Raw genomic sequence first — 254,599 nt, 5'->3', positions numbered from 1 at the left:
CATCCTGTTTTTGAAGAGACACGCCAAGTTTGGGAGGCAGAGCTCCTTACATGCCTCTCTGTGCCAAGTCCCTACCATTCCCTAGATCAATCCCCCCCTTTCCTCCTTAGAAAACAAGTGGCAGCTAATGCCCACAAGCAGTGCTACGGTACCAGATCTCCATGGACACAAGAGAGGAAAATTCATTACAAAATGGAAACAAATGTCCCTCTGACTAAGCACCGGCCAGCACTGCTGCAAATGATGTCCGCCAAAGAGGCCAGGGACCACACAGATGTAGAGAACGATAACCCAAGACGGATCCTGCAAGGCAGTGTTGAAGAGCATTGGCATGATGGTGTTGTTAATTATACTCCTATTGCTGCTGCTGTGGTTTTATCATTACAGCAGAGTTTAGACAGCTCAGCTGAGACCAAAACACCCCCAAATACCCCCATCTGGGTTAAGTGGGCAGCAAAGAATTAAGTATTTCTGCTTCTGCATGCAAACATGAGGTCCTGATCCCGGGCGGGCTAGCACACATGCTTAGATTTTAGCATCTGACTCCCTCTACTGAATGGATTAAAGTTAACCTGTGTGCAGAAGCGCTGCCAGAGAGATGCAGCAGGCAAGGGGAAGGGGAAAGGAAGCGTGATTACTCCCAGAAGGATTCATGCTTCGCTGCCCTGGTCCCCCAGGCTGCACCTGTTATGAGAAGAAGAGTCTTCAAATCTCTAGGGAAGAAATCTCGAAAAGTTCCCAGCAATAGGCTTGAAATAAGGAAGGGAAATAGATTTCAGCTTCAGATTGCTCCACACAGTTTACTTTGATAAAACTCTTTTCACCAGGACGTGGATTTGTAAAAGGCAGCAAGTTCTTCGGCACTGCCTTTTTCAGTGCCTACCTGATTAAAAACGGCCTAAAAGAGCTCATCCAGCGCCATGGGCATGGAAGGACAGACGGAAGGACACCCCCGCGCTCTGCCTGCAAAGGCAGCGCTGTTCTGTGCTATTCTCTCACCGCTTTGGTTGGATTGAGGGACCTTTCTTTTTTCCATCTAGATGTTTCTAACAAATTTTATAAACACATCATATGTAACAGTCCATTAGAGACAACTGCTCTCAGACGTGTTCACTCAAGCACAGCCCGTACTTGTGGGGTCCTGAGGAAACATCGTTTACTGGGATAATAGGAGTAATGCCTACAAGTGGTGGGGTAGCACTGGGATACCATAACAAAGGTAACTACCTCCTGGTTTCTCCGTTATGATCTCCTGAGGGACCTCTAATAGGCAATATATTTATAAGACCTCAGTGTCAACTTCAGCTCCGGGAGCGAGTCACCAAATAACCATAAAACTGAACTGGAGCTCGTGAGCATTTTAAAAATAATCAACACGTGGGGGATCCATTCCTTTTCATTTCTGAGCCCACGGTGGAGACTTAAATCATATTCCCAAGGTTTATTCTGTTACTAAGAGGCCTAGGAACATTTTTAGCCTAGTTTCCTAGAGAAACAAAGTTTATATCATTACACCGTCTGTGTATCTTCCTGTCTTCCTGTTTTCCTTCAGCAGCGTTTGAAACTGTTGGCCAAGCTGTCAGAGGAGGAGAAAGCAGGGACAGTAATGTCCCTACTTTTTTTTTTTTCTTTCTTTTTTAAATCACTAATGGGGCAGAGGAAATAAACTTCTTTGACACCCCCCCAAGCAAGAGGCAGGGAGAGCTCAGCTGCTCCGGCAGCCAGCAGGCACGCGTGTGTGAGACAGTTCGTACCCAAACTTCATAATATCCCCTGCTCACAGAACATCTTTCAATGGAAAAAAAAAAAAATTAAGACTTCTATGGTCTCAGACCTCTGGGTCTAATGGGAAAAAAATTACGCTAACATTAAAATTATGATTACGTTAAAATCGCTACTGAATCAGGGCCTGTCAAACCTCACGCCTTGCACAAAAGCTTCCCTGAAGGCTGTCGCCTAAAACTGGGAGGCAAAAGTACAGCCCACAGAGATTAAAAAGGCATCTATCGGTGGAAACAGGTTCAAGCCCCACTGATCACAGGTAATTGTCACTCCTTATGTTGATACCTTGTGATAAAATTACGACAAACATTTTGGCTCATTGAAATCTGACAGGCTTGTACACATTCCCTTGTTCTCTTCCATAAAACACTATTCTATTGCATGCTTTAAAATATTCAGCAGAGTGAGTATTTTTACAGATTTCTAACCTGAAAATGGGCACATAAAAAGGCCACATATTTGCGGTAACTCAGTTTAATGAATTGCCTCAAACCCCAGTCTCTCTCTCAAAAAAACCCAAAAAACCAAAAAACTCTAGTTAAGAGGAAAGCCTTCGCCCCTGTACTAACATTAAAGGCTTCAAGCAGGACAAGATGGCAGAAGAGCAACAAATTCCGTATTCACCTGTATACTATTCATCCCACTTTTTGTCCTTGGGTTGGGTACAGAAAATTTACCAATAATTTTCTCCTGTGATACTTTGCAAATACTCACCTATTAACTGCAACCTTAAAAACAAAGGTGCATTGGCATCTTTAGGTAAAAAACATAGCCTTCAGCGCAGCCAGCTGCTTTTACAACCAGAGGGCAAATGTCCCAGGAGGTGATTCAGAGCAGGAATGTGCCACAAATACTCTGAGTCACCTTCTGCCTGAGCTAATCTCCCTCCACAGACAAGATAGGGGAAAAAGCTTCCTGCACTGAAGTTTAGTGCCCAAAGACAGGCAGCACTAATACCCCCCCTTAGGCTCCCAATCCAGGAGAGCACTTGGGTGTCATACATGCATCCCTTTTCCTCCCTTCAAGCGATGGCTTAGCCTACACCAGTCTCAAGAAGCCACCTCAGAGGAGCCACAAACCCTGTGTCCCACCAAACGGGGTCCCACCTATGGCGCTGCCTCACCACCGGCCTCTGGGCAGCCAGTGCGGATGTACCTTAGATGGGCCAACCTGGCACCCCAGCCACTGGCCCATCTTGGCGCAGCATGGCCGAGGTGGGAAGGGGCCCCCTGGTTGGGGGTCAGCAACAGCAGGGCGCTCAGGGCGGTCTCCCGCTGGGTTTTAATTGTTTACTGCCAGTGCAGAATTGCTGGATAAACGCACCAGCGCAGAGGTTACTCTCTGTACAGTCCTGGATATTGTCTCTGCTGCTGCAGTTGTCAAGAAATGAAAGAGGGGAAAAAAAAAAGTGTTCATGAGCTCTGGCAATTATCTGCAGAGCTGCACGCTCATGTCCCCTTACCCCATCACAAGGCGACGTTTAGAAAAATACACCGATATGAATCAAATCTTGATCCTTTGTTCTTTACTGTCCATTGGGACAGAGTCCTACCATTATCCTCTGAATCATTAATAGTGCACAGTATATGACAGGAACAAATAAATATCTATGTGAAAAATGTGGTGACATCAATTGTGATGTCGCAATTGATGTGACTTTCAACTACCAAAACTTGAGTATTTAAAAAAAAACCCAAGTCTTCTGTTATCCAAAGCAAGTTGAATTTGTTGCTGGGTATTAACTATATTGAAAGTCCATTAGTAAGACAGCCCCGCCATTCATCCATGTCAATTCACTCTCCTCCTCTGAAGTAGCTGAGGTTTAACAGAATTACAGTCCTCGTATACAAACACAACACAAATAAGTGACATGGAGATATTTCATCATAATTTACTAAGTGCAGCAACTACTTCATTCGCTGCTCAGGACTTGCATACTAAAGCATCATGGTGTTTGGCACCAGCTCACTACAGAATACAGATAGTCCTATTGCTGACAAAAAGCTCCATTAAACAGAAAGTTGAGGTTGCAAATGCAAGCATTCAAAATTAGAAAACGCCCAAATTAAGGTTGATTGTGCAAGTCCTTCCTGACATAATCGTACGCTTCAATTACATGAATGCATGCTGCTTTTCACAGCACCCCGGGCTCCCCTTCAGCTGCATGGGATCTTGGCAGCGTAACCCTGTCATCCTGCTCCCCACTGCCAACCCCCCCGTCACCTCCCCCTGTGCCACCACCGCAGCTCCATGTCACAGGCTCCCTGTGCTCTCAACCCTGGTCTTCAGCCCAGCTGTGCCTCTTTCCACTCTTACACACAATCTCCACAGTTCTCTTTGCCAGGCTATTGGCCACATTTCATCCCAGCAGTTTCCATCCCCGTTTTTCCACCCCTGCTTCCAGACCAGGTTTCTTACAGCGGGGCCCAAGTATCTTCTACACCCCAAGTCCCCAGCCCCAGTGTTTCTCTCTAGGCTGCTTCAGGCCACCTATTTATGCAACTTCCACAAACAAAGGCCGGTTCCCTTCCCCCTCACCATTTGGGGTCCAGGAGGTGAATGACACAGAGCACAAGCCTCCGTGGCTGTGCCAGGAGGCACCAAGAAGAGCATTGCCAGAAACTTCCTGCTCAGACCCCCTGCAGCCATAGACCAGAGCACAGTCTCTGCAGACGGAAACATCAGAGTTCAGATGCCAAACTTACAAGCCTATACCAGATGTGTGCAAACTGCAGTTTTCAAAGGGCTTATAATTTGGCTGAATCTGGGTATTTTTCACAGGAGCCACAAAAGACACGTGCGTGAAACTAGATTTTCCACATAACGTTATCATGGTTTCCCTTTCCAAAGTGCAATGGCACTACATCTTCCACAAGAAGCTGTTCTGGGAAAAAAATTCCTAGAAAGAGCTGAACAGCCAGAAACATCCCTCCAGATTCAGACTGAGTAGTCATTTGGCACAGAAAGCGTTAGCCCAAAAGGTTAAGGTTTCAACAAGTTACGGAATATGCAAAAAAAAGCGGTGCAACTCAACTCTGACATTAAAATGAACTAAGAGAAAGGTTATTTTCTCTAGCCTAGCACAAGTACCACATATATTACCCTTAGGGTAGTATGAGTCCACAGTTCATGTTACAGGCCTTGAGAAGATGAAATCACCCTGTGTAAACACTCTAAACATAGTTCATTAGGACCAAACAACCCAGCCAGTTCAGGGTGTTTTACACTCCTTGATTGGTGTTATAAACCCTATGGCTACCACAGAATGCCCAGTCAATAAAGAAAGTCCAGCGATCACCACAACAGGTCCCACCATGTAATTTAACAGAGAAAACAAAGCAAGGCGTGGAAGTCTCTATGTTTATGCAGACTTGTTTGCTTGACTTATTTATATAACACATTTGCAAATCATTGATCTTGCCAGCCCTTACCTGCAGGAGAAGCTACACTGAAGCATCCTCAGCTGAGTAACTTCACTCACATAGTTAAGTTTTAACAAGACCAGGACCAAGGGCTGGAATTTCAGTGTCAAATCTGAAGCACACATGGAAAAAAAAAGCATGCCAGGATGTTTATATGCTCAGCGCTAGCATGGCAGTGAAGGTGCTTCAACCTGACACTTCCTGAAAATGACATCAATTATAATTAACACTACAGCTGCAGATTCACCACCATTTAAAATTAATTAAGTAACAAGGCTCTTTAGGAAATCCCCTGGATTTCCTGGGATAGACAGTATGGCTAGTTAAGTATATGAATATGAAGTAAATATGGGTTTTTTTTATTGGGGTTCCTGAAAAAGAGAACACCCTGTCTGTGCCTCAGCAGAGGGGGTGGCATTGCTGCTGGCTGGGAAGTACATTAAAAGCAATTCCGTCCCTGCGAGACATGCCTGATGGGACTGCCCTGGCTGAGGCAGTCCTTGCACAGCTGTCTGTCATTCAGGGCCTCATCCTGCAGCCCTCACGCCTCTGGAAGAAACTTGGGGGATTTCAGCAGTGTCTAATTCGAAGACTATTCATGAAAGCAAAATGTCTTCAGACCTGCCAAGGCAAGGGCATTCAAATCTATGTCAGCGTATACAGAGCTCGGTGGACTGCAGTTGCAGTAAGTCCTTTCGGCTTCCCACCCCCTGCCCTGCTGAAAACAAGATGATGCTGAGAGCATTTCGGACCTCGCTGGCTAGAAAGCCATTGTGGCTGCAGCGGTGCAGACACCCTTGTTGGTAGAGGTCCTACTGCTGGGGTCCCCACTCTGCCACAGTGGTGGGAGAGCTCTCTAAAACGCTGTCTTTTCCCAGCCTCGCTCAATTAGTATGTGTTTTTTGAGACAACCTGCTTATGGTCCAAAAGGGAATAAGCTTCTTATTAAGCTGATAGATCCATCTCATTAATACTCACTCTCTTACAGCTCCAGTCAAGTGTGTTCATATTTTCTAGCACAACGCCACTTAATATCACATTTAAGATTGCTGCTGGAAAATACGCATGGAGGTTCCCAGTTCAGACCTCTGGGCGGTGAGACTTGCCTGATCCGCGTCAGGATCAGTCCTGTGACATGTCAGTTCTTATACGTGCCTCTGACTTGAAAAGAGTTGTTTAAAACCCCTTATTCACATCTCCCTTAAAGGAGCGCAAACCTCCTTAGAGGTCTGGCTGAAGAGCTGGAAGATGTGGCTGAAGGGCAAAAAAAATTGCCCAAGCCTCATTCCTGAAGTCAGATGGGACTTACACCCTTAAATCACTAGGAAGCTTTTGAAACTTTTACTGTCTCACTGTCTGGACTAATAAAAATTACCCAGTGAGAAAGGCTTTTCTTTTAAACACCTTTATAGGCTTGGAGAAGGCATCCCCTTACTCAGGGGAAGAAAGAAAAGGATTAAAGGCCTTATCTTGCCTTTCTCAACTTCCCAACTTTCCCACTGATTAAATTGCTCAGCAAATCAAATTCCCTGAAGAGGCCAAAGGGTGTGGGTGGGTGCGAGCCTCAGGGGTGTGAGCCTTGCAGGGACACACCAAGTTCCATTAAATCGAGTGGCGAAGTTTCAGTTGACTGCAATAGGATTTGGAGGGTCCCATAAAGGAGTTGCTAAATACCTGTTAGAGCTGATGTCCCAGCCCACCTGTCTGCAAGGAGCTCTCTGGGTGCATGTAAGGAGAGACGTGGAGGAAGGAGTAGGTTATGTATCTCCTCTTTTCAAGGAAAGTTAGCCTGATTCTCACTTATTTCATCCCGATATCTGTATTTCAGCATTAATAATGGACCAACCTGCAAAAGGAGCTCATGGGAACCTACTTGCGGGTTGTAACAAAGCTACCAGGTTTCCACCAGGGAGGCTGGGGGGAAGCTGCTCAAGGCAGAAGGGGGCTTGTGGAGACCGCTTTGTTTGAAGTTGAAGCGCTCGAGACTGTTTTGAGCATTAATCATCCTCAAAGAGAAGTGCTTGGCTGCCCTCCATGGAGGGAGGGGAGTGCACGGCAATTGGACCCTCAGCAGCTGCCAGGGAAAAATAATCCAGAAGGAACATGAATAAATAAAATACATTTTGCTATTCCTAATATTTCACGGCATTCTTCATGCTCTCCCTCTAACATTTTAATTCCCTTCCATCTATTTTCTGTTTCTTTGCCAGGCTCTGCTTAATGTTTTCTGTGTTTTCTTTTATTATTTTTTCTTCTATATAGCTTTCCTTATTTATTCTTTGGAGATCAGCATCCTCTGCCCTCTTATTCTCTCTTTCCCATGGTGTCTTGACATATTCTCCCCATATTCTGTATCACCTTGTCCATTTTTTAGTTTTTCTCATGGGTTGTTCTCTCCCTGTCTCTCTCCCTTCAAATCCTACACTGCTTTTTTCACCTTATCTGCATGTCTTTCCCCTCCATTGCCTAATTTTCTACTCATTTCTCTCTTTCAGTCTTCTTTTAAAACCATTCTGACATAGCTCCACAATACTTTGCAGACCTCAGAGGCTCTTTTATCTTGTTCTTTTCTCCGCAAGTGAGTGTTTTCTTTCATCGCCATCTTCCCAACTTTTAACAAAAAAAAGTCTTTGACTCCAAACCACTGCGTATGCTCAAACTGCAGAGACGCAACTACCCTCTTCTGGAAGTCCCTCCCCCAGGGCAAGAACCCAGCTAAGGAGACACGAATCCACACAGGGAAAGGTCCTCTATGGGAGAAGTGACAACAACATACCTCCATGCTTAGATCACACAGGCCCAAACCTTATAGTGAATGAGGATATTACTGGGTAAGTTACAACTATAGCAGTCAACACACGCTAGGAAATTCCTTGCTAAAGGACCATGAGTTTGGCTGAAAGCTGTGGGCTCTGGCTCTTTCAAGTTATGTGATACTGGTGCCTAAAGAAAAATGCGGCACATGAAAATGAAGAAAATTTTTATAGGCAGGGTTTTCCAAAGCAGGATTCACGTATGTGTGGCAGAGCTCAATTGCATCTTAAAGTCATAAGGGTTTTTCTTTCTCTGAATATATTTTTATACTGATTTTTGTGTTGCTAGCCACAGGTGACAGAAGACAGATTTTCTACTCCACATGATAAACTGTAGCAGGAGAAGAAAAATCCAGTGGTCTGCAGGCTCTGAACTCAGGATCAGCATCTTTTAGGCAAATGCCCAAACATAATCATAAGAGAGAGACCAACTTCACCGAACTCATTCCTGCTTGGGATTTCACCTTTCCTACCCGTCATAGCTGTCAAACAAATTGGGCTGCTTTCCACAGGAGACTCATTGGCCCAGGTAGTTTTGATCTTGTTCACTATGGCTTTATCGAAGTCAGACCAAGGAGCATCATTCTCAATGTTAGGATTTTTTTTTTTCCTCTTCACCTCACACCCCGTAAGTCCTTCCCTGCAGCTATGAAGTATATTATTTGGCCTGAACTCTCGTAACCACCTTCCTCATCTTTGACGTGTTATAAATACAGGCTCCTGCTCCAGCCAGATCCAGCTCCAGCTGGCTTGCTCTACCCTTTATTTTACAAGGAAAACTTCTCTGATGCGCAATGGTGGCTCCAGGAGACTGCCAGGTGGCTTCGGGGGAAACGCTCGAATGAACAAGGAGGACCAAGCTGTAAATCTGAGCCGAGAATGGAGCCTGCCTGTGGTCCCTTGCTCCTGCTGCTCTCAGTGCAGCCAGTCCTTGCCGCTCATTGGATTATTTTCGAGCTGTGAAAACAGCTGCAGTTGCAAGTTGGTGCTTGCCAGAGCCTGATATTTCTCCTACCTGTCCAGACATCCCATATAACAAGAAAATGCTGATGGCAGCATGACAAACCTCTCTCTGGAGCTGATGCTATGTAGTCATGTCTGCAGCTGAAGCACCGTCACAGCCTCACCAGCGGGTTGGTTCTTGTTGACGCTATGTTTCAAGGCATGGGGGGGTGCAACGGAGCTGCCACAGCACGAAAAATGAAAGTAAAAATAATGAATACTTAAAGAGCGAGGTTCTTCTGGCTGGCTGTGAGGTGTGCTCCTTTTCTGCTGAGTATATGTAGTGCACCGTCTTGTTTTATTCGGCCACCTGTACCGTATTAAGTAAGAAAAGCATGCTATGGCATAGGGGTCTCCATATGGACCCACCACCAGTGTTTTCTACAGGTCTCTCACACACTGCTAACCACTTCGGGGATGTAGGGGTTATTTTTTGTTGAGTGGTATCAGAGGGAGAGGCTCAGTTTATGGCCCTGGTGGTAAGAGCCATGGCTGCTATTTATCCGTAGAGGTTTCCGTATACTTATCAAGACAGATAAACAGTGGCAGCCACCCCCCAGTGATGCACCCACACCCCAGAGATTGCTCAGGATGTGGGAACTGACAAATCTCTGGTTTTCTGCTGATGGCTTAACTACCCTTATCCCGAGTGTGCCTCTTTCGGGAAACATCCAGCAGGATAGTCGTACCCACCAGAGATTTAACTGCTTCTAAACCTTCATGTTTCATGTTGCAATACTGTAGCAGCCACAGATTATTTTATTTAAAAAAAAAAATAAATTACTTTGCTCTCATCACCATTGTCTTCTCCAGGTAACGTCCCAGCAGTCTGTCCAGGTTTCCCTGTGTTTCACTCACTAACCAGTCCTCAGCATTTCTCCTAGCCTCTCCCCTCGGGGCAGCCATGCAATAGCCTAGGATGTGACTGGGATGTTCCCTCTAGAAGCTGATAGCCATCACATCACGGCCTTTGTCTCCCCATCCTCTCCCTCCACTCTGAGTCATTAGAATTCACTCCCAGTCCTTTGTCTCCTTACTTGGGTGTCATTTGACTGTAATCCTGTTCCTTGTCTTTCCGCTCTCAACTCTCAATGGCCCAGGTCTTTGCTCGGTCCCTTGTTCTAGCTTGTCCTTTGTTTGCCCAGACTGTCCCTGAAGAGCTGCATGCAGGTGCACTGGGATGGTGACGACCTGCTAAACTGAGGATCTTCTCTTAGAAATGGGGAGCAGTGCAGCAAACACAAACGCTCCCCATTGCCATACTCCGCTTTGCCCCATTTCTCACCTTCCCTCCATTCCACTTGGGAGCTTCCCGACTGTGGTCTGTGGGCCAGAATAGGTGATTTTCTCCAAAACTGAAGCCGAGCCCACCTACCTGGGAAGGCGACCATCATAACAGAAATGTCAGTAGTTAACGCTTCCATTTCCACCAAAATGGAAGAATTCTGTACATAAACAAAGGGCACACTAAGCAATTGCCTCCCTATAAAGCAGGTTTAAATGCCTACGTTTTTTTTGGGAACGGTTTGGTACCAGCATTGGCTTGCACTAGTAGAACTGCAGGCCAATGCATATTCATCACTCTAATTTTAAACAGCTGCATTATTTTCACAGTTTATGGTGGCACCATCTCATTTATGGAGTACACACAGCAGTTACACATATGGCTGTATTATTTTCAGCACTTAAGTGCAATTAGTAATTTCACCAAGCTAACACTGTCAAAACTACAGCGGCAGTACACACACCATACTGCAGCTGCCCAAAATTTAGAGCCCTATATATGTTTATGCAATAAGTACATAGTTTGTGTGCTTGAATTTGGGTCATTGGCTCTAAAATGTTACATCAGGTGAAATTCCTGTCGCCAGCTCCTTTTCAGTGACTCTGGTTCCAGCTCTTCACTTATACCTGGGATGATTATTAGCATGATCATGGGTCAAAGAAACACTGCTGCTTCCCTGCCCAGAGCCATCATGAGACAAAATACCAATCTGAGCAGCCAGGTCTCCTATTCACAGACCAGGGGATGAAACTGGCCTTTTGAGGCATCTCTGTCCATAACACTTCTTTTGAGTCATTTGCTGGTACTGTAAATGACTCTCCCAATTAAGGATCAGTTTCCTAGGGAAAGAGGAATGCTGCTAAGTGGGCAGGCTGGGCAGAAGAAGAAAAATGATACAAATTTCATGGGCGATTGTGCTTGCCAAAAAATGTGCCAGTTTGCATGTCACTGATTTATTCCTAGTGCAGTAGTCATTAGGGAGGGTAAAACCACAGCGATAATGAGAGGCATTATCTAGTGCTGAGAGAACAGATTCAAAACTCTGCTGTAGTCAACTTCAGTGCTGACTTTCACCAGCATTTTCATGCTAGCAAATTTAGCAAAGAAGTGGCTGCTATTCAAAGTTATGAGAAAGAGCAGTTGCCCTTGGTTCCTCCTGAGCTCCTGAAGCGCTTCTGAAACCCCGACCCTTCATGCAGGTGTTGAGCAGTAGGAAACTGTGAAAATCAACTTTCCAGTGCTCCAGTTTCACAATATGCAAACCAGAGAGAATAAAAGCTACCTCCTCGTACCTTCGAAAACTTGTTTATAGTCTTCTAAGCTTTCTTCAGCCCCTGCGTGGAAGGTACTGCTGGGGGATGAAGGACAGTGAGGTTTCCCTCAGCTCCCACAGCTAGTTTTGGGATCATGAGAAGGTGAAGTGGCCTCCAGGCCCCAGATCCAAAATAACAGATGTTTCTAGCAGTCCCATCTTCCTCCTTGCTCCACGAAAGAATAGGTCGATGCTTATCACCCTCCCCCTATGCTTGGCCAAATATAAATGTGGTAAAACACTAAGAGCAGGAAATGAAGGCCTGTTGGGGGGACTCGGCTGCCTTTGGGAACGTTTCGCTTCACATCCTGACAGAGCCTGGCACGGAGTCAGCCTCTGACACATAGGGGAAAGTATACCTTTTTTGCTCTACTTTTTTGGCAGTTGTTAGTTTGGCTCACTCTCCCCTGCAATAATGTTGACAAACACATTGCTGACAGTACTCAGGCACGTCAACCAGCCCATTTCGGCAATTTATGTTTCAATATTTGCAGGTAGCACCCCACCGCTTGGGCAATGGGCTGAGCAGGAATTCGTATTTAAAACCTTCCAGGACACACCATCCCCTTTTTTATAACTTCAGGTGGAAGCACAGAAGGGCTAAACCCCTTCTCCCTTCCCTGTGCTCCTCCAGCCTGGTGGTCTCTGGTGGGGTTGACATTTCACTTTCTCAGTCCTAATTTCATCTTCCCTTCGCCTGTTTTCTCTGGCCTTTCAGGGCAGTTTTCACCAGGCTTTTTTTCTGCGGTGTTTTAACATTTGTCTTACCTCATCAAGAGCAATTGCCTCGTGCCAATTTGATTTTTTTTTATAATTAATATGGTCTGACTTGAGACAGAGTAGGAACATTGCCCCCCACAGACATTGCACCTGAAAGTTCATGTCCCCAGGTTCACAGTAAAAAGAAAGGTATTAAACCCCTGCATTACACTATGGTATGTGGTTTTCTAGGCTTAAATTGGTGTATTTCCTTCCTGTTCTGCTTATTGACTCATTTCCTTAAATCTAATTTGAGCTTGTTATTGAGTTTTAGCCTCAGATAATACATCAGTAGTGTCTGTAATACCCATCGATCCAGCAGGAAAAGAGGTGGCAGGAAAAGAGGAAAGATTTTCATTACTTTCACAAGAGAGTACAAATTATTATTTTCTGATGGGAGACAAAGAGGAACAACAATGGATAGGACAGCCATGGAGCGGACCACATATTTATTCCAGGGGGAACATTACCTGTCACTCCAGTGTCCAAGCATGTCTAACAAACCCCAGAGAAACAACAAGCTGGATTCATGGAGTTTTCATCAATCTTTTCTTGTAGTTGAGCGTGTTTAAAGATCCCTTATAAAAGAAGAACAGAAGCTCAGAGTGCTTTTTGCAGGAGTTGAAGAAATTAGAGAACAGCTACTTTTCTCCTCTACCTTAACAAACATTTGGGGAGGTTTCTGGTATTCATCCTGTCTGGATCCCACTGGACATGTTACTTAAATGGAGTTCCTCTACTTTTTTTTTTTTTTTTTTTAAGAGTGAATTAAACATTTCTGTTTCTAATCCACCGCAGCACAGATTTCAAAGGCAAATGTGATCTTGCTTTTCCATGCTCAGGCAGATATTTGCTCTGAGAGAAGCCTTTGAGTGTAAATACCAAGGATATTGCAAATGTTCTTGATTCAAAACCACTTTAAAGCCAGCAGCTGTCTGGCTCCCTTATATCTGGTCCACGATTAAAGACATTTTTTGGTTGAATGCTTGCCCCTGGCTCCCTTTTAGCAAGTTAAGAGACTTATGTCCAATGAAAAACATTGTTACAGGAGTGGCTGGCTAGTCAGTGTTAGCTGGGCTTTGCCCAAGCCTCCAATGTCGAGCACAATTTTCTGTCTGCAAGTGCACCCATTTCGATATCTAACTACGTGATCTGCAAGAAGGAGCTGCGTCTCTAGTTTTATGCTCACACTTGAGCATAGATTTAATATTAAACTGCAGATACCCTACTTGATACACATTTAATTGCACCTGAACTGTCAAAATGCAGCCTTTGATCATGGGCGAGTTTTCAAGCCCTTGCTTGCAATTAAGGAAGATGTTACAGGAAGCATCAGGCTGCACTTGGAGTGGGAGTAAAGGAAGTCAAAGAACACAGGTGCTCTAGCAGCAAAAAACATCTGGGCTCCACCCTTCCAACTTCAATAAACTGTGGACAGGCACTGCCATGAAATAATGCTGGTTCAGTATAGCCTACACTCAGATGCGGCGGGTTATAGGATACCACCTCATTGGGACTCGTCCAAATGCCAGTCAGATGAAGCCCCTCCCTGAGACGCGATTTATTAGAAGCGTTTCACAATTCAAATATCAATTTAACATACAGCAAGCTCTTCCTCTCTCTAGCTCTTGCAGCCTTTCACTACCATCAAAGTAAGAAGCGGAGGTGGGGCCTGGCTACGTGCTGTGGATGGGTGCCTGCAGAACAATCTGGCTGGCTGGGGCCGGGGGCTCCTTCCCCTCGCCCTGCCTGACCCACTGCCACCCTCCCCAAAACCAGAGAGGGGACAGCCTCACAAGTCAAGCCTTCTCACCCTGCTGACAGAGAGTCTCCCATTTTTTTTATCTCCCTCGTGGGGATGACCCTGGCCATCACACCCATGCCTACTTGCACTTCAATTCATACAGTGGACCACGATTACTACAGCAGCCAGCCCAGGTTGCCCCAGCCACAGAGGGCATCTCCGGGGCTTGTTTCCACACGCTGGTGCTGGTTCATCTTTCGTCTGAGGAGTTTGGGTGAAACGCAGGTGGCTCCCAGCCACTTTTGCACTGCCTGCCCCAAGGCGATGCCTGCTGCACTGCAGAACCTGGGGAGTTGCCTCACCCAGCCAGCCCAAGCCAAAGCCCGCTGGCTTCAGCGAGAGCAGTACTGGTTCCTTAGTAGCCAATTAAAAAAAGAAGCAGTGACAAAATAAAATCATCATGGGGCTTCTGTACCAGCAGAGGCCAGAGAGCTTGTTGGAGGACCTGCCTCAAGGAGCTCTGCACAGACAGATCAGTCATGGTACTTTACACCTACAGCCAAATCTTCCTTTGGGTTTCCCTGGCCCAGCCTCAATTCACTTTAATAGCGGCTGGGCTGGTATAAATGAGAAGACAATTTAGCCTTTGCTGTCAATTGCATTTTTCATCTACAAGGTATTTTACGGACACTAAGGAATGAGCTCACACTAAGGCGTGTGAGGGAAGTGAGGTGTTATCATGCTATCTCTTTAGAGAAGCCAAAAAGGCTAAATGACTTGCCCAAGGCCAAAGACTGTCAAGGAGGCCTGAGTATTTACGAGTCCTGGGCTCCTAAAGCTTTGTCCCAATGACAGGGTCGGTCTCAGCTCATTCTCATAGTGTCTTTACCCACAAATTCTGCATGAAGAAACAGCATTTCCACTATTATTTGGCCCTGTTTTCTGTGCACAGTTCCTTCTGGAATGCTCTGAACCCAGGGCTCCAGGTCCAAATAATTGGCTGGAGAAAGCTTTAAAAAAAGCCAAAAACCTATTATTGTCTTTAAAAGTCAGAGCTTGCTGAAGAGATTGATAAAATGCCCAGGAACAATAGAACTATTTATTATTATCCTTGCCAGAAGAGACAGCATTATCTCAGGGCCTTGGTAAGACGGTCTGGAAAATATACATAGCAGTTTTGTCTAGCCTAGACTTACTACAAAAAGACACAACTTACTGTCCCTTCTGCCTGTTTAGCAAGAAAGGAATGTGTGGTCCCTGCCTCATGCTGGCAACAAACATGTTCCCAGACCTGATGGACACCATGGTGTTTATCAGCTCCCCCAAAACTGGAGTGATGGCCGTGCTGACCACCCTTTCCCCCAGGAGCCCCAAATCACAAAATGCATGCATAAGCAAAGACATGGTACGTATCATACTAAAACACATGCAGATGTGGGCGTCCTCCCAAGTCATGTGGATGCACATGACTTTTGGGGTCCAGGGTCCCCGTCCTTGGCACATGCTGGGCCACACAGCCGCCGTTACACAAGTCACGCAGCAGACAAGGAGCAAAGCACCAGCAGCAGCCAACAACAATATCATCAGCTTATAAACCTTGATAAACAGAGATGAACAGCTTTTTATGGCAGGTAAAGAATGTAACAGTAGCCGTCTCATGTTTTGTGGCGATAAATGATATCTCCAATACCAGTATTATGGCTTTCTAGGGGTAACCTGCATCAATTGAGAATAAATGTGCTTTTCTGCTGTGGCAGGATTAGTCCTCCGGGAAGGGAGCCTGCTCGGCTGTGCCAGCAGGGCTGCCCCCAGTGCCCCCTTCCCTCCCGCCAGCTCTTCGCACGCTGGCAATCAGGATGATAGCAGTGATTCACCTCTAGCCCGAGATCCAAGAGCATAAAAAGTCATAAGTAACATCGTCATCACCTAACTGCCTCCCTAAGAGCAGCAGTGCCTCAGAGGAGGGGAGGGGAGCAGCAGTGGGGTTACATCGAGAATAGCAGGGAGGGATGTCCGGGGAGAGGAGCGGTCGCCGGGTGGTGTCCATGCAAGGCAGCGCTCAGCCACGCTCAGCACACTGAGCCAGCAGGCTACCAGCGCTGCTCTGGGGAGAACCAGCATCCCAACTCCATTGCTCTACAGGAAGCCGGCACATGGGAAAAAAATCCCTTGGGTGGGGCAGTGGGACTGTACTTGGCACTGGTGAGGCCCGCACTTCAAATACTGTGTCCAGTTTTGGGCCCCTCACTGCAAGACAGACATTGAGGTGCTGGAGCATGTCCAGAGAAGGGCAACAAAGCTGGTGAGAGGTCTAGAGAACAAGTCTTGTGAGGAGAGGCTGAGGGAGCTGGGGTTGTTTAGCCTGGAGAAAAGGAGGCTGAGGGGAGACCTTATCGCTCTCTACAACTACCTGAAAGGAGGTTGTAGTGAGGTGGGGGTTGGTCTCCCAAGTAACAAGCAATAGGACAAGAGGAAACGGCCTCAAGTTGTGGCAGGGGAGGCTTAGATTGGATATTAGAAAAAGCTTCTTCACCAAAAGGGTTGTCAAGCATTAGAACAAGCTGCCCAGGGAAGTTGTTGAGTCACCACCCCTGGAGGTATTGAAGAGACATGTAGACGTGGTGCTTAGTGATATGGTTTAGTGATGGGTTTTGTCAGTGTTATGTTGATGGTTGGACTCAATGATGTGAAAGGTCCCTTCCAACCTAGATAATCCTATGATTCTATGACAAGGTTTCCATTTTTTAGTGATCCTGAGAAACTCTTCCCTTTCAGAGAGGCTGGGGCAAGGTGCTCTCTTGAACCACTGTGTGCTGGCAAAACGCCTGGGTGATGCAGGATTTCTCATAGTGGATTTGGTTAAAGGCCATTGCACTCTTCTGTTGCCCTAAAGGAGAAACATTACCTAAAAGTCTGGTGCATTATACATCAAAGGATGTCAGGGGATTTTTTTTTTCTTAGATTGCTCTGAGGAAAATTAAGCTAGACATTTTCATAAAAGAATATCAATTTAAAATCCACTTCAGAGTTGTTAAGTGAAGAAGCTAGGATCCAAAGAGAGGTTTAAATAAAAGCACCACTGAAAAAAAAAAAGGAAAAGAAAAAAGAAAGAAGAAAGAAGATATATACAGATTATTTGTTCCTCAGGGCATTTGTTTTCCCTTTTGAGATCCTTCATGAGTTACTCTGATGTTCAGCTTCCGACTCATGTGGTCGTTCTTAGGAAATTAAACACCATACCCCCAAATTTTCTTTACATGAGCATAAGGCATGCTTGTAAATCTAAGCTGTCTTCACATTTCTTAGTGAGCATATTGCATCTCCTTCAATTATCTAAATAAAACGCGCATTCCCGTAAGCTAAATTGGCTCTTACACCATTAACTCCGGTTTTATCTGCCTGTTGTTAGGGACAACCACATGTCACGGATGGAAAGCCAGGAGTTTTGAGATGTACAGCATGAGGGATTCATTAGTTCCTGAGCATTTGATCTAACCCATCTTTAAATAAAAGGCCAGCTTTTCAAAGGGCGGGTCCTCAGCACTTCCTAAAATTGCTCAAGCCTCCTTTGTAGTGGTCTTAAATGGAGCGCATCGATGCGGAACTACCCATGGCCATGTGAAATTGTAGTATACGTGTCCAGCTAAAGGGCTTATTTTTTCAAATATCAGACCATACACATTTGTTCGACCACAAGAAGTATCCAGAAAAAAAAGCAGGTTTGCCTGAATAGGATGAAAGGTACAACAGAGGGACAAACTTGGTTGAAAATACAAATATTATACAAACAACAAATGCATACACAAACATACATAAAAGCGAAAATATCCCTAATGCTCGTGGTTATTTTCTGAAGCCCAAGAAACACTATAAAGGAAAATATTTCAAAATCTGCCTTTTTCTCCTAGGGCCTGAAAGTAAAACTAGTGGGTAGAAAAGGAAGCCACATTTCATTGAATAACCCCCAAATGAACTAAAAGCAAACATGCAAAAAGATCAGCAGATACATACGTGTCAAATTCAACTCTTACATTTTCTTCATTCGCAATAAGTCATGTTGTCACTATAAACACTGGAAAAAGATTTATAAAAAAATCCTTTCAGCCAGTGGTGCCTGCTCAAAAATAACATGTATTCTGTTGTTTACATTATGGCTGCACAAGGCTGTTTCCTGAGAGAACGGCTTTGAGTTGCCTCCGGGCCCCAGCAGGACAGGATATAGCATATTACTGCCAGGATGCACCATCCTACCAGGATGCAACTGGTTGAGACTATTCCCAAATCTCTGGGTCAGCTCAGGCAGAAAACAAAAGCTAGTTTAAAGTGGCTTTAAAATAGCTGCTCCCAGGTCCCACTCCAGTCATCATCAGTCTGCTGGGTCCTCCTCAACCCCATAAGCAAGCAGGTTGCCCACCTCTGATTAGTAACCACAGAGGGTCACCTTCTTCCAATAACCTGGGAGGAAAATCTGGAGAGCAGAGTTTTGAAAGGTATATGGGTTTGCATACAACAAACGTGCCCATCAGGCTTTATGAAAGGACATTATGTAGACATACGTCACATGCTAAATTTGTATCTATACAAGGGAACTAATGTGGACTGAAGAGATGGTCTGTGGAGGCACGTGATAAAGCGCATCTGTATCCATGCAGTTTTTCACACTCCTCTCTGCACAGCCTTTACGTTCATCTCTCCTTGGAAAAAGCCTCCTTCTAACACACCCAAAACTCCAGCAGTTTTGAAGAAGCAGGTTTAGCCCAGTGGAGAAATGTGAGGGTGAGAATTGAGATCTGAACCTGAAATTCCCTGAGCTCAGGCTGTAGCAGGGTTTTGATCTAGAAACACCTCTGGTAAATATCTGAGTAGCAATTCTTTCAATTCCTACATTGTTTGGGGGCTAAGGGGGTACACTGTTTTCTGTCAGGAATCCAATCCATGGAAGTCTCTTTTGGGACAGGATTTCTTCTATTCTGCATGGCGATAAATAGCCAATCCCTCTCTTGTACAGCTGCCCTACCCTCTTTCTCTGCCTAGGTTTTCTGAAATAGAAATTCTTAGTTTAGGATGACATTGGGGCTGATTCTATAAAAATGTCAAACCAAGGGACCAACTCCTTCCCCAAGCAGGTGAAGCAAGTTTTCTGGTACTTGGATGTTACTTAATTCAGCTCACACTTAGTGATGGGCATATTCTTGAACACAATTCACTTCTTCAAAGCATGGTTGAATAATGCAGCGTGTGCTCCCTGGGGGTCCTAGATACTTCTGGGAGTCCTCTGTAGCCTGGAATCAGCTTAAGAGAGACAATAAACTTAATTTGGGAAGCCAAATTTAGTCCAACATCCTAAATGCAACTTCTTCGTCCTAAGATGTGGCTTTAATTGACTTGAAACACAACATTATGGAAGGCAGCAGTGACAAACTAAACATCCATTTCCCACCCCCAAGCAGAAAACAACCTTAAACTGAACCTTGCCAATCATGGCACACTATTAACACAGGCAATTATAGATAATCACAGCAATTACTAATAAAACATTATCAAGGGTAATGGAAGGGGTAATTGCTACTTTTCATTTAAGAAGGTCCAAGATCATGGCAAGATACAATCAAGAAGAACAGCACTTCAGTGATTCCTAGCTCCCCTCCTTATGTGATGGTGCCCCTTAGGAGATCCCACAACTACAGTTCAGGAAGAGAAATAACAGAGGTGTGTCAACCCTTTTCCCTGCAAGCGGCTTTCAGTGCGAGACTGGGAACACAGACGCAGTAAAAAGTACCAGCAAATTCGCTGCTTCTTAAGTACTGCAAACCTGAGTGGGACTGAGGTGCCCAAGAACACCCTAAGAAAATTCCAGCTTCGTGCTTCGCAAGAGAAGCCAATGCACCAGCAGAGCGCTGCACCCCTGTGCCCTAGCAGACCCCAAAGCTTTCTGCGGATCCGACCCCAGGGCCTGCAGGGCAGAGCCGCGGCTGGGGATCATGCCCGCGAGCTCTCAGCAAGCTCAGGATAGGGACATGGCAGGTCTGCAGCCGGCCTTGACCCTTAGCGCTGATCTTTGCTCTCTGTTAAGCAGGAGGTCACACAGCCTCCCTTAGTCCCCCAAAACCGCCAGGCTGTTCGGCCACAGGGGCTGAATACAGAATGCTGTGAGAATGGAGTGGATCCTCACCTCCAACGTAATGCACGTTTGCAAAGGCAAACAGTTAGTGCGGTGAAGTTGTTAGGCCATCTGCCTTGACAGCTACAGGTCACCTCCTTACACGGCCATTGGGGAACGTAGGAGAAGGGTGTTTCTCCACCTGACTCGATGCCTTACAGGTTTGCATTTCAGACTGATTTCCCACAGTCCACATTAAATATATATATGCGAGCAAGCAGTGGCTTGTGTGCAGGGTGACGTAGACCAGCAGCAGCAGTAGTTTCCATGCTGAGGAACAGCTCATCCGCACACTTGCTTCTTCTGTCAGAGGAGCTATATTGAGATGGATGCTTCTCTCCTGCGTGAAGAAAACAAGCTTCTGCAACCTGGTGTCCAGGCACTTAGTCAGCTGACATGCATCTAAAGTACGGGCTCCCATTGCCTTGGGGATTATTTGGTGAGGAGCCCCTCTGAAGCCATTTACACTAGCGCAAAAAAAAGGCAAAGAGCAGGCAGCGTGGCCCCATTTTGTGAGGACAGTGTTTGCATAGGGTGCAGCAGTGGAGGCTAGCATGAACAACAGAGAAACTCAGCTTGTTTGGCTTGTTTTAATAAACACAAGTAAAGGAAGGGAGTCTCAGCAATGCATGGGAAAGAAAGAAGTTCAGTCATGGTCCAAAAGTGAAGCGGAGAGTAAAATTATCGCTCTTCCAACGATACTTACTGATCCTCAAATCTAGACCCTGGCTCAATTCCCAGCTTTTTTTCCTGCCACACAGTCCCACCAAAATTTTTGCAGTCACAGGTTAAAGTACCTTTTATTGGTTTTACAGTCCCCTATATATTGTTGTAGAAGAAACAGGATTCGAGATGGTAGCAACTGTGTGTTGCTGAGCACAGAGCAAATTCCCATGGCTTTTTATTGGATTTCTCTACCTGGTACTAGGCAAATCAGCCAGGGGGATGAAAACTGCTGCAAAGTCCAAGAGGAGCAAAAGTTTCACAATAAATAGCTGGCCTGGGTCCAGCAGGCAGGCTGGAGGGCTGCCAGGCTGCCGTTCCTCAAGTAAAGACGGCTGGAATCTGCAAGTCAGGTCCCAGCAGTATGAGCAAGTTCGGGGTGAGTAGCCGGCAGGTCGCTGCAGTGTGCACTGGAGTGGGAAGGAAGAGTCACACAGGTCTGCTGAGTAGGTGGCAGAAGAGCAGGGACGAAGAGGACACCCAAAAGGGGTGAAAAGAGAACGTCCATCCTATCAACGCACAGAAAAACCACCTTACTGATAAAGAGAGTGACACGAAGGGCATATGCAAGTACTCAACTACATGGTCCTGTCTGCCATGCACATGTGTAAATGGTCAGAACAGCATCGGGCTTAAAACAAGGGCTGGAAAACCACTAACACAACAACAAAAAGCCCCAAACTTTAAAATTTATCCTATGCTGGCAACTGGCTCTATAGGTAGAGAGGAAGCACAGAAGGACTTTGCTGAAAATTCTTGGCGGAAATTTTCTGCAACTTTTTTTGTGACTTACACGTTGCCCAATTGTGTTTTGAAGGCTGCTTTGTGGGTAAAGCGGGGGCAACCATCCTACAACGCCTGAGCAAGGATGAGAAAGACTGTGAAACCCAAACAGCATGCGTACTCTGAGACACATAGTCATACAGAGATTTGAGAGCAGCCATAACTTCATTACCCTGCACAACTGAGGCATCCTGCCCATGCTGCAAAATATCACTGTTAAGAACTCTGCCACTATGAAGGCAACCCCATGCTGCCAGCAAGGACAGCCTACAGTGGCTATGATGGAGGCTGCTTCTCCAATGTGCTCCCTTTTCATAATGCAGCTTTGGGGTTGACCCAGAAATCCTCACCTTCACCTATAGGACACACTAGGAACTACTACGAAATACAAGTTTATCAATTCTAGAAATATGGATGTCAATCATGAGCATCTGGAATACAGGAATTTGAGAGTGGACCCCGTAAACTCTACTATGAGATATAAACCACTTTGATGGACAATACTTTTTAGACAAGGCATTTCCTGAACAGGATGAAGAATCACAATTAAATTCCTAGAGAACAATGAGCAGTTCTGAGGAATGTGAAAGAAACATCCTGGGCCTGGGCAAGGAGAGAAGCACTGTTTTTCTTCTGAGCTTTTTCTACAAACGTTACCGAGCATTAGCTGCATGATAGGCATAACTGAAAATATGCTGGATGAGTAGACCAAACATATGGAAGAGCTACGTACATTAGGCTATTGGCAAGTTTTATGCTTTCAATCTGTATAACATTGCTGTGGATTTAAGTCTCAGCAAACAGCTCTCTCCCTCTGGACAGCCCCCTGAGGTTATATTACCACCTATGAGGAAAGCACCCCCTCACTTCACCCCTTCACCACAGCATCTCTTGTCTGTGAAAATGAAGCTAATAAGACTTAAAAAATATTCTGTGATCTCTAGAGGAAGCTTACAGTGTAAATCTGCACCGGAGAATTGCCAGCAAATAAACATGGCTTTTCTATCTCACTCACTCAAAGCCTCAGGCCTGTATATCAAGTTTGCATGTGCAATACAAAGGGTAGCAAAATCAGGCACACCAAGCTCAATTGCTTTTTTATCCTTCAGCCCAAGGAGCCCCAGGGTGCACGTGACCCAGGGTTTTATAGCTCAGGGGGTGGTGGCTGGGAAGAAGAGTACAGAGTCTGCTCTCACGCTCTACTTAGATCTGCTGGAAATCACCACTGCCTAACCCAGGCAGAGCTTTAGCCTCATCTGTGGCTCACATTGCCCTCCCCGGGAGCCATCCAGAGAGATCTCCAGACAACCAGCATCACCCTGGAGACCAGCTGCCAGAAGGGACAACCGGGGTTGCAGCACAGCAGCCTCCACTGGGGCTCCCACGCTCCATCGTCACACCTTCTCTGCCTCATTGCAGCCAGGAAAACAGGCAGCAGCAAAGGAGAGGAGACACGACCTTCCACAAATACCGTGTGGAAGAAACTCCCTACCAGCTCTTTAGAGAGGAACAGTTTTAGCCGCTGTGCGTGGAAGATGCCCAGCACGAGGAGGTGGGAGCTTCTACCTACTGCCACTGCAATGCAAATTGCAAATAATGAGCAGTAAACATAAACTGTGGAGTTTCCTACCACCTACAGGAAACTTCTAGTAGTAAGGAAGTGTGTGTGCATTTCTGTGTAAGTACAGACATGCATACACACACATGCATATATAATGGTGTTATTTAGGTATTCCTAGGGACACGTACAGTGACACATCCATTGGCCCTGCATGATTTCTAAACAAAGGAACAAATTAATCCCTACTTAGACCTCACACAAGACAGCAGGACTGAATAACAAGGCAGCTCTGCCTAGCCGAGCTCCTGGAGTGAGTTCAGAAAACCCCAGCAAGTCAAAGCCTTGCTAATCAAACCAGAAGGTGGGAATTCCTTTGAAAGGTCTGAGCTCGGTGCCTGCAGTGCCGAGCCACCCACAGAGATGGGGAATTGCTTTCCACTGATGAATTTGCAGAACCCATTCCTCGATAACAAGGGATACCAGCAGAGCACAAAAGGAACAGCGCTTTTGCTATTTGTTAGCATCTTTGGAGAGGTTTGGGAAAGAGGATGTGAATGATCTCATATAAGCATGGTTCCATCCAAAGAGACTGAGACTCACGGCCTGCTGGCGTGAGGAAAATGAGGTCTAAACCTAACCTAGATGTTCATTAATTCAAGTCACATTCCCTCCAGTGGTGCTGAAGTTCAAGTGCACCTCTTCCAAGTGCACTTGGATCAAGTTGGCACGACACTTTATTATGCTGTCATGTTTCCATAACATCTGCTAAGAAGCAGATGCAATAGGGCGACGGTAAGCTTTGGTCGTGTGGGAGCAAAGCAAATTCTAACTCAGAGCCTTTAAAAGGCAAGAAGAGATAAAAGAGAAACAAGACTTCCTTGAGGAAGGGATGATGTATGGATATTGCAGTGTCAGGCTATGTAAACACAGCTGCAAATCTCCATGTAGAGTCAAGCTGCTTTATGGGGTGTTTATTATACATCTAGATGGATATCTCTTTATACACTTATAGAAAACAAATATCCACATAAAACACCCTTCTGCAAGTGCTACACAGGCCTCTTCATCGCAAAGAACTTGTTACAAGTGGGATACGGGAAATGCCTAATGTAATATTACGAAGCATTCAGATCTGAGTGATGACTACAGGCTAGCCATCTCAATGAAATCAATGGCACATGTCTGCGTCCGTTATAGTCGAACGTTAACGCAGCACTCCATGTTAACAACATCAAAGCATCTGCTACAGTCCTGCAAACATTGCTACTGTTGGGTCTTCTACACAGCAGCCCGAGGCCATCGATCATCTGCCAACATGCCAGTCAATGCACAGGGAAAGACAATGACCTAAGCAGATAGTAGCGCTATGGTTTCATTAGATATACAATAGAAATTGGCTGTAAAAGAAATGTGGAGATAAAACTAAATAAAATCAGATGGCTTGGCAAGGGATCAGTCTGGTTTATCAAAACATTTATGGACTCAATACCTTGGCTTGCTTCCTTGCATGCAGTCACCAGGGAAAGAAATGTGGCTGAGGGGCATAAGTAACAACTGCTTTTCATGCCAAGATTTCAGACCAGGTTTTGCACCTTTTTAGCAAGCTCTGTACAGATGTCTTACAACTTGCAGCCAGCAACTTAGCAGACTGCTGGTTCTCACGTTTATTTTCAGCCAGATCAGCACCCTAATCTCCAGCTACATCATCTCTTGTGCCAAAACAAAAAAGAGGGCAAGAACAAGCAGACAAGGAAGAGAGGCATATCTCCTTTACAGCGGCTCTTCACAGAACTGTGGTGGGAGCTTTTCAACCAAGCTCGCTCTTCACTTTTGCCTACACCTTGCATCAATTCCAGTATTGCCTGTACGTACCTTCTTTTCTCTCTCCAGCTTCCATTTGGTTTCTTTGAGAAGGGCTATCTACCAGCCAGCAGAGGCTAAGACAGAAGAACAAAAAAAGCTGTCATGAGCTGCAGGTGGGGACTAGCCTGCTAATGAAACTCCAGCTGAGAAAACACTGACCATGTCCAAGAGAGCCACCAAGGACTTCTCTACTCTAGGACTGGCATGTGCTAAGTAAATGGGGTGCCTTTAACACATCTCTTGCTACTCCCTTGGCCTCATGGAATAGGAACAGTAGGACACGGAGGACTGAAGATGCGATGGTGTCTGGCCAGCTGGTGGAAACGCTCATGTAGCTGGCCAACTATTGGTGCTAACCCAGCAACACAGAAGTGCTTCAATCTTGCCCAGTTTCTTATTGCTCTTATTGTACTATATACCGTAGACACCAATCTATCAGACCACGTTTCTCCAGTATAGGCATAGCTGAAGAATTTGGAAAATAAAAGGAAAATGAGGGTACACGGCTGAAATAGAAAGCTGAGAAGAATATCTGTAGCCATCTATTGGAGGAAACCTAACCATCAAAGTAGTTATGTAGGTATCTAGCACCTTCTGCATAACTATCAGAGATGATGGCATCTGTGGGTAACCCTTACTCTTTCTGAATTTGCTTTATGTATTAAAAAACCCAAACTTGCTAATCATGCAGCTCTTCCTCCCAGTTGACTTCTAACTGCAGTGACTAACTGGATGCGCCAACAACCTCGACAGAGATTGTCTTGAACTAATTCAGGCCCACGCTTAATGTTTTCAGCACAGCTGCAGCGAGCAGCTCCATTTAATGATTTAAAAACAGAAGTTGTGAGATGCAGTAACATGATTTTGCAGTCATCGTGTATTTTGTTTAGGGGACTTGAGTAAACTGCCTCTATGTCAGGAGCACTTTACCAGCAGAGAGCTTCTTATGGAGATGCCTTGCTCTAGCAAAAGTATTCCACTCCTCCCTACTCCAACATTATCAGGTGGGATGGGAGTTATCTTGCTTATTTACTTTTCCTCTGGGCAGGTTTAGTGTCCAACAACCCAGAAACTCCTTCAAGGACAATACAATGCAGTTTGCATCGTGGGCATCTCAGACACTCTCACCCATCCCATATCCCTACACACTGAGGTAAAAGTGGGGAAGGGCAACCAAATCCTCCCCCAGGAAAAATGAGTGGCAACCAGGAGATGCAGCTGCTTCCTCCTGCTTTACTTTCCCTCCCTGAGTGGGTGGCTCGGGGAAATTCGGTAGAAGGTGAAAATTGTCATGGGAGGAGGAGAAGCAGCATTTCTCACAACTGAATTTTTGCTAGCATGAGATGAGGTTCATGAACTCACTCAGCCTCTGGCCCAAGGCTAAGTTCAACTGCGTTTGAGATCTGATTAAATGCTTTGTATTGCTCTAATATCAATTTTTATTTCAGCTGAGTGTTTTTTTCCATGGCAGGAGATAATTCCTCCGCTTGACTGAAGAACAGGCTTTGAGCCATGTTTGCTAATGTATTAGAAGGGATTTGCTTTGTTAATTTCCACAAATACCAAGTCCGTTCTGCGGGCATAATAAATGTACAGAAAAAAAGCGTGATCCATCTAAGGAGCACAGAGGTTCTACTCTTTTCATTGTGTCCAGTTGAAGTGATCAAGATCCTGAACTTCAGGATTTTGTAATTCATAGCTAAAACTTCCACATTAAAAAGGTATTTCTGATAGTAGATGGCTCTTTATTCTAGCAGACGAGAGTGTAGTGAGATCTAGGGGCTGGAAACAGTGTAAAAGCTTATTCATTCACAAACCATTGACAGCAATTAGCTGCTAGACCAAACTATCACTCAATAACAATAATAATAATAAAAAAATCTTTATTTCTGGATTCATTTAATTAAAACTACATGTTCCTCTATAAGGTACACTGTAGCTCAAACAGAAGTTACAGGATTGAAGCAGAAATTACTCATCAAAATGCTATGACCTGCATTATACAGGTCAGGCTGGATTATCTAATAGTCCCTTCTGACCTTAAATCCTATGAATTATGAATCTAGGGTGCTCTCCTCGGAGAGTTTCGAAACACTTGGCTAACACCAGAGTGTAATCCACTCTTGTACTGTGAGACAGCCACAGCATCACCTCAGCATACCAAAAGCCACGTTATTTGGGTTTTATGGCCATCTCTAAAGGGATGAGTTTTACCTGTTAGGGAATTCGATATTTCAGAGGAACACCTACCACACTTTATATGTGGAAAATTTTCAAGGGCCCAAAATCCTGCAGGACCTCTGTCTTCCCTGCAGAAGCACCACGCTACCTCTAGCCAGATGTCTTGACATGACCCTAGCAGAGGCAAGGTGACCTCAGCTAACATGGCGGTGAAATCATCTCTGATTTTTTTTCCTCACTGATAAAACGAATAACCTGATCGCCTTCCTGCTTAGGTACTGCTAAACAAGCAATGCAGCGCATGCACATGGGGACACACCAACACTAGTATTAAAACATGTATTGTCATAGCAGGGAGTAAGTCATTGAGAGGCAACTTTCAGTTTTGCAGGGATGTCTTATTTTAGTTGCAAACTAGCATGGCTGCGGGTTGAATTTGGCTCTATGAAAACTCAGCTCAAGCTTTGGGAGACTTATCTGCCCTGACACAGTAACGTGCCAAAAACTGTCTCCAAAACAGCTCGGCTCTAGGAGGAGATGCCCCACTTTTGTGCAGCAGGCAGCCCAAGCTAGCCAGCCAGCCTGGCAAAGACAGATGAGTTGTTCCCTCAGCACCGTCCCACTGCTGGCACAGCGGGATCCCCCAGGTACCCAGGGCCACCCAGTGCCCAGCAGCTTGACAGGTCTGGCTGGACCCAGGGTCACTTCAGCAGAGATTCTGGGGTGCCTGCACACCACAGTCCCTGGCACAGCGCATCTCCAGGGATGCAGTGTGGGGTGTTGAGCCACAATCCCAGGCCCTGCCTAAAGCATCCAGCTCCCACCTGAACCGTGTGATGCTACTGCACAGCTCTGGGGGGACGAATTCACCTCTGATGATCAACCAGGCCTGGGAAGCCCAAAGAACTCCAGTGAGATAGTGTTAACATGCCCGAACCCAAATGGTGTCCATCATGGAGGCAAAAATAGCTTCAGAGGCCTTTTCTGTCTGGCATACCTTTCAGATTAAGGAGAGCCGACTGCTCATGTGTAAACTTTAATAGTGAAACAAGTGTGTCAACAGCAAGGCTCGGAACAATTGCAACCATGCAAATTTCTAAGAGAATCTAATCACTGCAATATCAGAACTGCTGAAGTTTGAGAGCAGGGAGTAGGGAATGACCCCTGAGAGCATCATCCCAAGCCCCTGCTCTAACAGAGCATGACCAGGCTGCTGCTCATGCCCAAGTGACTTGTGTAAAGCCCCTCAAGGCATCCCTCTGTTGCAATCATCAAACCACAGATCTCATGTATAAAGCAACCACAGGATGAGCCCAAACACTTCTCTGTAAAAGCATGATCCAAACCTGCTGAAGAAGATATCACCATTAACCTCAATACTTTTGCAATCCAGTGCTTGCAAACAAGTGCTTGTTAATGTGCTACTGCATTGTTCTTCATGCCCTTTCTCTCCCTTAGCAGTTACATGGCTTTACTATTCAGTTTTATTTTCACCTAAGGTAGCATTTTCAGCGGGCACACATCATGTGAGCAAACCAACAATTAAACAGGCTGGTGATGCGCTGCTGTTTTTGATAAGTAGAACAGAGAGAGCACTCTTGTTTTCCTAAAGCCCGCTACAAAAACCACAGCCAAGGAGAAAAAGTTAGGAAGCTTTTGCTCTGATCAAAGAATTTAGCCTTGGGTCTGTTATGAACCCTTCTGTAATCAGGTGAAAAAGGGGGGATGAAGATTTTGCTTCCTTGCTGAGACTTGTTATCTGCTTTTGCTGGATATCCTTGCTTCTGGAAAGGACCGTGGCATTTCTTATCCGCGGCAGACTGCACTAAGGCTGTGTTACAGGATGTATGCGGGTATGAGGCAGGCGGGAGCTATAAGCACTAGAGCATCAGCTGCGTCATCTGGGATAGGGCTTAATGTCTCCAAATAATTGTGCTGAGGATCTTCAAGACTTGGGCAAACAGATTAAACATGATAATAAAACATATACTGAAACAAATATGCTTCTTTAAATGAGGAAGAAAACCCCTCCGAGCTCAACAAATGCATGTGCTTTGTCTCAGTTCCCTTTGTGCAAAGAGGGGGGTCGTCACCAGTATTAGTTCAGAGCAATGTGCTGAACTACGGATTATGAAAGGCACAGCTACCACAACAGTGGAGCTCTATAAATATCTTAAAATAAAAACACATGGACAGACACATGTAGCTGAAGGACTTCATACTTCAGTGGGCATAACCACAAAACACCAAAATAATTAAATTTGTCCCTCAGAAGTCTTGAAAACAATTGGGTTAAGTTTCCCTATTTCATCCCGTCCCATTTTATAAGATGATTATCACCAATCAATACACCCAGTTCTTGGAAGCAGACCTCTGCAGCTCCTTCGTTTTCCTTTCTGCAATCAAAAAAGCAGGTGAGAGAAACAATATCTAAGTCTGAGTGCAGTTAGGTCTGCAATATGCCACTGGCTTTCCTCCTTTAAGTCAAACCAGCTGATTAGCTCCGAGACGCCCGTTTCCGTAGATTCTCTTTTCCTGGAGCCAACAAAAAAGGGGAATTGCTTTTGTGGTTGCCTGAATCAGAACAGTGCTTCTGGGATTTTTTCATGCACTCTGCCTGTGTAGAAGAGTCAACATCATAGTGCAACATGACAAGATGTTGAGCCACAGTGCCAAGACAACTTGCACACTTTGCATTTTTCCTATTAGAGATGCATCAGTGATTCTGGAAGGGAAGAGAGGGAAAGGAAGAGAGAAAAAAAAAAAACTACAAACAGTGCAGAACAGTGAAGTCCAGCCCCAAAAGCCTTTGTGTTTTCATGTTTGTATCAAGATGGAGCATTACAAGACAGCGATGATTTGTAGCGTTCAAGTGTTGTAATAAATTTGGCCCTTTATTAAAACTGTTTCCCCAGAAAAAACAACCCCAAAAACAACAGACCAGAAGATTACAAACTGCATAGCTTCCTCAACTGCAGACCTCATGCTAAGATCGTAACGGGTGAACAACTAAAATGAAGACCTTTCAGATCCCTCCTCCCTTCAGAAATATTTCTGGGAAATATTTCCCCCAGATCACAGTACCAAAAACGGTGAGTTCCATTTCTCTTCTCAATACCAGCAATCAAAAAATGTTGAATTATGAAAGTTTTGAAAGCATTTTCCAATTTTCAATTTTATTCTGAACTTAGAGCTGATTGTAGGCTGGTTTGATCAGGCTGTTTTGGTTTTAAAAATATTTTAAAACTCAAATAGATTAATATATCCATGGAGCTGATGTTTCTGAAAACACATGTAAGAACTACTGTACTAAAACATGCTTCCCTACCAGGTAGCCATTTGAGATAGATTTTAAAAGGCTGAGCCATGAGGATGAAAGGAGCAACAATTTACTACTAACACTGTCATCCAGCAAGCGGATCAAGGAAGGAAACTCTTTGATCAAGATAGAGGACAAGAAAATTCCCTCTCAGAACATTTTGCAGGATGAACATTTTCATCTCCTACACCAGGCTTTCAGGAGGGAAAGGGGTTTTGTACTTTATCTCTGCACCTTTCCCCAGTGCTAATGCAGCGATTGGCAGCAGCCAGAAACAGGCCTCATTTGCTGTGGTACCCCCACCCACCACAGTGTAATGGTTTGGTGCCCACCATGGTGTCCCCACTCGGGACTCCCATCCCTGCTCTGGCTCCCCATCTCCAACCCCAAGGTGCTGCATAGCAGGGGGCCTTCGAGCCAACCCGAGCATAGGGGGTGCCTATTCCAGACCTGAGCAACCAGGTGTCAAAACCGTACTTGGGGTATCACCCACCTGCCCATGCTCACTGCCTTGCAGCTGAGCACCAGGGCCACCACCACCCTCCATCCCATTTGCACCCCACAGGGGAGCAGGGACTCTAGAGAGGCATTGCAGCCCATCCTATATTCATACCCCAATCTCACAGGGAGCCCCATGCCTTCTCACAGACTCTTGAACCCTTTTAATCTGCAGTGACTGAGAAAGGGGTTGCCCATCGCTGAGGAACCCCCCCTGCCCAGTTTGGGCCTGTCTCCGTGCTCCAGCATGTACAGATCTGTTCAGTCGTAAGGAAAAGGCAGTTCGTTTTCAGCCTTTATCATTGTGAATGCATTGTGAGATCATGGCGAAGAAGGATGGTATGATTTCTAATGGAAATTAGCTTAATTATGAGTTAGAAACATCAAAATAGGATTACCCTGACAAAGGAAAGTATTAGCATTTAACTGCTACAAAAAGTACTGCTCTGCTCTATTAACACAGTCTACTTAAAACCTCAAGGCCGATAAAAGAGTTCACTCTCAGTGCTCTTGTTTTCGAGTAGATAATAACGACAAGATATTTGGATTGACTTCGCTCCCCACCCCACCCCACCATGCTTCTAAAATGTCACTAAGTTGCATCATACTAACCCATGAGCTCTCTGTAGATGTTTGCTGTAAAAGGTCCACAAAACCCAACTGTTTGTTAGGTGACAACCTATGCCTGGGGCCCTGGCAGAGATTATTAGCTTTACCATTCAGTTGGCTTTCTGACAGAGATTTTTAATCCTCTGAATTATTTTTAGAAGGGTTACATCAAGCAAACTTACACATTTCAAAGCTGCTTTATCATCCTGGAATTAAAGCTTGGCTGCAAATTACAAACATCATCCCTACTTGCGAAGAGCAAACCTATCTACGTATAGGGATATGACAAATGAATCCCTCAGACTCATCTTGACAATTACTCTCATTGATTTACATCCGTTATAAAGATACAGTAGAAAAATGACAGAAGGTCACAAGTTGCTTTCTAATGTAAAGCCCTATTTCAGCCGCAGCACAGCTTTGATGTACAGAATTGTTAGCCTGAAATTTGCCAGACGCGCTCAGCAAGTGACAGAGAGTATTTTGGAGTAAAAGAAAATTAATTGGAGTCTTATTTTTTGGAATATGGCTCAGTGAGGAGTTGCCTTCTGTCGAGGCTTCGACTCCTGCACTGAACCAATCAACATTTCTGCACGGCAACTTTCCTGCAAAAATAGTTTTTTCTCTGATAAAAATTTAAATATAGAAACTAGGCAATGAAGAACTACTTTTTCAGACAGAAATAACTTTTCTGCAAAACATTTTCTCTTTAGCCTTGCCTTTCAGTTAAAAGGGCTTATCCAAACTATCTTTTTAAAGATCATAAAGTGAACTCTGAAAAGCTTGGACTTTTGGGGAAGGGAAAGTCAATGAGAATTCCTCAGCGAAGAATTCTTTACGCTTTTTACCAGCTTCACTTAAATCTCTTTCTAATTCAAAGTAGATTAAAAAAATAGTTTCCACACCCTTCAAATTCCTTAAAAATATTTTTGAAAAAGGAGATTCTTTTAATTAGCCCAAACTGCTACTTTTATTCAGCTCTTTGGGGCCCAGATCTGATCTCAGTAGTTTCAGTGGGATTTCTGAGATTTGTGGTTCTGCTGATGTTAAGTAGTATTTTTGTCACTTGGTTTCACTGGAAGCAGGACTGGGATTAAGTTCCATCCAACCCAAGGGGTTAATCGAAGCAACAAAGTTAACCCTCTGCAGCCTCAGTGAAGGGCAACCAGCCATCCATAGTGCCACATCCATAGAACTTTTAGGAGCACATAGGCAAGTTCTGCAGACACCTCTGGGGGTTTGAGAGACACGCAGGTAGAGACCATCTGTGCACATTCACACCCACCTGTATGTAAAGCTCAAATACAGCAAGCTCTTTCCTCAGGACAGCCCATTAGCCCATGCCCTCTTTTTTATGGCAGCAAAATGCCATTGTCTTGGCAGGAAACCACTGACCACGGCAGCACTGGAGAAGCCTCTCCTCAAGGCCACCAGCTGGGCACTGAGCATAGAATCATAGAATGTGTTGAGTTGGAAGGGACCTTTAAAGGTCATCTAGTCCACCACTCCCCCCCGCCCCAAGCAGGGACATCGTTAACTAGATCAGATTGCTCAGAGCCCCATCCAGCCTGGCCTTAAAAACTTCCAGGGATGGGGCTTCCACCACCTCTCTGGGCAACCTGTCCCAGTGTCTCACCACCCTCGTTGTAAAGAATTTCTTCCTAATGTCTAATCTAAACCTGCCCTGCTCTTGTTTAAAACCATTACCCCTCGTCCTATGGTGATGATCCCTCATTTCTGCAAATTTGCATCTGCCAAAGGTACTGATGTAGAATAATTGCTGCAAAAGCAGCAACACGCTGCCAAGAGGGGCTTGGCAGTAGGTATGGGATTTGCCCTTCATCAGCTGTGGGAATCCCAGCATCTCTTCTGTAGTTTGTTGGGGTGGAGTTCCAAAAATCTAGTAAAATGGGAGCCAAGCATCACACCATGTTGGGAACCACATGGGATCCTCAGATCACCCTTTGGTCGCGTTCATGCATTTAGGCTGTCTGCAAAATTTGTGGTGAGCTATCAATTATAAATCATAAAAGGAGTTTGTACTGTTAACATTTCTCATAATATATCATTTATGGAGCCACACCACAGTGTTTTCATAAGCAAAAGGATACAGCCTGAAGCCAGGAATGAGGTAATTACATTGTACAACAGAAATGTAAATTCAGTAACCCGAAAGGCGGTGGGGGAGGAAGACAGAAGCAATGCAAGTCCTTACAGAGTCAGGTCCCAGGGATAAGTCACAGGCACCAAGAAGCAATCAGACAGGAAGAAAATAAAGTTTTTCTGTGAAGGAACATGGCAGAGTAGTTTCTCTAACAGCCAGCTTTAAGAGTAGAGAAAGAAGTAGCAAGCAGAAAACATGGCAAAATATGCAAGCCCCAGGGACGGCAGCTAATGAACTGCCCCAAAAAGCTAGCTGGGTTGCAGAAATAGCAAAAAAAATACTTAAAGCTAAGTACAATATTAATAATTATTTTCTTTTATTAACTTTATTCTAGTATCACACACCCACAGTCCTAAGTAAACATCCTTTATCCTTCAATCTCATCTAGTGAAAATGCCGACTCTCCAGTAACACAAAACAACCAGGGGTCCCATTCCTACCAGGGTAGAATCAGAGGATTACCAAAAAAAAAAAAAAAAAAAAAAAAAAGAGTATTCCCGGGGTATCACAAAAGCAGCAGCACAGATCTCCACAAAGCTGAGCATGGGAACCCCTCTGATGTGCAGCAAGACAGTAGGAACCGACCCAGAGCCCAAAGGGTATCTAGCACAGATACCCTAGCAGCTTTGAAAACCTTTCTGCCTCGTGATAAAAGCCACATACCAAAACCCCCATACAGCAAGAGTACAGGACATGTACCTGAGGGAATCCAGAGCAGGAGAATGAGAAACACTGGAGCCATCAGGAAGAGAATAACCAGAGAAGCCCCAGCAATCCCACCTCTTGGGCTCAGCAGGAAGAGACCCTCATCCCCCAGCTGCTTCCCATCATCCTCCAACACCTGTGTCTAAACAGGCCACCTGAAACCCATAGCTCAGGGGCACCCCATTTGAGTGGCTCACAACCCAGGAGGGCTACAACAGCTGTATTTTGGCCAGACCTGATTGAAAACTATGGTGGTACATGCAGGTGGAGCGCTGGCAGCAGGCACCAAGTGTTGTGTGCACATTGGAGGGCTGCACTGGCAAAGAATTGGGAGCAGGGCTGCACTCCCCATGCCCACATGCAAGTTGCCCCAAAGCACGGATTTCCCCTCCCAACTAAAGCTCATCAGTTGGTGTAAATCAGCTCAGCGTGCCCACCACAGCTGCAGCTGTAGGGTATTACATCACGTGGGGTTCTGGTCTGCAGAATGAATCCTGGTTTCCTTTACAGCTCTGAAGACAAATCTTGCTATTTGCTGAGGTTTGGGATGGGGGTGGGGACATGACATCAACATCCTGAAATGTTTAAATAAATGGAGGCAGCAGAATTTTGAAGCACTGCTTGTTCCTCTAGAGGTTTTGCCAAAAAAAAAAAAAAAAGTAAAAAAAAAAGCGTGACCTTGTGACTTTTTTATAAAACCCTGCTATGTCAGAAAGTTTGAAATATAAAAGGCTGCGTTCACTGACTACATTGGTGCAGCCAGGCCCGGCTGCCTAATCCTTGGATAGCAGTGTTTATAAATACTATTCATACAGGCAGGTTAGATCAGATTTTCTCATGAGCTCATTCAGGACAGTTAGCTTTAATGGGCAGGCACATTGTTATCTCTTTTATCTGCCAGTTTCTGAAAGCCAGCCACGGTTTTCAAAGAGTCAGTCCTGGGGGGGAGGAGGAGGAGGTGGCGGCAAAGGAGAGTATATTTCATCACAAACCTGACACGGGTGAAGCACTGACGCCACCAGGGAATACATCACTCGCTGTCAGGCGGAGCCGGGCCATTTCCAACAGGCAGCGACGAACCTGCTGCGGAGCTCTGGGCTCTCCCTGGTGGGCACAGGCCCCTTGGGACCGAGCTGCCACCAGGCACCCCGTTTTCACCCTGGGGAGGGAGTGTAGCAGCAAAGGATATGGAGCTGACCTCCTTCCTCTGCACACCCGAGAGCATTCCAGCTCCCTGGCAGCAGAGGGACGGGGTCTTCCCATTGCAACGCCTTAGATTCGAAACGCCAGTGAGGGAGGACAGGGAGACAGGACCTGCACGTTTGAATGCGAGTCGCTCACCTCACCATACAAGCCGGGGTTGTTAACACCGAAGGGCAGCAATTCTTCCAGCCAGGCCTCCTGCCGCTGTGGTTCCTGGCCCGTGGGGGTATTTATCCCAGTGGCATCGTCACCTCCATGGAAGGCTACACACCCTCAGCTAGAGGAAAGCATCTTGCAAAGGAAGGAGTTATCTGCCACAGAAACAATAAAATGAAGATGCAACATCAGTAGAGCTTAAATATAGGGGGATGACTAATTAGAGCATAGATTTGGATGGCCAGTGCCTGGCAAGAAAGCGTTAACCCAAATCTTCTCTGTCAGGACACAGAAAATTTCTTTCACTCTTGCTGCTATTCAGTTGATGGTTACAGAGGTGTTTCCCTTGCAAAGAGATAAGGCAAACACAGGGCTGCAGCCCCAGGGAGAAATTAGTATATCAGAAGCGAGGTGGGAGAAGTCCTGCAAGAAGAGCAGATTAAAGAGTGTTTTGAAGAACATGGCGCAAGGCCTGATGCCCTATGCTACCTCGGCGCCTGCCCTGTGCCCTGTCCTCACGCCAATCGTCATAACAGCCGTCGTAGCCGTGGCCCATGAGCTGCCATTCCTGTCAAAAGACATTTTGTGGCTATCTTGCTGTGGGCATTTGACTGATGTGTTGGAAAAACCCAGAGGAGCAGGAGGGAGGTGACATTATTGCTGCCGTGGAAGAGAAGTGCAGATAATAAAAATTGTGAATGTGTCAACAGTGCTGCTGAGGAAAGGCTTTTTCCTGCCTATGCTTCTATTCCTTTAAAAAGAAAAGCAAACCCCAAAGCACCAGCAAAAAGTGGTTTTTATGGGAGACCATGGAGACACACATCCAGCCTGAAGCCATTTGAGCTCGCTGGCTCCGCCAGCGTTAAACCCAAGGCTTCCCTCAGCGAAGGCCTGCTGCCACTCAGCAGCCCAGGACGTAGCACAAAAGGGCCTTTTCCCTCAGTTTCCTTGTGTATCCTTCCTTGGGGTGATCCCACTTCATGGGTGGTGCCAGCCCAGCTGAAAAAAAGAAGTAGAAAAAAAAAGGCAATTATAGCGGCACGTGCATTCAGGAAGGGCCAGTGCATGGCAGCTCCCCAGCGAGGGGGCTGAGCTGCAGGCCTGGCCCTGAGGGGGACCCTCAAACATACGTCAAGTCCACAGGGGACAGAAGCTCCCTTTCTTTCCCAAACTCCCTCAATCCTGAAAAAAAACCCCAAAGCTCAGGTCTTTGGGGCACCCTGGGACTTTGAGGGAGTCAGTAGTGAACAGTGGGATGTGGCTTAGTTTTGTCCCATTTGGGTCATGAGGTACAGAGGCCTGCCCCCCCCAGAGGCAGTATTTGCCCCCAAAAGGGTGATCTATCTAGATAATTTCTACCAGGGGGCACAAGTTGTCTTTAATTTCCAACTGCCAAGGGATGCAATAAGGGAGCAGGGGGGAAGGATGGGCAGAGAGAGGCCAGAGTTATTAGCCCGTGTCCCCAGGAGAGAAGGCTTCCTCCATCCCGCTCTGCCTCTCTCTGGAAGCCAATTTCATCTGAATTCAAAGGAGTCTCAGAGGTATAAGTCTCAAAAATAATTGAATTTCTACAAGTCTGATGAGACATAGCAGTTTGGGACAATAAGAGATCCCAGGGAAAAGCATGTGGCCAAGACAGGGGTACAGCTGGCCGGTGGGTCAGGAAACGCCACTCGTCCAGCTGTCCCCTGCTTGGACAACGGGGGGACAGGGGCACAGCCACAGCCTTGCGCAGGCTCTGATGGGTCTTCTGCTCACAGGGACATAATCTCAAACAATACAGGATATTTCTAGGGAGGGGAAGCAATTTTTAGAGTTATTTTCCATGACTGGCTTCCTTGATGAGGGGTTTCCGTGCTATAGATACAGACTCAGCATCAAACTCCATGGCTGCAGTTTGAAGGTACATAATCTAGAGCTTGAAAAAAGCTCCCTGTTTTCCAAGGTGATGGGGATTTGCCGGCAGGTGCTGGTACGCTACATGAACACAAAGTTTTCTGCTCCGGGTTGCGCACCTTCCTTCAGTGACTCCCAGGTAGAGCTGTAGGCTTGACGCAGTAATACCTGGTAGATGACCACTCTGGTCCTTTGAGCCTTAAAATTAATTAATCAAAAAATGTTAGCTAATAACTTTCACCTATAATTAAATAGGTTTCATGTGATATCGGACAGAATGAATAGGCATTACTTCTCTTAGTCTATCGATGAGATTATAAGCAAAAACTGGGGAAAAGAGCAAAAATTCCTTTACCTTTCTTCTGTGTATCACAAAGCAAGAAAGATGATGAAACAAAGCAAACAAACAGATGCAAGCCCTTCTTTCACAGCCCATTTTACAGATATCTTCAAAAAAACCCACAACCCCATAAAGTGAGTAAGGATCTCCATTAAAAGACAGGTTTGGTTCTTGTTGGTTTTGACATGACTTACAGAAGTAATGCAAGTTTGTTTTGCTTATGGTTCCCTGTGTGTAGCTGGTGGTAATTGTTCTTACTGAGCAGTGGGGCATTTTTCTTTGTGGAAAAAAAATAAATCAATAAATATTTAATTCCTGAATGTAAGAGTGGGGATGAGCAAAAATATACAACTAATAAAGACAAATGGCTGTCGTACTCATGAAGACTTCTTATTAAAGAGTCAGTGGAAAAAATGTCCCTGCTGGGCAAAGAGAACAAAATAAATTGTGGACTTTATACTGCAAACACAGCATTTAAAAAAAAAAAAAGAAAAAAAAAGAAAAAGAAAACAACATTAATGCATCATTAAGGTTGAGTGTTTAAATCTACAGAAGCCAGCACGAACATGAAGGAAGAATCCTGCGGCAACATTAATTGGGACTTATTGCGGACTGTGTTATTGATGATTGCATACATTCAGTTCCATAAACAAATTGCCAAAGCTGTATACAACTGGAATGCAAATGAGGGATGTGCAGCCATGTGGCTTCTCCTACACTGTGAGATCCTCCAGGTAACAAGTGCAGCAGGTATGGCTTACGGGTCACCTAGTGATACGCACGCACACATATATATTACATGTATAAGCGTAAGGCAAAAAACTCCCATGCCTACCAAATCTTCAAGATATGTCTTCTAGTTATTTGTGTTTATTTATTTGCAGGCGAGTTAACAAAGACTGTGGCTAACAATGCATTCCTTTAGTGCATGCATAATTTAATTTGCTTCATCTGTTGTATCTGCAAATGCTGAAACACGACAAGAATGTAATACTCCTGAAATCGTAAAGTACTTCTATTTAGTCATTTCTATGGCCAGATGAAAACTTTGTGTTATTTCATGTCCCATATTACCAATAAAACCACAGCTGAGCTAACACGCCCCAATCTCTACGCCTGTTTTCCAAAGCACAATGTCCTGGGGATATATTCTCTAAATTGCCTATGAAGGCTTGGGAACAACACAAAACCAGCCGCAAAAAGACCCCATCCATCCTGGCAAACACATACTAGTGCTATGCCGGAAAGGCTAGTGTCTGTCTTGGCTCCAGCAAGTACCATTGGACCATATCGGCACCAGGCAATCAAAACCTGGGAAATGGCATTTAGCCGATGCTGGGGCGGGGGTTATTATTTGCATTGCTGCAGTTCCCAGAGACCCCAAAGGAGATCAGATTCCTGCTGAACACAGTACAAAGGTAACAACAGGAAATCGCCCCTCATGTGCGGGTAAGCTATTAACCTTTCAGAGAAGGGGGAAAGTGTGGGTCATCCTCTCAAAATGATGCCCATTCACAGGGGAAGTACTAACGTGGGCTGTGGATTGCAGCGGGAATTTTGGTGTCGTGACGTTTTTTTCAAAATTAAATCAAGTGCAAAAAAAGTGATCCCAGACACTTTATCAAGTTCCCTGAGGCTGGACACTGTGACAGAACGTAGAGATGCCAATTTCCCCACTAGCGTTTCCCATGACTAGTCAGCCCCTTCCCACCTTTTATCAGAAAAAAATAACGGAATTGGTCATGCAGTGTTGCACCTTCATTGCTACTTTTGCTTCCAAGTTCCCCAGCATCTGAGCATAGGGTGAAATAGATAGGGGGGACATTCTGCTTAGACAATTTAACTAATCTCATGCAAATGCACTCAGCAGTCTTGGTACCCATCGTGCTTTCACCTACGTAATGGCCAAGCCAGCTGAATATTGCTTTTGCCAAAGATAATAGCATTTTCATGCATTATTCCTTAAAGCTTTTTGTGCTCACAAACTGGAAAAAAAAACCCCAGCTGCGGAATAACAGAAGTCAATACACTTAGTATCTGTCCAGGTAATTATGTGCTCTCCTCCCATGTTAGCTGAAGAGAATATGATGATGATAGGACATCATTAACATGTCTATTTTTTTCCTCCCTTTTCTTACTTTCAGCATACGAAATGGAAAACCGCAGTTAAACATTTATCATTACATCTTTTCTGGCTTATATTAGAAATGCTGCCTGCCTGCATTATCTTGCATTTGAGAACCAGGAAGGATTTTGCAGGCAAGACAAAACAACAGAAGAACTGGTTTAAAACAGAAAACAATAAACTTGCCTCTGCTGATATGAATTTACGTGATTTACTAACTTCTGAATCATCTGAGTCCAGGGGAAGAAACAACAACAAAAAACTATTTTTATAGTTTCCTTTAGAAACAGAAGCAAACCCAAACCATTCAGTAACTCTATGGAAGAGTTGTGAGCTCCTCCTCCACATCCCTCACCTACTCTCAAGTTAATTTGCTAGTGATAAAACCCACCCCAATGTACCTTCCCCCCAGGGAATCAGGATTGACTATGAAAATGAACGGAAGCAATTTTTCCCTCTTCACACCCCATCAGGCATTGCTCCTGCCCATGCTCATATGAGTAGCACCAATATACAAAAAGTTTTGAGCAAAGGCTGTGATTTCGAATCTGAGACCGAGGAGCTGGAGGATTTGGCTGGAGGGAGCGGGGTGGGTTGCACGTGAGCAGACAGTCAGCTCAATCACCTCAACCAGAACCATTACTTGGAAAAGCTGCAGCAGTGTGGCACACACTGTAATAGCATACCAGAAAGCCATGACCTCCATATAGGTCCAGTATATCAAACCCGGCTTTAAAAAAGGAGTGATAATAGACTTACAAAAAAATGTAAGCGCTTGAATTTGGTTACAACCAGCCTTTAAGTCACGCTCTTGAGAGAGCATTTTGACTGTTGATCTATCTACAATTGACCTTTTGATCCACTGGCTTCCCAGGGCTTCCGGAAATTCCTGCTGATTGTGGAGGTTGTTGGCTTATATCCAAGGTCCATGCACTGGAGAAGCATAAAATCTATTTTGATGCTTTATGTGGCTATGGAGAAAGCCCCAGGCCCCCCTCCCCTCTGACTACAAAAATATGACTACTTTCGTAGTAGTTGTATGTCATCCTGTTTGATCATTGTCCGGTGTCTTTCAAGTTATTTCCATTAGGAGGAGAAATTGCTGAGGGATTCAGGTATTTTTATGCAATCTTGTTGATTTTGCAAAAAAAAAGAAAAAGAGAAATACAAAAGCCTTGAAGATAGTCTGAATCAAATCAGAGATAATTTCTTTATCATTTTCTAGCCCGCATGCAAACCTGTAAGGAGACTTTTCAGCCATTTTCTCTGGATCGTATTTCTAACTTTTTTCTGTCTCCAGGACAGCTCCCTTTTTCTGCCTGTTTTCTGGCTACTCTGAAAAATACACTCCAGTAACAGTATCTTATTGCTAGATCTGAATTTGGGCCCTAGAAATATTTTTTCACCATCCTTTTCTGTTTCTTGTTAGTTATCCTGAGCCTATGTTTTTTATTCCAAAAAAGGAGATTATCATCTTCCTGCACGTCTCCTGAATGAAAGACACCATCACACTGACACACTTTAATTAAGCTTCACCCAACCACCGTGAACCTCAGACATATTTTAAGAGAGATGGTATCAGCAGAGGTAAAATAAAGAAAAAAAAATTAAAATTATGGAGTCAAAAAGCTTCCCAAAAAGCAAAGAACATGCAAAAGTAGCATATACTGCTCTGTACTGATGTAAAAGCCCACAGGGATCATTGTGAAGATTGTGTGCTTGAGTGAGTGTCTGATGAGCGTAGAGTAGCCATTGCTTTCAGGTATCTGCTGGAAATGGAAGTGGTAACCCAAGGAGTGTATGTTTCTGACAGTAATATAAACTCAAATATTCTGCTTTAGAAGGGTTCAAGGAGAAACTGGTGGACTTATCAGCAGTCCTGGCTAACCTGGGAGGATGGCCAGGCTCAAAGAGTTGTGATGAATGGAGTTAAATCCAATTGGCAGCTGGTCACAAGTGGTGTTCCCCAGGGCTTGGTATCGGGGCCAGCTCCGTTTAATATCTTTATCAATGATCTGGATGAGGGGATTGAGTGCACTCTGAGTAAGTCTGCAGACAACACCAAGTTGGGCGGGAGTGTTGATCTGCATGAGGGTAGGAAGGCACTACAGAAGGACCTGGACAGGCTGGATCAATGGGCAGAGGCCAGTTGTATGAGGTTCAAGAAGGCCAAGTGCCGGGTCCCGTACTTGGGTCGCAACAACCCCATGCAATGCTACAGGCTTGGGGAAGAGTGGCTGGAGAGCTGCCTGGCAGAAAAGGACCTGGGGGTGTTGGTCAACAGCCAGCTCAATATAAGCCAGCAGTGTGCCCAGGTGGCCAAGAAGGCCAAGAGCATCCTGGCCTGCATCAGGAATAGTGTGGCCAGCGGGACTAGGGAACTGATTGTCTCCCTGGACTCGGCACTGGTGAGGCCGCACCTCGAATACCATGTTCAATTTGGGGCCCCTCGCTACAAAAAAGACATTGAGGTTCTGGAGCATGTCCAAAGAAGGGCAAAGAAGCTGGTGAAGGGTCTAGAGAACAAGTCTGAGGAGCAGCCGAGGGAACTGGGGTTGTTTAGCCTGGAGAAAAGGAGGCTGAGGGGAGACCTTATCGCTCTCTACAACTACCTGAAAGTAGGCTGTAGGGAGGTGGGGGTGAGTCTCTTCTCCCAAGGAACAAGCAATAGGACAAGAGGAAATGGCTTCAAGTTGCACCAGGGGAGGTTTAGATTGGATATTAGGAAAAGTTTCTTCACTGAAATGGTTGTCACCATCCCTGGAGGTATTTAAAAGATGTGTAGATGTGGTGCTTAGGGACATGGTTTAGTGGAGGACTTGGCAGTGCTGGGTTAATGATTGGACCCGATGATCTTAAAGGTCTTTTCCAACCTAAACGACTCTATGATTCTGCGACTTCACTTGAAGTTCTAGTTTGCTAAATTTCACTCAGACACATGAAAACATTCTCACAGCCTTTGAAGAAAGTTTGTTACACGGAATCCAAAACCAAGATCATCAGAATGACCCTGATTTGGAGCTTCAACTTTCGCTTACCACTTATGGTTCGGAGCAGCATTTTCCACCTCCAGCTTCATGAACTTCCAAATACACTGCAAGGAAGTGGTTTGTGATGAAGCTGAGTTACTAACAGGCTTCCTGGTGGGTAGCATAAGGCCAGTGCAGGATGAATTCTGGAGAAGAGTTTCAAGTTACTGGAAAACAAAAACACTATTTGTTGGGTGGTTGAGGGTGTTGGCTTTTTTTGGCCTAATTCCATTTCCAATTAAGCCATTTAGTGAAAGCAACAACAATAAAATATTTAATATGTTTGTGTTCCCCAAAATTAAAACCACAACAAAACAGAACAAAATGCACAGAACAAAACACTGTTCTGAAATGAACAGAGTAGATTAGTCTTTTGCTGGAATATCTCTATTTTTGCCTGAAGTTTGAGAAATCCTAGGCAACTGACAAGTCCCCCTTCATCAATAGGAGCTGGGGATGCTCCATTCATGACGAGCTCTCATCTGTTTACAGTCCTACTTACTGCTGCCACCCTGATTTCAGTGTTATATGAGAAAGTTTTTCCCTTTTACAAGCTCTCTTGGCCAGACTCTGGTCCTCCAGGTCACTTAAGCACATGTTTAATTGAAGTGCATGAGCAGTTCCTTGAACTTAAGAGAGGACCTGACTCTGCCTCACTGCATTCAGCAGAGCCAGGTTGTTTGAAGTTAAGCACATGCTTAAGTGCTCTGCTGGATTTTTGCCCCAGCTGTCAATCTTTTATAGTTAATCATTTATCACCCTGCTTATGTGCTGGTAGCTATGCTTCAGTGTGCAAATATGTAAATCGCTTTCATAAAGCTCCAAGCACAAATAACGCTTTCTCAGCCCTTTACAGGAGTTCTCCAGTCCTGTGACATCTCAGATAGATCAAACAGCACTTAGAACTGGCAAGAAAGTTACTTCTCCGTTAATTAAACAGAATCATTACTTTGTTCCTCTTCTTAATAGCGAGGCGCATTCACAGACTTACAAAATAAACAAATAAATAATGCCATTTAGCTCTAACCTGACAAGTATCACACATTTTGCCTTTAGGCGCGTGTACATCGATCCATCTTAGACACACCGCCACTCCCAGAGTGAGAAAGGGAGCAAGCCGTCAAATGCATGATAAGGATATTTGCATAACCGTGGCACAGATTATGTTAAATAACTGCCTACACCGAGGGCATTTGCAATGTATCACAAGGTAATTCTCCCAAACACAAGTGACCGTTTTAATTTTTCTTTCCCTGGCTAAGGTTAATTGCTGTGAACTACAGGGGAATGTCACTCCACTTACCTGTGCCCTGTTGCTTTGCATTCAGAAAGCGCTCGGCTCCCGTGATTTTTCACAAAGAATTAAAATTGCCACGAGGAGAGAAAATACAGTTACTGCCATTCAGTTCCAATATATTGTATTGGGATGATAGGCGGCAACGGTGCCTCACTGAAATAGCGCCTTAAAATACAATTAGTTGCAGTTCTGTAGATTGCAGAGCCAGTTATTCCGCGCTCCTGCCCATGGGGCCTTCCATGCATCCGCTAATGAAAAGGCTGCTGTTTCCCAAATGTCAGGTACTTTTGCAAGAAATGAGCAGCGGGAAGGGAAAATGACAAAGGCTGTTCCCTTGCTCTGCAAAGCAATTTTTGCAAAAATTTATTCTCTGTCAAGCAAACTGCCTGAGGGGGAAAAAAAAAAAAAAAGCAGTCAGCCACTTTTTCTAAGAGGAAGCTTGAACACTTCTCAGATTGAGTCATGTTAAAATGAATTAATGCCAACAGCTGGTCTCCCAATCATTAATTGAAAAACAAAAAATACCCCAAGCTTTAAGTGTCGTTAAAAAAATAATCCTAAACAAACAAACAAAAGCAGCAAACCAAGCAAACAAGCATGACAGACCAGTTGCCATCATGATGTACCGAACAGGACAAAACTTGTCCCCTGAGCCGTCCTGAGCGGCAAACGCTCCCAAGCTTCTGCCGCAGAGCCAGGCTGGCAGGTCGCGTCCTGGGCCACCCAGGACACAGGCAGAGCAGCAAGGGTAGGAGGAACCCTCAGGGGGAACTGCCGAAAGCCATGCTTGGGGGAAAAAAAAAATAAAAATCTTAGGCAGGGTTCACTGCGTGACTGTTTTGGGATTGTCAAGGAAATAAAGCCCCAGGAAACAGAGGAGCTCGGGAGAATGTTTCGGAAGGCTTGTGTTCAATTCAGGTCCCAGATGAAGATTTGGCCGTCATCCCAAATACTAGGAGGTTTTCCTTTACTATGTAATTCTCTAAAAATGACATGCACGTTTCATTTCTACTTTTGTCCATAAATACCAGTCAATTAGCAAGTTACAGTAAAGCAAGTAAGTCTGTAGCATTTTAAAGGAAATCTAATGTGTTAACGTAAGTTAGAAGAGACACAGAAACATACTGCTTGTATGAAAAAATGCACAGTGGTGAAATGGCTATTTTTCTTTCACAGTAGGTCAGATATAACAAGCTTCCTACTCAAAACCCATGATGGAAAATATCCACTCATTTCTGGAGATTTAGTGAGATGGAGACACAGACATCTGAGCAGCTAAATATAGCTCTGGATAATAGTGCTTTGTACAGTAAGTTCTAGTGTCTCTTAACTTAATATGGGAATTGATACAAAAATAAAATGTTTCCAAAGTCCATCTCTGCTTGTGTGCTCACCGGGACTCAGGCCACCAAATTTCAGCCCCTGCTGAAATTACTCCGCAGTTTTTGTCTTGCACTGTCTCATATGCCAAGAAGACAGAATAACGATGCCCAGCACAAAAGGCCATGTCTATTGAGATATATAAAGGTGACTCCACAGAAAGTCAATACGAGAACTGCACTCAGAGTGCCTTGTCCTTTAGCATTTCTGCAAGAGTGATAAGCTAAGTTTAATTACAGGAGTTTAGGTCTTGGTCAGAAATTTCCCCAACCCAAAATGCCAGTGGTTCAATTTTGCAATGTTTGTTACTGGACACATGCCCTTTGGATCTGCTTGAGGTTCCTGAAGCGTGGGGTCAGGCTTGGGCAGGTACTGCTGCAGCAACGCTGCAAACCCCATGAGGAGGAAGAGGAGCTGGTAAGAACAGCGAAGAGCCGTGCTAGTGACACATGGCTTTGTCATATTTCTCATCCCCTGCTGCTGCGAGGCAAACATGTTGGACCCAGGTGCGATTGCACTTGCAGTGATTTAAATTCAAATTTCCCAGGCACTATCTGCACTATCCTGTCCCTTGCTCAGCCACAGGGCATGCGGGACTCATCAGCCTGCACAATTCGGGTCAGGAAGGACTTCCACGCAGCAGAGGTGACACCCCGAGAAGCAGGGCTACAGGTGGCAAGAAATTCAGAGCAGAAATGGGCTCCATCACTGGTCATTTCCCATTGCAAGCACTTTTGGCTGGGGATCCTGGTGCAGAGCTTTCTCTCTCCCCCTCTCAGAGAATGCACTGGATGATATCCAGCCATTAACAGATTTATCAACTGTATTGGCCCGAGTGAAAGGTAAACCTGTATGTCAGCTTCATCTTAGGTAACATTAAAGGAAATAATTTTTTCTTTTTTTTAAAAAGAAGGCATTTGCTCTTACAGTTCACATGGAAAATAAAATGCAAACAAAATAGGTGTGTTTTCCTCTATTTCCACTTGGTATTATCCACTTTCAAAGTTAGAAAGTTCTGAAGCTTGCTGGGAAGCATAATTCAATAAGCACACAAATAAAGAAAATATCGACAAGCTTGATTTCAAAGGTCACAAGAAGGGGGCGAGAGCCATGCTTTCAGCCTTCTCCTCCCTCTTTTCAGACCTCCTTAGGTGTTAAAAAGCTGTGCCCTGCCCCGGGGGCGAGGAGGGAGCTCTTGCAGGTAGCAGCTGAATTCAGAGCCTCTGTAAGCCAATGAACTGGAATTCAACCTTGCACATCCTTTTAAAGGTAACCAGTCCAGGAGAGGCTAGTTGAGGAGAGAGCTGTAAATAATTTGGTGACTGCCAGCCGCTGTGACAGTCAGCTCCAGCTCACTATAAGCCCTGTCTCACAAACGAACAGGGCTGATCTGGGGCTGTCCCACACACGTGGCAACAGCGCAAGATGGGTTCCCAAACCTTCCCCAGCCATGGAAGCTCACAAAGCATCTGCCCAAAGACAACACACAGGAGAAGAAAGTCAAAGTTTCTTGCCTTTAGGCTGGATGAAGCCACGTGATGATGGAGAAGGGGGCACCTTGAGCTGCCCCACCGCTGTGAGGCAGAGCACACCCCAAAGCAGTTGCAAGACAGGGACGTTCTCCCTTCCCCACCACAACTACGGCTCCCCAAAATATTTTCTCCAGCTGGCTCCTGCTCACAGCATCCCACACCTATCAGCATGCAGCAGGAAGCCTGGCACCCTCCATGCTCTCATCCTCCTTGCCAAAGGCATCTGAGAGAAGCCCCCTCACCACCCCAAAGACACGGGAAAAGGGACAGCAGGATCATGCGGACAATTCTGAAAAGCAATGAGCGTCGTACCCTTACAGATTAGCTAGGGTGGTAGGAACTGAAATGACATTTGTATCGTGGCTTGGCCAAACCAAACACCTCAGTTCAAGGGTGATGCTAGAGAGCAAGGTTTGGGTAAGACCACGAATGTTCATTCATGCCTTTGTTCTCATTCAAGAATGTGAAGGCTGCAGCAGCCTTACAACTAACAGCCACGGCATGCATTGAATTGCCAAAGCTTGTAAAATCTGATTTACTCAGTGAGGGGGAAGGGGAAGTCATTTAGTTTGAGTCATAAGAGGTCTTGATACAATCTAAGCTTCATCACCTCTGAAGAAACAGCTCACTCCCTGGAAGGATATCAAAAGGCTGCTGTGTATAGCCTTGATAACACAATAGCAGAGAACAATTCCTAGCACTGAAGATTACAAGATCTTTGTATGAGCTGCTCTTCCGTACAGCTTCTCTTGCATTACACCACCTGATGGGCACTCCAGGTTTATGGTTAACTCTTCAGGGGTCCATGACTCCGAAAGCAAGAAGATATAAGCTCTGCAGAAGTTTTTATACTATGAGTATAGTAAAAAAAGTAATAATGCAGCCCAGACATAAACAGCAATGCCTTTGCCTGCCTGCGGTTTTCACTGTCTGGAGCCTCACCTGCTCTAGGAGTCAGAGAGTCTGCAACTCTGCTGCAGGTGAAAAAAGGTAGGCAGGAGGGCTTGGGGTAATTCCGCCTTTGTGCCCTTCACAGAAAACACAGGGGGTGGGTAATACCTGGGCTGGTCTGTAAGGCTCTGCTGGCTCAGAGCCCCCGTTCTGTGGCCCAAGTACTGTCTGGGACCCATGAAGAGGGATGATGCTGGAAGACCCACAAGTAGGGGAAAAGAAAGCTTAAACTCAGCTGAGAACAAATTTCATTCCCTACCTTAGCTCCTAAGATTGGGGAGGACTTTTTATTGCTGATGACATTCATTTCTGGAAAGGAGAGGAACACACATCCGTGGGAGGGGAGAATAAACTTTGTCACACACCCCATGAGGCTGTGTAAAGTAGCTGAGTGGGAGAATTTCTGACACCTCCCTGTGCTGGAGTAAACCCAAAAGTGTGGGCCAAGACTCCTACAAGAGCCTCCCCTGGGGAGATACGGGAATAGCACAGCTAATCCTGCCTCTCCGTGAGAGCTGTGAGAGCTGCTCGCCAGCACTCCCACAGCCTCGGCTAGAAGCTGAATTCACAAATGGCACAGAGATGCAAGGGACCAGCAGGGGAAAGGGAAAGGTTAGCTAAGGTTGCTACCACTATGGCCCAATGAGAGCAAATGGCAAACAAGAACAGACCCCCGTAGGTTTTTCCCCGCACTGGGGAAAAACCAAGGCACATGTTGCAAATGTTCCCCTGTGCTCATTGTCCCCTTTCTGCTCTTACAAGAATGAATGTAAATACAAAACTTACTTTGTGGAAAGAGACACTACGGAAGCCATAAGCAGAAAGAATAATCGATGCAGGTTGCACTTTGGACAGCCATTTCCACTTGCCTGCATACCAGAGTATATGGATTATTCCCGCTCCCACAGATGAGCAGCACCAGACGCAGTGGGGTGAGATGCTGCTTTATTATCAGCCCCCTGTGGTAAGAAAAGACACCAGGCTTGAGCTCCCGTGCATTCTCCTGGGGAGCCTGCAGCACCAGCAGTATGTACCTTCAGTGTTTTCACTTAGTAGGTAGGACATCCACTTGGTCTTATCATAGATAACAAGCGGTTTTGACATGCCTGCAGAAGATGTGCCTTTGGGGTGGCAGCCCCATGGGTCCCACGTTCCTAGTTTTTCAGTCAATTCCTTCACATCACACCGATGCCAACTGTTCAACCACTCCCATCAGTGAATTTGCTTTACAAACAGTAGTTTTGCAAAGAAATCACTCCAGCAGTGGAGGCCGGGTTGCTCAACGGTACGGCTGCCTACAGCTGCGTGTACTGAAATGCCAGCGCTGTAGACAGAGGTCTCAAGACATCGGTTAGGTCACACAAAGCCGATGACACAGTACCCCACAATGATACTGTACACTGTAGATACTTGTAGACCGGGGCTGAGGTGGGGATAGCTCTCCATAGCAGACTCACTAGATCTAAGGAGAACAAAGTGTGGCAGATTCCCATGCCTACACACAATTTTTGCTGTAGCAGCAATTTTCCATGTGCTCACGGTTGCTCCTTGCCTCGGCTGTATGGTACTACTACCAGCAGTGGGCACATGCCCACCTTCTGGCATGTAAGTCTGCGGGTATAGTCTGTAACAAATGTGAAATATCTGCTGTGACTGAGGCCAGCTGTGCTAGCAACATGCCCAATAGGACCACTGGACCACTACCTAGTAGAAAAACGACTCCCTGTCCAGTGCTCAGACACTCTCAAGGGGCACTCTGAAGCTGCACGGATGACTGCAGGCCCACGATACAGTATTTTTCTAGCACTCAACAAGCAGATGGAGGTTTGGGACTGGTTTCTCCCAGCCAAACTTCCTGCAGAGGGATGACTAGTTTCCAGAGCGTTAAACAGACGTGTGACCACGGCCAAATGCCAGATGGCTGGAAAGAGTATTGGAGCAGCCCTCATGACGAATGTCTAGCTTTGGCTGCCAGCATCACATACCATATGTACCAGCTCCCAGATAGGAAGGCCCGGCTGGTAGTTGAGAGTGTGACGCAGGGATATTACATCGCACAATTTTTAGTGATGCCATCATACAATAGCACAGAAAGAAGAAAGTTTTTTCTTTCACTCACTTCCTTCGCTGCACAAAGGAATCTGTTTCAAAAGCCCTTCTATTGACGGTGTGGACGGAAAAAGCTGTTTCAAAGGCAGGACACCTAGCTTTGTGCAGTATCTCCTGCTCAGCAGGAGGCCAATTTTTGCTTCAGGACACACAATTTTTGTTTAATTCTCGGAACAGATGACTTCAGGGAGCGATGAAGCATTGAGGTGTAGGTGGGTACTGTAGTTTGTGCTACTTAATCAGCTGTGGATTAGGGGTAGGAAAGCTGATGCTTGCTTGCTGTTGAAAGGCCTATAAAGTTACAAACCTACCTTAAAGCCTCATGCAATGTATTTAAGGTTACTGGGTCCCCAGGGGCAGCCACAACAGCAGAGCCTCTTAAGCACCCTGGCTCTTTGCTCTCACTTGTAATCAGCATTTAACCAGGGGACTTTTGTCTGCATTTGATTCATGGTACAGCCATTACCCACGCTGACGCTTGTAATCAGGAGCAGAACGCAAGTGGAAAGGAAAATAAGGAAAGAAAGGAAAAAAGTCTCCATGTGGCATCACTCTACGCAAACCACCAACTCCAGCTGCAGCTTCGTGACCTCTTTATGCTGATAAACACTGGCCTGCCGATAAAACAGTCAACCCTCACCTTCCTGCCTGCCCCATTATGAGCTGGACCAGGAAATCTGTCTGAATGCTATTTTACAATTATTTAATCAAGTTCCTTTTCATTTGGATCAATTACTTGAGCTGGCGTACTACTCAGCTCACCCAAGCACAGGAGGCAGCAGGAGAGCATGGCCAGCAGCAGCAGTTCATACCCAGGTTAGCTAAAATCTGTCGTCTTACAGGCAACAGCCTCACAGCGTGCCAGTCTTAACCTGCCTCAACATATTCTCACATGCACGTCGACACAGCTTGCAAAAAGCGTAGCCAGTTTCAGAGACATTCAAATGGTATGCCACATCGACAACATCTAAATCAGTGATCTGCCCGGACTGATTTCATTTATGCTTTAGTCGGTGAGATGCTTATGCGAGACACGAAAAGAAGCTAGGGCTTTGCAGACTCCTAACGAGAGTGAGCACACGAGTCAAACAGCTGGCAGACAAGTTATAACAACCAAAAAGAAATCCCAAAAGATAGATTCCCTTTTTTTTTTTAAAAAAGACTTTGTTGCTGTTTTTATTTTCAAGAAATATGTACACTTGGGAGACAAAGCTGAGGCTTTTTTTGCCCTTGATGTCTAAACGGCAATACCCAAATGCAAATTTCAGTCACAGGACAGCATTTAACCTGTATCAGCAGAGCGCTCTGATCCCTGGATGGGATTTTGGCACTCTAGTCCCTTAACTTGTATTTCCAGAGGTGGAACTCCACATTCCAGAGGTGGAGATTGGTTCAGAGGATGTCTAAGGATGGAAACAAGGCAGGAAGATTTATCTCTTTATCACGTGGAATGGTGCTTGGTCCTTCTGGGAAGTTCAAGTCTCTTTGTAGTTAGCAGCTGGGCCAGTCCATTCATCAGCATCATAAATATGGTCAACGACATCACGAGCACATAGTGGCTAATGCTGCAAGGAGAAGACAGATAAAAGAAGTGAGAAAAAAATGCAAATTTGCAGAGTAAAAAAAAAAAAAAAAAATCACATGAACAACCCTGTGAATATTTTTGTTTCCTTTTAACTAGGCCTAATTATTGGCCTAGTATGTTATTTTATATATTCTGCTCCCAGAAGACAACTATTAACAGCAGCACTATCATGTAAAAACAAAAGTCTGTGACAAAATAAAATGGTGGGGACAACAGAAAACACAACCAAGCGTATACCAAGTGGATAAGAGGTACTGGCTGTATTTTTCATTCAAGTGGGTAATTCAAAGGATGTGACTGAAGCCATTGCAAAACTTCCATTTGCTGTGAACTGATAATGCAGAATCGAGGGAAAACTTGCCATCAGGTAGACATTCCTTGATAGTGAGACAACTCAGATATTTATGTATCTGAAGTGCAATTTTCTAGATAAAACACTATTCCAGTGAGGAGCAGCTTTAAGAAAAAAAAAAAAAAACACCACTACTTTTTCACTCAAGTTTTCTAAAAATTGCAGAGTTCTCTGCTGTGGTAACACATGGTTTCAAAGAGATTAAACAAATGAGTTCAAGAGTGGCTAATAAACACAATTTGAAGATGCAGCTTCTGGGTTAGGAAGTCCTCAAGTCACTAATGATTAAAAAGATAAAAAGCAGAAAGCTCGTTCTCCACTTGCTCAAATTCTGGTACCTGATGTTCACTATTGTTACAGATCTAGGGTTAGACTGAGATTGGACCTCGGATATTCAGCATCCTGTGTTCAATGTCTGAATCAAGCCGCTATTAATGTAAACCACTAGCCATTAACAAATTAGAATTTTTCCGAATCCAGTGACATTTCAGGCTGGGGTTGCAGAAGAAACACTGCTGTACCCATGTCCATCACACATCCAGTGAAATTGTTTGCTTTTTTCCTGGGATTACTGAAGATACTGTCATTCTGACATGAGAAGCACCCATACCCACTATTTCAAAGCAGATGGCTCTTTAGGATGAGTGGGGTAACTTCAGACTCGATGAAATCTGAGTTTAGTCACAAAGGAGGATTGCAAGGAGCACTTACTGGTTTAATGACCTGGAATTTCTGCCAGAGGACTCATTCAGTTTGAGAGTTTAGCCACGGAAGAGCAGCAGAGCTCATAATGCCGACGCTATCAATCCTCACGACCCTGAGACTGTGACAACTCTGGCGCTAGCCCTGTGCAATTTAGCTCTTGTGAAGGGGAGAAGCACCAGCTCTTAACAAAGCTAACCAGCGTGAGAGAATAAAAGTAATCCAAAAAGTTCACACTAATGAGCGGGAGCTCTTCTACAGCCAGGATACCAGCAACCAAAGGAGGTGGAGTCTGACCAAATTGGATGGAGAACACTGAAAGGGACTTGACTCATACTACAAGATTTTTCTGTTTCAGTTGAGTCTGACTAAGCCTTCGCACAAATACCTTGCTCAAATTACAAACTTTTAAGAAATCAATTACAAAATTCCACTGGCATAAATAGGCTTAGACCTCAACAAGCATAATCCACCCCGACAGCCTGCAACTTGCATCTCTGTAAACTCCCGCCTGTACGCAGCACAACTGAAAATACTCACTAAGGTGAACAACTCAAGATTTAAATCATCAGACAGGAGCCACCTTTCCTACATGCCTTTCCTATAAGCATCTCCAGCGTCAGCTAAGCAAAGCAGCACGCCTACGTGAGCTGTACTGTGGGGAAGGTCTAAGACACAAAGAGAGCATGAAGTCAGGCACAAAGCCTACTTCCACCTGGTCAGGGTACTTCGGACTTTGTAGTTCACAGCACACAGCACATTTACAATAACAAAGATAACACAAGTCCCTCAAGAGCTGCCCTCAGAAGTCCACCTGGGTGTGTTACAGGTTCAGTTTCAGTTCTCCGTGGGAAAGGACATGTTGACAACCAAAAGTCAAGCCCTTGTTGCAGTTATCTTCATGGTGTAATGTGCCCTTAGGGACTGTACATGCACCACAGATACAGAAGTTTGCGTGGCTCTTAAGGGAACAGCCACTTTGGTAAATAGCTGGATGGCTTACCGCCTCATTGAGGTAATTCACCTGTTACTGGTAACACCAGTGTTACTGGTAATACCTCAAATTTCCTTCTCACCTGGCACCAGAATTGTAGTTTTTCATTTAAGTAGCAACACCACTTTCCTCCTAGATTTCAAAGAAAGCTTGAATGAGAAATCTGAAAATCAGAAGCCAAATGAAGACCCTGCCTTTTTGCCTACAGACACCCTGAGACAGTCACCTGAGGATCAGCGTCTTGCTGCTGTCAACGTAGTCCTTACACAGGCATCTGAGTTCCTGTCTGCACCAAAAGGAGCTTTTCCAGATGTGGGTGATAATCAATGGTTTTGGGGGACATAGAGAGGGATTTTCTCAAAGGAAAAAAACTCTCCACAAACTCTGCTTAGCTGCCTGTCAGTTGAGGGACTGGGTCTTCTGTATTTTTGTAAAGAAAAATGCTGCACACACTTCTCCCTTGCTATACCGCAAAAGGCTGAATAGTTATGCTCCTTTATTAAAATATCAGATGTTCAGTGCAAAGAAATACATATATATTATGCCATAGAGCACAATTAAAAACAATTTCAGTCTACTTGTCACATAATTACAAACAGCCAGCATCTCTGGGGCTATCAGCAACTGGCACTGCATTGCCTGCAGACAGCTCTGCTTGGTAAATTACTTCTCAGGCTGGGGTAATGCTGTAATTAAACAAACAAACAAAGCAAGACTCTTACAGGTATATGCCACAACAGCACTGGCAAAATCTTGATCCCTATACAACCCAGAACTGCACCCTTGGCTGGATCGGTAGGTACAGTGAGGCGGCTCATTCTCAAAACAAGCTTCCTCCATCAGAAGTCAAACCTGAGCTAATAAGAAAAAGGAGCCAGATTACAGGCTCCAGGCAAGTTAGATCCACATGGAGGAAGAAGAGACGTTAAACAGGTACAACAGAATGGCAAAATGGGGCAATGTTTATAAAGGATGAGATGGGCAGGGACAGCTAATGGTAGAGAAGAGGAAGCTGGTGTAGGGGATCACGGATGATCTAGGGTAAGGCAACACTGTTCAATGGAAAGGCAAGTGCCCTATGTATGGATCAAGGTCAACAGGCAAAGCTGGTGCTAGGAAAAATTTTTATCAGGGAGGAAGACACCTGTTTCGGTGGCATGGCACCAAGTGGAGAACATATGAGGTACTACCACCTCCTGGCTTTGTTAGTGTCAGTATACATCAGTGAGAAGTACTAATCAAAGACATGAACAATCAAAGATCAGTAAAAAAATGAGGGAGGGTGGCGTGGGGAATCAACATTGCTCTAAAACGTGGCTTTCTCCCAAGACAGGCTAATTCCTAAGATGGCAGACCTGATTATAAGCTGGGAAGACAGGAAGATGGAGTAAGTTACCATAGCAATTAAAAAAATAGAAATAAAACAAGTAAAACAAAAACAACTTGTGCAAGGACTTGGAAGAGCACTCTCCATAAGAGTCTGAGGACCTTATTTCTACACGACATGCTACTTTGAACTGTGGGATTATTCCCAAGCACACACTGAGACCCCAGATTTACATTCTTAATTTAGTCTCCTGCATTTCCAGCCAGGATCCCACACCCTCTCTCCTTTGTTTCACACAAAACAAATCATGAAGCACATCACTCCTAGCTGCTTTTTTAGAAATTGTTGGTAAACACTGTTTTTCTCCTAGTTACAAGACCTTTGTTTTAATCGTCAGACCTAGAAGCACCAGCATCCCAAACCTGAAATCTATTCTGTTATCCTAAAACCTAAAAAAGTCTCCTGTGCTTTATCTATGTCCCCTGAACTTTGAAACTGCAGAGGAACAGCTAAGATTGTATCTTTGTCTTTATGTTTCAGCAACTGCTATAAAACGAGGAAGGGAGTAGTACAGCATGTGTCTGTATAAAACTATATAATACTGCCATATAAACAAGCTTTAGGATTTATCTTGACTATCTGAATACACAGCTATTTACAAATTGCATATACTGTATAGATATAGTAGGCTTTAAAGGTTTTATCTATCTATAAAGATCTAATCGATATAGACAAACATACCTTTTAAGCTGCAGAGAAATTATTTTAGTGACGAAGAGGCCAAAAAGCAAACTATTCCATTTGTTTCAGAAATAAAAGAATCTGTCAGAACGAACTTCTCATGATCACATACTACACATTGATACATCAAAAAATACATCAAAAATACTAGGAAAACTGCATTATCATTTTTATGAAATGTAATGGGGTGTTCTTTTAGGGCATATGATGCAATTTAGGGTGATCTCAAGGTATATAAGTACAGGGTAAGGTAGCAGACCTCAGCAGCTTGCGTAAGCCACTGCCACAAGTTCTGCATTCATTGCAAGATTATTGTCCCATTATATCAAAACAATGAAAAGCACTCTCTGAAAAACAGGCTCACGTTGATCTTGGCGCGACCATTAAGCAAAGGGGCTTTAAAACTTTCTAAGCAGCCATAAATATTTATGGTAATTGATAATTTACTGAGGGGAGTGAATCAATGGTGCGTTGATAATTTGCTGAATGTGGTAATACAGGACTGTATGTTGGATCTGTTGTTGCTCAGCATTTCATTAATGATTTGGAAGAGTGGGAAAAGTAAAAATCTCTCTTGTTCAAAGACAATACGTAAGTGGCATGGTGAATTCGACCAGGAGAATAAAGACATCATGTTGTTAAGGCAGATATGAGGCACAGTAAAATGACACGTGATGTGGTTAAGGCATGGTAGAATGAGATGTAGAAATGAGGAGTTAGGGGTGAAATTAAAAAAAAAAAAAGAAAAAGAAAAAAAGGAAATATGTCAGTTCAGTAAAGAAACCCTACTTCCAACCAACAAGAGCTATCCACTACGAAACAAAACATCACTATAAGAAAAAAAAACAGTGAAGGTCCTAGTTCTATAGCAAGGGATTTAAAACCAGCTCTTACACGTGAAACTTCTGAGCACTGGTATTGGAAAACCCAAGTATTGCCTAATGAGGGTTTCTGACTGAACTTGCAGATTCTTGTAGAGAGAGGACATACAAAAGTTTTGAAGCGTGGTAATGAGAAAATCCAGAGAAAGCTATCACCACAAAAAAGAATGAGTACAGAAATATACATCAGATTCTTTGCAAGCGCGGCACATATACCACGGCAGTTTAGAGGAATGAATCTTCACTCGGAAATTAAAAATGCTGCTTTTCCACCTATGATTTCAATGATGTGGTAACTAGTCATATAAAATGAACCCTGATAATTGCACCTGCACACGCACAAATATCCTATCAGTGCCACAAAAAAAAAAAAAAGGAAAAAAAGAAACATGAGAGCAGCTATCCCTAAGGGCACTCCTATTCCTTGTTCCGTGAAATCCTACACAGGTTTTGTTGAGATACAAACAGTTGGGAAAAAAAGAACCATCATTTCCTTAACTGACTCAGCCTTCTCAGGAAAATTTTGGCAACACCTAAAATGTCAACTGAGATGAGATATTTTCAGACCTTGCGGTCAAAGCAACAGCAGACAACACTGCAGTGGGAATGCCACAGAGCTGTCACTGCAGTTGCAACAGGAGGACAGGAAAGAGCCATGTTAGTACCTCTCTCACGCTGGTTTTGGGAATTGCCCAAAACCCCATGAAGCTCATCTTCCCTTTCAGGAATAAGCAAAAAAAAAAAAAAAAAAAAAAAAATCTTCTGCTGTTGTATGCTAATTTTGCCAAGCCTGAGGATCACACATTAGAAATCTGCTCAGAGGAGAAGGATAAGGTGCCAAAACATTGCTCATGCTAGGCAGAAGGAGGACCACTTCAGCTCTGCACCTATGGATTCACCTCTTTTCTTACACAACCTAGTCATTTTTATCTTATGTCCATATGTACACATACATATAAACTATATATAAAGAAACCACAATAACATAACGTAGCTGGCAAAGTCAAGCATTCAAAAGTGAAGTAATGACAAATTTAAGGCTGCCTGAGCATTATGCGTTACCACGTCAAAAATTACTCACAAATTACTCTTTTGAAAGGACATTCTCAGTGCTTTCTTCAGTGCTGAAAACACACATGGGGATGCAGAACTGCGGTTGTGCATTATGAGCTCCCCTAAACTCTTTGCGATACGGCAAACTTCCAGCTGAAATGGATCCAACAATCTATCACCGTTGCAAATCTCTACGCAATGAATACCGTATATCAGAGAGGAAGTTTTTGGGTCCTTGTAACAATTTATATTTTTGCTTGCTAACCCTCAATTAGCAAAGCTTCTTGCCCAGCAAAACAGAGCTTTTCCCAGGTCTTTAATATCCTTATTGATCTGCATAGGAATTCAAACCAAAGGATGAGGCCATCTGATTTACCATAAACTGACCAAAGGAAGTGGGATGCTAAAGCATCGTTTCCACTATTTGATCTAACTGTATCTCCTCCCATTAAGAACCTTCAAAAGGTAGCTACAAGCAGGAATTTTTACTTCCAGAGAAAACAGGCGGAATATGTGTGCACACGTGCGTACACACATGCATGTGCTGGAGGAAACGTTGGGGCTCAGCAAAGCACAGGGTAGATGTAGACTGAACAGAATATTAACAATGGGTCACTATTCAACTTCTGTTTAAATAACAGTGTCAAGTGACCAGATTGGCTGGATTATTAACAACACATTCCCTACTAAGCTAATTACAGCATATTATCTATTTCCACAATTCAGGGAACATAAATCTGAAATGTGTATTCCTGGTATTTGTTTTTTCTGGACTATTCACAAATAAGACTGCACAGTTGAAAACCTACCGCGTGATGTATGCTGTGGAGGCTAGTACGACTCATAATGCAAAACAAATTATCTCATTTTAGCTGTGATTTCTATGTTTAAATGCTGCAGATTTACTCTTCCCCAACTAGGAGGAGGATAAATGCACGGGTCTTGGTAGCCACCAAGATATTTGCACAAGGTTCATTAATTCATAGGGGATTGTATACGGAGGCTTAAGTAGATTCAAGACAACTAACAATTTTGATAAATTGTTATTTTAACAGTGATTACAACTAATTAAAATGCAAAACAGTAATTAAATTTTTTTTGTGTAATTTTGTGTAATTCTTCAGAAATCAGGCAAATCCTATTAACTGTAGCTCTTGCCATGTTAGATTCATTACTTACTCCATGTTGCTCTGGCACAGATTTTAAGACACAAGCTTTAGCTTGGGATACATGTACGTGTATACCTGCGTGCACATGTATGCAAATGCATTTTAAGTACAAGGAACATCACTGAAGCATTTGATTAAGCAGAGTAATTCGAAAAAATTACAAGACTTCTGAGTAGATAAACAACAATATTAACCTATGAGCCTTTTAAAAATGCAATGGAGGCAAAAAAATACTGTACCTTGTTCCAATATCCAGCCAGCTTCCATAATCTTTAACCAAAAAGAAAAAATGCTAGGAAATAAAGTGACTTTGATTAGTACATCAACATTGCACAATTTGAAGCACAAAATTAAAACCCATGTTTTCAGGCTGTTTACTCCAAGTTTCTAATTCTTCAAGTAGAACAAGGGCAAGACCTTTCCAGGAATGCTCAGCTGAACCAAAGTAAAGAAAAGTCTAGGAGCCAGAAATAGATTTAACATGGTATCAAGCAAACAGCTAAAAATGGACTAAGTTCTGTCAAGCTGGGCTTGCAAGAAACAGAAGATCACCAGCAGAGAACTTTTTCAATAAGAAAAGCCAAGCCACCTTATTGTTTGAAATAACAGGATCCCAAATAACACCTAGTGCCAAAGAGAATGCTGCATATTGTTTTCATGGAATTCAGTCACAAATTTCTTTGGGCAGCTCTGTCAGTTCCCCACCTGTGAAATGGGAATAATGTTGGGAGAAAAGAGCACTTGTCTATTAGTGAATCTCCCAAATCCTAGCTGGTGGCCACATTGATTCAAGACCACAAACCAGTTCTCACTTACCCCCCCCAGCCCCGTCCCCACCATTATATACACAAAACTCCTGCATCTCAAACTCTTTGGTAATATTTTGTTTTGTACACCAAGTACATATTTGCTGATTGTTTTAAAATAGTTAAACCAAAATAGGAGAATATGTGAGACATAAGACCTGAATATTCTGGGGCTTGCTACACGCCAGTAACTCTTCTTTTGGTCTAGTTAGACTGATTTTATTAGTGAAATGCTATGAGTGTGGTTTACTGGTATTTTAATCCTTTTCCTGTGGAAGTTATATATTAAAAAAAAAATAATCAGATTAGTCACACAGATTTATTTGAAACTACATGAAACTATACCTCATCCATTTCTCACTCTACAGACAAATTAGTCGTCGTTTGGTTTTTCACTCACTGTTTTTCATAGCAGGTGAGATCCACAGACCACACTGTACAAGGAAATCATATCAGGAATGCTTCCTCCAAAGGGATGAAACTCAAACAGCATGTACCAAGTGAGAACACCAGTTCTACCCACTGCTTTGGAAGAGTTTCTGTTTACCTTATGATACCCAGGGGCACTGCTTGCTGGGTTGAAGATGGTTTGAAGGGGAAACAAAAATGTGCCTTTAATCTATAAAAATTATGCTGGGGTATTGTTCAGCTTTGGGTTGGTTTTAGCTAGCTTGGTTTGTGGAGGCAGGCTTTCTGAAGACAGCATTTTCTAACCGCTTATTACAAAGGACAGAAAGTGGTTTTTTGGGTATTGCTGATCTCCTAGATTCTGACAACTCTAATGGAGCTGGTGGGTAATGCATTTCTTCTTTTCCTCTCTTTTTGAAAGGGAAGGTAGGGTAAGTGAAAGGTTCAAAATTCTGGAAAAATTAACTAAACCCTGCACACAACTAAACACAATATTCTTATTTAAATTCTTCCTAGGAATTTGACTGGAAAGCACATGAAAAACTCAGAACAATAACTTATTACTTCATTTTTGTCTCTTATTATTATTATTAGAATATTGCTTCTTCAGAAGCATTAATTACATGAAATTCAAAGAGCGGTGATTGGAGGAGTTTTATCTCTAAATTATGCTAGGATTTCAATGCAATTCACTGCCCTAGTTACAAAAACTTTGAAGTCTGAAACAAATTCAGATCTCTCTAGGCAGAGTTAGGACAGCACTCTGCTTCTTAATCTTATTTGAACTGAATGTGCAACAACAACTTACCAAAGCCATAATGTCTGAAATCACAAGAACAATGAGGAAAAGGCTGCAAAGGAAAAAAAAAAAACAAAGAACCAGACCATCAACCTTTATTCATGGCCACAGATGTTACGAGGCTTATTAAAACGCTCATAAAGAAATTAAAACAAGATATGATTTCTTGCGCTTGCCTTTCAATCATTCAGATAACATTTCAATTTATTAGAGAACAGTTAAAATACATGGCTAGAACATCTGGCATCTGTAATCTCACCCTGCTTGAAAAAGACATTTCACGTTAACAGAGAAACCTAACACGAGTCATTTACTGGAGAACAGGAGCGTCTTACAAACAGCGCCCGCCCATTCCTGATGCAGGGAGCTCATGTGCTGGTTAGGCCAAATAAGGCTGATTTAGATGCTTCAAGCTGGGCTCAAGAGTGAGCAAAGCTGTTTGGCACAGACAGATACCTGAGCCGATCGGTCCTATCCTGACAACCACTCTGCTGGGTAGAGGGCTGCTACAGGAGATGCTTGTCCCCCTTCCAGATCTCTGGGTGCCCATAAGCTGCTCTGGGAAGGCCCAGCATTTTGGTGACGTACTCCCAAACCCATGGCTCTTTCTGTCAGGCACCAGGTTACTTATGGAAAGTAGGCTGCAGCCAGTAAAAGGAACCAGAAGGGAGCACGCAGAGCTATTTTTTCCCCCCATTAACCTAATCGTGTTTTCATTAAACTATGTAAATCCTAAATTACATGAAAGCAATTGCTACAACTGGTTAAAACTAGTTTCTAAGTTAATGACACTAAGGCAATGTTGCAAACAGCTGACCCATTACCAGAAGTCTTTAACTAGAATACAGTTAATTTATCAGTACTACCATCATAAATCCATGAAGTTTTTGTGCGAAGTGCTGCAGCACTGCTTGAGCATCTACTGAGGGGACACCCATACTAATGCGGAAGTTTCTGATATAGCCTACATCAGCTCTGCTTCATTAGTAAGTAAGGATGCAACAAACCGACTGTATCTCGGAAGCACTGAAAGGCTTCTCTCCACTTACCTATGGCTCACATAGGACGTTGCAATCTTGTAGTGCCTGGGAGGCACTCAACTAGAGGGCTGTTTTCACAGGCAAGTCCCAAGAACATATTCTGACAGAACACTCCCCAAGAACAGCAAAAAAATAAATATCTGTGATCTGTCAACAGGGAATTCAGGAGCAATTTGTCCAAATCACTAAAATCTACTTTTTGCCCTTCTGAACTGCAGGAAGCCTTTCACAACAGAAGGACAACACTAATTTCGGGGAACGTTTATATACTACAGAGACAAGATTGTCCCCTGCGATGGCTTAATTTATCTAGCAGGGGCAGCAAGAGCAATGAAGAGTGCAGCACAGACTTCAGGATGAGCTGACAATCAGAGCAGCACCTCTCCAGGGATCCTGTGCACATCTTGTGGTTTCTGCCTCATTCCCAGGCTGACGTTGTGGCACTGTCACTGCTATTGTTACCTGAGCACAGCTAACGGAAGCTGGCACAAATACCAGCCGGAGTTACAACCACAGCCTCATAAAGCAGCACAGGCGTACTCATGTCACCTGGTTTAAGAAGTTGATAGCGTTTCCCCTCTCACACACTCAGATGCACATTCCGTAAAAGCTTGTAATATCACTGCTGCTGCCAAGGCAAGCATTCACAAGTTAGGAAATGCTGACCTTTGTGATGCCTGAGCCATAGAAATGTAAATCACTAGCTAGTCTTCTGAGCAACCCTGATTCTTCAATGCAGCCCTGCTTGTGTATAAGCCTTAGTGAGGAGGACAAATATCCTTCCTTGGGGGTGCAGGGACAGCCCCAGTACACTGCATGCACAGCTAAGGCAGAGAAGGTAAAAGGGATGGTGAGCTTTGTGCTTCCTCTCCAACAAGAAGTCAGAATTCAGGCTGCCGTGTCCCTCATTACTATCATAGAATCACCGAATGGTTTGGATTGGAAGGGAACTTGAAGATCATCTAGTTCCAACTCCCCTGCCCTGGGCAGGGACACCTCCCACTAGACCAGGTTACTCAAAGCCCCATCCAACCTGGCCTTGAACACTTCCAGGGAGGGGGCATCCACAATTTCCCTGGGCAACCTGTTCCAACGTCTCACCACCCTCATAGTGAAAAATTTCTTCCTAATATCTAAATCTAAATCTACCCATTTTTATTTAAAACTATTGCCCCTCACCCTGTCACTACATTTCCTGAAAAAGAGTCCCTTCCCCATCTTTCTTGTAGGTCTCCTTTAAGTATTGGAAGGCTGCTGTAAGGTCTCCCTGGAGCCTTCTCTTCTCCAGGCTCCAACTCTCTCAGCCTGTCCCCATAGGAGAGGTGCTCCAGCCCTCGGATCATCCTCATGGCCCTGCTCTGGACCCATTCCAACACTTCCATGTCCTTCTTGTGTTGGGGATCCCACAGCTGGACGCAATACTCCAGGAGGGGTCTCACCAGAGCAGAGGGGCAGAATCACCTCCCTTGACCTGCTGGCCACGCTTCTTTTGATGTAGCGTGTGATACAGTTGGCTTTCTGAGCTGCAAGCGCACATTGCCAGGTCATTTTGAGCTTCACATCAACCAACACCCCTAAGTCCTTCTCCTCAGGGTTACTCTCCATCCCTTCTCCGCCCAGCCTGTATTTCTGCTCGGGATTGCCTCAACCCACATGCAGGACCTTGCACTTGACCTTGTTGAACCTCATGAAATTCGCACAGGCCCACTATTCAAGCATGTCCAGGTCCCCTCTGGATGGCATCCCTTCCCTCCAGTGTGTTGACCATGCCACACAGCTTGGTGTGATTGGCAAACTTGCTGAGGGTACACTCGATCCCACTGTCCATGTTGCCGATGAAGGTGTTAAACAGCACCGGTCCCAATACCGACCTCTGAGGAATGTCACTTGTCACTGGTCTCCACTTGGACGTTGAGCCCTTGACCACAACTCTTTGAGTGTGACCATCCAGCCAATTCCTTATCCACTGAGTCATCCATCCATCAAATCCGTGCCTCTCCTATTCAGAGACAAGGTGCTGTGTGGGACAGTGTCAAACGCTTTGCACAAGTCCAGGTGCTGACATCATTTGCTCTTCCCGTATCCACCAATGCTGTAATGCCATCGTAGAAGGCCACCAAATTTGTCAGACATGATTTGCCTGTAGTGAAGCCATGTTGACTGTCACGAATCACCTCCTTAATTTCCATGTGCCTTAGTATAGTTTCCAGGAGGATCTGCTCCATGATCTTGCTGGGCACAGAGGTGATTGGCCTGTAGTTCCCTGGGTCTTCCTTTTGTACCAGGTGTCATTGTACAAGGAGACAACTGGCAGGGCACAGGCAGGATGAAAACAAACAGAAAGGCAGAAGGCATCGCACGGAGCAAGGGCAGCTTCATTCTGCACAGCTGAGCAATATCCAGGACAGAGTCACTGCGTCCTTCCTCTCACTGGCCAGTGAGACTTTCAGTCAAACCCACACAACATCCCACAGTGACAAACTCAAAATCACGTGGCTGACAGGGACCTCCTCCCTCTCAGCACCATTCGTAATCCCGCATGATGAGCACAGGATTCAGTCACGTGCACTGGGTGCACTGGAAGGGGTAGGGAGGGCTAACAGTTAAAAAAAATAAGAATCTTGAGACAGTGAAAAGAGTGAGGGTAGTTCAAGTCTGGATACAGCACTCTGCAAGGCTGGGCACCCGTCCCACGTTCTCTCTGTAAAGTCTTTAGAAATGGAGACAGGAGTGGCAGCCATCTAGTCATACCGCAAAAAATACATAACACTGAACACACCTGGGAAGCACTGAACTGCAATGGAAGGGCATACAGCCTTTTTTTTTTTTTTTTAAAGATCCTATTTGTGGTGAGGTCAGTGCAACAAAGCTGTAAATTGGTTACATTATATATGGGTTCTTTTTAAAATATTGTACTATAGGCAGAGGTGCAATAGAAAACAAAAATCAGACTTTAAATTCTGCTCATTTTTCTATATTATGGGGGAAAAGTGCTCCTGTGTATTGTCAACAAAGAATATTAAATATCTGATTATTTCAGACAGGGCCAACACTTCCATTTATACTCATTTATCACTAAGAAAAGAATTCCTGAGCTTGCAAAATCACTGAACAAAATCCCAAACCATAACAAACAGAAGTAACAATATGATCTACTGTTTTTTTTTTTTTTCTAAATTTAGATTGAGATTTGACAATTTGAATTCTTGCAAAACAGATCTGAAACCCTTACTAATGCAGAAATATAGCATTTACTGTACCTCTTAGAAGACAGTTGTGTTGTGACTTGAATGGCTTCGAAAGCACATGATACCAGAACAAATGGGATTACAACCTGTTTAAAACACAAGCTACATTTTGGTTTACAGCCATATTTACAAAACAACCTGGCAGGTTGTGGAAACATTTTCCTGCTTTTGAAATTATCATAGAATGTGTATGTTACAAAAATAAAACATTGGCAAGAAAGAGTAGAAACTAATTTTGCAGGAAGCGCTTTTAGTAAACGAATAAAACCCCCCTTCCATGGTCATAGCTGAACTGCAGTGAAATAAGCCATGAGGCAATATGGAAAACTATAATTAAAACACATTAATGATCCTCACTTCATTTATCCATTTTAGAACCAGTGATAAATACTTCAACAAGGCTAGAAGACGGAGCTATTCAGATCCAATATCTCATGTGACAGGCTGCAGAGCTCCAAGCATAATAGGACAATCTCATCTCAACCACAAAAAAATCTGAACGTAGAATATATTTAGCAAGGCAAGGATCACGCTGCCCCTCCAAAGCCAAGTCATGTAATGTTAACAGTTCAGTAAATTAAGAACAAACCAAACCTGAATGCTGCCTTTTGCTCTTTTCAAAGTTGATGTGTAATCCTTAAATTAGTAGTGTAAATGGATTGCTATAACCTGTTCTCCTGCATCCAGAAGGTTTGTATTATTGACTTGTGTCCTGCAGTATAACATGCAGTATGCCTGTAACTTAAGTCTGCTTTCTCTGGGACAGAAGCAGCAGAAAGGCAGAGGCAGGAAATACTGCGTGTTTTAGCAATAGCCCATAAATTCCACATCTCGCTTCCTGTCTGCCTCTTTAGCCCTCTGGCAGATCCTTTACTCAAATATTAAAAAAAGAGGTCCCACACCTTGCCTGCAAACAAGTGCAATCCAATCTTTGATAGATTATTAAAAATATATTAAAAAAATTTCATTGTAAAATGACAACCTAATCAGTAGAGCATTCAAAGCCTGCTCTTAATGTAATGTAGATAGAGCTAATATATATATCCTCAATGTTTCTGGAGATATTATACTGTAGGGAAAGCTTATCTATTTCAAAATAATTATGGTCTTTTCAACACTTAAAATTTCCATTTTAATACAATAAAGCGATCTAATGCAGTTAAATTATACTTCCATGCACTTTAGCTTCTCTCTTTTAGGAAACAGAAGGATCCATCTCTTGAAACACTACAAAGGCTGAAAACTTCACACATGGTTAAGAAGGCTAATGGGGCTCAAATACATATGTATGTTTTTATAAGTTGCAAATAGCAACTATGTATGTTATATATATTGCTTACTAAACAGTTCTTTGAGAAAATTTTACAAAGGGAAGATTACTAACCTTTAGCACAAGCAAGCCTCCCATCATGAAGGGACTGAATACAGTCAAGAAACAATAGACAGAAGCAGGATCAAAACTAGAAAAACATGGAAAAGGCATTACAACACATCCTTGAAATGGCATTTTCCATTAAATAAACAGAGCATTTAGTCGCTCCTGTAACACTCTGTGCCTATATATATTTTTAACCAAGGCTTCCAACTTTCTCTTCCCTTGCTCAAATATTAAATTAGCAAGGACAGCCTACCTCACTTTTCTTTCTCTACAATTTTTCTCTGCTTGTGTCTTTTGAGATGCCGTGTTGTTGGCGAGCAGTCGAGCTCTCTCTGCTCACGCTGCCAATAACTTTTAATGGAAATTGAGACAACCTCATAACCAACAACCTCAGACTCTTAGGAACATGTTACAGAGAGCAGAAATGAAATAAATTGTTATCATTATTCCACTGACTATGGCTTTAATTCTGCCATCCTGATTTTCCAAACCAAATTTATATTTAGTACGCCAACTGCAGGAAGAATTTTTTGTACCGTGTCTCAAATCAACGAAAAAAATCTACCTGTTAACAGAAGCTATGTTTCCGGTGCCAAAAAAGGCTGTCACTATGAAGAAAACCTACATGTATTTAAGGAAAATACACCACAGAAATGGCTGCAGTAAAACAAACCAGCATTTTCCCCCCTTCATTCCAATTTACTTTCAAAATCCTATCACGAAACTACAAGAAGCTGACCCACTATTACAGCTTTACACTGCATTAAGAAATACAAAGTATTGCCTAGCTCTACCCAAAATTTCATGCGCGAGTATGTCAATTTTAAAAGACAAAGACTGCCTGGGTAAGATTTTAGAGCCCGTCTTGAGGCCCCTGCCAGAAAGCTGCAGCTTGTTTTTTCTGGGCCCCTAGCAAGACAGGAACATCACTGGACCACAGTCCCAGCTGTGCCTTCAAACACACATGCTTTTGCAGAAAGTAGTGACATGTGTATGCGTACTGCACACCGAAAGAGACTGCTTTATTGAGGAACTGACCATGGAAGAGGTAGTTGGCTATGAAACCAGACTAAAAGTTCCTATGCTATCCCCCCCCGTAGTTTTGTTGTCCAAAGGTTATGCCAAGTCTATCCATTGCAACACCGGACTCGGAATTTTTTCCTTACTTGACGGAGAATGACTCTGGCAGTATCTGTATAGCTGGAAGTTATTTTATAAACCCTACCATTTTCATCTAGATACAAACACTTGCTGCTATATGAGCCCATGGAAGACATTTTTCTACCTCCGGAGCTCACTGGGGCCCATTATAGCTCACATCTCTTCAGCTGAAGAATGGTTTTCAACTGCTTTTTTGCATCAGGCAGAGGGTTAGCCAGTGACAATGGCTGCTGTTGCCAGAGCTCCCTCTGGTCCTTCCACGCCGGTTATAGCTCCTGCACTCGATCATTTAAGTCTCTGCGTAAACAATTTGCTCCCAACTGTTCAGCAGAATCGTTAGGATTCTGCATGCAATATTTTGGAAGGATTAGGTCAGCATAACTAAAGAAATTATGCTTCCCAAGAGTATCACATCATTTCAAGTTTAGTAACACAACCGTCTAACAGCATAGCACAGTTCTGCCAGTTAAGATTTATTAGAACGATAGTTCTGCAATAAAACAACAACCAAAAAATACCAGTAGCACATAGGTCTAATCAAAATGCTAAGCATAATCAATCTGAATCTTCTTCTGGAAGAGCAGGCTATAAGGTCCCTCAGCACATGCGGACTTTTGGGCACTATATAGGAATCTTGAGACAAAATACACAGCTCAGAGGGTGTGACTGCTCCAGTAGAAATGGTTTCTCTTCTAATATCACTATTTCTAAACATTAAACAGCATCTAAATTAAAGAAGCCACAACATCTTTTGAGCAGGTGTGTATCATACCTGGTCTCTGCAAAGGAGACCTGCAAATTGTGTATTTTTTCAGGAGGTGAACAAAATACATTCAAGTGTTTCAGATTAAGATGAGATTACTTTAGAGCTACATTCAAGTGTTAAAGTAGTACTATGCTGGAGTTTTAAAAAAATACAATTGGATTATTTGATTTTTGTTTTGGCTGATTTTTAGCATCTGACAGACAGCAGCAGCTTTACTAAAAGTTAGCTCATTTTTTGTTAAAATAGCAAATTAAATTGATTAATTTACTGCAAGGTGTCTCAGCTGCTTTTCAGGTATACTCTACAGCAAACACAAATGTTCTTCAACACCTAGCAAATCTGTTTGCCTCCTTCCTTAGTGCTGAACTGTCCTTTCTTAATGAGGTATCTGTCCCACTTCCTCTGCTGCATGTTCCCCAATGTCCAACAGCATTGTCCCAAATTCCAACAGCACAGACTCTCCGATTGTGATCCACCCATTGAGATTTGATTATTCTACAAACTATAAAGCCTGTTTTTGCACGAGCCAGTACTGAGACAACTCCCTCCCCATCTCTAGTGAGGAGAACCCACCTGCACTAGATATCCATACGTTCTAGACTGGCTCATAATTTCTCTCCCACTTGCACACCCATCGCCTTTCCTGCCAAATACCTCTCACTTAAATGTAGTCCCACGATGGAAGAGAAAAATGACAACCTTATCAAGTCTGTACAGTATTAGAAAAAAAATAATAAATCAGCTGTAGTTTCAGCTACAGAAGTGCAAAGTAACTGCTGTGTTAGTGAACAAACAACTCTTCCCTCACAAGTCCGTATAATTTCTAACAGCAGAAACCACGTGTGATATAAATAATGCTAGGCCAGATTCTGGGAACACGTTTCACTAAGAGTCTGCAGGAGCTTTTCTTCTCATCTGCCTGGCCATGGCAATGCCTGCCCCTTAACATTTTCTGCCTAACACACTGCCGTAGTCTAAAAATGAGAAAATAAAAGTAACTTCAATATCACCTTTTCCAACTGATTTGTGAAGGTTAATAAGTTCCCTCCTGCCAAAATGTAATAAACCAAAACCAAACTGAAAACAGGACTCCTTAGAAGAAAGTTTACCTCAACCGTAATGGTCACAAGAGACCAAACTTTTCAAAGCAGACAAGGAGCCAGATTCCAAAACAGTGCAGTTTGTACTGAGTTGTTTACTACTTTATCAAAAAATACAAAGTACAAGACCACTGTCTTTTGAGCAACATGAGTCAAATCATCTTCACCAGCTTCTGTTTCCAGTGGCTACCAGGCGAAAAATTTTGATTGTGCTGTCTTTTGAAACAAACCCATCTTTTCCCTGGAATGCAGCAACTGGCAAAAGGATATGAAGAAGAAAGACCTGCGGACGTCATCTAGGTGGAGCTGTCGAAACTGGGTTATATCAGTAGCATAGGCGAAGTTGAAAACAGCAAGCTGGAAAGACAGCAGAAGAAATCAATACCAAGTATCAACTGATGTACTTTGATAGAACCATCATATTTTTACTGAAATGAATGAGAAATAAACCGATTTCCCTATCAGCTGTTATTAGAGTAGTAGTATGATGAGGACTGCAAACCTTTCCCATAGTTTCATTATACTTTAATGAATCTGCCAGAAAGATTGTACAAGTGAGATGATCAAATGAACAGTGGAGCTTCCGCTGTTAGCTACACTAAAAATGAGCTTCTATGCCTTAGACTTATCATCATCTTTTTTCATCATAAATATTCCTCCTACACACATGCACTTCCACTGCTCACGTGAGCATGTGGATGAAGACCCACAGAACTAAAAGACTGCAATTATCCTCGGCTGACTTATGTCGTGAGTGAGAACGCTAAAATATTCTTCATCTCTTACACTCAGTTCTCAGCATAATACCACTTGACCTGAAGAGAAATTGTCTTCATGAAGTTTAAGAGGTCAATGAACTCCCTTTCACTGGGGAAAAGAAAGAATTCAAGTACTGACATTCAACTGACATTTTAATTAAAAATAATCTCACATAATCAGAGAACTGAGCTGGTTTCTCTAGTACAAGATTTACTTTGTGGCACATATTAACAGGCATTCTAGAGATGATTTTTCTAACCTAAAAACGGGAAGCAGGAGTAAGCATTATTGTTCCTTTCACTTGAAACCAGAAGCCAAGTGACATACAGGGAGTAACAACAGAAAACTTAATTACAGCTTAAAAACAGAAAAAACCCTATTTTTTTTTTCATTTGCATTTGATTAATAAAGTATTCATCACTGTTTAATACAGCTTTAATAGAATTTTATTTTAAAACAAACAGAACATCAGACCATCATTAGACAGGCAAGCATCACAGATGCCTTGTTACAAGATGCAAAAGGCAGCGTGCGTTCTAGAGTGGAAGAGAAAGTACGTCCTACAGACAGCTCTGCTGTGCTAGAAACCTCCATCTGAAATCATGGCTTCATGCTAAGTACATATTTTTACATTCAGATTCCTTCCCTATCACTTAAGATACTACAGGACATGCTCATACAAAATATCATAACTATCATAGCATAAATAAAAAGTGATTCCCATTTCCATTTCTGATATTCAGCCTTGAATTGGTAAAAGTCTGTTCTCTCTCAAGTTTTAAAACTGTGTCCCTTGCAGGAGAACCACAAAACCACAGTATGTGTCAGGTCTGCTTTGGTGACTGCCTGGGCTCAGATTTTACCTCCTGGCAATTCTTCCTTGTAATTATGAGCTGTGAAAGGAAGGAAAGATGCGAACCACCACTTCTCTTACAGGTGACTCTGGCCACCCCAATGCATCTGTACCCAGGTTCTCTGTGACCTGCACCAAAGATGGCACATTTGGGAGAAGCGAGGGAGAGCTGTGCTGCACCCCTGCCTGACTCCGAGCACCCAGACAGCCCTAACCAAATCAATCTAACCAAATCAATGGCACAGCCACAGTTTGTTAAACCCTTGACCTACTCTAAAAGCTAAGTAGCAGTGCGAGCAGCATGGGCTTTGAAAATTGCTGACACAATATACTAAATTTTAGGGTGAAAGAACTTGCACTGATACCTATTATAAAACTCCCTCTCTGAGCAAATCGGAGAATGTACTAGTTCCAATTTAGTCTCTGGCTCCTTGTCTGTCTAACCATAAATAAAACACCATCCTTGAAGAAAGAGAGGTCTTTTCAGCCTCTCATGGACATTCGTGACTCTGCCATCAGAATAAATAAAAAAAAAAGTACAGTGACATTGTACTCTAAAGAGAGTTACTGTACCTTATGCTGAATTAGCACGGCACTTGATGAACAGAGCTTTGCAGCCTACAGAACATACCACTACGTCAAACTGATTTCCCGCATTCCTAGAAATGGCTCTAATGTGGAATATCTTGAATAACATCAATTATAAATCTCTCTCACAAGGTCACATTACCATTTCATAAAACAGCTGATACTAGCTTCCCAAACTTAAAGAAATACAAAGTGTTCCTCTACAAAAACCACTCAGAACATTTATTATATCCTAGAGGAAAAAATAAAAAGATAAAGCTGATAATTAACCTGACACAGCTAACTGGAGCTGTTACCTTTTGTTTGAGCGAAAGACCATAGTGCTGCAGTGCTTCTTGCTCCATATTTATCCACACAAACATCAAACCGGACAGCACCAGTGGAAACAGAGCTTCATACCTGAAGAGCAACATAATAATCATAGCAAGGGCAGTCACTAACAACAGCTTAACATAAAACACTGACATATTTCTTTTCTTTTTTCTTTACGGAAATGATACACGGAAGACCTAGTGGCGTTCTTCCCCCTCTCTCCCCATTTCTGAGAGCACCAACAGTTGGTTGAAGTTTAAAGCCATACAGTAATTAAATGGTAACAGTAGGAGAAGCAGAGGCGGCTTCAGCTTTGTCATGTTTTGCACCTATTTACTTATTTGATGGCTGCCACAACATTGGATGAGTGCCCTTTGTGTCATGATTAATTTTAACAAAACTGGAATAAAATTAAAAAGAAACAGGAAAAAAAAATCACATTTGGCATCTGTAAAATAAAAAAAGCATTACATTTCACTGAAGTCAAATGTTCTTTTCTTTACCACATACCAATCCATCGCAATAGCAGCATCAAGTCACATTCTAACCAAGGCAGCTAAGCTATTTGAGCTACACCCCTGATCTCAGAGGAGCACTGCTGGCTTCTACAGCGCTCAAACACCGCAAACTATGAGGATACTTACATGAGAGATTAAAACCTCTGGATGACTTAGGGGTGTAGGCTGTCTTTGGATAATACTAGTTTCTCCCTGCCCCTCTAGATCTCAATTGCACTTCATAGTGCCTCGCAGGTTTTTTTTCTTCTTTCAGGATAGAATTATAATACTGACACTGACTGTGACACTAATAATGACAAGATTGTATTTTTCCCTTTTTACTTTTTTCCATCTTGGACATAGACTTGTCTAAAAATGAGAAAATTATTGCAGTTAATCTTGATACTGTTTCTGTGTTGTCTCTCCTCACTAACACAGCCAACAAAGCAGTTTGAAACCGGAATAAAAAAATTTGGATAGACATTTCTGCTTTCATTATCAGAATTACAAGCAGCTAATGAATATGAAGATAACAACGCTTGGGTTGTCAGTAAAAAAATCACCTGCAAGCCTCAGAGTGGTCTACGCTTGCCTACAAACTGAATCACAGAATCACAGAACGGGAGGGGTTGGAAGGGACCCCTGGAGATCATCTAGTCCAACCCCCTGCCAGAGCAGGGTCACCCAGAGCAGGTTGCCCAGGAACGCGTCCAGGCGGGTTTTGAATGTCTCCGGAGATGGAGACTCCACCACCTCTCTGGGCAGCCTCTGCCAGTGCTCTGCCAACGAATGCCTTCAACTGAGTCAGTGACAACTGGTTGCATGCAACCATACTCTTTCAGCTGGCTTCAATACATCCACTTAACTGTACCTAGGGAGGTGCTGTAGTTACCTAAGCAAGGCACTGGGTTTTCATTACACAGTACAACAGAGCACTGAAGAGAGAAACATTGGATACCTTTGGCACTGAGCATCGTGCTTTGTTTGTTTTTAAAGAATTATTCCAAAGTTTGTTGGTCTATTTGAACATTGTAGGAAGAGTAGAGAGCTGTCAACATGTAAGTGGTCTGGTGCAGGGCCAAGATACAAAGAGGAAGGTTACCAGACTGAGAAAACGTAACATTAATGCTTTATCCAGTAGCCAGGACAGGCTAAGAAGGTCAAGTGTAAGAGTGTGTGTGGGGACAGGAATAAGATTAGGATCAAAATCTTAATGGGATAGTGGAAGGAAGGAGATTAAAAAAAAACCAAAAACAAAAACAAAACCGAGATAGGCTTCATCTGAAATGAGAGGATCCACAAGAGGCAGCTATTGCAAAATGTCTGCTGCAAGATATTTTATTCCACTTAATTTTCACTGTAATTAAATCCAGAGGGTAAGTGGGAGGGGAGGCGGAAAGAATGGTTCCTATACTCCCCATTAATTATGCTTTTAAGAGCTACTGAGTCTGGGAAGAAAAAAGGGTTGGCTGACACGGTGTTTTCTTCATTTACAAGCTCTGAGAACTTTGTCTTTTATATGAAAAGAAGCAAGGCCTACTCTTTATGGGGACTAGCATCCCCTTGCAAAAAGTCACTTCCATGAAAATCTCTCTGAATAAAATTTCCCCTCATTTTAGGGCTACCTGTTTCCTGTCGCGTATCATTTAAGCCATAACTGGACACCAATGACGAGCAGCTGGGAGAGAAGTTATTTCCCTTTGTTTGTGAGCAGAAAAGCAGATGCCAAAACAACAAAAGACGTAAACTAAAACAGATTTTCTTATTTTGGTGCAACATTGTTTGAATACCTACCCTTCCAGTCACTGCTTGTTCTAGCTGAAAGGAATGTCAACAAAACAGATTGTTTATAATACAAGGAGAAATATAGAAGTTCCCCTGGAATTTTATTTAGGGAACTAAACAAGGAGATAAATAGTGAAACTACAGCAGGAAGCACACGTTACACCTTTGACAGAAATGTTCATGAGATTCAGCAGACAGTTCCATATTTAGCCCTTGATTGTCATATATAAGATCAGTCCAAACAGAGTAAGCAAGAAGTACCCTGTGCTGAGGAGCAGGTAGGTAGACATCAGGGAAAGCAGTATGCTGAGCAGTCGCCGAAAGAGAAACGTAGGGCTCAGTAACGGCAACACCGAGGAAGAAACTGCAATAAAAAGAGATCCATCAGTCACTATGTGCGAAAGATTTCATCCTAACAAAAGAATGTTCTTCAAATTTTGACTTGGCTTTATGCACAGAAATTCAATACCAGTCATATATGCCCCACTTTTCAGACATTACTTTTGCTAAAGAAAATCCCATGTTTGGAGCATTTAATATTTATTAAAAGTAATTTTTTTTCCTCTATCATGCTAATTCCCTGGCTTTCTAGTTCACAACCTTAATAATTTCTCACGAATGCAGAAGCATTATCCCAAAAAAATGTCAAACTTGAGTGTGTAATACAACTCTAAGACCCACTTATCATGGCCCTCAGGACCTCCAGAAGCTGAAAGACTGCAGTTACAGAGCCATTGCTCCACTGGATTAGATTAGAAAACCTGCCACATTTTGAGCTGCAACTGAAGATACTGGTACAACAGATACAGAAACTATCAACTTATTAGCTTCTCTGCTTGAGAGGTTTAGAACAGGAATATTTAAGAAACTACAGGGGACCTATCAGTTGCGATTCATGCCTCTTGCCTTTAACTTGTAATGCATTTCTCTAATGCAGGTGGGGGATCTTAAGAGTTCCGTGTCAATCCTTAGTGCAGTCCATTGCTCAACTGCCCAGGCCAGCCCTGGTTAGCAGAGTCCGTGCTGCCCCTAAAGAGACTCCACTAGCTGGAAACTTCGGCAGGCGAGGACAGGGCCCAGTGGTTTGCAGGAGGTGAGGAAAATTGGGAAGAGACGAAATGGGCTACTGGAAGAGTGAGTAAAGAGGAAGAAAAGCAGACGAAAAGTGGCCAGTGCTTGAAGCAAGAAAAGGGAGAAAGAAAAGCACTGCTGTGATTTCATTTTTAAACCTGATTTTTTTAATATGAAAATTTTATGTCTTTATAAAGAAGTGCATTGAGAAATAACATTGGTGTGGTTCTTCATTGTGCTATAGTGCCCTCACATTACTGAGTCACTCAAGACTGCATCAACAGTATGTCATAATTAGTAATCACTCTATTAAGGAACTAAAATAAAACTGTAATATATGGGAAGTGCTCACTTATTTTTATTGTCATAGTATACTTCAGTATCTACAATAAACGTATCGGCAATAGAGAGATGAGGCTGTTTCTAAATCCTGTGGGTCAGCATGTTTTATTTTCTGGCTTTCGGCCTTGGCCACTGCTACAATTACAGAATAAGTGACTTCATTTTGAGGGTGCTCCAACCTTTCAGCATCACTTGTCACTTTCTATACTTAAAGAAGGGCCAGCTCAAGGAGGAAGTCCAGGGACCTTACCACAAGTCAGAACAGCTGAAAAGTAATTCAGTGTGGCAATCAGCCTCTGTGAATGACACTCAACAGATCAGATGTGTATTGCTCTCTGGGCACAATCACAGATGAGAAGAGATGAGTAGCTGGTGTAGATGATAATTAGCCATTCCTTTCCATCTCTAATGTGACGCATCAGATATTAACCATCAAAAGACCTGCAAGTTTCTGGCTGACCTATACAAATGTCTGTATGTGTCCTCTGCACGCAGTCCTGACCCCAAATTCCTCAAAATATGGCAAGTTGCTATGACAGATTTTCACTCATGAAAACTTTAAAACATAATATACATTTAGAAATATCTGCTAAGATAAAGATGGTTCTGAAGAACACGGAAAGCAGCTGGATTAACGTTATGACTCCCAGTTTTACCTCTACGTTTGTGGTAAGGTACACAGCTAAAGCCAGCTGGACACAGGCCTGCAGAAACCCACCATCACCAATTTATTTGCCTGGTTCTCCAAAAAACAGCCTTTCCTTAAACAAATAATTTTAGGCCTAAATTAAAACTTTAAACACGGTAGGCTTCATATTTATCAGAATGAATACCTGGGGAGGGGGAAACAATTTGCTGGAAAACTTCAGAAGTCTCATTTCCAGCTTATCATTATTATGAACACATACTGATAATTGTGTATTTCTGATTAAATAAATACATACAAGGTGCACAATGAGAGTTCAACAAGTAACAGTGTCATTCTTCCACAAATAAGCATAAAGATGAAGAGGAGTTTCACCACCTGTAATGCCACCAACCTTGGAAAAGCTACAGTAGAGACCTTTGTATCTTAATTCTTACAATGCCACGTTTGTGGCAGATGCTAGTCGTGGTTATGCTGGTGACGAGGCCTTTCTCTCCGACAGGAGCATTGAGGACACATTGTTGGATGTCTTAGCTTTTTACCTGTTTAGTTCTGTGTTTAATTATGTAAAGCAACTTCAAAAAATGCATAAAGCTCCTACTTTGTATATCATATCCACTTAAAAGGACTACTTCCAGTCTGAAAGTTTTTGCTAAAATATTGAATACCGCCGTGGCAGCGAACTGTCTTTTGGGTACATACAATTTACTTCACTTTTAGCTTTATTTTTACCATAGAAGCATCACCCAGAGCAAAGAGAATTTCTAATGTACTTTTTCCTCATAACTCTAGACCTCTCTGACTGGCCAAATCATCTCTTAGATGAAAAATGTTTTTGTCTCACGCTTATACAGGAGAGAAAGATAACCTTTACCCTGAATTCCTGCTCCAGTAAGCCAGGCAGGACATCACTGATTTCATTGACTTTACAACTGCAAGGAATTCATCCACACAGAGATCTCCACTTAGCTTTGAAGGCTATGAAGAGTTAGGAAAGCAGGATGTAAAGGAAAAAGCTTGAAAGAAAACTACATTACAAAGAGAGCGTTGCTCACACACACACTGATCACAACCAGTTGTATTAATCTTGACTCTGTTTACTCAAACAGAAGCAGGATTGCTAAAACTGACACGATCTGCTTAAGTTAAAACAATGTCAGCAGCACAGAAATGTACACAATATATAAGACCTCCAGCAACTGGATAACAAGAGTCATAATTCTTCCTTTAAGCAATGTTTAAATTCCTGGTCTTGACTTTTAGCAAAGAACTGCTATCAAACTTTGCATGGGATACGTTTTGGTGTAAAACAAAACCCACGTTCCAGATCACTCAGGGATAAACAATGCCTAACATTTTCTAATGGAGCCCTCTACAGAGATTATTTTAGAGCTGAAATACTAAAGGTATTGCTTTACTGTATTCCATAACACCAGGGATAATTACATTTGCTTGGTTTAATCATCCTAAGATTTTAGAGTGGTGAAAATTCCATAGAGTTGTAAATTGTTTTTTTCTCTTTAATAATTAGGTTCTAACAGATATCAAACATGCATTAGCACCGTTAGTTCACAGGTATTTTGCAAGGTAGCTCTGAAAAGCACTTCCATATCCCAATGGTCTCCGCCATCACCTGCAATTTCAAATTTCTATTGAAATACAGCAACAATCTTTCCTCACTCCCCTATCCTTAACTGGATTGCTTGCAGAACATCTCAGATCACCCTTTATGTGGCTCCAAGTGAAATAAAAAGGGAATTCATAACACTATATGCCTAAAAGGGGTCTTCAAGATATTCAGAATATTCTAAATAAAAGATAAAGCTGCTTGTAAATCAAAGTTGTTTGTCTTTTATTAAAAATCTACATAGAAGTAATATTTTAAAAGACTTTCTAACACATTCCTCAAAAAAACACACTTAGGGAAGAATAGTGAACACACATAAGAACTATTAGGAGTCAAATAAAGGAATATGTGCAAAAGTAAGCTGTAAATAAAAAAGCATCACCACCCCCTTACCCAACCACAAACCCCACGAACTATCAGCATACATGTTTGGGAAGGAACACGTTCTTACCTAGAGTCATCCAGCTAATAATTTGATTCAATACAGGCAATCCCTGCTTGTTCTTAAGACTGTCATGGGTACTGCTCACAACATATGTCGAAAGTGCAATGCTCAACACCTAGAAAGAAGAAACGGACAATGAAACACATAATTAGTGTATGGAACTCTGTCATCCCATATTAAATAAGTAAATATGCTTTAGAGTGGCATAAACACCTCACCTGAATCGACATAAGAACACAAAGTCTGACATGTAGTGTAGAATATTTCTAGCTTTTTACAATTTATGCTTTTTAAAACTTCCTTCTAGGTTTTTTTTCCTTAATCTTATTATTTATTTGTGCTATTTTTAAATAGTTTAAAAAAGTGCTCTGGGTCACTGATTTGACATGATATACTCTTTGTCAAGAGTAAATCCTTAAACGCTTATGTAAACCACAGAAAACGCACGCCTCCAATTTTTTGAGGAGCACTTGTCCTCAAACAGCAACCACAAAGAACAGCAGAACCTCTGGCTTCACTGCAGGATCAGGTACAGGGTGAAGGGGAAGGCTAGTTAAGGCAAGAGCTTCGCACGGGCAGCACAGTTCCTGTAAGAGGACACAGCAGCAGTAGAGCAGATTGGAGGTGGATTTTAAGAGATGGAAAGAAGCTGCAATCTTAGCAGACTGTTCAAATGAAGTTGTCTGAACCACCTCAGACAGAGCCCTTCATCTTACAGAAGCAGTGAAGCTGGAGAGGGTCTTTTTTTTTTTCTTGACTAATTCAAGAGACACTGTTCAGTCATCACGTAGGTGCAAAAAAACCTTAGGAAAATTACCCCATGAGTCAGTTATTTTTGAAAGATTACAATTATCCAAGAAAATGCTTGAGCCAAATTTTCAATTACTGCTATTTATTCACAGCTCTGCAGTTCCACTAAAAGGCAAATCAAGTATGCACAGTACTTTGCAAACACGTCCTTTAAAACTACATTACAAGATATAATTGCTGTTGTGGCTTTTTTTGTCCAAAGCAACTACACAGTGTTCACATCTGTCACTTTTTACCATATGAATAGCTGCCATTGCCCTGGCAGATATAACCCACAGTGATACCTAGTGGTACCTGCCCAGAGGACACGTTTAGCAATCAGCATTGTTCTTTGGCCCAGTTTCACAGGTGCTCGGTATCTGCTGCTTCTATTTAATTTCAGGCCACAAGAACAAGTAACTTGTATCTCTGTGTGACATCAGTAAGCAAGGTTGAAGCATAAAACCTCCAAAAGCCCAGCGAATTGGCCTCTTTAGACCTCTGATGTTTATTTGGGATGCTTTTGCCGTATTCAGGCCAGATGTCTCCCCTTTGGTGTATCTTTTCAAGTTCTTTAGTGTCATGAGCTCTCGTAATCCCTCTGCTATCCCCTAGCCACTGATGAAGTCACTTTGCGCTCACTTTCTGTCATCTCCCATAATACACCTTGTGCCTTGGAAGACTTGTGATGACCTGGGCACATTAATGAACCCAATTTGCTGCTGCTAGATCTATGCCAGTGTTCAGTGAAGGACCCGGCATCTGCTTTTGCAGCTCTTATGTTTGCAGTTTAAGTAATGTACAAACTGCTCTCAGCTTTCACCAGCAACTCCAGGACTGTGGAAGAGTGCAGACACAACTTGGAGATGCAAACCGACGTCTCCAGCTAAGAACCTGTCTTCTTTCCCCCTTCACAACCTTCTTTGAAGTTCAGAGATTATTCTTAAACAGCTTAAGAGCTGGCCTCTGAGAAACACTCATCTACAGCTTGAAAGAGGAAACACCAAAGGTGACATCTGCAGTTCCAGCACCTCTTCGCCAGCAGCTCTGGCTGGGAGCTCTCCTAAGCATCTAACATGATAACAAGCAATGGGGAGAATGGTAGGAGAACCAGCATCATCGGCTGGACTGTACACAAGGCTGCATGAAAACACTCCTCCAGTCCTCTAGTTCCACCGATATGACATGGATTCCTACTGTTTACTTCTCCTCCTAATTTAGAGGAGAAAGCTAATAAACTGACCACCTGGGACCCAGATGAAGCTCTGGCCTCCTAGGAATAACAACTTGGCCCAACATTATCAACCAACGGAAACAGCAGTGGTTCTGGTAGTGCAGCAAAAACTGGTCTTCACCTATGAAACTGCTGGCAAAGAGAAACTGGTGTTTACTCCAGAAAAAAACAAACATTAAGTTGTATAGCAAGTGCTGCAGCAGTCTAGCTGATGGATTAGAGATAACTCCCGTTTTCAGCATTCCTGAAGCCTTAATGACTTCTCAAAGATAGAAGTAGCATTAACCAAAAGACAATTCTCTCCTTGCCATAGCAAACAAAATTCAGCAAAAAATGTTATTGCTGCTTCAGTATCAAGAGAAAACTTGAGAAACTCTTGGCAATTTTCAGAAACTGTGAGGGTGTAATTAGTATCTTCTTCCTCAAGCAAACAGTGACACGCATCAAAACTTCAAAATCAGATCTCAACATAACTGAAGTGGTTGTAACAGAAGTGTAAACGTAACCATATGAAGTTACTCAAGCTTGCACTTTTAAAAATGTCTGTCTTTATACGCTTTTGCTGAAAAATAATTTTGATCATGTTGGTTGGTTGTCTGGGGCTTTTTTGTTTCTTTAAGGTTTATACGCATGTTGGAGACCTATAGTATGTAGGTACAAAAATCAGTGAATAAATGCGTAGCCTGTGAAAGGCCTCTCAGATCCATAGAGATATGTAGTTCATTCTCATTTGCTAAGGTGTATATCAAAGGGAATTAACTTTTCTCTGGAGGACAACATGCAAACTAGTGGGGTTTTTTTGCCTACTCTGAGGTTCCCTGCCAACTCTGGGGTTTTTTTGACCAAAAGGAGAGCAATTAATGTAATGGAACAAACTTTGTTTCTTATCAGGCATGATATTTTCACTATAGGCTAATTCCCAGATGGAAAAGGAAGCTCATTTGGACAAGAAAGAAAAAAGTTGATTTCAGAAGAGAAAAAAATTATTTATAAGCACAACAAAAAGCCTAGACTATGCTGAATCCCTCTCTTTCTCTGACTGAAATTGGAAGAGAACTGAAAAGGGAAGCGCAATTCAGATGCAATTCCAAAATAACAAAGTTGCAAAGAAAAACTCAGGCCAATAAGAACTACCTGAGTCTTTCGGAAGTATTATCTTGTTTCTTGTATGAAGATGTATCTCATCCCAAATAAGCAGATGGGTGAAATGAAAGACTTAAAAGAGGGTTCTTGCACACAGACACTACCAAACCGCAGAGGAGTGGGGGGAAAAATTAAAAAAAGAAAAAAGTCAGGGGATCCTGATCAGGGAAGTTTAGCCCAACAGTAGGCCTTTTGCTAAAAGAAAAAAAAAAGAAACCTAGAAATGTCAGCCATTCCTTCTCCATTGTGCAATTCAAAGGCTTTTAGTCAGAGCTGAACCTATAAGAGGTTAGCAGAGTGCTTAAGGAAATCCTCAAGACAAACCATAAAGAGTATGAGGAAGGGTCGTCATATTTTCCCTCCCACTTCGGTCAATACTTGCCAGGAAAGTGGCACACAAAGACCTGCAGCAAATTAATCTATCTTCTCATCTCATTCCCCAAAATGAAGAAACATCAAACAACCAATCTTAGTTTCCTGTCTAGCAAGGAACAATGTTATCAGAGGACAGCATAACCTTCAGTGACTGCCTCCAAACACCACATATGGGGGAGCGGCAAAACCTGCTTTTAAGAAACCCTTTGTCAGATGCAAAGCAGGAACCTGATTACGTGTGCTTATGTATATGAATGTCAGTGCCCTGATCACTGTCTGTCATTGCAAAATAGGTATGTTTCATCTGACTAGATGATTCATCTCACCCTTAAAACTGCCTGGGAGTTGCAAATCAAAACTCTTGTGTTCAAAATGCTCCAAACCAGCATTTTTGAAGATTACCCCCTTCCTTGTCCCCGCTGAAAACTGCCACTCAAAAAGTAAAAGAGAACAAGAGAATTCCGTTGCCTAGAAATATTAGCCCTCCGAAACATTTTCTTTTCATATTCCTGTACATTTTGAAGCAATTAAATGTAACCTAACCTCAAAGCAAGTTATTTATTTGGACATATGTAATGCTTCTGTAATGCCTCCTTTTCGCACTCTAAATCTGAATAATCTCCCCTCCCAATCTTTTCCTTACCCTAAGCATGAATGGTGGATCCCATGTTTTCCATTCCCAAGTAAGCTTTTGAAATAAAAATCTAATAGAGACTAGTAATTAGATGTCACACTTTTACATTTGACATAAAATACCCTCTGATCAAGGAGCAATTTGAGGAGCTTTATGATCTTCTTGAAGGTTGGGAGAAAAACGAAGACATTACTCCCTGAACAAGCAGGCAGAACATTTTCACCTAATTAAGTATCTCAGGGCTCTGAGTGAATTTCCTAATCCTCTAAAGTTGGTTTAAGAATAATCTGGAATTACTTTTTGACTACAAATCTATCTCATCATCATCACTTGTGAGCTTCTCCACAAAGTTACGCCGCATGAGATGCTGCAGCAGTTGTGCAGTGAATTGACGTTGGCCGGATACCAGATGCCCACCCAGCTGCTCTCTCACTCCCCCATCCAGTACGATTTGCTTTCAGGCTTTCCAGTGAGAAATCCACTGGCGAGTATATACTGGAAATATCTGTCCTAAATGCTTAGGAACGGAACTGATACCTCTTTTCCACTGTTAAGTGGAAAAGTTAAGAGAAACCATCAGCCCATTATACACGTGTGTGCGCTCAGGTAAAGGCATTTTAAGCACTCATTATTCTTTCCCCTCCTCCTTTTAACCCATTTGAGCTCCATACCTAAATCACTGACATAATTAACGCATTGCTTAGCTCAATAAGAAACTCCAGCACGTAAGTCATAACCAATGAAGCTGAAATAAAACCATTATCTCGTAATAAGTTAAAAAAAAAAAAGAGAATAGCAGACGTGCAAGGTATTATTAGAATCTTAAAGGCTCTCTAGAACTTAATTAGCACCTACTATGAAAAGATTTACCTATTTCATGAAGCTATAAAGAAAAAAAGTCTCATCTTTCATCTGAAAGAAGATTTAACTAACAGCAAACCATCTCCATATCAGTCTCCCATTGTTATTCAACAGCCAGAAACTGGAAAGAACCCCCTGAACCAGGATGCCTGTCCTTAGCACCCACATGCAATTCCTGCAAACGTCACTGCAAGCTGCATACACAGAGCAGGAAAAACTCTCAAATTCTCGGAGAAGTGCATCAAAATGCATATGCACATCTGTGTATCAATACTCATAAATATGCAGAGAATGAGCTTTTGGGAACACAGCATTATGATATTTAAAAACATGTATTACCATGAGCACATGCTCCTCTTGAAACAGTCAAGGGGAAAACTTTGTGAAAACTGGGACTTTGGCAGGAACACGTTTTAGAAAGTATGTAAAAATTTGCATGTAAAAACCCTCTAAATACTCAGAATTACTGAGAAGTAGCAACTGACCTGATAAAAATGTATTTTCAGATCTTCGTTATTTCTGTACTTATTTTCATTTTTACAAAGTGATGCCAGTGAGAAGCAAGAAATCAAGAGAGTCAGCAAACCAGCTGCTATTCTGTAAAAACAAACAAAAGAACAATAAAATCCTAGGAAGTATCATCAAAAGATTCAGGAAATTTTCATACAAGTGTTCTTCACTAAAATGAAATAATTCATTACAGTATCAACCAGTATCAAGACATTAAGGAAACTTCAACATCCAACTTGAGAAAAGAAAAATCCAATCCAGAGTCAAAGTCAAGTGTGGTTTGTTGTTTTGGTTTTTGTTTGGTTGTGTGGGTGTGTGTTTGTGGGTTTGGGTTGTAGTCTTTTTTTGGGGTGCTGCGTTTTTTTTGTGGTGTTTTTTTTTTTTTTTTTTTAATACAAGCTTGCCATGCACAAATATAGTTACACTCTTCTCATGGCAGTGACAAAAAAAAATAATAAAAAAATCTCCATTTTGGTCATATCTGATCTGTCACCCATTATTTTTAGGTACTTTCAATTACCTCTAAATAATATTTTGAACAAAATAGTAACAGCAATCAGTGACCTAAAATTAGCGGTTTCAAGTTTGCCAGGTTTGTCATCCAACGGGGTAATTACACCACCGTTACTACCAAATACATAGCTTTGTTTAAACGCAACAGCAAGACTAACTGGAAGATTGTCACTCATCACACGTAAACACAGGGGAAAAAACAGCGCTTGGCATTATTAAGTAAACCTGGTAATTATGACATTGTTCCAAAAATAATAGACGATTCACTAAAGGACCACTACTAATATCAGCTTTGACCGTCTCCCTTCATTCATCAAGCAAGCAGAGGAACTGTAAAGACAGCAGAAGTTTTTTGCATGTATTTCTCTGTCATGCTACAACCTTGATATGGAAGTAGTCAAACCACACAGCCCTCGCTTCCACTTGTCCTTTGACATCTCCACTGAGAGACTACTGACAAAAATGTCCATTTGTGACTGCTCCGCTCATTGCGTTTTCTCAGGCATAACGCAAAAATGTACAAAGACCTCATATTCAGTAAAATCAGGCTATGTAGGTGTATCTCAATAGCAATTTTCAAGTAATGATCTAACCAATACAAGAACACAGTTGCAGGCTACTCACTCACAGAACGGAGATTGAAAGGTATCTCTGGAGATCAGTTTAGTCCAACTCCCTACTCAAAGCAGTGTCAACTACAGCAGGCTGCTCATGGCCATGTCTAGCTGGTGTTGAATACTTAACACCTCTCTGGGGAACCCGTTGAGTGCTTGACCTCCCTCAGCGTAAAAAGAACTTTTCTCTTATGTTTAAATGGAATTTCCTGTAACTGAGTTTTTGCCTATTTCTTCTCTCTTCACTGGACACTGAGAAGAATCTCTCTGTTTTCTTTACTCTTCTCTCCCAGACAGGTATTTATATCATTGATAAGATCCTCCTGAGTCTTCTGTTCTCCAAAATCACCAGTTCCAGCTCTCTCAATCTCTCCTCCAGGATCAGCAGTCCCAGCTCTTGCTCGTTTTCCTGTGACAGATACTCTAATCCCTTAGTCATCTTAATAGCCATTCTCTAGACCTGGTCCAGTATGTCCATAATCTCTCTTTCTGGAGACCAGAGCTGGACACAGCACTTTCAGATGTGTCTCGTCAAGCTTGAGTAGAGAGGAATAATCACCTTCCTCATTATTATTCTGGTAATGCCAAGGATACCACAGGCCTTTCCTGTAACAGGCACATTGGTAGCTCATGGTCAAACCAGTTGGTCCCAGCCTGTCCTGGTACATGGAAATTACTTCTGCTCAAGTGCAGAACTTTGCACTTCCCTTTTTTGAACTTCATGAGCTTCCTGTCTGCCCATTTCTCCAGCCTGCTGAGGTCCCTTTGAAGGGCAGCATGTCCATCGGCCGCATCAAACGCTTCTCCCAGTTTTGTATCACTTGCAAACTTGTTGAGGGTGCATTCTGTCCCATCATCTAGGACACTAACGAAGATGTTAAAACAGTACTGGCCCTGATACCAACCCCTGCTGCACACCACTAGTGACCGGCCTCCAGCTGGCCTTTGTGCCGCTGATTACAATCCTCTGAACTGGACAGTTCAGCCTGTTTTCAGTCCACCTCACTATCCAATGATCTTGTACATCATCAGTTTGTGTACGAGGATGTTACAGGAGACAGTACCAAAATCCCTGCTGAAGTCAGAATAATCGACATTCACTGCTCTCCTCTGTCTCACTGAGCCAGTCTTCTCATCTTAGAAGGCTACCAGGTTGGTCAGGCATAATTTCCCCTTCATAAATTCATGCTGACAACTCCCAATAACATTCTCGTCCTTCCTATGTTTAGAAATGGTTTGCTTCCAGGATTAGTTGCTTGAGTACCTTTCCAGGGATTGAGGTGAGGCTGACCAGCCTGTAGTCCTCTGGATCCTCTGTCTTGCCCTTCCTGAAGATAGCAGTGAGGACTCGAAGAAAGCAGATGTTCTCAGGAACCTCTTCCACCAACTGTCACCACAACTCTTTGAAGACTAGCACAGTGACATTAGCTCCCTCAGCTCTCTTGGGTGTATCCCATCAAGGCCCATAGACTCATGCACGTGCAATTTGTTTAAGTGTTCCCTAACCTGATCCTCTTCCACTAAGGCTATGTCTTGCTCCAGACCTTCCCACAGGTCTCAGCAGTCTGAAGGCTGGGGTTCCTGATAGCCAGTCTTACCAGTAAAGATGAAGGCAAAAGAAGGCCTCAGCCTTTTCCATGTTCTTTATTACCAGGTGCCCGTTCCAGTCAGCAGTAGGGCCACATTTTCCCAGGCTTCCTTTTGCAGCCGTACACTGTCTTGTTGCACTTTACATCCCACACCAGATTCAACAACAGGAGAACTTTTGGCTTTCCTAATCTATCCTGCATATTCAGACAGCGTCTCTATGTTCTTCTTGGGCCATCTCACCCTGCTTTCACCTCCTGTATGCTCCCTTTTTATGACTGAGTTGAGTTACGAGCTCCCTGTTTATACAATACAAGTTTTATTAATGTACTGAAGAAGCCCTGACCTGACATATAGTGCCACTGCTCAAGAAATGCATCTATTTCTCACTGGCATTCCAACTTCTCCCTCCTCTATCTTCTCTCCCAGCATCTCCTTCTATTCAATAACCTGAAGTGTCACATATACATATATTTTTTAATTGTCGCTCCAAGCCTTTTTAGCTTCAGAAGTCCCTTGACAAGATTCCAATGGGCGCAAACTGTTTCAGAGGTACAATGTTTCATTAGAAGAATAAATAGGAAGATGTACAGCTTGGGTAAGGTGAATGGAAATAAGTGTCATGGAGAAAGATCTGAAGGTAATTTAGTTTCATTTTTACTTCTAAGATGTGCTCAAATGTTCTAAATAATAAAAAAACCCCTCAGTTTGGACCAGTAGAAATACATACATGCGCATATACAGTTAAGAGGTTGTTGATACAGCCAAAGCAAATCTGTCCTGAGTATTTCTAACATGCTCAAGCATCAAGACTAAGAGGGTTTTCAATAGATAAATTTAAATCACAGTTAAAAACATTGAGGCAGAATGTCAATAATTTTGGAAATATCTGGGCTCACAATTCTATCTGTAATCATACATTACTGCTCAAATCCCATATTTTACCAAGGATCTGGCACCCTGGCTCCGATGGGGCACAGTATCTTCCGCCAGACAGCAGAAGGAGCCATTGCCATCCAGGTCAATTCAAGTGTGTCTCTGCAGTAACTACAAGGGTACCACAAACCTAACGCCTTCAGGCCGACCACCTGGATAGCATCCAGATATGAGAGAATGCTTGTATAAGGAAAGAGTAGCTCTGAAGAGGAGAGGGACAGATGACTAAGAAGCACTAGAAAAAAAATGCAAATCAACAACTGCAGAAAATATCAGACAGGCAGCACCGAGAAGCAGAAATGGAAAAAGAAGAGACAAAGGAGACACCTAGGAAGACGACAGCTCTGCCTGTCCTATTTGTTCTGTTTCCCTGAATATTTCATTAGGTACAGAGTGCTATTCAAAGACAGATTATGCAAAATTAGATGAAGGAATTCAGAAAGATGCTGTCAAAGTAAATTGCTTTTGAATAAATGTTCGTATTCACATATGTCAGTGGTATTTACCGTGTCTGCACCCCAGTGAAGCTCCTCCTTTAATGATAACCTTTATTTTCACGTAAAATTTGCAATTTTTTGTATTTTGAGAAATGTTTCCCTCTATAAGAAATTACAGAATAATGCAAAGAGCAAATCGACATGGCAAAAGAATTAAAAGTTTATTCTCATTCATATTAGTGAATAACCAAGGTCTCTATAATCACGTTATTTAAATTCTGAATTTCAATACCTGTCTCAGACAGCTTTCAATAATACAATTCTTCATATATAAGAAAAGTCAGCCTAAATTTTGAATATCAAAGGGGGAAATAAGTTTAAAGAACAAGATGAGAGTCTTACACCAGAGAAATGTTTGGTTCTCTTCCTACAACAGGCATTAAAGGAAATATTGCCAAGAGCACACACAGAAGAGTCCAGATCAATGCTGTTGTCTGAAAGAACAAAAAAAAAAAAAAGATTTTTTTTTAAAGGTCAGGTGGACAGACATTATCTAATCAGAAAAAAACCCAAAACTTCAGCATACTACTAACAGCTACTAGCATCTCCCACAGGCAAAAACCCCTGCATCTATCAAGAGTAAAATTAACTTAAAAAAGGCCACAGGGTCATTGGTATTACAGCACTTCAATTTAATAAAAAAAAAAAATCTCATTTACACAGCTGTCAAAATCTTATCAAAGACTATAAGAATTAAAGCTAAGCTTATACTTAAAATCACTTTCTCAAAGTGTAGCCTTCACAGACATTGCAGTCGCCAGAAAGCTGATGAGTAACCTTGTGGAAGAAAGGAATAAAACTAACCTCATCAGAAGTTTGCAGCAACTAACTAATCACCTATTCTCTAGCAATACGGTAACATTTTCCAGTCTTTGAATCTGAATGCCATTTCATTTAACCACAATAATCATCTAAGTAGTTCTCAATTCTTTGCTAGGAGGGGAAAAAAACCCCAACCTATCCCAGGGATTTTCCTCTAAATAAAAACATTAAGAACTGCATCACTTAAAGTTTTCAAGCTCAAGTCAGATTCAAGTTCCTGAAAGCAAATTTTCAGTGCTACAAAACATCTTCTGTGTATACCCAGCTTTAAGACAAGTTACTTGATTACAATAAAAAAAAATGTAAATAAATAAATACAAGCCTCCACCTTGACAGTTCTTGCAAAGCAAGACTTAGCAATTTGACTCTAATTTTTTTGTTTGTTTTAATTAAAACGTTAATGTTGCCCCAGAACCCTAAGTTTCAAGTACCCTGTGAAATAAGAGATGTTTGAATAAACTAATAGAAGAAATGTCTCTAATATTAAAGGTTGTGCCACTTCACACCCGTATCTACAAAAGTTGAGGTTTTTCCTGGGAAAAACAGTACCGAATCTGCCTCTGAGGAACAACGTCTGCCAGCTGACTGCAGACAACTATGAGTTGACAAGTGTTTTTCAGTTATCTTCGATTTTTTTTCCCCAATAAATTACCATACTACTTAAATGGTGGCACTTTCACCAATTGTGAATGTCAACACTTTCGCCACTGTGACAATTTGATAAATGCTGTGCATTTCATATGATTTTAAGTCAAGCACTTTTTAGTGATCATTAACAACAGAAAACTGGTAGCTAACTCACAGCTATCCCAAAATTCTTAAGCAGTTCTATTACTTTTCTCGTATAACAGATCTGTCCAGATCATATTAAACTCCCTTGCCTTGCCACATGCTGCTCATGACAGAGATCAGAATAAGAGCATAACTGAACAAGAATCTAAAGCAGTGTTCCAAAGGCACCAGTCCCAACATCCTAAGATGCAATTAGCTGTTAGCTATTTAAAATGCTCTTTTTAAGCGAAGCAATACAGTACCTTTGCTTGAACCCACAGTTGTGTGATCACTGGCCAGACAGCAAAGACAAGAAGACCAATAGTAAGTGCAGAGCGGTAGAAAAAGCTGAAGACCTAATAAAAACCAAAACAAAACAAAAACAACAAAAGACTGAAAAACAAGCACATGAATAAAACTTACAATTCCTCAAAGAGGTAGAATGCTAGCAACGAGATACCCTGTTGATACTTATGGATAAAATACTTACTAGTATTTCAATTCCCAGCATACAAACCACGATGAATCCTATAGACTGCCCAATACGAAGTGACAAAAAATTTGTGGCAAGGTCTTGAATAACAGGAATTCTGTTCAAAATGATGGAAGAAGATATTAATTGTTTTTAAAAAACAGAAATAATATATGATTTTACCTCTGAAGGGCGGGGAGGGGGTCAGAGCACAAGAAGTGTTTCAGGTATTGCTGATCCTTCCTGCTGTTTAGAAACGGGAGTAGGTGATGGCTTGAGGCTCCATCTGCCCAGTTTTACTTGATATAAAATCTACAATAAAACCCTCCGGCTTTCCCCCTCCTATTTCTGGCACATCTTTGCCAGTATTTGGACAAGCTTCAGATCACTCTTTATCCAAATTGACTCTGCGTTTATGAATACTTTTGGTTATGCTATGCTTAATGTCCATCATAACTGATGAAACATTCAGAAGCTTTAGAGAGAGAAAAAAAATCCCCCGTTAGCTTTTCCAGTGTTTTATGAGGCAGCTCATTATCTAACTGCAGTTGTTCTCATTTTCTCTGAATAATACCGAGTTGGAATCTACAGAATTGCCAGTAGATTAAGTAATAGAAATCAGAAGGTAACCAGTGTCTTTTGATTTGGAGTAAAAGGAGACCCAAACAAGACAAGTTTGTTTCAATATCAGAGCACAATCCTCAACATGCAACTGGAGTTCAACATACTTGACATTTTGCAGGGTCAGACTATTTTGAAATTACTGAAGAAAAGGAACAACCTGCCCCATTTTACAAAAGAAGTCAGCTGCTACAGGTATTTGCCCAAGATTTTAGCATCCTATTGCTTACAGTTACGAGAGTACTAAAAACATTTTTTCTTGCAAAGACATCAATTTATTTTTGCTAATAGAAAAGATATCTTCTAGAATTGGCAGCTGTATCAGTCAGTTTGGAAACCATTCTATATGTCAAGTGAAATATAAACCAGAGTCCTCTAAAATGTCTCAGGAAGCACTTCAGGAAGTTTAATAAAATCATATCTTTTTCTCCCAAACTTATGGGAAAAATTTAGTTGTCAACAAAAAGGAAGCACAGACCTGGTTTTGGAAAACATTCTTCGTAAAATGTATTCTTACTTACTCTCTCACGACTGCATACCATACTGGTACCGGCAAGAGACAGTATACGTAGTATGTCCAAGGACATGTTTGAATCAACAGGAAAAAAGCTATTATAATTCCAACAAAGGCAAAACTGTAGAAGAGAACAGTAGATTCCTGAAAAAAAAAAACAAATAGTTGGACAAACATTCCTGAAACAGCAATAAAAAGTTTTAAACTACATGCTATTTTTCATTTGTTAGTTACACAGTACAGCAAATGTTATTTTAACACAGTCATTCAAGCTGCCTTGTGTCTATGTACATAACTCTGGACACTGTTTCCAGCCAGATGAAAACAACAACAGTGGGATTTGAAGATCTAATTCGAAATGTGTCTCTGCATAAGGTCCTGCAGTACAGGACCTTGCACAAGCAAGGCACACCGTACAATCTGGAAGCCCAATGTACACAGTGTTATTTAAGTTCAACGGATACTTGAAATGCAGTGGAAGCCAGAGATGCTAAGGGTCTTGGAAAAAAAGAACTCTCTTAAATTTAGATTCTAAAACCAGGCTTGGAGCATAACCTTTTGAGTTCAAGTTCATAGCATTACGGTCAAAATGTTTAATGAAAATTCCATTAGCACATGTTTCCTCCTCCTGCTTTAGACATTTATAAGAGAACTAATGAAATTAAAATATAAATCATTAACTCCTACTGGAAAAACCCCAACTCTTTAGGATTTAGGGACAGCTATTGAAGGAGACTTGTGACCAACCATCCATAGGAGAGATGGCCTTACTCAAAGAACCTACAGTTTCAACATACAGAGGACTAGAATCACATGGCACTAAAAGGTTCCTAGCATCGGTAGAACTGTTATTGTATTTAATCCTAACCTACAACGCCAACTTTAGGCTTTTCTAAAAGAAAAAAAAATTAACAAAAATCAAGATACGAGATTAGAACATTCTCCCTACCCTCTACTCAAAGAAACACATTCTCAGACTGAGAGAGCTGTAAGGAGGAACATCACAGACAGAAATAAAATTTCTGAAATGGGTAATCTCAGACAGGTCGCCTAGTCCTTAATCATCAGGTAGCAGCCATCTCTTGTTTGTGCAAAGAGAAGCACTAAACAATCACTTTGCATCTGCCTTTTACCTGGTCATTGAAGTACTCTTCCTTATTTAGGGACATTCAGATATCGGAAGAATTACTGGTAGGGGAAGATTATGTACAGGTTTTAAATAAACAATTTTATCTTTACGTATTGCAACTTGACATAGCAAAGGCAGCTTTAGTGACTGAGTTGTCTTCAGTGTATTTTGTAGGTAATGACTGAAGACACTGTTTTCTTCTACATGAATGCCAGTTTCTTTGAATGAGTTATGTAGACAGTTACTTGACTGTGTTAAATATTCTGAGAAGAAAAGACATTCAATTAGCAGTTCACATAGACGGGTTAGCATTTTTTTGCCCCCCCCCCATAACTGACATACAACTGCCTTGATCTAAACTGACAGCAAATGCAAGCTCTAAATGATTTTTAGATAGAATTTCTGCTAAGATATGCCATTAAAGCAAGAAAAAATGTCATATAGAAAGCTGACCTAACGCAATTTTATTAGTTTAAATTTTACATTTGCTGACACAGAGACAGAACGAGTATGTATAGATATGATATGCACACAATATAATTTATCATTGAATGAGTAAACACATACAATCAACATTTTATTCCATATAGAGACATAAATATTATAGAATCCAATATAGTTGGTCATGCATTGAAAATGGAAGTCAGATTTGCATTTTCTGTGGATGTTTAAAAACAGATTAAAAGGTTAGGCTTCTTGCTAAGCAAAACAGCACACTATTCTAAAAGAAAAAGAGTTTTTTCATATGCAGCATAGAAGCCAAAAACTTTTAAAGGTGATATATACAGAATATGCAGTTTCATTATTCAGAGGCTCCTTTCAGATTTTGTAAGGCTGTGCTTTGCAGAAGACTACTCGTCAACGGTAGATTAGGTACTCAGCAAAATTCTTTAAGTAGCTCCAATATTAGCTATAAACCAAATAACCTCCATATATGAAGCATTAGCCTCACACTGTGATTCCCTAAGTATTTAAGAACACTAAAAAAGGTTTCTACAGAAAAGGGCCTCTTACTAGAACTGGGGAAAGAAAAATTCTATAGACAAAGAACTAAGAAATCTAATTTTCTTCTACGATGCTAGTGTCACTAGCATAAAATTTGTCTTCAACAAGTAAAATCAATATACCAAATGAAAATCCGTCAACTCAAAATGTGAAGTTTTTGCTTAATGTAGTTATTAATATGCCCAATACTCAGCTGATTTACTGTAATTATTTTTTTCATATCTAACATAACATGCATCTTGGATTATTTCTTCTCAGTTATTTGATGAAAGAAAACCTAAATCATGCAGTACAGCACTTATGAATATTTTCCATTTCAATTTTGTTTGATCATTTTCATTAAAGGCCAAGACTACCTCATTTCAGCTAGTAGTAAAAACCTCAAGACAGCATGATAGGAATTTTCTCAGAGTAATATATTGAAGGCAGTAAAGATGCTAAGTGAGTGTTCATTCTCATTTACATTACCAAATGAAACAATTCCTTTTATTCTGAAAAAAATTCTTCAAGTTTGGGAGATTTCACCCCCCTCCAAGGCTTTAATTCTTCTCTAATGAAATGCTATCTTTTTGCTTGTTCACCTTTTTGAGGTATATCTTTTTCCTGATGAATGACTGAAAGTAAATTAATTCCCTAAGATTTTGTACTTCATGAAAAATCAAACCATAACAGTCTTGTGAAAAAGTTTCCTTCATCTTTGATGTCTTCTGCTGCGCCCTTGCAAATCACAAAGAACAAGAGAGCAAGCCAATCTGTGAAACCACAGTTCACCTTTCTATTAAAACGGGTTATACATTTTAAAAATGCCATGATTGGACTGCACAGCTTCTGAAAACTGATTTCACCTTGCCAAAGAGGACAGGAATAAAATAATTTACAAAAAACACAATTTTTTTTTTTTGCCTTACAGTAAAGAATAAAAATCAAAATGGAAGCCTGAAGTCTGTATTCTCCCAAACAAGTATTGTTACAACAGAGTGCTGACTTTAATTAATGCTGAAAACTGACTTCTGGTTAAAGACAGACCCTCTAATAGTTTTAAATCACTATGTTTGCTTTTACTTGCATTAGCATCTAGTAAAATGCACAACCATAGGAAGGAAGAAACTGAGAAAGCACAGTACTGCATGTTCAGACTCAAACAGCTTAGGAATACTGACCCTAATAAACGGACCAAACAGTAACACTATGCAGGATTACAGTAGCTACAAAACTCCACAGCTTCCTAGTTTCCGCAGGCAGTCAAAAGAAGTGGAAGGTGTACTATTTGGTCTCCCACACAGAGAGACTAAGCATACATACAACGCTGAAAACTGATAGGAAAAAAAAAAAATCATTGCATGTTTGCAACCTACCTGATTATTAGTTTGGACAGTCTTGGTCAAATTGGTATGCGTCTTGATAATCACCAAAATCACGTATGTTGTCCAGCCCACAAAACCCATTGCAATGCTTAGACCCAGGAATAACCTATCGTAGGTATGGTAATAAGACAAGCCTTCCAAAGCAAGGTTAATCAGGGTTTTGCACAGGGATACCTAGAGGCAGATGAAACATATAAGCAACAGTTTAGAACAGTGTAAGTTCCATTCCACAAATCAACCTTACTGAGAGCAACCAGAGCTCAAGCTGCACCACCACTCTTGGCACTATACTCTCTGCGCTCAGGTATAGTGTTTTGGCCAACACCAACTGCTGGAGTACACACTGCTTTGGACTCCTGTTCTACATAACATCAACCATCAGTTGGCTCCTCCACCATCATCCCTGGCCACAACAGTGGTCAGATGGTGAAAGCTACGCAGATCGCACACCTTACGCACCACCTACTACCAAGCATGCCACTTGTTTTTCCCATGAACCTTTGATATATATATATTTAACTATAAGTGACCCCCCAAAAAAACCAGTCACGTGCTTCTGAAGGCACAACATTTACATAGGAGGAGGATTATGGATGCAGCTGAAACATGGTCACTCTCCACAGTCTGAAATACCCGCTTCCTCAGGCCTGATGTAGTACCTGATACCCCCAGTGCCTTGCTTAAGCACCAAAGGTGATTTCAGAGACAGAACTGGAGTCCCAGTTTCATTCACAAAGCAGCTGCTTGGGGCTCTCAGGATGCAAATCATTTGGATACAAGAAGGGTTGTATGCAGTCTCACCACACATCCCCTTACACCATGATAAAGACAATGTTTTTTCCCCAACACGTCATTCCTTACACAGAGGTGTGCTGACCCCTGTGATTTACCCAAAGATGGGAAGCTCAGCTATGTAATTTGTGGTCACAGATTAAAAAATCTGTATGGAAGAGTATAATAAGAAGTTGAGCATACATGACGATGCTTCTTTATATGTCCAGGTATCCAGTTGGGACTTAACAGCATCACTTAACCGAATGTGTATGTCAACTACTGGAGAGATCACAAGTCTGACAGTGGTCAAACACCCAATTATGAACACATATTTACAAAGCAAAGAGCTGCAAAGTTGAGGAGGCAAAGAATCATCTATATCCCAGGTAACACACTGACCTTTTTGCATTGTGCTACGGGAAGCTGAGGACAGCCAGGGCACAGGCACACGCCCCATCTGTTAGTGACCAAGAATGAACGCGAACACATGGGGCACTCGAATGAACAAGCGGTAAAATTCATATATAACCAACAACACAAACTCGCAGTTTCTACTGCTGAAATGTATAAAATGCCTCCTATAAATAGACGTATGACAGCCAAGAAGTAGTATTAGGAAAACAGAAAGAAAACCTGCTCCCCCAGCAAAACAGATCCACTGATTTAAACTGAGCTGTTTCCAATTTACAATGAGGTAAATTATAAGGCACAAGGTATAAAATAGATTTAGCTGTCCTGTGCATAAAATAGTAATTTATTACCCTGAGAAACATACTAGGGAAAAAGAAGAGCTGAACCCTAACACATAAAGGAATTATTCTTCCACGCATCTGGCAGGTTAAATGTAATCTTACATATTCAACTTCTTAGTGTAATTTTTAACACAGAAGTCAGTGACCAAAATAAACCTGTTAAAATTACTGACTTCTTTGTATCATTTAGCTCCACAAATTATTTCTGCGAATGTCAGAATGCAAGCACTGGCAAACTGCACCCATGGAGTACCCTGTCGCACACTGAACGGTAGCAAACGCTTAGGAAAGCAATACCACAACTGGGAAGCACAGAATGTATTCCACATATGGCTCCCTGTCTCTGACAAACTGAAATGTGAAATTAAAACTAAGAACAGCTGATTCAGGTAAAAGAACAAAATGAAGCAGGACCTATAAGGGAGCAAGACATTCTACTTTTTTTCATGCAACTAGCAGCCTAGGAAGTGTAAGCATGAACTACATTCCACAGTTTCTCTCTCAATTTACCCTTTTTTACAGTGGAAAACAAAAACATACACTGTGTGTTAGTATACTATGGAATGGAAACAAACAGTTTAAGAAGTACGAAAAAAATACAGCAAGTCAGTATTATTCTTCAAATTGATGTCAAAATGCAAAACTTTGGAAACTCACAGTGGGACTTTATTTGTGTTAATAAGTGCGATGTGCATAATAAGGAAGGGAAAAAGTTTTATTTCCCAGTTTCATTTCAAGTTAAACAAATCTAAGTATTTATATATAACAGAAGTTGCTATAAAAAGTTTCTAGAAGGCATATAGCAAAACCAGACTTACCGCTTCATCGTACTTCTCCTGCTGAATATATAGTCTCGTTTTCTTTAAAAAGTTGATTTGCTCAGAATCAGAGAGTGGTCTGTACAACAATGTAAAAAGATATTAACGTTTCTTCTTTTCATGAGCAGAGGAAAAGGCAAAAAAATTAACTTTGTAATAAAAAAATTACTCTGGAATGAAACATACCAAAGTATTCTGAACTTCATTAAAAGTAATTGAAACTAATCCATTCCTCTACATTCAATCTTCACACCTATGTCAACACTGCTGCTGACTAACTTATCCTAAGATCTTTGCATTAAGAGATATTTCTTTCATGTAGGGGTTCCTGTCTAATACCGCTGAAAATGATCTCCTTAGTGCACTATTATTGACCGTTGCTCTGGACAAGAAACACCACACACAAAAGAATTAAGCAATTTAACTGATTTGGTAGATGGCTGTAAGCAGTTCATAAGCCTGTCAGTGTAGGACGAATTGTTCAGGTTCCACACCAAGAGTAGATGATGCCTAACAATCTTCACTTTGAAAAATAAGAGCTCGTCTCCTGTTACACAGGGAGCTATGAGCAGAGTGCCCAGAGCAGGGGATAACACAGTTACCTGGCTACACGAAGCTCAGTGCTAAAAATCTCATTGATTTTAATGAATTTAGTCATCGACCTAAACAACTGCTAGAATTCTTCCCTCACAGAAAGTGGCAACATGGAGAAACAAGCCAGTCAACCAACCCCCACCAAAGAGAGGAGCTGTTTTTCATGTACCACTTTCTTTTTTTCCAAGGACAGTGGCAGGCCAGAGGATCCCAGACTCACCCTGGGCAAGTTATAAGCCACAACACAGTCATTGTCACTCTAGGCACAACAGGCAAACTATCATGGGTGACAACTTTCTGATAGCTGATGAACGCATGCAGCAGTTTTCCTTCACGCCTTGCATGACATGGCCATGGCACAGCATCACCTCCTCAGTATCCCCAGCACATGATGGCCCAGCTACACGCCTCCCTCCCTCACACATGCTCCTTCACAAGCCTCATACACAACCACCAACTTCATGTTTCAGGTGTTTTGGCTGTACCACATCAGGACCACCCCTGAGGTCTCACTCCTACTCTTTAAAATCAGCAGCAGTCACCTGCGTGCTCACTCAGCTGAACCACAGGGGCAGGTCTTGATCATGGAAATGCTCATTCCTGCAGCTGCCATCAAATGCTTGGGAACCACTTCTGCCTGCCACCCAGATGCAGCTGATGCATCATCAACAATACATACATATCATCTTTTGGGCCCTGAAATAAATTAAAAGGATTCTGTGCCTGAACAATCTGAATTTTTATTAGTAATAACATCCTGGTATATTTTGACACTGTTTCTTTCAGTTCAGAGTACAGTATTGTGCAGGAGTCTTCTAAAACATATTGGATAATAGCAGCCACAACATATCTTACTTTTGAGAAAAGTAAATGAAATAACTGTACTAAAAATGTCTGACACACTTCAATCTAGAACATAATCGAAGGATGGTATCCATAAACACATAGGCAGAGAGAGGTCCCGTGGAAAAGGAAGAAGGGAGGAAAAGATGATCAAAGTGTTTGATCACCTTAAGTCTGTGGGGAGAACGGAGGATTACAGAGAACAGAGTTGAAAAATAGCAGATTGAATCTTGGCTGTTCCTGCACCTTCATGACACGTCCCTATGAAAGCCAACAGTACAGCTCCACAGGCCGAGGGCTACCAGCATGCAGCCAGCAAGAGCGCACCAAGGCTGATGAGGACTCAAGTGAGAATCAATTCTTCAGCTAGGCGAACCGGACCCAAGTACTGCCTCAAGGAAACCTGTAACCCCCAAGTTTTGCTAAGTTTTTTGGCAGGGGAAAGGGAGCAAAACACCAAACCAAGGTAGGAGTTTTCACCATGTCTGGAGGAAAAAAAGGTATCTTCCTTTTTAGGTAAGGATTTTAAAAAAACCTGGAATAAAAATTAAGCAGCTTTATTTAGGACTTAAATACATCCAAGATGTTCCTATGTTCACTATTTCATTTCTATTGTTTTACACACGCTATTTTCTGCGCATTTTATCCTAGTCATATTCAATGCAAATTTTTAATAAGCTTAAAAAGCCTTATTTTTACCTTTCACTTTGTATCTTTAGTAATTTAGCTATAAACCCCTTAATTATCTTTTTATTCTCAATGAATCGTTTTATTATTATTGAACAATAGTCTTTAGCTGTTCTTTCTTAGATGACAGCACCTGGGATCTCTGTACATGGATGGTGTAAGACAATAAATGGGGGTTTTAAGCAGTAAAGTTTCAGTAAGTCAAGTGCAGAAAGCAATTATTTTATCAAAATAGGTTACCATTAGAAGGTGCATTGTTAATTTTCAATAGTTAACACCATACCACACATTCTACCTTACTTCCATATGCATGCTTTTCAAGATGCTGAATTTACAACTGTCTACAGGTTGTTTTTGTACAGCTTATGAATTCCAGCGGAAATTAAGGTCTGTTTGTATACAGCTGTATCAAAATGCAAGTTTCACTCTGAATGCAAGGTGTGATTGTCATCTTAGAGATTTTGCCTCCATATTAAACAAAAGCTCAAAGAAACGATTAGAGAAATTTTGCATCTAACACCAGCCTAGAAAGAAGAGTTACCAAATGTGATGATTATCTCTTGGCTAAGGAATGTATATAGCTCACCATAAGCAGTTTATCATCTGTTCAGGATCATGCTTCACTTCCTAAAGCTGCCAAAGTAGACGGGAGATTTAAAAGAAGCCCCTTGCAAGATGCAGCAGAAAGCGTAAAGAGACAAAGCCGCCCCATGAACAGAAGTGGAAAGCTGCTGACAGAAAGAAGGCAGGAACTTTAGAAACGGTGATTCTATAAAACCTGCGAGACTCAAACAGCAAAACCACGAGGAAAATTTAAATCTGGGAAGTTCAAGTGTGAACTATTTTTAGCACCACTTAATTTTAACTTACACTATTTAAAAGGTTTTGAATACCAGACATAGCATAAGAAAAGAATAAACTGATCAGAGCTATTTCCCCGTCTTCTAGTATGCAATGTGCCAGAGGCACTACTAGAATACCAATGTATTCTCAAGGTCACTTAATGCACACATCCATGCAATAGTTAATAGTAATGAAGTGAATTTACTGATCATTATTAGAAAGATTCCGAACTCTATATAGAAAACTAAGTTATGTATGTATGTGCTCTTCCCAGCTACCCATCACCAAAATCCAACGCTACCGAATTCAAGAGGAATAGTCTTAACTAGTAAAATCAAAAGTCTTTTTCCATAACAGGTAAAAATATCTGTCCTGCTAATTAACAAACACACACAAAGATAATTCAGTCAGTGGACTCTGTCCTCCTCTTCTTGTCTTGAAAATATTGCAAAACACATGCACTGTAAAGTATAGTACTCCGAGGTTTAAGACGGTATCATCAGGATTCTAAAGACTTCAGATTACATTGTTCTAGCAGAGCAATTTTGTTTTTCATGATAGCTATCAGAGATTAACTTTCAAGTTCCAGACAGAAATCACAGCTTCATCCATGAATAAACATAATTAACTATGAAACAAAACGATCGGGCTAATTGTGCAAGTGCTTGTAAACTATCCCTTCTGAGATGTTAGCTACCCCTGTCATAAGTATACCTGACAAAATTAATCCTTCCAACACATCATGCACGCTTGATATAAGCTAAGCTATTTGACAGCACTAACAACAAGACTGTGATGAAGTATGTTTACGATAGCAATGTCGAGGGGACCTCTTTTTGGCCATTGACTCTTGTTTATCATCACACTGCAGAAATTACCGTTCCCAATGGCACAGGTAGCATGCTGCAGTCAAACTGTGAAATAATCTTGGAAGAGAAGGAGATGTCCTGCAAATACATCTGTATCCACCACTGCTAGTTTGTTAATTTTATCATGCCTGGTTATTTGGGGTAGTGATTTATAGTCATTTTATTGTACAGTAAATTTTCCAGAATTATACTACAAAGAGTAACCCCTTAGGATCTGTAGTAGTTTAACACTTAAAATGCTGCAGATTTAATAATGAAAGTCAAGGAAGCATCACAGACCTGCAGATGCAATGTACAAAGAGAAAGGCTGAGATCTTTGCCTAGATCACTGTCAGATGAAAAGAAATTTATTTCAGCCGCTTCACTCCACACACACACACACATATCCCTGTATGTAAAACTGTCAGACTACTCATGCTTGAGAACTTAATTTCTTGCAGGACTCAATAATCTCTTCAACATAAACTCCACGTACCTGACTATTGTCAGCTCATGCACATCTACATCCTTCTATCACTGCCTTTTCACACTCTCCACGAGAAAAAAACACCTAGAACTGTGCATCCCACAACGCTCCCAAAGTGGCAAGGTTCACAGGAGATATAGTGACTCACATCCACCAGCAGCAGCAACTCAGCAGTAGCTGCTCAGCAGACTTGAGTCTTCTAATTTTTTTGTATTGGCTCTTGGGGGATAGGGAGAAAAGGACCAACTCCTCCTGCTCATTCAAAACTGAAAAAAGCTATCGAGGATAAGGATATACATCCCTTGAACCACACGATAGCCCCAATGAGGCAGGACAAGGCCATCTGAATAAAGCCTACTAGGATTTTGTATAGGTCACCTTCTCCTGAACACCATGTAATGCAGACCTTCTCACTTGCTTTGCTATTTCTAACTTAAAAATAGTTGGCAGGGAAAGAGGCATCAGGCTGCCACCGTCCAAATAACTCCAGCAACCTCTTCTGCCTTGGCCACCCACTCCTGTCCTCCTGCCACTTGGGCACTGAGTGGGGCAGGCACCAGTGCCTCTCTGCTCTCATCATGGGAGAAGACTGCCAGCAACAGAAGTAGTTGAATACGTTCAAACTCTATTTGCCACCCATCCCTCCGTGAGATGGCCATACTAAGGAGGAAAGATCGCTTCCAGTCCGGCAATTTTGCAATCAGCTGAAATAGCACTTACAGGACCCGCTATTACTGCTTTGATCCACATCATTGCTGCTGGCAAAATGGCATCTTGAAAGTGAAGATGTAAGACTGGCCTGATGTTTTTGCAGGGCTGCTATTCAAAAGTTACACAAGTAATCAAACAACACTTTTTCAAAGCCTTTTTCAAAGTAGCAACAGGCTTCACAAAGTCAGTCTCCCATGAGAGCTGTCTTCAAACATTGCCACCATACAACAGAGATGTCACCTCAGAAAGCATGAGGTGGGTAATAGGAAAGTAGAGACACAGATATTGCACTGAACACTATTAATTCAGCAGAAACATGATTGCATGCTTATGCCTGCTCCACATAAAATCCACCCCAGTTAGCAACTCAGAAGTGCAGAGATTTTATATTAATGATACAGCAATCCCAAACTAGCTTAACTTTATTGCTCTATCATTTGTTTTGAAGGTATGGTGCATGGCCTTGTAGGATCAGAATGAAACACACAATATAGACCCTTCCCCCTTCTCCATCAAGAGCAGAGAATCATCATAAAGAAAGTGCATGGCAATGATGCAAAATCGTGAGTTCATTCAGCAAAGCGTGGAAAAATTGACCAAGTAAATACTTCAAAAATCAAAGTCTGGAACTATGATGTTTACTTTCTGTTGAACTTGCTGTGCAGTAAAGAGTACATGATGCTACGAGGGGCAATGATGAGGAAAAAAAATGTGTTACAGTTCTATGGATTTTACCAAATTACATATTTACATGAATTTCAATAGCCAGAAGCTGATTGTTTCTATTTTCAAAATGTGTTCAACCCCAGTTCTTTAGATGCGCCTACTCAAAAGAAAGAATTGTTTTACTGTATCTGCCAAAGACAGACTGAAAGCACATACTATGAGATATAGAAGACAGTCCTTTGCATATGTTTTAGTTTTGATCAAAGACCGAAGTTTCAAAGATTAAATGATTTGGTGGGTAACTCAGTGATCTTTAATCTGTTTAGATGGCCTGAATTTTAATTGTTTACCAAAATATTTTCACAGGTAAGCTACTAAAACATGCAAGTCCTATGAAACTTGATTTTCATAATTTTGAAGCAAGATGCATGTTGTTTACAGATTAAAAAAATTAGTGATGTTCTTAGTGTGCTAAAGCTGTGCTTTTTTTAAAGAAAAGGTATTCCAAATAAACCTACACCAAAGGGTTTATTACAGCTTCTTAAAGCCCAGGATCCTCAATATTCCCTCTCCCAACTTGATCTACTCTCTTTTCTCCTGCTGTTCCACTGACAGGAGTTTCAGTCTCTGAGTGTCTAAATTTCAAGCAGGTTTTTGTGGTTTTGGATTTTCTGACTACAATGTTGGATTGTAAATCAGCCAGTCTAGCCATAGGGTCGTTATTTTTACAACCTTTTTTCTTTTAAGAAGCATTAAAAAGCACTGCTGCATGCATCAGGCGCTCCAAAAGAAAGAAAAAGGAATATGAAAGTCCATAAGAGGCTCTTGTTTTAAGTTGTGAAATTTTTGTTCTTTAAAGGATAATGAAATGAAGGGAGGGGACACACACTTCCACAGGCCAAAGAGAGCAAAAAGGCATCTCTACTGACGCATTGCAAAAACCTACCAGTACATGGATGCTTTTGTATTCAGATTTACAAACACGCAAAGGAGGAAACAGCAGGACATCAGTGAAACCACACGAAGTGGTCTGACTGCTAATGGCCTAATCCTGGACTGTCAAGTCCTAGGAATTAAAATAGCCTTTTAATTTCCACAAACCAGCGTCCCTAATGCAGCACATTCGCATATTCAACAGCAAAGTGCCTTCGGATATTTATGTAAATCCTTTAGATAGCAGAGATGAGAGAAAAAGGAGCGGGCAAGCTAACTGCCAGCTGCCAATTCACTGAACAGAGAGAAACAATTAAGATAACTGGGCTGCACACAGCAGATCTTGCATGCAAACTACTACTGCTCTGAAGCCGTCCCTTGGGCCCACTCCAAGCAGCACAGAGAAGCTGGATGCAGGGATCTCGCAGGGGCAGGGTCATAGAATCATAGAACGTGTTGGGCTGGAAGGGTCCTTTAAAGGTTATCTAGTCCAACCCCCCTGCAGTAAGCAGGGAGTAAGTAAGGGAGTAAGTTTTGCCTGAAGAGCCAGCAGGACGTGATGCAGCAGCCTTTAAAACAGAAACAGCTTAATAAGGAAGACAGAGATCCTTGAAGGAAAGGAAATGCACCATCTTTAAAGTCTCCGCTATTTCAGTACTGCAGGGGACACGTGCTGACTCGAAGTAACAATGTCCTACCTATGGGGCAAGTCAGCCCTCACCTTTGCAAAGCGTATGATGATTTATGTCATACATCAAACTGGATCCAGATAGCTGGAGTATTGTGGATACATCGTATTGCGCCACAGGTGCTCTTCTGCTCTGTGATCCTACGTGCCAACCCTAAACCGTAGCAACCATTTTCCAGCCAGCTGCACCCAGAGCAGACAGCACGTGCTGTGTTTGGCCAGGTACCTAGTGGCAGAGCCCCACAGCCACCAAAACACATTTGAGCAGGCCCCCCGTACTGATCCTGACCAGCAGACCACCGTACATCGAGGAGCCGGTGATCCACGTGGCAGTTAACCTGAGCAGGCCCAGGTCCGTGCTGCTGCCCATTTGCACGGCTTCAGGCTGTGCTGCACAAGTCTCTGGCCTCAGGACAAACCCAGCCAGCTTGTAGTAACCGAGGAGCCTGCAGGCAGCTCCCACTCCGTAGCAGGGATTATGGTGCCAGCCTGTCCTCATATTTATCTAGAGGTGCAGCAGGAAGTTCTCATGTGAACCTCCATTCTGTTTGACAGTAGAAACGATTTCTAGAGTTGATTTCTTGAAAGAAAATCATATAATAGCTTGAATGGCCAAAAAGGGGGAACCTCTCCGCAGACAGGATCTGTACAGCACCATGGGAAAACCCATCCAGGCTCCATCCGATGCTGCACGAATGCAGGGTACCCAGCATCTGAAGGCACATATGATTCACTCGCTATCTGTATTATTATTTTTATTTTATCTTATTAAAACAGCTATTTTATTAAGCTATTTGTTATCAGGCCTTTCTTACTGAGATCCAGAGAGAGCCCTGCACTCTGTTTCTTCACATCCCAGTGCAGAACATCTTCTGTCCATCCCGTCCAACCACCTGCCTGTACACCCTCCCTCACCCTCATTGCAAGACGCCTCACAAGTTCCATGGAAACACCAAAGGGATTTATGCAAGGAAACAGAGAAATACACATAAATCTTGTGATATTTTATCTTATACATTAGCCTCTTAGCTCCTTCTAAAGGCCTTACCTACTTCCCACTCGATAGCAAATCCAATTATGCCTGGTCCTCCTGCGCAGAAGCTGCTGCCAGTAAGCTTTTCATGTACAAACTAAAAGCTCTGAGTGCGCTGCTGAAACCCAAGACCAGTGGGATGCCCGCTTTCTAAGAGGATTGCATCCTCCCTGAGCAGCATTTAACAGAGTGCTTCAGACACAGCCCATTCAGTGAAAGAGAAGCTGACATTTTTGCCAAAGAACATGCATTTTATAGCAGAGGCATTGATTTCTCCCTAAAGAGATAACACATCTACTATTCATGCAGGTTTTTTTTTTTCCCAAACAATATGAAGCCATTATTTCCATTTGACCACTTTTGCCTCTACAGCACTGCATTTCTATTTTTTATTCACGTGTATTTACATGGGTTCCTAAAGCCGAGGGCGGAGGGGAGAGGGCTGCCAGCCTTCCTCCCATACACCAACAGGCTAAAGGTGCTCACACTGGCCTGCTTGTACCAGCTGCCCCAGAAGCAGGCTGATGCCTGATTCACACCTGGTAACAAAGTGGGGACAAAGTGGAGACAGGAAAAAACTGTCTGCCTTTCTAGGTTTCACTAGAAGTTGACAGAAGCTGCTGTCCCTCTTTCTTGACCACCGGATAAAGGGGCTGAAATGTCTTCCCCGATAAATCAGTGCCTCTGCTAAATCAAGGTTCCTCTGGAGACACAAAGTATTCAGACAAACGGACAGGGAGAATGATCAGTTAGAAATACCCTTCCCCACTGCGATAGCTTCACCCTTTCCTCCTGACATTCAATCCTTAATGTTTGCTCTTGCAACGCGTTATCACCTGTATCACAAATATCTCGCATACTACCATTTATTTAAACAAAACAAGAACAGGATACTTCAAAGGATTTACTATGTTTACTGACATCTTAAGAGACACTGTCCCACTTAATGGTGGAGGCGAATCACTTGTTTCACTTTGCTCCAAATGTCAATTTTGTGGAAATATCTATTACTTAAGTTTTGAAAGGCCACCCAGACAGAGGGAACAATGTAGTGCTGTATCTCCAGACATCAAAGAAAGGAAGAAAAGAGAAGTATTTGTGCATATGGCATTTCCTTGAAGTTGCTGTACATTTTCAAAGACACTCTACATTACGAAAGAGCTATTTTCTTTTCTATCACCGTGACAAATACATGATGCATAATTATGTGGAAAGATTCAGTCTACATGATTGATACTTCCTTGCATCAAATCCATGCAAATGTTTAAGGGAGTTATAGCTCAATTCATATTAGAGGGTAGAGGAAAGGGAAAGAGCTGCATTTTCATATGGTGAGGGAGAGGCAAACTTCTATTTAATAGCTGTACACTGCACATTAAAAATGCAGTGGCTTTCTATATAACTATGCAAGTTATAACTTGATTATACATACAAAAATAAGTATTTTGGATGATTAAAATATAGTATTCAAGCAACTAAGTTACTTTAAAAAAATGCAGCATCAAGATGGAATGGGATTTTTCATATAGGAGAAGATACAAGCTTGACTTTAAATGATACTTAAGCTGTTTTCCTGCTAAAAAAAAAGTATTGATATAAACTTCAAGACATTCAACAAAAAAGCACAGCTAGTGGAAAGCAAACACCGATTATAATTCAGGTCCTCATCTCTTGTTTTTTTTGTATGTGGTGGTTCTTAAACTACTGCTCCTGCCGTCTTACTGTGAGGCACCAAAACCTGAACAGCTGGAAACGCAGTCTTCCCTGAAAACACTGTATACACCAGGCATACACAAAAAGACTCCTGTGCTTTTGTGTAATTTAATATCTTAAATCTCTTGTACCTGTTGAGGCAATCAAATTGAATCAATTGGTTAAGAGGATTTTAGTGCAACACTGATGTCTGATGATGGATCTACTCACCTCACTACACTGTCCTCCTCCTCCTCCTCGTAGGATTACTTTCACAGCCCAGAGATGCCAGCTTTGGGAATGCTTTTGCAACAGTAGCATCTGGCCCCTTGGCACACTCCTCTTTGAACTGTGCCAGCTCAGCAGTTGCCTTAAGATACATCAAATGGTCAGAAAGCTAGTAAGATAGCTCACTATCCTGGACATCAGTTTTCCTCTGTCAGCAATCTTCAGAATTGTCCTCATTCTTCCTTCAAAGTATCTGGCATCTTGGTACTTACTTTTCTGACACAGAAAGGTCAAAGCATTGTGCTTCTTATCAGGATTCTGAGACAGACAGAAAAGCCTCTGATTTTGCTAAGCAAATAATTTTTGAAAACATGTCTTTCATAGCTGGGAAAAAAAGGTAGGGAGTGGAAGGAAGTGGGAAAGAAACTCATTTCAGACAGTAAATCCCTCCAGGTATCCAACTGGAAATGCAGATAAGCATTCTAAACAAATATTCCGTATCAGCAAGGGACACTGTTCTGCTCTTGCGCGTTCATTCCCCTGGAGGCAGGCTGTGCACCTTGCCTTGCAGACGCTTGCAGCTGAGCTCCTTCTGAAATGTATTTTCAACAGTTTCACAGGTAGCCTCCAGATACGCTTTTACACAGATTTGTTCCTTGATGAAGGCACTTTGACAAAATGAAAATGGCATTACTGGCAGCCAGACACATCCCTATTAATAGATACAGCTATCCAAATTCTAACCTGCCTCAAACCTGGTCAAGTAGATACTATTGAAGTTTCTATCACACGACACAATGATCAGCTCCATTCTCCTCATCATTATAGACCTGACAGATGGATTTCAGAGAAAGATGCAATTTAGATCCAAGTAGAAAAGGGCACATGTCTAACGACCTCCTTCATTCCCTGCCCATTATGCCTACCATGTTTCTACTAGGGATGAGATTCGCTGTGGAAGTCAGAAGCCTAGTATCAACTAAAGAAACTTTCTCTGTTGCCAACATTGTGTAAATAAGGAGTAAAAATAGGCTTGCAATATATGTATGAACTAACTTAATGCTTTTGGTGCAATATATTCAACACACAACTCAAACACTAGTTTTTAAGTCATTTCATCTGAAGGTCACAAACAATTTTCTAGTCACTTGGTAATAAAACACTTGAAATTCAAGGTCAGAAATGGGATTTTCCCCACAGAATATTAAAACAAACTTCTCATACTATTTCTGGCTGAAAAATTAAGTTAAGGTTTTAGTTAAGTTGTAGTTTCTACAGAACATGTTATTTGTGAAGATATTCTCCCCTCCAGGTAAATACATCTTCAATAGTAATTATTTTAACTTCTCTGAAACCAGAATGTTTTAATCTGAAATTTTAGATTCTGATTTCTTCTGGAATTCCTATCTACATTTCTATTATACAGAATTTATTCAATTACATAATTTAATTCAAATAATTTAGGAAAGGCAGTTCTTAGAGATATCTTTGTTCATTTTCAGGTTATCAAGATGCTGAAATATACCTAAAATCTATAATATTCTGAAACAGATCATTCACATTTTCAATTTCTACATAACTTGCTGGTCCCGAAGTGCGTCAGACATGAATTACGCTTCACTAACCTACAATAGATGAGGAAGGAATAAGGCATTATGCTGGTGCACACACTTTCTGAGCTTCATGTTACAGATTTCAGGCACCAGAAGGATTAAAAAAAAGGATACAACTCCTTTCTACAACAACTCAAGTCAATGAACAGTGGTGGAAGAAGCTATTCTTGTCTTAATGAAAGGACAGTAGTGCCTAGCAGAAACACAGCACAGAACTGTGCTCAGCTGCAGCAATGGACAAGGCCAACCATAGATTAACACAAATTAGTGGGCAAACCTGCCATTAACCCTGGGCTGACAAGTCCAAATAGCATACAGCTGTGCAGAAATGCAATCTCCATACCATTAACAATCACTCTGAAATGTCGCACAGCATACCAAGAGGTCTCTTGCTCCAGACACAGGAGTAAGCTATCCCCAACTTTGCCTTTTTAACTTATCCTGAAAAAGGTAAGAGTAACTGTACCCTTCCATATCTTTTTATCTACTGCTGCATTGGGTTTGCATGGCAAGGTTTTGGTAGCTGGCAGGCTACAGGGGTGGCCTCTGTAAGAAGGTGCCTGAAGCTTCCCTCATGTCCAACAGAGCCAATGCCGGCCAGCTCCAAGATGGACCCACCACTGGTCAAGGCTGAGCCAACCAGCAACAGTGGTAGCGCCACTGAGATAACATATTTAAGAAGGGGAAAAAAAAAAGCCTGGGGAACAGCAAGGGAGAGAGGACTGAGAAGATGACTGAGAATATGTGAGAGCAACAACTCTGCAGATACCAAGGTCAGCGAAGAAGTTGAACCCGGGAAGAAGGGAGGGGCAGGAGGAAGTTGTTTTAAGATTTGGTTTTTATTTCCCATTACCCTACTCTGATTTGATTAGTAATAAATTAAGTTAATTTCCCCAAGTTGAGACTGTTGTGACAGTAATTGGTGAGTGATCTACCCATCCTTATCTCAACCCATGAGCTTTTTGTTATATTTTTCCCTCCCCTGACCAGTTGAGGAGGAGTGATAGAGCAGCTTGGTGGGCACCTGGCATCCAGCCAAGGTCAATCCACCACAACCATCAAAAAAAGTGTCACAGCAAAGCCCGCAGAAGCAGATACATGCCTTTCCCTCAGTATCTCACTTTGTTCAAGTGAAATTTGTTTGAAGAACTGATGAGGGTTGCCTTATGCTAATACATCAGATATGACCTGCAGCTGAAGCTCAGGCTCCTGTTCATTGCTCACACAGAATCACCTCCACATGAAGGAGGGAACAGATCTGTGGACAGGTCATGTCTAAAACTTCCTCAGGTCTTCCTTCAGTTCCTGCGAGCTGGAGCGCTAGGGAGTCTGCTTAAAAATAAGTTGATGTTCAACTGCTTCATCCCAGCTATTGGTAACTGGTTGGATATAGCCCCTTGGCCAATGTCTGGGAAGCTACTAAGTTTTGAAAGTCAAGGAGAGTTGTGAAGGCTAATTAGAATCTCCCCAAACTCCCCCCACCCCAGCACGCCATGGATGAGTATTTGCATTAACGTGTGACCATCTGTGGTATGAATCTTTTCCTGTTTTCCTAGAGTGAAGATAAACAATACCATCTTCAGGAATCAAAGAAAGTCTTTGCCCATGCAACACGCAAGGATATGCACCTTCTGTAATATAATTCACACATTCAAGGAATTTTTTTGGTCTCATACAAAACCTTTCCCTGGAAGGACCATTAACCCAAATTCTGATTCAGAACAGTTTTAAGAATACCTAAAGAAAGTAAAACAAATATATTTTTTGCAATAGACCATGCCAAAGTAACATTCATGTTCATACCAAGTTTTAGTCATATTTTCAAAATGATAAATGTCTCCAGCATTTCCACTTACAACAATCCAACGTATCACAAAAAAGAACACATACCAGTTCACAAGGCAATCAGTAATATTTAGTTCCTTTAAAGATAAATTTAGCATTAAGAAAAACATGTCCTATTTTACAGGATCAGACGCATTTCTTGAGGAAAGGTAAAATTTAAACAAGAGCTGTGAAATCAAACTAATAGTCTTCCCCACAGAATCAAAGATGACTGATCATCCTTTCCATATGGCATTTTACTTCAATACGGCTCAGTAAATTCTTTGATAAAGCAGCTGTCATTCTTAATCAGAATTTGATCTAAAACATTCATTATGTGCCCAAGATTGACTTGACTCAGGTCTCAGACTGTCTTGAACCCTTCCCTTTGAAGAAGCCAGTGGTATAAAATAACACAGTAAATCTCCGTTCAGAAAGACACAAATCTTATTTAGCGGTTAAATGTACTTCACAGGAAGAGACTCAACCACTTTTTACTGCTTGTATGATTTAAAGATCTTAATTAACATCAGTTCTATTTCCCAAAGGAAAACAGCTGCTCTTGGTGACAAAGTGTTTTTGGAGCACTCCACAGACTGAAAGCAGAACTGAACAGTATCACATGCACCCATAGCAAAGCTTTCAAAAGCCTTTCAGGGGGGAAAGAAAAAGGAAAAAGCAGCTTTAATTGAATAAGACTGAAGGGTAAGCAGGTCAGTAACTGCTCCATACACTAGAACACAGAGCTCATAGATACACAAATCACTACGGAGACTCTTTCACCGCCCTGGAAACACTAACACCATGCAGCACAAATTCTAAAGATTTTGATCACCTTTTCTGGATGCAAGGCATTTTGGTTGTTTTTCATTAGAATCTAAATCACAGAAGCAACAATTCTTAGTTCAAGTTTTACATACATATAAATAAGAACAGGTTGTGTTTCCTGACCCTACAGGGAATTAGGCCTCTCTCAAGGAATGCTAAAAGAACATAGCAAAAAGGAACAAAAAAAGAATATAGCAAAAATGAAAATGACAATGCTGTCTATATATAACTATATTGTCAAAAAGTTTAGGCAAATAGCCCTTAACAGAAGACTAAATGTAAGGAATGGATTTAAAAAAAATAATCTATGTCTAACCAGAATTTTTAAATAGAAGTGAATGACAGAGAGTTCATTTTAATGCAAAAGTTTTATAGTCAGATATACAGCATCACTTAAAAAAAAAAGACTGGAGGTCTCTGTTGTTGCATCTCATTGAAATACCACAGTAATAAGACAAACAACAGTGTAAAATATATTTAGTATTTACAGGCACTTACTTGAATGGTGTGAACAGAAATGACAATGTAGTTTCCTTTTTCTGACTCATCTTAACCTGCATAAAAAAGTATTAAACAATTACATGCAAGCTGCAACAAGACTGCAAACTGTATCAGACACTAAGCTAAAAAATCACATAAATGTTCCAAGACTTTGGAAAAGGAATGAAGCCACACTATCGATACATTGTCCAGGAAACTGGGTGTTGTATTCTTGCGTGTGTAACTCTTGCGTGCTGAACCCAGGAAACCCAGACCTGCTCTGAAGTAGGTAAAATAAACCATCCCCCAGCCAGTGATTTTCACAGAAGGACTTTTACAGTTTGCAGGATAAAGGGGAGATATGGCCAGAAGTGCTACCAGACTTCAGTGACAACCCCTCTCGATGAAACCAGTATTATTTATGCCAGGTAGGAACTACTACACTGCAGTAACACTACCGAAGCAGTGCTATTAGATCGATTAACCTGCATATGGATAAAAATAGAAGGTTTTGATGCCGTTGGAGACACTTTGCCCAAGGCTCTTCAAACTATCTTTAAGGCCTCCTGCAGCAGCCTGACTCAGGTCTGACTGCTGGTGTAAAGTGCAGACAGGAACTTTCTAGTGCGCTGCTCCCCAAACCTGACAGCTTGAATAGCAACCCACACGTCTCATCCTATCCATCCAAGGCAACATCCTCTCCAGGGAGCGCAAACTGAGATCAGGTCAGTCCATCACAGGAAAAGTAAAAACCCACTTGGCATATCTAAGCCAGTGCACTACTTCTGCTTCAGTAGAGAAACACAAAGGAAATTCACACACAGTCCTTCCAAAACAATGCTAGAAATAAGTCAGCCAAGAAAAAAAAAGATAATTTAGCACTACAAAATGACAAAATAAAAAATAAACTTCAAGAAAAGGAGGACTAGAACTTTTTCTTTTTTAAAATAATCCCCGATACACCAATTTAACTGAAGAAGAGACGAGTCACATCCTTAATTTCTTAAAAGCGGAGATCTTCCAATTGTGGAGGTTATACTGGCATCCTTCAACTTCACGTCCTGCCCACCAGTAACCTCCTCTGCTACACACCAGCTTTCCAAAATAGGTTTGGAAGTGACTCTGCTGCTGACACTGCCAACCTAATATCCACACAAACTACCTTTGTGAACCTGGCATTCAAGGGACAGAAGGTGCTAATCTCTTGTAGGTGATCTCATGCTAGTTCCTTGTTCCACTGATATCACACTGATTTCCTGACAGGGCAATAGCTCTTGCGTGGCTCAGCTGCCTGTCTGTGGAGAAGATGGTTTTCCCTCAGAGCATTTCTATGTCTTGCCAAACCATGATTTCTGGATTTGGGACTGTTTCTTATTCCACCGTCTAGTGAAACAAGAACCCTTTTTTGTTTGGACCACATGTGTTCTCACAATAGGATAATATCCAATATTAGATGAATCAAGACAGAAGCCAGAGATGAACACTTGCAGAGCAAAACAACAGATACAACAGCATTAGCTAAAAGTTAATTAGGCCACTAATTTAATTTCTTTAATGGACAGGTGCCTGTTACCTTTTTGATCTGTTTGTATACTCTTCCTGCCTTAGAGCCTTGTCTCCCAGCCTCTGTTGCAAAGGCAGTTATTTCCTTTTTCAGGTATCAGCACTTAGATTCTACCTACATTCTGCAAGTAGGTTTACATTAACGTCAATATATATAAGTATTTATGTTAAGAATCAACAAAAAAGTTACTCATCCTTCTTACAAAAAAGGCACTTATTAAAGTCTTTCAAACTCCTTCAGATATGGCTCACAGCTAGTCAATCAACATCACCCAGTACGCACATTCAATTGTAGTCCTTTGAATTACAGCATGTTAGATACAGCATTATGTCTTAGTACAATTATTTTTACAAACAGCAACAACTATTATTCAAAGAAATATTTTTCTTTACCACATGTTTAGTTACCTTAAATTGCTCAAGAATCTGAACAGCGTTGGTAAATATGCTCTCTGCTTTGAAATGAGCACTATTGTTCAGATATTCAAGAGGTAGAGTTCCCTGGGGAAAAAAAATACATGTATATACATAAAAAAAAAAATTAAACGATGAAACAGAAATTTCTCTAACTGAATGGTGGTCCAAACCAGCAGTAAGAATACTTCAAATTACTGCTGAAATAACTACTGTAAGTCCTTTGAAAATACTCCTCTCGTATAATTTCACAGCATTACAGGGACTGTTCCTAACATCCCACCTCCTACAGAAACGCAAAAAAGGTCAATAACAAAAGTCATTATTAAAGTATATACTATATAGTAATCCAAGCTCAACCTTTAATCAGAAGCCATTTTTTAAATCCTAAAAAGTCTTCCATCCAAAGACTTGCCTGGGCCTGACTCACCCAGGAGTCATGATGGGAGTTCCCGTGCCCCCCCGGGTTGGGCAGCTTTCCCTGCATCACCAGCAGTTGAGTGCAGGATGCGGGGACAGAATTTGGGGCACAGTCTCCAGGAGAAATATTTTGAAAAATATGCTGTAAATAGGTGCTTTGAAAATGAAACAAGCAGCATGAAAGCACGCCAATGTAATGCTAATTGTCAATTAGATATTTATGAGACAACCTTTGGATTATGTAATAATATACGAAGGAAACTCAAAGAAAAGGCCATCTCACAGTGAGGGCACTCACTGTTCACTAAATTAGAGGCTCAAGATACCATCTGAAGAAAGTACACTAGTTTAAACAAGAAGTAATTAAACATTAAATTGTAGGAACCAGCTTGTTTACAGGCTCAGCTTCCATGATCAAAATCAAGTGTTATTCAAACCATATTGCATTTTTTCCCATCCCTAAAAAAACAAAGTAACAAAAAACTTTTATGTAGCTCAAGAGTATAAAGTTGCAGATTATAAGAGGATCAGCTGCCTTTCCAATTGAAAGCACTATTCAATATCTAAAAAGATTGAGTTTACGCTCCAAACCGAAGACATACATCTAAAGCTAAAACTACAAGCAGTCTCCATAAGTTATAGCAGTTTTCCAAATTTAAAACCTTTCACCTCATGTGCCTCAAGTCTTGTCCCCAACACCTCTTTGCGAGCAGATTTCTATAGTACAGAAAAACATTTGTACTTCTTACCACAGAATTCAGGGGGAAAGGCACACCAATAAGGGAAGCCATCAGTGGTGCAATATCAGCCTGTGCAAACAGAAGCATTCCCATTTTAAGACAGTTCCAGCTTCTAGAGCTAGTAACTTCAGTTTAATTTTAACGTATCTGCATTTGCAAAAGTAAATGGTATAATACTGTGAAGTTATAACACACAAAACTCCTTTATAGTATTTTTTGTTTCCAGTAGTCATCATGGCATGATTAGATTCAAAATGCGAGGCTCCAGTACTGACAAAGCTTCAGAAATGCATTTCTTTTAAAAAGCAAATGTAAAACCCCACAGTATTTATTCACAAGAATTCAGTACCTCCTTCACTGCACTCAGAGACATACCACTTTTTATGACTGTTTATACCACCAAAAGAACTAATTTCATATTTACAGTTTTAAGCAGTACACTGAATATACTGCTTTTCACAGCACTCCTTATCCCATGTTTCCACGGTGCCAATTACTCACCTTCTCCCCTCCAGAGGGGAATTCTGCACTTTTACTCGTGTCCCAGTCAGCCCTCAGGAAGGCCCCTCAATCTATAGCAAGGCTTCTCATAAAACATTACCATTACCTTCTACTTGTGATGATAAACACTGGCTCTCACCAGGTTTATATTTGCCTTTGATATAAAACTATGCACCAAAATTCTTTGTTTTTCCAGCATAAATCTGAAGAAACTATACTGAAACCACAGTCCCACACCTACTACAGTACAAAAGCTCTGTCTTTGGGGACTCCGTTACCCAGAACAAAGCGACACTTGAGACTCTTGCATACGGTCTCACAATAACATCCCCATAACTCCTGCTAATCTTGAGAGAAAAATTCATCTCTAATTTTGTACCAGGGCTTTGCTGAAAGCAGTTGACCCAGAACATTCCCAGCTTCAACTTCCCAGCACAAGATTATTTGTCTTGTTTGAGCTGGTTCGGACTCTGCTAATTCATATACTGGGTTTCATAGGATGATAGGAAGAAAGAAGCAAACAAGCTTCAGGTGCACACATGTATATGCGTTATCATCACGATTTGAAAAAAGCTTGGCTAATTTAGTATCAAGGGTTAAGTTGTCCACCTTTTTCTTCCTTTACAGTACAAATTGTCTAAACTGCTAAGTGCCTGGCTCATAATCACAGACCTTGTGGAAAAAACCCACAGTTTAACAGTATAGCAAGAACTGGTTTTGATTCAATAACGATAGCAACTTCTGGAAAAAGTTACAAAATACAGACATTGAAATAGATAGCTCTGAAAACCTACACTAAACATACACATGGCTAACTTTAAGTGTAGCAAAAAACATAACAGCAGATGCTCACAAACTTGGGAAGCATGGTCATTAGACCATGCTTTTTTTGTGTTTAACTGGGCACAGTCATAGGAGTACCAAGGAAGTGTAACCTCCAGTCCAGAATATTTTCAAAATAGAAAAGAGAGGGAAAGCATCACAAGTTCCTCCTAAAGGTTTGCAAAACCAAATCCCACTCTGAAAACACGATAGATACTACTCAAGTTACTTTTAGATAACTCATTGAGTTTTCAAAGGAGTACCTGGCATATTGTACTGCACTCTTTCTACAATGGCACATGATCACATAACTCAAAATGGTGTGATAATGCATCTTCAGGAAGAAAAGCTGTACGTAGCTGCCACATGTATTAACAAGCAATTTAATCTTTTTCATATTATGTTCAGTATAGGCGCGGTTTCTGCAACTCTAACATTTAATTAACACATTTCAGGGAAATGATATGTCAGTGTGAACGTTCATTCAAATTCCATCAATTAGTTTAAATCACACAAAACTCAATTTAAGGAAAAATTTATGAGCTATTAAATTAGGTATGTTTGATACCTGATTGACATCCATTCTCTTCAAGTCCTCCAGTTTCCATTCTGCAAGAAATAACAGAGCGCATGAACAGCTAATCTACACAGATTTGAGAAGGATAATTCAGCTGACATTTAATGTCTTGTTGCTATTTTCTGTAAAGTGTTGTTACTAAAGAAAATTATAATTTGGCTTTAGGATGCTAGCTCAAGAGGAGTTACAGATGAAACTCAACAGGCAGAAACAATAACATGTATTCATTTCAGTTCACATTTTCTTTTATCCATCAGGATAAATTGCTGCCTGCAATTGTGACCCAGATCAGTTGAAGAAAGATCCAGGTTGGTTTTTTTTTTTTTTTTTCATCACAGTAGAGAAAGTGATGCATTACCTCCTGTGCCAACTAAAAGATTAAAACTCAGGTTTAGGAGAAGGGCTGTTTAAATCTCTTCAATCGTTTTTTAAAAAGGTTAACCCAAGGTCCCCAATATACTGGCACAGAGTGGTACAAATATACTTCATGTCTGCCATAAGCAATACTAGCCAAGAGCAGGCTCAAGGGAGAAGTTCAATGATTTAGCAATCAGAACAACTATAACAAAAGCAGAGACAAAGCCAAATGTACAAGCCCCTAAAGCTGTGGCGCATCATACAAAAAGCTGGTTCAAAACCGTATTTTCCTGCTCTCCATTAGCCTCTAAGGAAATAAAGAGGAAATTGCCTGTTTTCTTTGGGGGTGGAGAATTATTTAAAAACAGAGTTTAGCAGACTGAGAGTTTTGTTTCTTTTTTTTTTTTCATGTCTGCTTTTCCTAATGTTTAAATTTGCTGCCCCACTACCCACAGCAATAATATGAACAGAAAAAAAACCAAGCAAAAATACCCTAAAACAGACAACACAAGGTGGTTGGTTTTTTTTTTTTTATTCAAGCTAAAAAAAAAAAGACACACAGAAAAAAATGATAGGGGCTGAAACAGACTTGCTGATACAGTAGTTAAAATACTGTCAATGACCTACCTAGAGCAGATCTCAAATACAGCAGTAAAGACAATGGGGGCACCTACCCTCAACTGGGGAACCAAACAATGTTAGCAACAGGGGCACAGCCACCTTCCTCAGTGCACAAAGCTAAACGGGCCAGTCACCACTTGCCAAAATGACACTGCAGAAACACCACAGACGTAAGCAGAAGTCTGCCTAGTACCTCAGACCATTGATGGTATAGCCACGTTACCCAAAATTATCCTTTGGGTTTACGTGAGGTAGAAGTTTAGATGCACCAGAAACAGGCTTCATGAAAAATACCGGTAAACCATCGCTCAAAGGTCTGGCTTAACCTCATGTATTTTCTCCAAACAGGCACCCAAATCCGAGACCATACCTCTCTTTCTCCATCTTTTGATAGTCCCCATCTGTGCCAGACCCAAACCAGTCTCAGCTGAAAACAGCCCGAGACAGGAAACATCCACATTTGCAGTATTGCATGTACCAAACCTATTTTCAGCAATTAGTTCATACCACTGCTAATTTTGGGGGTCTGAGTACAAGTCCACTGTTATTTGGTCCCAAGAGCACCCTAAAGAGCAGCCGTGTACCTTAACAGCACCGAGACATACAGTTAGAGCAAGTTCCCATGGCAACGCAGGGGAAGTATTATCAGCATTAATCATGAATTGTGTTAAACTCACACCAAAATGAAAAAGTTTGCTTCCTTTTGCTTCCCAGAAAAGGAAATGGGTTTATATTTCTAGAGGTATAGACTCTCATTCATATTTCTATTATATAAATGCATTGTTTGTTTTCCTTTAAACATCATTTTCCAATGAAAAAATATTGGAAAATTGTCTACATGCACACAATGTGCTTAAGGTAGGAAGAAACTGTAGCTCTGCTAGAGAAAAAGCTAGCTTTGTCAGAAGCTTTTACATCTCCGCTTCCCCTACTCAGACATTCCCAAAAGGCACAGAGTTGAAGACATCTGTTTCAGACTGGGAGCTGTATGTCAGACACTGAGCCCAGGAGCTCCCGAGGAGCAGGACACACCTGCAGACCGGCCGGTCCAGGCTGTACTCCCAGGAGCAAGGTGTCTCGGGTGTACGAGGTGCCCACGCTGGTTTACAGTTCCAGCTCACTGTCGAGGTCTCCTGTACAGAGCTCAGCAGTTTTCCACCCGCTTGTAAGGGTTTTTTTTTTCCTTTACCCTGCCCTGCTTTTATTGCAGCCCACCAGGCAGTTGGATGGAAACAGTCCAGGGGAAACAGCAGAGAAGCACTGATTCAAGAAGACGCTGAGGCTACCTGAACCAAAGGAGACCTCACGTAAAACCTCACAGAAGCAAAATCAGTGAAGGTGTACACCGAGCTTCCTCAGCCGTGGCAAAGCAGGCTGAGCCCCCTCCAAAACAGGGATGTGTATAGATGACAACAACCACCCCACGTCCTTCTGCTGCAGAAGGCTATGCCTTCACTTACAAGCTTCTCTGGACCTGTGTCCCAAGGCCACCCGGCAGGGCAGACGCTGAGGAGCCTGAGAGCAGCTCTCTATTGTCTTTCTTTCTGAAGAAGGGTCAAGCCAACGGCCAAAAGGGTAATACCACGCATCGCCAGGATGCAGGGCTGCCATCACAAATCTTTCCAAGATGATTGCATGGCCAGGCCTGAGGGAAGGCAGAGCACAGGTGAAGGGACTGATGAGGAGAAGGCTGTCATCCCAGAGCAGACACCGTGCCCTTCTGGCCATCCAAGGAGCGCATTAATCTTTCTGTGACAAATTGGACAGACTAAGTCTTGCCTGTTGGCACTGCCTTTGGGATGGCAATGATGAGAAGAGAGACAATTCACTGAGCTGCCTACAGCCTGCTTGCACTGAACAGAGCATTAGACGTTTGTCAGCTTTAGAAATACTCTGCTCTTTCCGTGAACTCTTAACTCAGAGAAATTCAGAATGATTGTCAATAGATACAAGAACTTGAACACTGGTGCATGCAATCGCAAATATAAGTCTGACACGTGCATACGTCAGTGACAAAGCAGTCTTGAAAACACTCTCCTCCTGCACACAGTCTCAGCTGCATTTGTAGGGAGCAGAAAAGGCAAATTCAAAGAACTTTAAGGGACCTCTTTTAAGCGTCTTTTCTTTCATATGTTAGCTTTGTGAAAATACCTGGGACCGTAACTTAATGGAATAGCTGAACTGTATTGACCTGCAAAAGCACCAAGTTCCATTTCAATAAATTTTTCTTTACTATTAAGCTACGTAGCCTACTAGAAGCTATAACGTACTACCATAGAGAGAATAGTCACTTTTTAAGAAGATACTTATTACTCAAATAGATTCAAACTCCCAAGATACTCAGACTCAAATCTCCAATAGAGATTATCCCTGGCAATTAAGAACCTGTAAAGATAGCGTCTAAAACAAACCAACAACATGCTCGACAGCTGCAAAGCAAGTCCAGAATGAAGGGAGGAGTTTCTGATGTTTGCTTTGGGGTGTTTATTTTTTTGTCTGGTTGTTGGTTTTTTTGTTGGTTTTTGGTTTTTTTTAAACCATCATAAGGAAAATATGAAGCAGGCGTAGAAGGGTGCAGACACATTCCCTCCTTTAAGAAAATACACATTTCCTAACAGATAACAGACAAAAAGCTTTCCCAATCATGTACCTGGAAGTAAGCTAAATACTCATCTTTTTTGAAATGCTCTCACACCACTTTCATCATTACTTGAAGTCAAATGCTGAGGTTTGTACTAAAGCTGCTCAGAATCAAGGAAACTGACAGCTGTAAAAATCAACTATTACAGATCAACCCTTGGAGACATCAAGTGTTCTCAGAAGTCTAGCAGATCAGCCAGACACCAAAATCAGTTGGTTTTACTCTGTGTTCTATTTTTTATTCTACAACTAATTTTCAGTTTTATCAGAGATGTCATAGTTTTACATCCGCAGTTAATCACCAAGAGTGAAATGTTAGCATGCTCTATAACTAACTAGTCCTTTATGTTTAATCTGTTACCAAATACCTTGTCAAGAGCAGGGTTAGGTTGAATTCATTTTTGCCTGTTTCTCTTCTCTAAAGCAGCTTGATAAACAACCCAATAAAACAGAAAGTCATTACCTCATTGATCGCGAGTAACGACCTAAGAGATTCAAGGCATCTTAAGAAACAGAGCAGGCTACAAGAATGGGGCACATGAAGGAGGAAGAGCTTGCACAGTTTAATCACACATGGTTCTAGAAATCCATTGATATTTCAGTAAGCCAGTATTTATTGCATTATATATTTGAAATATTAAAAATGAATTCTTTTTTAAAAGGTTTACTCTTCTTAAATAGATTACAAAGGGGAAAAATAACAGTAAGGAGTCACAGTTTTTCATTGAGAAAGACTGTTTACATTTCTACAACAGCCACAAGAATGCAAGTGAGACAAGACAGCCCCTGGGAAGTCCCTCAGGGTTGTGCTGTGAAGCTAGAAAAGAGTCTTAGGACATGCCAACTTATCATGTTTCTGTACAAATAGCTTTTAACCTCTGGGAGTCTTCCTAAGAATTAAGTCTCCTCTGGAACTAAGTTTTAGGAGTGTGAATAGCCTCCTGTACCCAAAGAGGGAAAGTCTTCAATTCCATGATTAGAAAAGAAAAACAACTCTGACATCATCTACCCAATTCTGCTATATCCTCCCTAGGCATGCCCTGTCACCTCTTCCTTCCACACCACACAAAGCAAGTCATATTTACTGGAATAGAAATCACCGAAGATCAACAGGTGAAATGGCTAAACACCTCCCTTTCCACCAAAATCTTGCACTTAAGTTTATATTTTACCCACCTTTCAAAAAATTGTCTTCAAAGAACTGGGATGTGACTTTCTGTGGATAATTCACCCCAGCACCCCAGACAATCAGAGGTGTTAAAGTTTCTGAGGGATGACCAGCTCCATGGGATCCTAAGATATATGAAGCAAAAAAAAAAAAGTGTAAACTTTAAGACACACGGTGTAAAACCAAACAAAACCTATATATATATGCACACACGTAATAAATTCCTGTTACAGTATACATACTAAAATCCTGTGACAGACAACCTATTCCAGCTTCATAGCTTATTTTTATGCCACTACAAGTAAAGGCTAAATTTAAGTTGCAAGTTGGAAAGTTGGTACCACTTAAGTCAAGCCTATAAAGATATAACTTTGTATATTAAAAAACTCAAACCGTTAACATACAGAAACTAAAGCCTAAGTATTTGAGAGCCTCAAGATGTAGAGGAATTACCTGCTCAAAACACATGCACGTGCCTGTCCTGAGCATCTCATGAAAACCAGGGATGGTTGATTTGAGTAAAATTACGCATGTCCCCAAAAAGTAATATAGAACTGATCTCTAGTCCGCAAATAACAATTAGACTTCCATTTCAAAATCAGGAGACTATGTATTACAACTGTCATCCTCTCCCCGGTGATAGAAGTTCATATTTAAGGTTTTAAAGCCTGGTGGAACTCTCCTTAAGAACTGATAAAACATGACTTTCTTCCCCAGGGAAATTAATTCCCTCCAGATTAACATATCAGCCACCTGAAGAAGGACGCTTTAAAAGTATGACATCTCAACAGCAGCTGCACTGAAGGAAAAGCCACACAAACTTGAAAGAAAAGCTTGAGAGTCACTGAACTCAGTGGGTGAGGTACCACAGCAGTGAGATAACCCAGTCTCAAAGGGAATGACATTATTAGACAAACTCTACGCCGGTCACTGCACAGTCTACAAGATTACACATTTTCCTTTTATTTGCGTAGACACAGGCTCCTCCCTCTGTGCATGGATATATATATATATTTTAATCATTACAAAGGACAGAGAATAACACATTGTTTTAAGGACAGCTTTTTTTTTTTTTTTTTTTAACAAAAACAAACCAGAATTAGGTATGAAATCGGGAATTGCATTGAGGCTGTACAACAATCACAATGGCAGAGCTGAAGAGCCAGCTTTGCTTTCTTTAAACAGCCCTAAGCTTAAGAACGCACACATTTGGGAATAAGATTTCCAATGTTCAGAAATCCCTTGAAAGACACTCTCTGGGCTCAAAAGCCGCAACAACTGCTCTTCTTTGCAGAGCTTGGGAAAAGAGCAGATGGAGAGCGCGCTTCCTCCATCCTCCAGGCATCAGTTATTTCTTTCTATTGCAGGAGGAAAGTGCATTTTTTGGTGAGCTTTCATTTTAGCCAAGGCACCATCTCCATCAGCATTTTACTGAGACAATGCCTCCGTGGATACTTAAAGGGAGATATAGCTGTTAGAGGCAGCTGTATCCACCCTCCCCCTGTTATAAGAACCAGGTTTCAGCCTGATCTCAATTGTAAGGGCAGGGGGGGAGGGATATTTGATTTTCAGCTGGGTCAGTTCCCTGTTCCACCCCCTCAGCACCCTCCAAACACAGCTTTTCAGGGGAAAGGGAGGGAAAGGGTGCTGTCATTTTCTGTTCTCTGGTACAGCGTACCACACAGTAGTACTTATGCCAAGATGGTAGCAGGAACAAGTGGCCAAGGTGAGGGTGTGTGTGGGTCCACCTATGTTGGTGGTCAGCAGTTCCATCTGAGATCACCTCAAAGCAAAATCATGGAGTCAGACTGAGAAAGCAAGTGATTTTATTGGTCTTTTCCAACAATTACAGTTTCTTTGATCATGTCAAGTTCAGAACATGTTCTCTTCCTTAATAGGTCCCCCCTGCCCTTTTAATTTTTAATTTGCACGTCCCATTCTGCAAATAACCACTGAAAGACTGCAGCAGTTGCTGATACTACAAGCTCAAATAAAAAAAAAAACAAAACACTGAACTAAGCCTTCAGACCTCTGGCTATGGGCCTAAGTGTCATCTCTGTTTTTTCTCTTGGACTCACTAAAGTCAACTTTAAAGTTATTAACACTTCTGGCAGAGGAGCAAGCTTTTTCTTCAGACAGAAAGAGATAACAAAAAACTACAACAGACCAGTGGTTCCCAAAGCCTGAAGAGTTCCTCCTATCGCCTTTTATTCTTCCTTCAAAGAATCCAGTACATAATAAGAACACGCCAGCAGCACGCTCTCGCAGTGAGGAAGGACAAGAGCACCCGGGGCTGTTAACAGGAACACAGTCCAGGAAACAGATTATCCTCCTCTATTCAGTACCTATGAGACAACCTCTAGACACTGGATCCAGTTTTGGACCCCTCCAGTACAGGAAAGACATCAACCATCTGGAATGAGCTGAGTGGGGGGCCCCCAAATTGGTCCAAGGAGCTCTAGGCTTGTGAGGAGAGGCTGAGGGACTGGGTTCAGCCTGGAGCTTTCAGGAGGACGTGACAAAGCATCCTGCCTGGATCCCACTGCCAGGGGGTTTGAGAGAGGATGGAGCCAGGGTCTCACTGCTGCACGTGGTGGGAGGATATGAGAAAACAGGCATAAGTTGGAACAAAGGAGGTTCAGATTGCAGATAAATAAAACTTTTTTTTCCCTCCACAAGGGCAGGCAAGCAGCGGAGCAGGCTGCCCAAAGGGGTTGCATAGGCTCCATCCTCTGAGGTTTTAAAGGCCTTTCTGGATAAAGCCCAAGCAACTGTGTCTGATCCCAAAGCTGATCCTGCTTTGAGTAGGTGGTTGGACCTCCTGAGGTCCCTATGATCATATAACACACACACATATATATAAAAATATATATACACATATACACGTACCTCCCTTATAAAAAAATATTAAATGATTACTTGAAACAGACAAAAAAAAATTCCAGAATTAAAATTTTATTGCAAGTGGCAGTCAGCTCAACAGTAAATAATATTCAAAACTGACTATTTTGCAAATGAGCAGATGGCAATTAGGCTGATTTTGAATAAATATATGAATATTTTGTCATCTCTGATGACAGAAAAAGTCTGCATCCTTTCCCTTTGAAAAATTTAGGATTTCACACACAGAATAAGATACTGAATTTTGCCTGAAGTTGTTTAAAAGTATCACGGTTAGGAGTTACAAGCACACACAGCATCAGAAGAGAGCTTATCACTTTCACTGGCTGCACACAAGGACAGGAGTGTTCTTAACGTTCTTGAAAAAAGGAAAAAGGAGAAAAAAAATATTTGTCTAAATGAGTTCACCACCATAAACTCTTCTCCTCTGCCCTTAATCTAGTTACACCAAAGTTGCCTCAAGTCATTTGGCCACTGTGGTCATGCCCATCACAAGTGCTCTCTGTGGGTACCAGCCTGGCTGGCCACCTGCCCCACTCTCCTTTCTGTACTCTCAGCTGCTCCACCCACACTTCAGTGCCAGCCTCCTCTAGAATGATCACACAGCAGTCCCATCCTTTCTGCTGCGCCTAAAAGGCCGAAACAAGCAAAAAGACCACCCAAAAAAATGTTTTTCACCAACTCCCAGGCAGGTCTGACACCTTTCCCAGGTGCTTCAAGAGCAAAGTGATAACTATTTCTGCCCCACATAGGCTACAACAGCTTTGCAATTGGCACCCAAATAATACAACCTCACCCTGCTAAGGCTAGTTTTCCACAGGGAGGCTGACAGAGGTGTTTTTCAGGTCTTTTTCTCACTACTAGCAGCCACTAAGGGAGTCAAGCTTTACTCTATTAATTTCTTTTTTACTGCCCAGATAAGCAACTCAGCTGTCATAGGGCTGATGAGGGACTCTGCAGCTAATTAACCATTTCCTAATTTGCAGGGGTTTCATACACAAGCAACACTTAGGATATCAAATCAAAGCAGGGGCTCCAAATCTTCTAGTGTCACAGAGCTCCAATTGTACTCTAGATACTCATCCATAAACTCAGCTGACTCAATGTTTAAAAAGACTCACCCCAATCTGTCATTCCATGGTCAGAAGTTAAAATAAATGCAGTTTTTCCATCATGTCCATAGAAATTTTCAATCATCGAAGCAATTTCTTTTATACCCTTGTCAACTTTTTTAATATTCTCCTTGTATTCCCTAGAAAAATAAGAAACAGTGTGATTAAATTCCAGGTGGCTCTCACACTTGGTATAAAGCAAATTATCCATGGTCATAATGCCCAGTCCTTTGATTATAGGCAGCTTTACACTCTACAGAACCTCAAGCTAACAAAAGGCATCCTACACATAAGATCTCTTCTCCTCCAAGTTTACATGAGATAACTAAATGGTCACAGAACAGTTTGAAGGTTCCTGAAACTACAGTCTCAAATGGATGTTTATGTATATTTCAAATCTGACCTGTCCTTGATTGAAGACTATAATTTAGTCACCCACAGCTATCAGGCAACTTAAGGAGAATGCCAAAACTAAGGAATTCTGGAAAACTGAAATACCTTAAACTGTAAGTTTCAGAAATTATTCAAAAACTTTAATCCAGTAACTAAATAACAAACAAGGATCTCGCCATGCAGGGACTGTTTCAAGATGATTCACAGGTCAGCACAGATCCCACGGTTTTGTGGAATAGAGGCTAAACCAAAAATGTGTATATTTTTAGAAAAAGTGACTGCAGTTACCTTCCAGCAAACTAATTTTCTATTTGTTGCTGTTGCTAAAGTCAGTTTTAAAACTCTGTCTTCAAAAAATCATAACAAAAATAACATGAGACATACAGCAAGTATGAACGTGGGAACGATGTAGGAAATTGGAGCAAGGATTTTGAAAGTATGCAGGGATTGAGAGAAAGACATAATATCCTACATTCAAAGCATGTGAGGAAATGAAAAGAAAGTTCTCAAATAGCGCACTTCAAGTTGAATTGGTGATGACTACTGTTAATCTAAACTCTTCTGTTCGTTCAAGTGTCCTAAGGAAAACTAAAGCATAATGCTGAAATTTGCAGCCATTATTCCTGAACTTACTGTTGTCTACAAATTCAACCATACCATTTCAGCCATAAGGAATCAGAGCATTGTTCCCATTTTATATTTGAAACTAAAATTTCCTACATGTCCTCTAGATCATGTATTGACCATAACTAAGACGACCTGCTAAAAATCAGACTATAACCAGGCACAGGTTTATGGCAGAAGTCTGTCACTACTAAAAGGAGACCCTAAAACCAAAAAACTACAGAAAATTCAGAACATAAGTAATCACGGTGACATACATGACCTATCGTAGAAACTCTCAAGACTGCAATTCTTGTTTCAGACTTGATAAATAGCACTGTTACAAAAGTTAATTACTGTATGCATTTAAAACTCTTAAGAAAGATACGGTTAATCTCTCAATTACCTTGAGTTTGGCCGATGAGCATGTCCATTTGTGTCTATGCCTAGCAAATGAAGGAACAGAACCACTTTGTCTTCATGCAGTGCAGAGAACAACGTTTGATTACTTCTGGAAGAATTAAAGAAGCTCTGTATGGAATAAACCATTAAGATATTAATCAGAGTACAACGGAAAAAGGTGATAGGCAGACTATTAAAAATAAAATGCAACTGGTTTCATGTCAAAATACTAATAGTTATTAGAGTTATGAAAGAGAAAAATAATTACTTCCCAATTTACTTCTTAGAGGATAACTACCATCAATATAGTCAGTCCAAAATTTCAACTTAAGACAGGTAACACTCCTCAAGTTGAGGTGGTTTTTTGGGTTTTTTTTTGTTGTTTTTGTTTTTTTGTTTGTTTGGTTTTTATGTGTTTCAGTTTCTTTAGGCAGAAATACCAGATAACCGGTATCATCCCTTCTTTGCCTCCTATGTAATCACAACTACGCACCATTCTCAAGATCCACTTATGGCTTTATATTTCCATTGATTTATCGATTTCAAGCTAGAAGCAAAGGTCTCAAATACTCTTGCTTTGGAAGCAGGTGCTGCAGGACTGAGATACCAAGCTACAAGTCGCTTGCAGAAACCAAAGTAAAACAGAACAAAACAAGACACGCTTTGCAAATACATGAACTACAGAACATACATCTGCCTTGCACATGTCCTACTTAAGCATCCCCGAGGCAGATGCCGGGGGGATTTTCCCCTCAGACTGAATGAGTCTTGACATGGCTATTCTGTGTTAGACCAGCCATATTACAGCAATGCAAAATGCAGGCAGACAGCTATTCCAACATGATCTCCTTAGTGACAGCGCTGCCCATGGAAACAAAGTTGGGTACCATTTTAGTCCAAAAATGCATCCAGAGATCCTTTTCAATACACTAATATAAAGGAAAGCATCTTCGAATTTCACACAAGAGTCCAGGGAAAATACTGATAGAGCCAGTGAACCATGTCTACCACCACAGAACAGAGCAGTCCACCCCACACTTGTGATAGTGGTGGAGCTCCTAAAAACTAAAGCTCATACCTTGTGTAAACAAAAGTCACTGTACCCAGAGGAAGACCAAACTGGCAGCAAGATTATCATAGTAGCACACAATTCCACTTTTCCCCCCGCCCCGAATATACATGGACTAATGTAGCTACATGGACTAATATTTGCACACTCTCAACTTGAGCTCTTGTCCAAACAAAATCATGACCAAAGTCCAGAGATATTTTAAATGAAGATATAAGAACAAAATCCAATCACATTCAATAGCAATATAATTATTTTTCTGGAGATTTCCATTTCTCACAGGGGTCCGTCCACCTGCACATATTTGACCGCACATTGAAGCGGCCTTCCAGAGCACACCAGTAACTTGCAGGATAGAGTATAATTCTGTTTTCTTATTTTAATTAAATAAAAGGAAGCGACATATCAAACCAGACAAACAGGAAATTCCCAAAGTTAAATCCAAAATGTATATCAATATTAGAGGGCAGGTATTTTTCTATCACGGACTGATAAAGAAGCCGTTGTGCAGAAGGCAAGGCCTGAGCTTCTCTTCTCCCACCAGATGAGTCCCCACGACATACCAAAGCCACCCCACTTCCCCAGCCACCTTGTAACCCAGAGCAGCAGCAGCCAGAAGAGTTTGCCCAACCTCTGGCTAATTAAGAATAAGATGACAAAAGAAAGATGGGTGTGACCTAAGATGTGGCACCTTTTCCCAGAGCAAATAGCAAGCTTTACCTCATGAAACTTTTTTTTTTTTAAAATGATTTACTGAAAAAAAAACAAATAGGAAGTTCACCACAAGGAGTTATCTTAGGCTGATAAAGGTGGTGAGTTGGTAAGCAGGACACCAAACAGTAGGGGCAAAACCCACTTCATCTTGCTCTGGAGGTTGCTGAACTGTTTGCCCAGCACTATCCTTGTAGCCTGCTAAATGCCTCCTCTTTTTGGTACTCAGTATTCACAAAACTTGAGACCTACCACCACTCAACACTAGCTTCCAAGCCACCATTACATGTTCACTCTATATATATACTGTTTCTGTCAGGTTTTTTTTTTGTTTCTATTTTATTTGCTCTATTCAGTAATATTACCTCCCTTGTATAATTAAGCCAAATGCCACCAAGAAGTTTCAGGAATGGGAGTAAACAACAGAGGCTGGGATAATTCAGTTTCGCCAGTCTCAAGAAAAGGCAGCTAAGGAGAGATCTCATTGCTGTCTACAACAGTCTACTGGGAGGGTGAATAGAAGATTGAGCCAGCCTGCTCAGAGGGCCTTAGTGATGACTGGGGAAAGGGAAACTCCCAATTTGAAATGTGGGAAATTCCAGTAAGAGACTTTTTTTTTTTAAAAAAAAACAAAAACAAAACATAACTGTAGCCAGATATTGGAACAGGTATTCAAGAGGTTGCTGAAGATGCTCAAAACTTGACTGGGCAAGGCCTGAGCAGCGTGCTCTAACTGGACCTTGTTCATGCAGGGAGTTGGACTCAATGACTACTACAGCTTTCTTCCAACCTTCTTCTTCAATGATTCTGGCAACTTTTCTATGATTTTCTGGCAACTAACAACAAATAATACCCTTGCTACAACCAATACACAATTTACAGTAAACTGTAAAGTTAATTATAATATAATACTAATTAAAATTTTACAAGAGAAGTATAGTTACAACTATGTGAAATCTTTTAGTATCATCTCCCTCCTTGGACGGGAAAAAGCAAAGAAGAAAAAAAGACGACCTAGAAGCTCTAGAAAATACAGGATTTACTGATGTCTGAACAAAATATGGACTCCATAGATGTGTAACATAAGTTCTTGGGGACCGTTTGTTCCCCCAGAGCCCTCCATGCAAGCATGATCCTTTAATAGAGCTGATAAAGCATTACTGACTGCATAGATGCACAGGGAGAAAGAGACCAAACAAACTTTCTCCTTTCACAAAGCTCCTTCATACATAAATCTAGGACAACTTAATTAAATTGTTTGATTAAAGCTGTGCACACTGATTTGTGCTGATGTGAGAGTTTACATAGTTATGCCAGTTTTTAGATGTAAAATAAATGTACAAAGGCAGGAGAAACATATATATGCCAGGTTTATATCAGTTGAGCATGCCCACGCACAAGACTCCTACACATATTTAAAATAAATCATTCAACCATTGTACTGCTAATTAGAGCAGAGCTATCTGTATTGAAATCCACTGGCAGAAATCAACATCAGGTCACGGTACCATCTGCAAAGCTTCAAAGTTTAACATCATTCAGTTCTGGACTCCAGCCCCCACCCTGCACAGAAGGGACAGTCTGAAGGCTTGGTCTGGCCTTATTCCAGCAGAAAGGAGCCAAAGGAAGAATTAAGTACTGTGTTCAAAATGAGAAAGAAAAAAAAAAGAAGAAGAAAAAGAAATGTTTGTCATCTACCCCTACATGCCCACTTAAGTCAGAAGACATCTACAGAATACCTTGAACATATCCTACCCTGTGGTCATAATAAATTGTGGTTAGACCATTACCGGGACTCATCTCCAAGACTGTTTGAGTTCCTGGAATTTTAATCATTTTACCCTAATAGAGTTCAATCTTATAAAACTGTTTTTCACAAAATACTTAAAAAAAAAATATCAGAAATGCATTAAACACCTCATGGATCTGAGATCTTGCCAGGACTTGCAAAGCGCCCCTCACTTTAGGTCTCACAAAGGCAGACCGCTGTGGAGCAACAGCCAAGTGGTGGGAAGTGAAGGGGCCAGCAACGACTATGAGCTACAGAAGTGGTCCTTCTTGCATACACGGACCTCGTTGCTAATGACAAAGGGAAGACACATCATAGATCTGAGATCTTACGTGGGGTCCTGAGGTATTCCGCCTGACCCCTCCCCAGCCCCTGCACACAAGGACAGCATTTCCCAGGGAGCTTTCCCAACTTTCGCTTTAAGGTGAGAAGATGAGGAGTGGGTCTCTCCTGTCTTCTCCTCTTCTGAGAAAGATGTGGAAGTGCAAAAGAGGACATGGTAGACGCGATGCTTAGCAATATGGTTTAGTGGTGGTTTTGTCAGTGTTAAGTTGATGGTTGTACTCAATGATCTGAAAGGTCCCTTTCAACCTAGACAATTCTATAATTCTAAAAAGACCACTTTTTTGCCTGTTAGTTAATATAGACTCCCAGTATTTTGCTCCCTAATTTTTCTTTAGCACGGACTCAAACTATGATCAAGGTAAGGGTTATTGAACTATGAATCATTGAGCCACAACACACTAAATTATACTCAGTCCCTTAATTACTTTGAAGGCTTCTAAAAAAACCTGCAAAAAATCAGAAAAAAACCCGCAGTCAATCAACTCCATACCCATCTGTATCTCCAAGCCACTCCCAAAGTATTACCACACATTAAAATTACTGAGTTTTAACTCAGCTGCAGATAAAAACCCCACCCAGTCTAGTCTATACTTAATTTTCTCTGTCCCAAGACAGGGCTAGGATCACCTCGTACTACAAGGAGACATGACAGGGATTATCAAGCATCATACATTTTTTTTCCTCCACTCACAATTTAAGTGATCTGCTTCTGATCCATACAAATAAAAACTAGTCAGAATTTCACATATCTGGACCAACTGAGTTACTGTTAGTTAACTGCTTTTTAAGAGAAGCAGCAATTTTAGGATGCCAGCACTAGTAGCCCAAACATTAGTTAGCCATTCTCCATTTTATCCCCATCTTTCTTGGGGCAGAGGAAGCCACAAGTGGCCCTTGTGATGCTTGGGACCTCCTGACTACACGGTGGAGAGGGAGTACACCTTAGCGCCTTTTAGTTCCTAGAAATCCAGGGACAATTTTACCACCATAGAGTTAAATGGTACGTTGTTAAGTATTTGAGATAAAGCTCAAAGGAAGTAAAAAAAAAAAGTACGCAAAGGAGAACTTTAGATTTTCAACAAATTGTCATTGTTGCTTACATATAATCTCACCAGCATAGCTGAGAATTGTTCAAGTTATAATAGCAGAGTGACCTCAGTTTCAGTCAGCCTCAGGTTTCATGCTTCTGAAGCAATCACTGATGTGCAATTGAAGAGATGATTAATGGAATAAGTGTTTTACAGCAGTCAATCAAGTCCTATCCATTCACAGTATGAAATTTAGGTAGGCAAAATAAGTCTTTAAAATAATGGTGCCGGTTCCAAGGAAAAAGTCATGGCATATATATCAAGCGTATCATCATAGACTGAAAGAAGAAATGCCATTAGGTGTTTTGAAGCAAAGGAAAGGTAGTACCACCCTCACATACCTGTGCAGCTCCAAGTGACAGCAGGGTGCAACTTTAAGACAGCAGCTATCTGAGTGTAATTGACAGTCTAATTTGATTTGTATCATTCATACGCATTACAATACACAACCTGGCACAAGCACAAGTTCAGGGAGAGGCTGGCAGCTAGAAAACACATCTTTTTTCACTTGCAAACTCAGAAAATCGCTTCCTTTGTAAATTTGCAAACTATAATGAATTTTTCCACCCTACATCACTGTTTAAAGCAGACCAACCCTTGGCGTCCTAATGAAGTTACTGATTTGGTTTATTTATTTATTGGTTTATGTGGTTTCATTTTTGGTTTGATTCAATTTATGCTGGTTAGCTAATGTTAATGCATACAGCCCAGAGATCTTCTGGAAAAAGTTTCAAGTCCATCAACGTTCTTATGAGATCCAGAAAGTAACTCACCTAATTGCTCCACTGATAAAGATATTTATACACCAATATCCACTATCTGCATTTCTTAATCAGGACAAGTGAGGTAGCGTGGAATAACACAGATGTAGGAATTAATGAATAATCAGAAACTATGTGCCTTGGACTATTTATACTTACAGTGACAGCGTCACAGAAAACAACAATCATGAACCAGCACTGACCCAAGTCAGCTGAGCAGAGCACCATGTGAACAAGTTATACTGCTTCAGGGCCTAAGCTGCCTCTGCCACCCCTGTCCCCCCCAAACCAACCATGACTTCCGACAGCCACAGCATAGCATGAACCGCAGCAGATAATCAGGAATCAGCTACGTGCATCAGAATGAGCCACACTGTATAATTACAGTGGGTAAAAGCCTGACTAAAATTAAGCCAATAATATTGTCCATTTCTCTCTCATAATGGAGACTTACCATTTCTGCCATGTCATATTACTTGTTGCAAAATCCTTAACTAACCACATTCTGTAGTGCTTTAAGATGGGCTTCAGATTATATGGAAATTTAAGACAAAGAAAAGCCAAGTATGTTTTTAAAACATTTTCATTAATGTTAGATTTTTTTTATTAGCATTGAATAACAAAAATACTTCCTCTAAACTTCCATTACACTAGTCACAATAATGATCCTAAGTGACAGGTCTTTCAAAAATTTCTTGCTTTCTAGTTCTATGATAAAGTTAACATCTAGCTGTGCATTTTATACACAGGTAGCATAAAAAGATTCTCTGCTCACCTTAACATGATCAAAAACCCACATGTCAAGCTCGGCTGCATCTTGTGCTCCAAAGTCTTCACTTTCTGCCGTGTAACAAAATGTATAAACGTGATCTCCACTAGCACCTGCAAAAACAACACAGGTGGAATAGGAGAAAGAGTAAAGTCTTCCTTCTTTTCTCATAGTCAAAAATGCACAAATATTAATGCATTATTTTAAACTTTCCCATCATTTATGGATTTTTTTTGAAGCCTGGATACTATTTTAACTCATTAGCTTATTAGCACCTCAAAGGAATGAGGAGCAATGTTATCCAGTACACTCAGGTGAGGAAACAAAGTATGGAAAGGCAGATAGTAGAACAAATCCATGTTAACGCAAATTAAACAGAATTTAGTTTTGAAACAAGGAATTTCACTGAGAAACTTCTAACAGAGAAAGCTACACGTTAAGAGCCTTGTTTGAACACACATGTTTGGGGTTTGTTTTTTTTTTTTTAATAAGAAAATGTACTTATCTTGTGGTTGCTAAACTGAATCATGTAAGACCATGCCCTATCAATAAGGCCTTTTATACAGGAAAACATCATATATCACATATAACGAAGACAACAGAAGGAATGTAACTTAGTTACTGTGTATCAGTTCTAGGAGGCAACACAGTATTGAAAGCCAAGTGGAAAACTTCAGAAAAACAATATTCAAAGTCTGCATCTTTAAAACATGGATTCAGAATATAAAAGGGAGGACTACTGGACTATGTTCAGGCATAAAGTACAACATGAGGGCCACTGATGCGAAAACACAGCATCTGGACAAGGCAATTTCTGTACTCACTGTCAAGAGAGCAAAGCAGAGAAAGTGGGGGGCGAGGGGGCAGAAACGGATACCTAGAAGAAAGTAAACTTCTGAAGTCCTGGGAAGATCTGAAGTTAGGTGGCATTTAATGAAATAATTCAGTCAACGGCTGAGATGTTATTTCTACCGTGACTACGTAAACTCCCAGAGGGAAAATGTTCTTCTCTCAGTTGATGGCCAGAGAGAATATAACCTATTTGCTGGATGTCACAATTATATAATGCAGTTTTGTAAGCTTCCAAGCTTGTGAATGAACTAACATCCCAGTATAAGGGAGCTGTTTAACCAAGATTATGTCCAAATCCACACAAAGGATGCAGGTATTTCAGGCCATGAAGATGAAAGCTGGCACAGATTTTCTGGTGCAGCTCCCCCTAGCCCCCAGGAGACATTACCACTACTTATAACTCAGAACACTCGCTGCAGTTCTCACAGTCGGAAAGAAAAAGAAGAAAATACTCCCAGGCATTAAAAAGTGAATTAAGGAGTTCCAACTGGTGGATAAATGACTTCAACAGAAGAAATAAGCCCTGGCCATCACTGTCAGGATGACTGATGGTCTAAGAGGGTAGAGTGCTGTACTGTTTTTTGCAGTGTCACAGCAAACCTGAGAAGACTTGTCTTTGAGAGGTGCCACGCCAAAGAAGCCAAATGAAAGCATGCAGTTCGCAGACCGGACAAAGGAACACATCTATTACTTACCCATTTCTAATTTCTACCAGAGCAAAAAAAACCACACCACCCAACCCTGCACTGCAAAATGACGCCATACATGGAAAGTTTTGGACTGCCTGCATAGCTTGAATAATGTAGCTTTTTTTTTTTTTAAATAAGAAAACCTACTATGCAATATGTTACAAAATATTATTTTACTGCTGTTATTTGAGAGATGGCAGGCAACAGTATGCTTAACATTTTCTTTAAGTCTCGGGATAAGGAAGCAAAGATGGGATAGAGAAGTAAAAGGAAACCAGAGATGAAAACGTCTTTTAGAAGTGAGCACAGAGCTCTGCTGGGTTTGGTGCTGCCATTACACTAAGGGAAATAACTGGAGGTGCCAGAAACTCCCACACCAGATACCACCCACTCCTACTGCAGACTCGTCTGGCACATCATCTCGCTCTCAACATCAATATTCAAATATTAGGATCGGGGATCAAGTTATCACCCTCTTACAATAAGATTTACGTCCTGCAGAAAGCAAAGATCTCACTCTGCTGGTGGGACAGGTCCCATGTCTAACAAGTTTTTCATGGGTCAAAGCCCAGAGCAGCAGGATACTTTTGCTAGCAAGTTTCGCAGGCACAAAAGAGGGGAAAAAAGAATGAAGGCACAAGGACAGTCAGACATAGATCTGACAGAGTGTGGGCATCAGAGAGCTGTCAAACACAGCCAGGTGAGGAATGTGAGAAACTACACATTTTTCTTGGTGCGCTGTAGGAACAAGGAACTAGAAGAGGAGACCAAGAGGTCTGTCTGTCCAGAATAACCCTGACAAAGGCTTGTCTCGGTTGTCCCTACGGTTTTGATGATACCCTTCTTCATACTCAAGCTAAACAATGATCCTCGTCTTGCTGCTAGTTTCCAACAGAGAGAAAGGGAACCTATGGAACAAACGGCAATCTGGGTGCAAAGGACTAACACCTACTTCCCTTAATAGAAGCAACCACCTCAGCTCCTTTTTCAGCGTGGCATTTAATATTCTGGATTATACTCCAGCCTAGACCCATGACAAAACAGTACAGAACTAGACTGTTCAAGTCAAACCTCAAATTCTGGCAAATGTAGAAGAAAAACTCAAAATTTTAAAGAGCATTCTGGAAATAACACAGGCATTTTCAAAGTACGTTATTTTCAGATGGTTTCAAGGTCATAATCTAAAAATGTCATAGAAAATAAGGCTAAAATTAGCACACTGAATTTGTGTAGCTGTTGTGGTTTAACCCCAGACGGCAAATTGGGCCACACAGCCGGTCACTCACTCCTCCCCCTCAGTAGGGCAGGGAGAAGGAGAAAAAGTAGGGGTAAAAAAGGAAAAAAAAAACCCAACTCATGGGTTGAGATAAAGACAGCATAATAGAACAGTAACGAAAGGTGGTGGTGGTAGGGAGATAATGATGGCAAAAAGTTATACAAAAAAAAAAGTGATGCAACACAAATTGATCTCAGGGCCCAAGGCTCAGTTGCCCAGCCCGACCCAAGCAGCAATCATAGATTCCTGCCCCCCAGCCAACTCTCATTTATATACTGAACACGGCATTGATGGTATGGAATATTCCTTTGGCCAGCTTGTCCTGTCTATGCTCCCTCTCAGCTTCTATGGGAAGATCAGTCTCCTTGATTTAATATAAGCATTACCTAGCAACAACTAAAACAATATGTGTTATCAACATTATTCCCATACTACATCCAAAACACAGCACCTACTAGGAAGAAAATTAACTCTATCCCAGCTGAAAGCAGAACAGTAGCTTAACTTTCACTATTAGAAACTAACACCTTTTGATCCTGCTTAAGTAAATGGCACACCTGGCACACCAGTTCCAAAGGTACTTCGGCCATTTTCTCAGTATAAAACACTAATCCCACAGTCACTGAGACTTCGACAAATTTAGATTTCATGGATATCTACGTTGATATTAAGAGAGATCTGTGAGCATTTTATTTACCTTCTCTACAGAATCCTCAACCATTTCATTGAAATATTTACTTTATGATAGGAAAAGGACCTGAAGAACATAGACAATGACAGGAAACAAAAGATTTTTCTCTCCTCCCCAAAAAAACAGCAGGGGTTATATACTCTTTAGGCATCATCCAATGAAAGTGGCGAAACAGTCAACAAAATTCTGAACGTTTTGGCATGGTAAGACACATACAAGAAGAGTACTGTGATCTCACTAATTTGCAACATGGAAAGAGGAAGAGAAATTAAGCTATGCTCCCCTATCTCCTTTTTGGCTTTTCTATAAAAGTAAAGTTAAAGATCAAATGCTTGATCCCATTCCCTTTGGTATTATAAAACTTTTCTGTTTAGAAACTCTGTATTATAAAATCCTTTCTGTGTTATAAAACTTCTCTTTGAAAGAAGAGGAAATACCTTTTTCTACTGAAAGACGTTAATCTACCTTTCTATCATGAGAAACTATGATTCGTTTTCTCAACACAGCATCTACTTCTCAGGTACAATGCTGCGCTACACCTTTCTCAATTTTGGGAGATTTCCCTCCCCCTGCAAAAGAAAGCCCCATTGTTGACGCCACTCAGAACAAGCCATATTGAAAGACACAGCAACAGTATGGTATTACTCTTGCACATCCCTCCAGATAACATCAAAGCTGCTTCCAAGTCCTGTGCTTATGTTCTTACTCAAACAAAACTAGTAGAAGGACTGGGCTCTGGGAAATTCTTGAATTCCCCAAATATTTTCCCAAGAACATATCTCCAAAAATGTAAATAAGCTGTGCAAGGGCAATGTACTACCTTTCTCCTCTGCCCAGCCACCATCACAATATTCCCAAATACAAACTGTAATCTGAGGTCATGGGAAATTATCAGGAGATATTTTTACAGTTTACCATAAAGGATGAAGCAAAAAACAGAAAAGAGGGACATGTGTGGGGAATATCAGGAGGAGGAGGAAGAGACTGGAGGTCAGAAAAAGTTCAAGAATCATCATGAGAAATATGATGTATACTTTTTCAAAAGCAATGTTATATTCTACTCCTATCTTGCCTATCACACTTTTCTGATGTGTCAATGCCAATACCTAGAACAGAACAGCAGCATATCTGCTATCTTGTCTCCTTTTCCCTTCAGTCTGTTTTACTCTGAGATTATGGGAAAGGGTGTATATGCCCTCATTCTTCCAAGAACAAAAACAAAATTAAACTTGGAGACTCTTTAAATGTTTGAAGTGTTGCTCAGCAATCTCTGCATGCTGAAAGACCAATTGCACGTGGCTGACAAGATTTTAACACGCTGCACACCATGGCGAAAAGACCTCACCTTCAGGAACAATACCAGGCAGCTCCTACTTGCATAAAGTTCTTCTCCTTTACACATTATTATTCTGGAGTAGAAGCAGGATAACCCACAATAAGCTACTTCTCCAGCTCAGATACTTAAAAAGCATGGCTGCAGTTCTATCACCTGACTCACTGGGAGCTGCACGCAGAGGAAGAAAAACCCCAGCTGCAGGCTTGCAAACAAGAGCTGTAAACCTCAACCAAAGAAAAAAATACTAGGTCCTTTTAACTAAGGGTGTGTTTCATTTAGTATGCTGATAGAATTAGGTAAGACCCACTTAAATGGATGAATAATAAATGGGGATATCCTCTTTAAAAGCTTGCTTTTTCTCTACCTGGTCTTGAATTTACAAACTAGAAATCCGGTATATGCAAATATACAAACTGGAAATATTCTATTTACCTTCTTTAACTCACAGATTTTAAGTGTCTCTATTTTACTACTTGATAATTATGTGCTGAAGATTCATAAAATTTCACCTTACCTTTTGCAAACATTGGCAAAATATCTGGGCTTCCCCAGCCCCAAGTATATTTACTTTCGTTGAAAACAGAGTCAAATTCCACTGGATTCTCCTTCCATCCTGTTAAACAAACACACCTGGATTTAAATGGGGTTGCCAGTAGATCTCATTGACTGCTAAGACTGTGCTAAGTCTATGCAAAATGTTTGTTGTTGTGCTTTTGGTGTTTTTTGGTTTTGTTTTTTTTTAAAGTTTCCCTTAAATCACTTCACAATGAACTCCACTTTTTGAGTCTCTGTTTTACTTCCATTTCAACCTCTATTTGCAATTAGTCCCCCATTCATTAAGAAGTGAGATGAAAACCTAAACCAATCTCATTATGCAAGGATTCAAACAGACAAAACACACAGCTGGTTTACCTTCAAAACAGCTAAAATTCTCCTGAATTCTAAATCCCCTGTTGTCTGAACTCAGCTTTTGGCATTTTAGGCAATAAATTACATACTAATATATCGTATTTCCAGCCGTCATGTTCCACCTCATCACAATAAAACCTTCAAGATATTCTGTGTCCATGACAAGGCAGCTGACAGAAATATCAAAAGATGCTCTTAACGGCAATTCCTGCCAATCCTGCATTTGTAGCAGATGTCAGAAGGAAGAACCTTTTCATTAGGAACACGGACAAGACTAAGTAATTCCTCTTACCTCCTCTGTCCAAAACCAACCCACAACATTACAAGTGCTCAGGCCGGAAGCCTGGGGGAAGGCAGAGGACCACAAGAAAAACGACCAAGTCAGTAATGCAAAGGCTTGTTCCACATTATTAACGCCAAGCGTGCAGTAACACATCCAGCTAGCTCTGCACAAAACACACAGTTGGGGTTTTTGATTTATTTTGCTACTGATTCTCCAACTCATCCTAGCAACGGTTCAGCTAAGACACTGCAGTTCGCTTCTTCGTTGTGACATCTAGTTAGCCATCTCCCATTACATCCCAAATGATAATTAAAAACTCTGTTACATTAAGAGATCATTCCATAAGGTTCTTTTGCTTTTAGACTCAGCATGCTGATTTTTACCATGCTACCAAATATTAACTTATGTAAGCTATTTTCATAGTTATCGGTATTAAGAGCAGGAAATACATCCAAAATTATTCTTTTCCATGCAATCTTGGTAAACAAACCACTACGCAGGCATTTATCAGCAATCTAGAAGCCCAGCACATCAGTGAAAGACCTGATTTTGGAGGACAGTGTTCAAAGCTTTAGGACTGGCATACCTTTAGCAACTGCACTGACATCTTCATAAAATCCAGCTATGAGCGCAACATGTCCTGGCCTGGATTCTGTTGGGACCCGGGTGTGAGAGATTCCCCAGCTGCCATTATTCTCCAGAATACTCCTGAAAACAGGATACAAGGCAGTTAATGCTTATGATTTTTTGAAAGTACAATGAATTGCAGATAAAAAGAGCGACCAGTAGATGTGAGGTAGGAAATGCAAACAAAAAACCCCCAGACTAAAACAGATTTTCACTACCGCCTGCTGTGCAGCAAAACAAGCAGAACATTAACCTGCAAGTAGTTCTATATTATAACACCCCACAGAGAACATTACTATTGTTGCCCATCAGCACTGCAAACAGATGAGTTTAGCTGGCGTTCTAATACACTTCGAATTAACATGCTATTTTTTTTCTGCTGCTTTCTGCTATAGCTTACTTCCCCCCCCCCCCCCCCAACAGATTGTTTCTGCCTGGTGTTACTTGTCTTTGTTCTTTCCATTGAGCTGGAAAGTGTCTAGTTCTATCTTCTCTTATTCGTTAAATATGCTCGATTATAATTAGTTCTTGTGACCATGTCTGCCTTTATTTGTGCTGGATATTGGAAGCCAGCATCAAGAGAATTTAAAAACCACGTAAATCTAACATGCAAATCATTTCAGCAACATGGAAAAAATATAAGCAAACCTTGTATCTTTTGCAGTTACCCCGAAGTGAAGGAGAATACCTTCTCACCACATATGCAAAAACACATAAATTGTCTAGGGATTATGCACATACAACAGTTGTAACAGATAAAAAGCAAAGAAAATAGAGGACAAAGCCCAAGTTTAAGAAACAGCCTCATAAACTACTCTTGTCTGCTGAAGACATGAACAGCTGGAGCCTGTCGGAGAGCAAGCAGTGAGCGTTACCATATGCTGTTTTCTTGTCTCCATCTTCTGGAAGAAGAGAAAGATTCACTGCTCACTGTCAGAGCAAGGGGAGAAAGAAAGAAAAACACAACACACCAGGACATACCTAAGAGTAAAGTTTAGGAAAAAAGCTGCAGAATCTTCTGAACAAATTCAAAACAGTTTTTAAGAGTCAAACCTACCAGGAAATTGTATTTTTGTTATTCATTATATAAGCTACAAAATTTGCTGTATTTTTAATGGATGTGTTTTAGCCCTAGTAGATTCTAAATTCATGCTTTGGAGACTTTACACAACTGTTAATTACAAGACCTGTACACTCAGCTCTAAATATAATGAAATAAGAACCAAACCACAATCTAAAATTTCAGGCCCTACTCCAAGCTTGCAGGATTCACAGTTTGCTTGTTTTTTAACTCATCTTAACCTCACATTCTCAGGCCTACTTGAAAGCTCACAGGACTATTTGGAATAGCCAAATATTACAATGAAAAATGTAAAAGGTGATACAGCACTCTGACATGTTATTCCTAGCTCTCATCTCAGCTAGGTTTTAAGACAAGTTGTATTGAAAAACATACTAATTTGAAAAAAGGATTTAAGTATCACTTAACGCAGTTTCTAAGTTATTGTCACTGGAGACTGATAAAAATGTATTGCACTAGCATCAGTGGAAGATTTAAGACAAAAATAAAACACTTTTGGCCCTCCTCACAATTCATTGTCACAACAGGTAGGAGACTGTTTTAATTAGAATTTGATTTCTATTGAGTCAGAAAGTAATCCTTTACCTTTGATTTTGTTGGGCTGGATCACAGGATCTGAAGTCAGCAATAACACATACCAAGCAGTAAAAAAAAATATTGCCAGATATTGTCATTTACCTGTTCAAAATTCATTTAGCTATTCTGAATTATTTCAAAGCCTTTTACTCAGAAGGATCATTTAAAAAAATTAATTTTCTTGACAGTATAAACATTAGCTACCCATAATAGAGACGATGAATCTGAATATGATATAGTGATACAGCTGAAACATGACAGGCAAAGAAAAACCATCTCCCCCAAAATCCCTACCACCACTACAGCAATTCAGACCACCTACCATTCCTCACAGCTATCACAACACTGATGAAAAACAGATTTTTCAATAATATTTCTAAGAAAAAAGACTAGGCACTTGGCATATATCAGCCAGCAGTTTGCTCCAAGCCTAATGGATGTTTATTATTAATTTTATGTACCTACTAAAACTTTGCTTCTATTTATAGCACATTGCTACAAGAATGGTTCTTGCTCATTTAAAGATAATTTTTCCTCATTAACAACACAGTAGTTGCCAAAGTGCTCCACCTGGATGAGACAAGTAATCTGGCTGTTAGATTGCTTGCTACTATAAAGCGGATAAGTGACCGAACACTTGGCACTTAGGAATGAATGTGCAAAAAAGTAAACTTTATATTAAATTGTATATACTTTGGATTAATATTATTGAAAAAGGAAAGCTCAGACAGCAATAACTTGGCAGAATAAAACAGGAAAAACTTCCAGCAACCAACATCTGATCTTATCAATCCATTTACAAGGCTAACTTATGGAAGTTGTGTAACTCAAAGGTTCGGTAATAAAACTTTGAAATTGTAGCAGTATATGTAATAGAGCCAAAGATATGCCCTGGACTGCCTGGCCCTCCACCTTTCAGAAGGCACAACAATGCCACGTGCTTTTTCTTTTCATCAGCTCTCACATATACATGCTCACACACATATATGTATATGCACACGCACATATTCATATGTGGGATGAAAGACGAGAGAAATACAGATTGCATTTCAAACCTCTACTAGCATTCTATGCCACTTAGTGACCTACCAGCATCTTTGCTTATTACAAGGCAGTTTTCTCCCTCCATTCACCCAATACTTTCAGATCAGGTGACAGTGTTTTACTTTTACAGGTTTTGAAATAGAAAGTCCGTAACTCCACAAACAAGGTATAGCAGAGACAGCAGAAGTGCAGACATCCCAACACTGGACAAGCTAATACACGGTTTAACTTTTTATTTTTAGATAGGTACGATAATGCTGAATGGCTGAAACTGAAAAACTCAAACCACTTAACAGCAAAAATACCCATTATAACTCTCTCCTAGCCACTGCCCACCACTGCTCCTAGCGATGGGGCCATTACAGCATTCACACCTTGTTGACGGTACAAAAGACCAACAGTTTTACTGCTAAGAGACGGAAGTGCTCTGGAGGAAGTGTGAAGTTCACTGCTAAAAGACAACATGGAAAAATCACACTGATGTGGCAGACATCTGACAGTGGAACACAGCACCTTACAAAAACACTAATAACAGGAGAAGCAGGTACAAGTAATACCATATGAGCTGGCAAGGGCTCCTCAGATTTCTATAGCAGACTGCAAATGCTCTAACACCTTCAGATAATTGACCAGTGCTATTACACAAAAGTAGTCTTATTTAATACTGTCTACTTTTTTTAGTTTAAGAAATTATTTGTCTTATGATCAAATAATTATCTTGATATAAGGAAAGAGGGAAGGTCACTGAAAATTAGTTTTAAGCACTCAAGGATATGACCTTTAACACTTTCTTGGCATGATTAGTTTTTCACAATCTTAAACCAAATCATTCCATTAAGCAATCAGACACACAATAGAGAGCACAAGGGAGGCAGCAGGGTCACGCATGCAGGAAGGGTGGAACAAATAGGAAGTGGCAGCCTGCTGTTAGATCCATTCGGGCCATCTTTTTTAATCACTCCTTAAAAAGCTTCATCAGTAGCTTAGAATTAGAAGACAAGCACGTTAATGAACTACTACTCCTAAACTGAACATCCAGGAAGCAGTTTAAGTTAACGACTTTGTTAGGCTTCAGAATTGATACCATGCTGATGTAAACAGAGAAAGTTCACACTCCTCTCAATTACTGGCGAGCTGTAGTTTTCAGAGGACAATATTGACTCAATTTACTCGGTTCATGGTTTAGCAGCTTTACTGACAACGAGGGACACCAACTCAAATTCATGCATTTCTGTGGAGCGTAACTCTGCAAGTTTGTTACTTCAAAGGCAGAGGGAAGGCAGTACTCAAGCTACCACAGTTGCTGCTGTTCCTCTTATTCTCTTTTCAACATTACATAGAGCTGCCTCCAGAAGCGAAATCTTCTGGATCAGTAGCATTTTCAGATGGACTCACCGCAGGTAAGGTGCTCGGGGCGTACCGTTGCTGTTCAATTCATACAGCGAATCTGCCCGCAGACCGTCAGCAACGAAGAGTACAAGACGTTTTGCCGGAGGTGGCAGTGGAGTCTGCTGAGGAGTCATACCGTGAACCAGGGGAGAGCTGAAGTAGATGTCAAAAATGGAGACCAAGAACACACAATGCACAAGGAGGCCAGCGAGTATGAAGACCGGTATACCCATGGTAGCAGCAGGCTGGCAAGGCAAAGTCCAACACTGAGAGAGAGTGAGAAAAATAAAGTTAGGCAGATGAGACTTATCAGAATCAACATTCATTTAATTTGTTATAGAATGGGAGTGCCATAACCACAGTCATTACACAGGATCCGTGATCAATCTCTGCTTCCAACAAGCTTTTTCCCCAGAAGTTTTCATCAAAAGTCACTGCATGGCTAATTCAGACTTTCAGACAGTCATTATGTCTCAGCAGCTCATCTTTGGTGTTTTGTAGGGCACCAGATGGCTTCAAAAGACCACTGAATCAAGCCAGTTTGTCTGATATTCAGCAGGTTTTTGTTACCTACATCAGTGACAGAAGACTCAGACAATGCAATGTCTCCATGAACATACTACCCTCTGCTGGCTGTTTGCATGACAGTGTTGAGGTCTGTTCAGGCAAACGCAAGCCAAAGACAGCTCAGGAAAGCCATCCTATACCAAACATCCATCCAAAGTTGCTTTTTCTAAGCTTACTATCAATTCTGGTCTCATTATATTCTGCCTAGAAACAGAAAACTTCTTTTAAAGGAATAAAGATGCTTTGCTGAGTGCAGAACACTGTTCCTCTTCTAAAACAGGTGACACAAGCACAACAGCCAAAGGATTATGTTTCATGGATAATGATACTCCTTTTCTGAATGTGTTTGCAGCCCTGCGATCCTCTGAAGTCAGGTTAGAGATACAAGTATGCTTGGTAACAGGTACACTGGAAATGTACGTGTCTGCCACATGTACTGAGGGGTTCATATGATGCCTACTGAAGGCAACGCAAATATACATAATGTATGTGTACTCAATGTAATGTATGTGTACTCAAGTAAGTGTGGGATCTGAGCCTGAATGACAGTTCTGACAAAGTACTACTGGTGTTGTCCAGGCTGCTAATTTAGTTATTTAAATATTAGCTGATTATCAACCTTAACAAAACAACACCTCCACTCACCAATTTAGAAACAGATGTTCCTAACAGCCTGGAAGGTTCAGATATTCAATTACCTATCTAAATACACACCTCTCTCTAAAACAAACTCTTTGTTTCAGAATCTAGTTAGTGCTTCTAAATGACAATATATTGAGTTTATCTTGCTCCTTACAGAATTCCAGCAGCTGGTCAGACACAGCCAGCCACCACACGGTAAGACTATTATTCTTATCAAATAAAGAAAAAGGCTTCACTACCACATAACCTTAACTCTGATCAAAACAGAAAGACAGTTTTTACAATAAAATTTTTAAAGGGACAGGAAAACCAGAGAAAAAAACCCACACACTAAAAAAAAGAAGATTTTAAAGTTAATATATATTATTATTTACTAATCCAAAGAAAAATTCAGATCTGTGTGCAACTTAACCATAACTTCCAATTCCACGCATTTTCCCTACTGAAACACAGATGCAACAATGCCAATCCTAATCAGAAACATTAACATAGTGATTTCTCATTTTAGAGATTTGGAAGGAAAACCACATAACAAGATCAAGACAACCAAGTACAACATTTCAAAGAAACATCTAGTAGTCACGCTTAAGTGATCAAACAAAAACTTTTCATTGATCAGGAACTTACACGCTTCTACATCTACAAGTTAGATTCCAAGACAGACTTGGAACATTTGTAAATATCAGTTTATTTTTTATTTTTAAGAACTCAGGGTTCCTGCATGAATTTAAACACATGAAACCACAGTCACAGAAATACCATTAAGTTGAATGCTGGAACTCATTTTATTCAATCAGTTTTGTTTTCCATAGGGCTTTTTCTTTTGATGTTGTTGTGTTTGATAAGAGAATCCAAGCTATTTCATGCCTTAAACTGATGAGACTAAACACCCTACTAAACAAAGCAGTTACTTCAATCAGATACTTGCTGTTGTATACTCCCAGTGCTACAGTTCTATAGCTTAACATATTCTAAATTCTTCTAATTAAAGTATTAGTAACCTAATCTGTTTTCAGCACTAGCTATTTCTCTTTGCTTTAACTCTCCCCAGGCCTGAGCCCTTGCTTGCAGCAAAGAGTGCAATCAACACAATTCAAATTTAATGCTGTCTTAGACTATAATGATCTACAGAATAAAAAAAACCAAAACAAAACAAAAAAAAAACCAACAAAAACCAGACTTTCTTTTGCAACCACAGTTTGACTACATTACATTAGACTATTCATCTGGGCACAATATATCCAACTGCTCATCACCATCAGATGATTTCAAGACAGGCAGCTTCCAGAGCACCTACTTCTGCCACGTCCCTTGCACCTGCTTCTTCTGCCTCTAGCTTAGCTTACGTTGCGCCTTTAATGCATGACTTTGTGCGTCATCACTGTGACATAACATTGTGAAAAGCATCCTATCCTCAGGCTTACAAATACCTTCCCACAGGTATAAAGTGTTTGGAAAGCTCCTAACTGCATCTCAGCTGAATGCCAGAATAGCACTCGGTGCCCTCTCCTAACAGCAGTCCTGCTTTCAAACTACTACGCCATAGGGCAAGGTGTTGCAAATGAGCTCTGGTCTGTGGTTAAAGAACTCTCCAACTCAAAGAACAAAGTTTAAATACAGTCAACAGCAATTCTAGAGAGACACCAGTGACCTCCTACACCTTTTCATTTTGATCATTACAACTAAACTTGGTCATTGCCAGCCTGAAGTGCCTAAGGTTCATTTAAAACAGCTGATTTCTCTTCAAACATACAAAGTATCATGGAAGAAAAAAAACCCCAAATATTTCCAGTAACTGGTTTTCAGGGGAAAAGAAAGGTCTTTATCACTGCTTGAGCTTCTCTGGGACTTCCAAAACGAACCCCTCTAGGACAAACACCCAAGACCAAGACTTTTTTGGACCCAACTTTCCACAGGTCCAGTCGCATCTCAATGTCAGCTCCTCTCAACGCACGCCATAACACTTGGAGCACACCCCCATTTCTTCTCAGCCTGCAATACACATTTGACTATCGAGAAGGGCAAAAGAAAAGCAAGCAGGCGCAGGGATGACATTTCTTATAGAGATCCTGTTCTCTAACAGCTGAAAGGGGCCAGCGGGAGAGATCTGACAAAGCAGAGCAATAAGACTTATCAGAAAGGAACATCTGTGCACATTAGTCCTCTCATCTCCTCCCTCTCAAAGGGAGACGACGCTCAGGGCAAGGGCAAGGCAACTTAACTCCTTGAATCCAGAGTTAAGTTTCTGTTTTCACCCACGATGTGGAAACATTAGTTTGCCAAAAAGGTAACATGGTAACATGAATGAAAATGGGCAAGTTAATTTCTAGAAAGCTTTTCCCAGAGACTGAAGACAGCCAGAGGGGTCCCCCAGGCATGCTGCCTGTGACAGGCACCACAACCACCATATGTACAGACCAGGTTCTGAGCCACCCTACTGCAGATAAAACAGTAATCGAGATAATACAAAATTACTTATCAGACACCCAACAAGTAGTCACATCTGGAAACAAACAGATTCAGATATTAATGAAGTAAAATATTCCCTGTCAAAGAAACGCCTTCACTAGACCTCTCTGAACTTAAAAGTACCACGGTCTAAGACAGATGGGGGTGGAAGACAGTTGAACAACAGGCTGAAATGGCTCTTTCCTGTATAAAAACCAGTTTGCATTTTGAGAAAAAGCTTGTCTGAGTGATCCATTGCTGTGCAGAAACAGGTCTTGGTTGATACTGGTTCATTTCTCGGCTGAATTGCTACCAACTGGTACTTCACACAGTTCTTTTAACTAAAAAAGCCAGCAAAGACAGGAAGGCAAAGAAATCAAAAAGAGCATCAGAGGTACCATTCAGAAGTCTTCTTCAGTTTGTACCTACACTGGTAAGAAAAATTAGGGTGCTTTAAGTCCTCCTAGAGAGAGAGGGAAAGCAGTCACCTCAGCTACAATCCAAGTTAAGACCAACAGAGCTGACAAGGCCAGACCACCAGCATTTCGCTACCAACATTTAATTGTAAACTCTTGGATTTCAAGTGTTAGAACATATGTCCTAAAATTGGAGGACAACCCTCTTCCCTAATTGGGAATGCCAAAGTCACTTGAATTCATATTTGCAGGTATTTAAGCTTCTTAAATCTAGGATGGGCTACTACCTTTCATTCTGCTGCAGAATAAGATAATTTTGTCCGCGCATTTTAGCTACTTGATATGAAGATTCATTAGTTCAATGGATGCCAAGGCAACAGAGAAAAAACATCTCTTCTTGAAGCAGCCATCCATCCCCTGGTATCCTCCTATTAAAGCTGATTTACCATGGACCACTGAACCATGAACGGTAAACCATCAAGGAAGAATGTGAAGATAAAATACAGAAGGACCTCTGGGATTTGTGAATGGACCTCCACAGAAAAGAGGGATAAATGCTAAGCAACGTTTGTGCTGTGTAATTGCAGCTACAACCATTTCTGGCATGAACAGAAAAGATTAGTATCTTTCATTTCAAGTATAAATAGGATATTTGTCATCATCTTTCCTTCATTGTACTCTTGCATGAGGGGCCATCAATATGGAGAGGGAAAGCTAAATACTGCCGGACATGATCTTCGTGAGTGAGAGAAAGGAGATTTAGGAAAAACAAGATTTGTGGAAAAACCTCAGTGTAGATCTCCTGGGACATCTGGGTTTTTTCTGCCTATGATATGCTCTAGCATTACACCTTTTTTCCCCCCACCCATTTCCAAGAGGAGTGGAATCATCAGTTGATCTGTGTTCTCAAAGATGCAATGGAAGGTCTCAGACTGCAAGTCCACAGAGGGATGTCACTTAGCAGTCAACACAGCCTCCACACAACAAGTGCAGGAACAGCTGAAACTGGTTGACAGTACCTCTAAATTTGAAAACATACAGATCTTACTTATCCAAGTCCTCTGTCATAGAGAGATCTCTTCCACTCCTCTTTTCTTCACCCATTGTGCTTTTGCATCACCATTTGACAGGGTGGTTCAAAAGCCAGTCTGAACCTGCAGGTCCAATGTGTGAACCAGAGGCTGAACTTGTAGGTGTTCTGACAGGTCTGTCAGTATCAGGAGGATCTGCAAATGGAAGCATCAGTATCAAACTCCTTGGTGCCAGCAGCCTTCTGGCATGCATTTCTGGCTGGGAAGAGGAGAGATCAGCTAACCCAGTAAAGTCTGGGTGCTCAGACATCCCTCAAACCTATAGTGTTTCATGCCTTGTAGGCACAGAGAAAGCACAACGAGCACTGTGTATGCATCTGCCCTAGCAGGAAACATGCTTATCTATATACTATTTCTCTGTATCTCACATGAGATACAAAAATGAAATCCAGCTTCTATCGGATACCACATAAAGGGAAAAAAAAAAAAAAGTGCTTTAGTTTTCTTCTCCCCCCTCCATTACAGAGGTCATTATGAGCAAATTTCTCGGTAGAGCATGGTGCTTCACAATTCAAGGCAGAAATCTCGCAAGGCACGCTAAAAGGAAGAAATAACAAGGATAAAAGGAAAAAAGTGGATTAAGCGCTAGCTTATAAGAACAAGCAAAAGCCACAGCCTGTCAAGAGAAGAAAAATAGAAAAGTATTAAACACACACACCTTTTTACTTTGGAGGACAAGGAGGCAGATCCAAGTATTTATTACTAGTGCAAAAACGTCTCCACCCACAGGTGCCTGGCCATCCAAAAAGTGGATAAACAAACTGTCACTTGAAAATATATCTTACATCTTTCTGTCAAGAAAGCTTAAGCCTAAGATATCTCAGCATTTTTGTGTCCTCTGATACTTTCCCAGGCAATCTTTAGCAAGTGACTTAGTGCGCTACCTCCCACAGTCCTTACTTTAACAAAGCAAAAGGTGAGCTTTGCCCAAATCCTGACTGCATTATTCTACTGAATTCTATTAAGCCATTGTCTATCACACCAAGAGGAGAGAAAGAAGCTTCTAGTCTAGTAGATAACAGAGAGGCATGTTGCAACCTATTTGTCATAAGCCATTTCTTACTGCCCATCCAAACATATCACTTGTTATAATACAGATCAAACAGAAAATTCACCTCCTCTATAGACTCAGCCCAACTAATAAACTATGTATCAGACTCAGATTTATTCTTTTCTTTCTACATTTTTTCTCCTCCTGTCACCACCTCCTAAACTAAATACAGAGCCAATGATACTGTCCAGCCTCCAGTATGTCAGTAAGGTACTTCTTGTTCAAACAATCTGGACCCAACAACACAAAGTTTACATGGATTCTTAAATAAAGACCTTTTTCGGATCCTTGACAGAAAAGTACTAAAGATCCACCAAGCTACTCACTGCCTGTTAAATACGAGTTGTCCACATGAACACAGCAAGTAGAAAATTAGCACTGCCCTGGCTCCGCTGGGCCTTCAGCAGACTTCAGATCTGACTTTATTGGATGCTGTACATGAGAGAGAAAAGAGCAAGCAGATGCAGGGGAGCAATCATTCTGAGAGACAAGACGTGAGAACCAGCAGACACCTTTCTTAAAGTCTAGGAGATTAAAAGAAAGAAAAGCAGCAAGGACCTCCTGACTGCAATTAACTATTTTTCCAGAATAGAGTGATTTGCACAGATTAGAGGTTGGTGGGTTGTTTTTTTTTTTTTTTTTTTTTTTTTTTTTTTTTTAGAATCCTCAGGCAGAAAGTTCAGCTCCTGGCTGGCAGCAGAAGGGGTGAAGAGACCCCCTCTCTCTTCATACGCGTATCTATCAAAACAATACATAAATCCCCCTATTAGCTGGAAGTTTCTCACTAGCAGTCACATCAGCGTAAGGACCAAAACACCCAGACTGTGGCAATGGTAGGGAAGCAAGACAGCTGCAATGAGCCACGTAAGCCCAACTATCAGGGACAAGAAGCAGACAGTTTATTTCACATGAGCTCTTCCTTCTTTTCAAGTAGATCCATAACTTGCTGACAAGTCTTCCCCCCCCCTTCTTTTTTTTCACTCACACCACAGAACCCACACCCATAGCCCCAGGATGGATCAGGTCCCTCAGTGCCTAACAGGAAGGCTGACATAATTAAGTGCAGCCTCCATTTCCCCAAAGTAATCAACATCTAAGCTGCATTCCTCAGGTTATAATCTCTCGGCATTATTTATAAGGCAAAGAAAACCATACTTGTACTGCAATACAATATAGTTCTTTGTGAGAAATGTAACGTTTCCCTTTTATATTTTTCTTTCTTCAAATATGCAATAAAACATACACAAAATACTACATGGAATATTCCCCATTGGCAGGAATATTTTTTTTAAGGATAATAAAGTGTCAAGACAAGGAACTCAAGATACATTATTCATTTCTTTTAGAGAGACCATGTTTCAGTAATACTGTCAAGTCTGTTGGTTAAGATGAAGAAAATCCATCGGAAATGCATTTTCAATAAGCATCAATGGCCTTGGTAAGTATCTTTCATAGAAAAAAAAATAGACAGGAATTTCTACTAAGTTTCTGGCTGAGGAATACATTTTTCAACTAAACAGTGTTGTGTATTTTGTAATTTAAACTGTCAAAGTGGTGACAGTACAATTTGTCTGTACGTAAAAAAAATGATCCTTTTGCTTAGGGGAGGGGAGCAAAGCGGGAGTTGTGTGGTCTAAGCGGCAGTAGTTTGCATGGTATGGCAGTTATACATCATCTAAGATGGTACTAGAAGTTTCTACTCTATTCTGTTACTAATTCAGATTTTTTAAAAAATCTAGACACTAGTCAAGAAAGGCAATCAAGTCATTCTTGTTGTCACAGCACATAGACCTATTGACTGCACAAATTAATTTATACAAGAGATTTACCACTCGGTCTCAGAGTAACTCTCTCTCATATCTTTACATACTACTTAAACGCAGGAAACCCAAAATCCTCATCTTGACTTCATCATATAATCATACTATGAATAGAAGTGGGATGATGATCAGGTCCGTTTTTCTCCTTTCCGAAATTTCATTTCCTTTCTCTATTGAGCATAATATGCTCCGCCAGACAATGAAACTGTAACTACAGTACTTCCACTTGCTCTTGCACTGAAGTGGCTTTTGTAATTCAAGCCATCTGTTTAAAATTATTTTATGTTCAACATCTTCACTAAGCATTTAAGGGATTATAATAACAAATGACATCTGTTTTAAATTTTAAATGTGGTTCAGTAAAGCACAACCAAACCTGAGGCAGAAAGCTCATAGAATATTTAATTTCATTTTAACATCACTTGATAATCAAAATTACTCTGCCTGCATAGAAAACTCTTTTGTTTTGCCAAAAATGTCCAAGCAGAATTTTGACTATGGCCTGCACATCAAGTGTCCTAATACTTGAAGATACTGCAAATCAGTTATCCAGTGTCAACCTAAGCAATTTTCTCTGAATTACCCTCTAAACACGGTAAATTGTACCCACAAGTCGCCCAGGAACAAAAACACACATGAGACAACACTGACAATAGGACAGCACTGACAAAGAGAACGAGGGTACTTCTTTAAGAAATAATGACTGCTTCGAGGCACGAAAGAGAAAACAAGAGCATCACCCTTTGGTAACACTTGTTAGGCAAGCGGAAAAAAAACAAAGAGTAAAAATTCAGCATTACATCTGCTCAGTATGCAGGCAGCCAAAAATGCAGAACTCAGAAAAAGCAAAACCCAGCAACAATAAACCCTGTGTGGTTTTGCTGTGAATGAGCTATTTCACTGAGTAACAGCATTTTGGGGGCCTATGTCTTTTCACAGGGAATATTTATTGACTGTGGAATCATTAAGCAATACTCTATCAGCAAGATTTTTTTTCAAGCACCACTGTTCTACAGTTTAACATTGTATTTTCATCTCAATATGGACTGTTTAATTATTTTGTGCTGCCAAAAGTGTCTTGCATTATTCTGGGAAACTTCTCTATTGTTGCAGAAAGTAAGGATTTTTTTTTCTGTCATTGTTTCTTCTTGCCCTGTTTGGAGATCTTGTAGACATGTTTTCATATTACAAGTTTCATGGATTACTTCTGGGGAAAGAATGTCAGCCTGGGAGCGTCTAACAAAACCCAACCCACTGACTGCCATGGCTGCTTGGGTCAAGGGACAAGTGGCCCTTAAGAGAATGCAAGCTCAGGGAAGACAGCTTGCCACAGCTCTCCCTGTCAATCCAAGGCTGAAATCCCCCCGAGACATTTTAAAAGATATTTGCAATAAAAATATGTGATACAACACATGCACCAATAAAAGCAGAACAGTTCCTCCCTTTAGCAATAAAAGGGACAAGGATCAAACTCTTTAAAGTCATACAGAGAATATTAAGGTAAAGCACATGGGAAAAAGATAGTAAAAGAACAGCCTTCAGCTGCATTGAGCTGGCTTTGCAAAAGCAGCTTGCAAACGTATTCTGTGTACACACAGAGAAGAAAACACACTATAAAAAAAACCAGTGCTTAAAGTATGCTCCCTAGAAGCTGGTATGAATAGGGAGGGTTTAAAAAGAAAGCTCACGGAAATTGTCTTTTATTGTCACATTTTCTTACTGATATCAACAATTACATATAAACAAGAATTATCTTAAATAGCAACAAGCCTCATCTGTTGAATCTTGCACATAAGCCTCTGAATGTCAATTTGCCAATAGCGTCAGTTTGAAATTAAAAACAGACTGCAAGGGAACCTTCTAAGCAAGCAGTTATATTTTCAACAGAAGAAATAGAGAAGTCAAAGAATCACTTTGTAGGTACTCACCCTTTCAAAAGCATTTTTCTAAAAAAAAAAAAAAGTACTTAGGAGCTTGTGAGTTCAAAAGCACTACTTAATTATGCTAGACAGTTGAATATAATGCATAACTCAATACAATTCAGCTGGCTAGCGTAACTGATACCTTATGTATCTTTACCTACCCAACTTCAATTCACAGCAAAGTTGACACAGGTAGAGGTAAGTTAAGTTGCCCATTGAAGAGAAGAACTCATTTAAAGCCCCAGGTGAGCACACATAAGGAACGCAATCCAAATCGGAGATGTGTTACATGACACACTTCATCGATGATCACAGCTGAGAAGAGCAACCTGCAAGCACACAGGGGAGGGATGGCCAGTGCCCCCCTGGCACAGAGACACGCAGCCCCCACCATGGCAGGCAGGCAGGCACTCTCCAGGCTCCTGCACCGCTCCCAGCCCCTTTGTGGGCTCCATCATACTCTCGGGTGTGACCTGGGACGTGGCACCATGACAGATGAAGTCCCTGGGAAATCCCACCCTGAAAACGTGCTGTCAGGAAGTACTGCTTTGTCATAAAGAAATAAGCACAAGGGGAAAAAAATTTCTCCAATTCCTTCAAGCACCAAATGAAACAAACTATTAAAAAAAAAAATAAATTGCATTAGCCAAGTTGTAAAGTGCAGAAAAACACTAAAAGGATGGGTATCACCTTCAAGAGAGCACTCAAATTCACAAGTAGTAAGTATATACAGTATTTGTTCAAGGATACTTTGAGGTGTAGTAAGAAATCTTTATACAAAGGAGTCACCTCCTCTTTAACTCTTCCACTAGCAACCACAGTTGGAAGGTGCACACACAGAAAGCATTTTCCTAAGCACGCAGAAGACACAAACCCCACTCAAATTATCAGTTACTACTGCCTGAAATACTTACATTCACTTTAGAACAAAGTTCTTTTTGCTTCTACAGCAATCTCTACTAACAAAGTAGTTAACATTTGTTATCATTTATGATATATCAACTTGCAGACACCCTCTATTGAAACCCTGTGAGCTTACATTTGTCTTTAAGACAAAGCCAAGCCACTTTTCATTTCTATGACACCTTTTTTTTTTTCAGCTGCTGACTGACTCTAATAATTAATAGAGCCAGGAAATTATTCCTGGAAACAATCAATATTCTGTCTATTTGCAATATGGGGTACTGATGATTTAAAATGAAAGCTCCCCAGCACTCAGACTTATTTGGGAAAAAAATGGCAATAGCCTTATTGCAGAAAAAAAGCTAAGAGCACAAGACAAAAGCTGTTAGAGGCCCAGAAACCTGGAGAACACAGACAAGCAACAACTCTCCAGTTTTCCTATTACATCTTCCCCCCCACAAATGGAGAATCATTTGTAATTTCCTGATCTCTCTGCTGGCAAAAGAAGAGAGCAATGAACACTGGTAGGCAGAAGACTTCAAAGAGATGACAATTACTATTGAGACAGACACCAAATGCAGTTTCATGTCAAGAATATGAAGGCAAAGTCTACCTATCTCAGTATCTGCTCTCAGGGGGGACACAACAAGCTAGTTTTGAGATGACAGAAAAAGTCTATTATTCACTTCTGTGTAGCTGTTATTCACCTGTACCCTACCATCTGTAGAAACATGCTTGTAATTAAAAGCATGTTTTTCAAAATACTTAAGAACAGCAAAGCAAATGTATTTTATCAGGTATTTTATACAAAAATGGCTGTCATGGGAGTACCAGTTAAGAGAACAAGAGGTCTTCAGGCACAAATACCGCAAGGAAAACGAAGCCGGCATAGCTGCAGAGCGCTGTTCTGTCCTTGTCTGCTCCTGCCCACTTATTCCCATGACAAACTTCCTCCTTGGGCTGGCACAGCCATCTGTACAACTGTATAGTCAAGCAGACTGCAGAATTAATTCAACTGAAAATAACTTCAAGAAAAAAAAAAGGAAGGAAGTGTAAAGATAACTTTGCTGTAGTTTAGTTCCCCAGTCTAATTCCCAAAACAAACCTCTGTGCCGGCACCAGGACTGGACTTGCATCTCCTCCCAAACAACAGTGCTACGTCAGCATGCTCAAAGCATCTCCTCAGACTCCTACTTTGTCCTCCAATGCCTGCGTTTCACACTAGTTGTATTCCTTTCATTAACACCACAGTTTATTGCATGACCTCCTCCACAGACGGTCTCAAATCTCTCTTATCCTATTTCCCCCTTGTATTGAACATGACTGAAGAACAGCAGGCTGTATAAGGAAAATATAAGGGGTTTCGGTTTTTATTTTTTTTTTCAAAACTGTGTAAATACTAAATGGAAGAGGAATAAGGTGAAGCAGACAACCCTCAAAAGCACAGAGCAGCAGCCTGGAGTCAGCATAGTAACATCTCTGCGAGTTGCCCCATGCTTCTGCAGTGATAGGAATAGGTAAGACCTTTTCAACGTCAAGCTGTTATTGTCCTGACCTCCACAAAGCTTCAATAAAAGACACCTTAAAAAATTCAGGGACAACAGCTTTTCATTTGAATTTAGGACCTTTAGACCTCAGAACTCAAGAATGACTTTACTATGATTGTTTTCATACGTCCCTTCAGTGCAGTGTTTCCCTTCCCCATCAACACTGTCCTTCAGGATGGTGAGGCATGGTCAGGCACACCATCTTAGACTGGTCTGTTACCCTTTACCACAGCTTGCTGTACAGCCAACATTTCCAGACAACATGCTCCATTTTCCAGACTAGGGTGAACAAAGCCCACGCAACTCAATACTCTAGTGTTTGTGGTGTCATAAAAGGTCATATCTTTTATTCCTAAATTATGTCTCCTCATTCAACTGTTAATAGCATTTCTTTTTCTCTATTCATTCCCACAAAAACACAATACACACATCATGAAGCTTGAACAAGTTTTCTAAAATACTTCTTAGGCCCTGAGTGTGTTTGCTCACTGTATTTTTGATTATAGGCTTCCAAATATCCACTGTTTACAGTAATGCTTCAAAACAACAGTTTGAGGTAGAAAAACACAGCCAAACTGATTCAAAGAGATTTTGGTGGTTTGTTTTGTTTAATTCAGGTCCTCATCTGACTTCATGGGACATCATCACATTTTCAGCGGGGCTGAAAATATTTCCAAGGGCCCCTTCACACTGATGCACTACTTTTCCTTCCTTCAAATCACAACTTAACAAATACTTCCTAAATTCATTTTTTCTGGGTAAAGCTACATCTGTACTTAACACACAAGTAACTATTAACTACTGATATAAGCTGTTCTCGTTAAAAAACATGCCCTTAAAACTGGAAGGGAAAGACACAGTTTCAGAGAAACAGCAGTAGTCTTTAAGCATAAACAACCAAAATTATGAGTCTCAACATTTGCATTATTCAGCTCCCGCAGAATCTCAAAATATTTTTGAGGTTAGGGAGTTTACAAAGAACTGAAATTCAATTTTTTTAAAGTCTGAAAATAAACATAAAAATCGTAACTTCTGTAAAGTTTCTTTTGAAAGGGGGTAAAAGTCTTAAACACACATAGACAAAGATTCTTTCAGGTAGCTCAGTTTTAGAAGAAGACTGAAGCAAGAGTTGTCAAGAACTCACAGATCTGCATTATTTTAAAGTAGAAATCAGATTTGCTGCAGATTTTCCTCCATTATTTTGTTTCCTGCACCTTGATTGGGACTCCAATCAGATGAAAAAAAGCTACGTAAGACTCACTAGAGCACATTAACTGATAAATTTCAAGTATTCGGCACATAAAAATTTATTTTTTAAAAATGAAGTTAGCCTTGTCTGTAGAAGCTGAAAGAGAAAAAAACCCCTTATAGCCTGACTTAAACTGTGCATTCACTGTGAGAGCAGTTGACACTGGACCAGAGTAGCACAGGAAGAAAGCATACTTTACACACACGACCCCAGACAGCATAGAGGGAACCCGAAACTGGTCGTATGCTTAAGTTCATTAAACTTTGAAGCATTAGCTCAAGATTTAACACTCCTACCAAAATCAACATATTAAAACCAAAGACTGAATTTTTTCCAACTTATTTTCCATCTCGAGAACCATAAATTTTAAAGTTCATGAAAAAACTTGTATAGACTGAAAAAAATATTTATATGCCACACCTCCAAAAAACTCTGAAGATTTTTTTTTCTATAAGCCCCTTGTATTTTGGCTACTCAGCTTAACACATTTTTAAATGTATCTCAGAAAGCTTGATTTCTAAGTATGCTGTTCTTCAGATATAGAACTCGAATCCTTTAAAAGTTAGATGGAAACACTAACTCCAGTAAGAGACAAAGCAGCTTGATGAACAATCTGCCTCTCTCAGAATGACCACCAAATAAATTTAAAAAATTAATTTGTAGCTCTCTGCCTCGAGTAGACCTATATAATGCTTTACTTCCAGAACTCTTGCATCTTCTTCTGTCTCGCACATCCTCCAAGGTACTATACTTCCCTTATCAGGTTTTCTTTTCAGGTCTCTCAAAACAATACCCCTTTGGTATATCACAAAAAAACTGTTTTTAAGCATGTTATAAAAAGCATAATTCTCTCTCTACATTCTTCAGCTCTGGTATACACATTTCAGCATTAACCGTGTTCACTTTATCCTAGTTATCCATAAATTGTTTTAGAGCAACCAAGTGACATCTGTAAATAATTCAGTTAGTTTCGTAAACCCAAACAAATCCCTTCTGAAGTACCGAAACAGAGGAATACTTTATTATTTTAGGTGAGGAAGGGGGAGGAAAGTTAGTCCTTACTGTGAAGCACACAGAAGTCGGCTGAAGCTAGTTTCTCAAATGAAAGGCAGAATTTAGGGTTTGAACTGCCTTTAAACATCCTTAAAGTCACATGTGAACACTGCTGATCGCCACTAGATGCTGCTACAAGACATCAATAAGCTTTTCCCTCCATTTTAAGGGAAAAGGCAGAACACTACTTTTAACAAGTTCATACTGAACATGCTTTAACTCTCTAGGAAGGAAAGGAAAAAGCACAAGACATCTTTAAGGGTTTCTAATTCCACCGGAGCAGCAAAACAGTAAAATTACTTTGTTCTTATTTCTAATGTGGTCCGAGTAGAATTTTAAAGCATTTTCAATATACCACCATTTTACTTCATGCTACAACCAGTTCGTAGTCCATTACTTACTCTCTTTTCATGTATTGACAATGTAATACAGTTAAGTTAGTAAAAAAATTCAAAGTTTATTATAGGACAGAATGCAACATTGATTGCTCTATTTACAAAAATATATGCAAATTAAAGACAGAAGAAAAGCACCAGTCTCTTAGAGCATACTATCATGATATGAATGGAATAGTTAGCAGTCACAGTACTGAATATTGCTTCTGGATCTCAGTATCACCGTAAAACATTACCACCATTTTATTAACAAGATTTCAGCCCCAGTTTTGTTCTCAGTAAAGCAAATAACTCCTAATGAATTAGCGTTACACAGACAGAGCTGCTATTTTTGTGAACGGGCCGTTAACTTCAAAGAACGTGAACAGAAACCAATGCTGACCCGGTTCTGCATCATTTCTACTGAGCTGAACTTCTTTCAGCAGCAAACACTACCTGGGTGCTACACTCCGGCTTCAATTAGAGTTTCGTGCCAGGTTAACACACATGCTAACAGCTCGGCACCACCTTTTTAAGAGTCACAGCATCACGCTTCTAGACACACAACTTATCAGCACCCCTGCTCGTACCCTCCCCAATTTCAGGCCTATCAGGCACACCTGGCGCCGGAGAGTAGCTCGAGACCCATCGGGGGCGCGGTGCTCAGGCCTCCCAACCACCCGCCCGGCCCATGGGCCCTCACAGGGGGCCAGCTGATAGGTGCCTTGGGGCCAGGGCCTGGGCCCTGGGCCGGGCGCTGAAGCCCAGCCCCACACCACAGCAACGCCAGGCTGCCGACGCCAGGCCCCTAGGCCGGCCAAGGCTCTCCGGAGGGCGGGAGGCGCAGGCCGGCAACAACCCCCATACCAGGGACCCGGGAACCGACTCAGCCCCAGCAAGCCCTGCTCGCCCCCTCAGCCCCCGCGGGAAGCGCTCAGTGCGCACGCGCCAAGACTCACTCGTCTCCCCTGCCGGCAGCTGCAGCTTCCGCTTCCGCCGGGCCGTAACCGCTCCCCGGCCCCGCCCCCCACCCCGGCCCGGGCGTCGCGCGTAGAGCCCCGCCCATCGGGAGGGCACCTCCCCGCTCCCTCAGGCCCCGCCCCCGCCCGTTCTGCCGGCGCGGAGGGGGCGGGGCCCAAGGCCTGGGGGGCGGGGTCTCAGTGCCGGGTCGCGGTTGGCTGGGGGAGCTCTCGCGAGAGGTGGGATCCGGAAGCGGTAGCGCGGGCGGTGGGAGGTGGCTGCGGAGGAGGAGGCCGCGGGTGGCAGTCGGTGTTGCTGCTGTCGGCAGCGCCCGCGGCAGCGGAGGGGGCTGGCAGCCGCCCCGGCCTCGCCCGAGGTGGTGGTCCTGGCCGGGCTTTGCCAAGGTAGTGCCTTGGCAGCGGTCGCGCCGCGTCGGGCTGTAAGATGGCGGCGGCGGGCGGGGGCACTAGCGTGAACCCCTTCCTCAGTGACTCCGAGGAGGACGAGCCCGAGGAGTCTAGGCCCGGCGGCGGCAGCAGCAGCAGTAACGAGCCGGTCGGGCCGGCGTACCAGCAGCAGGAGCTGGCGGCAGCGGCGGGGAGCCCTGAGGAGCTGCCGGGTTTGCGTGCGGCGGCGCCGGGCGATGCCGGCGGCGGTGCGGGGGCGGGCGGCGGGGCCGGCGCGGCGGACCCGCCGCGGGTGTCCATGGACGCGATAGCGGCGCAGCTTCTGCGGGACCAGTTCTTGCTGACGGCGCTGGAGCTGCACACGGAGCTGCTGGAGGGCGGCCGGGAGCTGCCCCGGCTCCGCGATTTCTTCTCCAACCCGGGCAACTTCGAGCGGCAGAGCGGCACGCCGCCGGCCGGCGGGGCCCTGGGCGGCCTGGGCGGCAGCGTGCTCGGGGGAGCAGGCGGCAGGGAGCCCGGGTCCGGGCAGCTCAGTAAGTGGCTCGGGGGAAGGGGAGGGGGTCGGGTCCGGGGGTGGGGGGGCTCTGGGGAGCAGTGGCAGCCGCTGCTGAGCGCACGGGGCTGGGCGGGGATGGCCGCCGGTGTGCCCGTGGCGGTGCGGGTGGGTAGGGATGCAGGGCGGACGGGGAAAGGCGTTTTGCATCGCGTCTTGTTGTCTGTAATCTCTGTGCGGGGCTGGGGGAGGCTGCAGGAGAGGGGCAGCTGAGGGCTGAGGCGGTGGGGTGCCAGGACCGGTGTTAGCCTGGTCCTGCTTGCGAGCTTTATCGAGCTTCAGCCTTCCTGCGAAGGTCACACGTGTGCCAAATGTCGAAGAAATGTGAGGGATGGACAGCCTTAATTTTTAGCTGTCTTGTGGTTTCTTGTGCCTGCTGTCAAGAGATAAGTTGTATGCTGCTAGGAGAAAGGGTTCCGTGTTAAGCCATGGCTGATACATTTAAAGTCTAAAAATTGTTAAAAGTGGGGTATCAGGAGCCAGCATATCGTTTCTGCTGATGCATTGGAATGGCTAAGTCATCCAAGGATAGGTCTGAGTTTCACAGATCATGCACAACTAATACAATGTTTCCTATAATTAATGGTGGCATGTTTACGGAGTGCCTGCAGTCTTTGGCTAACCATTTTGGGATTTGGAGTTGGGGAGTGGTAAATATACTGGGTTAGTATAGCTTTTGGGAGGAAAAAGTGGTGCAGATGTTTGGAAAATCATCACATAGCCGGCGTTAAAAGCTTTTGAGTTTTAGTAGTAGAGCAGATGGCTTAGAATAAAATTACTTGTGTGACTTACTAATGTTACTGTCAAGAAACGTAAAGTTCTGAAAAGAAGGTAGCTGGTGGAAGTGGTTTTGAGATAGAGAAGCTGCCCAGCCACCTGACTTTTGAGGATTTAATGAACACATGGGAAGGTATTGAGATGAAAGGAGTTGTGGTTAGTAGACAGTTGAAAGATTTATGTGTATGTGTATTCTAAGACACCTAAAGGCATTTTGTAAATAGTCCCATATTTTTGTTTGTTTTATAAAAAGTTTCTAATGTTGTAAATACATGCAGTCAGATTTAAAATTTGGAAATAACTAATAGTATCTAGATAGCTGGGACAATAGGAGACATCTAAACTTTCAACTTGTTATTGCTTTTCAGAAGCTTTTAAAAATGGTATGGATTTTTTTTCATGCTGTGTGGTTTATATTCTGGTTATCATGTTTATGAATACTTAGAGTATCAAACTTGATTTCGTCCAACTGAGAGTTTCACTGTGGTTTGCTTCGTGATAAGACTGGTGAATGTTGGAAAAACCCCGTGCTTCAAGGCTTCCAACTGATGTAAATTTCTGTTTCATTAAAAGCAGCTTCCTTGGGAATTCCAGTCAATTCATCCAATTGATTAAACATTCTCTTGTCTTTGTTAACATGATATGTTGTTTCCAGTTATTGATAACGTACATACTACAGTAGAATTAGAAAAAGAACAGCCTGTGTAACTGCAGTGTTATGTACACAAAAAAGACTTCTTGCAATCCTAGACCAATGTACAGTCATGTGAGAACATCTTAATGATTATTGTGCTGACCTGCTGAATGATAGATGGCAATGGGACATCACTATTAAAAAAAGGGGGGGGAGAGAAAGGAGAGGAGAGGGGACCAAAACTTATTTTGGAGCAGTTTAGTAATACTAAGGTGTGCCAAAAATAAATACTACGCTAGACCTTAGGTTAAAGGTTAAGTGTTAAGTGTCTTGAAATCTGATATCTACAACAGGTTAGAGTGTGCTTTTTGGAGGATTTCTATGTCTCAACAATGATTCAAAAGGCAGTTCACACTGAGTGACACTGAAAGGTGAAAGATCCAGAACAATGAAAAAAATAATGTAGTTTTGTATAGCTGAAGTAGGGTTTTGAACTTATTGCCATCAGACTTTCTTGCAGTCTGGAGTCTAGCATTGAGCTAGCAATTTTGATGGTGCTGTTCACCCTAATTCTGCTTAATGTCAACAAGAGGTGGTAGTCTCATGCCTCTGAATTTGTGCCAATTTCCAAATGCTAAAAAATTGCAGAAGGCTCTGATGGGCAGAAAATTATATGGTCTTTGCAAGAGTTCTTTTCACTTCCCTCGTAAGCATCTGGTATTATTCGATTTAGGAGGACGACTAAGTCACGGGTCAGATCCAACAGTAACTCTGAATAGTTTCCTAAGTTGGTCAAAAGGTTTAGTTTTGTTGGGAGGTCCAGTCTGTTGTGCCCACCTTTGTGGATCCTCGCATGGAGACTTGCAAAGAATGCATGTGAGAGTAGTTGCATGTATCTTCTCTTGCTTTAATGTGCCAAAAAGTATTTGGGAATAAACCAGTAGTTTTCTTCATAGAAAATATTGATGTAGAAAGTAGTGGAGTTTGGCATGATTGTCATTTCAAGGTCACTTGAATTTTATGCTTCAGAGAAAAAAAATAATCTTAATGTGGTCGGATTAAAAAGAAAAGTTCTTTATTTCTGTTGGTATCTGAAGTCAGAATTTGTTCTCAGCACTAGCTTTGCACCTGCTCCTCCCTGCCCCAAAGTTACATTAATTTCTATGGTTTTACATTGAGGTTTCTGACAATTTGAGTGTATGAAGAAAAAGTGAGACTGGCAATTCTTATTGAATGTGAAGTATGTTTGGAATGCTGCCTGAGGATTTCCATGGAGAAATGGAAAGCCTCGTACTGTGCGTTCGTATACTGAATGGGAGAGTTTCAGTGCAAGTATTCATTGGCACTTCTCAGGATCCTTTTAGACAAGCTAAAATATGAGTGCATGCTGGAATTTCTTTTGGTTTTTTCTTATCTTTCTCTCTATAGACTGCTATAAAGAGATTTTAATGAAGTGTCATAGGATTTAAACAACCAGCGTCACGTGGTCAGCTAGTGACTTAGAAGCTGTTTTGTCTTGGAACCATGCTTCAGAACACTTGGTTACAAAAGCAAATGATAGTCAGATGACTAGGATTGCCGAGTTTTTTGCAAAAACACCCTTACATTTTCCAGCAACAGTAATGTTACAGCTGTGGAGATTGTTATATTATAATGAAATGTATGGAAATGTATATTGTGTCTAGCAACTTTGCTTTTGTAGTTTGAAGCAAATTTACTTTGTGAAGGAGTCAACACTGTTTCTTTAGATGCATAACACTTGTGTACAGTCATCCTTCACGTCCTGTATCGCTGTTAGATCCTCCCAAACCTCTATGACAGCTTCTTCCATTGTTTTTTTCGGTAGCATTAGCTCCACATCTGATAGGCTGTTTTGATACCACTTTTCTAATGCTACTCATGTGAGTGGTATGGTTTGGAAGTCCCTCCTTCATACAGCATTCCAGACTTTTTACAAGGCTTTGGTTAGCACCTAGGTATTAAATTTAAATTTGTCCCCTTCCCTATCATCTTGCATAGGCAAGTACAGTACAAATTGAGACACTTGAAATTTAGAAATAAAACTGTGGCTTAAATGTCTCATCCATGTTCATGAACTTCAAATGTTTTCCCGTATATACATATGACCATAACTCAAGCTTGAGCACAGTGGGTGAAGAAACCTTTTCTTTTTTTAATGTGATCGATATGATGCTTTTTTGCCTTAAAATCTGCCATTTATTTTTTCTTTCTGGCTACAAAAGCTCAACATTCCCAAAATTTGAAATAGCTTTAATGAAAATCATAAAGAAGTGGTTTGAACACTTATGTTACATTTATGTTTTTCTGGAGATGATTTGTTTCTAGTTATTTCCTAAAGAAAGTTGTTTGCAATTTTCTGGAGACTTGATTCAAGTTATATTAAGCTAATCTGTGAGTACAAAAAAATGAAGTATTGCTGCTTCGTTGTAGTAAGCTCCTGGCTTTGTTTACAATTTGGGATTCTGTTTGTTTGTTTGTTTCAGATATTGTGAAGTATCTTTCTGGTTTTGTTTGTAGCATTTGAAATTCAGATGGGTCCTACTGGAAAAAGTCACATGGGAAGAGCGTATTGATTATGCTTTTGTGAGAAAGGGGTGTCTTAGTAACAGGTCTCGGTCCTGAGTTACAGACATTGTGACTATGTGCAGGCCTTTGTCATGGTCAGTGTTTCACCAGATTTTTGTTTTGTATGAATATATAGCAGAACAGGGCTACCTCAAAACAGTTCATTATATCTCAGCTTAAATGGCAGTCTAAATAAGATAGGAAACTGGGAAGAAGACAAATCACTTCTGTTATTCTAATAACTAGTTTTTTGTTTGTTAGGTGTTTTGTTTTTGTCAGCTCAAGTCTTTTGTTTGTTACTTTACGAGAATAAGCAAAAATATATAGTCTTGCTGGTTTACCTCTCCAGATGCCGTGAGGTGGAATGATGACTTGTGGGTGAGGCAGTGGTTTTACTACCTGACTTGGGAAAGGTGCTCCCCTTAGTAAGAACAGGGTGGAAAGGTGCAGATAAATAGGTAATCAAAGCCACTGGTATCAGCGAATGGGAGAGAATTAATGTTGTCTCTTTAAAAGAAGTAGAGGAAACGGTTGAAAGAGTACGAGGTTTGTATGTAATGCTGAAGGAAAGGGGAGCTGAGTTCCCTGCAGACCTGCCAGTAAACGGTAACGCCTTGATGAAACCTGAGAGGTTTCATAGTGCTCTGATGTTGGCTTTATTGATAAAGAAGCCAGCAGAACTTTTTCCAATTGTGACTGCTTTAAACCCCCCTCCATTTTAATGACACTTGTATTTCTGAAAAGTTTTCAGTGAGATGCACTTCATAGCTTAAGAGCTTCTTAGTTTAAGACTTCTGCAACTGTCGGAGTTGTCAAATGAGCGAAACCAGGTCTGCTGGAAGCTGTGTCTGATGGATGAGTGGATAGTTTAAGCTTTGGCTGATATCTGTGTTGGGGTGATTTGGGGTGTAATGGTAGATAGTTCAGAAGACAGGTTAGTCTCTATAACTGTATTACTACACAAAGAAATAACGAGATAAGATAGCATGAGGTAAACATGATGTTGGAGGGCAAAGGAGGACAGACTAGTAGCCACTAGTACTAGGCAGGTATATGTCAAGTTGTCACTGAGTAGCAAGTGTACCGTATGTCCACATTATATTTTACCTTATAGTAACTTATTTGCATGTTCTTGTTCTCTTAGGATGTTTACTGATACGCTATAGGGAATTTAGCTGCTTTAGTCCTAATCTTCTGTTCTGTTCCTGTGCCAGAGTTGCTGTTACTTTTTTATGTTGTGGAAGGCGGAAGTGAACCTCTCTGTATAGGCACTGTTGCTAGTTCAGTTATGTGTGAGTCTAACCATGCCTTAGTTGAAAGCTTCAGCAAAGCGAGCAGGCTTTGTGCTGAAGTAGCACATGTTTCCTTCTGACAGTTTTGCTGTTAGGGAAAGGAGATTTTTTTTTTTTTTTTTTTTTTTTTTTCCTCCTGGGAGGTTGGGGAGAGAAGGGAAACAGCAATAAGATTAGCTAGAGGTTTGCATTTCGGAACCAACCATTGAAAGGTTCTTTAAGCTCCCCTATACGTAATTTCAATTCTGTGTAAGTTATATTGACTTTCCTATAACTAAGTTATATTGACTTTCCTATAACTTTTCTTCCTCTGAGGATTACCTTTTTTTTGATTGAAGATATGACTTGTAAATTCTGTTCAGCTGAGAGAGCGCTTGCAGGAAATTTTATACTAGATTCATTACCTGATATAAAAAGATCTGCCTTGTATTTGCAAGCAGGACATGATCAAGTATTGATATGAACTGTGTTGGTTTTCTGGTGTATTGTAAAGATGCAGGTTTGAGAAAATGAGTTGAATTATCCTCTAGCATAGACTGAAACTTTTGAGTGATTCAGTAAAGGTTGTAGGCCTTGTATTTTTATTTATGATGAATGTGCCTGAGACTTGACACAAAGTATGTTGAGTTTGTTGGATGAGCAGTTAAAAAAATCTGTACAGACTTCTTTGTTTTAAGACAGATGAAGCTGAAAAAGCCCTTGAGAAATACTGAACTCCTTCCCCGGTGCACCATAGGGGAGAGGCAATTTACTTCCTCCCTTCCTGCAATATAATGCTGCATGATGGTGATGCAACCGATTACTTTGCTGTTGAATTGAAGGAAATACTGTTATGTAAAAACTCACAGAATAAGAATTTCTTATTTATATAACAAGTACTTTTTTGTTTCGGTTTGATGTTGGAGGGGAGAGAGAGCTATCAGATGTTTTGTCATTTGACAAAACTATTGGAGTAAGAGAAATAATGGCAAAAATAACAGAATCACAGCATGCTTGAGGTAGGAAGGGATCTTTGGAGGTCATCTGGTCCCATCCCCCTGCTCAAGCGGGGACAGCTGCATCCAGTTACCCAGGAACATGTCTAGATAGCTTTGAAATATCTCCAAGGATGGAGACTCGACCGCCCCTCTGGGCAACCTGTGCCAGTGCTCAGTCACCATTAGAGTAGAAAAAGTATTTCTTTATGTTCGGAGGGAACCTCCCATGTTGCAGTTTGTGCCCACTGCCTCTCGGCCTGTCACTGGGCGCCACTAAGAGGAGCCTGGCTCCATCCTCTTTGCACCCTCCCTTCAGGTATTTATATACATTGATGAGGTCCCCCCGAGCCTGCCCCTAGGGTTTTAATTATTTTTTCAATATTTTTTTTTTATTCTTTATAGAATCCATTTGGAACGTTGTTAAAACTTTACTTGAAAATTTACTACTGCCCTGAGATAAATGTAGAAATCGAGGAAAGGGGAACGTACTAGATTTGAAGTATGAAGAAAACTGAGACAATACGATGCTTGAGAATTACGATGGATATTATTTGTACACTTTAAGTAGTCCTTTGGCAAAGACAGTCATTTAAGGACTATATTGATATAATTTTGCTTGATGTCAGAGAGTATAACAGAAAACCGGGTTACTGCAGAGAATGGCAAAATCCTTGTAATGCAAGTTAATTGATACACTTTGGGAAATGCAGTGCTGCAAGATGGAGCATATGGAGTTAATTTGATGCTGTTGATGCTTTCTGATTCCTGCAGAAGCCACCTGGGGTCTTGAGCTGGAAGAAGTACCTCCGTGCCATGCTTCTCCCTTAGCTTTTTTGGTTTTGGGAAGCTCTGGTAGCTCATGCACACTGCAGCACATATGTAGGGAGCCAGGCTGAGTTTGATGCTTTCCCCAAGGTCATATGCCCCTCGACCTCAGTGTTCACTGCAGCAACATTCAAGTGGCTTTGTGCAGGGCTGACTTAATGCTTTCAGACTTAACTAATTTGGATGCTGCCTGAGATTGTCTATGCAGTAACCGTCCCCCTCCGAAGCAGTGTTTGTTACTGGTATGGCTCTATATGAGATCAGCTCAGGTGAATCTGTATCTATATCTTAACCTAGTTCAGTTACTTGTAAGTATATTATTTCTGTGCTAGGATACAAGATCTGTCTATTTTCTACTTTTAATTTCATCCTTCTTACAAGCTTCTGCTATGTTCCTGTCATGGTAGCGAGGGTTATATCTTTCTACTGCAGCGTATCTGCAAAGTAGATGTTTTACATGCCTGGTGATCGGTGATAGGTTTGTTTTCTCCAAGAAGCTTTAGGGTTTTTACCCTCATATACTTTATATGAATTTTCATCGCTTGTTAGTAATATGAAGTAGGTAAATGTATTGATCATCTGTTTTGGGTTGCCCATCATGGACTAGTATTATCTGATGATCTTGAATGCCTGTTCAAGGTAATTTGTAAGCGGATTGCTCTGACAGCTTGAAAGTTAACTTTATTCTAGTAGCTTTACTTAACTTAGTTTCCTTTTCATTTGATGATGGTCTGAAAACTTCAGAACGTACCAACTTTGAAAATTCAGCAGGTCTCATTGAGTAAGAACATATGGAAGACAGCAAAAGAGGCACTTGCAGTTGCAAAGCGAGGTTGATAGGTGCTTGCAATTTAGTGCCTGATGCAATAAGTTACTTTAAGGCTCTTAGTTCCATCTCAGAGTTACCATAGTGATGTGGAATGTGTTGATCTGGTAAAATTTACTCTGCAAGTTCAAGTTGGTTAAAAAAATTGATACTATGTCTGAGTCTACCATAAAGGGTTTTATGCTAGATCAGGTATCTGCTGCCATGAATCAAGCTTGCTTTGCTGGCTTGATCAGCATTGGTAAGCTTGGAACAAGTTGAAACATATCAGAAGTTTTAAATGCAGCAGCCATTTAAGACTTCTCAAAGTAATATTGCTCCACAGTTGTCCTATGAAATTTGGTAAGGCTTAAAGAAATTTGCAGTCTCACTTATGGGGAATTAAATAGTTTAATTCATTTATTCATGTGTATTGTACAGCACATTGCACAATGTATCTATTTCAGTTGCTACATAATACAGCCACAAACACAAAGTATGAACTGATGATCACTTCTTGAAGTGTTAATGATGTCTGATTCTTTAATTTAATGTAGAAAGGACTCCATTGAAGCTCTTCAGGTTTTTATATTATTCCACATCCTCTGTAAATGCTATGTCTTGCCAGCTGGTTTATTCACATATGCATATGTGCAGTTCAGTACTATTATGGGGCTTAAGCATGTGCAAGTGAATACGAGAGGAAGTCTGTTCTTTCTCCCACATTGTCTCTGTCCCCAGTTTCCTTGGCTTCTGCTGATTAGTGCCTGGGATACTGTGCAGGACAGCTGAAAATGCAAGTTATTCAAGGACATGCTTTTTCAGAGCAGTATCTCTAGAAGAGAGCAGGCCATCTCTTACGTGGCCGTAAGGGCTAGTTTACTCTAGGTCTTGAATATTTAAGGTAGGTAAAATACCTAGTCTGCTGACTTCTTTACCACCAACAGAAACAGATTTAAAATATATATTTATACACTTGCATTTCCTTAGGACTGAACTTCAGCAGTTCTTTTATTGTACCTGTAGCACAGAGAAAAAAGGCAAAGTGGCAGACCACTTTGTTTCTAAGGAAACTTCGCAATCAGAACCTGTTATCAGAATACTTGCTGGTTTCCCTGTGTGTCTTTGAACTTAAAAATTAGGTTGGATGTCCTAAAGGTAAAGATAAGCTGTATGCTATACAACATGCTGTACTGTTGTCCTTTACAGATGTATATGAAGTTTTTTTCCAACCTTTCATTTGCAGACCCCTTAAAAAGTTTCAGTTTTGATCTCCTTATTACGTAATTTTCTTTTGAATGGAAAATCTTCTGTCAGAGGTTCCTCCATGCGAAAAGGGTTCTATGTGTATACTGGGAGAAAGGAGAGCTTAACTCAGGACAACTCATCAGGAAAAACTTCTGTATATTGTCTAAAGTTACATGGAACTATATCCTTCGTTATCTTAAAGCTTGCCTTAGTAATAGTCCATGGATTGTAGGCTGAAAAACATTGCAGTAGGGGGCTTTTTTAGCTTCTCACTTTTTGTACATCTGAAAAAGCATTTTAGAATTAGAAAGGTTTGAATTTGAATTCTCTCATGTACAGCTGCAGTTACATGGTTTCCTGACATTTAGAATACCCAACTACTTTTGTTGAAGGTAGTTCATACCATTTGGAATCTAATTTACTGCCGTATATTAAGGTGTAGCATGTCTGTCGGTTGAATTATCATGGGTTTTTTAATTCAGAAGAAAATTAAACCTTAGCAATTCCCTATTTTAATAATTTTGTTCTACAAACCAAAATTTCAGTGATCAGTTCAAGAATGAAGTACAACTTATTTCAACAACTGCAGAGAATTGCATCCTGGAATTGCTTTTTTACTTTTCCTTTTTTTAGAAATAGCCATCAAGATGATGGTGCTAAGGAGTAGTTATTGATGGCCTCAGTCATTCACTTATGTAACTTTCAATATCTGTTCTTATTCAGGAGAAGCTAAAAGGCATTAACCTGAGATGGTTTGTAAGTAGAGTTGTACCTGAGACTGAACCGAGAGGCCTTGTTAAGGTTTCTCCCTGGTGAAATCCTGTGTAGTGAAACTTTAATTTAGTGAAGAGAGTGTGTTATTATCAAGTAAAATTAATTCCGGTGGATCAAGCTGCTTGTGCAAGACTTCTAACACCAATGTTAAAGCATTTTAGCTTTCTCTGCAGTAAAAAAAAAAAAAGTCCACGTTTCTGGAAGCAGAGCTTCTGGAGTTCTTCCTGGATATATATTCAGAATTCCCTATATAAATCTTTTGTTGAATCCAGTAGCATGAACAACGTTCCACAGCAGGTTTTTCAAAGCCTGTGGTATGTTGTGTGTTCCTGTTTGGTAAGGCCATAATAAATGACAAGTAGAACTATATTAAACAATCGGGTAGAATGTCTTCAAAGAGTGGGTTTTGGTGTTGTTCTTTTTAATGCAAAGTAGTGTTTTTTTCTTTCTTCTCCAAATAGTGATGTGTCAGGGTGGATTCCCGAAGTGCCTGGATGATGGTTCTGTAATAGCATGATAAGCATAAGTTATTAGCCAGACTAATGGATTTTGGACTTTTACTATCTCAAAAAAAAGTTGTATCTTCATATGCTATGTGTGAGCTGTCTGCCTGCAGCTGTTTCTTCCTACCTCTAACCAATTCATTCATGGTTTAAATGATAAAAAAGCCACTGCCTGGCTTAAAGTGGAAATAATTTTCTATATGGAGTATCCGGTGGAAAGCTGCTCTGGTCTTGATTGGGAAGGATTTCACTTTGCACTGCATCTTGGTCCATATGGATGCTAGTCAAATTTCTAGTAGCCTGATCAGTTTAAAGTGTGGTTAGCCAGCTTTTTGCTCATCAGTTTAAAATACAGCAACAGTCTTGTTTCAGGGTTACAGATATTTTTCAGTACAAGTGAACACTTGGTTAGAGATGCAAAGTGGATTTATCTTGTACAAGCACAGTATCATTATTACTTCTCCTTGAATTTCAAGGAAAAAGATGGAGTTCTTGGTCTTCACATGCTGCGTTTAGTTAATTGTTATTACATGATGATATGATTTCCTGTGATCTTAGAGAAAATCTGACAACTTAATGGCTGCTTTACCAGCTGGTAATTTTAAAAATCAATTTAGATGTTTGCAAAGTACATTCAAATAGCTTCTAAAAGATTTGTTTAACTTTTTGCTTTTTTTTCTTGAGCCTTTCTATCAAGAAGTAGTATCACTTGGTTTGTCTATATTTTTAGCTGACTTAGTGTCATGCTCATGTAAAGATTATTTCATAATGTATTTTTGTAGAAGACTGCAACTTATTTCTGCTTGATGTATTGTGAAACTATGGCTAATATGATCCGTCTTGGTGTCCCTTTAGGTAAGATGGTAAAAATAAACTTCTTTTACCATCAGATTTCCTCCTTATAGTTACACTAAACTTTCAGTGAAAGACCTGAATATGCCTAGGGAACAGAAGCTGTCAGCAGAAATGTGCATGTCATACAGGTGACAGTTCTGGGAATAAGAAAGGAATTCAAATTCCTTTCCTCTGGAATGAAGCAATATTTGAAAAGATTGTGTAAAGTAATAAGCAAAACGTGGTGATGAACTTGATTTTTAACTTCACGAATGAAATTGAAGCCATTGTGTTTTTCAACAAATGGATTGAAAAACTTTGTAGGTTTGAGTATCAAATATGAATTTTAGCTTTCTGATTTTGTTGATCCTTTTCCAGTAGTAGAGGTAAGAGACTAGAACTGTACACAGGCTCACCTTTAATATTCCAGTCCATCTCCTAGCGGCTCACCTTTAATATTCCAGTCCATCTCCTAGCACTTCACCAGTATGAGCTATGAAAAGCCTAAGCCTATTTCACTTGTTTTCTGTGCACCTGTGGCACTCTCCTGTTCCATATTGCAGTGATACCCTTACTGGAGTTGTTTATTACCTCCTTGTCAAAACTGTTCTTGTTATGTTGCTTTACCATTTCTGAAACATTGAACTGACAGCACTTATTTTTTCACTATTGGCTAGGAAAGCTTTTAGCAAAAAGGAATTGCTGGTTAGAAACAGAAGTGTTTTAATTCAGAATACTGGAGAAAGAAATATAAAATCCATGCACAGAAGACTGCTGGTAAGAATGTGCGTATCATGACAGCAAAATGGCTTCCCACTGCTGTGTCACATCAGGGTTTTTTCTAGAAAAGAAACAGGATTCGGCCAAAGTGTACTTCTCCTTTTCAGTGGTTTCCCCCTTCAAGATTGTGCTTTGATTATTCTTTGTCAAATAACTTAAACCTAAGATTTCTATTATTAAGAAAATGAATATACATTGTTTTCCTAAAAAAAAAATTTTTTTTTGTTTTCCCCGTTCAGTTCACAAAGTAGTTCTCTTTTCTGAATGCTTTAGTTGAAATACTTCCATTCAGTGTACCGGAGTACAACTGTTTGTACCTGAGAAAAATGATGTTTCACATTCCTCAGGTGAGTGACGTGGCTGAGCACAGCCCTTCCCTTGCTGATTCCTCTCCTTCAAACAGCCCTGCTGGTTTTTCTGGTGAATGAGGCTGTTGCATTGTCAGCAGAGAGGTACCGGTTTCACCCCCTGATCTGTTGCTAAGCAGGTACATCCTTTACAGAAGCATAAAATTTGAGGTTGTAAGATATTATTCGTAATTTTCTGGGTGATGGCATTAGTTTTAGGAGATGAACCTCCAATGATGACTGCCTGTGAAGACAGGGCTAAGGGGTGAGACAACAGATATGGTTACCCCCACGGTGACATTTTAGGTAGGTGAAGCGATGGGGCAGGCCTGCCACTGTTCAGCTTCGGGCAGCCTTCAGCACGGCCGTGCCAGGCAGCACGTGTGTGCCGTGACTGGGTTGATGATACATCTGGCGGGCTTCCCAGCCCTTGCCTTCCTGGGCGATATTTTCAGTTAACTGTCTCATTTGGCTTTCTCTTCTCACCTTGTTTTCTCAGGTGATCCCATGGCTGATACCTGAGTAGGCTCTATCAGGAATCCCTCTTTGCTGTTTAAACTCGCTGTCAAAGTTCTTGTGTGCAACTTAGCTGTGTTCCTTGAGAAGCTTCAATATGTTGTACAATGCTCTAAAATTCACCTCGCCTTGTTCCAGTTGGGGAAGCTCCAGGTCAATAGTGCTGCTCTGGCATTTGATAGAAGTAGCAGGTCCCTTGGCTGCCCACTCTCCCTCCCCTCAGCCTTGGCTCCACTGCAGCTGTGCCTCGGGGCAGAGACTGCGGTATAGCCAAAGCAGGCAAGGGCCACGCAGCAGTACAAGCTTTGCAGTATGACTGCAAGGAGGTGGAGCTGCTGCTTGGACCTCACCCAGCCTGGCTGTGCTGGAAGCCTGTCTTTCCAGGTGGGTAGCAGAAACAAGTAGCCATACCAGCACTGAAGGCAGAGGGGACAGGTCCCGCATCGCTTCCTCTCCTCCTACTTGAAACACCTGCTTCAATGGGAGCCGTGGCAGTGCAACGGGGTCTGTGACTGGGCTTTCCCTGTAGCTGGGACTTGGCAGAGTATAACCTTAGAACTGGTGATTCATTGATGCCTGTGGAGCCAGTTTGGCCAGGATATGTCTCATCTGAAGTGCTTCAGCACTGGTGGCGTCTTACCTTAACAGCAGGAACCACTTCCACATATTTTAAAAGTAGTATCCTATAGCCAAGTAGTGGTAGAAGTCTTGTTATATTATTCAAGCTAACCATTTAGTTTGAGTTGCATTATGGAAGCTATAATCTCCTGACTTGATTGAGTTCTGCGATATGTGTCATCTAATGGGACACTGAATTGAGAAGATACTGTTCAGCCTAAGTGCGTATACAGTTGTCTCTGTTACTGTTTCATTTCCTTCGTCATTTATTTGGATATCTGTACACAGTTCTCTGTGTAGATTCAGGTTCCATCAAAGCAATATATAAAGATGGTTTCCATTTTAAAACTTACCTTCACATTGAACAGTGTGGACATAATAACTTCCAGCACCCAAATTGGCTTGGTTGAGTAATGACAGCATGCTTGAGAGATGGTGGTAATTGGGGCAGGTACTTTTGTGTTAGGGAGGAGGATCAGCATTACTGGGAGAGGGAAAGAATGGTAGCAGGAAACAGACCGTGAGGCTGATGCTCCTTAGCACATCTTAGTTTGGTTTAATCAGTCATAATCCAGATATTTGATTTGATATTTGATCTTGCCCAATAAAAGCCTTTCCTGTAGGATGTGTCAAGCCAGCCTTGAATACACTGATTGCACAGAGTGAGTAGGAAGTCCAAGGCAAATGGACTTGATGTTGACAGCCATATTGTAGGCAGAACCTCTGTGTAGGTGAATTCTGCTCTTAATGCTGTATGTGTGAGTGGGCACTGCTCCAAGAGAGTCCTCTGCTGTGCCTTCGTTTGCTGTCTTCCACCTGGACTAGGAAATAATCAGCCCACAGCTCTTAATGCAGGCCCAGGCTGCAGAAGGGTTGATGCAGCTTCCTGCAAAGAGGTGGGGAGTGGCTGCCTGGGCAGCGCTCACTGTCGAGCATTTAGAGTCTGAACTACTTCAGCTGTTCCCTATTCTGTGAGAAAAGGCGGATCATCTGGAGTCATCCTCCTGTGCTGGCATACATGTTGTCTGTCTATCAAATCTTTGAGCTGTTACTGCTGTGTCAGCACCTCCTGTAAATACGCAGTAGATTTATTCCAAAACTGAAATAAAGCCTCTGGCCTACTGAGGGTGGCGTAGCTGGACCTAATTGCCGGTTAAATAAAAATATGTAACAGTTCAAGAACGACAAGTATAAGGTCTTATACCTGTGAAAACATAATCCAGGAGTGCAGCACAGGCTGGGATGTACCCAGCTGGGGGGCAGCTCTGTGGAAAGGCACACTGAGGATCCTGGTGGACAACAAGCTCAATGTGTACTGCTGCGGCAAAGCAAGCCAACAAGTTGCTGGGTTGCATCTACAAGAACATTACCATCAGAGATAAAGAAGTCATTATCCCGCTCTACTCAGTCCTGTGTTCAGTTTTGGTCCCTGTTATGCAAAAAAGATGTGGGCAGGCTGGAGAGGGTCCAGAGAAGGGTTGCAAAGGTGATCAAAGGACTGGGAAGCCTGCCCTATGAGGAAAGGCTGAGAGAGAATGGGGTTTGTTCAGCCTTGAGAAAAGAAGGCTTAGGGGAGACCTTGTCACCATGTTCCACTATTTAAAGGGTGGCTACAAAGAAGATGAAGACTCCCTTTTTACAAGGAGTCACACGGAAATGATGAGAGGTAATGGGTACAAGTTACTCCAGGGGAGATTCTGATTGGACACAAGAGGACAATTTTTCACAATGAGAACAATCAGCCATTGGAATAATCTCCCCAGGGAAGTGGTGGATTCCCCACTGGACACTTCTAAGATTCATGTGGACAGGGTGCTGAGTCTTGTCTAGACCGTGCTTGTGCCAAGAAAGGTTGGACCACATGATCCTTGAGGTCCCTTCCAACCTGGTATTCTATGATTTGTGTCTCTTTATAATGCCAACCTGTATGTAAAGAGAGTGTCAGATGTTTGCTGTTATCATGAACACTGCAATGATAAGGAGAAGCCTAAACGGTGAACATACAAGTTTCAACCCTACAAATTACTGCTGTGCATGTAGATGTGGTGCTTAAGCCAGTTTCTGAGTGTTAAAATCATAAAACCCCTTGGGTTTATTTAGTTTCTGTAAGGACCTTTAAGGTTGTAAAACTAATTGATATTCACTGGTTGGGAATTGTGAACTGTTGGGTTTACCGCTGCTGGTATGATCTTAAATGGCTTCCATTGTGTACATCCTGATATAAACTGATTACTCCATGCTTTTTTCTAGACAGCTGGTTTTTTTGAGGAAGTTTCTGTCTGTTTCTGCAAATAAGTTTGTGGTTTATGGCTGGATTTGTTTTAACAGTTGTGGTGGGAGAGCCTTTACCTCTAAAGCATGACGCCAGTCATATGAAAAACGTTTTGTTGCTTAAGGCTTTGAATGGTTCAGTAATTATGATGTGGGTGACTTTACCTGAAAATTTGAGCATTGTTTCACTGATGTTACCTACTTCATAAGGGAAATAGAAAATTGAGCTGTGAACGTGGCAAGACTGCAAGAGGAAACACAGTTGTATTTCTGCTTTTGCCGTAGCAATGCTATATATGAGACTGGGTTGCTTTTCTTAAACATCAGCTTTTCATTGAGATCTCTCTTTGAATGTTGTCTGCTTCTTTAACTCGAGTCTTTAATTTGATTTCAAAAAATGATCTTAAATGAATAAAATGAAATAAATTGGAGCAGTACTTACTGAACAAGGTGTTACGTGTTTTGAAAAATCAGCTCTGAAGACTTTCATGCTGTGCATGCAAAATCAGTGTTTACTTTTGAACTTAACCACTTTAACTGTGGTTCCCCATATGTAAGATCTGGTTCATTTTCACAGAGGTCCATTTTGCAAAGACATTGTAAAAAGAAGGGTTTGTACTATGCTGCTAAGCACTATAGAACAGCCTAGAGAGAATTATTAAATCAGATTAGTGTCTGGGAAAAAAATGCAGTAGATAAGACCAGGACCTGCAAACGAACAGTGAGTTTTGAATGCTGAAATAAAACTAAATACTGAATAAACACTCATTGAGGAGCAACAGTCTGTTTCATTGCCTGGATGACAAAGCATAGTCATGGCAAAAAAAAATTGTGGTTAAATAAAAACTGTGTGCTATCATATACTTTATGTCCATAAAACAGACAATTTAGGGTTACCAGGAACTTTAGTTTTGGTACTGCGTACGTTGGCTAGAATTGGCAAATTTGGTATTCTCTATAGCTTTTCAAGTGAGTGTAGATGCTTTAATCAGTCTCAATCCAGATATATCAGTGTAGTGCTGGCCTGTATGAAGAGAGGGTCTCGCATGACCTTACGGGACAATTTAGGCTCAAACATATAAAAAAGGAACTCATTAATAGATTCTCGGGTTGTTTGTTGGTATGGTTTTTTGGGTTTTTTTGACACAATGCAGAATTGGGAGGGGGGATTTAAATACTTTCTTTAATGTTAGTCATGACAGAATTTGACTGGCAAGTGATGAAATTGCTTCTGTTTCTACTGACAGTTATGGGGTTTTTTGGCAGCCTTATGGAATTTGTTCTTTGTTCATGTGACAACAGCTCTAATTAAAATTATTTCTGAAGTAATGCATAGACATTAATTTCAAAAGGAGGGGAAAGATACTAAGTTACTTCATATAATTTCTGCATGTTCAATTGTGTTAGGAACGTGTTCTATTTATTTTGGGTTCTGTCACCGAGTAATTTCTTTGCACGTTTTTCTAATAAAAGATGAACAGTGTTTCAATATACTTGAAATTATCAAAATTGCTTTTTGTTTGATTCTCCTCCACGCTTCCCTCCACCCCCCCACCCCAGATTGTCAAGGTCAGATCAAAACCTCATAACCTTATGCTGTTTACTGAATTTCTTGACTTTTTTTTTTTAATTCTTATTAGCAATTTAATTGTAGAGTGTGAATATTATAGCTGCAAGAGCATGAACTGTACTTGCTTTGCTTTAATTTTGCTAGGTAGTGCATTCCTTAGTAAATGTTGTATTAAGTGGGTATGTACTGAAGTTAATGATTAGATCAGGAGATATGTAGAAAAGTATTTGGTCATCTTAACAGACCTTAAAAATACTAAAAAATGGAAAAGGAAGTAGCATATTTGAGGCAGTTACGGGTTTCTGTAAAATTTAAACTGCTTGAAACTTGTTACAGAACAGTTTTTATCTGTTTGGTTTCTTGTGCGTGCTCACCTGCATGTCCAAGCACAGGTTCCTGGCCCATATGGAAAAGGGCAAGCACTACACTGCAGTGCTCCTCATCTGCTGTGGGCAGGGTAGAAATGCAGCCTTTTATGGGGGAGGGGTGAATTTCTTACAGTGTTGGTTCACTGAACTTGCTGTAAAGCTATATTTTCTTCAAATTTACTGACATACTCTTTATCCAGAGACAGACTTTTAGAAAATGCAGTAAAATTTCAGCCTTGCAGAACACATACTTAGCTTTTGATTTATAGTTTCTGAAATGAGACAATGTTTTGATTTTTCTCTATCAAAAGCCAGTCAACTCTTCAGAATTGTTTCTGATTACTTTTTTTTTTTCTCCTCCCCTTAAGATCGTGCTGGAAGCATCAGTACTCTTGATTCCTTAGATTTTGCAAGATACTCTGATGATGGCAATAGGGAAACAGACGAAAGAGTAGCAGGTAAGGGTTTTTTTTGTATGATTCAGGAATTGCAGAATGCTAACTTTACCATTTGACTTGTTGTTTCTAGCTACAGTATATTTAAACGAACATTCCTGAAGACGTCAAGACTTCAACCTGGTGGTTTAACTAGTCATTTGATGATATAATCATGTTTCAGACACTTCTACTGTAATTACTGTAAATTTTCATGCAGGTGTATTTCTGTATGGTTCCAGATGTCACCAGGGTAGAAACAAGCAGTATACTTGAAAATTATGCCAGTTTTTGACAACAGAACAATATCTTAATATTGTCTACTGACTCCTGTTTATCTGCAAAATGCTAGAACATTCTGTGTAGTAGTCTGTGGGCTACTACATGGGTGATAGCTTTCTGATAGGAAGATCTGTAGCAAGTCATCTCTTAAATATAGGTTAGGTGTAGATCAAACGAGCATTACCAAATGCAAAGAGTAAACATGGGATTTTCTCAGTTCCATAAATATTCTTTGCTACAAATCTTAATTGTAGTGCTTTTCTTCTCTCCCATTTGATTTCTTGATTGTGTAAGATTGCTTCGAAGAAGTGACAGGGGGTGTTTGGCGCTTGCAGTTGGTCTGAACTTAGGAGCCTGTGTTTAATTTCAGGATTTCTGATTATCTTGCCAGAGGCAGAGACTGCTTTTCTCTTACATTTGAAATTTTTTAAATAATCTCTAATCCAGGCTTTTTTCTAAGGTCAGATATTAAGTTTTTCAGAGCCTCTATAGAGAAACCGATAAAAGCTCTCTAGAAACTGCTGCAGAACTCTCTTTCCTTCTTGTCAGTTAATACTGTTTGATATCATGAGCACGTGAAGGTTGTCCATGCTGTGACCTTTGTTCATGTAGTTTAGCTGTATGAAATCTGAAATGATGCAAGCTGCTGTGTCTCTGCTCTGAACAACCACACTTCATCATAGCAGAAATGCTGTCATGTTCTTAAGCAAATAAAAGGCTGGTGAAACATAGTTCTATAGAGGATCTTGATTCTGGAATTTCCTCTCTGTCAGTCTGAAATGGCAACCAGTAATGACCCAGAGAGAAGAAACAAAAGTATTAGGAAAAATCTCGTTTTTCTTACCTGGCCAGTGTTTCTGTGGTGAAGGACTGGATTAAATTCATGAACATGTAACAGATTCAGGTGTTTTGATGCTCTGGTGTGAAACTATAGGTACTTACTGTTACTTCATTTATATGGAAACTCACAAATTATTATTACTATCTAACTACTTTCTTTTTCAATACGTCGTCAGTTTCAAGAAGGGAGAAGTTGTAAATACACAGCTAATCTTCTAATTTCTGAATTTTGTCCTGGAATACAAGAAAGAAACAAGCAAATTCCGAGTACTTTAATTTTTTCATCATCTTTGTAGATTTCTCCTGTTCCTAGGCAATATTTCTTGGCATAGTATTATTGAGAGAGCTAGTCTGATCTTTGCTTGGAGCTGTCTTCAGTAACTGAATTGGATTAGAGATGCTTATAGAAAGTAAAGATCAGTCAGAATTGACATCCAGTAGAACAATTAATCTTCTGACTGAACATTAATGACAAAATATTGATTGCTTCCAGTATGAAATTAATATATCCTAAATGAGTACATCCTAAAATACATAGAGGTTTTTGAAGATTACAGTATATTAATTGACCACTGTCATATGTAATAACAAGCAAATTATATGGCAGGATATTTACATTACATTTCTGTGTTTCTTTAGAGAGGTTTTTTCTATAAATTGTTAAAAGGTGACTTGAAGAAAACAAGATATGATACTATTTCTGGATATTTGCAAAGACTTGAAGTTTTCCAAAATATCCTATTTCTACTTAAAATTCTGGTTTAATTATAATTGCTTAAAATCTTTTGCCTCAATTCTGTTTAAAGCCATCTACCTACGCAATAAACTTCAGAAAACTGATAAGTATTTAATTTGTACATAAAAAAACTATGTCAGTAGACGTTTCCTTCTTTGAACAAACTCTGGCTTATAACTTCTACTTTTGAAGTAGTTCTTAGCTGCAAATGTGCTTTGAAACATAAGTAGAAGTTCATCCTGCTTATTTTTTCTCATATTCTTTCTTCTCAGCAAAGACTTTTGATGCTTAGGAGATAAAATTTTAATCTGTTGCAAAAGCTTGAGGCCATGATCTGATCGTCATATTTTTCTTTTGATAGTTCTCAGAGTGAGGTTTGAATAGTTTCTTTTTGTAAATGCCTTTCTCATGCTGTTATCTTTGGTTTTTTACTGTTTGGACAGAACCCGTGATTTCCATATCAATTCCCTAGTCAAATGTCAAATGAAGGGTAGGAAATAAATACATATCAGTCACTAAAAGAAACTGATTCTGAGTCAGAAGGACTTCAAAACTGAAGTCCACATCCAGTTACAAATACCTTTATGCCATGGCAATGTTAGAAAGCATCAAATCAAAAAATGTATACCATCCAAAGCCATCTTTTTTTTTTTTTTGGGCCGTTATGGGTGGTGTTAGACTTAGATGACTTTTTTTTTATTTTATTTTACCAATCCAGAAATTCCTGGAAATAACTAGAAAGACTCCTGTTTGAAATGGATTTCAGTATTTCAGATCTGTTAGCCCAGTTCATTCCATCTGGCGTTAGAATCAAAATTTTGCCTAGAAGCCAAACATGTTTTGAAGAGTTGATGTGAAATTGTCACTTCAAAAATCTGATTGAAGGAAACTAAGTGAGTGTTTTCTATACTTTTATCAGCTTGACTGAAAAGATCCAAGTCACAAAAGCCAGTCAGGATGTGGATGAGCATGACAAAACTAACTGTGATTTAGAAAACATCAATGTTCTTCCTTATCTTCATGATATTAACATAAATATAGAGAGCTCTATGACAAACTGGATAATACATTTGTAATCTATGCAGCATTTCAAAAGATATATGCATCCTTTGAGCTTGCAATGTACTAGATGTGTCCTGGTTTGAGGTTTGTTCTCTTAGACTGATAAGTTTTGAATCTAAATTCACGTATAAAGTGTTAGAACAGTTGGCGCTAAGATTAAGTCAGTACTGCAGGATTTGCTAGGCTTAGTAAATCTCCTCCATATATTCATTTTCATAAAACAACCAGAGAATGGAAAACCTGTTCCATTCCCGTGAAATAAGAGTACACCTAACTTGAACTCAAATACCCACAGCGCTTGGTGTAAATGGGTCACCTGACATTCAATCTAAGATGTTGCAGAAGATTCAGTTCCTTAAATTGACCATCTGTACAAGTACGCTTGTGATCTGAAAACCTTACTCTCCATAATTCAAAATATTTAGTATTGCTAACCTGCCTTTGGCATCTACTGTTTTGAGAATTTGATAATTTCAGAAACACAGTGCTGTGTTTTCAATGATAATACAATGAATTCTCAGATTCAAATGCCATTTCAGTCATTCTCGGATCTCCCTGCATTAGCTTTAACTTCTGGCTAGACTATGTATCTCTGATTAGCAGAATAAAATGCTGTCCCTGTCAGGATTTGAAGGGAAGAGACAAGTTCAAATTAAATCCTGAAAAATGATCAAGTGCTTTTTATCTAGACTTAGGTTCACATTTTCTGCTTTTTATAGAGTCTTTTTGTTGCTGTTTTTAATAAGTACTATTACTTGTGTGCAATCAAAATCAGAGGAGCATCTTACAAAAAAACAACCCACAAACAAAAACCACAAAAGGCATTTGTAGTACGACAATCGCTTGCTGATATTGTGTGTTCAATTTGTTCATCCGGGAAGTGGGTCTGATTTTTGTCTTCCCATTTCCTGTCTTAAGCCCTGTTAAGCAGTTGTAAACCTCCTTAATTTCTATCCAGGTCCATAGTTTCCAAGGGTTGAACTTGAAGTCAAGTCTGCTGTAGTTCAGGTCTTCTCTGTAGCTGGTCCTGTCTCATTAACTTAAAAGCATTAATGAGGCTAGTAAGTCAAGTGCTGGCTTCCCACCACTGGAATGATAACAAATTCTTTCTTAGTTTGGTTATGAACTCTCACGCTGATCATAATTTTTGTAGCTTGATAGTCATCGCTCATGCTGCAGTACAACTTTCTGGTTCAGGTCTATTTGTGTTTCATCCTGCAGTGTTTCACACCAACTGTAAATATGATCACTTCTTTTCTTCTTAGGACTCATATCAGGGAAGTGGGAATTAGGAAACAACAGGTCTTGAAGTATATTCTGAGAGTGGCTTCATTGCTAACTATAGTCAGAGAATTTAAATTTCTTCTGATTGACTCAAAATGTATGCAGAAATCCATCAAATGTAATGGGATGTCATACATGTTTTAAAAGGAATAATTTAGGACATTATAGAGTTTTACATTTACCTTAGAAGGAGGAAGAACTTGAAATGACAGTTAAAACACAAACGACAACAAACCCTGACAAAAGGTAGGTAAGCACAGGGGCCCTTGATACTTCAGCGGAGAACTCATTTTAAAAGAAAATGCAAGCATGCTATATAGTGGCTTCATAACGTAAAACTACCTTTCTACTGTTGTCTGCAGTACTTCATACTGAAGTATGCAAAAGTTGTGCCAAGATAATTCATATTTAGAATGTAAAATTCTAATATAATTGGAAAAAAATATTGCTTATACAAAAGTAAGTATTGAAAATTTTTAGAAGTACTGTTTATTTCTTCAACTTTTTGGCCTTGGCCCAAGAAGACTGCTTTTCATGTAGATCTCCACTTGTTCAATATCCCAAATCACCGGTTGTTCTTTATAGCTAGCTTCTCGATCTATGGTTCAATAACTTATGAAGTCATTAACAAATGTGGATGAATAGGATTCACTTTTGAATTTCTAAGCTGAGCAGACAAGCTACCCACTCCTGATATGCACATCTCTCTTAAGGTGTATTAGATAAGCTGCATGAAAAGTAAAACATTTAAAAATTGCTTATCTGAAAGTCTTGTTCTAATGCTTAGATGCTTGCTTGAAAGATTCAGCTCTTAAGTAAGTATAAGTCTTTTTTTTTTTTTTCCTCCCGTAATTTGAGTGATTTGAGTTCTTTATAAAAACAAAAAAGCAAGAGAGCCACTTAAATTCGGAAGGAACAGTTTTCTCCCCAAAGACAAACCAGGTTTTCTTGTGGAAGATTAAATAACCTCAGAGCTCTAAATTTCTAGTCTCTGCTTTCCTGACACAGAGGAGAATCAATTTGGTTCTTTTCTTTGCTAGGCTGTCTGCGGCAAAACTCTTCTGTGGCTCGTTCTTAAGGAGCTCCTTTCATCAACCACTATAATGAGTTATACGTGTTATCAGTTCAGTCAAGTACAAAGTTAAACTTTAGCTGGCTTTATCAATGCTTTTGAAGGGTTAACTTCACTAAGGTACATAAGGAGAGGGGGACAGCAAGATCATGTCATTTATTTTAAAAGTCGGTGCTTGACAATGGTTACAGAGAAAGGGGTTAGAGGTTGCTTTTTTTTTTATTTAAGAGCTTTTTTTTATTTAAGAGAATGTCATATCATCAACAAATAGGGGTTTCCAGTGTTGATTTCATTAGTAAACACATTGAGTTAAAAATCCTTACGTATTTTGGTAGAAAATTGCATTTCAGTATAGCTTCTAAAACAAAGAGCTTTTAGAATTTGATTGAAATTATGTTGTAGCTATTTACAAATACTTATGCTTCTATAAAAAACTATAACCAAACTTCTTCAAATAAAAGCTAAATTTGTGACTGACTTAAGTGCATCAGGGTTTGTATGGTGGCAATTATAATGATGGCATTAGTAAGACTAGGAGATGAGGTACAACTGTAACAATGCCGTGTTGTAGTAGAAGTGTGTGGCTGTTGTGACATGCTGCCAAGTATCGACTTCTCAAATATAATATGTCCAGAATCTTCCACTGTATACAGAGAAACATGCAGCAGAGTAATCTACTTTTAAGGTTGAATGGGTAAAGTCCTAATGGCTTCTAAGAATTTTCAGCATCTTGACAGTTTACTAAAAACTAATTCTTGCCGTCTGACATGGGTTTGTCTGACATGAGTTTTTTGGCTTTCTACGCCTTCAGACATGTCTTATTCCTATTTTCCTTAATGGGATTTCTGATTTTTTTCTGATTTGTGTTGTTTTTCTAACTTTTTTTTTATTATTTATATCATTCTAGTTCAGGGCACTCCTGATCTGCAACTGTTCTGGTCTTTGAAAAGATTTTACAAGAATCCAATTTTAACACATAGTCATTTCCGTCAGAAGAATTACTTGATTTGAATTCTTTACAATTTTCAAAAACTAACAAATTAGTAGCTTACAACTTAGAATTGCAAACGTGAATTAGTAACTCAAATGCAAGGAAGTGCTAAAATTATTAGATACTTTACTACAGAGCATTTTTCTAACTTTGTTGCACAGAAGTATTTGCAGATCAGCATTGCTGAATACTAGAGAGATAATACATACTTTATTCATCGTATCCTCAGTTGCGCTTTTGTATCGCTGCAGTAAAATTCTGTGCATCAAACAAGTTACTTTCATGTAGCAAGTGTGGTGGACTGTAGTTATTCCTTCAGTTTTTATGGATAAATGCAAACTGAGTGAATTTTTTTTTCCATGCTTGCTAATTATCGCAAGACTCTTAAGTAACAGATTTTCAAAAGAGGAAACAGTTTTATTTGTAGTCTTCAGTAGCATTTCTTACAAGCAAGAACCCATGCAGTGTTTCTGCTATGCATTGTCCTCCGTGTAAATATTTCAAAATGCCATGTTAAATTGTTTCCAGGCAATGATTAAAAATCTCATTAATATTTCCTTATTAAAAGTAGCTACAACATTTTTAGTTGTGCATGGGAATAAAGTAAACGTTAGATAATCTATTTAGAATAGTTTAACACTTCAGTATGGTAGCTGTTCTGTGCTCATCTCTTCTAGTTAAATAGAATAAGAATCCTTTCTGGTAACTGTATATTTAAGTGTGATGAGATTAATCTGAGAATTAACGAAATGCATGTAATTATCTGGTAATTCCTTAAATAGGTTCCCTTAGATGCTCTAACTGTCAATGGCAAGAAAAAAGAACATTTACTATATGTTTTGCAATGGTACAGGGGTTTAAAATTTGAAGCCACAGTATACATAAGACTTCAACATCAAAACACATGAAATACCAGTGCAAAGCAAGCACTACTGGCCCTTTCTGGAGGAAATATTGGAACATGAGACACAAGTAACAGTGACCAGGGGAGTGGGGAAGCGGAGCAGGTGATGATAGCAGCTAGAATTAAATATTTTTGAATCTCTAAAGTTGAGTCTAGATCATTGACAGTGTTGTGTAGTCTAGAGTCACTGGAAACTTTTAGAACAACGGAGCAGAAAGATTTTTTTGTTGCAAGCTTTTCTGTAAGTACTATATGAAAGCTGCATATTTTAGGGTTTTTTAATCTTGTGTGTCTCTTAAATGTATTCAATTGAATTCAAAATCTTAATCAACTCTAGGGTATTCCTAAAAAATCCACTATTTTTAAATAGATGTAAAATGAGATTATTTTTAGTAGTAAAATAAAATACGTTTCAAGTTCTGCCATTTAAACTACTAAAATTTCAGTGTATAATTTTATTTACAAAAAAAAAAGTAAATCTGTAGTCTCAATGGGACAGTACATTCACTTCATGGTTTAAGCTTTGCTACATGGAGACAGCTTCCTCTACTGCCAGCATGTATTTTGTGTCCTTTAGATCTATCCTTTTGATTGCTCACGTACTCCCCTTGCCCCAAAAAATCAAAATGTTTGACAGTATCAGCAGATTGTAAGAGTGGGGAAGAAATAACAAGCATTTCCCAGTAATATGCAAAGTTAAAAGCAAGCAAAAAGAAAAAAAAAAAGACCCCAAAACCATACAGCGAGTCCTTGTCAGACAGCTTGAAATTTTGGTTTAGCTAACTTAAGGCCAATGAAACTATGGAAAATGTTCACCAGTTTGCTTTCAGACCAACTCTGCTGCATGTGTTCATAAGTTCCATAAAGATTGCATGCTTTCTGTTTAATACAAACTGTATATTTTTTTTCACACCCATCCTTGCTTTTTATATTTTATTTTTGTTTCCCTTGCCTTGGTTGGATGCCTGTGTGTGTTTAATCCAAATCCCTGTCCAGTCCTGGAGTTTGAACTTCGGAAAGCCAAGGAGACCATACAGGCCCTCCGAGCCAACCTGACTCAGGCTGCAGGTGGTGTACATAAACCTTTTCTTAAGTCTCTACTTTGAACAACGTAGAAGTAGCTGAGCTCATCCTGTGTGAAAGAGTAAAACTTAGTTACTTTTTTTTCCTCCCCAGAAAATGAAGTTCCTTTGCAGGAACGAAAAAATTATAAATCAAGTCCTGAAATTCAGGTAGGTGGCTGGTGATAACTGAGCTTTGCATGGACTTTAAGATGGATACGCTTCCGTAGTTGGAAGGAAGATGAACCAAATATGTAGTGTATTGTTTTCTTTTTTCCAGGAGCCAATCAGACCTCTTGAGAAAAGAGCTCTAAACTTCCTAGTAAATGAATTTTTATTGAAGAATAGTTACAAGCTTACATCAATAACATTTTCAGATGAAAATCATGATCAGGTAAAGTTTTCATGTGTTTTTTTACATGTCTGCTTTCCATATTCTGATCTTGTCTTAAACTCAAGTGAACTTAAATGATATTTCCTGTACATGTAGTTCACTTCATACATATGAGTGACATATGTATGAATATGTTAGTATTTTCATATATATAAAGCATGGTTTGAAAACACAGCACTTTGAGGAATATTTTCCCAAAATTTGTAGGATGGAGACAGAATGCTTGCATTCTTTAAAGGAAGGAAAGCAAGAAGATAAAACACTGAGTTATAGGTACTTACACACTTTCCTGGGTTCTGATGGACACCCTTTCACTTAAGGATCTGGATGTAGTAAAATTTTGAATGCAGTCTTTTCCTTAAATTGTACTGAGCTGATTTGCGCAGGATATATAATATACGCATTGTTTGTCATCTCCTGGGCATACATATGTGTATGAGTATACTTAATCCTACTGTGGCACTGAACACAGTCTTGGAGAAGCTCTCAGCAATAAGATGTTATCTTATGTTATCTTAGATATTTCCAAATATAGCTGTGCTTTGATGCATTTTTCTTAAGAGGATCAGTTTTACTGCATTTCATGGGAAAAATTTCTTCAAATGTTTGGAAGGTTCTGCTTACATTCTGACTGGTAGTGGGTGAACAAAACACCCAGTAACACGAACACCTGATATATATTCAGCACAAAACTGTAGTATTGCCAAAAGAATGAAATATTGAATTCAATATTAAATATTGAATTTCAACCAGTTCTATCCATAACTAGTCTTCCTATATTTTTCCTACAGTTCGTATCCTAATCTGTAAAGAAAATAGGTTGTCACTTAAAGTTTTGGGATCATCCACTGAAGATTTGAGTTTAACAGTGCGAGGTTTCATACAAATACTTGTGAGGATACAGCCCTGAATACAGAAATTAATAATTTAGCCTTACTTCTTATGTGTTCGCAACTGAAAGTGTTTTATGTTGTAAGACAATTAGCTTTTCTAGATTATTCACATCATTCTTTCAGAAATTAATCTTTCTTCAAATAGGTGTATGTAACCAGACTATGGAAAAATATAGTGAAAATTGTGAACAGTAGGGGAAAAGTTTAAAAAAAATTTTTTTTTAAATTTAATGTCATTAAAGAGACCATCACAACTCCTGTATAAGAGTGCAGGCGCTTACTTATATGTGCGGACATGGAATCATCTTGTAATAATAGGACAGTAGCATGTCAGTCAGAAAAGGAAGGACAGATAGTGATGGTTTGAGGCAGGAGGCCCTACTATTGTTTAGATCACTACACGATTAACACAGTTAAGTTCAAATTTCACTGAGAATGTGCACCCTGTCTGTCAGTCATCTATAGAGCTATTAGACTGTCTACTTCTGGAAAATTACATTTGTACTTGTGCATGAGATGGGAACAAAACTATACCTCTGTGAGTAGAAAGCTTTCTGTCAACTGCACTGGCTTCTGCTAGAATTTGATCAACGTTATATCTGATTCTAAAAAGTGTTCATGTCCTAGAAAGAAAAAAAAATTGTGATCTGTGTGCTTTTGGAAGGTCCTCTCTTTAGTACATTACCTAGAGCAGCCTTTAGGGTGAAACTGCTTTGGGTCATGAAGTGGATCCTTTTTCTACTTTTGTTTCTTGCTATCTGATCTAAGCTTTCGTCTCCTTTACTAAATGCAATCTTGATGTGATTATTTTGCTGTTGTATGATGTGCAGTCAAATAAGGAAGAGAAACAAAAATAAAAGGAAGTATATTGTATGCTTTAGTTTCTCTTATTTCTTTGAAGGATTTTGAACTTTGGGATGATGTAGGATTGAACATTCCAAAACCTCCTGACCTGTTACAACTCTACCGTGACTTTGGAAACCATCACGTTGCTGCGAGAGATATGGTGGATGTATCAGTTGGTATAGAAGATGATGAGTTAGAGGCTGCTACTCCTATACTTGGGACCGTCCCTGTATTTGAAACAACACCACAGTCAATAGAAGTAAGAGATTGTACAGAAGAAATGTTTTCAGCTGTTTGCAGTACCACTTCACTTTTGTTGTACTAAACTCTTTTGTTTCTATCTTGTATTTAGCAATGTTTAATAGTGCAAAAATTAGAAGATCAAATTAGTGTGTTAAACAGTGAGAAATGGTCTTTGATGGAACAAATCCAAAGACTTGAGAGGTATGTACTTACCAATCTGCTCGACTGCTGATAAATGTTGGAATAACTTCTCAATGTTCTTCTAGCACATATATGAAAACATACAACTTACACTTATAAAATTACTAGGGGTTCTTCAGAGCAGGACAGTCTTTCTCTTTTATTATGTGGTATTTAATTTACAAAAAGGAAGAGTCTTCAAACTGACTATTTCCCTTTTATTACTCACATAATTTAATTTTCTAATCACTATTGTTCTTTCAATGCAACTTTTTTATTTACTTCTTTGAAAACAGAATCAGTTCTGATGTGTTTTGTGTAGGTTTTCTCTTTGGTCAGCTTTATTTCACTCCTTAGTACTATGGTGTGTACAGCTTGCAAACACAGTTAGAAAGATGTTTGTTTTAATGACTTATTTCAACACAGTTTTTCTTTCTACAGAGCAAGACTAGTAGAAATGACAGTATCTTTAATGACAAAAAAAAAGTCTTTAAAAGTTTGGTCAAACCGTATGATTCTGTAAGCTGTAAGATATCATTCCTCTTAAGAGATGCACCAATGCAACAAATGGGCAAGTGCATAATTTTTAAGTGGCTTTATTGACTTGCATAGTTACCACTTCAAAGACAGGTGGGATACTATATATTAATTCACCGCTATAGTATTTTAAGTTTTGCATCCCAGATAGAGTTCTGTCTCATGACAGTTTGTGTTGCAGTGCTCCGATCTCAACCAGAAGCAGATAGCGCTATTGTTATTCACTTATTTCATTGATTCACTCACTCTGCCTGCAACATTTTTCCTGCTACTAATTATTGACTAAAGAACTCTATTAAACCAGTGCCCATTTGAACAGCTTGTGTGATATTAGTTATTAAAGGAATTTTTGAACATACTGGAGTTAAAGAGGGAGCTCTTCAGTATGTTGTCCTTATTTCCGTGCTTCGGTCTTGCGAATCCAACAACCTTCTCATGAAAGCTACAAAAATATGTCCTTCTTTGCTTTTCCTTTTTTAGTGAAATAGATTTTCTCAAGAATGAAAACTTTGCTGTGTCAACAGTTTATGGTGTAGCTCCCCATCCTTCTTTAAAACAAGTGCCTCTCACAGTCTCAGAGGACAATGGACGGTACTTGGATATCAAGAGCTCTGAGAACGACAATAAACATGGAAATAATGAGGAAACAAAACTTTCTTTATCAGCTGAAGTGGATTCAAGGACTTCTAAAGATGATACGCTAAATTCTGTGCCCTGTAAAGAAACAGAGAAACTATCCTCTTGTGCTCCGTCAACTAAAGCTGCAGTCCACTTTGATAAACCCAATAGGTTAGTGATAAGTTTTAAACTGGAATGCTTTAATTAAAATTTCTTGTAAAGTGGATAGATATTTTTATAGCAGTGAAATTCTGCAGAATTCATAGATAATTTGTGTTTTGAATGCAAATAAAGGACTTAACATACCTTTAGGGTACAGTGCCGATATTTTCATATTCTTCCTAATCTTTTGGGGAAGAAGTACATTTGACAAACCTACATTTTTAGTACTAAGTTTAAGGGTTTCTTTTCACCTCCTACTTGTTTCTAAAACCAGTCCTGTTTCTTGCAACAACAACAATAACAAAAAAAAAAATAGCTGGCATCAAAATAGTGAGTGGGAAGACAGGATATTTCCATTTTCCTTTAAATTTTAATTTCATAATGAAATCTCTTCTGTTTTGCTTGAAGAATGGTTGGGAAAATTTTTACTTTTCCTATGTAGATATATATAGCTCTCTTAAGGGAGCTCAATGAATCTGCTATTTTTTTTTTTTGTAATAATCAGAAAGAGTATCCGATGATATTCTGCTTTTTGAGTTTTTGATTTCGGGGCAAGTCTTTCCTTGGTAACTATGATTCTTTTAATTAAAATAGGGTATTCATATTGTGCTATTACATGGAGACTGAGTTTTTGTGTCTGGGTGTTCTTGGGAAAACCTCTCTAATCTACACAGTCTTTTCAAGCACTATAGTGGAGAGGGAAAGTAACATGTTTGTTAAGTAATAGATAAACCACTGTGTAGCCATCGGGAGTAACACAGGCCACAAACTTTATGAGGGTATGTACAACTTCTAAAATTCTTATTATGGACAAAGATGCCCAAGTAGCTCACCTTATGGTCTTACCGTTGCTATTCGTAGAGGAGCAAGTAGCCATTCTGCTTTGTATTTTGTCAGTTTCTTTAGTGTGCTTTTGCTGGTGATGTTTCTAGAATTACCTTCCATCTGAAAATACCAAGTAGAAATCTGTGTGATATTCTGTGCAAATGGAAAATCGATACAAACTGCAGCGGGGGGGGGGAAGAAGGAAAAAAAGAGTTGCTGCCCCTACTATTAATTAGCTTTTCTTGCAAACCCTAAGTAAGTATCCTGTTTTCTCTGGATTTTCTGAACTTCTTGTACCGAGTCCTAGGGGAAGGGGCACTTTTTCAGTGATATCTTAACTTTAGAATTGAACAAGAGGAAAGATTTCTGCATACAGTACTTTAGAGTATTACTACGTATTTCTTCTCTCCTAGTTAAATATTCTAGTGTTAACAGGGAAGTAAAACTCAGCTTAGATTTTTCTGGAAAGTTTGCAGTGGCTCCATTTAATCTTTCCAGACTTCTTTTTTCTTTAATTGCTTTCATATCCTAGCTGAGTATTTACACTATGTAATAATCAAAACTTACAGCTGTCATACATTCGTTGCTATAAACTTGTCTACCCACTTTAATCTGTGGCTTGTTGCAAGTTTCTTTTTTCTCAGAGTGACTGGGAATGCTGGGAGGCATTAAGTGCATGAACATCAGATTGATGGTTTGGGGATAGTGAGGATGTGTATCAAAATAGGATGAGATCAGTGAGTGAGAAAGGAACTATGAGTGTCTCCAGTGGGATTTATGACAGTAGTCTCTAGCAAAACAGAATCTGTTTTGCTGCTCACGGGTGTTTTCAAACATAACTGCACATGGATTTATTTGAAAAGTAGTTGAATACAGCCTTGAATCCCCATTGAGTTAACTTCAGTAGTCTCCTCAAATGCAGTTCACTGCAGAAATAAGTAATGCACGTGTGATACATAGCTATTTTTGTTTTGGGCTTAACATGTCAGAGAAGGGTCAAAGGAAGCCATATTTGATACAGTATTTTATAAATCTGTATACTAAATTTTCTTCGTGGATTATGCGCTTGGTTTGTAATAATACAGTAAACTTTTTCGTTACGATTTATATGATTTGTTAAGTATTTTGAGATCTGTGAGAGAAGCACAATGGAAGTGCTGGGTATTTCTTTCTTTCAGTCCAGGGGTGGTTATTTGCAGAAGACAATTACTACGATTTGCTCAGAATCTATTAAGGGGTATTAAAAACCAAGACTGGTTCCTGAAAGGCAAGACTGTTACAACTGTAGCTAGGGGGTGGATTCTTAGCATAGATCTTGCCCAGACAGGAAGAGAGGATAGAAGAGCAAGTGAGCCTGCTTTGTATGACTATGCTCAGAGCAGCTGTGCGTGGATGCCTGCAAACAAGGACATGGCCATGGTTGGAAAAATGCCTTATCTAACAGATTGCAGTGAAAAGCACTAGCAGCAGTTTAAGTAGACTGTACCACATGTACAATTCAAGACATTTTAGGTGTTTGGTAGTTTGCACCAAATACAAGGTGTTTTCTGTATATAGCAGTCACTCCTGGCTTTTTCGGTGAATTGACTCCTTTGTCCCCATGTTATATGGAATAGAATAGTAGTGGTTGGGTTTCGTATTCACCAAACTTCCTTATATTTGAATATCTTCACTACTCGCATCTGTTGGCCCTTGAAAAGACTTGCTGCTGACTTGTGTGCAAGAGGTCTGTCATCGTTTGTCCAGCATAGCCATCAAGGATTTTACTAAACTTCATCAAGGAGAAGCTTTCTTCATTCTAAATATAGTCAGCAATCGTAATGGGATCCATGCTGCCCAGAGCTTGCTGTTAATTAACCCACAGGGAAATTCAGTGACATGTTGTCATACTTAGTTAGTTTTCAGTCTCTGCAAAATGGGGCTAGAACCTTGCCCTTGTGTAGGATTTTAATTAAGGTTTCAAGTGGGGAAGGATCTGACATTCTGCGGAATGAATGCTGAGGTAAAGGACAGCTCGGGCAAAGGGCTGGCCAAGGCCTTACCCCTCTATTAATGTTAAGCTGCTGCTTTGCAATGCTTGCTGCTGTTGTCCCAGTGGAAATAAACCTTAAAGCCTTGAGCAGAGCCTGTAAATCTCTCATTCAAGAATACTTTTACAGAATAAGGACATACTGTTAAGCAGAGCTCCTTTACAACTTGCTACCATCTGAGTCGTTTAGTAACTTTTTAAAATTGGAGTTAAAACAAACTTACTTCATTAAAACTTAAAACATGTTTTAAAAACCTGTACTGTCAAGAAAGAAACTTGATTTTTAAGTAATAAACATAAATTCTTATTGATCATATTTTGTAAATAGTCAGAAGAGGAAAACTACTCTGGTATATTTATCCGTATCCTCCTGGGTTAGTCTAAACAATTATAAGTAGGAACTTAGATTCTCTTTTTTTTTTGGTTAGGAAAGGATGAATGGTGATGTATTTACTCTAAGTAGTGTGATCTTCCAATCTATTAGATAAAAAAGAATATGTCCATACAGATAATTGCATGTGTGTAGGATTTTGTGCACTCAGGTGCACAAAATAGCATTTTTAGGAGCTGAAAGGCGATACCACTTTACACATAAGAAATAGGAGTTGCTGCCTCCTGTCATTAGAGGATTCAAACAGCAGATAATGATATAGGGTGAGATGCTTTCTGTGCATGTTTTGGAAGACAAATGTTCTTTTTCCTCTCTCAGCGCAGTGGATGAGGCAGCATTAGATTAGCATCTAAATACAGCCGTCAGATAAGGCAGAGGGAGTTGTCATTACTGGGAAAAATAAGATGCTGCTGCTTGCCTGTTTTATGTAATGGTTAATCCAGTAATTGTTTTCTGAGAGCATTTCTGCCAAATTGTTCTTCTCAGCCAGGGTTGTTTTGAGACTCTTCTCAGGCTTTTATGTGTATGCTTAAGGCTTTGAGTAGCTCGGCTGTGTTGGCTGGTGCTGTGCATGGCCGTGAGGCAGTACTTCTAGAGACACACATCTATATTAGTGGTTAGGCAGCGATTTAAGGCTAGTTTTGAGGCTCTCGCTGTACATTTGAATCCAACGTTTAGATCCCAAAGTGGCAGTTGAGCAATCTCTATTTAATCCTGAAACTTGTAAGAGACTGTCTACTCAGACGTTTTTATGCAATGTGCAGAATCAGAGCATTAAGCAAAAATACTGTTTCTTGTGATTTATGTCCCCCCCTCCTCCCCAGTTTGCGTAATTGTATGCTTCCTCTTGTATTACTAAAGCTTCCTTTTCTTCATGCTTTAGTTCTATTTTTGTCTGTGCAGCAGATCGAAAGATGTTACATTTTTTTCAGAATTAAAAATGATTTATTAGGACACCCATTTTTTTTCTTGCCACATATTAAACACCCTAAAAGTCAAAGATAATTTTAAACAAAAACTTCTGCAGCATGCTCCACTTAAAACATGCTTTCTGAACGTCATTTTACTTGGCTGGTTAAACCAGAGTGAAAGGACTTGTTCAGCCACCTTTCTAATCTGTGCTTTCCCCCCCCCCCTCTCTTTTTGGTGATGTTTCAGGAAATTATCACCAGCTTTCCATCAAGCACTACTGTCTTTCTGTCGGATGTCAGCAGACAGCCGTTTGGGATCGGAGGTATGTTTCCCACTTGACATAAATTAGAAGATACTTTATTCTTCATGGCAGCAATAGTTAAACAAGCAATAATTGCTTTGAGACAAGACTTAACATATATGGAAAGATAAATTTATGTGCATGAAACTTTAAAAAAAACAAACCCAACTTTCAGATTTTAGCTTAAATATGAAACCTAGTGATAGATACGTAATTACTGAGAAGTCTTGAGTCTCTACAAGTGGATTCATTCTTTTGAAGTTGCTGCCAGATCAAAAACTCAGGGCTTAATGTGTGTGATTAAATTAAATATTTTCTGCTAAGTGATCAGCTTGCTGCAATTCTTATTCCTTTGAAAGGGTGTTTTTTTGTTCCTTTGCTTCATTTAAAAAAAAAAAAAAACCAAAGAATTTGGTTTTCTAGGTATCTCGGATTGCAGACAGTGAAAAAAGTGTCATGTTAATGTTGGGACGCTGCCTGCCTCATATTGTTCCTAATGTGCTGCTTGCAAAGCGAGAGGTGAGGAACCCTGAAATTTTACTTTTTATTTTTACCAGGATGTTTTCTTGTTCATTTTGAAGATGTTGTGTCTAATTTCGTGAAAGTCTGTTACTTGCAATCATGTTCTTACTTTTGTGCATGCATCTCTGCTCCTAGAAAATGGTTTTACACCTCTGTCAGGTGAGTTCAGTAAACCTGCATGGTATCCTAATATTTCTTCCTTTGCTTAAGGCACCATCAGCATTCAGTAAGACTAACTGTTACTGTAGGTCCATCTGTTTGTAGTAGCACAAATGTTTTTGTTAGAGAAGACCATGGCTAATGTATATTACAAAGAGCAGAGGATATAAGTTCAAATATTAAATTTGGGTTATTTTGTCTATCAGTTTTAGTAAGGATTAATATTCAGGTTCTTTTGCAGCACTATGTACTTCAACAAAAAATTTCTTTTACCATCTTTTTCTAGAAGTTCCATGCATCAGCCAAGATAAGGTTCATCAAAAACACCCTGTCATAAGAAAACAAGCAATCTTGCTTATATGTTTTCCTTAAATTTAAAATGAAGCTAAATAAAATTATGAAAATGTAATGTTTATTCTGAATGTAAATGAAGATGGTGTTTTGTGTAATCATTCCTACTATATACTGTAGAAAAGGAAGACTGATTGAAGATGGAAAAAAAATGATGGGTGTTGTATTGCTTTGTTGTAAATATTGCACGTTACTGAATGTATAAAAAATAAAAATAAGAAAATATATCAAACAAAAATTCAACAGCCTTATAGTTGACACTGAAATAAAGGCTTTGAAGTACCATAGCTTTTTAAGTAAGTTTTAGTCCTTGTTGAGGGGACCTACAGTATGGTAGATGTAGTAGTGCGTTTTGCATAAATTCATTTTAAGGCTTTGAAAAATCCTCAAGAAATTTGTACTGATCCTATAATCTAAAATTTTATAACATACGAATAATTATCAGCAGTTGACATGGTGAGTTTGAGATGTACCATGTTTTGAAAGTCTCAAACTTTGTAATGGGGGTTTTTTCTCCCCTTTTTTTTTTTTTTTTTTGAGGGGGTTGGGGTGTTAACCGGGTTCTCTGGAAATGGTTCTGTTAGTAGTCTTTCAGCATAATTCTGTGAATGTTCCTGGATCAGTGCTTAATTTCTGATTTCTTATTTATTCCTTTCCTTCCCTCTGCTTGGCAGGATGTGGTATTTTGGCTTCTTTTCACAGCTTGTAGCATAATCTGTGTAACGTATTTGATACTTTCGTGACCTTTTAGGCTATTTCCTAATTCTTTTGTTTTACAGTTGAAGTTATATTTGATTACATGTTTTTTGGCCTTAAACAAATAATCTGTTTCAATTTGATTGAAAAAGCCGCAAGTGAGAATTGTGAAACTGGATTGCGTAGGATGCTTAATGTTCTGAGAATTGGAATTTGCTTTAAAAATAGATTTTCTCGGTTACCCATTGCTATAACTATTGTAACGTTCTTTCAGATGTAGTCATGGAATTTGATGGAAAACTTGGCTGGACCGTCTGTTAGTATTTATTAATATCAGTATTATGAAAAGCTAACCTAAGAACTAGTCTCTCTGCTGCAAGGTACAACTTTGGGTCTTGTCCAAAAAACAACCTTGTTACAAGAGACAATTTTACAGAGTTGTGGTGTAAAAATATACCAAAAGATCACTAATTTGAGAAAGATACATAACAGCTTCCGGTTATAATGCAAAGTGATCACCAGTCTGTTCTGAAAGATACAGTGGTGGTATGTAAGATCTTATACTGTCAGTGTGTTAGACATCAGAATTAAACACAATTTTGTGATGACTCCCCAAAGTACCTATCTTTGTTCTTTAAGCATCCGTTATGTTGAAATTGGTTGCAAAGCCTTAAGCTGAAAATGTTGTTCTATACACTTTCATTTTGGAGAAACGGGGATTGTGGAGGTTGACAGTCTCTCAGTAGGTATTGTCCTTTACCGGAGATTCAGAAGCCATTTCACGAATGTTTTTAACCCTCTTAAGGTCAGTAGCAGCCTGTCTGACTTGGTAATAAGTGGTCCAGTAGATATTACAGTTGACTTCTGAGCAACCAGTTAGCATTGGAATGTCTGAGGCATTTCTGAAATTATTTGTTATTTTTGTGTATTGGTGCAGCTTTAATCGTTCTTCAGTGTCTGTAGTTTAGGTTCCAATGGAAGATAAGAAAGAAGGAAAAATATAATATTGAGTAGGGTGGCTGAGGAAATCATTTTAGTTGTTTCTAAAAGAGCAGTTCAACTGGGTAAAATCAATAATTGCCTAGGTAAAATCAATAATTGTGATACCATCATATAGGATAATTGCCTGAAAGTAATTCATAGTCATTAAAATTCCATGTATTGACATATAAATTTAATTTTGGTATTATCCCAAGTGTCTAGTTTATCCTAACTGCTTGAAAACATGTATGTCAATATTTAGATTTGTACGTGAATGCACTCACAAATGAAGAAGATACAATGCAAGCCATTGGAATGAACAGTAACAAAATCCTACGAACCAGTTCTTCAAACCAAACCCCTCTGGCTGGGTATGCAGTTTGTGATAACACTTCTTGCAGATGAGCGGCTTGAGTTCATAAAATTTCATCTGCATTGGAATCTGCTTCCTCAGTTGTGTTTTTACCACTTAAACTAAGACACACTGAAGATTTAAAAACAGAAAAAGATAAAATCAGTCACCCTCTTTTTGTCAAGAGGTATACCATAAAAAGATTCCTTTGGCTAAACTGTAATTAGAGAAAAACAATCTTTTAAAATTTTTGTGACTACCAGTCAGTGCAATACTGATTTGACACCCTTTATAAGATGTAAAAATCAATCCTTTTGTCAGGTAACAGGAGTAACCTCATTTGTATGTACCACTTCCATACTCTGCAGTATGTGGTCCTTTAGCAGAGTTTGGGCCAGAGTAAACTTTTTGGCTTAATATCAGGATCTTGTTTCTCTTGTTCTTAATCGAGAAATACTTTTCCTTAATTATTTATTCCTTTCATCTCACACGTTATTCCAGGGTTAGTTTCTGTAACTCCCATTTGTGTTATGCAAACTTAGCAAAACCATGATAGTAATGGTTTACTAACTGTGCACTGCTAAATTCTTATACCGAGAAATTGTTATATATATATATATAAAGCTTTGTATGTTAGGAATAGTTTTGCTTTTATTTCTTTGTAAGGTTGAAGCAAAGATAATGCTGAATCTGCAAACTCTGAATGGATGCCATTCTTGACTCTGCTAGAAGAAAGTAATGCTGTAGATTTAAAGTTGTTCATGTCAACGTGTAGTAACTACACATACAAATTGCCAAGGCACTTTGACTCGGGTGTTTTTTGTATGTAGCTGTCTCTTAAAACACAGTAGAGCTGAATATCTTATTACCTATTTTCATCTCAGTGTTATGTTTTAAAAGCCATAAAATAACGGCTTTGTTAAGAAATGTAAAAGAATGCTGTGTTAGAGCTTGGGAGCGTATTTAAGTGGCTGTTTCCAGTGGCTGAGTCAAGCAGATGTCATTCTGGTTGGATGTGGCTAAAGGTATATACGTTTGAGTTCCTGCGCATGAAAATTGTCAGCCATCAGTATCTTCTAAATGGCTGTTTCTATTTCACAGAATAGGGGAGAATAGAAAAATGTAAATGAACAATTAAAATACTTTCTGTTACTCTGTAAAACTTAGATTGTGGTAGGCTTCTATAGATTGTGTTTCTGAAAAACAGGGAGTGTGGACCGTAGCCTGTTTGCTGGTTCTGTTCTGGTTTACGTGAGGTGTTCGTTTTCGTTTGGGGGCTTTTTTGTTTGGGGATAGGGTTGCCCCACACACAAGTAAGAAAGACACAACCATTTTTTAATTTAAGTCCTTTAGTTCCTGTTTCTGGGTATGAGGGGCTAGCGTAGTTCTCTTAGAATGAAATTGCTCAGCCTCGTAGAGTATCCTTTTTGTCTCTGGTCTGAAAGCTCGTGTCTTTCGACACCATGTCTTTTAATGTAACGTAACTCATGGGTGCAAGGAGTGTAATGTAGTGTTTATGAATTGAACTGCAAATTATTACTAGTTTTATCACAGTAGTTTTATATGTAGGTTTCCAAATAGTAGATCTAAACAAAGAAGTACAAAGTTTTCTTTGCATATCTGCATTGATTCTTATGTAAAAGCATCCCTTTGGGATCTATGAGAGGCTTAATTTGGATCCTGGAATAATAGTCTCATCCCATGAAATGTAATTAGATTTGTAATTTTAATATTAATAAGATGAGTAGCACAAAGTTCTGAGCCATGTATTAATCCTATGATGAAATATTTCTTTGTTTTAAAATGAAAAATGTGAATTCTGAACTTCAAATACATTTTTGTGCAAGAGACTGTATCAGTAGCTTGACAGTATCTGCAGCTGCTTCAGTTGCTGCAGGTAAGATTATTTTATCTTATTTACCAGTTGTCAGAGGCTAAGTTACAGACGAATTTTAACGTAGCATTGGTTCACAATATAAGCATTGAGTATTAGGAAAGACTTTAAAGGGGCACATTTACAAAATCGATCATAATGTTATCCTGGCTTATGTATTATGTTGTTACCTGTTTGCTTTATTATTATATTAATATTTGAAATAATAAAAAAGATTACTATCCTAAGCTATTGAAGTAAACGGTCTTGACATTTAACACTAATTAAATTTATTCTTTGAGATAATTATTTTGCTTATGAATGCTACAGCAAACCAACACTAATTAGTGAGAGAAACTAAGATGCAGAAGACTTCTGTTGTAATGTAACCCAAAAAAACTATAATGAAGGCAACAACCCAGATAGAAAATTCTTTGCTACCTTGTAGGAAAATTCTTCCTATAGGATGCATTTAAAAAAACCCCCAAACTTCAATATTTTATTTTAATACTTTAAATATGTAGGAGGAACTGTTTTGCAAATAGTTGAGGCGATACCAGTTACCATTTGAAAGCCACCTTCTTTTGACCATAATGAAGAGCTGCTCCGTATGCCCACATAAATGTCGCCTTTGTTGAGAACATGAGTCAGCTCAAATAGTAAATCCTGTTCAGAGATAACAGAACATGTTGTTGTTTTAAGTTAGGGAGAAGTTGTCCAGCGGTACTATAGTGACAAAAAAGTGAGTTTTTCTTTGGGGAGACCTACGTGGACAGTTACGCAGAAGTAGAACAGAGAGAAGACAGGCCATTTCCGTTCTCCTGTGCAGTGCATTAGGTCAGCTTCGCAGCCTTGTCCAGCATTTACCTCTATGTACCTTATCTCACAGTAAAAACAAAATAATTTGTTTTCTTTCTATTCTGCACCTGGGTAGCTCACAGATATAAACTGCCTCAGATACAAACTTGCCTTTTCAATCCTGGAGGCGAGACCTCTGACAGGTGATGGTTTATTTCATCAAGTCACAAACGCTGACAATGTTATAATGGCAGTCTGCTTGGCATCTGATGGGAAAACAGTATCGCAGTTCTGAGAGTCACTCAAGTTATTGTTGACTAACACCAACATGAACGAACCTGTTTTCCAAATTCAGAGGCAAAAGGGAAAAAAGGGACTTGGGGATCAACAAGACATTTAGGAATGATCCCAAATTAAATAAATAGAGGGAGGGTTGTTGGTTTTTTAAAAAAAATTATGTTCTTGCTTTACGACTGTCAGAACAAGTGGTATTCCTTCCCGAGGAAGGCAAAGTGTTTCAAATAGCACTGGAAGTCCTCTCCTTGATTTTTAATAATTATATACAGTCTCCATAACAATGTTACAAACTTTCCTCTTGAATTGAAACAGCCAAATGCTAATATTATTGTGTCTTACTGGAAAATTACCACTTTCTACAGCACTCCTCTGCTGTTTTTAGCATGAAAAATGAGATTTATTAAACAAGTCTACATCTAAGGCATGGCCTTTAGCAACAGGAAGAAATGAGCTCGAAGCTGCCTGTAGGGTGTTTTTTGGTTTGGTTTTTTTTTTGTTCTTAATCATCCTGAATATCCCCTTTTAAGTCTTTGGGAGACTTCACTTGACCTGTTTTGTCCATCTACAAGAGCAGTTTTTTTGTTCTTGTCCCACAGAAAGTCCCTTTCGCCTCCAGTTTTACCTTCCTGTCCATTAAGTCCATAGGGAGCACATAAAACGCTGTTCAAGACTTCTCACTGTTTCTCCACTCCCCTTAATAGAAGGAACTGTAGAAGCACTGATGCAGCGATGCAGAGAACACTCTCTTCTCCCATAGTATGCATGAAAGAATGTGACCAATGGACAAGAAAATACAGCTAATTCCGTCAGCTATAATAACCAGCTTTCTGCAAGGTAAAGAACCAGCCTTGTATCTGCCCCATGTCAATGGTGTTAGCCTTTCACACACATGGTAGTAGTATCTAGGTGAATACTGAGAGGTGTTTTCCTTTCATACAGACTTAGATGGAAAAAGACAACTTTGTTAACTTCTTGAAATTTGAAAAGAAGCTTTAAAAAAAAAAAAAGCTCATGGCACTGTTTCGAAATCTAGCAGTAGGTTCTGAGCGAGCAGTTGAGATTTTTGAGTAAGTACTCAAACGTACCAGGAAAGTGAAGTCAGTGTGAGGATTTTAACGGATGAAACAAAACCCCCAGATCATAAAAATATACACATCCCATTTCATGAGGTATATTATTTTTTTAAAAAAATTCTGTATAAGGAATACTTAAGAATAATTGCAAGAGCAGTTGGATAATGTGAACTTAGGGTAGATTTCAGAAAGTTAGATTTCAGTAAAGTAACACAGGGGTTTTTTTATTTAAAAGTTTTTCCATGAGCTATATTCTTTATGGTGGAGTTAGAAAATATGTTATATATCTACAAATTGCAATCTGATTTCCTCTTTAAAAGATCTTAGCTTAATGTATAAGTAGTGGTATTACGAGTGGCAAATTTTTTTTTATTTTTATAATATTTTTTCAACTTTTTTTGAGTTAAAACTGTTTGCAGGAGAGAAAACACTTCTGTAAAGTACCAAAAAAAAAAAAGAGTTAAATAGGTTAAATCCCCTGCCTTCTAAGAGTTTTAAATGGGCAAAACCAGAATGTTAAGTATACAAAAAATAAAATCTTACATGCAAATTCTAGAGGGAAAGGAGCTTTCAGCTGAAAAGTTATTTAGTTCTTTGTGTGAAATAACTTGTAAAATTTCTTTAATACAGGTTTTCAGTTCATATTATTTTGCATTGTACTACAATTATTTAAAATTAAACAGAAAACTGTCTCACTTTAAAATATTGAGAAATAGAAATGTCAAAATTGTTCAAATTATTTCTCATTTCTCCTGTACTTCCAGATTTTTGAAGCAGTGGGTAGGATTTTTCCACATTCATTCCTCTGTCTCATTATAAATTACCTAATCTGTACCATAATTGGGTTCAATATTGCCAAAATATCTTCCAAAATGTTAAAATACATTTTAGGATATGTCTCGGTCATCTTCAGGGGGGAAAAATATCACGAGTAGAATTCTTGTAAAAAGAAAACAAAAGTTTATCAGGAGTTGACTGGCGTAGGCAATGTTCTAAAATAGAGTATTGTTCTATGTTTAACATAGCACTTGCTGTTTAGGAAAATACGAGTTGAGCAGTGAGGGTGTCTTTAATGTCTACCTTGTTTAATAGGCTTACTCTCAAGTAACTTACTACTCAACTTACATCATGAGTAGGTCACACTGAATGTCTGCAAGAAGAAACTGCCACCTCCCTGCAAAGTTACTTACAAATAATATAGGTTTTTCCAGGTTTTGTATAGTCTTTCCTAGGAACTTCAGAAGCGTTTCCCACTGTCATCTGCTTGTTGCTCACGGCTTATCAATTCACAAAAAGCTTGTCTGCTGAAAGTGGCTCAAAAGTATGTGGCAGGTGGGAGAGGAAGTCTGCAGATTACTTGCCCATGTTTTCTCTGCAGGCACCTAGGTTTGTCTTGGTCTTTCCACCAACCTCCCAGTGTGATGTTTCTGCCCCTAAGATATTAAATCCCCTAGAAATTGTGTGGCTTCCAAATTTGGTTGGAGTAAAGGCTCACGTCAACAAGGTCAAGGAAAGGGACTTCCAGTCCATGTTTTAGAAACTTTCGTTTTTTTCTGGGAATGAATACCATGAGCTTTGAAGGCATATTTAGAGAGGAGGAGGTCTTCACTATTGTGAACAGCCTTATACTTTCTTTCAGTTAATGTTTTACGTAGTAATTTCTTGGTAGTTTGTTCCTTAAGGGAATCAAATTGCTTTAAAAAGAAAATTCCGCTTCAGATATTGCCTCTTTATTGGAAAAAAACCACACCACCAAACAACAACAACAAAAAAAAAAACAAACAAAAATAAACAAACAACAAACCTTTAAAAAAATGATATAGTTCTCAGTCAACACAAAATTGAGGGTATCTGTCTGCAGTCACCTTTACCAATGTATGTTTCTCAGTGCTTATTCAAACTTGTGCACAAAACTGTGTGCATGCTTAATTGGAAATTTTAATCTTTAACTCCGTGGCATCAGAAATGGCTTTTTTCCGTGGGAGCGTTGTTCCATTACATGTCTGTGGAGCTTGCTTCAGTTCATTAGGTAGTGAAGACAATTTAAACTGTGATTGTCCTCCAATCCTGGTTACAGGTGACCTGCATATGTTAATTGTAATCTCTGCAAAGCTTTTTATTTTCTGTGCTGGTTCTCCCCTGATCTTTCCTAGCAGGAAAATAATTCTAACTTTTGTAGACCTTCACTTTTTTCAGGTCACTTAATAAGAGATCAAGACTCTAAAACATCTTCTCTAACTGTTTTAACGTTATGTGTCTAGTTTGATCTTCTTTGTTTCTTTTGCTATTAATGAATATACGCCCAAAGTGTTTTTACTTTCTTTGGTTTTCCCCTACCCCCAACTTTTTAGGAATTGATCCCACTCATACTGTGTACAGCCTGCCTCCATCCTGAACCCAAAGAGAGAGATCAGCTTCTGCACATACTGTTCAATTTGATCAAACGACCAGATGATGAGCAAAGGTGTGTTTGCGTTTGTGCGTTGCGGGACAAAAAGGAACTATTTTCTTTGTCAAAGAAGCAGAACTAATAGAAACTGGATATTATTGGATGATTTTAAGCAACTTAAGCTAACATTTTGCTGGTATAGTGTTGACAAATTTATGCGGACTTCGGGACTTTCCGTTCCTATGAACTGTACTTTCTAGTTACTGAAATGTGAGAATGTGCTTCATAAGCTGTAGTGTAACATTTCAGTTCCTTTTTTGGTTAAAGATGAAGTGAAACGCTTTGTTAAAATGCCCTTTAAGATCATAATTCTTAGCAATAGTTGATATAGAAATCTAAACAGCTTTTTTAAACCTCTGTCTTAGTGTATCTTAGCGATCTGTATGTTTGTAAGTTAACTACCATGTTTATTTGGGAAAAATAGCTTGAGAAAATAGGACGCTTCCTACTTATGGTTCAGTACTATGGGTTCTGATGTAGCAGTGATTTAGTTCTAACAAGTGTTAAGAGCTTTGTTTTATTTTGTTTTAAGGTTTTGAAACAAAGTACACTTTTTATTTTGTTTTATAAATTTAATTCTTCTGTAGTACTCGGGAAATCTGACTTTGACTGATCTTGGTAAGAGTATTCTTAAGGTTGAAAGACAGTATTCTAGCTGGTATTTTTCCTTCGCTAACTAATGGAACAATTTTTCATATTTGATCTGTAGCTTTTCCATTATTTTCGCTAGAGATGTTTTGTAAAGCATCTGTATTTACTGTTGCTCTATTCTGTTTTCAGATGAAATAGGCCTTATGAAATAGATGGAAAGCATTGCTCTTGAACATTCTCTGAAACTGAAGTGTTCTGGTGGCTTTCTAAATTGCTCCCATGGTAAAATTTAGAGATGGGGTATAATTGAAAGAGATGGTGTTGGGGACAAAAAATGCATAAATAAAAGCAACTTACAGCACAGTGGCACCATACAGATTGAAATTACAGAACGGTGCAGTCCTTATTCTTCAGATTCATTAGAAATCTGCTTCTGAAACGTCTACCACTGTCTAAAATGTTTTGAATGCTCCATGCAGATTGAGAAGCTAAAAATATTTTATGAATAGAGGGGAAGGAAGTTATCTCGCTTGTAGTCTCTTGTAGTTAATTTGTCACAGGATTGGTGGCCTATCAAGTAGGCTTTTTCATATGACTGTTCAGCTGCAGTTAGGGGTGTCTTTTCCAGCAGCCAAGAAAGAAGAAAATCCAAGCTTCTTTTTCCTTGAAATTATTTACTCTTTTTTGTGAGTTAGAGATTTATATCTAAAAATAACTCACTTTCATCAGAAATTTGGGAAGGATAGTCTGCCATAACCTCTCCAGGACAAAACATGTATGTACATAATATACATTTACGCACATAAAAATCATCATCTGTTTAAAGGTGCCATAACACCTGACTGAAGAATAAGTAAAATTCCATCAAATAAAAGAGATTCTGAATACAAATTAGTCAGAAAATATTTATTCAGAATTTCAGTTTGTTTTTTATACTTATATTTTTGTATGTAAGTATATTATGCATGCTTGGTTTTTTTTTTTCTAAATAAGTTTAAATAATGTTTTAGCAGTCTTTTGTGATATGAAGTAGGTAAAGACATTCAGGCTTAGACACTAGAACGTGGTATTAATTATCTCGTATGTTATTTGTTTACCTTCTACTATACTGTACAGGCCTACATTATACATTAAAGTAGCAGTTGATAACAAGTTGACGTGTTTAATTTGGTAAATGCAAGAGACTGAAATGTGACATTGCATTTCTAATAACAAACCCATTAAAATAAACCCTTTTCTTTAAATATTTCTCTTTGTAAAGTATGTTAACAGTTATGCAGAAAGCCTGTGTTATAATACTTGTCCATGCTGGAGGCTTTTTGGTGCATGCAGATGGAGCATATTGTCAAAGTCTTGTATACTAACACGATATTTTACAAGGCCACTTATATCCTCAAGGCTTTTCTTACTGGTGTACTGTTCAACTTTTAATAATGTCTGTCAAATTCTCCTCTGCAAAGGAACAAACGTGTGTTAGCTTTACTTAAACTTCTTTTTGGATAATTATGTTGGTTTTGGAAGCTACAGAGCCATGAAGAAGTCAGACTAATGTTGGGGTCTTTTAGGACAAGGTTAAAACATAGCTCAAAATGTGAACTCTTGAATTTTTCAAAGTAATGTACCCAGAAGCAGCACTCTTAATGCAAAGAAGCTAAAGTACATTAAGCTTAGTGTATCTAGTATGACTTTTTCATTGGTCATATGATACTACCTGTTACTAAACACACATAACCTGCTGATATATTAAGGAAAACTCTAGTAAGCTTTTAATATAACTTTTAGGAGTGACAAAAGAACCATGAACCGTGCAATGTAAGATAGAATTGCTTGCCAGCGCATGTAGTCACTTTCTAAAACCTCTAGGAAGAGTCTAGAAGTGTTAAACTTCTAAACTAGAAGTTTAATTATGCCTATTTATTCTATTCTAACTTCTGCCTTGTTCCTCTAGTCTGATTCTTGATTTCACTTTGGTTTCTGTGTCGATGAAGCAGACTAGTGCTGTGCTGAATTGTACTGCTTCACTTTATGTTCCTGCCAAAGTGATTATAAGTGCATAACCAGGAGAGCTCTTTGAGGAAAGCGTTCCCAGCATCTTGTTAACAGAAGTTAACTTATAAAAAAACTTATGACAATAGGTAGAAAGAAGGTTTTCCCGTATTCAGCCTAGACTGCAATTTTTGCAACAACTTAGTGTTAACGTTTTTTGTTTAATGACCTGTTGTTGAGATCCTTACAACCTTTCGTTCCCCTGAAATACTGACTGTTGTCATATACTTTTAAGGCGGTTATAGTAAAGTATTTAAAATATTACTTTTATAATATTTTTTACTGTATCTTAGAAGTGCCCTACTGTATAGGCAAGGCAGTAGGAAATCTGAGTTAATTTCAAGATTTCATGGAACTTTTTTGAGAACGTTTGATCTAAACAAACTATATATATATATTGGTTTTCCCCATTTCTAATACAGAAAATTTCAAGTAATTACTGTGTGCGGCTATTTGATTTTTTTTTATTATCTTTTAAGAGTATACTCTGTTGCCCAATTCTGTGATTAGGTGCAGCGTGTAGAACCGAAGACAGGCATTCGAATAACTATTTTGATTGTTGTAGAATTCAGAATCAACACAGGCTTTTGTCTCCATATTCCTACCACATACCAGCTGTTGATTTCTTGAATCTTACCTAATCATTGCACTTTTGTTTTCCCTCAACCTTTTTTTACCTTGATCAAAGATCTAGTTCTCTGTATGTGGTACAGGGGTGGGGGGGAAACCACAACCAACAAACTGCAACACAAAACCAAAGAGCTTGATCTGATTGTCGGCCTAAAGAACACTGGGGAAAAAAGGTTTTTAATAGACTGTTTCTCCTTGAAAAGATTCTTAAAGTGAATGGGTCTCTTTTTGATGGAGTATATTGTATAAATGGTTAAGAAATAACCAGCAGAATCTCTGCCTTTCAACCTTAAGGGCATACTGTTAGCTGCAGTAAATATTTAGTTTAGACATGACACTAAAACAGTCATAATTTAGTTCTGGCTTACTTTCCACAAAGTAATAATGAACAAATTCTCACTAGTGTCTTAATCTTACTGTGGAGTTGATAAAACAAGTGTCTCATGCCCATGCGTTGTCATTTGAAACTGGTTATTTAAGTGTTGATGTAGGCACTAAAGTAAATGGAAAATGGTGAACTGCATGCAAAGTTGGTATTGTTCCAATCCTATTAACAGGATAAATAAATAGAAGTAAAAAATCATAGCAAGTTAAACACTGATGAAGTAAAAGTTAGAATATCACAAATTATAGTTAAGTACAATTTTATTGAATTTTTAAATATATCTCTGTGCCTATGAAATATATGGAACAACAGTGATTTCTTGCAAACTTTGAGTAAAGTTAAAAAATGCAAGAATGTGAATACAAATGACTGAGGTGATCATAGCTACTACTGATTGATTGATTGCCTCCCTTTTATAACGCGCTTTAGAAGGTTTCTGACAAGTGAAGTCCAGTATTTTGGGAGAGATGACAGTAGCTTGCATGTTAGCATGTTGCAAACCATTTCGTGAAAGAATTGTTACTTGTTTTGAACAAAGGTCATTAAATCTCGCAAACACTTCTAAATAAAAGCACCATGTCTACTTAACTAAAATACTAATAGTATGATAATATTAAGTAATTTAGATTCTCTTACTGCATGATGAATCATAGTATTCAGTAATAGGAATTAAATGGATTTAGTCAGAGATTCCTGATCTCAGACATTAGGAAGTCAGAGATTCCCAAATCGGAGATTCTCAGTCTCTGGTTCATGAAGTTTGGGATCTGCAAGTTTCTGGAAAAGGCATATTAAAATAGAAAGCAAGATAATGGCTTTCAACTTGAGATCTAGCCTTTAAGTCAGTGTGTATGGTGTGAAATTTTGACTGTAGACAATTAATCTGTTGCCTGACAGCATCTGCTTTTCTTAACTTAAGGAATATATTCTATATATTATAGAGCTTTACTTTATAAACAGATTAAAGCTTTAAATTTATGTTTTCAGACAGATGATACTGACTGGGTGTGTGGCATTTGCCCGACATGTTGGACCAACACGTGTAGAAGCTGAGCTTTTACCACAGTGTTGGGAACAGGTAACTGAGTAACTGATTATTTTGTGCTTTACACTGGAAAATTAGTTAAAACTTCATAAACGTTGAGTTTTATTTGTTTGAGGAGGTGGTTGTTTTGGATTTGTTCTTCAATGAATGGCAGTTCAGAGTATTTTTCAGAAAGATATTGGGATGTTCTTTTTCCTTATTATATGTGCTTTTATATAACATTAAAAAGAACTCAGAAGCAGAAAATTCGTCAAAAAATTTCTGGAGATTCTAGTTACCTGCATATGTTTGTAATTTTGAAATGTAGATATGCACACGTTCATCATCAGTGTTGCCTAATCTGTTGCCAGGTAGCTGCCTTTATCATTCATACTGTGATTTCCAAGCTGTTGGAAATCCATTTTCATTCAAAGATTTCATTTGCTGATTCTTACATTGTAGTAAGTTCCTGGGGCAGTGTCCGTACTAGTTATATTCTTAAACAGAAAATTAAGGATCAAAGTAGTCAGAAGTAAGTCCCATGTTGATGAGTATGATTTTTACACTTGCAATATCAGCCTGAAGTGCAAATTCTAGAATCACAGTGACCTTTTCCACAGATATTCTAAATTAATGGAAATAACTGAACAACCAAAGTGAAATGCTCTTACTGTTTCATCTGAGGCATAGAAACAGAACACGATGAGTTCAGGTGAAAATTCATGGTGTTTTCCTACTATAATGAAGAAAAGGTAATTCATCATTGCTTAAAAGACAGTGAATAACTAAGCCATGACAGAGTGGTAATGCTAGCTTTGATGGCACAGTCTTTCTGGTCTGATAATTTTCTACTGTTTCTTGCATAACTCAGCCATCTGCATTTCATAATAAAGTCCAAGTTTTAATAGTCTTAATGCATTCTTGATAATAGAAGTACGTATTATATGCAGCATTTGTGCTTATATGTATGACTGATGTATCAATTAAATGAAGGACTCATGGCTATAGTAGTCGAACAGAAAATAAACCACATTTTGTTTTCTTAGTCCTTCTCAGGAAATTTAAACAGTGTTTCAAAAAAACAGTCTCACCTCAGGAAGAGCCCATCTTCATCATACCAGTTTCTTGTTAATTGCTGATGCAAAAGAGAAACCAGTCCAACTGTAACAGTACAGCATATGAGGCTGCCAAGCCATATGTCATCACACATTTATTTAATGCAGTTTGCCAGACCTTGTTTGCAGTACTGAAACCAGGTCATTATTTTGTCCAGTAAAATACCGGCTGAATCACATTGTCACAAGATGGAGTTTGTAGAAGGAAATCAAAAATACACATAATTTTCTACCTTTTCTCGGTAGATGCTTTAATCATTAAAGCATTCATGCAGTTGGTCTCCTACCAAAATCTATTTACAATTACAAAGGACTGGGTCCTCAGAAGATTCAGCATTTTCATTCTCACATTCTGGAGCTCAGATTTATCAGGCTAGTCTTTGTGATTTTTCTACCTGCTTTCCACGGGTAGAATTTGGTAGCTGGCTCATCTGAGTTTAGGTCAAGGCTCTGTGAATGCTAAAAGTTCCCTGAGAATTAGTGACCGGTTAATTGACTTCCAAAATAGTACTACTGTTTATTAAAGACAAAAGGAAAAGAAGTAGTAATAAACATTTTCCAGTTATGTTTAAGTTTCCAAGGGCTAATAATCTTCCCTGAACACAAACCTTGCAGAAATTTGAGTCTTTTTCCTCCATGTGTCAGGACGTCTTTGCAGTATCAGGGGTGATATTTATATTGTCTTACCAGTCCGCCTAAACAGTTGAAACTAGTCTTTGCTGTTTCCCTTAGGTAGGCAGAGCTCCAGAAGGCAAAGTGTATCCCTGTTACCAGTAGGGATTTGCATTTGGAAAGATGGCACATAAATCAAAGATACTATAGGCTGTTGCGTGCCTGTAATGTTTCTCATCTATGACATCTCCATACTTCCAAAAAATATTACAGGTCCCCTACTGATGAATCAATGCAAAATAGTGATAGACACTCAAAGAAGGTTCTCCCATGTTTGAGACTTCAGTTTAGGCCTGAGGCTCATGATTTGTTCATTTGAGTCTCTGTCCTGGTTTGACACAGGACTAATTCCTCTTCTAATGCTTGGGAAAACTGCACTTTTAGAAGACTCTAGTGTCTGAATTTGTGAAAGTATTTACTATATAGCCAGCTAGGCTATGTGGAATTCAAGGTCTCAGTGTTTTTGAGCCTTGCCAAGTGCAGGGATGAGGAGGAGCAAGGCCTGGGCACTTGACCCAGGCTAGCCAACAAGATTGTTTCATACTATGAATGTCACATTCGATATAAATTGAAAGTTTGCTGCGTAGTTCTCTCTCTTTCTTGACGGTGGTGGTCCAGATAACTTCTTGCCCCAGTCCGGACCCCTCAGCACTTCCCTTCCTCCCGAAGCCATAGCGCTTGCAGTGTCCCAGATTTGTTGCCCACTGCTGGGAGTGCACAGCTTCCTACTGATGTAATTGGCTAAGTATAATCTTTGTATATTTTATATGGGTATTGGGATCAATACTGGTTCTTTAGTATTATTGCTAATTATTTAGCCTTATGCTATTAAATCTATCTCATGTTTCCTTGTTTTCCCCAATTCCCCTTCCCAGGCGGGGAGGGGTCATCGGGTGATAGAATAATTGTCTAAACAACAATAAGTTGTTATGCCTTTCTCAAACCATAACAGTTCTTTCAAATTATCTTTGCTACGCTTCATTCTTGAGAGAGTTCTCGGTGATTTCACATCAGAACAGTGAGAAAGCTGAAGACATTAATAGTATGTCAGTGGTCAGGTACCATCGTTCAGTGTGCTGTGGAAATAAAGTTGAGGTAAGAGGTCGTCCAAAGTTGATTTATTACTATGTCTTCATCTGTAGTTTCTCCCAAGCCAGTAGAATTGAGAGAATCACAGAATGGCTGAGGTTGCAAGTGACCTTTGAACATTTTGTAGTCCAAGCCCCCTGCTTAAAACAGAGTCAACTAGAGCAGGTTGCTAAAGAGCAATTCCAGTCTGGTTTTGAATATGTCCAAGGATGGAGGCTTTGTAACATCTCTGGGCAACACGTCCCAAGGTTTGGCAACCCTCCTAGTAAAACAGAATTTCCTGTATTTCAATCTGTGTCCAGTTTCTCTTGTCCTTTCATTGGGCACCTCTGTGGTTTTTATCTCTCTGCAGACAGGTACAGATATTTATACATATGAATAAGATCCCTCCTGAGTGCTTGCTCTCTTCTCAAGACCGAACAATCCCAGCTCTCTTGGCCCTCCCCCATGTATCAGATACACCTATCTCTTAATCATCTTTATGTCTCTCTGCTGGACTTGCTCCAATATGTCTTTGTAGTTGGGAAGCCCAGAACTGTACACAGCACTCCAAATGTGGTCTTGCCAGTGCTGAGCAGAGAGGGGCAATCACTTTCCTTGCTTGCTGCTGATGCTTATCCTAGTGCCGCCCAGGATACCACTGGTCTTCCTTACTGCAAGGAGCGCATGCATTGCTGGCTCTGCTTGGTATCTGTCAGGCCCTCCAGGTCCTTCTCTGCTAACATACTTTCCAGACAGTTGGCCCCCAGTCTGTCCTGGTACATGGGAATTATTTCTGCTCACCTTCAAGACTGCACTTCCCTTTCTTGAACTTCAAAAGTGTCCTGTCTGCCTGTTTCTCCAGCCTATTGAGATGCCTCTGAATGGTAGTACACCCATTGGGTATATCAACAGCTCCTTCCAGTTTTGTGTCATCTGCACACTTGTTGAGGTGCATTCTGTCCTGTCATCCAGGCCATTAATTAAGATGTTACACATCTTTGTTGTTGGCCCTGGAATCAGCCCTTGGGGTGCACTGCTGGGGACTGGCCCCAGCTGCAACTCTTTGAGCCTGTGATTAGTTCAGCCAGTTTTCCAACCACCTCACTGTCCTTACCTAGCCCAGACTTCATCAGTTTGTGAATAAGGGTGTTATGGGAAACAGTATGACAAGTCTTGCTGAAGTCAAGATAAACAATATTTACTGCTCTCCGCTTGTTCGCTGTGCCAGTCATCTTGGAAAGCTATCAGGTTGGTCATGCATGGGTTTTCTTGTATAAGTACATGCTGACTATTCCCAACCATCATCTTGTCCTTCATGTGTTTGGAAATGCTTTCTAGGATTAATTGCTCCAACCGCTTCCCAGGTGACAGTTAAAGCTGACTCCACCAGGGCGCAAACTTGGTTCAGAAGTGTCAATGTCGAATTTGTAAGGCTCCATTTTCTAATGGCCTTTGAGCGGAAAGGGGAGGTAGGCAGCACAGGATCAAGAGGTTCTCGGAATAGGAGCTGTTTTCAGTCGCACTTCAGAGATGCGACATGTTTGTGCTTGACTTGAGAACAGAACTTCAATAGCATGCAAATACTTCTTGGTTTAGTTCATGTGTCTCTTTTTTGACCCCAATTGCTAGGCAGCTATGCTACACTGGTTGGCTCAGAGCACTAGAGGGCACTTGTGTAGTTCTTAGAGGAGTTGTGTTCCTGAAGGGCTAAAACAAGACAAAATATTTCATGACAGCTCAGGAGTTATTCATATTCTTTGGAGTCCGGCAGCCCATATGCTGCTTTCCACCATTCTTTTTACTTCATATATGTACAGACTTCTCAGATTTTTCTCTTACTGTGAGCTCTGTTTTGTGGGACAGCTAGAGAAGGCTGTATCTGCCTTGCCTTTATGCCTCAGTGCGAGAACTTGAGGCTGCTTAGTACCATATGCAGCTTCTACAGACACAGTCAATGTTTATCTAAGAGATGTGTACGTATCCCCCCATTGCAGTTCATTCTAACCACACTTTGAATAATGGTTCCTGCAAAGCAAATAGCCACTTTGTTTCTCTTTACCAGATCAACCACAAATACCCAGAGAGACGGCTACTGGTAGCAGAATCCTGTGGAGCTCTAGCACCTTACCTTCCAGTAAGTATTAATACTGACTCTAAATGCTTTGCGAGTGAAAGCAAGGTGAAAATCTGTTGCATAATATAAACATCCTCTATTATTTTAAATATTCCCAAGGGTGTGTATTATGCGTAGTCACATTGTCTTCTACGTTATATCACGCATGTGAGATTCAATAAATGACAGTAAGGAGGAGATAGCTCATTATAAAGGAATACAAGTTAATCTAGCTGTAAAATGTCTTTAAAAACAGCACGTTCTGAGAAAATCATCTTTGTTTCAGTAGAGATGAAACAAAGATAGTTGGGACCAATTAAGGAAATAATCTCTGAAAAAATAATTGGCACCCAATAATAGACTTCTTCAGACACTGTGGAATGTTACATGAAAAGTGCTGCCAGTCAAAAGAAGCAGCAAAATTAAGTCAGTGGTGAACTAGAATTTGAAGCTTCAGAGAAAGGCAAAAATAACCCAAATTAAAACCCCACGTTTCCAATTTAGCAATGGAGTGATTAAAGATTCTGTTTAAAGTTTAGGCCTGTAGTAGTTTTTTGCGGTTAGTTATTTTTTGGTACATCTTCCGTATGAATTGAAGGACCTGAATTCTGTGCTTAGTAGGACAAAAGGCTCTCTAATGAGGCTACAGACATTTTATATTCATTCATCTTCTGTTGTGAAAACTGAATGTGTAATATTCAAAAGGATCCATGGTTGGAGGAAGGGATTTTGTTTGTAAGCACTAATAGAAGTGCAAATTATTTATAAAAATTGCTATAAAACTATATTTCTTGTTTCATTAGATTTAACAAGTGTGTTTCTTGTTTACAAACAGAAAGAAATCCGTAGTTCGTTAGTACTCTCCATGCTGCAGCAGATGTTAATGGAAGATAAGGCAGATCTGGTACGAGAAGCTGTGATCAAAAGCCTTGGCATCATTATGGGATATATTGATGATCCAGACAAATATCAACAGGTATAATTTAGTTTGGGTTTTGTATGTATGAAATGTCTTCTGTAGCTATTACATCAATAGGGAGATACATAATTTCATTTGCTTTTATCAAATCTTTTCATATACTTTAAAAAATTTTGATGGCTTACATGAACATTGATTTTATTGTATCACCAAGACCAAAAAGAAAACATGTAAGTACAAGTATCCTTAGAACCTCAGGTGTAAGCCTCATGCAGAAGCTTCTCTAATAATTCATAATTTGCCTTCAAGAATGTACCACTTCATTGGCCACCTGATACTATTAGCCAATTTGATATCACTTGCTAACAAAGATTCATCTGCTACAACAAAGCCTACTTGTAGTTCAGTTGAATACTGCTTAATAATGTTTTAGATAAGTGAAAATGAAGACCACCTAATCCTGTCTCTGAGTTTTCGAAGTCAGAGTGGTAAAATGTCTTTGTATTAAATTCTGTTAACTTCACCGTAAAGATACTAGTAGGGTCATTGGATCACCTTGGGTTTAGCTGTGTAGGTGGGCTGGGAATATCTGCTGAAAGGCCTCCATGTACTACATTGGGTTTTTATTGTTATTAGTGTAAAATTTTAAAAAATAGATTATAATCTCTTTCTAGACTGCATGTTTTATGTAGCAAACTTTAGTATGAATTATAGGAAAAGTAATTATATTCTTTATTTTGCCAGGGCTTTGAACTGCTGCTTTCAGCTTTAGGAGACCCTTCAGAACGTGTAGTTAGTGCAACACATCAGGTATTTTTACCTGCTTATGCTGCCTGGACAACAGAACTGGGAAATTTACAGTTCCATCTTATACCTACACTGCTTAATAAGATTGAAAAATTGCTCAGGGTATGTGTTCAGCTGTTTCTACACTGGAGAGTTTTCTTTGTATCTTTATTACATATACAGACTTAAAAAAAAAAAATACAAAAATGTAAATAATTGCTACTTAATGTTCTATGGGGGGGAAATTTATGGAGATTATAACTCCATAACTTTTACATGTCCTTTGGAAGAAAGAAAATAACAACCACCAACAAAACCATCAAAAACCCACAAAAACCAAACGGATGCTTCTTTAACAATGTTTTACTTTATAGCTCAATAATTAAAGTGCAGTTCCGAAAATGCTTACTTGAGGCTGTGACCAGATGATATGTGTTATTCTGAGTGCATTCGCCCTATATTTAAATTGTTTTAAGGTGTCACATACTGTGGATTTTAATAAAATGTGTTTTTTATTAAAAAAAAAAGTAGAATTGAATGGTTTAGTTAAATGATTTGCAGTAATGAGGCCGTTTTCACGCTTTATTCGGTAAATATCTTCAAAGTTCTGGAAAATCGAGTATCTCATAACAATCTAACACACTTACCCCAGGTGCTTGTTTTCAGAGTACAGGTGACTAGTTTATTCAGGTTTTAATTGCATTGGTCCCTAAGACCAAGGAATCCCATTTCCAAAACACGCTGAAAATTTTTCTTTCAGAATGCTTTTGTGCTCATCGACATGAACCACTAAATGCCAAAGACGATTTTGCTTAAATCTTTTGAGGAGAATTGACTTAAGGGTGACAAGGAGACTTGGATGGTGTCACAAAGTAAGCTTGTGGTTAGGATAAATCGCTATATAATTAGTGTGTCTGTGTAGAAGCTCATCACAGATGTGTTGATGTCTTGCCAGGGAATACATGCCTAAGCAACAGATCATCCAACCCGAAAACTTTAACTAAATGTCCTGTTTGTTTCAGGAAGGAGAACATGGCTTGGATGAACATAAGCTCCACATGTATCTGTCTGCTCTGCAGTCGTTGATTCCTTCACTGTTTGCACTGGTGCTACAGAACGCACCTTTCACAAGCAAGGCTAAACTTCAGGGAGAAATACCACAAATAGAAGGTAAATGATTAATTTCTGCTATGTGGAATTTCTAGAAACTTAAGTATGATTCAGTGACAAATCTCAAATTACTGTTAACCGAGAAAGAGGAATTTCAGGAATAGTCCATATATTTAGAATTCATGTGTATTTAGGGTTGCTACATAAACATAAGTTGCAGAATATACATATAGACTTCAGATTTTTATAACACACTGTCTGTACAATAATGATTTAAGTTTCTGTCCTGAGGTGTTTTTTCTAATCTATCTATTCTTTGCGTTATATTTTTGTATATAGGAAGAACGGAGAAAGAAATTCAGGGTATTTCTGTCATGTTATGAATTTTCTTTCTTTATCATTGCAGTGTTCGTGGAGAGAATTTTTTTTTTTTAAAACCGGATTCCAGCATAGGAAGATTTGTCATGACTCTTTCTTCACTCTGTTTTTCTCCCTTTTAGGGAAAACATCTTTCTATTCCCCCCCCACCCCGTGTTCCTATGAAAGAAATTAGTCTTAGACCTGAACCCTTATCAGATATTTATCTAATTACGAATATCAGTTTATTGATACAGAAGAATTATGTAAGTTGTGATTGTTTGCAGTAGAATAAAGGAGAACTAAATGGTATCCTTTCGGATTTTTTTCCTGTATTTACTTAGCAGTGTTCTGCACTGCAGGCTACAGACAAAATGGCTTTTCTCTGCCCAGTGACATAGTTTTGTGTAATCCAATCATAGTCTTGCAATAAAATACTTTTTTGTCCCAATACACAACAAATTGTGGAGGGAAAAAAAAATTAAAAAGAATACAATTTTGCCTTCTGATTTGCCTCTTAACTGATTTTTCACATTGATTAAGTAATACTTCTTTTTTACTTTTCTATGCTCGCTTGAGAGACCCGATTATAACAAAAATAGTTTTTATTTCATCTTTCTTCATTTCTTTCTACTTCTTAAAAGAAACTTTTGAGAATAACCGCTAATAGCTCAAGAAGGCTATCCTCGGTTTAAGTTAATTCTTCCAAATAAAAAATGTCACGAAGTGGGAAAAATACAAGAGCTTCACCCTTTGTTATGTATCTGTGTAATACCTTAGCAGACTGAATGGCCTAATAGTGAAGTTATACTTAAATCACTAATCCTAGCCTGTAGAATGTTTTATCCTTTTAGAAATACTTTTAAAAGATATTATTGGTAATACTTGCCACACGCTGATAATAGTGCTATGTGTGAAGATTCAAAGCAAGGGTGACAACTTTAAAGGAGAATTAGGAAAGTAGCTAGTGGTACGTTACTGTCCATTAATGTGAAAATGTCAAACATGCCATGGTAAAACTCATTCAGCTGACTTGAGTCATTTGAAGATGAGCACTTTTTCCCTGGGTTATTACTGCTTAAATAAGGAATTCAAAAGTTTCAGGCTTCAGCCTAGTCTGACACTTCCTCCCTCCACAAAAGTGGAAGAAAAAAAAATCTCACGTACTTTTCCCTAATCCAGTAGCACCGCAGGAACTGCAGGCTTGCTTTCTTGAATTTTGCAGAAAGAAAGATGATGTTCTTGTCACTTAACTTTATTGCTGAATAATTTTAAGTATGCTTGACATGAATTGAGATGAATAAAAGCAATGTTGCTGTAGGCAGGCTTTCAATCCCCAGGTATTTTGATGGTCTAGATTTCTTTTTTTTTGAGATCTTCCTTTTTATGGGTAAATTATTCTCTTCTGATAATTCAGATAATTAAGGAGATGGGGGAGGGAGTGGGGAGTGTCAAAACGTACTTGATACATAAAGGTTGGAGCAGTTAGATGATTAAAGTGTAGCAGGTCAGGAAACCTTGCCTGCAAGTCACTCTATTGTAAATCTGTGGTGTGTTCTTTGGGGCCTTCCATAATCTCCCTGTACCTGCGTTTTCCCTTTTTAAATAAGGGTTATGTAATCTCTTCAGAGTTGGATTTAACTCACTGATTTTTAAAAAACAATTTTATAACCTTACACAGAAGGCGCTAAAGAGTTTTCAGACTTTCTTCTCTATCTTTACTGACATCACCCCCCAGGTATTTTCCTCTTCTTTTGTTCATGATTATTTATTCTCTGCTGTTGCAGTCACTAGATTTCCCCGACCCGTATCGCCTCTTCAGGATGTGGCCATCATCATTGGAAGCCGCGAGCAATTAGCAGTGTTGTTGCAACTGTATGATTATCAGCTAGAACATGAGGGTACCACAGGCTGGGAGACTTTGCTATGGGTAGTCAATCAACTGTGAGTTAACTTGTATCTTACAGTTCCTAATTTTAAAATGTGTCAGAATTAATAGTTCTTAAGCATGATTACGTTTAACCATTGTTAAACACAAGAATTTTAAGTATGATTGTGTTTAGGAATTATTGAAGAGAAAAAGATTGAATTTTTTTTAGACATTTTAATTTTCATACTGAATTGACTTTGATTTTATTCAGAAAATATGACCTATCTAGCAGAATGGGTAGGTAACTACTTGCTCCAAAAAAATGTTTCTTTCATCTTTGCACTAGTATAGCCAATCCTCTGTTGAAGATTTTTGTGTTTTGAATATGTCATGGAATACACTGTTCTGCAGTAACAGATGTTTGAAAACATAGGTCAGACTTTTCTGGCATTTAAACCCTTGCTTTCTTCAAGGGTCAGGAATTGTACAGAACATGTAGATAATGATATTAGAACCAATAGTGCTCTCTGTGTGTATATATTTATTAATATCAACAGTAAATCTATACAAATATAACTGGAAAGAAACAAAAGATCCAGCATAGTGTTTAATATCCTTTTGTTTCCTGATTTTTAGGCTACCACAGCTTATAGAAATAGTTGGCAAGATCAATGTAGCATCCACTGCCTGTGTCCATGAATTCTCTAGATTTTTCTGGAGACTTTGTAGGACATTTGGGAAAATTTTTACAAACACTAAGGTAAGTTATTACCTTAAACATTCTATTAAAAAACATACCTTGATAATATATATTCCCTGTATTTATGGTGTGTCTTAATACCCGCACTTTATGTGAACATTTATATTTGCGTGTCACACTGATGCTTGTCCATAAGTACATTTAGACATGCTACTTCTAAACCTCTGTTTGCATCCTTTGGACTTCTGGTTTTGTCCATTTTGGAATGGCTTGCCCAACAAGGAAGGATTTTTAAAAAAAACCTGTATTCTTCGTATTTGTTTTGTGAATGGCATAGAAAATGGGAGAGATCATCCTAATTCCAGTAACTTAACAATTTTCTTTCTTCAGAACACCGTACTGTCCTGTGTTTGTGGTGTACATAAGTACTTCAGCCTGTACGTGATTGGAAATTTAAAAGTTGTGCTTCCCCTGCCGGAAATATTTTCTATAGATGACATCTAAGCATTATAATCAAGGAAATAAATAATTTTTCTCAATAAAATAACTTTTAATATTAATGGTTTTATTTTCATTTTAATATTAATATTTAGCATAAAATATTTTAAAGGGAAATTATAAAACATGAGAGGATTACCTAAAGGTAAAATTACAAAACATGTTGTGCTGCCTCCAGAGAGGAGATTAAAACCAGTCTTTGGTCTTTGAAAGCCCCATCTGTAAGTTTCTTTAGAAGCCTTGCTTCTGTAAAATTTTGCTGATACTGATTATTACAGCTATATTATGGAAGAGAGTACTTACTGAACAGCACAGATATAAAACAAGACCTTTTTTTTTTTTTTTAACCATATGGCTTGGTAAAACTAAACCCTAAAGTCCAACTAAGCATATTGCCAAGAGGCTTCAACTTTTGGTATCAGGAGTGCTAAATACTGCTACTTCAGTGTGGGTACTCAATAGAAATTTTACTCTCTTTTGTCACACTTTCAATTTTCATAAAAGCTGGCTGTACTTTTTAAAGGTTTTTTCTTTGTTGTTGTTCTGTACCTTCAAAATGTCCCTTTTTTTCTGTTGTTTTTTTTTTTTTTATTCTTAATTTTTTCCTATGTTAATTGACACTGGTAACGGGTTTTCTTACGTGGGATTCATCATCCTTTGCATAGGTAAAACCACAGTTCCAGGAAATCTTAAGACTGTCTGAGGAGAACATAGGTAAGTAGCTTTTTACTGAAACAAATAAAAATTAATCTTAATTGCATTAATCTTAATTACAACTGTAAAAAAAATGTCAAATCTCCTGTTCAAATAATACTTTCAGACTGCAGTTCTCAAATTTTTTGTCTTCCTGAAATGTTGAAAATCTAATCTTAGTCTGAATGGAACACTCTGAAGTTGTAGAGTCTGTGTGTTGTGTGTAAAGTACAAACAAAATCTCAAATCCAAATACCACTTGAGCATTATCTTAGCACATGTGTGTATATATATGCATACATATGTATATAAGTTCTTCATGTATATATAAAAAGGTGAATATATGTATATATGTATATTTTTTTATATATATATATAATATACACATGTCTACCTTAGAGGTGTATATATAGAAAATATATAGTATATGTATTACACACACACACATATATGTGTGTATAAAACCTAAATTTTTCACTGTGTTTCATTAGATTCCACAGCAGGTAATGGAGTGCTAACAAAAGCCACAGTTCCCATCTATGCAACGGGGGTCCTTACATGTTATATTCAGGTAGGTTTGGTTTTGTTTCTTTGTTAAATGTATACTAACATGTAAAAGTTATTCTGCCAAAAATCCTGTACTGTTTTCTTTGAAAACTTACAGCGCTCTTGTGTTTTGAAGATAGGTAGATAAGTGGGCAGCTGTAAACACATTCAAAAGCACAGTTTTCTAGTCAGGTTGTTTACTACATTTGATGATAAACATCTGTGTTAAAACCTGAATTCGGTAAATATTAAAATGACATCTGGCATCTTCACCACTGCTGACTCTGACATTGACAGCTGCCATCTGCCTCTATCAAAAATAATAATGTTTCTCCATAAATGGGTTCTTGACCATTTAGCTGTGACCCCTGCAAACATAATTTTGCAAAATTTACTGAAACAGGTAAACAGGTAAATTGTCATTTGGGGCATAATTGGAGTCTTAAAATTTTAGTGTTACCTAGTACTAAATAAACGCTCCATAAATAATACTACTTAATCCTCCAGTAACCAGCAGTTATGGCCTGGCATATATGTAGCTTACAGGAAAAAATAAATACTTCATCTCAAATGTTTAGTGAATTGTTATCAATCAGAAACTGTCAGGAGCCACGAAAGTGCTTAAGTACAGAGCTTCTGTAGTAAAATAGCTTGTGTAATTTGTGCAAGAGTATGTGCTTATTTGATGAAATACAGAAATACAGTCTCTTCTTGTGTTTGCTTTGAAAGATTCTTGTTCTTAAACCACATTTTTGAAGTTTGTAAGAAGATCGTTGAAGGCCAAATCTAGTTTGTTCGCATTCATAGTTTGTCTCTTTTGTAGCTGTAGGTCATCGGAACCGCAGCAATACTTCTACTACACTCAACATTGTATGCTCTTCTTTCAGGAAGAAGACCGCAAGCTGTTAGTTGGATTCTTAGAAGATGTAATGACCATGCTTTCACTATCCCATGCTCCTCTTGATAGCCTGAAAGCTTCCTTTGTGGAACTGGGGTAAAGAATATACCTTGGGGTTGACTTAGATATAAATACGTTAGAAGTTTTTATTAAAAGCTGCTAATCTGTCTGTAACGTTAAAAACTGTGATGCTTTGGGTGAATAAAGGGTATACTTGCTTTTTCCCCCGCCTTGGTGTTTCACAGAACTTAAATTTTTAATCTCTAGATTAAAAATGTAGTGGTAAAAAAAATTCTAAAGGGTAAAAAAGAAACACCAAAACCCAAACAAAAAAAAAGGCAAAAAACGGTGATTGAGGATAAAACTGAGATTCCTTTTTTATTTTCCGTACTACTAGGATGTGTTCTAGGTGTGTATTTGCATTCAGTTCAGTGTCATAATTTATTCAAAATTATATTATTAGCTTTTTTAAAGAAATGAACTTCAAAATGCAACATATTTTCTAGACAGCAACACGTTGCATGCCCTTCAGAAGGGATAAATGTTGGACCTTTAGGTTTGTTTAGCAATGGATTCTTGCGACTACATTCTGCAGGCAAAGAACATATTCAGGGTTTGAGTTGTGGTTTTGTTTTTGTTTTTGTTTTTTTTTTTTTTTAGTGCAAACCCAGCTTATCATGAGCTGCTATTAACTGTCTTATGGTATGGAGTTGTCCATACTTCTGCTCTTGTTCGATGTACAGCTGCCAGAATGTTTGAGGTAAGTGTTACCCAAACTTTTTTTTACACCTTTTTAAAACTAGAGTTCATTTTTTTAAAAACAGTGATTCAAATAATGTTGCTACATTCTTAAAAATAATAAATGGCTTAAATAAGTTGTGTACTGTGTGATGGAGCAGGAAGTTGTGCATTTTTTTTTCTGTGTCTGTTCTCTGTTCAACAGCACATCTTTCATTAAGCAGTTTGTCATTAGCCACTTGCAAGGTGTTGCTGTAGTAACTGTGTATGTGTTCTTTGATCTGCTGCTGACTTGATTGTTGCCTTCTGATTATTGCATGCTGAAAAAACTTTCCTGATGATGAAAACGCATTTCATTGCTAAACTGTGTTCAAACCAGAATTAAATACATTGTCAAATGTGTTTGCTTAGGTCTGTAGATAAACATGAACGACTGTAATCTCTGCGTTTTGATATTTGCTGTTGCTATTCAACACATTGTCGGTAGCCTAATTCACAAGTTATTGGTTTTCAATACTTTTTGTGTATACTCGTGCAAGGCACTCACATTATAATTCAAACTAGTTTCCACTGGTGCCAAATATGGTAGTAAAAACATACATTTAACCAAATTTGTATTTTTTTGTAAAATTTAAAATAGTTTATGATTACTTGCTACATAGCGACAGCTTCATCTTTCCCTTAACATCTATAAATTTCTTCAGGATAAATACAAAGACTTACATATAACTAATAAGTTTGCTTTTATTTTCACGTCATGCCTTTGTTTCATCGAGTGTTAGTTTAAAAAAAGCATATACAAAAACTCTGGGACGTACTCCACTTGATGAACAGAGAGATTACCTTTTTTTGGCATGTTAGAAAGACATATTTCTTATCACACTATCACAGTCCATTTCTGTTATTTTTTTTCTTTTTTGGCTTCTTCCACATTGGACTCATTGACATAGTTTTGCAGTGGACCTCTAGCTGAACCTGCCACCTTGTATCCATAGCAAAAACAAATCTCAAGTCTGCCTTGGAAAAAAGAGGACTTAACGTAACCATTTGCATTCCTTACTGCAACTGTGCAAGCCATTGCAGATAAAGCACTAAACAACCACTTTAAGACATATACTGAATCTTCAGTTGAAAACATCCAGCCTTGTCTCTTTTTTTTTTTTATTTTTTCTCCTGCCTTTAAAAAGGAGATTACAATTTTTGGTCACCCTTAAAATACTCTTTTGAGTTGTTGTTTGAGGGTTTTTTCTTCTTTTTAATTTAACGAGAACATTGCTTATATTTTATGTTTGTAATAATAAGCTTTTTTTTTTTTAAAATAAGCATTAGCCAAACATGTGAAAGACCTCAGTTACAATAGGCTGTTTTCTTGGTTGCTGTTTCTTTTCCAATTCAACAGCATGTTGATTATTTTTGGGCAGTCCTGCATGCTATTTGACTGCTTGTTTCCTGGTATACTTCAATTTTTACTAAAGCATAAGGCAACTTTGTTGCAGATACTTTTCTCTCTTGAGAAGATATCATATTGCCACTTCCTTGATAGCAATAGCATACATGCTTATACATGACAATATATAAATTTGGGAAGTCACCTGTGTAAAGAGGTGGTAATAGTTGGTTTCACTCTTGGAAGATTCCTTCATTCAAGGAATTTCTGACATCTGAGAGGCTGCTGAATGGCGAAGCCCGGCAATTAGATAATAGGGTAAAGAGTATGTCACCTGCAGGACAGGTCTATGAGAATCATAACGATTCTGGGCAGCACAGGGTCTGTACAGCAGCACAGACTGCTGTGATTTGGGCCTGCCAGGCTGCGTTACCAAACCTTGAGAGTCTGTTAAGGATTGGAAGGACACAGAAGTGATTCGCGGGCAGGAAGCTTTGTGCTACCATTTTTAAGGTATAGTATGCATAAGTAACGATCTCACATTGATCTAGAGGATTCAAAACAGGATGAAAATTTGCGTTGTCTGTCTCACTGTAACTTTACATGCTGCTGCATGGCTTTGCCCATCCAGCTGTTTCTGTTGCTTCTGTGTTAACGTTTCCCATTTGTCAGTAGTTTGCCATTTGAATGTTGATGCAAACAGATTTGATTGCTGCTGGTTTGAACATGAAGCGCATAGTTGAGTTAAAAGCTTTGTTGGTCTGTTTAGGTTCAAGGCTAGGAACACTTATCTTCAGAATGACACTTGAATTATGAAGCATGTTTTATTTTCTGTAATACAGAACAATGCTGTTTACCATGCTTTACCATAATTAGAAGTGTGGCAGCCCACGTAGTCATGAAGCTCAGATCATACTAAACTGTTTGCTAATTATACAAATCCCAAGCATTTTTTTTTCAAAGCACCACATTACCTCTAGACTTTTCTCAAAATTAAGATTAGTAAAGAAAGCCCAAGTCCCTAATTGTTCAAAATTGAAAATAGTAAGCATTCTCTATTTTAAGCAATGGGAAAATTGGTAAATCTGCATATGAGAGTAAGATCGTAGTAGTAAAACAGTGAGCTATGTCCTTATTAGCTGTTTGAAGAGTAGCCCATAAACTGTATGCATCAGCACTTTAAGTTTTTGCCACTCTAAATAATTGTGAAATATATTAATGGTAAAATGTAGTAGTTGAACTGTCATTCCTTGTACTTTCTGAATAGCAAGTATAGAAAGTTGCAGCTTTCCCTCTCCAGGTGCTTTGCAGCAATAAGGCAAACGTTCTTACGCAGCTTAGTAATTCTCTCCCCATTCCTCCTTCTTCAGTTATTATCTGTAAGGCCACAATATGTTCAGTACGTGTGTGCATGCACGTACGAATATTGCTTAACAAAAAATACTGCTTTGTATAGAAGGCTTCTGGAAAGTCAGGTTCCTTCCAGTCTTTCACAGTTTACCTTTTTTTTAAATTCAGAGTTGGTAAAGCAGGAATGCTTAAGTGGCAGAATCTAAAACCTTCTCTAGTTAGAGGGTGTAAGTATTGCCTGCTTTTGGTACTGTGTGATATACTGACACCTACTGCTTTCCCCTTGTGCTATGGATCATACGTGTTTACTTGTTAAACAGCTAGGGGCGAAAGCATAGAATTTAATTTGTGTTCATGGTGTAATTTGACTAATTAGAACATAGCCAAATATTAAAAAAGACATTTCAAATTTCTTGCAGAAACTGCTAAATAAGCTCTTCATGTTTATCTCCTAAAACCATAAAATATAAGCAGACTTCCTTACATGACATACAAAGTGGAAATACTAAGACTGCCTTTTTGATTACTGCAGACAAAAAAGCTACTTTGCTGAGTATGGAGAAAGTTTGGAACTTGTCATTTTTGACAATTAGTAGGTTTTCATATGTAGAAAACATGTAAAGGGCATCTGCTGCATATTAAGTAAATTTATACTTGCATATAGCTACGTAACTAATGTAAAAATCATGTGGAAACATATAAGTTCAAACAAATTCCACATATTTATGAATAATAAATTTCACTACGATCTCAGGTTTTAACATTTGGGATGTATTGCAACAAATATATCTCTTCCTTAGTTTGCAAAAAGACTTGGTGAAATACATTTAATGGATAAGCCAAGGATTCTCCATTTTCTGACTGCATGGACCAGCAAGGGAAACTTGGGAAGTTTCTCATACATACTGCTTGAATGGCAGTTAAATCTGAAATAGTCCTGAATGACTTTGAGGAAAGCTTAGTGGCATCTGGAAAGGTGCTATTTGTCGCATTGTAAAAGGCCTGACATAGGGACCTGAAAAAGGGTCTAAAAGGTTTTTTCCCCCCACTCAGTGTGGGAAAACTACAGGCATTTGGCCTAGCTGAAGACATCTATTTTGCTTGTGACAGCCACCTAATAAAATAAGTACTATTCCATTGAGTTAGTAACAGCATTTAAATTAAACTGTCAAACTCAAATTAGCACTGTTTCAGTATTTAATTACACATCATATGTATAATTGTACTACATAATTATAGTAGTATTTGAATTATAACATGTAATTACTTGCTAAACTTTTGAGAGGCCAAGTTTTCAAATAGCTGAAAATAGAGAAAACATCATACTGTTGAATTTGTCAGGTTTGTGCTGATCGCCAGACCACTTCAGCTTTCTTCATGCCTTTGCGTATATGAAGCACTAGTGTAGCAGTATTTGCTTAGCTTCTAATTTTGGTTTGCTTTTTGTGTTTTTTCTTTCTCTCTCTTGGTTGTGCCGTTCTTCTTCCCATGATACTGTGCTCGCTCTTTCCGTGCATCACCTGTGATACCCCCCTGCTCCGACCATTCAGCTGTTGGTGAAGGGGGTACATGAAACTCTGGTAGCTCAGAGAGTTGTTCCTGCTCTCATTACTCTCTCCAGTGACCCTGAAATGTAAGTTTCCTGACTGTCTTATATACCTAAGCATCCCTCTTAATACTTAGGAAGAAATAACCATCAGTTCTGTTTCTTATTCCAACAAAAACTGAATTACTTATAAACAAAACCACTTACTTGTAAATAAAAAGGTTTACTGCAACACCTAGAACTAAGCCAGATAAAATTGCTGAATAAACTTTAAATACAAAACTTAAATCAATGTCATTTAATTTTTGTGGTGTTTATATTTAACCATATTCTCTGTTTTGAAATTCGCTTACATCTTTTCTAGCAGAAAGCTGGATATTAATGTGTTCAGTAATGCTATCAGCTTTACTACTGCAAAATTAAATATCATCTGCGTTACTGAAATGCAAAATAGTTTTGGCTGTATGTAATTTCTGATAGACAACCATAGTACTTCATTTCCTGGACGTACTGATGTGATATTTCTTTCAAGCTGAGGAGGGATGCTTTGCTAATCTCACTAACAGGTTGTTACTAATAAATGCTACAGCATGAATAGAGTCTTAATCATTTTAATGTCTTGTGTGGGTGACTAAACCAAGAAAAACCCCAAGAGTCTGCCTGCCCATCCTCAGTCACAGCTAACCCAGTTCTTTAAGTTTACCAAACCGTTTTTTATTGCATGTTGACTGGTTTACAGCTGACTCTTCGAGGCATGAGTGAAGCCTTAGTTGACAAGCGGGTTGCTCCAGCCCTTGTTACCTTGTCCAGTGATCCTGAATTGTGAGTTTCACATTGAGACCTTGAGTTAATCCTGTCTGTCCTTTTCCTGGTCTGCTTTTCTTGTTTTGTCATTGCTAGAACCTAATGTAATTTAAAGTACTAATTTTGTAATTTTGCTTTAATTTTTAATTAATTTTATTCTTAATGTTTAGTACATCTTAAAGACTCTGTTTTTCTGTTGTAGTTCAGTAAGGATTGCAACAATTCCTGCTTTTGGGACCATCATGGAAACTGTTACTCAGAGAGAGGTAAGACCACCTGTTGTCAGGCTGCTGTTGTTACAGCATAAGAAGTGGGTGCTTTTTTTTATAAATCTAGTAATTTATTCATGAACTTGGAGACAAAAAAAAAGAAAGCAGCTTATAATTTAATTCTTCCAAAATGCCTTCCAGTTTTGCAATGATCTTGTTTTTTCTTTTTTTTAAACAAACCAACCCTCTTTTAACTAATAAAAACATTTCCTTCTAAATATCAAGCCAAACATAAACAAAGAAAGCAGCTATGTAGAGGGGGAGGCCTGTGCTAGAAGACGGGAAATCCCATGCTCAAAATGTTCTTAAAACACTCTCCAATACAGTTGAGAAATCCAAGTCCATTATTTCCAAATAAAGTAGCTTTACTTTTGAAATGCTAACCAAGAAGTGGTGGTGGGATTCAGTTACCTCCACATAAGTATACTGTACCATTTTAGATGCTTCAACTTGGCTTCCAAGTACTTTAGAAGAGCACAAGTCTCTTGTGGTTCCTGTCATATTTGCTGGCTTAGCCCATGGTGTCCAAGATGGCATTAGAAGACATCATAGTGACATAACTGAAATAATCCTTGAGGATAATATAGATATGCAATTCCTCCTTGTTTTTTTTAAATATGAAACTTTGGTAATAGATCAGAACTCTGAAAAAGACACCCAGGATTCTGCTATAAGCAGTAGAAATACTGTATTTTGTTTTATATAATAAGTGTACAATCAAATTTCTTCTGAAAGTCCTTGCAACTTTTTGCAGAGCTTGCATTCTTCCTGTAATTTCAACGTATTCTAAAAGAATGTGTTTGAGGAAATGTGAGTAAGAAGTCAGTGATGACTCACAAGTACTTGGAAGATGGATAAGTTACAATTTTGTAGCTTGGAATGCATGCCTATAATCAGTTTGGGAAGAATACTGTTTTGTTACCACACAAAAATTACTGTATCCATTGCACTAATTACAATAAGCCTTAGAGAACAGAGGTGTTATTGCCTTCCAAAATGTATCAGAAAATGTTGTTTTTACAACTTTGAATGCAAATTAAATACTCTACATCGTCTTGGATATATTTGTATTTTCAGTTTTTCTAGCCTTTAGTTGAAGAAATCTTTAATTCCATTGATTTCATGATGCTTACTTTTACATCTCTGTCCTCTGCAGAAGTGTTTTCAGCATACTAACTGAGATACATTACAAAAAACCCCCACATGAATTCACTTCTAATTGAACAGGAAAACTCCACAGATACTAATAGTAAGGGGGAAATTCTAATAGCAGGTAACAAATGCGAGTTTCAAAACCAAGGAAACCTCAGGACAAAAGACCGGCTCTATGGAAGCACCCATCTGTTGTTAAAGATAGATCAGATTAAAACACTGTTGACAGTCTTTAAAATGTAACACTGCAGCGAGGAATTTGGAACATCCTGTCAGAAAAAAAATGTAAATTAACAGAAGGTCCAAGGTTTGTCATCTGAAATATGGAACATTATAGGCATACTCTGAACTGACCATAATGGTTTCTAGCATCTTCATTCTTTTGTGTACTTTTTATTTCTCTGGGAATACTTAAGCTTCTGGAAAGAGTAAAAATGCAGCTGGCATCTTTCCTGGAGGACCCTCAATATCAAGACCAACATTCTCTACATACAGAAATCATAAAAACATTTGGAAGAGTTGGACCTAATGCTGAGCCCAGATTTAGAGATGAATGTAAGTTGCATCAGTGGGAAGATACACTCTTCTTCTTTCTGTCCTAACGCTAATAGTATGCTGGTTATATAGATCTTATTTTTTTTCCTTCACAAAAAGTTTGATGGAAACTCTTGTTTTCAGTGTTTGATATGTCCCAGTATTTAAGACTTTGCTAATATAATTTTCATTTTGCCGAACATTGGTGTGTATATAGAACACCAGAACATGGTGATGAATAATTCCAGAGCTGGAAGGGACTGGTCACTTTGCTGCAGTGACCAGCTCTCCCCCACTTACCCTATTGCTTCACCCCTGCTAGCATATAAATTTCAAGTATTCCACACGTCTTAAATGTAAGTGCATCCCAGATTAACAAAACAGCTTTGTTTCATGGCCCTGAAACGTAAAGCACATAGAAGAGCAAATTTGATTGTTAGACTGCCTTAAAGATACTTGAAATCAAAGCACAAGGAGGTGTAGTGCCTCCCAACTGCAGGCATCTAGTTTAGCAGGCTAAACTCACGGGATAGGCTTCCTCTGCAGTCAGTGAAGGTTTCTCATGACATGCATATCTCTGTCACTAGGTTATCAGCTGTATTTGGAAAATAGAAGCATATTTTGAATGGCTTTAGCAGCAAAATATTTTCTGTAAACTGTTAGTATTTCAAAGGTACTCTGAGGGTACCTCTTTATTTTGGTTGGTGTTACCACAGTTTTATTTCAAGTTTGAGTTGATCACTTAAATTTATAAAGGCAGTCCCATCAAAAGCCATTATTTGCAGTTCTTATTCCACACTGATGTGTGATGCTTCAGATGCCTGCGATTGCCACTTAGCAACTGTTCAATGCTAACTAAGCAAGTCTACGGAAAACAATTTCAAAATAGTTATTCCAACGTTTACTTTTACAGTTGTTATTCCACACTTACACAAGTTAGCCTTGGTCAACAACCAGCAGTCTGTGGATTCTAAGAGACTGGATATCGCTACACACCTGTTTGAAGCCTACAGTGCTCTTTCCTGTTGTTGTATCCTTTTTGTATGGGAGGTTTAGCAGTTAATTCGCGGGGGGCGGAGGAGATTAATACTTGAAAAATAACTAAGTTTGTCTTTGAATGTGTGATGTAAAATATGATCTGCTCGGTATAAGAGTAAGTTTTCACAGAAGGTGGAACTGATAGGTACTTTAAATAACACAAAACCAAACCCCTTGATCTTAACCACTAACTTGAAAAAAAAATATGAAAAGAATGCTGTGGGTGTCTGAAATATATGAAGGTAAATATACTTAGGACCTCTTTTCTGTTTTTTTTATTAGTCCTTGAAGTGGCAAATGCTTTTCTGTTTTCTTGGGGTTTGCTGCTGTAGTTTGTTCCTGTGTTCAGTAGAATAAAATTATACAATTTCAGAACACAACCTTAACAACCTGGTTTTTAGTTATTTCAGAGGATTTAATGGTCAATCACTTTTTACCGGGACTTAAGTGTTTACGAATTGACATGGAACATCTCTCGCCAGAGCATGAGGTGAGCAGCTATGTTTACTGAGTATGAGATGCAGGTGGCAGCAAAAGTTGAAATGTTAATGGTACTAAAAGCTAAAAGTTAAGGAGACCTATTCATAAGAAGTATCATAGCATTGAGGGGTTTTTTTGATAAGGAGTAGGTCACATGATTTAAAAACAGTAAAATAATTTAAAAGGAATTTCTAAGCCAAGTACATCTGTGGAGTCATATTCAACTGTCAGAAATGCACGCAGAAACACAGATCTCTGCAGAGTGAAGAAAAAAGAAATGTTTTTACCATCTGTTTTTTCATCAAAGCAAGGATATACTAAAATCAGTGGTCATTATATGTCCAAGGAAATGCAGATGAAAATGGTGGAGCACAGGAAAGAAATGGCAGGCATGCTCAGGAAAGAGGATGAGGAGAGTATAGTGCTGAAATAAATGGGATGCTCTTCATATCTGGAGTACTGTGTCCAATCCTGGTCTCCTCGGTGTAACAGAGGCAGGGACATACTGGAGAGAGTCCAGCAAAGGGCCACAAAGATGATGAAGGCACTGGAGCATCTCTCTTACAAGGAGAGGCTGAGAGAGCTGGGGCTGTTCAGCTGGAGAAGAGCAGGCTTGGGGGGAATCTCATCAATTTGTATAAATACCTGGAGGGAGGGTGGGAAGAAGATGGATCCAGGCTCTTCTCAGTGGTGCCCAGGGACAGGCCCAGAGGCAGTGGGCACAAACTGAAACACAGGAGGCTGCTGTCTGAACATCAAGAAACACCTTTTTCACTGAGGGTGAACAAGCACTGGCACGGGTTGCCTACGGAGGCTCTAGGGTCTCCATCCGTCGAGATGTTCAAAAGCTGCTTGGAGATGGTCCTGGGCAATTGGCTGTAGGTGGCCCTGCTTGAGCAGGAGGATTAGACCAGATGGCATTCAGAGGTTCCTTCCAGCCTCAACCATTCTGTGATTCAGTGAAATGCAAAAAGCAGATCACAATAAGCAGACAGGATAACACGGGAACTAACAAGATCTTCTCTCATAGAAGGAGATAACAGAAAGTAGCAAGAGAAGAGTTAGGAGGAGAAGCTGACTTAAGAAACATGAAAAATTTGGCTGTATGTCTGTGCGCTTTTTTCTAAATATTTGATGAACACTAATAGAGACCGAAACACATAGATATTAAGTCAGTAGCAGAAAACAGGAGACTTGATTTAGTTGCATGTTGTGAAAATCTTGACAGTATGAACGCTTCAAGTGATGGAGGAAAAGATTTAATCAAAATGTAAAAAGGAATGCGTTTCCGGTTTTTGAAGGTTAATACTGCACTTCAGGAATTACTTTATACTTGAGAAAACTAATTACTTTTCCTTATGATTGCAAAAGTGACATAATTAATATGACTCTAGGAGTTCTAAGTTCTTATACTTGGTAACAAAGTTGCTTCTTCCAGTTAAATTTTTGGTTTAGTAGCCTATAGTCTCATTCTTTTATTTTCTCTATATTATTTATGATACGTGGAACTGGAGGTGAATTAATTTGAGGAACTTTCAGACCTAAAAAGGAAAGAATCTGACTTCAGAGGGCCGAGTCAGAAGGCATGGTAGGCACCTGAGCATCAGTCAAAGGCGACAGAATTGCAGTTCCTTACCCCCAGGCAGCACTGGGGGAGGTCTGGTATTGATGATGCTCTGTATTTAGAGAGCGCTGGGAAATGTATTGTCTTTTGGGAAGTCTAAGAATACATCTAACAGCTGCGGTAGGCAAAAGTTTGGTTTAGTTTAGTTTTCTTGGTTCTGTCACGTTAACTGATGGGTAACTGATACAAATACTAGTACTTCATTTTTGTACAGTAGTTAGTGCAACTTCTAAGGTTTAAGAGCATAGTCCGTTCAAAAGATGCCCTGAATTAGAACGAAAGAGCTTATTTGGTTGAGTTTGAGTCTTGTAGCCAGAGAAGGAACTGAAGGCTTAAATTGGCTTAAAAATAAGTAAATGAATAAGTAAAGACAGCTCTCAATCCCCCTTTACCATGTGCTACCTCACTGTGATTGATTGGCTTCAGGCACGATGCCAAGTGCTTTATTTTTACCCAGAGGGAAACATAAAATTCAAAATATTTACTCCTGCTCCAGTGGGTTAGAAAACTCACTACAGCTTTTACTGTAGGAATGGAAATCTGGTGCTTAATCAGTTCCTTGCTATAACAGGATATTTGTAGGCGCTATGATCGAGACCTCTGAGACCCAGTTAGTTCTAGTGTCTGTCTTTCAAGCCTTGTGTCTTAGAAGTACGTTCTCTGAAGTAAATGTGATTTACTGTTTCAAATAACTAGACATTTGCATAAACAGAATTAACCCTTTTGTAATTATTCTGGTCACTGTGGTGTTATTCACGATTCAAATGGCATATAAGTTACAAAAACATATTTTCTCATTCACAGAGCCTTAGATCTTGTGGCTCAAAACATCAGTACAGAGTTTATGCTCATCTTGGAAACGTAACATTTGCAGAATTGGCTTGTGATCCTGTCAGGCAGTGTTTTCCGTTTATCCCTCATACTTGCTTTCCTTTCATTCATATAAACAACAGTCCAAGTTGGGCATTTAAGCCAGACCCTCTCATCTTTAAAATAAACATTTCACCTCGTGCAAACATTTCAGATATTTTGCCAGCATCTCTGTAATTCCGTGCCAAGTCCCTTCTTTCCCTTCTCTACTTGTCCTCTTTTTCTTTTCAAAAATAATTGGATTTTGAGTTGCATGATCGTGAGATATAATCAGTACTGGATAAAAATACTTAGTCCATCAGCAGTATTGCTTATAATGCTTAAACACGTTATGTCTCTTAAATTTCTCTAAATGTAGAGTTAAATCTCTAAAATAACTCTCTTGAAGGAGGTGTAAATGATTCCATAGTCAGTCCTATAACAAAACAAAGAGAACCTAGAAGAATAAGTGTGATCAGCATGTGCAAGTATCATAATGTAAAATTGCCATGTGATACTATATTTATGTTTCCTCTGTTCACCCTGAACTTTAAGTCAAATTAATTTGGGGAAGAGGGAAGAATTACTCCACTTCTTCTGAGAATTATGCAGCCTTCCCGGAAGGAGTTGTGCAATGGATGAGGGCTCCGTCCCAGCATTCAAATGATTTCTGGGTCCTTGCTGAATTTATTCTCCCCCTTGATCGAGACTTCATATCGTTGATATTTGGAACACCTAGATTCAGATAGCTGTACAAAAATGTAGAAGTGCTCCACTGTAAAGGTAGAAATGCTAAATAACAAAAATTACAGCTGCTGTGCTTATAAATTCCATTTTTCTTCTGATACAGGAAGAAAAGCTTGCTTTTTCACTGGAATTCTGAATGCGTTTCTCTTGTACCTCTGTCCTCTTGAGTTTAAGTACTTGCATAATATTTATGCAATTGAAGGACAGCAAACTTAGCAATAAGAGCTGTAGTCCTGTTAGACTCGTATGCAGGATTGAATGCTGCTTTCTGAAATAGTCAAGAGTGTATGGCATCTGCTACCTAAACAGTTTCAAATGTCGAAGGAATACTTTTGGAGAAATAGAGTGAACAGTGGCACAGATTTGCAGACCGGGCCACATCTTACCAGTATAATAAATGGTTTCAAAGGATATCTTGTGCTGCAGCTGTCTAATAGGGATTTGAAAGAAATCAGCTTTTTAATGTATATAAATACATTTTAAAATAGTTATCATTTGGTAGTAACTGTTAGTCACTGAGATTTCATGATGAGTCACATATTTTAGAGATTGAAATTAGGTTTTTTCCCTTTATTGCCTATATTCAGGTTTTGGTAAGACACTACTAATTTCAGTTGCTTGTAGCTTTGAGATTTTAAGTTTAGTGTCACAAGGAAAGTGCTTGAGCGGTGTGCTGTGAGCTGTGAGCAGAGAAAGGTTCTGTTTATGTAGTGGGTACGTGTATATGTGTGTGTATATATATATGTTTATAGTCTCACATTCTGCATTGCAACTGTTTTGCCTAAGTGTTTCAAATGCTTTTGTCTTAATGTGTTAAAACAGTACTGTTGTGGGTAGGGTAGGGAGTTTTATACCTGTCCAATGAATAGTGTGATCTCTTTCAAAACCTGCTATTGGGAAACATTCCTTCGTTTTTCATATGCTGGAGAAATGTAAAATATCAGCCTGGGGGTGTTTTTAGTCTCAAATATTCTGCAGAAACCTTTAATACTGTAATTGCTTAAGTAAAGAAAAAAAAGCCTTGATTCATAGCATGTTTGCTTTAGCACTTCCTTGCCATTAAGATGTTGTCTCAGGATGCCATCGCACTTTTTTTTCTTTTCTTTCTTTGCTTTTTCTTTCGTATGTAATGTTGGGAAAGATACAGATTTTAAAAGGTACTTGAAAACTCTCTAAAAGAAAATAGAGGGAAGATGAATGTGTGTCAAAGGTAATTGCTAATAAATAAAAGTATTGTTTGAAAAAAGGAAGATAAGGAGGTGTGTCACAGAAGTGAGTTTTCTTTAGCTCTATTTTAAAAAGCCGGGGAAGCAGGAAGGAGTCTTGAACTCGTGTAACTATTTCAAAAACACTTTCTTCCTTAAAGTATTTTGAATGGTTTTGTTGTTTCTAGCCACAAGGCATTATCAGATATTTGGAATTTAAATGCACTTGAAAAACAACAGAGAAACTTTTTAAACAGTTCTGCTAATGTCAGAATTAGTTGTGGAGTAGATTTTGTACAAAGACTTAATGTAAAAGAAAAAAAGTCATCTATATCTCTTCCTGATGTGTCTTAGGTTATTTTAAGCTCCATGATAAAAGAGTGTGAACAGAAAGTGGAAAACAAGACCGTCCAAGAACCACAGGGGTAAGATTTCTACGTCTGACTTTTTTTTCTGTACCTCCAGAGTAATGTTCTGCTTAGTGTATTCCGTAATGGTGTCTGGGGTTTGTGACCAGAAATCCTGCACTGACACATTCCATGTTTGAAAGCAGATTTTAGGAAATTTGTTTAATTCACTTTGTGGTTGTTTCTGTCTCCAGTGTAAAACAACAGGACAACACATTTTTATTTGTATCATAGCAATGAAATTCTTTTTTCCCATGTTACTTTCTTCTTAATTTTTTTTATCCCTTTAAAGCAGTAATTGAATTTCTGTCCTGAATCTGAGAAAGCAGGGAGTGCTTGGCCTAAGTGCTTAGAGCAACACATGTGGCACACATCTTGCAATTCTCGTTCATGGGTATGGCCTGCAGGCTGAAGGAATTGTTCTGGTCGTGACAAGGACCTGCTCCAGACTGCTGCCTTGGCTTGCATGTGACTAGTACACAGGAGAACAGAACAGTTTCTCCAGTGTATAAACTGACCTACCTGCATGACTGTGCTGTTCAGTAAATATCTTGGCTTTGGGTAAATGCCAACTATGTTGCTTCCGTAAAACATCCATTCTACAAATGCACCGTAAACCCAGCTCTCCAGTGAGGTATCAGGTCTCAGTTTGCCTTGTGGTAGAGGTGGTATCATATGTGTGTGTGTCTCTCTGGATAACAAAAGAAGCTAACACCCACAAGTTTGGAAAGCTCAGTGTCATTATGATGAGGAGTATGTGGTTTTTTGCTTGCTTGTTCCCTGGAATGGCATATCAGCAGGTAACTTTTCATGGATTATAATATAATTTAACAAATCCTTAGCAGTGTTGCTAGGAAGATTTCAAGAAGAAGCAGTAGGTATCTGAGAAAGAGAATCTGTCCTCGGTCTTGATACTTTGCCGTGGGAATCAAGGTGATTACTGAAACTTATGTCATGCTTACATATCTGTAACAAATCGGTAGAAATTACCTCTTGAAAGAGCTCAGGCAAAATCCTGGAAGCAACCAGTAGATTGAGAATGACTGAAGTAGGACAGGTGTACAAGAACTGAAGAGGTGTGGCGTGGAAAAAGAGCCAGTCTCTCATGCACCAAATAAAATATCGCAGGCTTTACATGTGGTAAATGGCCTGTTTACTGGTGTAGTTGATAATGAATGGGGTGTAGTTGATAATGAATGGAGTGTAGTAAGAACTGAATCCATTTGAGATATGAGCATCAGGTCAACTCTTAAAGGTGTACTAGAAATGAACTTCAGACTTTAGAATTGAAATAATTTTAGGACTAAAAATGTCGAAGTTCTACAAGAAATCACAATCCATAGTGTATCTGTTCTGGTAAGATAGTTGGTTCTGTCTCGTCATGTAGAAGCCCTGTTGAAGGGAGAAGAAATAGAAAAGTCTTTAAGATATGAAGAATGCAATGTCGGTCACCTTCTTTCCTCTCTCCTGTTCATGTGGCAATATTATGGAGTAGGGACTGGACTGACTATGTGTGTTCCAGTTGAGTGGCTATTTTCATGATGAAATAGGTATTTCTTTGACATACTAGTTATTCACAGAATAAGAACTAGGTTTATTTGACTTAATCACACCATAGGCATATTCCTTGCTTGCAACATGGATAACCGGTCAGTCAGGAAACAAAAAATGCATTCATTCATCCTGTTGTGTTTTCCTGGGCTTCACTGTTACTTCCTCAAGCTTTGTACTTTTGCCCTTATCCTTTCTGCCCTCTCTTAAACGGCGCTTTCTGGCATGCGTACCTGTGTGACCGCATACCCTGAATGCCCGTCCCCTTCCTGTATCCTTCAGATTCCTCAGCAGCTGTGTATTTGCTTCTTATTTTTAAAGAAAGGCGAATGCTTAGCTTGCCTTCAGCTATATTAAAGGTTGACACTTAAACCAGCCGTTTCCTCAGAAAACAACCTACCAATACTGATTCTTGACAAGATAGAAACTTGCTAGTTGACCCGTAAGACTCATTCTACTTCTTGCAAGTAAGCATTCGTTTTATCAAGGTCTTCCCTGTACTATGTACCTTACGTAGTAGGTACCCAATGTGTAACTGTGATAAGGCAGAAACAACAGCCAGACTCTGTGCCGATCTGATGCTGAGCAATTGCTGTAGACTCTCCCCAACCAACCTGTGCAAGGGCATCCCTCCACATAAGCAATGGCTTAATATTTTGACTAACAAGTTGGTTCATTAGAATCAGTTGCATACATGGGCGTCTGCTATTTTGCAAATATTTCCCCTGCCTGGGTTTTATGGACTCTTTTTCTTAAATCTACAGACTAACTGATATTCTTTTTTCATTTTAATTCTTTGTTCAATAAAAAAAGCCACACCTTCAGACTTTGACTATGTAAAGAAAAAAATAAAAGCAGTGTATGTATCTAAATATAAGAGAAGACTTTTATGTCTGATAAACTTTTTTTGAAGTAAATTAATTTATCACTTCTTGAGCAACTTCCTGAAATACTTCTCGGGCAAATGTATTCTGAAAGAACAGAGCAAATGTACACTATATCAAACTGGTATCTTTAAAGAACACCATTAATCTCAACCTAAAGTGTTTTTTTAATTATTATTTTACCTGTTTTAACTGAACTGTGAAACCTAAGGTTATGAAAAAAATTCCTTGGCTGAGCTCTTTGGATGGACAGGATTTTTAATTTATTTTTTTAAATGTGTGCTTTTGCCTCTCTCAAATGTTTTAACCAATTTAGTTCATCAAAGCTGTTCTCTGTGTGGATAGAGTTTGAGTGATCAACTTTTATTTCATGTAGGGTTTAGACTTACCTTGCTTTAGCTTATATCAGTGCAAACACGTTAACCTAAATGTAAGAGGTCTGTATTACTTGAAATCCCTCTTATGAACATATTTTGAAATCACAGTTAGTCCTATTAAGCCATTGCAGAAGCAGATAAATGCAAACATGATACAACATCCAGTGTATTTTCTTTTAGAATGCCACTGCTGAAAACTGTAAGGTTTGAAAAGGATAAGTCTTCACAATGTGTTGCTTCATTCTTTAATTAGCCTTCCCCTTTGTACTCAAAATCAGGCTATGGTTGCAATCTCTTACTGTACAAATTAACATGAAATATTTTACCACTGAAGTAATGACCTTTTCGTATACATGAATATCTCCTTTTTCTTGTGAAGCCCTTGCCATTTTCAGTTCCTAATTTCAGTGTTAAATATATATTTGATGAAGGATTTAAATGCAACTAGGAGATAAATTCCTGGTTTTTGTTAACAACATGAGAATGAATGCACGTAAATAAAACTGGATCCAAAAGCAATCATAAGATGCTCTTGGTTATCTTGTTTTTGCCCCTTACTGTTAGAAAAGGTTGGTCAAATAATATGGGGTCACAAAATTACTTTTTAAAAAAAAAACAAAACAAAACTAAACTTTTGTCTTTTAAAATATTGGATAGCCACTTTTGTTAAACATTTTCTTTAGCACTTAACAAGGTATTTCAATCATGGGTAACAACTTGTGTTACAAACTCATTTTTATAAAATGTCCTGTATGAATGTTTGTTTTGGCCTAAAGCTTCCCCATAAAACAGGCAGAATTCTGTGTAGCATGACACTGGTCAAAAATGCGATGTTTACACATTATTTTTGTTTGTGGGTTGGTTTTTGTTTTGTGTTTTGCATAATGAGTAAACACAAGGACTCTTCTACAGGACTGCTTGTTTTAAACAAGATAGATTATTGTCCTGTTGGGTTCTCTGATTACTTTTTAAAGTCATGAGACTCAAATTATTTGATTTCATACTGCTTTTATTATTATGTTTAAGTGTTCAATTTGTATAGTGATAGAAGTACTTTTTGGGCATATTTAAACTTTTAAGTATGTTGAGTGTTTTGGATTATCTTTCTATTTACAGTAACATAATATTAGAAAACATAAACTTCTAGACACTCCAGTTCTCAATTTTTAATTTTTAACATCAGATGGCTGATATCCCCCAAAACTGTTTTGAAAGTTAATTGAACATTTCCTGGTTTTCCTTAAGTTTATTCAGGATCATTACAATCCTGACAGCACAAATTGCTTAAAATTACAGATTCGTCACCAGTTGGTAGGCTTTATTTTCCGAAGTGAGCAATTTTATTTTCTTGATGTTGTTAATGCTTGGAATTTCCCAAATCACTTTCCCTAGTTAGACACAACTCGAGGATACATCATAGGCTGGAATAGCTTCTTGTCATTAGCCAGCTGACAGCGAGAATAAACTGTTATTTAGATATTTTATATGTCCATGCTTTATCGTGAAAATGAGGGAAATTGCACAAGAAATCCATTTTACAGTAGCACTAAGTTACCTGCTAAGTTTTATCAACTGCAAACGTGCGATTCCTTCATTGACTGGAGATGTTTATCAAGCCAAAGATATCTGGCTATATGATTGTGCCTGAAAGAAATATTTCACTTTGAAAGTTTGTAAATCATACAGCTATATATCTTCATCACTGGCTGCTAAATAGCATAAAAAGATTACTGTTTTTTAAATAAAATGTCAATTTTAATCAGATGTTGCCTAAAAAGAGATACAAACCGAGAACACTTGTCAGAATTTTAAACTTTACTAAAAATTCAGACATCATACGTTAGATAAAATGATGCTTAAGCACTATTAGATAACGGGGAACTTTACAGAGCTTTCAGAAAATCTTAACCAATGTTAAGATTTAAAATGAGACGATTGATTTGAATAACCTGTTCCATTAATAGATGTACTGAAAAAAATACCTGAGAGTATGCTTTGTGGTACTTTTAGCTATGTTATTTGAGGCATACCTAAGGCCCTTGCAAGGATCTAGGTCCATTGATTACGCACTGTGGAAACACAGAAGGCAGGGCATCACTTCAGCTTAAAAAGTAGAAGAGATAAGGGGTACGTTTGAGGGGATACAGTTATAATACCATTAAGCTATCTGTAAAACCACAGTACAGCTTTAGTGAGAAGCTTCCCTTTTGTTTTTTCAAGTACTCTGTTTAAAAAAGAACCAGCATTCGGTACCGCTAAGCACCTTTTTCTGTGGTATGAAATGGGGAAAAAAAAATACTGAGTGCATCCCTGCTACCTTTGAAGAAATCATGCAAATTCTGTTGAAGGAATTTGGAGTTAACTTCAACTTGAGCTGCCTTGATGCAAAAGTGTCTAACAGAACTGGTTTTAACCTTGCAGACTGAAAAGTCAGTTCCTGGAAGCTGGCCTGTGCCAGTAAGACAGATCTTGTGATCTTGGGTATAATTTTGAAACGCAGAGTCCACGCTGAGCACACAAGGGAGAATTTTACTGGTAACGTTTTGTAAAATTGGCCCCTGTCTAATGTTGAAAAATGTTTGCCATTTTAACTACAAATATATAGGAAGTATGGAATATTTCTTAATATTCCTGCTATCATAGATTTGCCTTGTTGCACTCTATCTTGAGACAGATTGCTAAACAGTTACATATTTTTGAAGTTGAGCTCACTGATATGTTGTTAAGTAAAAAAAAAAAAAATAATCAGTTAATCTCACAGCATTGGTATAGTATCTTAACATGTTGTTCAAAGTTGTAGCATCTTTTTAAGTTCAGCATTGATCGCGTTGCTCCTTCTAGTCCAGTTTATGGGAAAATTGTGGACTCTCCATTGTCTTGTCTAGTACGTATGAAGTAGGAACTCTCAAGCAAAGGCAGCAGGAATCGCATTCACAACACCCAGGAGGAGAAAGCTCTTTACCCAGCAAGGGGGTAGACCCAGTAGGACTCAGTGCCCCGGGGTGAGATTTACGAGAAATTAAAAGGGGATCGAAGGAAAGCTGAAAAAGTAACGTAAAATAACAATTCATTGGGAGTTACTAGATTGACAGTCCACGCTAATTTTAAACTCTGCTCAGGTGGAAATATTTGGAAAATAAGAGAGTTGGAAATTAAGGAGAGGGGCCAGTGTTTTGTACTTACCTTGCTTTTACTCCTCCCTGTGTGTCTGCCGATGGCCACTGTCGGAGGCAGGACACTTGGGCTAGATAGATTCTTGGTCTGAACTAGTACTGTTGTTCTTATATTAAATAAGGTTGACATTTTCAGCGAGAAGGTAAAGCTGATCTTTCACAGAGATATTTGTCACAGGTGCAATTGCCAAATAGCTAACAAATGCTAATTTGGTGACTTCCGAAAAGTAGAGTGCACAAAAACATTTTAAAATTCTTGCAAGGACTGTGAGGACATGATAATCATTTTAACAGCGTGTATTTGGCCTTGGTGGGAATGGTTTTTCAATTCTTCTCAACGGACTCGTCTTTTTTGATGTTGAAACTTCTAAAATGCAAAGACAATTCAGTTGCTTATTAAATAACAGCCCAGCCTTCTTTTTTCTTTGTATTCTTCTGTCACTAAATTTTTTTTTACTTTCCTAGCTCCATGTCGATTGCGGCGAGCCTTGTGAGTGAAGATACAAAGACCAAGTTTTTGAACAAAATGGGCCAGCTGACTACATCGGGTGCAATGTTGGCGAATGTGTTTCAGAGGAAGAAGTAAGACGGGAAAAGGAACTCCCAGCTAACACTAAGATGGACCTCACAGAGACTGGTTCCTGTACTTGAAGTACTTGCCTTTTAATTTCTTCTGTCTTATGTTCTTGTAGTATAATTTTATTCTAACCTCCAAAGATATTTGCACTGCTTTTGAATATCGCTGTGTATCTGTTAATTTTGGGTTAACTGTGGTTGATATAAAACTGAAATCATAGTCTGTACCAAGTCCCTGTTCTGTGTTTTTGTCTTTCCAGCATAATTTTTTTTATATAGTGGAAGGTTTGGTTTTTTTTTTATTTTCTGACAGGATATCAGCAAATATCTGTATTATACATGGAGCTATTATGACGGTACTTAAAATAATGTAAATTTGAAGTCATTGTCATGAAGTAATAAAAGTGGAGATTACTTATGTATTTAAATTATGAGAGAGTAATGCAGATTTTTTTATTATGTTTCTAAAAAGAAGAGGAAGAGCCACCAGCATTTGTCTGTGCTTCTAGGGTTGTTTTTGTAAGTATTGTGCATCCTGAATCCAGAGGAATCGCAGTATCTAATGTATGAGGCTGCTTGCGCTGCATCAGTCTGCAGGGAATGCTCATGTTTCAGATGCTTTATGCTGACATTGTAAATGCTGTACAAAGTCCTTCAGATAAAATTCTCCCATCTGTTGTGGTTTTTTGAGGGATGTTTTCTTTTGTTGGGGTTTTTGTTTTATTTTAAAGCACTTTAACAACCAGTCTACGCATCCAGAGGCACATCCACTAAGTACAAGAAAAACATAATAAATTAATAAATGTTAATAAAAGTATAAGCTACTACACAGGGTCCAAGGACAGTTCTACAGGCAGAGGGAACTTAGGCAGGAGAAAGCGCTTTCACCTTGCGCTCAGTGTGCAGTTCTGTGTACTGTGAAAGTGAAAATTAAGGTATTTTGTTGTTTAGATTGAATCTCAGTTCAAATTTAATTTCAGAGTATTTGAAATTCTGTTACGAGAGTTTGACATGCAGTTTCTTAAAGATGTTAAGTAGACTGCATACACACTTTATAAAAAATTACAAGGAGTCTCTTCAGCAGCTATCAAACGCTTTCGTTAGCAAGGAGGCATTAACAATTAAGTCCTTTTATTCTTATGCAGCACTTTTTTTTTTTTTTCTTCTCCCCCCCCCCCCCCCCCCCCCTCCTTCTTTATGTCAATGTAAGCTTCTGAAAGTAAGCTCAAGTGCATGCATGAACTGGTATGAAGTATCAAAGTATAAAAGCTCAGGCATTCTCTGACACGGTACCATTCAGTTGGAAGTGCTAACATCTTTGAGGACACGGGAAGCAAAAGGAGTGAGGGAAGAAAAGTATTTGCTTCTGAAACAGAGCGTGGGTGGAGGGGCACTGCAGGTATTGCCCTTAGACGGAAATGATGCAGATAATTTGAGACTTCTAACTGCTTCGTATCTGTGCCTGTTGGCTCTGCGCATACGGTTGCCTGCCACGTGTGTGTTGTGACGGGGCCTGCACTGTCCCTTTACACTGCACTGAAACGTTTTCCTCGAGGTTACACACAGCTCCATGCCTTCGCGTTGCTTGTTACCATGAAACTATACTTTTAGCAGACTGACTGTGAAATGGAGACATTCCTGAGGAATGGGAAGTGGTGACGTTCCTCTCTATTGTTCTGTTGTCAATAAAAAGTTTTGTATACCTGCCTTGTCTTGTTACTTCTAGTCTTCTCTGAAAAAAAGATTATCAAATCAAGCCAGCTGTTACGGGAGAGATGTCTAATGCACAGAAATTCTTTAGCCTTAACTTTTTGTTTTACATAGCAGGTGGCTGACTGAACTTGCTAAATTTCCCATCTCGCTGTGCCTGTTTCACTCTGGCTACTAGTCCTGTGGCTTTATTGCCATTTTTATGCAGGGTCTTTTCCTCTCCTGTGCCACACTTTTTTTCCTTTTTTTTCTATGTCTGTTCCAGTAGTTGCGAGGCCAGAGATAGCTCTGTATAGTCATGAGACCAAAATGACATCTTTATGGTTAAACTCCCACTTTTCAGGCGGCTGCCCTGCTCTGAAGGCAGCCTCTGAGCGTGGCTCCGAGCCCACACTGAACTTCAGCCAGGGTTTGGAAACCTGCTGAGCAGCACAAGGCAAAAACCGGTGACAGCAACTTAACTGTGGGTGATTGTGGGATGAGACTCGAGTTTGTTAGCATAAATGTAGCATCTTTGCCCAGCTAGGACTGGTTTCTCCAGCCCCTTGCGAAGTTTAGCTTTTGCTAGTCAGCATTTTACTTCATACTGGTTGATCCAAGGAGGAATTTGAGTGAGAATCCCAGGAACACCAGCTCCCCCCTCACGCCAACTACTGAGGTGAAAAAAAATCTGTGTAGGCAACACACATTATGCAGGTTGTCTTTAGGAGTTTTGTCTCCTAAATTGCAGGTCTCTGTTAGTGTATGTTGGTTGCAGGAGTTTTTTTAAAATGTTTATTAGTTTGACAAATGTTCAAGAAGATGGCAAGAAGTTGTTCTATGTGGTTTGTTTTTTCTTTTTCCTCCTAGCTATGGCACTGTAGCATTCAGGAGTGGGAAAGAAAATCAAGAAATCTTTAAAGAAAAGAATTACCAGAATATTTTAAATTAATTTTTTTTCCCTCCTGTTGTTATACAAAACAAGTTCAGTAAACCTTTTGGGAGAAAATGCCTCATTATAAGAAGACAACTGGCTGTCCAGCGTGGAAAGCAATTAATCTCCAAAGGGTTATCGTCAGTTGCTTATGATTTTTCCAAAATAAGGATTCTGTTTAAAAAAAAAAATAAAAAACAAACAAAACAACCCCAAATGCTGGCTTTATTAGCTCTGCCTGAACTTCTACAACTTGTTGGCTTTAAGTAGGGGATATGTTGAAGGTCTCATGCTGCCCCTAGTGAAGTTTCAGAATCTCAGTATTTCTTTAAGGGATTGACTCTTGTGCTTTTAAGCGAAGATGGTCAGTGGGCTGAAGGTACGTGGCTGCCTGAATGAGCGTTCATGATCTAAATATATTTTCTGTAGATTAAACATAAGGCTGACTGATACTAGGTATATATTTTGTTCTGAAAGAGATTCTTTTCTAAAATGGTCGATGGGGCAAATTACTCTTTTTTTCTGTCTTCTAATCAAGGTGAAGAAAGGGAGCTCTTTAAGAAAAACTGCACATTCTTCCGTCAGTCTCTTCCGTGCCCCTTTCGCACTGAGGAAAAAATGCTGCTATTGCTGTATGTAAAAGTACGTTCTGGTTAGGAGAAGTAAAAGCAGTTTTTGAATGGATTAGCGGCTAGAGAAAATGAGGAAGCTGATGTCTGCAAATTAAAACGTTAAGATTGAAAGCTATAAATTATCCATGAGAAAGATCTGTTGTGAAGAGCAAGCAGGAGTTTTTGTAATATATCGTGGGAATTCATTGCTGTATACGGATGATGATACAAAATGGTGCAGAAAAAGCAGAAGTGTGAAATATTTCTCTTCTCTGTGTTGTGACAGTGTTAATGGCATTTTTCTGTTCCAGGAATAAGCAGCTCTACGTTTTAGTGCAGTTTCTAAAGGTGGGTATCCCGCATTCAAAACGTTTTAAGTAATTTCCCATGTGAAACTTCCTGATGTTGGTATTTAAGTAAACCATAAAGTCACAGCAAAGCGTCATGAGGTAGAAAATCATTAATGTGGTGATAGAACAAGCTCATTGGCGTGGCATTGATCCGAGGTAGAATCTTGGAGTTTCTTGGATCAGACGTAAATGCTGATGAGTTGCAGGATTGCCGTATGCTGCCAGGCAACAAGACTTCAGGGAAGCTGGGTTGGTGGTTCACTGAGTGTGTTCGGCTAACATTTTTAGCAAACGCATTCAGATTTGTACCTAATTTGTCTTAGACTACAAAATCGGTAAAGGAAGGCATAGAGGAGGGCTGTCGTTGAATAAGTAGGCTAATCAAGTCCTGGATTTTCGTACTGTATACTGATAGATCATGTGTTAACTAATCTGGATGAGTAACCTTGAATGAATAATGATTTTCCAGAGAAGCTGTTTCTAAAATCTTCCGCCTTTAGGTTTAATGCTGGTCAGGTTTCGCACTTGCAGGTACGCTGTAAGAAAAGATGCTTTTGTGTAGTTTGTAACAGACAGGCGTGTCAGCGGTAAACAGCCGCTGTATCTTTGGAGGCATCTGTGCTACATGGCTGAGCTTGAACTTCCATCACGCTTCCAATGTAGCGAAAGGCTTCCTTGGGCTGAAAATTTCTAGTTCCCAGAGGCTTCGAGCATGAGCAGTTCCATGGCAGAAGTCGGTGACTTGAAAAGGTGACTCAGACATTGGCGTACACGACTAACGCCAGGACAGTGGTCTGTCTGGTTCCTTTCCCAGCACCAGTCTGCGCCTCACGGTGTCCCAAAATTATTTTGATTGTGGGCTTGTGCCGCTGCTTTTTGCCCTGCGCTTTAATGGAGATTTTTCCCATTCCCCAAAAGCCGAGAAACTTCTTCAGCTTTGGTCGCAGCTGAGGTGGAGGCAGTGTGATGCTGGAGCCCTCCTAAAGTTAACATGTGCCCTGTAGGATCCTACGTGTCCTTCTGCCAGGCCTGTTACACTTTCCCTTTAAATATGCTGGGAATGGGGAAGAAGCAGCTGTAGTGTTTAATAGGCAATAAGGTGTCATTTAGATTTGATCCTTTGCTGAGGGCTGAATGCGCTCTCTTGATCCAAGTATGAGTCATCTCAATATTCAGGTGAGTTTTCAAAGAAGTTCGGGATCGTTAAGCGTGCTGTCGCATAAAACGGCAGGGTGACTCTGTGGGTGATGGGGTGCTGCGTGGCGGCTCAAAGGACTTGCGGTCTCGGTCCTCTTGCCGAGGGGTTGGTGGGTGTTTGCCAGCCGTGGAAACTCGTCTCCAGGCAGGACGGAGCAAGCTCCCCAGGTCATGCCGGTGTTGTTCTTGGCCTAAGGGTGAATATATATAATATATATATATATAATATATATATATATAACTTAAGTCTTGGACATCATCAGGTTGGTATCTCTTCTAAGCACGAACAAGCATTCAAAGTTAAAAATTCACCACGACTTTGTATTTCCTTCCAGAAGCCTGTAGGCATTGTTATTGCCACAGTGTTTGGTGATAACCTATCAGTGCAGTGTGTGCTTGCACGTACTTCAAATATTTGACACATTAGTGGTGGCTGGTCGCGAGCGGTTCTTTTTTTCTTTTGAATGCTGCAAACTTTGGGTTTTGGGCAGGCATTCAGCTCTGGTACATTTTTGTGGGGTTGTAAAAAGGTGTGTTGTGTAAACCACAGCTGTGTGACTAAAGAGCTTTGTTATAGTTGCTCTGTCATGAAAAATATTTTTGCGTTTGAAAATCTCGAGGAGATTGGGCAATAGTTTGCTACAGAAACTTGCATTTTGCAGGAAGAAAACAGTTTCAAGTTGATGGCATGGTTTTGTGTATGGTTTTTTTTTTAGGTAGATAATAAAATTTTTTTTTTTATGGATTAATTTTAATACCTAGAGACCTCAACTAAAATTAGAGCCCTCTGTGCTAAAAGCGTGCAGATGTTTTACTACCTTTTTTTTTTTCTCCTTAGCTCAGTGTAGAAGGCTCCATATACTGGCTGATCCAGTAGGGCCCTCTCCCTGTGGAGGGTGATGGGGCAGCTGGAGGCAGCCTTTCTCCCTGGCCCCCCACCGGACTCTGTGCACGGGTTGCTGATGCCCCATGAGCCGCACTGTGACCCACCTGCCCCCCAGGGCACCCCCCTCATCCAGAGGGCTCTTTCCTTGAGCTCTAACTTTGCAGGTGCGCTGGGTTTCTTGTTCGCCTGCTGGGAGACAGGTGCTTGTATTTACAAAGGCCGTATTTAGTTCAGAGCCCGAAACCCCAACCAACCTTTACAACGTCTTGTAGAAGAAAAACATTGATCTTGATCCAACAAAACCCTTCATCTCATCCCCCCTCCCTCGACAGGATGCGAGAGGCAGGGGAATGGAAGCACCTCCACGGCCTTTCTGCCTGGTGTGAAAAGGCATCCTGGGGCGCAACCATGTGCCTTTCGGTTTTGCTTCTCCACACAGGTTTCCTTCGCCCTGTTTCGAAGACCCGGGTTTGACACGTAGGCACCGAGCTCTTTCTCCCGGGGAAATGGGGCATCACGAGGGGCTGGGGCCCTTGCGCAGGTAGGGGGCAGGGGCGTTCGGCAGCATGGGTAAGGTGAAGGAGTAGCGGGGGGTGTGAACGTGAGCCTACAGGTGCTGCTCAGATGCCCAGTCGACTGGTGTTTCCACCGAACCATCCCTTATCTTTGCTTTTCAGGTCGAAAGTTTTGGAAAGAAGGGAGTCAAATTCAGTGATTTGCCTGGGAATTAGTCACTGTTTATCCAAGCTCCTAGAAAAGGGGCGTTCTTACCCTGATGCTGAGGTGGTTTTATTTTCAGACGGTTACAAAACTTGCAGTATTACACTGAATGCTGCAGTTCTTTTAAAATATTACTTAGTATGTACTTTCCACTTTTCTCTTTCTAGGAAGGAGGTAAGGAGAGATCCGTATTGACCGCAGACCTGCTTAAGCGGTCAGCCACGTTCGCCGTTTGTTTTCCATGGCAGCCTTCACCAGGGAAGGGATCCTGATGTTACCCAGGGGAGTATTTTGATTCTGTCACACATCTAAGGCTGCACGTGGTTTTCCATCTCTCTTCTCTAGAAAGAGCATCCCGAAGGCCAGTCCGGCTCAGGTGGGCATGCCACAGTGGTGAGCAGAAACAGGAGGCACCCGAACGCCACTGTAAGTTTGAAACTTTCAGATTTCAAGCATTTTTATTTTTTTTCCAAAATAGGTGTTTTTTGCAAAGATAGCAGAAAACCTAGTGTTCTGTAATAGAAAAAAATCAATCTTTCCTATAAAAGAAAAAGCTGACAAGCCAGTTTTGGTGTAAATCTTTAGTTTTTACTTGTACTACGTAGTACTACATAGGATGATACACACAATAAATGTAAGAGCATTGACGGCACTTTCTCCTATACATTCCCTAGTTCGTATTTTCGAGCATTCACATTTAAGTTTCTAACTATCTACTGCAATACGTAATTAAGTCTATAAAGCACCCAGTAGTGGCTTCTGCGGGTTATGGCTCAGAAACATAAAATTTAACTCGGAGGACAATGTCTGAGCTTTCAAAAAGAGGCTGTTTTCACATAGTGCTAGAAAACGAGAGACATTTCAGCCTGAACAAGAAATACTTCAGGCGGGATCAGGGGTGAGAATGCAAAAGCAATGGAGCTTACGTGCGATACTGAACTGTCTGGAGCTCCTGTGAGCTGAACGGGGCTTGGCGTTACTCAGTGCCCTCCAGGCCTTTACTCAACACCTTCAGAGCGAGCCGATAACACGTCTAACTGCTCATGACAGTGCGAGTTTGCTCCTGTAAATCTGTGGTTAGAACGAGCAGCTGGTAAATAAACACAGCCCTATAGCCTTGCTATTGTGCTAAATGTGAAAAGGGGAACAGACTTCACAGGCTGTTCTGTTTAAAAAGAAACATTTCCTTGTACCTTAAATGTGAATGTTTTAAAACACCCCAGCCGGCACAGGGCTGCGAGTTTTTGGCGATGTGTGGATGTGACTCTGGCAGAAGGATCTCCACCTGGTGCTGCTCTGCCATCCCGTCAGGCTCCCTCCAGGACCGATGGGAACAGCACTGCTGCCAGCAGCCGGGCACGTACCTTACCCACGCCTCACACCTCAAAGCCCCCCTGAAGTCAGCTTTGCACATGTTGCCTACCCTGGCAAGCTGGGTGCCACGAACTTCCTTCCCAACCCTCACCCCCAACTCAATTTCTGTTGGGTACTAGAGCTGCAGCCTGTCCAGCCCAAGTGTGGTGAGACCCTGACTCCTCTGGCAGGTCAATGGGGCTCTGATGCTGCAATTACAAGCTCTATGGCTTGCTAAAACCCATCAGCATGTCCCTTGCCTGAGCTCTTCTTGAGGTGAATGGGCAGCAGAACCAGCCGCTGGCCCTAAGCCGGGCACATCATGCAGTGTCCTTTTGCCCCACAGCCAGTTGGGGAGCACCAAACCCATGGAGGGGCCACCAGCGCCCCAACAGCCATGTTGCGTTGGAGACCGGGAAGGAGAATGTGGGCACTGAGATCTGATCGGGCAGGGCCCAACACTTGCAGAGGACATTGAAGGTGTTAAGGTTTGAAAAGAACTTTAGGAAGATTAGAAAGGTCTGGCTTTATGGCCCCTGGACACTATGTAGAGGTGAAGTGAAGACCGTAGCTTTGTTTTGCCACGCAGGCAGGCCCTTCACATTAGCCACAGGAGAGAAACTCGGCAGCCGTTTCTGTCCCGAGTGCTCCCTGGCTCTGAGGATCGCTCCTCTGAGCAGAAATCAGACCACGGCAGGACAGGTAAAGGATTTTAATTTTTTTTTATATCCTCTTCATCTTGTGTGTTTGCATTTATTGATTTATTTGAAAACGTAGAGCAACTTATATAAATAACTTTTTTTTTTTTCCTGGTCAAGGGTTAAATCTAAATACACAAGTGAAAGAACAACTTCCTTATTTGCTCAAGTCAGAAGCACGCTCCCAGCTTATTTCACAGCAGTGCACGGAGGCAGGGAAGGTGTAACGACACGGTCGGCTCTGCCAGATCCTCAGCCCCCATAAATCTGTCCTGGACCCCTTTTCCCCCTGCAATGGAGGATCCCTGTTCCCTTTGCGAGGCGCGGAGCATTGTGGGCTGTGCCCGGGTCTGAACGGCAGCCCACCAGCCGCAGTTCGTCTTTTGCGGGGCAGTGGGGTTGCTGCTGGGTTGGTGGTGATGGCCATGAGTCTCTTTTGGGGGTCAAGAGGCTGCTTTGCACTGTCCCAAGCTGGGCCGCAGGGTCTGACCCCCTGCATGGCCGTGGGGTGTTTTAGGAGAGAACCTGAAGCATGTCTTCGGCTTTTCTTTCCCCTGGCAGGCATCCCACCCCCCAGCTCCCACCGTCAGCCCAAGCAAAGTCCTTGGGGGGCCTCGGGCTGTGCCAAAACATTGAGGCCGGCACCCACAGGGCCATCGCACGGGATCGGGGACGGGATGGGGCAGGAGGCTTTCCCCAGTGCCGGGACAAGTGCCGGCAGGAGGGCGGTTGGGCCAGGGCAGATCAGAGTGAGGTGGGAGGCCACCCGAGGCATGGACG

General features: G+C 40.2%; 2 protein-coding genes across 8 annotated transcripts; one reads left to right on the top strand and one right to left on the bottom strand.

The window, feature by feature from the left end:
* Window positions 1–51,857: 51,857 nt before the first annotated feature.
* On the bottom strand, window positions 51,858–161,489 carry PIGN (phosphatidylinositol glycan anchor biosynthesis class N). Of its 4 annotated transcripts, none has more exons than XM_074576120.1 (29): window positions 161,433–161,489; window positions 145,397–145,656; window positions 141,260–141,381; window positions 139,996–140,094; window positions 134,644–134,750; window positions 128,110–128,234; window positions 126,717–126,847; window positions 122,703–122,819; window positions 117,900–117,940; window positions 116,018–116,077; window positions 114,843–114,935; window positions 112,890–112,945; window positions 97,874–97,952; window positions 95,521–95,703; window positions 92,039–92,175; window positions 90,915–91,014; window positions 90,688–90,780; window positions 89,174–89,265; window positions 84,660–84,771; window positions 79,145–79,253; window positions 75,269–75,371; window positions 72,710–72,812; window positions 70,484–70,570; window positions 67,752–67,807; window positions 67,193–67,268; window positions 65,821–65,894; window positions 61,530–61,572; window positions 59,747–59,799; window positions 51,858–52,268 (listed from the first exon to the last, which is right to left on the bottom strand). In XM_074576120.1, exons 2-29 carry the CDS (start codon window positions 145,621–145,623, stop codon window positions 52,145–52,147), a joined length of 2,802 nt encoding a protein of 933 aa, XP_074432221.1. In that variant the 5' UTR covers window positions 145,624–145,656; window positions 161,433–161,489; the 3' UTR covers window positions 51,858–52,144. The 4 variants fall into 4 exon arrangements, with proteins under 4 accessions (XP_074432221.1, XP_074432223.1, XP_074432222.1 ...); XM_074576122.1 differs by lacking the exon at window positions 161,433–161,489 and adding an exon at window positions 161,094–161,395; XM_074576121.1 differs by lacking the exon at window positions 161,433–161,489 and adding an exon at window positions 155,509–155,627.
* A 220-nt stretch (window positions 161,490–161,709) lies between these two features.
* RELCH (RAB11 binding and LisH domain, coiled-coil and HEAT repeat containing) lies at window positions 161,710–247,087 on the top strand. Of its 4 annotated transcripts, none has more exons than XM_074576117.1 (29): window positions 161,710–162,373; window positions 180,487–180,576; window positions 188,720–188,791; window positions 188,900–188,955; window positions 189,065–189,178; window positions 190,973–191,176; window positions 191,270–191,361; window positions 192,358–192,666; window positions 197,061–197,136; window positions 197,539–197,634; window positions 206,569–206,681; window positions 211,306–211,396; window positions 216,263–216,334; window positions 217,149–217,289; window positions 217,977–218,141; window positions 219,041–219,188; window positions 221,273–221,429; window positions 221,992–222,115; window positions 223,219–223,267; window positions 223,738–223,817; window positions 224,680–224,786; window positions 225,351–225,450; window positions 230,451–230,533; window positions 230,718–230,781; window positions 232,353–232,491; window positions 233,384–233,500; window positions 233,910–233,998; window positions 238,768–238,838; window positions 245,271–247,087. In XM_074576117.1, exons 1-29 carry the CDS (start codon window positions 161,878–161,880, stop codon window positions 245,389–245,391), a joined length of 3,636 nt encoding a protein of 1,211 aa, XP_074432218.1. In that variant the 5' UTR covers window positions 161,710–161,877; the 3' UTR covers window positions 245,392–247,087. The 4 variants fall into 4 exon arrangements, 3 of the variants coding, with proteins under 3 accessions (XP_074432218.1, XP_074432217.1, XP_074432220.1); XM_074576116.1 differs by lacking the exon at window positions 230,451–230,533 and adding an exon at window positions 229,716–229,798; XR_012585630.1 differs by lacking the exon at window positions 230,451–230,533 and having other exon boundaries at window positions 245,271–245,608.
* The last annotated feature ends 7,512 nt before the right edge of the window (window positions 247,088–254,599 follow it).

The sequence above is a fragment of the Larus michahellis genome, chromosome 2 (assembly GCF_964199755.1).
Source record: "Larus michahellis chromosome 2, bLarMic1.1, whole genome shotgun sequence".
NCBI classification, from domain to species: domain Eukaryota; kingdom Metazoa; phylum Chordata; class Aves; order Charadriiformes; family Laridae; genus Larus; species Larus michahellis.
Note: the sequence above shows the minus strand (reverse complement) of the source record. Positions and strands in the feature narration are given on the sequence as shown.

Bases quoted from the DNA above. Each gene is read 5' to 3' on its own strand.
- RELCH (XM_074576117.1), top strand. From the start codon at position 161,878: ATGGCGGCGGCGGGCGGGGGCACTAGCGTGAACCCCTTCCTCAGTGAC. The intron at 223,268-223,737 runs GTAAGTAGCTTT...GTGTTTCATTAG, and splicing joins ACTGTCTGAGGAGAACATAG to ATTCCACAGCAGGTAATGGA. The intron at 230,534-230,717 runs GTGAGTTTCACA...TTTCTGTTGTAG, and splicing joins TTGTCCAGTGATCCTGAATT to TTCAGTAAGGATTGCAACAA.
- PIGN (XM_074576120.1), bottom strand. From the start codon at position 145,623: ATGGGTATACCGGTCTTCATACTCGCTGGCCTCCTTGTGCATTGTGTG. The intron at 95,704-97,873 runs GTAAGTCTGGTT...ATCTGCCTCTAG, and splicing joins AGGAGAAGTACGATGAAGCG to GTATCCCTGTGCAAAACCCT. The intron at 67,808-70,483 runs ATATCCTTTTGC...AAATACATGTAG, and splicing joins TCCGCAGGTCTTTCTTCTTC to GTTTTCTTCATAGTGACAGC.